The 223320-nt window shown below is 41.6% G+C and overlaps 1 protein-coding gene across 12 annotated transcripts; it reads right to left on the reverse strand.

Moving 5' to 3' along the window:
* RNF38 (ring finger protein 38) lies at positions 34905 to 164214 on the reverse strand. Of its 12 annotated transcripts, none has more exons than XM_013993658.2 (13): positions 163914 to 164214; positions 109243 to 109313; positions 88139 to 88186; positions 81094 to 81287; positions 66854 to 67067; positions 56535 to 56702; positions 53947 to 54117; positions 51273 to 51434; positions 50859 to 50965; positions 49038 to 49122; positions 41620 to 41741; positions 39938 to 40037; positions 34905 to 38321 (listed from the first exon to the last, which is right to left on the reverse strand). In XM_013993658.2, exons 1-13 carry the CDS (start codon positions 164164 to 164166, stop codon positions 38259 to 38261), a joined length of 1758 nt encoding a protein of 585 aa, XP_013849112.2. In that variant the 5' UTR covers positions 164167 to 164214; the 3' UTR covers positions 34905 to 38258. The 12 variants fall into 12 exon arrangements, with proteins under 12 accessions (XP_013849112.2, XP_013849111.2, XP_013849110.2 ...); XM_013993657.2 differs by having other exon boundaries at positions 88124 to 88186; XM_013993656.2 differs by having other exon boundaries at positions 88037 to 88186; positions 163914 to 164213.

Consider the following 223320-nt stretch of genomic DNA (forward strand, 5'->3'; position numbering starts at 1 on the left):
ATCCCTGGGTTTCAGGCTGGCGATCCGGAGGTCAGAGGACTTGGCTATGAGCAGGGTCCCAGAGCAGGGCATCCACAGAACTGATAGCATTCGGATGCTCATATTGGCCAAGCACAAACCAAGCCAAGGACAGGGTCTGACTAATTAAAGTATAAAGATGCAGGAGTTCTTGTTGTGGCTCAGCGGGTTAAGAACCCAGTTAGTATCCACGAAGATGCATGTTCAATCCCTGGCCTTGCTCAGTGGGTTAAAGATCCAGCATTGCTGTGAGCTGTGGTGTAGTTTGCAGATGCGGCTTGGATCCTGTGTTGCTGTGGCTGTGGCATAGGCTGGCTGCTGCAGCTCCAATTCGACCCCTAGCATGGGAACCTCCATATGCCACAGGTGCAGCCCTAAATAAAAGGAAAAAAAAAAAAAAAAAGATACAACGAGCCACTCTTAGGCTGTCAACTCCCTTCATCCCTGTCACGCACCCCAAAAGGACACCACAGAGACAAAAAGGGCCCATTGACAGCAATGCAAAATGTGGGATGGCCCATTGCTGAGGACCCTGCTCCAGGCTGTAGCCGCATTTTGAGGAGACTGGGGCAGGAAGCTCCTTACGCCCTCAGGATCTGGAAGTCCATGAGAGCTCATGTCCTGATAACCTCCCAGGGAAGGTAGGGAAGTGGATGGCAAAGGGCCCACCAGGCTCTCATCCTCTTATGTTAGGGTGTCTTTATTTTTTATTTTTTATTTTTTTTTGTCTTTTTGCCTTTTCTAGGGCCGCTCCTGCAGCATATGGAGGTTCCCAGGCTAGGGGTCGAATCGGAGCTGTAGCCACCGGCCTATGCCACAGCCACAGCAACGTGGGATCCGAGCCGCGTCGGCAACCTACACCGCAGATCACGGCAAGGCCGGATCCTTAACCCACTGAGCAAGGCCAGGGATTGAACCCACAACCTCATGGTTTCTAGTCGGATTCATTAACCACTGCGCCACAATGGGAACTCCACGTTAGGGTGTCTTTAAACAGAAACACCCACCACGCAAGGTTGTATATTGACCAGATGACAACAATGCGACTGGAGGCTCACGGAAACTGAACCTTGTGTTTCCCTGAGGAGCAATAAAGAGTTTGGTGGGTAGTCACTAATTCAGCGTTCACAGCAGCTTTATAAAACCTAAGCACCAAGAAAAATGAGAATAGGCTATATTATTATGAATACAGGAATATGTTTGGGCTTTACTCAGAGTTTCATGGATTCCTCTTCCCTACCCAGGGGTCCCGAGACCCCACGTTTAGAACTGCCAGTCCAGTGGACAACAGTTCAACAGGCTGGGCTGGGAGTGGGCTGTAAACTCCACTAGGATCGTCACAGTTATTTTGGTCCTCTTTGTATTTCCAGAATCTTACATAGTGCCAAGCACTCAATAAATTGTGAATTCAATTAAAAAGGGCTGGGAAAAGGTATTTATGAGATGGCTGAAGAAATCTGACACAGAACGGTCTCTTTGGTGCCGAAGGTCAATTCAGTCTTAATCCTTACAATTTTCAGCGGACTTCCCATTGTGGATCAGTGGGTTAAGAACCCAACCAGGATCCATGAGAATGCAGGTTCGATTCCTGACCTTGCTCAGGGGGTAAAGTATCCAGCATTGCTGAAGGCTGCAATGTAGGTCGCAAATGTGACTCACATCTGGAGTTGCTGTGACTGTGGTGTAAGCTGGCAGCTGTGCCACAGGTGCGGCCCTAAAAATCCCCCACACACACACTAAAAAAAAGGAATGCAACATGTTTCATTTTTTGTTTGTTTGCTTTTTAGGGCCATACCCGTGGCATAAGGAGTTTCCCAGGCTAGGGGTCCAATCGGAACTACAGCTGCAGGCCTACACCACAGCCACAGCAACTCAAGATCTAAGCCAAGTCTGTGACCTATACCACAGCTCATGGCAATGCCAGATCTTTAACCCCCTGGGTGAGGCAGGGATCGAACTCGCAACCTCATGATTCCTAGTCGGATTTGTTTCTGTTGCGCCATGACGGAACTCCCTGTTTTGTATTTTTGAAAGTGGGTACAACTACAGCAAAGATATAAAAGAGGTTTCTTTTTTAAAAAAGAGAATCACACCTGAAGGGTGTATACTCATACTCAGAGAATATGATACATTGATTAAATAAATACAAATTCATATTGATGTAATATCTTGATTATTTAAGTGGATTTTATAGCATGCATTTTTTTTTTTTTTTAAGACTCGGGATTAGAAATTACAGCACACTCACATTTTTCTAGCGACTATGTTAACCCTTGTATAAATTTTAACCATTCTAGACTGGGAAACATTACATCATTGTCCTCATCTTTTCATATCTAACATGACTGCGTGTTAGGTCCATGGCTTTGATGAAATAACAATTTGTAACTCCTCGTGTCAAATTTAACCCCTGACTTAGTTCCTTGGGCCTATGGCTTCTTCCTAAGCAAAAAAAAAAAAAACAACAAATAAAGGTGTTCCCATTGTGGTGCAACAGAAATGAATCTGACCAGCATCCATGAGGTAACAGGTTCGATCCCCGACCTCGCTCAGTAGGTTAAGGATCCAGCATTGCCCAGAGCTGTGATATGGGTCGAAGACATGGCTCAGATCCTGTGTTGCTGTGTCTTTGGTGTAGATCAGCGGCTACAGCTCCGATTAGACCCCTAGCCTGGGAACCTCCATAGGCTGCGGGTGTGGGCCTAAAAAGACGAAAGACAAAATGAAAAACAAATAAGCCAAAAAACCCAACAAATGACACTGGGCATATTTGAAAGAGGGTGAACCACAGTTAGATCCTGGTTCTAGTATCCAGCACAGTAGAATATATGCATCCAGAAAGTCAGAGGAGGAGCCGGCCCTAAAGCACAGTGCGGGAAATGGGTGGTCGCAGAGACAGGAGAGGATGCGAAATTACTGAGAAGAGAGTCCACGCGTGGAGGGCAGGGCTTCTAGGTGCCTCCCACCCTTTGAAGAGTATCCGCCTCACCACGAAGACACACAATGAATGTTGCTGACCTGCGAGAGGGTGACAGCGGGTGGGGGCAGGGCTGAGCAGGGGAACAGCCTCCTGGGCCGAGGAGAGAATCAGGACCACATCCTTGGAGACAGAGAGTCTATGAGGAGGGAGGAACCCAGAACCAGGGTGCCAGGCAGGCAGGAGATGCTGACTAGCACCCGGAAAGCAGAGCTGAGGTCTGCGAAGAGTGGAGGTTAAGGGTCCTGATTAGGGGGCCTGGGAGCCTGGAGTGGAGGTGCCCAAACAGAACAGGGAGTAGAAGAAAGGACGGCCTCTCACCTTCCTTCTCGAGTGTGTGACTCTGAGAGTGAGGAACCACAGTCCAGGAGTGAGGGAGGAGGAGCTTGTTGCCATTTCCCTGCTGAATGAATTTCCTGTGGCAGCGCTAAGAAATTACAGCAATGCACTCTCTCCCAATCTAGTGGCTGCAAGTTCTGAACCTAGGTGGTGAAGGACCACACTTCCCCTGGAGGCTCCAGGGGACAATCTTTATTTGCCTCTTTGCATTCTAGGGGTGAACCTGTCTGTGGCCACCACCTTCGCATCTCCTGTCCATTTTTACGTGGCTTTCCTCTCTCTCCCATGCATCTCTCCTTGCCAGTGGACTAAGGGCTTACCTGGATGACTCAAGACCATCTTCTCCTCTCAAGATACTTTAATTCTGAAAACTCTTTTTCCAGAGAAGGCAGCAGTTCTGGATTGACTATTCCAGGGACTTGACATGGACATAACTTTTCAGGGGGATGATGGTGAATTTCATGTGTCAGTTTGGCTGGGCCATGGTGCCCAGATATGTGCCCAAATATTATTCGGGACATTTCAGAGAGGGTGTGTGTGGATGAGATTTACATTTAAATCAATGGACTGTGAGTAAAGCAGATTGTCAGCCAGGACGTGGGTGGGCCTTGCTCAATCAGTCGAAGGACTGAATCAAACAAAAGGCTGACCTCCCCAGAGCAGGAGGGAATTTGGCCAGCAGATGACCTTTGGACTTCATCTGCAATATTGGCTCTTCCTGGATCTCCAGCCTGCCTTTGGACACAAATGACAACTTTTTCCTGAGTCTCCAGCCTACTACCTCCCCCATCAGATTTTGGACTCGCCAAGCCACCACCATCACATGATCCAATTCCTTAAAATAAACCTCATTCCTTCTCTATATATACATCCCATTGGTTGTTCCAGAGACCCCTGATTAAGACAGGGGGCCACCGTTCACTCCACTACACCACTATCTCATCTACAACATTGCTTCTCAGGCCTGAATGGGCTCATGAAAGATCACGGTTCAGGGATGGATTCTGTCTGATTCAGTAGATCTGGGAGGAAGCCAAGGATTCCCCAGTTCTAAAAAGCTTCCAAGTGCTGCTGTTTAGGGTGACCAACTCATTCGAGGACCGTCTCAGTTTTGCCACTGAAAAACCCTTGTCCAGGAGAGCCCCAAGGAAACCATGATGGCCAGTCACCCTACTGCTGGTCCACGGACTGCACTTTGATTGTTTGTTTTTTGTTTGTTAGGGCCGCATCCACAGCATATGGAGGTTCCCAGGCTAGGGGCTGAATCGGAGCTGTAGCCACTGGCCTACACCACAGCTCACAGCAATGCCAAATCCTTAACCCACTGAGAGAGGCCAGGGATCGAACTCGCAACTTCATGGTTCCTAGTCAGATTCATTTCTGCTGAGCCACAATGGGAACTCCCCACGGACTGCACTTTGAGTAGCAAAGAGCCAGAGATCCCTGGTGGAGGGAAATTGTGAAAACTTAAGACCGCCTTCAAATGTGTGGATAAGTGTCAAACTATCTTGCAGTGGATAAATCCCTAAGTATTAGTTCCTGGCATGAAGTGCCACGAGTGCTACATACTCTCTAAAGGTCTGCCTCTCCAGTTCTTTTCTTTCTTTTAATCTTCCATCAAATCAGGATGAAAGCTTCACTCGGGGTGATTTCTTATCCAATCCCCCACAGTGGCTCGGCAGATGGAGTCACTACTGACTTCATGGAGACGGGGGACCTTCCAAGGAAACTCCCTCTTGTGGAACGTTTTCTATGGACTGACTCACTCTCTTCTCCTCACCAGAGAGAGAAAAGGAGCAGGGCTGTGAAGTCAGCCAGAGCTGTGCTTGGATTCTAGCTCTATTTACAGTTGATTGATCTTGGATGAGTTACCTAATTTTTCTAAGCTGATTTTATATATATATATATATATATATATATATATATATTTTTTAAGGGCCGCACCTGCAGTGTATGGAAGTTCTCAGGCTAGGGGTTGAATTGGAGCTGTAGCTGCTGGCCTACACCACAGCCACAGCCATGCAGATCTGAGCCGCATCTGTTACCTACACCACAGCTCACGGAAACACCAGATCCTTAACCCACTGAGTAAGGCCAGGGATCGAACCTGTGTTCCAATGGATGCTAGTCAGATTCATTTCCCCTGAGCCACCATGGGAACTCCTAAGGCTGATAATACTTCTGAGAGATAATAGTCAAAGGGCTGTTACCAGGTTGAAGGAAAAACAGGTGCAAAATGTATACCCAGCGCCTGACACTGAGGGAGTCTCCTTCCTCTCCTCCCATCCAGACAGAAGAGAGACAAAGCTCTTGCGGGTGATGCAGGCAATGGGGGAGACAGTGTATCTTGGTCTGATGATGGTTCTATCTGCTTGTAATGTTATTTTACTTATATGTTTCCTGAAATCAAATTTAAATCAATTATTTTTTAACTTAGCCTTGTCCTAGCCAAAAATATTTGTGAAATCATATGTTTAACTTGCTCATTATATATATTTTCCTTTTTTTTTTTTTGTTTTGTTTTGTTTTGTTTTGGTCTTTTTGCCATTTCCTGGGCCGCTCCTGCAGCACGTGGACGATCCAGGCTAGGGGTCGAATCGGAGCTGCAGCCACCGGCCTACACCAGAGCCACAGCAACACAGGATCCGAGCTGCGTCTGCGACCTACTCCACAGCTCACGGCAACGCCGGATCGTTAACCCACTGAGCAAAGGCAGTGATCGAACCCGCAACCTCATGGTTCCCAGTTGGATTTGTCAACCACTGCGCCATGACGGGAACTCCTCATTATATATATTTTCCAATGCAGAGTAAATACACTTAGTCTCTCATTCAAGTGCCTTTTTTTTTTTTTTCTTTAAATCTTTTTAGGGCTGCACATGCACCATATAGAAGTTCCCAGGCTAGGGGTCGAATCGGAGCGGCAGCTGCCGGCCACAGCCACCACCACAGCAAAACAGGATCGAGCTGCATTTGCAACCTACACCGCAGCTTGTGGCAATGCCAGATCCTTAACCCACTGAGCAAGGCAGGTATCGAACCCACATCCTCATGGATACCAGTCGGGTTCTTAACCCACTGCACCACAATGGGAACTCCCAAGGGTGTCTTTTATGATCTCCATGGGCTTAACATGCTCTAGATCTTTTTTCTAACGTACATGAAAATGAGTACGTTCAGGTGGGTGTTCATTCAGCCAATATCAGGGTGCCTCTGAATGTGAGAGCAGCCCGGCCTGGCTGTAGGATCTGAGCATCCAGGCAAGTCAGTCGACCCCAGGCCCCACTCATTCCCAAGGCGGGGTCTGTGGTGAATGATCTACTGACTGGTTAGGAAGCTCTGCCCTGTGTTAAGGGGTCCAGTCGGGGTGCATGACATCCCAGGCCTCAGGTGGGAGGCTTTCTTCTGCTCGGCATTTGCCTCCACGGGATGGCAGGGAGGTTAGAGGGGCGGGAGGATCTAATTCAGGCCCTGAGTGTCTTCATGCTTTCCATCTAACTCTTCCTTGCAGGAGACTGGAAGAAAACTGACTCATACTTACTGTGTGTGTGTGTGTGTTCTCCCCACCTCGTTTCCTCTTTCCAGGCCCCTGCATGAGTAAACAGGCTCAGGCCTTCACAGTGACTGGCAAGCCGGCCATACGCACCCTCTTCCCTTTTCCTCGGGGGCCCACATTCTTCTCGCAACACTGCTCTGGGCTCCACCTCCAGGCCCTGATAAGACAGCAAGACTCGGAGTTCCTGTGGTGGCACAGTGGTTAACGAATCCGACTAGGAACCATAAGGTTGTGGGTTCAATCCCTGGCCTTGCTCAGTGGGTTAAGGATCCAGTGTTGCAGTGAACTGTGGTGTGGGTCGCAGACACGGCTCGGATCCCGTGTTGCTGTGGCTGTGGCGTAGGCAGGTGGCTATAGTTCCGATTCTACCCCTAGCCTGGGAACCTCCATATGCTGTGGGAGCGACTCTAGAAAAGGCAAAAAGACCAAAAAAGAAAAAAAATAATAAAATAAAATTAAAAAGGCAGCAAGACTCAGATCTGGGGATAGCATAACATTGGAGATGCCACCTGTAGGCTAAGCCAAGAGCCCAGCCCAGCTTGACCTGAGCCCAGCAGAGTCCCAGCCCTGGGGCCATACGCTGCCTCCACGCACACAACACCTCCCACCCTTAGTGTGATGTGGGGACTTCATCAGTCATGTCCTCTGCCAGCACCTTTGCCATCTGCACCTTGCTCTAAGGGCCTTCCTCTCTGAGTTCCAACATGTTCCTCTATGGCAAAAACAAACACGACCAGTGCAAACCAGTTGTCCCTGTTTCGTGCCCCATGCGTGTGAGTCTCTGCCCGTCCTCCCTCATGACACCATGTTGGGTCACCGGGTACAGCAGGGCTCTCTGCATGCCAGCCACCCCGCTCCTTCCTGACTTTTCTGGGTGTCTTTAGGCTTCCCTACCCCTCCCCACTCCTGAAACTGCTCTAAGAGGCAGTATTGACCTGCTCAGGACCCTCATCAACACCAGTAGTCTGGGCAAGGGGAACCCCTTCCTGCTCCTCCCCCTGCCCCCTGTAGTGCCAGACAGCTATGCTGCCCCTTTTCAAGACTTTCCCTAATCCGTCTCCTCCTCCCCACAGGCCAAGGGCACCCAGAGGCCCGGGTCATACTGCCCTTCTCCTCTCACCCTGCATTCGTCCTTTCCTGCCACAACCCCCTCCGTGCCCTCTCCGCCCTTCCATCAGCATTGTGCCCTCAGCCTTCCCAAGAGAGTGCAAGGCTGCAGCTCCTCTCGTGGGGCTCAGAACTAAAAATAGAAATGTCCAAAGCCTCATGACAAGGCCTCTGGGAAGGCTGGTGGGAAGAGCACGGAGTTTCTGAAAGGAAGCAGGATGACAGGAAGCGGGTGGTTCAGAAGAACAAGGAGATTCATAACAAAGGGGGCGCGGCAGATGCGCCGCCCTGCTGTCTGCTGGCAGGGGGTCAGCTCATGAGCTGCCAGGGCCAAGTGCAGACCTAAGGGCCTGGTTTGGAGCGGCATCCATCCTGGCTCATCATGACAGACTATGGACCAGAAGGCAGCCTGGGCCCCAGAGGAGAGTGAAGGCAAACCCTTCACCTGAACTGAACGCCTGTGGATGGAACGCAGCGAGAGGGCAGGGCTCCTGGGCACAACGTGTCCAAGTGACCTGAGGCTCCCCGCCTTGATGAGGAGGGATGAGAGGCCGGAGAAGAGCTCCAGGGTCCGCCCATGGGCAGGCCTGCTCCCTCAACCACCCACACTGATTGCCAGCGCTCTGTGCACAGACCTGAAAGCCCTTACAGATGCTGCTTTTACCAGGGGGGAGCAATACCTGTTTGAAACTTCACTGGGTTCTGACTGCAGCCAGCAGAGAGCCCTCTCAGGAAACAGGCATCCAGGGAGGAATGATGCACAATTTTCCCAGAGCCGGGCCCTAGTGCTGCTGGAACACGGAGAGCAAACTCCTTTGAGCTCCTCGGGCAGACCCACCGGAATGTAATGAGGGGGCAGGAGCAGGTGGGCCCCATCTACCTGATCCCAGTGGCAGCCTCCAGAGGAAAAGGGGATGCATTAGCATCAGGCAAAACTGGGCAGGAAGCCCCAGGCTTTGTTTTTTTTTTTTTTTTTTACCAACAGATACTTGTAACTAAGTTGCAGAATACTAACAACCTGGTCTGGGTCCTGTGTGTGTGTGTGTGGGGGGCTATCATGTTTATAAGAAGATAAATTAAAGCCTGCAGACACAGGAGTTCCCATCGTGGCGCAGTGGAAACGAATTGGCCTAGGAACCATGAGGGTGCAGGTTCGATCCCCGACCTCGCTCGGTGGGTGAAGGATCTGGCATTGCCGTGAGCTGTGGTGTAGGTTGCAGATGCAGGCTCCGATCTGACATTGCTGTGGCTGTGGTGCAGGCCAGCAGTTGTAGCTCTGAGTCAACCCCCTAGCCTGGGAACCTCCCTATGCCACAGGTGTGGCCCTAAAAGCAAAATAAATAAAACATAAATTTAAAAAAAAAAAGCCTGCAGAGAGGAGTAGTTGGAGAGAGAGAGATGATAGGGCAGAGTGAGAACCAAGGTTCAGGACCTGAAACCAGAGGAGGAAATGAGGCCTAAAGCAGCAGATCTTATCCATGTAGCATCTCCAGGAACCGACCTGCCCTTCACAAGGGATGCGCTCCAAGAACAGGGGAATTTATCAAGTAGGAGTCAGAAAGGGCTGTTGACCAGGGGACCCAGACAGGGATGAGAAGAGCAGCACGGGCTGCACCAGGTCCCCCAGGGCTTGTCAAGAACACCTGGCACCGTCCCTGCTTGCCCTCTGCCTCTGTCTCTGCTGTTAGAGCGTGGCTCACAATCAAAAAGACAAAGTTAAATCTTTTCCCCTCCAGACGTTCCTTTTTTCTCTTAACTAGAAACTTATTTTGTATGAAATATAGACAAGTAGAGAAAACAATCACAATTTGGGTTGAACATTTTAGCATTGTGCGGTTTTGCATCCGATCCTGCAGTCGCGAGTAAGGATGGCAGAGGCGGTGGAGGGAGCTAAGCTTTCTGCGTAGCTGCTTCATCTCCATCAGCCCCATGATCCATGGGGCTGCCTCGCAGCCATGGAGGACACATCCCTTTGAGAGTGATGGAGCAAGGCAGACGCTCAAATGCTCTAAATTCCCTCTCTTGCTCAGGAAGGCTGGCAGACAGCGGAGGGTGGATGTGTGGGCAGGTCTGTCGTTAAGTGAGGTGTGCAGAAACAGCATATCTCAAGAAGTCCTTCAGGACGTACCCAGGTAATTACAAGCTCCCGCCCAAGCACTGGCACCGGTTTTTCTTGTTTATGACTTTAGTCCCACTGGATTTCCTTTCACTCACATCTTTATTGAATTTTTTACCCTATTACCATGTGCTCGTTTAACCACTGGGATTCATGAACTATTATGGTAATTTTCCACTTACATGACTTGATATGCAAATGGGGGCTAGCATCCGTAATCAAATATTTCCTGTTTATTTGCCCGCAAAATGAGGACAATGATACCTATGTCAAAGATTTTCCAAGGGTTACATTAATATATGTAAATCACCTGGCACAGTAATTGGCAATGTAAGAGTAATTTTTTTCCCCTTTTTCTTTCAAAATCCCCATAAAGCATTTGTTTTAAACTCTGTTATGACACACACTTAGGTTGTTTTGAACCTCGGCTACTGTGAATAATGCTGCAATGAACACGGAAGTGCAGCTATGTCTCTGAGATAGTAATTTCATTTCCTGTGGATGTACTTAGAAGTGAGATGGCTGGATCACATGGTAGTTGTAGTTTGGATTTCTTGAGGAACTTCCATACTGTTTTCCATGGTGGATGTACTCATTTTTTTCTTTTTTTTTTTCTTTCATCTTTTGCATTTTTAGGGCCACACGTGAGGCATATGTTAGTTCCCAAGCTAGGGGTCAAATTGGAGCTACAGCTGCTGGCCTGCACCACAGCCACAACAAGGGATCTGAGCCATGTCTGCAAACGACACCACAGTTCATGGCAACACCGGATCCTTAACCCACTGATTGAGGCCAGGGACGGAACCCCCATCCTCATGAATCTTAGTGGGGTTTGTTACCACTGAGCCACCATGGGAACTCCCTGGATGTACTCATTTTTATTTCCCAGCTGCAGGGCATAAGCGTTCCCTGTTCCCCTTTCTCCACATCCTCACCAACATTTATCTCTTGTCTTTTTCACAAGGGCCATTTCAACAGGTGTGAAGTGATAGCTCGGTGTGGTTTTGATTTGGGGCCTCTTCCAGTTAGTCCACTCTGTCTCACATGGATTTTATTTACTGGGTACTCTTCCCTGTCTCCATCACTGAAGTTCCTTGAGAGATGTTTAGGGAACATTTGCTGAATGAACAAACAAATTAAAGAGGAAACAAACAGGTAATTGCTGCCCTGGCTTTCGGTAAACGAACCCTAATCCAAAAGCAGATGTTTTGCTCATGGTAATGTGGGACTTTTTCTTTTTCTTTCTTTCTTTCTTTTTTTTTTTTTAACCACCAAGACTTTTGAACTTCTCTTTTTCAATGGGCAGCCTCTGCTTGACCTCAAGTGTAATGTTTGAAAAGCCCTGACACTTCCTACAGCACCAGGATCTTTCCAGCATAAACCATCCTGGGCATATTTGTTTTCTGGGTGTAATTTAGAGTAGGAACGGAAGAGTCAACTTGTCCTGCCTTCTAAAACACACACGTATAGTTAATTTTTTTCCTAATGAAATCGCTAGGTTGAAAAGAAGGAACTTTACTGCTGGCAAGTTAGGGGAGCTTCAGCAATTTACTTCCACAGTCTGGCTGTCCATGTTCTCAGTTTCAAAAGGGAGTGAGTTCCCTGCCTGTGGGGAGCGAAGGTTTGGACCACACATCTAGCCCCCCAACTTTTAAGACTCACACCTGAGGGGCAGACACCTAACTCTGAAAGTCAGTGGGGCTACAGGACTATAGCCAATGAAGAAAAAGTTCCTTATGGGGACTGAATGCTCATCACAGCTATCCCCCAACAGGGCTCAGTGCAGAGGGTTCAGGCAAAAACCGTTCCAGTCTTCCCTTGAAAGAGGCTTGATGGCACACTTTACAAGGGCTGCCTGAGGATCTGGCTTCTTGTTTAGCACACAACCAGGGTCTGGCTGCTTTCCTCCCCAGAATCCAGAATCAGGAGTCTAGAGAAGCTGGTGGGCACTTCCGCTGCCTTCTTCCTCTAGGTTGCTCTGACAATTGAGTCATCAGCATCTCCCTAGAAGGATCTTGTCCTCATATCTAGTGCCCCATTTTTACAGCTGCCATCTGAAGAAGAGTCCCCCAGATCACCCAGCTCTGACAGCCAAGGGGGCTTGCATCCATGAGGGCCCCAGAACTAAGCAAACAAAAAAAGCAGTTTTTAAATATGCTAACCAACACTATCTACAGATTCGTGCAATCCTTATAAGAATTTCAAAGGAATTTTCACAGAAACAATTCTAAAGTTTGTATGGAACAATAAAAGACCCCACATAAACCAAAGCAATCTGGAGAAAGAAGAAAGCTGATCACCCTTTGGTGTCAAACTGTATTACAAAGCTATAGTAATCAAAAAAAGTATGGCATTGACATGAAAACAGACATATAGGTCAATGGAACAAAATAGAGAGCCCAGAAATAAACCCATGCGTATATGGTCCATAAATTTTCAACAAAAGAGCCAAGAACATACAATGGGGAAAGGATATTTTCTACAATAGAGAGTGTTAGGAAAACTAGCCAGCCACATGCAAAAGAATGAAACCGAATCATTATCTTACCCCACATACAGAAATTGACTCAAAATTAGTTAATGACTTGACCTAAACTGTCAAACTCCTAGAAGAAAACAGAAGGACTAATTTCCTTGACATAGGTCTTGGCAATTATTTTTCGGAGTTGACCTACCAAAAGCAAAGGCCACAAAAGCAAAATTAGACAAGTGAGATTACATCAACTAAGAAGCTTCTTCAGAGGAAAGGAAACCATCAACAAAACAAAAAGGAAATACATGGAAGAGGAGAAAATAGTTGCAAACTGCCTATCTGAAAAGTGGTTAATGCCCAAAATATACAAGAAAGTCATACAACTCCAAAAAAACCCAATTAACCCAATTAAAAAATGGGCAGGGGGGAGTTCTCTAGTAGCTCAGTGGTCTAAGGATCTGGTATTGTCACTACTGGGGATCTGGTCAGTGCTGTGGTATAGGTTCCATCCTTGGCACAAGGATTTCTGCATGGTGAAGGTGAGGCCAAAAAAAAAAAAAATGGGCAAAGAACTTGAACAGATTTTTTTCCAGAGAAGACATACAAATGGCCAACAAATATATGCAAAAATGTGCATCACTAATCATCAAGGAAATGAAAATCAAAACCACACTGAGACATCACTTCACACTTATTGAAATGGCTCTTATGAAAAAGACAAGAGATAAATGTTGGTGAGGATGTGGAGAAAAGGGAACTCTTATGCACTGTAGTTGGGAATAAAAATTATTACATCCAGGGAGTTCCTGTTATGGCTCAGTGGTAATGAACCTGACCAGTATCCATGAAGAAGATGTGGGTTCGATCCCTGGTCTTGATCAGTGGGTTAAGGATCCGGCATTGCCATGAGCTGTGGTGTAGGATGCAGACGTGGCTCAGATTCCACATTGCTGTGGCTGTGGTGTAGGCTGGCAGCTGTGGCTCTGATTCTACCCCTCACCTGGGAACTTCCATATGCCATGGGCGCGGCCCTTAAAATACCAAAAAAAAAAAAAAAAAAAAAAGTACATCCACTATGGAAAATAGTATGGAGATTCCTCAAGAAATTAAAAATAGAACTACCATATGATCAGCAATCTCACTTCTAGGTATACATCCACAGGAAATGAAATTGCTATCTCAAAGAGATATCTGCTCTTCCGTCTTCATTGCAGCATTATTGACAGCAGCCAAGGTATCAGAACAGCTTAAGTGTCCATCAATGCATGAATGGATAAAGACAATGTCACACACACACACATACACACACAATGGGATATTTTTTAGCCTTAAATGAAAGAAAATTCTTCCATTTGTGACATCATAGGTGAAACTGGTGGGCATAGCTGAATGAAATAAGCCAGATAGAAAACAATAGCAAAAAACTGCATGGTCTCTCTCGTATGTGGAATCTAAAGGGAAAAAAAGCCAAACTCACAGAAACAGAGAGTAGAATGGTGGTTGCCAGGAGGTGAAACGAGTGATGGAAACAGGGAGAGGCTGGTAAGAGAATACACACACTGTCAGTGATAAGATGAATAAGGCTTGGGGCTCTAATTCGGAACATGAGAACTATACTGCTACCATTGTATTGTATAATCGAAATGTGTTGAAAGAGTAAGAACTTAAGTGTTCTTACGGAGAACAAAAAAAAAAAGAGGTAATGATATAAAGTGATGAATGTGTTAATTAGCTCAATGCTAGGAGTACTTTCCCCATACAGATATATACACATCACCTCGTGCACATAAATATTTCACATTTTTATTTGTTAGTTATCCCTCAATAAAGCAGAGAAAAAAGAACAAGGCCAGGCATCAAGTAGGCATTTGATGCCAATAATTGGCTATACTCAGGGATGAAGTGTCAAGGGCTTGGGCTAACTGAAAGAAAGTTTCAGCTCTAAGAACTATTGTGAAGAAGCACCTTCAGAACTTGGAGAGAAGACCTAGGCATGGCTGAACTATAAATAACTTAGCAACCTTATATGCATGCAAGGCAAGAAATCAAGAAATGTCATAAAACCCACATGGCTGTCATCAGATAAAAAACATAGACAGTGGGAGCTTCTGTTGTGGCTCAGCTGGTTAAGAACCCAACTAGTATCCATGAGGATGTGGGTTCGATTTTTGTCCTCACTCAGTGGGTTAAGGATCTGGTGCAGCAGCATAGGTCCCAGATACGGTGTTGCTGGGGCTGTGACATAGGCTGGCAACTGCAGCTCTGATTTGACTCCTAGCCTGGGAACTTCCATATGCCTCGGCTGCAGCCCTAAAAAGACAAAAAAGCATAGACAATGGTACGTCCATACAGAGGAGAGGGCATCACTTCCCCGTGGGCAGGAGAGGCTCCCCCTGGGCCTCAAAGGATGGCAGCGATTCTCAAGGCTGAAGCAGGGATGTGCTTCCTGGGAGACTCAGCCAGACCGGAATTCCAGGAGTCAAGGGTTTATGTGGGACTGTCCCTGTGGCAGTCTAGCTGCCAGGAGAGGGCAGCCAGATTTCCAGCCTTTAGTGTTTCAGATAAGAACTAAAGCTCTGTCTGGGAGTTCCTGTTGTGGTGCAGCGGAAACGAGTTGGACTAGGAACCATGAGGTTGGGGGTTTGATCTCCCGCTTTGCTCAGTGGGTTAAGGATCCCGTGTTGCCATGAGCTGTAGTGTAGTTAGCAGATGCAGCTTGGATTCCATGTTGCTGTGGCTCTGGTGAAGGCCAGCAGCAACAGCTCCGACTGACCCCTAGCCTGGGTACCTCCACATGCAGCAGATGCAGCCCTAAAAGGACAAAAGAAAAAAAAAAAAAAGCTCTGTCTGTTTTGCATTTTAACAACTAGCCAGAACCCGCAGGTTATGTATAAACTTCTTGCTGATACAAGCTACTGTCTTCTTAAAAAGTGTTTCTAGGGAGTTCCCGTCATGGCTCAGTGGTTAACGAATCCGACTAGGGACCATGAGGTTGCGGGTTCAATCCCTGGCCTTGCTCAGTGGGTTGAGGATCTGGTGCTGCCGTGAGCTGTGGTGCAGGTTGCAGACGAGGTTCGGATCCTCCGTTGCCGTGGCCCTGGCGTAGGCTGGCAGCTACAGCTCAGATTTGACCCCTAGCCTGGGAACTTCCATATGCCGAGGGAGCGGCCCCAGAAATGGCAAAAAAAAAAGAGAGGGGGGTGGTTTCTAGAAAAAATAAAAAGTATCACAAGAACATGGGTTTAAAACCTTTTAAGAAGACAGCATAGGAGTTCCTGCTGTGGTACAATGAAGATCTGCAGTGTCTCCAGAGCTCAAGGATGCAGGTTCGATTCCTGGCCGGGCGCCATGGGTTAAGGATCCGGCATTGCTACAGCTGCAGCATAGGTTGCAACTGTGGTTCAGATCTGATCCCTGGCCCAGGAACTTCATATGCTGAGGGGCAGCCAAAAACAAAAATAAGAGAGCGAGAAATAATTTAATCCAATCATTGTGAGCTGAGATTCGTTTCATTCACATGGTGTCAGGTCATACACACACCTATATATTCATGGAGCATTTGGTGGATGGGTGAATAAATGCATGAATGAAATACTCAAGGCGGCTGTTTAGATTCCCTCAGTGGACTGTAACAGGGTGACAAGGATGTGGAGTGGGGGCCAGGTGAGCCATCCAGGAAGAGGTCTGTCTGGTAAACAGGTTTCTAAATCCGAGGCAAAGAGGGCAGAAGCCAGGTCCTGCCTTTGTGGGTCTGCCTTTGTTCAGCCCCAGAGCTCTGCGTGGGAGATAGTGTGGCTTTTATTTCCCCTGTGTTGGGTCAAAAAGCCTTTCTGATGAATGTTTGCAGGACACAGATAGTAAACATAAGCCAGTCTGGCCTTGAGAGGGAGAGGTTTGGATCCTTTCTCCAGTTTTGTAGTGCCTGTGATGGGAGGAGCGTTATCATTAAATCTTTGCCAAATGACATTTTGGAACCCCCTCATTTTGGGGAGCACCAAGCCTCAGCCCTTGAAGAACAGAGAGGCAAGAGCAAGGGAGCAAGCGTGCTGCTGCCCGAGGTGGACTGGTAGCCTTGAAAATTCTCCTATCGCAGGCCGAGCTGGCTGCTCTTTGTTTGGATAAATGCTTTCTAGAGGCCAGAGGGAAGCAGGGACGGTCATCACTCTTCTTTGGGGAAAAAACAGATCAATGAGTGGGAGGCCCCCCCCCGCCCCCCGGCCTGGTGGGGAAAGCATTATCTTGGATCGGGTTTGGAGTCTGACCCACTACCTGTCTGGTAGGGTGGCAGGGGTCATTGGGGGGGGGGTTAAACACAATTGCCGCCCTTTGCCAAGTCAATCTTTTTTTTTTTTTTAATCTTTATTTGCCTTTTCTAGGGCCACAGCTGTGGCATATGGAGGTTCCCAGGCTAGGGATCTAATCAGAGCTGTAGCCACCGACCTATGCCAGAGCCACAGCAATGCAGGATCCAAGCTGCATCTGCAACCCACACCACAGCTCACGGCAACGCCGGATCCTTAACCCACTGATCAAGGCCAGGGACCGAGCCGCAACTTCATGGTTCCTAGTCGGACTGGAGCCAAGTCAATCTTAATTGCAAAATGTTAACCCTAGCTCTGCAGGCGCAGCAGCCAGAAGAGGTCAAAAGAGGGGAGAGAGAAAGAGGGAGAGTGGGAGGTGAGAATAAAGTAGGGAGCCAGCCTGCGAGACCTGGGCCAGCACTACCAGGCAAAGAGCCCGCAGCAGGTGCAAGCCTTTGACTCGGGGCCCCCGAGACAGAACACAGAGGATCTGTTTTTCTTTAGCAAAGACAAAAATCACACCCCAATTGTCATTAACCTCTAACTGCAATTTACATTTTCTTTCAGTTAAGCATGTAGGCCACAAACCACATGCTTTGGAGAACCTGTGACGTTGTCACAACTAGAAACACAGATGCCAACACCTAACACTCTGGTCATCCCAGAGACCCTGAACTATCACCTCAAAATCATAGCTGTAATTAGACCTCGAGTTAGATCCAGTCATTTAATACATTAGTAAAGGAGCATTTTTTTTCCATATCACAACCTTGTTTACATTTTTTTTAATTATTTCCCCAATACAATTTTTTTTCTACTGTGCAGTAAGGTGACCCAGTTACACATACATGTACACATTCTATTTTCGCACATTTTCATGCTCCATCATAAGTGACTACACACAGTTCCCAGTGCCACGCAGCAGGATCTCATTGCTAATCCATTCCAAAGGCAATAGTTTGCATCCATAACATTTTAATAACTCTATTTCAATACGCTTGGTTCCCTCTACAGTCCCTCATGCTTATTTTTCACGTTAGAACGAGCATTGTGAGACGCGGTCCATGGGCTTCCCTGAATCTCACAATGCTAGTTCTAATGTGTAAAATCACACATTTTATTTATGCGTTAAATAAATAACACCAGGGGGTGACTCAGCGCACACAGAAAGATTAAGAAAAGCACAGAAGAGCAGCTGGCAAAGAGGAGGCTCTGAAAACACAAAATAGGCTGAGTTCCGTTTCCACATCCTTTTCAGAAGACACAAAGCCCTTTGTTGCTCATGTCTTTTGCCCTCGCAAGTTGATCCAGGGCCAGCTGAGAACAGGATGGAGATGCTGGGAGAAGAACGGGTGGAGGGCCCCAGAGAGGTACAGATAGGGAGCGTCAGAGCCGACACTCCCCATTGCTGTACCCCGAAACACCATAAGACAGGATCTAAGCTCGTGAGTTAGAGCTGAACCAGGAGAAGCTCAGAGCCCCCAGCCCTTGTGCTTCCCTCACAGCACAGCAGCAGCTGGCGCCCTTGGAGACTCAGCAGCTGTCTGCCTAAAGCTCCCAGATGGCTCCTAACACCTGCCCGGCCTATTGAAAGCCTCCCAGACCGCAAACATCTTTTCCTCAAGAAGATTGAGAGGAACTTTAAGGTCTTTGTTTGCTGAGACTGTGGCTGTTTGATCTCTGACTGTATAAGCCAAAGCTCAGGACCAAACACCCACTTGAACTTTGCAGTTTCCCCGTTTCATTAAGAAGGTTATTGTAGAGTTTGGCCATGCGTCAAGGACACGCTGACTCTGGGGCCGCCCCATATCCCAAGTCGTCCTGGGGGATGGAAGGGTGTGGCCACGAGCCAACAGGGAGAGGCGCGAACCAGAGCGGGGAGGCTCTGCTGGCAGCTGACGGCCCCTGAACTGGTGTGGACGGCTCTGGGGAGGCCAAGCTCTGGGCTGCAGGGCATCCGATTTACTGCACCAGGGATATTTCCCTGGCGGCCCCAGCTAATGTGTCCATTAAAGAGGAGTCGGGGTGTAGGAAGATCGCTGCCGTGTAACAGAGCTCCAGTTTCTCATCGGGTGAAGCTGCGGTTTACCCAGGCAGATTCAGTACAGAGGACTCTTAAATTCCCCTCGGAATCCAGTGTTAGGAAAAAAAAAAAAACAACAAAAAAACAAGCAAACCCCCAAACCTGTCAAACCTATTCACTTGCCAAAGAGCAAATACATGGGTTGTGGGTTTGGGGAGAGGGAAGGAAGGAAAAAGTCCCCTTGCTCCCACCTCCCACATGAAGCCACTCATGGGAAGAACATGGTACCAGCCACTAGGAAATCTTGGTCCTGGCCCTGGCCCTACCTCTCACCCCCTGCTTGTCCTCAGGGAACTCCCTTGTCCTGGTGTGCCTAGGTTTTCCTGTCTAAAAGTTAACCTCAGTTGAAGATGGGTGGACTAAGAAGAGGGAGGAGGGGCGAGGGGGTAGGGGGTAGGGTCTAGGGAGCCAAGTTCACATGGGGGAGGGGGGAACCGAGGGAGCAGTGAGGTCTGGGCAGGGGGCAGCGTCCCCCCCAGAGACAGACAGGACTCTCAAGGTGCTAATTCCCCACTAGTCCCGGTCCTGAACACAGACCTGTCCCAAGTGCTGGCTGGAAGCCCTCCTTGCTGTGGGCAGCCAGAGAAAAGATGAGTTCTCTGTGGCTGGCAGGTCTGCTGCAGCAGAGATGGGACTGGCCAGCTGCCGCCCTCCCCACCTGGTCAGAGTTCTGCCTTTAAATGAGAGAAAAGAATTCCAGGAGTTCCTGTCGTGGCGCAGTGGTTAACGAATCCGACTAGGAACCATGAGGTTGCGGGTTCGGTCTCTGCCCTTGCTCAGTGGGTTAACATCTGGCGTTGCCGTGAGCTGTGGTGTAGGTTGCAGACTCGGCTCGGATCCCGCATTGCTGTGGCTCTGGCGTAGGCCGGTGGCTACAGCTCCGATTCGACCTCTGGCCTGGGAACCTCCATATGCCGCAGGAGCGGCCCAAGAAATAGCTAAAAAGACAAAAAAAAAAAAAAAAAAAAAAAAAAGAATTCCAGTCATGGCTCAGCAGAAATGAATCTGACTAGGAACCATGAGGTGGCGGGTTCGATCCCTGGCCTTGCTCAGTGGGTTAAAGATCTGGCATTGCTGTGACCTGCGGTGTAGGTCGTAGACGCGGCTCAGATCCCACATTGCTGTGGCTGTGGCGTAGGCCAGTGGCTGCAGTTCTGATTAGACCCCTAGCCTGGAACCTCCGTATGCTGCAGGTATAGACCTCAAAAAAAAAAAAAAAAAAAATCAGAGTTTCTTTCCACTCCTTTCGGCTTCTAATTCCACTCCCCTCTGCAGGGTCACTGCTGTGGTTCTGGTTTCTATCCTTCTAGACATTCAAATGCAGGGAGTTCACTCTCAAGCTTGCCATCCAGCACTGTCAGTGGGAAGGCAGCTCCTGCCTGGGCAGCCTCACCAGCCTCTCCTGGCCATCCTCTCCACGTCTCAGCCAGACCCTAGACCCTGTCCTCTCTGTCCCCAAAGTCTAGGGCACATGGGAGCCCTCCCTTCATTCCCAAAATGTTCCTCTCACATAGCTTTAGGTGGGGCAGAAGCATTTCTTCCTCTGGGGAGGGGTGGGGGTGTGTGGGAAGCCTCAGCACCCCAATACCTTTCCAGCCCTCTGCCCTTGTGGCCTCCTGCCAGGCTGGTTTCAGGATACCTTAGCATGTCCTGCATGTGTGGTTTGGCTCCTTTCTTGGGATGCAGGGGAATCAAGCCTCTACCTTGTACTCTCAGCCTTTGGGGTCACAGCTGAAATGGAGACAGAAAGAATCTTGCATTAATGTCCCATCACATTTATTAACCCGCTTTCACTGATGGACATTGAATTGTTTCCAGCATATCTGTGTGTATGTGTATGTAGGCTCATGAGCTTCCTCAGGCAGGCTTTTTTTTTTTTTTTTTTTTTTTTTTGTCTTTTTTAGGGCTGCACCAGCAGTATATGGAGCTTCCCAGGTCCCCAGCTCAAATCAGAGCTGTAGCCACTGGCCTACACCACAGCCACAGCAATGTGGGATCCGAGCTTTGTCTGTGACCTACACCACAGCTCATGGCAACACCAGATCCTTAACCCACTGAGCAAGACCAGGGATTGAACCTGTGTCCTCATGTATACCAGTCAGATTCTTTTCTGCTGAGCCACCACGGGAACTCCTCAGGCAGCCTTTTAATTTAGCTACTGATTCTTCTAAACAACTGTCATTTTGGCCTCCCCAGACCATCTCACCAGTCCTGGAATAGGTCCCCCTGCCCTGCTTCTCAAACTGGGAGAAGCTCAGCCCTGGACATACCCAGTGTACATACCATGGGGCTACATGGAACATTCTCATTGACAGGAAAGTTTTGGTGCAAAAGGTGATGCAACTTAATTATTCAGCATTCAATACAAGAGAGATAAGTTGAGAGACATAAAGAACATTTGTCCTTGGCAGTGAGCTGCTTAGGACTCTGGTTCCAAATCTCCAGGAGATCCATGTGTATTCTCCTGTGCCCCTAGAGATGTTCTCCTAGTCATTCTCCTGAACCCCTAGGGACATCTTGACAGGGACTGCCTCCAAGGTGGCCCCCACTGATCCACGCCTCCCAGTATCCACACCTGTCAGTAGTCCCTTCCCACATCATGGCTGGGCTGTTGTGTGACCAGTAGAATACAGCAAAAGAAATGGCATATCACTTCCACGATTAGGTTATAAGGCTACTAGGCCGTGAAAGACTTGAGCTCTCTTTCTTGGATCATTTGCTTTGGGGGAAGCAAGCTCCCATGATCAGCAGCCCTTTGGAGAGGCCCTAAGTGGGGAAGGGAGGGCTGCCAACAAGCATGTAAATGAGTTTGGATACAGACCCTTCAGCTCCCAGTGAGTCTCCGGAGACTGCAATCAGCTGACAGCTCGATCCCATCTTATGAGAGACCTTGAGCCAGAGCCAGCTAAGCCATTCCTGGATTCCTGACGCTCAGAAACTGTGTGATATAATACATGCTTATTATTTTAAGCTGCTAAATGTTAAAATGATTTGTTATGCAGTAAAAACAAAAAAACAAAAAAAAAACCACACCCTGCCTTGTAACCTTGTAACACAGTTTATTTCATAAAACAAACACCTTGACTAGAGGTTGTCTCTCTCTGTTTTTTTTTTTCTTTTTAGGGCCGCACCCACAGCACATGGAGTTTCCCAGGCTAGGGATCCAATCGGAGCTACAGCTGCTGGCCTATGCCACAGCCACAGCAACACAGGATCCAAGCTGTATCTGTGACCTACACCACAGTTCATGGCAACGCCCGGGATCCTTGACCCACTGAGCAAGGCTGGGGATTGAATCTGAAACCTCACGGTCCCTAGTTGGATTCGTTCCCACTGTGCCACGATGGGAAGTCTCAGGTTGTCTTTCTCTTGATCTCTCTTATCCTTTGCCTTTCTCCCTATGAAAAATTTCTGCTGAAGTAAACAGGGCAGCCACAGACCTCCATAATATCTAACTACTTCTGCAACCAACAGTTATTCATAGAGTTTACTCTTATGTGGATTTAACACAAAGTCAGAAATTCAGGGAGTGCCCATCGTGGCTCAGCGGTTAACGAATCCGACTAGGAACCATGAGGTCGCGGGTTCAATCCCTGGCCTTGCTCGGTGGGTTAAGGATCCGGGGTTGCCATGAGCTGTGGCTCGGATCCCATTTTGCTGTGGCTGTGGCATAGGCTGGTGGCTACAGCTCAGATTCGACCCCTAGCCTGGGAACCTCCATATGCCACAGAAGCGGCCCTAGAAATGGCAAAAAGACACACACACACACACACACACACACACACATGCACAAGACATTCAGGATTACTGTTGAACTGCAACTTGAAAAGGTTAAATTTTGCAAGGATGACCTGATCAATAGCCTGGGCCTGACCATATGACTTTCACCTTTACCAACCCTCCAGCCACAGTGTTAACATGTTAACAGAAAAAGCACCTCTCTTCTTTCTACTTATGCCCAATCCACTGGGCAAATTTCAGTTTGGTTTAAAAAAAAAAAAAACACCTTTATTAAGAGCATATTGTTTGCTGGGTGCTGGAGACACAAAGGTGAACAAGTTATCATCCTTGGCCTTGAGAAACCAATTATGATCAGTGATGGAGAAAAATATATAATCAGAGATAGTGGCTTAATTATGTAGAAAGTACCAAGCTGGAGATGGAGGGCTTCCTGGGAGGAATGACCTCTAGTCTGAGTCTCAGTGGGTAAACAGAAGTTCCTCAGGCAAAGAAGAGTGAGAAGAATGGTCCAGGGAGAGGGGAAGGCAAGAGAGAAAACGTGGAGCATGAAGCAGAAGCAGCAAGGACTATGTGTAAGGGAATCACAAATAATTTCTCTCTTTAGGGTGTAAAACACAGTCTTGAGACAGGCAAGAAATAAGGCTAGAAAGGTAAGAAGGTCTAGGAATGTCCTGGGTGTCATCTAGGAGCCATAAATCAGGCTCAAACAAAGGAATGTCATATCAAGATTTGCTATGTTAAGGGTGGATTCAAGGGGAGAAATAATTGGATCACCAAAGATTCTCACAGCCCAGAATGGAGCAATCTAAATGTAATAGGAAAATGATTCAATACGTTTTGAGGAGTTCCCATCAAGTGGCTCAGTGGTTAACGATGAGGACACAGGTTCGATCCCTGGCCTCGCTCAGTGGGTCGAGGATCCAGTGTTGCCATGAGCTGTGGTGTAGGTCTTAGACGTGGCTCAGATTTGGCATTGCTATGGCTGTGGCTTAGGCTGGCAGCTGTAGCTTTGATTGGACTTCTCGCCTGGGAAGCTCCATATGCCAGGGCTACGACCCTAAAAAAAAAAAAAATAAGTTTTGAGAGTCAGTACAATGGCTTATTATTAAAAATCCCATCTGCAAAGACTGTTTAATGATGAGTGGGAAAGTTCACATTGTCTACAGTTTTGTCCCCTCCTTTTTGTCTAACCTGCTGGGTATGCAGCAAGATCCCAATTTTATGTAAAAAAAAGAAAAAAGAAAAAAAAACCTATTGGTAAAAGCATCACAAGAAAAAAAAATTTAAGGGTAACTATGGAGGGTGACAGGTGTCAACTGGACTGTGGTGATCGTTTTGCAATGTATACCAATATGGAACCCTTCTGCTGTACATCTGGAACTAATATGGTGCTGTCTGTCAATTACACGTGGATTTTAAAAAGAGTCAAGAAATATGATCCAATACCTTAGTAATTAGAAGAGAAAGGAAAAGAGCCTGAACAAGGGTACTGGAAAAGAGAGAGACAGAGAGAGAGAAATGGACAGAAGAGATATATGTTTAGGAAATAAAGTTGTTAGACCAGGTGACTAACAGGAGGTAGGCAGGAGGAAGTGGGAGGCATGGGAATGGGATTGTTTGACTTGGTCCCCTAGGGTGGTCTGGATGACTATGGAGCCACTGACAAAATCTAAGAGCACTGCAGGCTGAGAGATTTGGGAAGGACAAGTGTTGGTCTGGATGTGTTGAACACTTGAGTTGCCTGGGGGTCATGAAGCTCAGCAGAGAGGCTAATCTGCTCCCTATTGACATATGGGGAAAGCTAAATCTAGGTGACTGGAGGAATTGCCTCGGGGTAAAAACTTCGGTGGAGAACTCCAGTATTTGTGGACAGATTTGAATAAATGGTCTTTCATCTCAAATACTCGTGCTGCTTCTGTTCAAACACTGGCACTGTTCATGGTTGTCTTTTTGAAATCATGAACCCCAGAAGATGTTTGCATGGTTGTATCAGTAACGACCCGATTTTGCCTGTTACAAAAAAGCCAGCTTGAACAGGGGCTTTGCTGGCCCATATAGCCAAAAGTCAGATGACAACGTTGGGTCCATTTCTTTCCAAATCTCCTTTATCTTCATGGGGTCAGCTTCATCTAGAGGCTCAATTCCTGCAGGATGACTGTCAGTGGCCAAGAGGGACACAGGCTTCCATGTTTATATCCAGAGTGACAGAGGGCATTTCTGAACCAACATTCTAAGTAGGAGCTGGAGAGTCACGTAACTGGCCCCTCAAAGCCCTGATTGAGCCTGGGGGAAAGGAATGTTTTCACTGGCTTTAACTGCCCAGGTCTCCCACCCCACTCCCTGGAGCTAAGACTGAAGTCCATTTCCTCCTGAGCATGTGTGGTGCCTGGTGAGGCTGGTGGGGACTCACAGGAAAATTGAGGGACCATAAGGCAATGAAAACTGTCCACTAGACAATTGTCTGGATCTGCCATCCTAAGAACATCGTCCAGAAAAAAATGCTGCCTCTTCAGGTTTAGAAAATCCTCAATGCTCTAGCCCCCTTTTAAAGGGAGAAAGAGGTAGTTTTTCATCCAATTCTGGGTTTCGACCACCCATCAGTCATATGTGAATGTTTCTGGAATCTTCTCTCCAGACCTTTCTGGTGGCCTCTGGTCTCTCAGGGAGGGAGCCTATGGGGAAAGGCATCAGTCACAAGCCTGCCGCGTGGGTGGTCCTAGCATCCGCCCTTTCCCTTGCTCTTCATTATCTAATTCAGTTCCTTTGATCCCGTGAAAAATCATATTATCCTGGGTTGATGGATGAGGAAATGATGCCCAAAGAGGTTATGCAAATTACCCATGGGCACAGAGTTCATTAGTGGCACATTCTCAGGATTAATTAGGATTCTCAGTGAGTTGGAGTGGATTTGGCTGAGTCAAAACACAGGAAGTCTGTTGTAAAGATCCAATGGTGTCTCATGGGACCTGATGCCTGGGTACAGGCACCAGGGACTGAAGAGCCACCAAGAGTCTCTTGTCTCCACTCTTCTCCATGTTTCTGCTTCATTCTCCTCTCCTCCTGCAGATACATTCTCTGCTCTCCAGGCCTCAAGACAGAAGAAGGGGCTGCAAAGTCCCCGTGCTTTACTTCCTCCTTCATTCCCCAAATCACGGAGAAGGCACATTCACTGACATGGGGGGTGAATGACATTATACCAAGTGGCCTTTCCCCTGGCCCCACTCTGGGTGGGTGGGTGTCAGCTAAGTAAGGCCATGGTGAGCCAAGTGGATAACCTAGAAGCATTGTTTTCACTGCAGACCAGCAATAGAAAGCTCACCTCTGTAGTTAGTCTGGGACTTTTGCAAGGTGGGTTGCTTGGAAAGGAGCCCACAGCATCTGCTGGTTGCCTACTTTTTCCTTCTCTTGGGTATTTGGTCCAAGCAGCCCTTGTGGCTCTTTGTTGCACAATTTACAAAGTGGACTGAGAGCCCATGATGAAATACTGCTTGGGACCTGAGAATTTCCTGCCACATCACCTGGTGAAGCAACTCTGAGGCATTTCCTCCAGCATGGCCTTTGGTTCCAGGTTGGGTTTGGATCGTGGGTTCCAGGGAAGAAATTCATAACTCGTAAGCCCCTGGGGGACAAGCCAAGTCCTCTCTGGACAGTCAGCCCTGCTGGACCCTGGCTGGTCGAAGAGCTGATGGCATCTGTGATCTGTGCCCAGGCCAGGGCTTGCTCCTGATCGTGGTCTCCTTGTGCATATGGCCAGCATGAGGGGCGCAGCTCTCACCCACCTGGGTTAACAGTGACATGAACCAATTCACCCTACAGGCAAACCCAGGAAGGGCGAGTTTGCTTATCACAGGGAGAGCCTCTCCTGGGTACAGTTCAGCAAAGGTGTGTCTATTTGTCCTCCGCCATTCAGAACCACGTGAGCCTGCCCCGGATCAGTCCACTCCAGTTCCTGAGGAAGATGGAGTGACCCCCTCTTCCCCCCTGCACCCCCAATCCCTGGTCCTGAGCCAGCCCCAAAGAGACTCCCTCCTGAGGTCCCCTGAAGTCAGCCTTGTCTTCTTAGCTGACATCACTGAACGAATGAAGTGTTTCCAACACCCAACGACCTAGGCTTCTCTGGAGCTCCAGTCCCGAAGAGCTGGCCACTGGACATCCGCCCTTGTGTGTGCATCTCACAGAGAGTCTAAAGGCCGGGGCCTCATCCTTCATACATCTCCTCTCTCAACCTTACTTAGGTCAAAACCTGCTCCTCCTACGGATTCATCCCTTGGGTGACTCTAAGCCACTAGGTTAGACTCCCACCAGCCACCAAACCATTCAAGCCAGGAAGTCATTCTCCATTCCTTCTCTCAAGCAACATTTCTTTTTCTTTCTTTATTTTCTATTTATTTATTTATTTATTTATTTATTTATTTATTGTCTTTTTGCCATTTCTTGGGCCGCTGCCATGGCATATGGAGGTTCCCAGGCTAGGGGTCAAATCAGAGCTGTAGCCACCGGCCTACACCACAGCCACAGCAATGCAGGATCTGAGCCACATCTTCGACCTACACCACAGCTCACGGCAACGCCGGATCGTTAACCCACTGAGCAAGGCCAGGGATCGAACCCACAATCTCATGGTTTCTAGTCGGATTTGTTAACCACTGAGGCATGACGGGAACTCCTCAAGCAACATTTCTTGAACCTGTACCATGTGACAGATTCTATGCTCGGCCCTGAAGGTAAGACATGCCTGAGTGCAGATTCAAGATGCTCAGAGGCTAGTGGAAAATCCCCCAAGAACAAGTGCTGACAACACCCTGGGGTAGGGAAATGGCTCATCTGGGGCTGTTACAGGAGGGGTGGAGCGTCTGACATGACTTACATGATCAGGAAAGATTTCCTGGTGATACTTGAGCTGAATAATGAGAGGAGAGAGGAGGGGAGGAAGAGGCCTTCCGGGCAGAAGGGTTTGCCTGAGAAAATATAGAGGAAAAAAGAGCACAGTGTGTTGGGGGAACCTTAAGCAGATTAATAGTGATAGAGTGTAAAATTACAAGGCAAAGGGATCTTAAATGCTGGGGCTGGAACCACAGCTAGAGGCAGAACAAGTCAGGCTTTCTCTGGAGAGGAGCTTAGGCTGTAAGACTGGACTCTGTCCTGTGGGCAATGAGAGCTATTTAAGGGTTTGAGGCTATGGGTGGGGGTGGGAGGGAAACAGAGCCAGTCAGATTTATACTTTGAATGACTCATTTTGGAGGCTATAGAGAGGTTGGAAATATGAGGTAGGGGGGTGCAAAGCTGAAGCATGATCTTGAAAAGGCTGATAATGGACCTGAACTTGAGGGCTGTGGAGGAAGGGGAGGAGACAAAGGGGTGATTAGATGTCACAAAGGCACTAGATGGATGAGTTCAGGATGACTTCCCTGTTTCTGGAGGGGTGTTTGGGTGGATGGTGAGGTCAGCAATGGAAATACTGAATGCAGGAGGAGAGACAAGTTTGGGGGATGTTTGATGAGTTCATATTGGAAGCACTGAGTCTTGAGTGCCTACAGACTGTTTGGGAGGGTGGGGGTTTCAGGAGGAAATGTCTAGTAGGAAGCTGGAAGCATAGGCAGAAGCTCTGGGGAGAAGCTGGGACCAGAGACATACATCTGTGGGTCATGAGAACTGATCGAACAATTAAATCAGGAGTTCTTAACTGTGGCTCAGCAGAAAGGAACCCAACTAGTATCCATGAGCATACAGGTTCAATCCCTGGCCTTACTCAGTGGGATGGGGATGTAGCTTTGCCATGAGCCGTGGTGTAGGTTGCAGACGTGGCTCGGATCCCATGTTGCTGTAGTTGTGGTGTAGGCCAGCAGCTGTAGCTCCGACTCAACCCCTAGCCTGGGAACTTCCTAATGTTGCCATGGGTGAGGCCCTAAAAAGCAAATAGATAAAATACGAGGCTTTGATTTGGAACCTGGTTTTGAACAACAGTGCCCCCTAGTGTGGATGTCATGCTCACCTTGTATTAGCGTGGAGGCAATATTCTTGAAACACTTGCTGCACTCACACTTTTTAACTTAAAAAGCAAGTCTAAAAAAAAAAAAAAGCAAGTCTAAAACAAAGCTTTGGGATGGAAAAAGGGTTTGATTTGAGGAGCTTATGTTTTATACTATGCAATCTTGGGGATATCAATGTACCTGGTAGGGCTCATTTAAGATGATAAAACTTCACTTGTCCATGTGCATTGTATAGCTACACTTCTATCAAAAGGTTACAGAGTGGGATGTACCATTTATTTTTTTATTTTTATTTTTTGTCTTTTTGCCTTTTCTAGGGCTGCTTCCTGTGGCATATGGAGGTTCCCAGGCTGGGGGTCCAATCGGAGCTGTAAGTGCCGGCCTACACCAGAGCCACAGCAACACAGGATCCAAGCCGTATCTGTGACCTACACCACAGCTCACGGAAACACTGGATCCTTAACCCACTGAGCAAGGCCAGGGACCGAACCTGCCACCTCATGGTTCCTAGTCGGATTCGTTAACCACTGCGCCAAGACAGGAACTCCACACCATTTATTTTTAAAATAAGGTTTATAAATTACATATACAAAAAATGAACAAATCATAAGTCTAGATTACAATGAATTTCTCAGATCGAACTACTGTGTAATGAAACACACAGATTAATAAACAGAAAATTACTGACAGCCTGGATGCCCCGTCAGGCTCTCTGCTCCGTTCAGGCACTTACCCTCAGCTAAGAATAACCACTATCATGACTTCTCATAGCATGGAGCCATTTTGCGTGTTTTTTAACTCTCAATAATTGGAATAATCAGTATATATTCTTTTGTCTTATTCAATGTATTTGTTGAGATTTATCCATGTTGTTCTGTATTTGTATTTCCTTCTGCTATTTAAAATACCATTGTAAAACTCAACCATAATTTACCAACTCGGTAGTTGATAAAAATCTGGGTTGTTTCCAGTTTGGGGCTATTAGAATCTGCTATAAACATTCTCGTACATACTTTTTTTTTTTTTTTTTTTTTTTTGCTTTTTTAGGGCTGCACCCAGTGGCTTATGGAAGTTCCCAGGCTAGGGATTGAATCAGAGCTACAACAGCCGGCCTACGCCACAGCCATAGCAGCTCAGGATCCGAGCTGGGTCTAGGACCTGCACCACAGCTCATGGCAACACCAGATCCTTAACCCACTGAGTAAGGCCAGGGATTGAACCACATCCTCATGGATCCTAACTGCTGAGCCATGAAAGGAACTCCCTCTTGTACATACCTTTTTGTGCATGCATTTCTGTTGGGTGTACGCCTAGGAGAGAAATTACTTGGTTATAGGGTATGCATAGCTTTAATAGACACTGTCAAGCAGTTTTCTAACTTGGTTGTCTCAGTTTATATTCTCATTAACAGTAAATGAGAATTCCATTTGCTTCTTATCCTCCCCCAACATGTGGTATTATTTGTTTTTGTTTTTATGGCCACACTGATGGTGTATGAAAGTTCCCAAGCCAGGGACTGAATCTGAGCTGCAGCTGCACCCTATACCACAGCTGTGGCAGTGCTGGATCTTTAACCCACTGTGCTAAGCCAGGGGCTGAACCTGAGCCTCCACAGCGACCGGAGCCACTGCAGTCATATTCTTAACCCACTGTGCCACAGCAGGAACTCCTATCATATTGTGCTTTTTTAAAAACGGCTTTACTGAGATATAATTCACATATTATACAGTTCACCCACTTAAAGAGTTCAATTCAATGGCTTTCAATATTAATAGAATTGACTGTGCTCCTATTGCAACTTCAGAATACTTCCATTACCCTAAAAAGAAACCCCACACTCCTTAGCTGTCACCCCCAAACCTTCTAATTCAGCCTAGTCAACCACTAGTCTATTTTCTGTGTCTACAGATTTGCTTTGGACATTTCACATAAATAGAATCATACACTATGTGTGGCCTTTTGTCTGGCTTCTTTCACTTACCATAATGTTTTCAAGATTCATCAGATATATATATATATATATATACATATATATATATATTCTTTTTTAAATGGCCACACCTGTGGCATATGGAAGTTTCCCACCTTTGGGTCAAATCAGAGCTGTGGCTACATACCTATGCCACAACAATGGCAACACTGGATCCAAACGACATCTGCAACCTATGCCACGGCTTACGACAACACTGGATTCCTAACCTGCTGAGAAAGGCCAGGGATCGAACCTACATCCTCAGGAGCACTACATTGGGTTCTTAACCCACTGAGCCACGATGGGAACTCCAAGATTCATCAGATTTTGATGCAACAAAGGAACCATCATGGATCAAATCACACACCTTTGTCATAGTTTACAGGCTTATTCCTATTTATTCATGACCTTTAAAAAATTGCTAATTGCTCATGGTAATTACCTGATAGTACATTTCATAGTTAACTTTTAGAGTTAATTTAATGGTATGCTAGGAAGCTGTGTTACTCTGAACCAATCTGTGAGAGCAGGACTGAGGTTTACGTTTGGCTAAAGGAATGAGGTGAAGATAAAGGAATGAGCCCCTTCAACATTTTCTAAGTCAAAATTATTTTGGTTATGCTTTATGATAAATTCTGGAACTTTGAATTCACTTGGTGAAACAGATTCAAATAATTTTCTGAGATGGGACAAATCTGGCTTTCCTTCAGGTACCCCTCTATCTGACTTCTGTGTAGGGGTGTGGGGACTTCCATTTAGTCGAAGACACACGGAGACCCTGGGGAGATGTGGAAACCCATGTGCAGACAAGCAGAGACTGGAGTTCTGTGTCTGTAAGCCAAAGGACTCCAGGGAGAGAGAAACATGGAAGATTCTGACTTGGAGGCCCCCAGGGGAAAACAATGCTGCCAACACCTTGCTTTTAAACTTCTGGCTTCCGAAAGCTGAGAGATTAAATTTGTTTGCAGTCACTAAATTTGTGATAATTTGTTACGGCAGCCATAGAAAATGAACACGCTAAGTACTCGAACTCCTGGTTCTGAAGCTGCCTATCGTTAATCTGGTGCTTAATCAAAGCTTGTGGAGCACCGTCAGGCTGTGAACACTCCTTAGGCAGGAATGGGATCTGTCCTTATTTCATGGGGAATAGAAAGTAACTGACCTTGAACTCACTTTTTCCTTTTCGACTTGTTTCCCCAACTGAAATTCAGTAGCTTGGATTAAGTAGAGGATCCAAGTTTCTTTTAGATATTCTGGAATTAAAGTAACTGCAATCTATTTTCCTCCTTACCGATATCAAAACTGGGGTATTCTGAGCCTGTATCGCCATAGTCATTTTTTTTTTTTTTTTTTGGCAAGGCTGGCCTTATTTTGGTAATGGAGTCAAGGTTATTGTGATCTTTTTAGCTGAAGTTCAGTATTAACATAGCCAAAAGCAGGAGGGGAGAAAAAGAACCAACTAAAACATGTGGATACCATATTGTTTGCACTGACTGCAAAGTATCTATTATTACCAGGATCAAGTTGGCAATGTCAGAAACCTATCTTGGAACACGTTTGGAGAACTCTTCTTTATTAAAAGACAACTAGGGGGTTCCTGCCATGGCTCAGCAAAAACGGATCTGACTAGCATCCATGAGGACCCAGGTTTGATCCCTGGCCTCACTCAGTGGGTTAAGGATTTGGCATTGCCATGAGCTGTGGTGTAGGTCATAGACGCAACTCCCATCTGGTGTTGCTGTGGCTGTGGTGTAGGCCGGCAGCTGCAGCTCCAGTTCGACCCCTAGCCTGGGACCTTCCATATGCTGCAAGTGCGGCCCTAAAAAAAGACCAAAAAAAAAAAAAAAAAAAAAAAAAGATAACTACCATGGAAGTAGTATAATATAAAACTTATTCTCATCTACACCTGAAAGTACTGGGGTCGTGCGAAGAGGTAGGCTTCTTTCAAATCTCTATGTTTACTATTAAGGAGGGGCTGCTGGGGATTCTAACACTGAAAGGGAGGCTAAAGTAACAGGTGGTGAACACGTTTACTCTATGTGTGGCTGGTTCTGGCAGAAAGCTGGTTGGGAGCTTTAGGTCCTTTTATTAACCAGCTCCCCTACCTTGTCTCCCTGTGTAGACCAAGAACCAGAGCTTTGAAGGGAATGAGTTCCTTCCTCCTGAATAATTCTCTTCCTCTCTGTAGTGGGAAGACATCCATGCTGATTCTGCAGCGCATTTCCAGGCTATAAGGTGACACTCAGTATTCCCAGCTGTCACTATGGTCTTTTTTTCTTCAATTTTTTTTTTTTTTTTTTTTTTTTTTTCGGCTGCACCTATGGCATGTGGAAGTTTCTGGGCCAGGAATTGAAGACACACTGCAGCTACAACCTGAGACACAGCAGTGGTGACACAGGATCGTTCACCTGCTGAGCCACTGGGGAACCTTCCCTTAAAAAAGTATTCCTATATTTCTTACTAGTTTGAAAGGCAGACAGAACCACATGAAAAAGGTTAAGAGCATATGCATGGTAGAGCAATTTCAGTAGAGGGTTTGAAAGTTTCTTACTCTCAGCTCTTCAGAAAGCCCAATTTTCTGTCAAGTTAATCTTTTAAATAGGTGTGAATCCTGAAGGTGCTATAAGCAAATGTCTTAGATGACTTGGGAAGTTACTGACAAACAAGAAACTGTTCTTGAATGTTAGCCAGAGACTTAAGTTCACAGGAACTAAGTCTGTTTTTTTTTCCTGCGGCACATGGAGGTTCCCGGCCTGGGGGTCCAATCAGAGCTGTAGCCGCCAGCCTACGTCAGAGCCACAGCAATGCAGGATCTGAGCAGCGTTTGCGACCTACACCACAGCTTGCAGCAACACCAGATCTTTAACCCACAGAGCAAGGCCAGGGATTGAACCCGTGTCCTCATGGATGCTAGTCAAGTTCCTTAACTGCTGAGCTGTGGCGGGAACTCCTGTTTTAACATATTTATATACTGAATATAGACAGGTTTCATTCAATTATACAAAGACTAAAATTATTTCTAAAGCATAGTTTATGAAGGGATGCAATGAAAAAATTAAGAAGCCTTGGGATATTAAGAGGAATGTTCAATTATTTGGAAACCAGATAGGTAACCTGGTGTAACAGGAACTCCTCTTTTTACTTTTTAATGTGGCCACTAAAATTTTAAAAATTACATATGTGGCTAATTATACTTCTACTGGAAAGCCATGTCTGTACAGTTCATTAGGGTGAAGCACACAAGAGACCTGAAACACTTGGTAATGATCTGACCATGAATATTCACAAGAATTTTAATTTTATCCTCTGGTACAAAACACGTCTATGATCTGTTCATATCGAAGTATAGTTAGGATACATTGGCAAAGATGAAGTCCTAATAAAAAGTAGTTTAAAGATCTCTACTTATTGCTAAAAGAAAGTCTAGAGTCCAGACAGCTCTCTTCCAGCGAGTGACTCAGGACCCAGGGCTGCCATCACCACGGCAGAAGAAACGAGAGCTAGCTTTTGCATGCTCCTACATGGCCTAAGCTTACACTTCTTTGGTCACAACTGGCTGCATGGGCCTTGCTGCCTTATTGTAGGTAGGGAGCTGGGAGAGCAAATGCCTCTGCTGTAAGACAGTACAGGTTTCAAGACATTCTAAGTCCAACACGAATACTCTTTCAAGAACGCTGGGGGAAAGAATAATGCGGAAAATTGAGGGAAACAATCAGGACTTGGTCACCTTTATGAATGCTTCCGTCAGTTGACTACTGTAGGCCAGCTAGAGAGCATCACCTCAAGCCAAACTCCCTGAAAGAGGGAGAATTGGGATCTATTAATAAGTTGGGCATAAGCTACTATAGCTAATATGAACCAATCCATCCAATTACCTATTATACTCTTACTTCCTACATCTTATGGTTGACTCTATAAAATCCAGCTACCTGCTTATGTGTCCTCCATTGTTCAGTAAACTTATACCACATGTGTGTCTAAACTCAGCTATCTTCCTGGCCTTTTTAAAGATGTAAAATATGTACCATGTTATATATAACACTAGTTGCTTTTATATTTCCAAGTTGTTTATACAAACATAGAAACAAAATCTGAATTACAGACTAAAAATGAAATCTGGCTGTCAGTAGCTCAAGAATTCTATCTTCCTGTCAGAAGCCCGCTATACCCCTCCTTCCAAACACACATAACCCCTACCCTTCCCTAACACAGTAACATGAAACACAACCAAATGTTTTAAGTGTACATCATACATTTATTACCAACAACCCTCTCAACTCCAAAATTGGGCACAGGGATTAAAAATAAAAATTCATTGCACTACTTAGTAAAGCATTACTAGTAACTTTCATAAAAAATGTACAAACTTTGTTAAAAATTTATCAAGCCTTCAAATGATTTGGTTACAGATATTTATAATACGTACATTTAAAACTATATGTTAACTGATACAATGGAATATGATTTGAGGAAATGACTCAGCAAACAATTCCAAAATACACCCCTGTAAGCTTTCATAATCTGAAACAAACAGCAAAATGAGGTAACCGAATGTACCAACAGGGGGAAAACAGCTTTCTAATAAAGGCCTAAAGATATCTGCAAAAAACAGTCTCATCATGAGTTGGTAGATCTCATTTAAAATATTACAAGAGGACCAAATTTAAGAATCTTAACAAATCACATTTCAGAGAGTATATAAAATCTAAATACGCTTTCACATTTTCCAGATTTTGCTCAAAAAAAATCAGGACAGAAAATCTTAATGAGATCTCTGGAGGCCTTGTTTTTTGTTTTTGTTCTGTTGGGGGAAGAAGGAGGCGCTAAAAACAAAGATGATATTTCATGCAAAGGAAAAAAAAACACAGCAGAGTTAAGATGGTAAAGCCAATATTTTAGGAGGAAAGAGGAAGAAGGCAACGAACCAACATCTGCCTGCTATTTGGTTCATCCCCCAAGGTACCAACAGCTGGGTATGAATCAACTGTTCTTTCTCTTCAGCTAGCCACCAAGTTGCTCACTGTGGCTAATCTCAGCTGGTTCAGAACACATGCTTGTATGCTCCTAACACGCACTAACCACATAATAAGCAAGTCTGCACACATCTCTAAGAGCCCTATGCAAATAAAAGACATTCCCAAAGAAAGATCAGTCACAAGAGTGCAACAATTCAGGATTTTACCAAAATAGACCCTGCTGCCTCCTAAATTGCCAACTGCCTCTCAAAATTTTACTGGAAAAAGGATATTATGACAAGAATTCATCGTCAGAGGGAGGGAAAAAAGAACTACTTTTCCTAGTCATTAGTACAATGTGCCTTGTTAATTAGGTATCTATATAAATTAGAAAAAGTGCTTTACTTGCATGCTTCAATAAAATGAATACTGAGTGTAGTAGTGTTATGTTAGATCTGTACAGATATAAATTTTTTTGCAGCTATATAAAAGAGTCTATGTATAACATGGGCTTTTGCCATTTTAAACATGATTTCTTAATTAAAAAAAATAAAGATTAAACTATACGTGATTTGTAATGTAACTGATTATTATGTCAATAATTTTGGTCTTTAACACACTTTATTCATCAGGAACAGGTGGGGATGTCCTAATGATTTAAAAGTAATATGTGCATTTTACCACTGTTTAGATGTATTTCTGATGCACTGACAAATACAGGGGCAAACAGAAAGTATGCAAAATCCTATTTATATGACTAGATAGAGGCAACAGTGTCTGGAAAAGGGCAAAATTGTGCTTCTGTGTGAATTGACTTTACTGAACTCTAAGCTGTGATGAGCTTATAAAGTCTTCAAGGGAAGGCAAGTAGCATGGCAGTAACAAGTAGTTAACACTGTCTGAGTAGAAAACTGACACAGAGCCAACTGAAAGTTGAGTGAGGCTGGCAGCAAGTTATCACAGTCCTGACTGGAATTATGCAGCTTGTGCTACTGCAAACAGAGCAATGACATCAACTGCAGGAAGAGGCAGACAATGCTGAATACACTAGAAGAATGAGAGAGGAATCCAAACATTGCTGGAAAAAATGTCTTTAAACAATCAAAATTAGGCTCAATGAACCTAATAAAAAAACCCACAAAGCTATGTATTATTTTCAGATCAACTAAATGAAGGTCAATTCCTGCTTTACAGCATTATTTTTTATACAAAAATCAAATCATTTATACTGCAAGTATTCTGGACACCTGTTATATTAATTTTTTTCTCATTCAAACAAAAATCAAAAAGCAATAAAACATCAAAGCACATCAGGTCTAAGGAACTCGAGCTGTCACAGCACTTAATAAATCCTGGAAATGAGGATTTTTATGAGAAGCACATTTACTGATGGGAGAAGAACTAGACAACTTTCAGAAGTGGAGCTTGGCAGGTGAATTAATATGAACAGAAATATAGTTTACTTAAAACAATTTAGTTGCCTATGGGAGGTTGAACAAGGAACACATATCAGAATTAACAGATTTTGTTCTGGTGGAAGTAAAGGAGGTGAGACTTCATGGGACCAGTGGTATTCTTAGAAATATATTACTCAAATATCTTCAGAATAGACTACAAATCTAAACATTTAAAAAAAAAAAAATCACAAGTACTTCCGGTAAGAAGCTTACTGGAAATGTAAAGGAAAAAGTAAGAGAGTATCAACATTCAAATCATTGATTGAAATGCTAATATTGCTAACTGATGATGTATGATATTGCACCTTCTTTTTGGAAACAGCAAGTTGGAGATTTAAAAATTTGTCACAACAGAATCAAAATGTCAGGTTCATGGAGTGAGAATCTGTTACACTTTTTTCTTAAGTGACCCACTTGGGACCACCAACAAAGAGAAGGTGACAGCTGCCTGAAGCAAAGGAAGAAGGCTTTTCTCATTCCATTCATTGGGAGGGAAGGGGATGGAGTATTCAATGCTTATAAATGATGCACCCTTAGCAATCAGTGTGCAACAGCAAACACAAGGGAAAAAACCAGTGTACAGTACTAGTGCTGTTTAAATAACACACCAGATTATACATTGCAGCATAATTAAAACTACACACACATTCTTGGTACATGCTGGTATATAGGATCTCATACACACATTAGCTACCATGCCCTCACACAAGTAGTTGCACACATTCTCTCTCTCACACACAGATACATTTATCACCAACAGTCATACGCTGCATTCACTTCCACTCACAGTTTCTGAAGGCTCTATATAAGGTAGATTGCTATATCATCTGGAGCTACCACTTTTTATAAAAGCACATGCTAAAAGATCACGTCCACTGTAATCTTGCAGCAACACTCGGAATGATCACACAAAAACCAGGGAATGTTAGTGCACACACAAAATTAAGCTAAAGAAAAAGTCTTTGGAGTTCCAATCACACGGTTAGTATAACAATCCCATAATTGTGAAGACTAATTGTAAGCTTTTATAGTTGATTAAGTCACACAGTGCAAAGAAAGGTCCATTGACCCTTTTGGTAAAGGGAGGGCTGGAAGCCACACAGATTAAGTTCAATGGATAGTCCGTATATACATGTGATGAGGAACACCGAAACTATTTGTGCTTTTAGGTTGGTCATTCGGAATCCCGATGCACTTCTGAAGCATCAGCTCGGCAAATTGGGCAAGTACGATTTGCCTAGAACACAAAAGAGAAAATGTGTCTGAGTTTTGACTTATACAATGAAACATATTAAAAGCAAGGGAACAATTTTTACTTTCCACATAGTTTCTTTCCTTTAAGAAGGTATAAGGTAGGAGTTCCCGGTGGCTCAATGGGTTCAGGAACTGGCAATGTCATTGCTACAGTGAGGGTTCGAATGATCTCTGGCCCCAGGAACTTCCACATGCTGCGGGTACAGCCAAAATCAAAACAAAACAAAAAACCAAAAACCAATGATTTAATCTCTCGTTTATTTTTGTTTTAAGTACATCTTTTATTTTGAAAATCTAAAATTTTTGAAAAAAATTGTTTTAATTCCTTAGTTTGTCTTTTTAAAAATACTTAAAATCTCAGACAATAATAGTCTATGAATAATTTCTTAGTAAGTCTGTTTCAACACGTAGATAAGATTACCCATCACTAGTTTAGACAAATTTAGTAACTGGCTTAAAACTCGGGATCAACAAATGGCACAACCATTTGCTGTGTTGCTAAAATCAGAAACAGACAACCCCTGCTCTGTTACTTTCTACAACCCATTTTCCACCAAATACTCTCATTTCTACATTATGATGGCTCTCAAATCAAGTCCTTTTCTTTTCATCCAATTTCTACTATTTTTTCCTGGCTCAGAACACCCCCTTATTCCATCTTCCTGTGTCTCTCAGAAATTATCTCTATTCCATTCCGCAAACAGTGGCTGTGATCTTTCTAAACAATATCCTCCCACATTACTTTCAGGATCAAGTCCGAGCACCCAAACATTTCACAGTGACTGCAATAAGCTGGTCTCTGAAAACCCTCTTCTCTTGCCATGCTCCCTTCACACTGCAGCCATCAGCCACATGGAACTTGTGGTTTTCTGGTCATTCTCTGCTCTCACATGTCAGAGCTGTGCATTTACAACAGCTTCCTTTTTCTAAAATGTTAAGACTCTCCACCTTCAGGATTCAGTTTGGGCTAAACTGGGTACCTTAATCTGTGCTCACAGAAAACTGATTCTATTTTATTTTAACTCATCTGTCTTCCTTACCAACCATGAAGTTATCTAAGCCATTATTATCATCTCTTACTTAGAATAACCTAAAACAAAGAAACAAACCACAAAGCTAAGTTATGTTACTGCATCACATTTTTATTATGTTATTATAAAAACAGAAAATAAGAAGTCCCTGAAATAATTTCACCCTGGCATACTGTTAGAATCTGTGCACTTTGGGTTCCCCTCTCCCCATATACACAAAAGAGAAAACGGTCAGAATTACATAAAAGCATTAGAGGTTTATTTCTCATGTAAAACCTGACAAAAAAGCTCCAATAAGGTCCCTTTCTAAATTCTTAGAAGAAAGTTAGGACATACTGATTATCAAGGACAAAAACCCTATTTTAAGATTTTGTAAAATCACTCCTAATGTTGATGATTATAGTTAATTTTACTGGTCTTTTCTCTTTTCTGAAGAAATCATAGTGAAAGCTGTGTTTCAATTTTGCCTCAATTACCCTCCACCAAAACATGGACTTGACTCTACATGAAACTATGGTCAATAAAAAAGGAAATTCAATGTCACTCCCTTCAGATGCCATCACTTTACCTTAAGCCATTTGTCGACACACTTGGCATGGAACTCGTGGTTACAGGGTAAAACTCTAAGTAGCTGCCTTGACTCAAAATCACACATGCATACTACACACCTAAAAAAAAAAAAAGGCAAAAAGATTGTTCAACCATAAAGCCAAGTGGTTTCTATTTTGGTTATCAAAGCCTACAAAACTATTTATCATCTCACCTATCAAATATTATTTAAATTTTAAGACAAAAGAAATCTATCAATACCGTGAAAAGAGCATGATATTAAGATGTTTGGTAGAGTGCTTTACTGAGAGATCATCAAGAAAATTTCTGGCTTAACATCCAAGCCAGTCTTAATAGTGAAGATGCTATTCTACTCAACAAATGGTGTTGGAACAACTGAATACCCATATGCATAAGAATGAAGCTGGACCTCTATCTCAAACAATATATGAAAATTAACTCAAAAATGAAAGCGCTAAAAACTATTCTTAGAAGAAAACACAAGAATATATCTTCAGGATCTTAAAATAGGCAATAGTTTCTTAGAGGTGATACCAAAAGCATTAGAAACAACCACCCAAAAAACTAGGTAACTTCATTCAAAAAAAAAAAGTGCTTCAAAAGACAACAATCTAGAACTAAATTACAGAATGGGAGATATTTTTGAAAAAATGGTATATCTCCTAAGGGACTTGTACATATATATGTATAAGTAACTTCTATAACAATGAGGATAGCTCAATTAAAAACTGGAGAAAGAATATAAAACTTCCTTATAATTCTGGGGGGAAGGTAAAATGGTGTAGCCACTTAGGAATGAAGTGATACAAATGGTAAAACATGAAGGGACTTGAAAACATTATGCTAAGTGAAAGAAAACCAGATCCCAAAAAGTTCCTTTGTCATGCAGTGGGTCAAGGATCTGGCGTTGTCACTGCAGTGGCTCAGGTCACTACTATGGCACAGGTTTAATTCCTGGCCCAGGAACTTCTGTATGCCATGGGTATAGCCAAAAAAGAAGTAAAAGAAGCCAGATCTATAAGACCAAATATTTTATGTTTCCATATATGTGAAATATCCAGAATAGGCAAATCTATCTATAGAGATAAATGGGGGGAGGGCTGTGCTGGGGTAGAGGATTGGGGAGAAATTAAGAGTGGCTGCTAATAGGTAAGAAACTTCTTTTGGGGGAGATGAAAACGGTGTAAATTTGATTGTGATGAAGGTTGCAAAACTCCATGAATATACTAAAAACCACTGGATTGTACACTTTAAATGTGAACTGTTTCTCAGTAGAGTTGCTATAAAAAAGATAAAATAAGCACAATCTTAGAGGGAAAACCCTCAAATGTTATAGGTATGAGACTTTTCAATCTAATATAAAACACTCTGGAGTTTGAATTAAAAACCATACAATTTCTGCAGTCCAGAACAGCACTGTTCAATAGAACTGAAGTGATAGAATGCTCTACATCTACACCTTCAGACACAGAATCACCACTACTGCAACTGAAAAATTTAACTTTTAACTTTCAACAGCCCTGTGTGACTAGGAGCTACCACCTTGCCGGACAGCCCAGGCTTATGGTATGAAATAGTCATTACTTAGCTTTATCAGGTTACCTTCGACTCTCAAGCTTTTATTTCATAAAGGTGGAAAAGGAAATATAACAGAGTGATGTCAAAAAAAAATGTACTTACAAAGTCTGTTCTGACTGGTGGTTGTTAGGATTGAACCTGTAAGAAGGAAGTTGTTCAATATCTGCTTTAGTTAGTCCTCGAGGCTTGGCCTCTCCCAGTCGCTCTGCTAGGTTTAACAGGGCCTATAGAGGGAAAGGGAAACATAACTGTATCTTTCTTTAAATTTTCTATTCCAATAAATATTTTAAAAAATCTGTATTTATTATGGAAAAATATTAAATACATATAAAAGAAAAGAAATAGTTACTTTCCATATGTTCATTACCCAGGCAGAACAATTCATGGCTAATTTTATTTCCTCTCTTACTGTCCATTTCTAAACCCCAGGAAACTAAAACATGGTGTTATTTCATTGGTGAAACGGTTCTGTGTGTCTCTTTAAGACAGTCTGTCAAAGTGAGCAACTTTCACATTCTGAGCTGGATAAAATGTGTTGTGGGGGACTGTCCTGTGCACTAAGAATGTTTAGTAATATCTCTGGTCCCCACAAAAATATCTCCAGATACTGCTAAATATTCTTTAAAGGATAAAACTATATCCAAGCTGAGAAACACTACTGCCCTAAACATTAAAAGACCTTGTATTTTATTTATTTTTATTTTTTGCTTTTTAGGGCCACACCCGCGGCATATGGAAGTTCCTAGGGGTCAAACTGGAGCTGCAGCTGCCGGCCTAGAGCCATAGTCACAGCAACTCAGGATCCGAGCTGTGTCTGAGACCTATCCCACAGCTCACGGCAACGCCGGATTCTTAACCTCCTGAGCAAGGCCAGGGACCTAACTCACATCCTCATGGTTATCAGTCGGATTTGTTTCTACTGAGCCACAATGGGAACTCCCTAAGAGACTTTTTATTTTTTATTTATTTTTTTGTCTTTTTGCTATTTCTTTGGCCGCTCCTGCGGCATATGGAGGTTCCCAGGCTAGGGGTCGAATCGGAGCTGTAGCTGCCGGCCTACACCAGAGCCGCAGCAACGTGGGATCCGAGCTGCGTCTGCAACCTACACCACAGCTCACAGCAACGCCCGGATCGTTAACCCACTGAGCAAGGGCTGGGACCGAACCCGCAACCTCATGGTTCCTAGTGGATTCGTTAACCACTGCGCCACGACAGGAACTCCCTAAAAGACTTTTTAGAAGAATATAACCAGGAGTTCCTGCTGTGGCTCAGTAGTTAACGAATCCGACTAGGAACCATGAGGTTGTGGGTTCGATCCCTGGCCTTGCTCAGTGGGTTAAGGATCTGACACTGCCATGAGCTGTGGGGTAGGTTGCAGATGTGGCTCGGATCCCGAGTTGCTGTGGCTCTGGTATAGGCTGACGGCTATAGCTCCGATTAGACCCCAGCCTGGGAATCTCCATATACTGAGGGAGCAGCCCTAGAAAAGGCAAATAAATAAATAAATGAAAGAATATAACCACAATAACATCATTACACCCCCCAAATTAATCATCAAATGTCTCTGACTTTTCAATTATTTTTAAGACACTTTTTGAAGTAGTTCGTTCAAATTAGGATCCAAATAAATTCATGTATTACCACTGCATGATGTCTCAAGTATCTTTTTTTTTTTTTGTCTCTTTTTGACTTTTCTAGGGCTGCACCCTCGGCATCTGGTGGTTCCCAGGCTAGGGGTCTAATCGGAGATGTAGCTGCTGGCCTATGCCAGAGCCACAGCAATGCAGGATCTGAGCCGAGTCTGCGACCTCTATCACAGATCAAGGCAACCCTGGATCCTTAACCCACTGAGTGAGGCTAGGAATCTAACCCGCAACCTCGTGGTTCCTAGTCGGATTCATTAACCACTGAGCCATGACAGGAACTCCTCAAGCATCTTTTTTGTTCATTTTTGAAATAATACTTTTATTGATATCCATGATCATTTTAGACAATTTTTTTGGGAAAATATGTTGTTACAAGCAACAAAATAAAAATTAAATTGAACAGTTTTAACATTTCATTTTCAAACTCTTTTCTTATCATTTAATGGTTTAACAGCTTCAGAAAAAAAATTAAGTTGAATGATGAATCCCTTAAGTATATAAACTATTTTAATTTTTTAAAAATTAAAAAAATTTATCATACTTGATTTACAATGTTCTGTTAATGTATGCTATACTACAAAGTGACCCAGTTACACACACACACACACACACACACACACACACACACACACACACACACACATTGTTTTTCTCACATTATCCTCCATCATGTTCCATCACAAGTGATTAGATATAGTTCCCTGGGCTATACAGCAGGATCTCATTGCTTATCTACTACAAATGCTACAGTTTGCATCTACTAACCCTGAAGTCTCAGTCCATCCCACTCCCTCCCTCTTCCCCTTGGCAACCACAAGTCTGTTCTCCAAGTCCATGAGTTTGTTTCTTTTCTGCAGATAGATTCATTTGTGCCATATATTAGATTCCAGGTATAAGTGATATCATACGGCATTTGTCTTTCTCTTTCTGACTTAACATCACTTAGCATGAGCGTCTCCAGTTTCACCCATGTTGCCGCAAATGGCATTATTTACAGTCTCTTCAGCAAGGGTGCTGGGAAAACTGGACAGCTGCATGTAAATCAATGAAACTAGAACACACTCTCACACCATCGACAAAAATCAACTCAAAATGGCTTAAAGACTTAAGCATAAGACAAGACGCCATCAAACTCCCAGAAGAGAACATAGGCAAAACATTCTCTGACATCAACCGTACAGGTGTTTCCTTACGTCAGTCTCCCAAGGCAACAGAAATAAGAGCAAAAATAAACCAATAGGACCTAATGAAACTTACAAGCTTTTGCCCAGCAAAAATAAACCAATGGGACCTAATCAAACTTATAAGCTTTGCTATAGCAAAGGAAACCATAAAAAAATAAAAAGGGAAAAAATAGTTTCAAACAATGCAACCGACAAAGGCTTAACCTCTAAAATATACAAACAATTTACACAACTCAAAAGCAAAAAAACAACTCAATTGAAAAATGAGGAGACCCAAATAGACATTTCTCCAAAGAAGACATACAACAGGCACACGAAAAAATGCTCAACATCACTAATTATTAGAGAAACGCAGATCAAAACTACAGTGAGGTACTACTTCACACCGGTCAGAATGGCCATCATTAGTAAGTCTACAAACAACAAATGCTGGAGAAGAGTGTGGAGAAAAGGGAACCCTTCTACGCTGTTGGTGGGAATGTAAATTGGTACAATCACTATGGAAAACAGTATGGAGATACCTCAGAAAACTAAATATAGAACTACCATATAACCCAGCAATCCCACTCCTGGGCATATATCTGGACAAAACTTTCCTTGAAAAAGATACATGCACCCCTATGTGCACTGCAGCACTATTCACAATAGCCAAGACATAGGAACAATTTAAATGTCCTTTGACAGACAATGGATTAAGACAATGTGGTACATATACACAATGGAATACTACTCAGCCATAAAAAAGAGCGGGCATCTTTTTTCACTCTTATATTTTTTGTGTGTGTGTGTCTTTTTTTGCTATTTCTTGGGCCGCTCCCGAGGCATATGGAGGTTACCAGGCTAGGGGTCGAATAGGAGCTGTAGCCACTGGCCTACGCCAGAGCCACAGCAGTGCAGGATCTGAGCCACGTCTGCAACCTACACCACAGCTCACGGCAACGCCGGATCGTTAACCCACTGAGCAAGGGCAGGGACCAAACCTGCAACCTCATGGTTCCTAGTCAGATTCGTTAACCACTGCGCCACGACGGGAACTCCTACTCTTATATTTGTTAAAGAAACTAGGTCAATGGCCTGTAGAAAGTCCCAGTCTGAATTTGCTGACTGAACCTTCCAACCCGTGACTCAAGTAGTTTAACACATTCCTTGTCCCCTGTACTTTCTTTAAGTGGAAGATTTTATTATTCCCATCATAAGGCTCACCATGTCTAGTTGTCATGTTAGCACTGACGGAAAACTGCCTAGATCCATTAATTCATTAATGATGGCAAAATGTTACTATTCTATCATTCTTTCATTTATTAGATAAAATATTTCTGTATTGACTAGCTGCCTCATAGCAAACTGTACTTAATAGTATAATTTATTTAAAATAGGCAAGAGGTGAGTTCCCGCTGTGGCTCAGTGGTTAACGAATCCGGACCAGGAACCATGAGGTTGTGGGTCTGATCCCTGGCCTCACTCAGTGAGTTAAGGACCCGGTGTTGCCGTGAGCCATGATGTAGGTCAAAGACATGGCTCGAACCCTGAGTTAACTGTGGCTGGGGTGTAGGCTGGCAGCTACAGCTGCAATTAGACCTCTAGCCTGGGAACCTCCATGTGCTGCAGGTATGGCCCTAGAAAAGACAAAAAAATTAAAATAAAATAGGCAAGATAAGACCAATTAGGTTTTGTCCTATTATTTCTGAAGTATCATTATCAACTCATGGATTTTAACATAGCTAATGTGTTTCAACATACTGCAGCCATTATGCTTATTGATTTTTACATCAGTACCTTCTTTCTCCCACTTTTCAATGGCTCCAATTCTTCATTTGCTTTATCCTACAATCAGGCAGCCATATGCATGCTGCTTTCCCTCTTTTTTAAAAGGCTGTCACAGGGCTAAGAGAATAAGTACTAGGAGTTCCTGTTGTGGCTCAGCAGTAATAAACGTGGCTAGTATCCATGAGGACATGGGTTCGATCCCTGGCCTCACTCAGTAGGTTAAGGATCCAGTGTTGCCTTGAGTTGTGGTGTAGGTTGCAGACATAGCTTGGATCCCACACTGCTATGGCGTAGGCTGGCAGCTGCAGCTCCGATTCAACTCCTGGCCTGGGAACTTCCATATGCCACAGATATGGCTCTAAAAAAAAAAAAGAGAGAGAGAGAGAATAGGTAACAAAGAAATAACAATAGACAATGAGAGGAACAAATTTAATTTCCCATAATCTCAATAATCAAAGCTCTGATAGCTGTGTTTTTAATATGATGCTGCTACAACACTGGTTTTGGTATATCTTTATTTGAAGAATTGAGTCATCTAAATAAACTGCTTCTCCTTCACCATGCATGCCCTTAAGTCTTTCTAAATGCTAGAACAGATGGTAAATTGTTAAAGTGAATTGATGCTGATTAGCTATAGAATTTAGGTAAAATTTATAATATAGCTGACATTTATGTTTTATATCTCTATTTTATATTCTACAGGACACTTAGGTCAACTAACATAATTTAGGACAATTATATTCAACATGTTCATTAGGCCCTTATTAGATGGACAATAACAGGGCCCTCAACAAATTTACATGGTCTGGCAGGCAAGGTAACTAAAGGCAGGACCTCATCAGTATGTATGGTTTTAGACCTGGGAAGGGACTAGAAACACCTTTCATAGAGGTAGCAAGTTGTTAACTGGGTCTTAAAAGATGGCCATATGCAGGAAAGAAGAAAGGTCCTTAAGCAGAAGAATCAGTGGGAGTAAAGGACAAGAATGTATAGGGTAGACACAAAAAAATGGCAAGTACTCTGGACTACGTAGTACTGCTTATACCACAGAAAATCAGAAAAGCAAATTAAACTTTCTTGATTGGATTAAATTATGACTTTGCAGAAAATTAAGAGAATCAACCCAAATAATTTAGAAAGAGATTCCAAATATTTTTTGTACACTGGGATGGCACCAATGTTTTTTCCACTGATACATATATGATCTGTTTAAGAAAGAGCTATCCTTTTCAACAATATGACTTATGACTTCATTTTAGTATAGAATGCCTAAAGGATAGCCAACTCCTTTTCTTACTCCTTTGTACAAAACCAACATAAATAATGTAGAAACAAAACCAGGAAATTATTACAGCCCCCTTTTCAAGAAACCTGGGAATTGAATCAAAATGACACTGCAGTGTGATGGTATATGCAAAAAGAAAGTGACATAATAGCATTTTAAGAACTACAAAAGAATACAGCATGTGGCCTGATCAATTCCACGTGCATTTAAAAAACAGTAAGTGCTGTAAGATGGTTCTCTCCTCTCTGTTACCAGGTTCAGTTAACCTAAAACAACAACAAACAAACAAAACCTGTTCCAGTATTCATATCATATATATAATGACTGAGTGAGGCTAGGTAAGCAGCAAACAGCTGGTACCAAAACAAAGTCACACAGTCACTCACATTCAATATCATCAAATCCAAATGTGCCTTCCAACCCTTAAAGTGTCCCTCCTATTCCTAATCTCAAATAATACAACAATGCCATCATCATCTAAGTTAAATGATGTCATCTCTCTGCCCCATCATCTTTGATTTTGCCTTCTTCACATGCAGTCCTTCTGTAGCAGAGCTACTGTCATCTCTAACCACTCTCATTTATTCCTCATGCTACTAGTGCAGTTTTTGACTCTTTAAGGTAATAATCTGATGCCTAAGTGCCAAAACATTAAGTGGCTTCTTCCTTCCAAAATATTCAAAATTATATCCATTTTTTAGCAGGGCAAGAACCAGACAAGTTAAGCTTTTCAATCAAATTTCCATTTTGGGAGTTCCCTTCATGGCTTAGGAGTCAACAAACCCAACTAGGATCCATGAAGATGCGGGTCTGATCCCTGGCCTCGCTAAATGGGTTAAGGATCTGGCATTGCCGTGACCTGTGGTGTATGTTGCAGACTTGGCTCAGATTCCTGCGTTGCTGTGGCTGCAGTGTAGGCCAGCAGCTGTAGCTCTGATTCGGCCCCTAGCCTGGGAACTTCCAAATGGCGTGTATGCGGCCCTAAAAAATAAAAATTTCCATTTTCTCCCTCTAACTTTAGCCAGACTGTACACTGTTCCTCAAGAATATCCATCATTTCCCTGCCTTAACCTTAGGCATGAAAAAACTTTCCCACCCTTCAAGAAATGGCTTTAGGGAGTTCCTGTCGTGGCTCAGTGGTTAATGAACCTAAAATCCATGTGGACACAGGTTCAATCCCTGGCCTTGCTCAGTGGTTAAGGATTCGGTGCTGCCGTGAGCTGTGGTGTAGGCTGGAGACACGGCTTGGATACCCCGGTGTTGAGGACTTCCATATGACAAGGGTGTGGCCCTAAAAAGATAAAGACAAAAGACAAAAAAAAAAAAAAAAAGAAGAACTGGCTCTATCATTTCTGCTGCTGCAAACATCCCACCATAATGCACTGTTTTCTCATTTACATACTCTCACAGAAACAGTATGTAATTCTAATAGAACATCAAAGTCTGTCTTGTTATTATAACTGTGGTACATGTTGAGCTATCTTTAAGGATGAATACTTTTTTGAAACATACTTATATCTTGAAAGGTACAATGGATTTACCCAATAAATATTTAATTAGATGAGTGAGTTAGTTGGGTAGTACAATATTTTTATGCATACAAGATTCCCCAAATTAATTCACAGTTCACTTACTAACCTCGTAATTCTCTACTTCTCCATCTTCTACATCCAATTCAAAGCTGAAAGTTGGGCCCACTGCAGGTGGCACTGGGAGCATTGATCTGCCAATGAAAATAACCAACACAAGCATTGATACAAAAAGAATAGTCAGTGTTGATCAGTCATAACCCTTCAAAGAAACTGACTTGACTAGTAATAAATTATTAAAAACTGACATTAAAAATCCATGAGAACATTAGGGATGAATGGAACAAACTGTTTAAGACTTGCATAATAAAAACTGTAAAAGTACTAAGGTAAATTTCAAGAGATGAATAGAGAAATATACTGTATAAGTAGACTAGAAGACTCAATATTTGTTTTTGTTTTCTGTTTTGTCTTTTCTAGGGCCGATCCCGCGGCATATGGAGTTCCCAGGCTAGGGGTCAAATTGAAGCTGTAGCCACTGGCCTACGCCAGAGCCACAGCAACACGGGATGTGAGTCATGTGAGTCGAGCCTGCGACCTACACCACAGCTCGTGGCAACGCTGGATCCTTAACCCACTGAGCAAAGCCAGGGAACCTGCAACGTCATGGTTCCTAGTTGGATTCGTTAACCACTGAGCCACGACAGGAACTCCCCAGCACACTCTTTTTAAAAGTATAAACTGATTTGATGATTTTCAAATTTACATGGATATGCAAAAAGACTTTAAATAAAAGCATTCGAAGAACAAAGTTGAAAGGTCTATACTATCTGATTTAAAAAAAAATTTTTTTTTGGTTGTACCCATGGCATGCAGAAGTTCCTGGGCCAGGGATTGAACCCACGCCACTGCAGTGACAATGCCATATCCTTTTTTTTTTTTTTTTGCTATTTCTTTGGGCCGCTCCCGCGGCATATGGAGGTTCCCAGGCTAGGGGTTGAATCGGAGCTGTAGCCACCGGCCTACGCCAGAGCCACAGCAACACGGGATCCGAGCCGCGTCTGCAACCTACACCACAGCTCACGGCAACGCCGGATCGTTAACCCACTGAGCAAGGGCAGGGACCAAACCTGCAACCTCATGGTTCCTAGTCGGATTCATTAACCACTGTGCCACGACAGGAACTCCGATGCCATATCCTTAACCAACTGAGCCACATGGGAACTCCTACACTATTTGAAGACTTATAGTAAAGCTGTAATTATCAAAATAGGTTGATACAAGCACACAGCCCTTTTTCTTTTTTTTGGTCATTTTAAGCCTGCACATACCACATATTGAAGTTCCCAGGCTTGGGGGTGAATTGGAGCTGTAGCTGGCGGCCTACACCACAGCCACAGCAAAGAAGGTTTGAGCTTTGTCTGTGACCTACACCACATCTCATGGCAATGCTGGATCCTTAACCCACTGAGCAAGGCCAGGGACTGAACTTGAGTCCTCATGCATACTAGTTGGTTCATTTCTGCTAAGCCACAAGAGGAACTCCAGCAAAGTATTTCTAAAACACAGAAATAACCTTTTTCCCCTCTTCCCTCGAGAGAAGCAGCAGCAAAAAAAAGGCTGGATAACCAAAGAAGGTGGCAAGTGATGCCAGCTGTAATAGACACAAAAATTTTAAACTTCTTTACCTTTTGATTTGTTAAACCTATCTTCTGGTTCACAAATTTCTCTCTCCTCCCACTTCTCTCTCATCCTTGCTCTTCTCTCTCTTTCACCCTTATATGGCCCCCTATTCCAAGCACTTAACATTAGATATAAACAAATAACTAACACACTGTAAATTACACACTGCAGAGAAATGTTCATAAAGGAAAGAGAATCTCAAGAGTATGAAAATTCAAAACTCATTAAAATAAGAAAGACAACTTACAACACATAAGGTAGTAAGCTGGGATGATAAGGAGGAGGTGGTATTGGCTGCTGGGATCGATATCTACTACGTCCTGTGAGTCTTCGAGGCATAAATGGAGGATAAGGCTGTAGAGGAAACATGTTAAAACAATTTAAGATCATGCTACGTTCACAACTTTTAACTGTCAAATGAAGTTTCTTCTTTTTAAAAACCTAGAAATGTGTTACTATTCAAGTGGGATTTAATATTTCTTAAATGTTAACAGAGATGCAACAACTAGTTTAAAACTTAGGTATATTTCTAAATACAATTTTCCAAGAGACTGCAAGAATACACTTAAAATTCTAAACACTTAAAGAGTTACATCGAAACAGAATTCAAAACAAGTAAATTATCAAGGCAATAAATTAATTACAATGAATGAAAACTTACTACTCCAAAGGAAACCTCCTGATGCAAAGGATCATGTGTTAAGAACTGCAAAGGAGCTGATGGAGGTAATGTTGGGGGATGGGCTGATGGAGGGTAAGTAAAACCTCCTACAGGAAGATGTTCTCCTAAGAGTTCCACTTCATTTTCTATTCTTTGCAGAGGCTGAGGGGAGAAAAAGGCAAACTAATATACCTCCAGTGTTCAGACAGATTATGCTTTATTAGTAACAAAACTCAAAACCCTGTTAAGGTATCTTCAGGGTGATGCATTTCTTGATGTTCACATCAATCTAAATTCATACATGTGGATACACAGCCTAAAATGGTAAAATCTTAGTGCTCCCAATGAAAATTAAATAAATCTCTGAAACATGTTATTTAGCATTTCCACTATCCACTAAGGATACATTTCTTGGACTATTTGTACTTTCTCTTAAATGAGAGAAGGAAAGACAAAAAGTCATGTAGTAAGCCAACTATGTTAAAGTCAAAACTACTTTTAATTGTGGCACACTGACCCACATATGATTTTCAGACACTAAACCTTTAATAGATGAAATCAAATGTGGTCCATATTATAAATGACAACTAGGGCTAAATAGGATAGAACACAGAAGGCCGTATACTGTGGTAGAAAGCTTATGGGCTGTTGTTTTACACAAACTCTTGATGCCATCACTAATGAGCCATGTGGCTCTTATGTAAATCACATAATCTGATCCTCGGTATTGTCATCTACAGAACTGTTCACAGCTTACTTCAAAAGTGTGTCGTGAACACAGAGAATGTACAAAAAGCATATATTACTATGCAAAGCACATAGAATGTTGCCTTTTGGGGGAAGGGAACAGTTTGAGATATAGTTCACATACTATAAAAATTCCTTCTAAGGGGTACAATTCAATGGATTTTAGTATGTTCACAAGAATGGTGGAACCTCACCACTATCTAATTTCCCCCAGTCTTTCCCAAGCCCTGGACAACCACTAATCTATCTTACATGTCTTAAGTTTGCTTATTTTGGGCATTTCAAATATACTTATATTTGTATCTATCTATCTATCAATCGTCATATAATATGTGGCCCTTATATCTGGCTTCTTTCACTTAGCACAATGTTTTCAAGGTTCATCCAGCTTGTAGTTTGTGTATCAGTACTTCATTCCTTTTTAAAGCTGAAAAATAATCAACTGTATAGAAATGCCATGTTTTGTTTATCCATCCATTAGTTAATGGAAATCTGGACTGTTTCCACTTTGGGGCTATTAGGAGTAATGCTGCAATGAACATCCGTATACACATTTTTTGTGCCGATGTTTTCAATTTGATTCTTTTGGGAACATGTATTCTTAAATGTTAGTCTAACTCCTTTCCACAATTAGAGAATAGCGGCACATTATTCAAATACAAGTAACTGCTGACATTTTACTTCGTAAGTCTAAGTATGCTTGAGGGAAATCACAACTGCTGACACTATGCCAACACACGTGAATCTAAGTGCCAATTTAGCTATGTGGTTGGATCTTTGAAAGAATTCCAAATTCGTATGTAAATGATGGCTAAATTTAGTTTTAACCTTTAATTCTCCGGTTCTGGAAGCTAAGGAACATCCTGACATGAATCCTATCCTGATGCTAATAAAAGATTTTCTTGTAGAAGTAACTAACTTTTCAGATTAGCCAAACTTCTGTCACAGGAAGCTTCTATAGTTTTTGGGAGAGCAGTCAGTTCAGCTCACCTCTCACCTCTGCCTGAAACCAAGCATGGTGCATAAACCCTAAGTAAAGGATGGCCAGGCTCTGCTAGAGTAACCATCTAGCTCCTTTCACAGGTGAGGCTGACCATTTCTGCTCAAGCCATTTCTGTATGTTCTTCCTCCTACTCTCCCTTAATGTCTGACGGTTGAGATGTTAAACTTGGCCTGTCCAAAAAACAACAGGACCTTTGTTCTGTGCCTTTCCTTTCACTTATACAGTGCTTACCTCCTCCAAACCACCTTACCCCCCTCCCCAAATAATACACCTTTCAGCTATATTCCAACCACAGGACAGAGTTAACTATATTAATAGACTATCTCATCTATTTTTCATCAGAACATTAGTGGAAAACCACCTTTTGGAAAAAACAATTGAGGTTCAAAGGATTACTTCACTTGCCTAAATGAATATAAATATTATTCTAACAAGTATAAACAATTTTATAATATTTTCATTTTCCATTTTAGAAACACATGAAAGGAGTTCCTATCGTGGCTCAGTGGGTTAAGAACCAGACTAATATCCATGAGGATGCAGGTTTGACCCCTGGCCTAGGAACTTTGTTTAATAGCAGGTGTGGCCACAAAAAGAAAAAAAGAAAAGAAACACATGAAAGGAAAAACCAGAACTGAATTTTTCTTCAGATTTACTTCCCAAAGGATTGCAGATACCAAAAAAAATTTAAACTAGGTAAGTGACATAAAAAATAACTAGAAAAATTTATGAAGCAAGATAATTCCAGGTAAACTATGTATACACATATTTTTATGTGTAGGGATTCCTTAATTCTTTTAAGAATCAGAACAAAGCCTAAGTTACAGTTGTTAAGCCACAACAACTTACATCTATTTTAAATTACCCTGCCTTTTAGGTCTAAACATTCCGTGAACATTAAAGACTATTTTGTGAGGTACTTACCGATCGTGACTGCTGTGTTTGGAAAGGGACAAACTGGCCTGGAGGTGGCAAATGAGGAGGATGATGGGGAGAAAGGTGAGGAGGATGTAAAAGAAATGGATCGCTAGAAATAAGGGGTGGGAATGCAGCATACGGTACTGGCAAGTGCTGAACTGAGCATGCTTGAAGCATCTGTAAGAGAAATCATTATTTTTTGTTAAAAGTATCAGAACATGTAATTAAAAGAAAACTATAGTGAGATTAAAAATGTCATTGCTGGAGTTCTCACTGCGGTGCAGCAGAAAACGAATCTGACTAGGATCCATGAGGATGTGGGTTTGATCCCTCAGTGGGTTGGGGATCAGGCACTATCATGAGCTGCGATGTAGGTCATAGATGCAGCTTGGTTCCCAAGTTGCTGTGACTGTAGTATAGGCCGGCAGCTGAAGCTCTGATTGGACCCCTAGCCTGGTAACTTGCATATGCTGCAAGAGCAGCCCTAAAAAGCAAAAAAATCATACCAAAATGTTTTAACAACTGATATTAACAATGAAATTAGTGTAATTTTGCATCTATTAGTAAAATAATGGCATTTTATAGTTCTTATAAATCTGTCAAAAAAACACCTTTTACTTTAGTTTTTGGAATAGCTATGAAATGGAAGGAAAGTACTGCATAGAAGAACAATCTTTTTCTACTTGGTTTAAAATAAAGCAGATATTACTACTTTACAAGAGACTCTCCTTTGTGGATTCTGTAAATTTTTTTTTTCTTTCTTTTTTTTCTACCACACTTGTGACATAAGCAAGTTCTCAGGCCAGGGACTGAATCTGAGATATAGTTGTAGCAAAGCCAGATCCTTAACCCACCATGCCACAGTGGGAACTCTGAGTATTGTAGATGTTTTTATTTCTAGGATTTTTGTATTTATAAGAGCCCAACTGAGAACTAAATGCTTTATAGTCTCTCAGTATTTTTCTGCTAATTTAGCACACTGGTTCCAGAGTTAATTACTGAGAAAGCAGGCTTGGGTAAATTAATCTGTTAAATTGGTGCTAGTATTTGCATGTACTTATTGATTTTAATCTCAGATTCAGACAGGGTATAGGATTATAATTAGATTTAGCAACGTGCTTTACTTTGATGACATTACTGACCTTAGTTTAAATCCTTTGGTTTTCAGTAACCTCATTTTTTAAATAAAGAGGCTGGACTGGAGGTTGGTAAAGAATACAGCATAAGCTTAAGAGGCAAAAAGAAATGGGTGAAAGGAGTTCCTATCGTGACACATAAATCCGACTAGGAACCATGAGGCTGCGTGTTCAATCCCTTGGCCTCTCAGTAGGTTAAGGATCTGACGTTGCCATGAGCTGTGGTGTAGGTCACAGATGAGGCTCGGATCTGGCGTTGCTGTGGCTGTGGTGTAGGCGGCAGCTATAGTTCCCATTAGACCCCTAGCCTGGGAACCTCCACATGCCGCGGGGGCGGCCCTAAAAAGACAAAAGACAAAAGACAAAAAAAAAAAAAAAAAAAAAGAAGTGGGTGAAAACCCATGCTTTCTCATGCTAATTGTCTCTATAACATTAAGCAAGTAATTTTCGATTTCATCATTTAGGAAATGGGTATCATTTTCATCACAAGCTTCCTATAGTGAGAAATAAACAAAATCAAGTGCTCAAAGTGCCCATTAAAACCCAGTTAAGTGCTGTGACTATTACTGTTGATCTTCAAAATCTCTGAAACTTTATGGCTAAATAGTCCAATATCCTATGTTAAAACCTCAACGCCAACCTTCCCCCCATCACCCCCTTTTTTAGGGTTGCACTCTGGCATATGGAAGTTCCTAGGCTAGGGGGCGAATTGGAGATATAGCTGTTAGCCTACACCACAGCCACAGCAATGTGGGATCTGAGGCATGTCTGCAACCTACACTACAGCTCACGGAAACGCCGGATCCTTAACCCACTAAGTGAGGATAGGGATCGAACCCAAGTCCTCATGGATACTAATTGGGTTCATTTCCACAGAGCCATGACAGGAATTCCAAGGCCAACCTTTATTAAGGTGTAATTATAAACAGCGCTGATATGTGAGGGAGCAAGCTTTCAGCTTCAGGATATTAAAATATTTATGATTTCAACTAATGTAAAAATACATCAAGTTTTAAAGCTAATTTTTTGTCGCCCCCCCCCCCCCGCCCCGTTTTAAGGGCCACACGTTCAGCATATAGAATTTTCCAGGCTAGGGGTTGAATCGGAGCTGCAGCTGCCAGCCTACACCACAGCCACAGCCACAGCCACAGCCACGCAGGATCCAAACTGCATCTGCAGCCTACACCACAGCTCAGGGCAACGCTGGATCCTTAACTCACTGGGAGAGGCCAGGGACCAAACCTGCAACCTCATGGATACTAGTCAGGTTTGTAACCTACTGAGCCACAATAGGAACTCCCAAAGCTACTTTTACTAAACTGTCACTGTACAGATGCTACTATTGAGATTGCTGTTGCAATAAAATTCTTTTTTACTTGAAAGTGAAAAGCTACAAGTCTCTTAAATTTTGCTAGTGTAACACACTTAGCCACCCAAAAGAAAGATGCACAGACTTACGGGAGGAGGCACACTACAGACAGGGAGGTGCTGGCCACTGAAAACCACAGAGCATCCTGGGACCTGTTGTGTACTGCAAGCAGGGATGTGCTGGCCTGTGCAGAGTGGAATCCCATGTGGTGCCACTGTTGTTACTGTGTAAGAAACAGGAACAGTGCCCTGATGGAGCTATTAGGAAAATAAAACAAAACATTAGAACTTGACCTGTTTGGGTAAAACATCAAAATTAAAATCTGAGCATTTATGGATTCCTCTCTTAGCTGCATAAACTTTCACAATGTACTTTTCCAACAGTTTCAAACAAAATATTCTTATCATTGTATAGAAAACCCGACTGTTTCAAGAGTAGTGTATGATGCTCACTGAACTGGGTCTAAACTCTTCACTCACAAAGACTTGAAAAGCCCAGGAGAATAATGAATTAATGTATTAACTCTTCTAGTCTGCTCTATAGAGCAGAAAACTTTTTTTTTTTGTCTTTTTGTCTTTTTTCAGGGCTGCACCCACGGCATACGGAGGTTCCCAGGCTAGGGATCTAATCGGAGCTGTAGCCAATGGCCTACATATCCCATCCTACATATCCTAAAGCAAACAATGTTAATAACACATCCTCCCACATCTTTCTCCATGAGCATACAAACACAGATGAGCATGATTACCCATGAATTATTGTCATGTTGGTTTTTGTTCTTAATAGAAACCAGATCATATTACCCTGCACCTTACTTTTTCTAATATATACTGCAGATACCTCTTCAAAGGAATCAATGGCAATTTATTCTTTTTGACACTAACAACATATTTCAAGTACACTCATCACTTTAACACCGTCTTATCATTCACTTACTAATGGACATTCAAGTTGTAGTCACTCTTTTACCAATACAAATACAACTGTAAAAAATATCAACGAACATATATCCTTACATAGTATTTCATTTATTTTATAGGGATTACTGGGTAAAAGGGTGAATCTATTTTAAACGTTAGTGAAAGTCTGGATGGATTAACTCACAATCCCAGCAGTAACAATATTCCCAGCATCTCCACTCAAAGTGGATATATTTACATTACTAGCACGCCTACCTACAGGAAGAATGTGGGCTGGGGGAGCCAAGCGGTATCATGCACTTTCTTTAAATTTGCATTTCTCTGATTAGAGAGGTTGAACACGTTTAAATATGCTATATGGTTATTTCTTTTCTATAAATAATCTACATTCTTTGCTCACTGCCCATTTTCTTTTGGGCTGTCCATTCATATTAATTTATAGTTTTTTAATTAGAGATATGTGTAATAAAAATATTTTCCCAGTTAGTGTTTTGTCTTTTGATACATACTTTAATGGTAAATTTTATCTTTCAAGGCATGTTTTTTAAATGTAGCCAAAATGTAGCTTTTGGGTTTCCTTCACTGATGAAGTTATACAAATACAGAGCTAAACTTTGTTGTGCTTTTACGTTTTAATTTATATACTCCAACTAAAATGTTTTTGTTTATATTGTGAAGGTTCTAATTTTTTTCTTGCAATTACACCTGTTCCATTTATTAAACCATCCCCTTTCCTCTAAACTTAAATACTTTTTATTCATTAACTTCCCAAATATACCTGGACCTACTTTGTGCCACATTTGTAATGTTTTAATTATAATATCTTACTAGAAAAGTTAGCTTCTAGTAAGACAAATTCTTGTTGCCATACCTTTTCGTTTTATTTTTGAGTCATTTCCACACATTTATTCTTGCCACACCTGTGGCACATGGAAATTCCCAGGCTAGGGGTGAAATTGAAGCTGCAGCTGCCAGCCTATGCCACAGTCATAGCCACAGCAACGCGGGATCCGAGCCACGTCTGCAACCTACACCACAGCTCGTGGCAACGCCGGATCCTTAACCCACTGAGCAAGGCCAGGGATCAAACCCATATCTTCATGGATACTATTGGGTCCTTTACCACTGAGCCACAAGAGCAACTCCTCACACATTTATTCTCATGTAAATAAACTCCAAAATAATTTTATCCATTTTCAAAACCCACTGGTATCCTGATTTGTATTAACTTAATTGCACTAAATGTTATTTCAAAAAGGACATTAATTTTATATTAAGGCCTTTCACTGGAATATCATGCCACCAAATATTCAATACCACAGTACTGTAACTTCAAGAAATTAGTTTTCTTCATAAAGATAAATTATTCTTATTAAAGTTTTCCTTAAAATTCTCCACCACAGCCACAGCAACGTCAGATCCAAGCCTCATCTGCAACCTACACCACAGTTACAACAAAGGATACTTAACCCACTAAGCAAAGCCAGGGACCGAACCTGCAACCTCATGGCTCCTAGTCAGATTTGCTTCTGCTGCACCAAGATGGGAACACCCTATAACTCTTTTGTAACTTTACAGGCTGTGTTATACTGCTGATTTTTTTTTTTTTCTATTTCCATGTCAAATTGGTTAAGTGTTAGTAATAAAAAAAGTTACTAAGTTTTATTTATGTATCACGAATCTAACAACCTCACCTAACTTTTAAAATTCTAGTACTTTTGAATATTACAATTTCTTCCCTCTCCTATGTATATACAACAATATCTGTTAAGACTCAATACAATTAGTAACTTTTGTCTTCTTGCATTACTAATGAAGAACCTTCAAAATTGATGCTCAGGAGTTCCCTATATCTCTGTATGTGAAAGGTGAAGAAAATAAAGGCTCATAGTGTCCATGAGGATGCAAGATCAATCCCTGGCCTCACTCATTGGGTTAAGGATCCAGCACAGCCACAAACTACGTCACAGACCACAGATGTGGCTTGGATCCTGCACTGCTATGGTTGTGGCCAGCAGCTGCAGCTTTCATCTATCCCCTAGCCTAGGAACTTCCATACACCAGAGGTGTGGCCATAAAAAAAACAAAAAAACAAAAAAACCTAATGCTCATAAGTGAGGCAGGAAGGAAGAGGGCAGGCACAACCATTGAAAGGATAACACAATTATTAAGAATAAAACCACCAATGTCTTTCAGACAATGGTATGCGTTTTCACTTTTTAAATACTGTCTCTTGGATGAGCAGAAATTTTTTATTTTAATAATTCCAGTATATTGCTATTTTATAAAGTGGCTAGTGCTTTATACATCCTGCTTAAGAAATCTCTGCCTAGGAGTTCCTATTGTGGCTCAGCAGAAATGAACCTGACTAGGATGCATGAGGATGCAGGTTCTATCCCTGGCCTCACTCAGTGGGTTACGGATCTGGTGTTGCCAGTGAGCTGTGGTGTAGTCATAGAAACGGCTCGGATCCTGGGCTGCTGTGGCCATTAGACCCCTAGCCCAGGAACCTCAACATGCCACAAGCTCGACCCTCAAAAACAGAAGAAGAAAAAGAAATCTCTGCCTACCTTATGAAGACATCTCCTTTATTTTCTTCACCTTTCACATACAGATAGAGAACCCAACTTTATTTTTGTGTATAATATGAAGGACTCAAAGTTCAAATTTATCCTCAGAGATATCCAGTGTTTTCAACACCATTACTGAAAAAGCCCTTCCTTTCCTTCTTGGAATTCCTTTGGCACCTTTGCCAAAATTAAGTGACCAAAATACATGCTTAAGTCACAATGAATGTAAGTTCTAATGTATCAACAGTTCTCAGTATGGTACTTTTCCTATGTCTTATTTAAGAAAGCCTTCCACTTAAGGTCATGAAGCCATTCCTATGTTGCTTAAAAAGCTTATATTGCTATTAACATTTATGTCTCTAATCCACCTGGAATTAACATTATGAATGGTTATAAAATAAAGGATCCAGTTTCATGTTCTCATTTGGATATACAACTATTCCAGTATCATTTATCAAAATCTGTCTTCTCTCAAATCATCTGCAGTTATATATCACATACAAAGTATTTGCAAATGTGTTAGTTTATCTTTGGGCTTTATATTCTATTTCACTAGCCTATTTAATCATTCTGGCATAAATGCCTTCATATAGCTTTATAGTAAGTCCTAATAATTGGAAGAACCATTCTGCCCCCTTTTTCTATTTCAAGATTATATACCAATGGTTCTCCTAATTGTAGTGTGCATTAAAATCACCTGGGTTAAAACAGACTGCTGGGTCCCATACCTAGTAAAATCAAGAGTACAGTCTAAAAATCTGCATTTTTTACAAAGGTATAGAAGTGATGCTGCTGATCAGTTGATCCAGGATATACTTTGACAATCACTTGGTCTTAGAGTCCTAGACTATTGTTAGTTGGCCAACTATTTCATAAAGGGCCAGAAAAGTTAAGCATTTTAAGCTTATAAGCTATCCCAGTCCCTGCACAAAGCAACCAGAGATGACAGATAATTAAGCATAGCTGCATTTTTTTTTCTTTTTTTTGGTGTTTTTAGGGCTCTGCCTGTGGCACATGGAGGGTCCCAGGTTAGGGGGCAAATTGGAGCTCTAGCTGCTGGCCTACGCCACAGTAACATCAGATCTGAGCTGTGTCTGAGAACTACACCACAGCTCACTGCAATGTTAGATTCTTAAGCCACTGAGTGAGGCCAGGGATCGAACTTGCGTTCTCATGGATACTAGTCAGATTTGTTTCTGCTGAGCCACGATGGGAACTCTTTTTTTTTTTTTTTGGTCTTTTCAGGGACAGTTGTATTCCAATAAAATTCTACAAAAACAGCTAGTAGTGGTTTGCTTTTCTCTGTTCTGGATAACCCCAGGTCCTTTAAAATGCTGTAGAAATCGCAGAATCAGCTTCTCAAGCTAGATCAAAAACTTACTGGAAAATTTACTTGGGAATACACTATTCTACATATCCTGTATGTCAGTTGTGACCATGGATGGTTTTTACAAATTTGGATCTTTTAAGACAAATCTCTCTTTAGTTTTGTAACCGTCTGGATAGAGGACTTGAAGATTCTTAACTTCCTTCATATTATTTCGATTTTTCAATGGTACTTTATTTGAATATTATGGAGAATTTCATCTATTACATAGCTTCCAAACCCACAAAACCATATATCCAATCTGCTCCCATCAATTTCTCCCTTTTCTATTGGTAAGGCAGACTCCAGAGACCTATCGTTTAATAAATACTTCAGTACTTATTTCTAAAAGACAACACTTAAAATATCCACCACAGGAGCTCCTGCTGTGGTTCAGCGGGTTAAGAACCCGACACGGTGACCCTGAGGATGTGGATTCGATCCCTGGCCTTGCTCAGTGAATTAAGAATCAGGCCATGTTGTAAGCTGTGGCACAGGTCGAGGATGCAGCTTAAATCTGGTGTTGCCGTGGCTGTGGCGTAGGCCAAGAGCTACAGCTCCAATTCGACCCCTAGCCTGGGAACTTCAACATGCCTCAAATGCAGCCCTAAAAAGAAAACAACAACAACAACAACAACCAAAAAAACCCCAAAAAAGAATCCCACCACAGCATTATCAACATATCTTAGAAAAGGTTTCCTACCAAAAAATATTAAGTCACAGTCTGTTTCTGTTGGTTTTCATTTAGTCCTTCTATCTTCATGTACTTGGTTAACTATGTTTACTGCTTACTGCCCTCGAAAATTTTTGAGGGAATTCTTTGAAAACTAGAATGAAGATTTCTTCCTCCAAAGAGAATCCAAATGTTTTCCAGGGCCCTTGTGGTCCCAAATACTTTGAATTCACAGATTGCGGTAAATTTGGCTGCATATTACATTTGCTTCTGGTCCCTCTTATTTTGACGATATAGCCCTTTATGCAGGAAGACTCACCTGTGTAGGAAGGGACTCCTTAAACTTAGGTGGTCTTTGATTTCTTCCTCTTTTGCCTCATAATGAGACAAAATTGAAGGTCAAGTTCGCATAAATGAACAAGAATGCTCTCAGCACAGAATTAGCATATCTAGTCTTCCTTAGACTTTGACCTAGCGATTCTTTACAATCTTCAAGCTCTTTGATGCCTTTAGGATACTGTTAATATTTTATCTAGCATAGTCAGTTGTCCTCAATCAAAAGGAATGATCTCAATAACCTTGTCTATAAGCACCAGAAAATAAAAGTCCCTTTTCCATTTTATGATCTTTTATTAGGAGTTCTCGTTGTGGCTCAGTGGAAATGAATCTAACTAGTAGCCATTAGAATGCAGGTTTGATCTCTGGCCGCACCCAGTGGGTTGGGGATCTGGTGTGGCATGGCTATAAGCTGTGGTGTAGGTCACAGATGCAGCTTGGATCCTGCACTGCTGTGTGGCTGTGGCTGTGCTGTGTAGCTGATTTGAGCCCTAGCCTGGGAACTTCCATATGCTGCAGATGCAGCCCTAAAAAAAAAAAAAAAAAAAAGAAAAGAAAAGAAAAAAAAAAAAAAAAAAGACCTTTTATTAGACATGATAGCTAAATTTTATATTTTTGCATCTATTAACAAAATAAAACATTTTTCCTTTAAATTGTTGATGAAATTACTTTGAAAGATTTCCTAATGCTGAATTTATCCTGCATTGCTAGAATAAACTCTAATGATCATTATTTCAATAATTCTAATATATTATTTTACTGTAACACTAGCTATGGTTTATTCTTTAAAGTATCTGCATTCAGGAGAGAAACTGGTTGAAAGCTTTCATTTGCTGTATTGTCTATGAGGTTTTATTATTAAGGTTATGTAAGGGTCACAAAATATAGCTGGAAAATTTCTATCTTTGCCAGTGATGTGGAATAGTTTAAACTGGGACTTTCAGTTCTTTAGAAATCAGACAGAATTCAGATACAATCTCTAAAGATAGGGTTTTTTAAATTACACCTTCCATTTCTGCTATAGCTATTGTTCTTTTCAAATTTTCTCTGTCTTGCATTGTTCTAGTATTTACATAAGCAATTGCTTCATTTCTCAATACACAGACCCAATAAGTAGCTTTACATAAATGAGATAACTATTTTTTTTGAAATGAAGTCTTTCTTTCCTTTGGTTCTATCTCTACCTACCTTCCCTTTCTGTTCACTTTAGCACTCACCCCACCTCAAAGTCAAGTATGTACTTCTCCGTGTTTTTCTCTATGTTCAGTCTTGTGTATACACATATATTTAATCATCATGGTTTACGAAGTAGAACAACACTTTGCTCAATTTTGTTTTTACTGATCAACAAAATCTTGCAGGTATGGTTCACAATCCTGGCATAATTCTAATTAATTCTTTGTAATAGTTACTTCCATGGTATGAAGACATCATAATTTATTCTATTTCACTAATGATAAGCAATCGTTTTATTCTTTGTTTCTGTTAGACATTTCAGATAAATGGAATAGAACAAGCTGTGGCCTTTTGTGACTGGCTTCTTTTAGAAAGCGTGTTTTCAAGGTTAATCCATGGCGTAGCATGAATTAGTACTTTCCTACTTTCTGAGTGTATAATATTTCACTGTATAAGTATACTGTGTTCTATCTATTCATCAGCTAACTGACAAGTTACTATTTTCTGCACATTTAATTTGCATTTAGGCACTGTAACAAATTCTTTCAAACTAGAATCTCTTGTGCTTTCTTCTCCTACAATTATATAATGAGGGGGAGAAAGATACAATGATTTCCTTCAATGTTTTATATTCATTATTTACTATATTTGGTAGAACTTATAACATAACATTAAATAAAAATAGAGTAAATATCTCTCTAGTTGCTGATTTGACACTCACAGGTTAGGATACTTGCCATTAGTTTTGTTAATTATAATGAATTTCCTTCTTGCTCTATTTTAGAATTTTTCCTAAATTTTAACTGACTTTTCAATATCTTATGATTATAATCATATGTTTTTCCTTCTATTATTTGCTAATATGATGTGATTTTCATACTAAGCTATCCTCTCTTACTTGGAATAGATTTTATTTGGCCACAGTTTATTACTCTTTTGATATGGTACACTACAGTGTATTTTCTAAACATACATTTAGAAATTCTTCCTATGAATTAGGAAGTTTTGGGGGGACAATCTTTATTTGCTTTCAGTATTAAAATTCTGCTGGTTTGACTTACAAAAAAGAAAAAAAAAAGTAGCTGTGAAGCCCTTTTCAATGGTACGCCTTTTCACTATGCCTTTTCAATGGTAAATCTCTGATGAGCCTTCACACTTCTTTAGTAATTCAAATTTTCCTATCATTCTTGGGTCAATTTTTAGAACTTTCTTTTAAGTTTTCTTTTGTCCCCCAGGGTTACATGTTGAATTTCATCATAATAATTAATAACGGGGAGTTCCTGTTGTGGAGCAAAGGAAACTAATCTAACTAGGATCCATGAGGATCAGGGTTCAATCCCTGGCCTTGTTTAGTGGGTTGAGGATCCAGCATTGCTGTGAGCTGTGGTGTAGGTTGAAGATACAGCTGAGATCCCATGTTGCTGTGGCTGTGGTGTCGGCTGGCAGCTGTAGCTCTGATTTGCTGCCTAGCTAGGGAACTTTCATATGCTGTGGATGTGGCCCTAAAAATACCAAAAAAGGGGGGGGGAGTTCCCACTGTGGTGCGATGGAATTGGAGACATCTCTGTAGCACCAGGATGCAGGTTCAATCCCCGGCCCAGGAGTGGGTTAAAGGATCTGGCATTGCCACAACCATGGCTTATTTCTGATCCCTAGCCATGGGGAGGCTAAAAAGGAAAGGAAAAAAAAAAAAAAAAGCAGCAGCAGCAGTAATACTTGAGTACTTACCACTTGAACTAGTTCCCCAAAATGGATTAACTCTTAATTCTTTCAACATCTCTTATGAATCAGGTACTATTTTCATTTTACAATTGAAATAATTCTTCTAATGATTCCCACATGTGTAGATTACCATTCCTACTCTTCTTTATGTTTGTTCTTTCTTCCTTAGCCAAGTTCACAAAAGGTGTGCCATTCTTACCAACTTTTTGAAACACTAGGGATTCAGTTACCTTGTGCTCTTTCTTTTTTAAAAAATAAATTTTCATATCATTAATTTTAGTTGTTTTTCCTGGTAATCTATTCCTCTCCATTCCTTTTGGTTTAATCTGCAACTTTCCCCCCTAATTATCAAGCAATTAGTTCATTTATTTTCAATTTTTAAAATAAATAATGAAAGTTTATAAAATTTTTTTGGACAACAGCTTTGGCCTGTCCCATTGATTGTGATATGAAGATTTTCCTTTATAATCTTGCCTCAAGTATTTCAGTGCCATTTTTAATCTTTTTTTAACTTATGATTTATAGTTTTATCAGATTATGATCACAAAGAATGTGGTCTTGGGAAACTTTTCTTTTTATAACATTATTATGTGATTAATTTTTTAAAGTGTTTCATGAAAAAGAGCACATGGCTGAGTGAAGAATGGTGTCTGGGCAAAATAAGATTTTCTTTCAATTATCAGTATATGGTATTTTCATTGTCCCCCCCCAACCCCCCTTTTATTCCTTTTTATAGCCACACCTGTAGAAATTCTGCCAGGAGTCAAATTTGAGCCACATCTGTGATCCACACTGCAGACTATGGAAACACTAGATCCTTAACCCACTGAGCCAGGCCAGGGTCCTTAACCTGCTAAGCCACAATGGGAAGTCCTATTTTCATTGTTTTCTATTGTCCAATGCAACAGATTTTTTATCTAAAAAAACTGAGTGCAAGTTTGAGTTTTTCCTTTGTAATTTCTTCTGTCCATAAACTTAGAAGGTTTTTTTTTTTTTTCCTTATCCTTAAAATCCAGCAAGAACATGGCTAGATTTGTGTCTTTTTTGACCTCAGAAAATCATACAATTTTGGTCTCAGGCTTTGAAGACTAGCAATCTCCCTTCTCAGCTAGTCCTTCAGTTCCCGGCAGGAACAGAGGCAAAGGAAGCTCTGTATCTATCAACTCAGTGGAGACCTAGAGAAACTTGTAAGCAAAGATACAGCCAAGAGTCTTGCCTATTGAATTTTTCCAGAAGAAACTGAAAGGGAGGGGAAACAGGAATATACACTCAAACCAACAGCTGTCTGCTATCTGCTATAAATTCATTATCAGTCATTCCAAACCAACTATTACAATGAAGTTATTCTGAGCTTTCATAACCTTGATTCTAATTTTTTTATTCTAATTTTTAATTTATTTTTTGTTTTTTGGTTTTTTTGGTATTCTAATTTTTTAAAGTTCAACTTTCTTCTAAGGAAGCTGTGTAGGATTTATATTTCAATTCTCATTGACAAATGAGGAACATATTTAAAACAGCTACATTTTAGGTAAAATTGTTTCCTTTTAGGTAAAATTAAAAGAAATTTACAACAAAAAACAACCAAGCCTAAGAAACTGCTACCCACTTTTAGCATCTGTATTTCCTGGACCTTCTGTTACTATACCTGATCATGTATGTCAACCATTACTGCATTCTGCTGGGGTGGATGAGCAGCAGGGTGTAACAGACGGGGAGATACATTCGGAGGGTGGAAGGCTCGAGGTTCCTCTATTGCTTGCTGTTGTGCATAAGGGAGATGGTGATAGTTTTCATCTTGACTAATGGAATTATGTCGAGACAGACGATCCCTTCTTCCTCTCTGGCGCCTGACAGGAGGACTGTAATATAGCAAAAATGTCAAAAAGGTTGTTATAATGTTCGCCATTGTGATCCATCAGGATTCTGTATTGTCTTTGTTAATCCACTAGCAAAATATTCTAAGGTAAGCTTGAGTACTAAATAATTACTGTGGGTTCATCATCAGCTCTAAAAAGTTTAAACTGAATGCGTATGTTAAAAAAAAACAAAAAAAACAAAAAAAACAAAAAAAAAAAAACCAAAACAACAACAGAAGAAAACAAGAGTGGTATTCCTAAGGGGATTTAGAAATCAAGAGCCAACCACTGCCATTTTGGGGGAGGGTTGGTTTAACTGTTTGAAATTGCCCTTTTAATAGGCAAATATAATCAAATATCAGCAATTTCATGATTTATTTATTTATTTGTCTTTTTGCCATTTCTTGGGCTGCTCCCATGGCATATGCAGGTTCCCAGGCTAGGAGTCTAATCAGAGATGTAGCTGCTGGCCTACGTTGGAGCCACAGCAACTCGGGATCTGAGCCGCGTCTGCAAGCTTCACCACAGCTCACGGCAACGCCAGATCCTTAACCCACTGAGCAAGGCCAGGGATCGTACCCGCAACCTCATGGTTCCTAGTCGGATTTGTTAACCACTGCGCCACAACGGGAACTCCCTCATATGGTTTAATCTGTTATTTTTGCCCCCTTTATTTATAAACATTACATAACAAACCTTAACTTGCATGTATCTTGCTGGTAATCCACATATGCCTAATGGGCATTTTATGTTTGTCTGGCTGAGACACCTAGAAAGACATAGTTGCTATTTGCCCGAAAAGACAATTTTTTAGAGTAGAAAATACATGAAATAATGAAAGAACATTTAATCTGTTGATAATTGCAAATAACCAGTAAATGAATAAATGCATTTGAAAATGGAAATGGGAGTTCCCATTGTGGCGCAGTGGTTAACGAATTTGACTAGGAACCATGAGGTTGCGGGTTCGGTCCCTGCCCTTGCTCAGTGGGTTAACGATCTGGCGTTGCCGTGAGCTGTGGTGTAGGTTGCAGACATGGCTCGGATCCTGCGTTGCTGTGGCTCTGGCGTAGGCCGGTGCTACAGCTCTGATTCAACCCCTGGCCTGGGAACCTCCATATGCCGCGGAAGCGGCCCAAGAAATAGCAACAACAGCAACAACAAACAACAAACGACAAAAGATAAAAAAAGAAAATGGAAATGATTGTGAGATAGTGTCAACATACATGTTCTAGTAATACACAGAATTTGTAGGTAGAATCTGGTTACTGAAGGAAACCACTTTTACTCCACATGGACTCTCATCATCTCCATATTTTAACACAAATTACAAGTCGTTATTGTGGTAAGACTTTCATTTTCTACTTCCCTACAATTCCACAGTTGAGCTCCACTGCTTTTTACAATGACTTAGCACTAATAACAATTTGAAAAGGCAGTGGGTCTCATTAAAAATGTATTTGACAGGAGTTCCTATAGTGGCTCAGCAGTTAGTGAACCCGACTAGCATCCATGAGGACGCAGGTTCAATCCCTGGCCTCGCGCAGTCGGTTAAGGATCTGGCGTTGTCGCGGCTGCAGTGTAGGTGGTGGCTACAGCTCCAATTGGACCCCTAGGCCTGGGAACCTCCATACACCGAGGGTGCAACCCTAAAAAGACAAAAAGATCAAAAAAAAAAAGCTTTTCACAGTGGGAAAAAGAGGCCAAACAGCCCCCTTCTAGACACAGCTGCACACAGCCACCTCAGCAGTCTTCATGAAGGACAGGTCACCTTTCCCTTAATTCCTGAACTCTGCACCCTGAAATGAGTTTTTTCTCATTCCCAACTGCCCACTTGAAAAAGAACAAGAGACATTCTTTTGTGACATTAATTCTGCTACAGAGCTCTTAATATCACCTCCCAAGACGTGCTCCATTCATTGCTTCCTCTATATTTTCACCACATCTCTTTTTTGCATTTCTGCTTCAAAACCTGCAATACTGTATTTCTGAATTTCAGATGCCATCCACCTTAGAACTAACGCTTAATTCTGAGATATTTTTAGTACGATTTTTGCATACCTCTCACTCAGCCTTCCTTCATGCTATTATCCTCCATTAGAATAATTATCAAACTTAAATAAATCTTGGTATCATACTATTAAATAACAATATATTTAGACTTCACCAGTTTTTCTACCAATGTCCCCTCACTGTCTCAGAATCCAATGTACAATCTCACTATTTCATAAAGTTATCATGTTTCCTTAATCTTCTCCAATCCATGACAGTTCCTCAGTCTTTCATAACCTTAATACCTCTGAAGACACACTTACAGATCGTCCTTTAATCCAAGTTTGTCTGATGTTTTCTCACGATCTGCATGACATTATGCATTACAGAGGCGATATGTCCTTTCATTGTATCAAGGGGTACATGACATTGATATGCATCACTGGTACATATGTATGTATCACTAATCACTTGTAAACTGGCTTCTAACAAGACTTTCTACTCTAAAACCACCATTCTTCCCTTGTAATTACTAAATATCTGGGGAGAGATATTTTAAGACCATGCTAATATTCTGCTTCTGCTAAAAGTATTGGTAATAACTTCAAAATGCACACATGGGTCTTCAATAATCACTATTATGATACTCTGAAATTTACCAGTTCTCCAAAGAGCCCTGGCTCTCTTAACTGCAGAACCATTGCTGTGGTGGGGGTTTGATACTTGGCTGGGAATCTCCACATGCCCCCAGTAGGGCCAAAAAAAGAATACAGTAAGTGTGTGCTCACTGCTACACTTTCAAATCTGAGAGAACAGAAAAAACTTATCCATGTATACTAACTCAAGCATATGCACGTTATCTATCTGTACAAATATTTTAAGACTTTTATGTATTCTAAAAAGAGAGGAAAAGCTGCCAATTAGACCATGCTATACCATCAATTTAGAGATGTTATGATATGAAAAAATGTGCACCTTAAAATCAAAACAGAAAATACTGGCCCAGATCACTCATCTCCTGAAAAACCCTCAACCTGTCCACATATTTTTAGTAGTTTTATTCTATTGCGGCCTCATGCTCTCACTCCCCTACGCAAATATGGACTTTCTATATATATCCTATTTTATCTTTTTCATTTTATAAGAGCTATACAGTTATTCTAGCGACTATCTTCAAAATTTTAAACATATACTTCCATTTTAACATCTGGATTGCACATTTTTACTTCTCTCTGCTGTCTTCATGTTCTGTTCAGATCTTTTCTGCATTTTTTTTCTTTTTTGATCAAGAAACCCTTATTCAGACTTAGCAGTTAAATCTTTATTTCCATTCCTAAGCAAATGATCCTGAATCCTACTTCTTGCATTTATTTATACTTCTACTTCTTAAAGTACAATATTTAATAACTTTCAGGTCGGTTCTTTTTAAAATTTCTTTTTTTTAGATATGGCTGCTAAAAGATACTATATGTTACAGGTGTACAATACAGTAATTCACAATTTTAAAGGTTATTATTCCATTTATAGTTATTATAAAATATTGGTTATATTCCTGATGTTGTACAATATATCCTTGTAGCTTACTTTCTATCTAATCTGTAAAACCCCAACCCCAGTACCGGCCTTACTTACTTCCCTCCCCCACTGGTAACCGCTAGTTTGTTTTCTATTATCTGTGAGTCTGCTGCTTTTTACATATACTCACCACTTGATTGTATTTTTTAGATTCCACATATAAGTGATATCATACAGTATTGGTCTTTCTCTGTCTAACTTATTTCACCTAGAATAATACCCTTCAAGTTCACCCATGTTGCTGCAAATGTTAAAATTTTATTCTTTCTTAAGGCTGAGTGGTATTCTATTGTTTGCGTATATGTATTGTGTGTATATATATATATATATATATATATACACACACACAGAGAAAGACTGTCTTTTCTCCATGGTGTATTCTTGCTATATGAATACACCACAGCTTCTCTGACTATTCATTTGTTGACGGACGCTTAGGCTGCTTCTATAACTTAGCAACTGTAAACAATGCTACTATGAACACTGGGGTGCATATCTTTTCAAATGCGTATCTGGGGTTTGGTGTTTTTCGTTTTTGTTTTTGTTTTTTGTCTTTTTGCCTTTTCTTGAGCTGCTCCTGTGGCATATGGAGGTTCCCAGGCTAGGGGTCGAATCAGAGCATAGCCACCAGCCTACACCAAAGCCACAGCAATGTGGGATCTGAGCCGTGTCTGCAACCCACACCGCAGCTCACGGCAATGCCAGATCTTCAACCCACTGAGCGAGGGCAGGGATCGAACCTGCAACCTCATGGTTCCTAGTTGGATTCGTTAACCACTGCGCCATGATGGGAACTCCGGGTTTTATTTTTTTTCCAGGGGTGTGTGTGTGGGGGTGTGTGTGGACGTGTGTAACCAGAAGTAAAATTGCTGGGTCATATGGTAGTTCTACTTTAGTTTTTTTTGAGAAATCTCCACACCATTTCACTGTGGCTCTACCAATTTACAGTCCCACCAGTGTATAAGAGTTCCTCTTTTCTTCATATCCACATCAACATTTGTTATTTGTATTTTTTTCAATAACCATTCTGACAGGTGTGAGGTGGTATCTCATTATGGTTTTGATTTTCATTTCCCTGATGAATACCGATAATGAGCATCTTTTCATGTACCTGCTGCATTTCCTCTTTGGAAAAATGTCTGCTCATTTCTTCTACCCATTTTTTAATTTGGTTGGTTGTTTTCTAGACAATAGTTGTATGTGAGCTGTTTATATATGTTGGATATTAACCCCTTATCAGTCATATCATTTGCAAATATCTTCTCCCATGCAGTAGGCTGTCTTTTTATTTTGTCAAAGGTTTCCTGTGCTGTGCAACACAAGCTAATTAGGTCCATTTATTTATTTTTGCTTTTATTTCCTTTTAGGAGATGGAACCAAAAAAATATTGCTGCAATTAATGTCAAAGAGTTTGCCTAGTTTTCCTCCAGGAGTTTCATAGTATCTCACCTTAAAGTTTAGGTCTTTAAATCCTTTTTAAGTTTATATTTCCCTATGGTTTTAGAGAATGTTCTAATTTCATTCTTTTATCTATATCTGCTCAGTTTTCCCAAGACCAGTCATTGAAGAGACTGTCTTTTCTCCATGGTGTATTCTTGCCTCCTTTGTCATGGATTATCTGACCACAATGCATGGATTTCTCAGCTCTCTATCATGTTCCACTGAGGTATATGACTGTTTTTTATGCCAGTACCACACTGTTTTGATGACTGTAGCTTTGCAGTGTAGTCTGAAGTCAGGGAGCATGATTTCTCCAACTGTGTCCTTTCTCAAGATTGTTTTTGTCATTCAAGAGTATTCTGTGTCTCCATACAAATTTTAAAATTATTTATTCTAAGAAGTGCCCTGGTGGCTCAGTGGGTTAATGATTTGGTGTTGTCACTGTGGTTTTAAATCCCTGGCTTGGGAACTTCAACATGCCATGGGTGTAACCAAATTAATAAAATTATTTGTTCTAGTTCTATGAAAAATGCCGTTGGTATTTTGATAGGGATTACACTGAATCAGTAGACTGCTTGGGTAGTGTGGTCATTTTAACAACATTGATTCTTCCAATCCAAGAACATGGTATATCTTCCCATCTGTTAGTGTCAACTTCAATTTCTTTCATGAGTGTGTTACAGTTTTTGGAGTACAGGTCTTCTGCCTCCTTAAGCGGGTTTATTCCTAGGTATTTAATTCTTTTTGATGTGATAGTGATAGTAAATGGGACTGTTTCTTTAATTTCTTCCTGATACTTTGTTGTTCATGTATAGAAATACAACAGAATTTTGGATATTAATTTTGCATCCTGCAACTTAACTGAATTCATTGATGAACTTGTTTCACAGGGGTGTCTTAGGATTTTCTATTGTATCATGTCATCTGCTAACAGTGACAGTTTAACTTCTTTTTAATTTGGATTCCTTTTTTTGGTTTAAAATTTTTTTAAAAATCATGGTTGATTTACAACTTTATGCCAATTTCAGCTGTACAGCAAAGTGACCAAATCATACATATAAATACATACATTCTTTTTCTTATATTAACTTCCATCATGTTCTATCCCAAGAGACTGGATAGAGTTCCTTGTGCTATACAGTAGAACTTTATTGCTTATCCATTCTAAAGGTAATAGTTTGTATCTGCAAACCCCCAGCTCTCAGTCCATCCCATTCCTTTCCCCCTTCCCCTTAGGAACAAGGCTGTTTTGTAGATAGGTTCATTTGTGCTTCATTTTAGATTCCTCATATAAGTGATATCACATGGTATTTGTCTTTCTCCTTTTGACTTCCCTTAGTGTAAGAATCTCTAGTTGCATCCATGCTGCTGCAAATGGTATTATTTCATTCTTTTCTATGGCTGAGTAGTATTCCATCATATATATATATATATATACACCACATAACCTTAATCCATCTGTCAATGGACATTTAGGTTGTTTCCATGACTTGGCTATTGGGAATAGTGCTACTATGAACATATGAGTGCATTTAACTTTTTTTTTTGGCTTTTTGCTATTTCTTGGGCCGCTCCCGCGGCATATGGAGGTTCCCAGGCTAGGGGTTGAATCGGAGCTGTAGCCACCGGCCTACACCAGAGCCACAGCAACGCAGGATCCGAGCCGCGTCTGCAACCTACGCCACAGCTCACGGCAACGCCGGATCGTTAACCCAGTGAGCAAGGGCAGGGACCAAACCCGCAACCTCATGGTTCCTAGTCGGATTCATTAACCACTGCGCCACAACGGGAACTCCCCATTTAACTTTTTGAATTAATAGTTTTGTATAGATACTCGGCCAGGAGTGGAATTGGTAGATCACATGGTAGTTTTATATTTATAGTTTTCCATACTATTTTCCATAGTGGCTGCACAAATTTACATTCCCACCAGCAGTGTAGGAGGGTTCCCTTTTTTCCATACCCTCTCTAGCATTTGTTATTTGTAGACTTATTAATGATGGTCATTCTGACTGGTGTAAGGAGGTACTTCATTGTAGTTTTGATTTGCTTTTCTTTAGTAATTAGTGATGATGAGCATTTATTCATGTGCCTACTCACCATCTGTATGTCTTCTGTTGAGAAATGTGTGTTCAGGCCTTCTGCCCATTTTTCAATTTTTTTTGCTGTTGAGTTGTATGAGTTGTTTGTATATTTTGTAGAGTAAGCCCTTAACAGTTGCATTATTTGCGACTATTTTCTCCTATTCGGGAGGCTGTCTTTCTGTGGTTTTTATTTTTGTTTTAAATGATTTCCTATATTGTGCAAAAGCTTGTAAGTTTGATTAGATCCCACTGGTTTATTTTTGTTTGTATGTCTACTGCCTTGGGAGACTGCCCTAAGGAAAAGTTCATACATTTGATGTCAGAAAATATTTTGCCTATGTTCTCTTCTAGGAGTTTAATGATCTTAAGTTTAAATCGTTTAGCCATTTTGAGTTTATTTTTGTGTATGGTATGAGGGTGAGTTCTAATTTCACTGATTTTCATGCAGCTGTCCAGTTTTCCAAGTACCACTTGTTGAAGAGACTCTTCCCCATCTTATATTCTTGCCTCTTTTGTTGAAGGTTGACAGTAAGTGTCTGGGTTTATTTCTGGGCTCTCAATTCTATTCCATTGATCTGTATGTGTGTTTCTGTACCAGTACCACACTATCTTGATTACTCTAGCTTTGTAATATTGTCTGAAGTCTGGGAGAGTTATGCTTCCTGCTTTGTTTTTTTCCCCTGATGATTGCTTTGGCGATTCTGGGTCTCTTATGCTTCCATATAATGTTTGGATTATTTGTTCTACTTCTGTGAAAAACATCATAGGTAGTTTGATAGGGATCATATTAAATCTGTAGACTCCTTTGGGTAGTATGGCCATTTTGACAACATTAATTCTTCCAATCCAGTAGCATGGGCTATCTTTCCATTTCTTTGAATCCTCTTTAACTTCACATTTTATAGCTCTCAGTGTATAAGTATTTTAACTTGGTTTATTCCTAAGTATTTAATTTTTTGGATTGTGATTTTACAAGGTATTTTTTTATATTCCTTTGCTAATATTTCGTTATTCATATACAGAAATGCAACTGATTTCTCAGTGTTAATCTTGTATCTTGGTACTTTGCTACATTTGCTTATCAGATTGAGTAGTTTTTGTGTGGAATTCTTAGGGTTTACTATATATAGTTATCACGTCATCTGCACAGAGTGACAATTTTACGTTTTATCTATTTTTGTTGTCTAACTGTTGTGGCTAGGACTTCCAATGCTGCATTGAATAAAAATGGTGAGAGTGGGCATCCTTGTCTTGTTCCAGACTTTAGTGGGAAGGCTTCAGCCTTTCTTTGCCAAATATTATATTGTCTGTTTGTCATAAATAACTTTTATTATGTTGAGATATGTTTCCTTTATACCTACTTTGGTAAGAGTTCTTATCATGAATGGAGGTTAAATTTTGTCAAATGCTTTTCCTGAATTTTTTAGATGATCATGTGGTTTTTGACTTTTCCTTTGTTAATGCGGTATATTCACATCAATTGATGTCCATATGCAGAACCATCCTGGTGAACTTGGGATGAATCCCACTTGGTTATGGTGTATGATCTTTCTGAAGTGTTGGTGAATTTGGTTTCCCAAAATTTTGTTGAGAATTTTTACATCTCTATTCTTCAAAGATACTGGCCTATACTTTTCTTTTTTGGTAGTTATCTTGTCTAGTTTTGGTATTAGGGTAATGGTGGCTTTAAAAAATGTCTTTGGAAGTGTTTCTTCTTCAACCTTTTGGAAAAGTTTAAGAAGGATGGGTGTAAGTTCTTCTTGATTCAGTTTTGGTGGGCTCTATGTTTCTAGAAAGTTGTCTGTTTCTTCTAAGTTGTCGAGTTTGTTGGCATATAATTACTCACAGTATTCTCCTATGGTTTTTTTGTATTTATTCAGTATCAGTCTTGAGATTTCTCCTTTTTCATTTCTTGTTTTGTTTATTTGGGTTGTCTCTCTCCTCTTCTTGGTACATCTGGCCAGAGGTTTGTCCGTTTTGTTTACCCTTTCAAAGAACCAGCTCTTGGCTTTACTTATTTTTTCCTACTTTTTCAACTCTCTATTTTATTGATTTCCTCCCTCATCTTTATGATTTCCTTCCTTCTGCTGATCTGAGGTTCTGTTTGTTCTTTTTGTAATTCTTTTAGGTAGTATGTTAGGTTGTTGATTTGAGATTTTTCTCCTTATTTGAGGAAGGCCTGGATAGCTATGAACTTCCCTTTAAGAACTGCTTTTCCAGAGATTTTGTATGATTGTGTTTTCACTGTCATTTGTCTCGAGGTATTTTTTAATTTCCTTTTTGATTTCCACGTTGACCCACTGGTTTTTTAGTAGAATGTTGTTTAGTCTCCATGTAATCAGTTTTTTCTCATTTCTTTTCCTGTGCTTGATCAATGTGGATTCCTTTTACTTCTTTTTATTCTCTGATTGCTGTGGTTAGGACTTCCAAAATTACGTTGAATAAAAGTGGTGAGAGTGGGCATCCTTGTCTTGTTCCTGAGGGAATGCTTTCAGTTTTTCACCATTCAATATGATGTTAAGCTATGGCTTTGCCACTTATGACCTTTATGATGTTGAGGTATGTTCCTTTTATGCCCACTTTCTGGAGTTTTTAATCATAAATGGATGGTGAATGTTACAAAGCTTCTTCTGCATCTACGGAGATGATTCTATGGTTTTTATTCTTCAATTTTGTTAATGTGTTATATCACAATGATTGATGTGCAGATATTGAAAAATCCTTGAAACCCTGGGATAAATTCCACTTGATCATGGTGTATGATTCAGAGAGGATACTTACAGGTCAATTTTGTCTCTGGATTTTTTGTGTGTGGGGGTGGTGGTTGGGTGGGTGCTGTGCCCAAGTCATGTGTAACTTCCTGGGTTTGGAATTGAACCCAGGCCACAGCAGTAACAATGTCAGGTCATGACCTGATAAGCCACAGAGGAACTCCCTGTTTTTATTTTTTGGCTGCATCCATGACATGAGGAAGTTCCTGGGCCAAGTGTCAAACCTGAGCCACAGCAGTGACACTGCCAGATTCTTAACCAACTGTGTCACCAGGGAACTCCTGTCTCTGAACACCTGCAATGATATTTTGACTCTATACTTAAGTGATAAATCAGGTGGCAGAATTCAAAGTTTTCTGTCTTGAGATTGTTTCTGACTTCTTATTTATCCTTGTGTATGTTCTAAAATTTCACCAGGATCTTGCTCAACATTCAGTATCTTTTCAATTCTTAAAAAAGATTTTGTACTTTTTCTGTAAAAATCGTTCCCTTCTGCTGTTTCAGTCTGGAAATATGATTAGGCACATTTAAAACTAATGATTCAGTCTATATTTAAACTCCTCTCCCACCATTTCCATTATGCCCTTTTATACTATATTCTGGGAATATTCCTTGATTTGATCTAACTAAAACATTTTTCTGCCCATTTATTAATTTTATCAATTAATATTTCAGTTGATTTTTATGAATAAAACCTCCTCTTGCATTTCTCTATTATATTTATTCTAAAATTCTATTTTGGGAGGGTAGGGATAAATTATAAAGTTTGAGATTAACAGATATACACTATTATATATAAAATAGATAACAAACAGGACCTACTATATTAAACAGGGAACTAGACTCAGTATTTTGTAATAACCTATAAGGGAAAAGAATCTGAAAATGAATGTGTGTATATATATATTATGTATAGCAATCATTGTATAGTACACCTGAAACTAACAGGATGCTATAAATCAACTATATGTGTTTTAAAAAAACAGGAGTTCCTGTCATGGTACAGTGGAAATGAATCTGACTAGGAACCATGAGGTTGTGGGTTTGATTCCTGGCCGTGCTCATTGGGTTAAGGATCCTGTGTTGCCGTGAGCTGTGGTGTAGGTCGCAGACAGGATTTGGATCCTGCGTTGCTGTGGCTGTGATATAGGCCAAAAGCTGTAGCTCTGATTTGACCCCTAGCCTGGGAACCTCCATGTGCCACAGGTATGGCCCTAAAAGGCAAAAAAAAAAAAAAAAAAAAAAAAAAGTGTGTATATATATACACACACACTGTACAACATGAGGATAAAAAAAAGTACATATATTTTAACCAAGTAGTTCCAACACTTTTAGTAACCTACCCTAAAAAATAATAAAAAGATCAGTTAAAGATTTATATAACAAAATGTTCAACTGCGTAATTTACAATGGGGGATAAAACTGTAAAGAGCCTATATATTCAACAACAGTGAACTGGTTAAACAAAATATGACACTTTCATAAAATGGAACACGGTCCCTTTTTTATGTCTTTTGTCTTTTTTTTTTTAGGGTCACACCCATGGCATATGGAGGTTCCCAGGCTATGGGTCTATTTGGAGCTGTAGTTGCCAGCCTACACCACAGCCACAGCAACATGGAATCCGAGCTGTGTCTGCGACCTACACCACAGCTCACAGCAACACCGGATCCTTAACCCACTGAGTGAGGCAAGGGATTGAACCCGCAACCTCATGGTTTCTAGTCGGATTTGTTTCCACTGCGCCATGATGGGAACTCCCATATCCATTTTTTAAATGGTACATCTTAATGCCAGGAAAATATTTCACCATATAATCTTGAGTGAAAAAAAAAGAAACAATTGTATATGAAATTTAATTTGGTTTTTAATCTGTATACATAGAAAATATGAGAAATAAATCAAAACATTAATTGGTGATATCCTAAAGAATCTGAAAAACTGGAGTTCCCGTGGCGGCACAGTGGTTAACGAATCCGACTAGGAACCATGAGGTTGCGGGTTCGGCCCCTGCCCTTGCTCAGTGAGTTAACGATCCGGCGTTGCCATGAGCTGTGGTGTAGGTTGCAGACGCGGCTCGGATCCCGCGTTGCTGTGGCTCTGGCGTAGGCCGGTGGCTACAGCTCCGATTGGACCCCTAGCCTGGGAACCTCCATATGCCGCAGGAGCGGCCCAAGAAATAGCAATAGCAACAACAACAACAACAACAACAACAACAAAAAAGACAAAAAAAAAAAAAAAAAATCTGAAAAACTATATATATGTGTATAAGTGAATCACTCTGCCATATATCTGAAACTAATACATGTGAAATCAACTATACTTCGATGAAAAAAATAAGACAAAATTCTATTCTGTTTATTAACTGTTTCCTCCAGTTCTTAGTTTTATTGAGTTGGGTTTTTTTGTTTTTTTTTTTTTTTTGTCTTTTTGCTATTTCTTTGGGCCGCTCCTGCGGCATACGGAGGTTCCCAGGCTAGGGGTTGAATCAGAGCTAAAGCCACTGGCCTACACCAGAGCCACGGCAACGTGGGATCCAAGCTGTGTCTGCAACCTACACCACAGTTCAAGGCAACGCCAGATCGTTAACCCACTGAGCAAGGGCAGGGACTGAACCCGCAACCTCATGGTTCCTAGTCGGATTCGTTAACCACTGCGCCACGACGGGAACTCCCTTATTGAGTTTTAGTGCCCTTTTTTCACTTTGCTGGCTTTCCTCAAGTGTTTGGTAACTTCCTGGTTTGCTCATCTTTGTATCTGAAATTATGCTGGATTGTTGTTGAAAACTGCATGTGGTGGAGTTCCCATCGTAGCAGAGCAGAAACAGATCTGACTAGACTAGGAAGCATGAGGCTGGGGTTTGATCTAAAACAGAAATTTATTTTCTCCTAGTTCTAGAGGTTAAATATCCAAGATGAAGGTGCCAGCATGGTTGATTTCTGGCAAGAGCTCTCTTCCTGAAGTCTTCTTTTATAAGGACACTAATCTCATGTATCAGGGCCCCCTCCTTACGATTTTATTCAACTAAAGTTATGCCCTTTGAGGCCTCATCTACAAATACATCCACAGTGTGGGTGGTGTAAGGCATCAACATATGGATTTTCAGGAGACACAAACATTCAAACTGTAATACCTTCCTACCTCAAGATTATCAGCATTTTTTAGACTATCAATATCCTGGACACATAAACAGCTATCTCACCCCAAGGATGCTCTAATTCCTTGGAAGAAAAAAGGTATGACCTCAGGCAACAACTAAAGAGGAAGCAGGAGCTCTCCTGTGGCCCACCAGGTTAAAGATCCATTTGGCATTGTCACGGCAGCAACGTGGATTGCTGCTATGGCGCACATTTGATCCCTGTCCTAGGAACCTCTACATGCCATGGGTGTGGCCAATAAATAAATAAAAACAAAGAGGAAGCAGCTCAGGAAATGTATTCCCCTGAGAACACAAGGGCCAAGTCCCATATGGAAGAGAAGACTGAAAATCTGAACTAAAATTCAGTTACTTTCCGTATCACAGGCTCCACAATTTTAAAGCAACCCAATTAAGTTCCCAATTGCTTTAGAGCAATTAGGATACAGAAGGAATACAAATGGAGTAGAGAAGAGGTTGTTCATTTCTAGGACCTCCATATTTCCTTACAGTTGTAAACTGTACGATGCATTTTTTGATAATAAGGACTGGAGACTAGCCCACAAAGGTACTTTAACTACCTTAGTGTAGTTGAATTCATATATAATGGAATTTATTTGGTAAATTTATTTAGTAAATATAATGGAATTTATTTTAGGTAAATTACTCTGGCCTCTTTCAATTTCATCTTTCAATCATAAGCTAAATGATCTACTCTTATGATCTACAGTACAAGTCTAAACAACCTGCAATGTTTTTTCTCATGTATGTGTACTAGTACAAAGGTGTTGATGTGTTTATAAAATGCCCTCAGGGCCTAGTGGCCTAGTAGTTAAGGATTTGGCTTTGTCACTCCTGTGGCTCAGGTTCAATCCCTGGTCTGGGAACTTTTGCATGCTGCAGGTGTGGCAAAAACAAACAACAAACTAAAACCATACAGAAAATAATGCTGCCTAGTATTAAAAAACAAACAATCTCACAGACCTTCTAAGGATGAAAAATTGTATAAGCAATTTTTGTAACCAACTAACCTTCTTCTGTTGCGTGCAGGTGTGTTGCATCGTTCCCCTGAGAAGTGATGTTGGCTTGGTCGAACTGAAGGGGGCTGCCTATTTGATGTCATCTCCCATGGTCGCATTGGTGGTGAGGGAGCTGGTGATGCTGATGTATAATCAAAGACTGAATGAGAGAGGCGCTGTCTCTTGGGACTTGGACTATCTTCACTCTGCCAATGCAACAAAATCAATCAATTGAATAAGATCTTTTAAGGATTTTGCATTAGTGTTTACATGCATAAGTGTTTAAGAATGTTTACCCTTAAGTATAAAGGAGGGGAAAAAATACACTATCAACCCAAATTAAATACCTTTAAAAGATGTAAGGGATGGGGTGTGAAAGGGAGATGCACAGTAAATAACATTAAATGAAACATTAACTCTATTTCTTAAAGATAATCATAAAATTACTCAGGTAATAACAACATACAGGTACGCATTAGGGCAATAATAAGCAACTGAGAGGTATGTGACCATCTCTTTAAAACTCCAATTCAACTGAGAAATTCTACTATGCCTTTCCATCAGTTAAGTCAGTCTTTAAGGCATTAATTCTCATCTGAGAGATCATTTTAGGAGGGGGTATAATATTTTTTGTGTGGCTGCATCCAAGGCATGTAGAAGTTCCCAGGCCAGGGATTGAACCCATGCCACAACTGCTACAGTGATAGCACCAGATCCTTAACCTGCTGTGCCACAAAAGAATTCCAGGCGAGGGTACAATCTAAGGAGGCCCTTGCTTTGATTCTAAATCACACTTGTCTGCCCCCTTACTATTGTTAGGCTATTACATTATTTAATAAAGATAATGAAGACAAAATAATATATATATAAAACATTAAAAAATAGTTAACCGATCTAGTTCATCAGTTCTTAACTAGAATATCACAGCATGTTGGGACAGACATGGAGTTTCAGGGAGATCATAGGAGTGGTAGATAATTCAAAACCCATACATATTAATGATGAAGCACAGTCTCAAGTTTTTAAGGGTCTCAGAATTGGAGTTCCTGTTGTGGCACAGTGGTTGACGAATCCGACTAGGAACCATGAGCTTGCGGGTTTGATCCCTGCCCTTGCTCAGTAGGTTAAGGATCCGGCGTTGATGTGAGCTGTGGTGTAGGTTGCAGACGTGGCTTGGATCCTGCATTGCTGTGGCTGTGGCATAGGCCGGTGGCTACAGCTCCGATTCGACCCCTAGCCTGGGAACCTCCATATGCTGCGGAAGCAGCCCTAGAAAAAGCAAAAAGACCAAAAAAAAAAAAAAAAAAAAAGAATTGCTTACTAACTATAAAATTGGTATGAACCTTTCAATTAAATTCTTAACTCCATGACTTTTCAATTGAGTCTCAACAAAACTGTCAAAATTACAAGTTAACTGAAAGTCTGATGAGGGCTATATGTTTTCTAATGGAACTTCTCCTAGCTCCAATCTACTCCTGAAAATTCTAATTATTTGAACACTAGAGCACTTGTGACTGGCCCTGCTGTTAGCACAAAAATCTTGTTAATATTAGCTAAAAAATATATATAGATACATACAATAACGTTAGGTTTTAAGATCTAAGCGTATAAAACAAAACTGACTACACTGGTAGGAATGAAGCAAATTGCTATACGGTTACTGTTGATCATTATAAATTATTCAGCAGACGTATATTATAATTCAAATTTGTCAATATCACTAAAATAGGATAGTTTTCAGGACCATTTACAAATGCTCTTTAACTCCTTACCACAGTAACCGTATTTTCTCCCTAGATTTAATGGTCTTATAAAAAGTATACTTAACCCCTTGATTTTAAGAAGAAAATCAGTTATGTTATGACAATCCTAAAACTTAAAAAAGTTAAAACCAACCACTGAAATTTAGATAAGGTGATTAAAACAAAATGGCAGAACAACTAAGACTTAACAAACTCATAAATGATCTACATATAAGCATTAGAAGTGAGTAATCTCCACATTTGGTAAAACAAATTTGGTTAACATTGACTTCTTAAAGTATAAAATGCTAGTGACCCACATAATCATTAGCTTTCATATGTACAACCTTGCATTGCAAAGCTTAATTTCATATGTATAACCTTACACTGCAAAGCTTACATTGCAAAGTTCTAAGATAGAGAACTCCGAATTCTAAAAATTCATTGCCCAAAACAGAGAATGCTAGAGATCCCAAAAATGACCTGAAAAACAAGTAGGTTGACAGCCTAAGTTATCAAAAGTAACTGAGAAAGCTTCCCTGTGAAAGGTTCTCTGTATGAGGAGACAAAGACTAGGAGGTGAAGGCAAGTACGTGGAAGTGAGCTATTCATTAGAACTACAGTAATAACATCATATTCCTTATTAGTTTTTGTACTCTAAGAAAACTCCATAAAAAACCCTCAGTTTCCAGAAAAGGAATGAGGGAATAACCTATAAAGAATTAGATTAGCATTAGACTTCCTACAGAACACAAAAGATACTGAAGTGCTCTGAGGGAAAATAATGTTGAACCTAGAGTTTTACATTCTAATCACACTATCAGTGTAGGGCAAAAACAAAGATCTTGCCAGATGTATAAATATTCAAAGTTGCTTCTTACATATACATTCAGAAGAATTTACTTGATTGATTTTATATATGTATGTGTGCTCTCTTTCACTTGAGGATATGTATATAAATACAGGACCCAGTAAACAGAAGTAACCCAGAAAGGCAATGAAAAGAAATCTCAGGGTGACAGCAGCACAGCAGGTCTGAAAATCAATCATTCCAAATCAGAACAAGAAGTCTGAGGACTGTATGGCTAAATTCTGAATAACGTTATCAGCAACCTTAGGTCCTAGGTTTTTCTTCATTTTTAATTACACGAAACATCTCTAGTTCACAAAAACTGATCTACCCTGATGTTTCACAATGGAACTCTTGCCCTTTTTTTTTGCCTCTGTACCCGTGGCATACAAAAGTTCCCAGGCTGGGGGTTGAATCATCAGCTACTCAGCATAAAATCTTGGAGCTTCTCAGGGCTCATTATTGGGCCTCCTTTTCACCACATAAACTGTTTTGAGCAATTTTATCCATGCCTGCAACTTCACTGACCTGCCACCTAACTGTATACCAAAAACTCCTAAATCCATATTTCTAGTCTGAGCTTCGGTTAGTTGCAGAATTATGTCGATAATTTAGAAGGATCCCTTGATTTAATATTTTTCTTAACACCTTTTCTGTTTTCATTGGTTTCATGTTTCTGCTTCAGTTTATTGATCTTTGTTTATAGCTTTTGTGGAACTAAACATTGTGGTGGCTGTGGCATAGGCCAGCAGCTGCAGCTCCAATTCAACCCCTAGCCTGGGAACTTCCATATGCCACGGGTGTGGCCCTAAAAAGACAAAAAAAAAGACACACACACACCTGAAATCAAGGGTTGTGCCACATATGAAATTCGAGTTCTCCACAATGTACCTGAATTTTTTATGAAAGCATACTATCTTCAATCACAATCATGGAGTTAGTTGGTAGTACAGAAACTGCTAATTTTAAAACTGTTAACATACTGCCAGCAAACAGATATGAGGGAATTTTGGGGGTGATGAAATGGTCCCATATCTTGATTGTAATGGTTCTGCTTCTGTATGCATTTGTCATAACTTGCAGACCTATACACTAAAAGGGTAAATTTTACTGTATGTTAATTGTACCTTAATTTTAATTTAAAGAAATTACAGGAGACACTTTGATTCTAACTTTAAATACAGGCTTATTTTTATAGAGATGAAAATACGCCTATACCTCTTTTGTAAAAAATAAATAAATACACAAGTCCATCATTTTTATAGAAACATTAAAATACCAACTAAATGTATACCAGGAAACACAAAGTATATTCATGGTAACACTGTCTGTAATAATAATAAAAAATTGGAAACCACCCAAATATCTATTGAAAAGAGAGGGGGTAAACTACAGTATAGTCGTATAAATGGAATACTAAAAGTAGGAAAATCAATCTACAGTACAGTCACGTGCATCAATATGGATGAATCTCAAAATGACAGAAATACACAAAGTATAATACCATTTACATTAAGTTCAGAAAGGAAACAGTTTTTATTGAGGGATACCCTATGTGGTAAAGCGATATAGAAAAGCAGAGATACTACACACAAAATTCAGCCAAGGTTTACCCAAGGCACAACTATGAGACAACACCTGGATATAATATGGAAGCTTCAAAAATACTGGTAATAGCTTATACCTTTTTTTTAACAAATGCTTTTTTTTTTTTTTTTTTTCCTTTTCCTTTTCACAGCTGCACCTTGGCTAGGGGTCGAACTGGAGCTACAACTGCAGGACTATGCCACAGCCAGGGCAATGCTGGATCCGAATACCATCCGTGACTCAACATGTGACAACACCAGATCCTTAACCCACTGAGCGAGGCCAGGGATCAAACCTGCATCCTCATGGACACTATGTTGGGTTCTTAACCTACTGAGCCATAATAGGAACTCCAATAGCTTATATCTCAAGCTGGATGGTTGGTTTTTTAAAATTATACAAGTATCTTCTTTATACTTTATAACTTACATATATGAAACAGTTTGTAATTTTAAAATAAAAAAAGCACAATTTGAAAGATTTTGACTTGAAAAATAAGTAGAAAGGAGCGAAGTGCAAAAAACTCCTTAATAAACAAGGACAGTGACAAAAAATTGATAAATACTGGAGATGAATGACAAAGAGATCAAGATGAGCTTTTTGTTCAAAGAAGACTAGTGGTTAAAAAAGCAGATCCAGTAAGTATCAACTCATTCCTTCTTTCTCTATGACCATCCTACTTACTAGCCACATATACAATCCCTTGCTTGGAGCAGGAAAAATTAATAATTTCTTTAACACTTGAGAAGGTTGTAGGGAAAATGGTATCCTTAAAAAGAGACCAGTTTCAGCCCTTTCGCCTTCAGAGAGGGTGTTTAAGAAAAAAACGAAAGAGGTAGGTGAGTCTGCTTAGAATGGATGAAGTTTTCCAAAGGGGAAGGAAAAGCAGAAAGAGTTGGAAGGGAAAAGAACGTGGAGGAAAGCCAAGAGTAAGGAAACATAATGCATTAAGGAAATAACTTTCTGAGCACATGATGTGGCTGGGTAGGTTCTCCTTTTCACATGGCAACTAAGTTTTACGAGGATGAGAAACATAATTGGAACTAAGAGATTACAATCAGTTTTGGCATATCACAATTAGCTGAAGGTATCTGATAATATTTCAAAGGGGGTGTAAGGATTTACTTTGCTTCATGAGGAACAGTGGTAGGGCAATAAGTAGACAAAGAAAATCTCCAGTCTTTCTTGGGAGCAAAGGAAATTGAGGGAATTATTCTAAAGTTAGATTTAAGTCAAATTAGGACTATAAATAAAGACAATATCTTTCATCTTCTTGCAATATCCAAATGGAACTAGCTAACTTTTTGGCTTTATTTCCAAAACATGGGTTTTAATCTATTACATGCGGCAGCTACTCTTTTGGTTTAAAGTGCATATTGAGTTAATGCCTGAAGATTCAAAGAAAGTATGGCCAACACAGAAAGTGTCAGCTGTTTATTTGTGGCATTAGTGAAGGCACTAATTCAATTTCTTCCTTAGTTTTTGTCTACTACTGAAAATCAAGCTACTGGTCTGCTACTACAAAGAATGCTGTATCCAAAATGGTAGTCAACACGCCATTCCATTCAATGCAGACAATGTCTCTTAATATACACTGTACTGTGTTTACAGAAATACCTGTTGATATCTAAAGATGGTATGATGTACTAGACAAGAAATAGCAAAAGTTGGGTTTGAATCTCTGTTCCGCCAATACTGAGATACATAACTGGGCATTCTCTGTGAGAGTCCCTGAACCTATTTCTTCATCTAGAAAACCATCCATGACTAGTTTATCATGAGGGTTAAAAACAAAAGGAGACAATAATGCAAAGTAGAGAAACTGACACTAATATCAACAAGCAATAACAGACTGAAGAGCTCTAGATCACCTACACAACTATCCACAGAAATTCTACATGTCCAATTTGAGCATTTCTCTTTCAAAACTAGTCCCAAGTCCCAATCTGTCACTGCCACACAAGTGGAAAATGAGCTGGCTCTATCTAAAAGTCAGCTTTGATTAGCGACTCTTACTACCACAGGTTTATGCACCTATGAGAACAAATACAAATACATGACTTGGTCCACAACCCTAGCATCCAGGAGCAATTCTGTAACATAGTTTCATTTGTGGTAATAATGATGTTCATTACTAAAACCTGCTTCTCTAGAAGTACTGGAATGTAAATATAGCAAGCCAATGATTTATGTGAGCACATCATAGTAATCTTGTTAATAACCTAAGAACAGTTACAACCCATTCATACTTGTTTTCATTTTTCGTATGTAACAAAATTTTTAAACACATTTTACCTATATGTATCAAAAATCACAGAAGGCAAGTAACCATGTTCTCTATCAGAAATATGTGTTACTATTACACTCTGGAGGCTAAGCAACTAAGCAGTGATGGCTTTCAAAAATATCTTACATGCTTCCATTTTTCCTTCCCCATACAATTTCACATATACCGTAATATCTTCTACTTTCCTACAGAAGTTGATCTAGTAGGACAAGTGTTTAAGACCAAAAGATAAAAACAACACAAAACAAAAAACAAGAATATCAAGTGGTCAAATAATAACAGCAGCTCAAGATAAGACAAACACTTTTCAGAAAAGCTGGCTGAAAAAGTTCTGGTAATGAAGTCTTCTAAGAAGAATACTTATTGCCACATAAAATAGAAAATATGAAGAAGATAGTGAGAATTTTGTTTCAAATCTTCCTAGAAACAACCTAGAGTGTATTTTGTGACTTTCAGCCCTATGAAGGGAAAGGGTAAACATATAAGAACCTGGAAGAAAGCTTTGAAGTGAGCATCCTCTTGAACGGTAGTGTTCTGATCACTTGGGAGGAGAGGGAACAGGCTCTGAAGTCTCACCCTTTCACAAATCACCTTGTTAGGATGGCCAGGTAGAGGTGCTGAATTGGCCCCGGGAGATATCTGGGAAAAAGAGGGAGAAGAAAAGGATAGTTCATGGCTGGCTGCACCAATGTGGAGAATCATGCCTATGAAGGACAATCTGGATTTTCTAGGTATTTGATGATTTTGTTAGCAGAGACTGGAAAGAAATAAAAAGTTAAACATCAAAACAAGTATAAGGATGACAAAGGTTGCCTCTGGCAATGGATCTCTCTCAAAAATATCACTGCTCAAGAACACAAAGTCCTTCCTCCATTGCCCATATAACATGTACTGATATTTTTTTCCTTTTGGCATTAATTTGGAAATCCTAAATGATAGATAAGAATGCACGTTAAGGAAACTCAAGGTAAAAATCACTTAGGCACAAAAAAATTAGTGTCCACTGGGACTATGATAATCTTTCATTTTATTTTTTAGTTAATTTTCTAAATGATCATGCAAAGGAATCTGAGCCAAAATTTCCATAATAACCATAGGTACAAAAAACAAGAATTCAACTATGGAGACCTCAGCTCTATTCAACACAAAACTAGCAAACTTCCTAAGAAAAAAAAGACAAGATCATAAGCCCCAAAGCAAATGCTTGACTAGACTGGGAACTAATCCCATTAAACTCATATGTAAATACTTAATCTACAGCATGTTTAAATCCCAGTGCTGTGGAATGAACTAACTGCCCTTGGGGGTTAAGATTTGCTTGTCCCTACACTAAAGACCATGTGCTTTAAGGCTGTTTTTAGTTTCACTGCCTCATCCATTCCCTTACATATAAGTGCCTCTTCTGTGACACACACTAAACTATAAAAATAGTTATGGTCTCCTACCTTCAAGAACTTTTTTAAAAAATGTAATACCATAAAAAAGAAACAAAAGCAAACCACTGTACAGTATAAAAAGTACCATCTTTCTCTGATAATGGTCTGCAGTGGTGCTATGGAGAAGTAACTGATAAGAAACAGTGTAGTCAAGAAACTAAAAAATGTTCAGTATAACTGGTCAGTATGAAAGCAGCCAGAGAGCAAGGCAGGGACAGATCATAAAGCGGCAGGCTAATTATATGAATAATCCTGCTTTAATAACATTCTTTAGCCCCTTATAAAATTTTGTTTCTAGTTTTGCTACGAGCCTGGTAAACAGATAACCAAATCTTTTGCTAAGAGTAAAATTACTTCCTAGGATTAAAAGCAAAGCACCTCAAGGCAGTAACTTTAGAATTCATTTGTACTTGCTTCACAAAATGTTTTGGGACACAAACTAATGGGTACTATAAACATGAAGGTGCTAATATCCTTTACCACTGTGATGAGGTATGAATGGCACAAGGAACATTTACTGACTGCCTCCTATAAGCAAAGAATTATGTTAGAAAAGATAATATAGATCCCATGCTCAAGGAGCTTATTCTAGTTGAAAAACAGATGCAAGGAGCCAACTACAGGAAATGTTTTAAACGCCATAACACAGGTAAAAATTAGAATAGAGTTAGGAGTTTGGGGTTTATCTGAAGCCAAGAGTATGAAATATTTCATAGGGAGAAGTCTATTTTCAACATTAAAAAAAAAATGTCTATTTCACATTCCTGACACCTCAATCTATTGCTTTTACCACTTTAAAGCAATTCTCTCTCTCAAAGTGGTCTGTTCCTTTATGTAGGCTTCATATTCTTTCTGCAATCTTAAGCTTGTAATTTACACTGTAAGTATGTTTAAAGGATGTTTTAATAAGGCCATCTACCTTCAACTATCATACCTAAAGCAGTCTTAAAAACTTACAAAGCCTGAGTAGCACTCTTACAAACTGCTAGTACAAGGAGCTGGCTGGAAAAACAGATTTCAGTAATACACAAGTGAAAAACTGGCAAACCCTGGCCCCTAGGTTCACAAGTTAATCATTTTCAGGCATAATGTCTTTCCTACCTACAACAATTTCCTTTGGGCAGATCTCCGTTTGTACAAAAAGGGAAAACAATACAGTGAAGAAAAGCTATTCAAATCCTATAGATAATTCAGGTAGTTTTAGGGAGTTCCCTGGTGGCTCAGTGGCTTTTGGATCCAGCCTAGTCTCTTCTGCGGCTTGGGTCACTGCTGAGGGATGGGTTCGATTCCCTGACCCAAGAACTTACACATGTCTTGGGTCAATTGAAAACAAAATAACAACAACAACAACAACAACAACAAAATAGATCTGGGACAAAATGATACATGAATTTGATCAAAATGAGATGCTCCCACTGGATAAAATAAACTCATACAGAGTTAATGTGCAGGGTAACAGTGGGGGTGGTAGGAGTCTGAGGGAGAGGAAGAGGAAAGGAAGGGTGAACTCTAAGATGGCATCCAGGATTCCCATCTCTGGTGTGTTATCTCCTGTCTAAGCCACCCTCCCTGGTTGTAGGTAGAACTGTAAATATGGTGAATTTCATTCCTGTGATTACATCAAAGTATATGATGTAACATACACAAAACCTTTCACAGAGGTGAAGAGATTGTCAGATAGAATTAAGATTCCAAGGCAGTTAATTTTAAGATATCAAAAGGGAAATTATCCTAGGTAGGCCTGTCTTAATCAGAGAAAGCTCTCAGAAGAGAAGCTGAGCCCCTTTTAAAGAGATTTTGCTATGTTTTGAAAAGGCACACATGAAGGGGGTCACACGGTAGAGACCTGAGGGTACTCTCTGGGAGCTAAGAGTCGTCACCAGTTGACAGCAAGAAAATCGGAGACCTCAGTCCTATAACCACAAGAACCATATAATACCATCAAATCAGTGAGTTTGGAAGAAGTCGCTAATGAAATCACAACTCCAGCCAAATAAGACCCGGAACAGAGGATCCTACAGCTCACCCATACCAGGACTCTGATCCATGGAAATAGTAAGAGTTGTGTTTTAAGCTACTAAATTTGCGGTACTTTGTCACACACAATGGAAAACACAACATACATGTAAGCAATAGAATCAAATTGTTGTACTATCCTCAAGGACAGTTTCTTCTCCGGAATTATAGCTGTGTTAATTTGATTATGAAAGATATAAATTGACACATTTTTAACTACACAATAAAGCAGTTTTTAAAACCCCAATCTGATGATAATAAACTTCATCCCAATAACTGAACTGGGCTGGGCTTTCTGGTCTTTACATGCTGCAAGTTATGGTTAACTGACTAGTTTAATGGGAAACACCTCATGAACACCAGAGCCATAATTTGAAGTCAAATCTATCAGGCTCTAAGGTTCCAATTCAACCTACTAATCCACCTTCTAGTTGAAGAATTTAAAAAATAACATTCTTCTTTATAATCTATCTAGTTGGATTAGTAAAAACTACTCTACCAGGCCTATTTAAAGCTATTTTAAGTATTTATAAATAAATTTGTTTCCTTGTAAATTGTTTCTGACATAAACTTTCACTACTTCCCTAACTCTCCTTCAGTTAAAATTACTGAAGTTATACTATACCTGAAAATCGATATAGTTCTATTTTCCCCTAACCTATCAATACAGTAACTTCAGCCTTCTCTCAGGATGCAACCTGTATTTTAAAAATCCTGCCATGAAAACACCCCTGAGATGATGCTGAATTTGCAACTCTCCTCATTTCTCATTTTGAATGTTTATTTACATATAACTGTATGACTAATTCATCCACCATAACTGTTTTCTGTTTCATAAGACTAAAATTACAGAAAACAAGTTCATCTTTTAAGTACCAACATATTACTATTTTATGAATATCTTCTGTTTAATGCAGCCTTTCCCTGTCTTGGGAACCATAATACAACCAACAATTCAAACTCTGTCTTAGGATAGTATTATTAATTATTGTGCTAAAAATAACATAGGACTAAGGTCCAAATATAGTCCTAGAATACACTTCCTCCAAAATCACTTCTGATGACAGCTTCCTTCTTCACTCATTTAAATTTTTTTCATGAAACTGAAATAGAGGATGCATACAGGTGTATGACCACTACATCAGTATTAAATAACATACTTTCTACAAAATAAATTGCTTAAAAGTCCAAACAGCCCTTTCCAAAATGGCTACATTACTCTCTGGGAAAAACAAAAAAACTGTTCACCATTACAAGCTGCATACCAACTGCTCAAAGGCACTCAAATCACAGGCTAATAGAAAGGGGGGAAAGATGATGATTCAGGTACTTGGTGTTGACTCCAACAAATCTCTTACTCCTCTAGGTCCAAATCTGGGCACCTAAAAAATGAAGAGGTCAAATCCAAATTATCTAAAAATATCTGGATAGTCTCACTGCTTCCAAGATAGCCAATGTTCATCTCCTGGAAAGTAATCAATCAGGTAGATGTTATCAATAACTTAACAGCTGGAATCACTCATCTTTCATCTGATAAATTCTCTGGTTATATTTCAAAATGAGAAAAGCCTTATACACAAGTATGTTCATCACATTATAGCAATAATTTAAAAGGGAACTAGAATTAAACAAAATGTTTAACGAATCATTATCTGCTAAGTAAGATTATGGGTATACGTGCTTGGTGGACAATCCTGCAGTCATTAAACCATTCAAGGAGTTCCAGCTGTGGAGTGGGAGGATGGGCAGAGGCTCTGGAGCCCTGGGAGGCAAGCCGAATCCCCAGCCCAGCACAATGTGTTAAGGATTCTGTGTTGCTGCAGCTGCAGCATAGGTCACAACTGTGGATCGTTGGCCCAAGAATTCCATATGCTGCTGGGCAGCCAAAAAAATAAACAAACAAATCATTCAAGAACTGGTACTACTTACCCAGGGAGGATCATTGTTGTCCAATGAGTGTTGGAACACTCGTTAAAAAAAATAAACTATTATTCCCATTCTTGAGTTAAGGCAAACTGAGCCCCTGTCTCTGGGAATAGAGCAGAACCAAGGTTGATGATAATAGTTCAAAGGCTCCACCCTCCTTTCCCACCCTATACAGTCCCACAGATCATGGGGAAGGGAGGACCCTACAACTAAGGAGGTCTCTGACCACTATATGTATTGAGCAGGTGAACGTAAAGGTTAGGAAAAGAGTTACAGATTCTTTAATAAATTTTTCTTTCCTTCATTTCCACAATCCAGATTTGCCCACAGAAGGATTATTTTCCCCTCAAAAAAGTGTGTTTAAAATCATTTTACTTAAGCTGGTAACCTCACAGTTGCTTGCTCTAAAACATCTTCAGTATTTATCTCTAAAAATTACATGGATTTGGAAAATATCTAGACCATGACCAGTCCAAATCGATAAAAAGTTTACACACACACATACATATATATATACACACACACACACTTGATAGGATGAAGTATGACTGAGCTCTTTATAATTCTTACTAAATAAAAATAATTCAAATATTCATTGATTGTCTGCTATGTGCTAAATACTAAAAAGAAAGAAAGAAAAGAAAAGAAACTATTTCTTGCCCTTGAAGAGACTCAATCTAGAGAGGAGCAATTCAAAAAGAACAAATGAAGACAAAAAGGTTTCTTAACAAAAAAAAAAAAAAAAAAAAAAAGGAGTTCCTGTCGTGGCACAGTGGTTAACGAATCCGACTAGGAACCATGAGGTTGCAGGTTCGGTCCCTGCCCTTGCTCAGTGGGTTAAGGATCCGGCGTTGCTGTGAGCTGTGGTGTAGGTTGCAGACGCGGCTCGGATCCTGCGTTGCTGTGGCTCTGGCGTAGGCCGGTGGCTACAGCTCCGATTCAACCCCTAGCCTGAGAACCTCCATATGCCGCAGAAGCGGCCCAAGAAATAGCAAAAAAAAAAAAAGGTTCCTTAACATAGAATGGAGAAGGTAAGGTAAAAGTTTAGATCTTTTATAAAGGAACATGAAACAACAGAAGAGCTGTGTGGGGGGGATAACTGTGTACATGGTCCCCTTTTGTCTATTTGCTCAAATTTCTTAGTTTACTATAGAGTTTGAACATTTGCTTGATCTCCAGGTAGACAATCTCAATTTAGGAATTTAACATTTGCTAAACAAATGAACTGCAATCCAATCATAGAGTTCAAATGTGTGCTTACACTCTGTATACTCTGTTCAGAGAAAAAAACACAGCAAGCTATGATTTAACCAAAGCAGATACCACATGAAAACAGATGTCCAATGTATGTGGTTAGTAGGAAAACAACCAGAAAGCTAGTAAGCAGGCCCAGACACTAACACAGCAATCACAGGCCTAATCAAGAACTAACTCTGCAACAAAATGAAGTACAAAACAGTGGTGGCCTCAACAAAACTGGGGCAGCACAAAGAGAAACAGATGGAATAGACTGGAAGTAGAAGGTAAAGATAATCTTGACCAATAATCTTTCCACACTGCTCAATCATCTGAGAGACTTTTATCTTAGGATTTCTCACTCGTACTTCCCACTCTCAGGGAGAAAAAAAGTGCAAAGGGGGACACAAATAAAAAGTCTGGCGATGTAACGAAAAGCCTCATCCAAAGCAGCTGGCAGAAACACAATAGGCCTACACTCTACATTATGATGCTAACATATTCAGTGATATCTATATGTGCCATCCTCAACCAACCTTCCTCAAAAATCAGGTTGCTCTAGTACAGAAAATGTTCGATATTTATTCAAATTAGTAACTGCCAACTTGTTTAGCTATAAAAATAGAATGGGTATAGAAAACTCAGTAAGTATATAAGAAACCACCTTCCAGAGTCACTAAGATAGCAGACGTGGAAGGACCACAGAGATCACTTAAATCCAACACTCATATTTTACAGATGAGGAACTGAGGCCCACATGGCTAGTTTGTGGCAAAATTTAAATTTAAACGTAGCCTCTAAAGACCACCGAACCTCTTAGAAACAGCCTTACAGAAAATCATAAACTTAAAATTGAACCCCTATAATGAAGAGACTTAAGGTTTAAGAGGTTTTCAAAAAATGAAATATACTATGCCAACATATTTACGAGCCAGCAAGAACTGGAGAAATGAGGACCTTAGATGATACAATTCCCACTTAAAAATCCAGTCAGTAATTTCATCTTTTTAATACAAGTACATACCAGCTGCACTGCAAGGGATCTGACACCTCTATTTGGTCCTGTATTTTTACTTCTATAGAAGTCCAAATTCTTCCTCATGCAAGGCAGAAACTACTTTGATCCCAACTCTCCCTAGATCTGCATTGTTTTGATTCCTTAAAAACTGAGAAGATGGATTGAAAAGAAAAAAAATCAAGCCTAGTTACCAGAACTGCTGGCTCTTTAAAGGAATTTTGTGGTACTTGTGTTAACAGTACTTGTGATCAAGGCCAAGTAAGACCCAAAAAAGCTTGTAATTCTAAGGTAAGAAACGACTGTGAATGAGTTGCATACACTTAAATTGTCATATATTAAGTGCGTCCCTTAAGAAAACGGAAAAGGCAATTCATGATTACATTGTTTCTATTTACAATGGCAGAGTTAGCATATCCAACCTTTAATGTTAATGGTATAGATCATTTTTGCAGCACAAAGAAAAAACAAGGTCCCTTACGAGTCCTACGCGCGTAAAAAAAAAAAAACTTTATTCCCTTTGGGCCTCAGTAATTTGAAAAACTCTGGGTTCAAAACCAACCTCAATCATTCTTCGACCCTAAAATGAAGAACTTCCATCCCCTGAAAACAAAATGCAGCCTGTTCAGAAACCCACGGAGGCAGAAGGACGCGAAATAGTACCCTTCCAACCGAGTTCCGCGTTCTCCAAGGTGACATCATTTCACCTGCGCCTGGGCAAAAAGGGAGGGAGCGAGGAGCGAGGGCCAACATTCCCGCGGGCTTCGCCCGAACCTCCTCATTGCTGCCCCGGGAACAAAGAGAGCCGGGCCGCGCCCCGCCTAAGAGCGACTAACCACATCTCCAGCACAACCCGCAGGCTCCCAATGGCCTGAGGCTCGGCCCGTCCCGCCCTCGCGCGGGATCCAGGGGCCTCGGCAGCCAGTACCTGCGAGGAGAGGCTCCGCCCTGCGGGGCTACTCCCGCGGTTCCTCGCTGGGCCGCCGCCTCCTATTGTGACCGCTCGCCCAGCCAGCGGCCAGCTCGGCAGATCCTCCGTTCCCGGGCCTCCTCAACCCCGGAACCCCGGCTCCGACCAAGGCGCTGTCACGGCGCTTCCTTCCTCCCGGCACCATCACACGGGCCGCGCCAGGAAAAGACGGCTGCAGGCCCAGGATTGACAGAGTGGGTTAACGCCTCGGGGGCTCCATCCTCTACGCCCCCGCGCCCCAACCGCCCGGGCAGCCGCACGGCCCCGAACAGCGGCACGAGGGGGGCCCCGCCCCGCTGTGCCCCGCCCCGGTGCTCACAGACGAGGCTCGCGGTGCGCCGGCGCACTACCTTCCGTTGCGCGCGATACCCCCCCACCTCGCTGCTAGGCCGCAAGATGCGCGAGCACGCGGCCCTCCCACTTCTAGGTCTGGGTCGCTCCCCCCCGCCCCGCCCCCTTGCCAGAACCAACCTAAAGAGCACAAGCAGCGAGAGACCGCCAGACGCTCCGCCCCTTTCCCCCTCGGCGGGTCTGTGCACACCGAGCCCCCTTTGTTTCCACCCACAGGGGAGGGGGCGGGGCGGGCTGCGCGCGTCCCGGCGCGCGCGACTGGGACTAGTTCCGGCAACAGAGCCGACGTGCAGTGCCCATGCGCAGCCCCGCCCCGCCCGGCCCGCTGGTGCCCCCCCCCACCCCGCCCCCAGCGCCCAGAAAGGCCACTGCGGTGGGTGGGCGGAGCCTCTCAAGGCGCACTTCTCTCCCCATCTGCACGACCCTGCCTATCACCTACTTAAACCATCAAACAGTAACTGATCTCACTCAAATTCCCAATACAGTATGTATTCATGTGACCCAAGTGTTAGAAATTTTTATTAATATAGAGGGAGATGATTTTTGTCCAAGGTGTCTCACAATGGAAAGGTAGGTTCAAACACAACCAGTCCAACTGTACGGCTCAATTAAACCTGACAGTTACTCCCGCTGAGGACTGGAAATGAAATGGGTATGAAGACAGAAGCTTCCTCTTTAAGATCTCATCACATTCAAAATCTAAAAGAGGAAGTAAGATCTTCCATAAAAGCGCAAAAAATACAAGAACATAGTAGTTTATAAGCTGTATCAGAGGAAAGGCAGGCAGGCAAGGGGGTATTATTGAAAAAGTGGGCATTAGATAGGAATTAGATGATGTCTTCAAGGATGGTGATCATATTTTAGTCCAATCAGCAAAAAAGCCAGGTTCTAGTTCTTTTGGCATTAACTAAACCAGTCTCTTTCCTGCTCTGGGCCTCAGCTGCCTCTCATGGAAAACTAGGGAATCATACTAAAACGATGTTCCAGGAACCTGGGAACCTCTAAGGAGAATAACACGAAATGGTAATTATTTGTATACATTTGTCTCCCATATCAGATTGCTTGAACTGTTTTGACTCTGTAACCCCAAGCTTCAAACCTACAGCCTGAACCACAATAGCAGGTTCTCAGCAACAGCTGAATTCAAAGTTCCAGCAATAAGGAGAAGGTATGGAGAAAAGGAAACTCTCCCACAGTGTTGGTGGGAATGTAAATTGGTGCAGCCATTTTGGAAAACAGTATGGAGATTCCTCAAAAAACTGAGTTTTGTCATATAATCTAGCAATCTCGCTTCTGTGCATCTATCTGGACAAAACTATAATTCAAAAAGATACACGCACCTCTATGGTCACAGCAACACTAGTCAAAACAGGCAACACATGGAAACAAATGTCCATTCATGCATGAATGGATAAAGAAGATGAGGTACATATATACAATGAAATACCACTCAGCCATAAAAAAAGAATGTAACTAATGCCATTTACAGCAACAGGGAAGGGATCGAGATTATCATAACAAGTGAAATAAGAAAGAAAAATACCATCTATCACTTATATGTAGAATCTAAAATGACACAAGTAAATTTATCTATGGAACGAAAGAAACAGACTCACAGACATAGCAAACAGACTTGTGGGTGCCAAGGGGGAGTTGGGGTGATGAAAGGATCAGTTAGGAGTTTGGGATTAACAAATGCAAACTACTGTATATAGACTGGATAAACAACATTCTACCGTACAGCACAAGAACTATATTCAATACCCTGTGATAAACCATAATGGAAAAGATTATGAAAAAGAAGTATATACGTAAACCTGAATCACCTGCTGTACAGCAGAAATTAATATTGTAAATCAACTATACTTGAATAAACAAATTAAACCCAGCCAACGCCCCCCCCACAAAATTCCAGCAATAAAATCACAGGCTTTTACAACTCCTGGACAAAGAGAAACTAGAATGAGATAATAGACCCCCATGAATATATCCCCTCACCCATTATAGAGTACAGTTATCTAGCCAATTCTTCCCCCAAAGCCTTCCCTGCCAGTCTTCCAAAGCAGTCAATTTGGAGATGATTATATCCAAACTTTAAAGTATTTTTTAAAATTTCATTTAATTGTATAGAGTCATAAATCCCAACCACGTTTTTAGGTGCATCCAATGTAAATCCATTTCTCTGAATCCCTCACAATTCCCCCTTTACTGCTGTGGATTCACCTAGCCTTACAGATTTTCCAACAGAATCTCAGGTGTACAAGCTTCCTTACAAAAGGAAAGAAGGACCGCTCTGTGATTTCCTCCTTTCTTCCCCTTCCTTCCTTCCTCTTTGCTTTTTAGGGCCACCCACACTCATGGCATGTGGAAGTTCCCAGGCTGGGGGTCGAATCAGAGCTACAGCTGCCAGCCTACACCACAGCCACAGCAACGTGGGATCCGAGCCACATCTACGACCTACACCGCAGCTCACGGCCACACCAGATCCTTAACCCACTGAGTGAGGCCAAGGATTGAACCTGCATCCTCATGGATACTAGTCGGATTCATTTCCACTAAGCCACAACGGGTACTCCCTATTTGTTAATTTTTTTTCCCCCATAATACAGACTACTATGAAACAGCTTTCCTTGTTTACTCGGATACAGGCTATGGGATGAGAGGTGGAAATAGAAAAAAAAAAATTGGCAACAGGGAGGGAAATTACTATTTGGAAGCTGTCCAATCACAAGAGTCAGAGATTCCTTCAGCGCTGAATCTCAGCAGCAAAAGTCTATTACTGTCCTCCAGGGTTCCTAACCCTTAGGCTTATGTGAATCCTTTATGAGGCACTCTTTGAGAACACCCTTCTCAAACAGTTAACATCTTAGCTAACTGGGTCTGAGGGCTTCATCCAAGAAGTCTATCTACATGTGAACAATGCACCTGTATCTCAAGGTTAATTAGTTTGAATCTGTACTCCAATTTCTTCTCTAATTGATTTTTCTTAGCCAGAAAATCTGGTGCCCTGCTAATATTAAACACCCAATGAGGAGGTTAAGTTTCAAAGTGGGCCACTGACCACCTAATGTGGCAGGGAGTAAATTAGAGCAGTTGCTCAACCCCAGTCACCTAAAATTTAATTGGTGTTTGTCCAAAAAAGGTGGGCAGTCCTGCTGGAGATGTGTCCAATGAATCTGCAATGATTGAAATGTTCAACGTGTTCTTCCAAAAGGTAGCCATTAGCTACACACATGTGGCTGAGTAAGCACTTGAAATGGGCTATGAACTGAGGAGGATTGTTTAAATAGCCACATGTGGCTAGAAGACAGCACAGCACTTGTAGGGAAATCAGCTGCTCGTAGCAAGAGCTTTTTGAGAATTCTGACTTCAAGGCTGATCTTTAAAATTTGTTTTCAGAAAGTTCCTGTCATGGCTCAGTGGTTAATGAATCTGACTAGGAACCATAGGCTGCGGGTTTGAACCCTGGCCTTGCTTTGTGGATTAAGCGTTGCCGTGAGCTGTGGTGTAGGCTGCAGATGCGGTTTGGATCCTGCGTTGCTATGGCTCTGGTGTAGGCCGGCGGCTACAGCTCCGATTCGACCCCTAGCCTGGGAACCTCCATATGCTGTGAGAGCGGCCCAATAACTGGCAAACAAAACAAAAAGACAAAAAAAATAAAATTTGTTTTCAAGCTAAGGGGGAGGCAGGAGGGAGTGGGATGGACTGGGAGTCTGGGGTTAGTAGATGCAAACTATTACAGTTAGAATGGATAAGCAATGAGGTCCTACTGTATAGCACAGGGAACTATATCCAATCTCTTAGGCCACGATGGAAGATAATCTAAGAAAAAGAATGTATATATATATGTATGTATAACTGGGTTACTTTGCTGTACAGCAGAAATTGGCACAATACTGTAAATCAACTAAACTTTAATAATAATAAAAAAAGTAAAAATTCGTCTGCATGACAAAAGTGAAAACTGTGAATGACTACTAAAACTTCTTTCTGGAGTACCCGAGTCATGTAAATACCCTCAACTTCTAAAATAAAAATATACCAATACATTGCTTACCAAACAGATAAATACTGTAGTTCCTTCAAATGTATCTGGTCATTGGGTCTACATTGGTGCCCTACCATTCTAAAACAAGGGAATAACTGCTGAGATTTTTTTTATTGGGCTGCAGTGGATCTAGAGATGAATTAGGTGGTACTGGCATCTTTACAATATTAAATCTTCAACCCACAAGTAAGATGCATCCTTCTGTTTACCCGAGTTGTTCATTTTTTTTTAATAATGCTTCACAGTTTTCTGTAAAGGTCTTGAACATTTGCTCTTGGGTGTATTCTAGATTTTACAATTATTAATTCTAATAATTTATCTTAATTTTTTCGGGTTTTCTACACATGGAATTCTGTTGGCAGAAAATGACCAATTTTTCTTTCCAACATGTTTTCCTCTTGTCTTTTCTTACTGCACTGGCTTGGATCGCCAGCTCAGAGATAAATAGATACAGTGAGAACAGACATTTCTGTCTTATTCTAAAACTTGAAAACTTCCAACATTTCACTATTAAGTATGAGATTGGCAGTAGGTTTTTCATAGATCCCTTTAACAAATCAAGGGCGTTCTCCTTTATTTCTAATTCATTAAAATTTTACCATACATGGATGTTTAATTTTATCACAATTTTCTGCATCTATAAGATAATCATGGTTTTTCTGTTACTGGGTGAGTTACATTTATTGTTCTTTGGCAGTTAAAACAACTTTACATGCCTAATAAAATCATGCCATATTGTACTACCCTTTTTATATACTGAGGAAGTGAGGCTCTGTGACTACTGAAATTAGCTCATCAAAGGCCAGAGCACCTACATGGTTCCCTTGGGACAGTCACTCTTAGAATCAAGCTGCCATGCTGTGAGAAAGCCCATGCTACATATAGGTACTCAGGCTAAGGGCCCCAGCTGAAGTCTCAGCTGACAACCAGCATCAACCAATAGATATGTGAATGAAGGCATCAAGCTGACTCTAGCCTTAGCCACCATCTAACGCAACTACATGGAAGAAATTCCAAGCAAGAGCCCCCTAGCTGAGGAAGGAAATGCTAGAGCCATGAAAGATACTAAAAGATACGCTTTGCACCACTGAGTTTTATGATTATTAACTGCACGGCCATAGATAATCAGTACAGCTGAGTTTGATTGATTGATTGATTGATTTTGCTTTTTAGGGCCACACCTGCAGCATATGGAGGCTAGGGGTCTAATCAGAGCTACAGCTGCCAGCCTATGCCACAGCCACAGCAAAGCCAGATCTGAGCCCTGTCTGCGACCCACACCACAGCTCATGGCTTGTACTTCTGACATAGTCTATTTCTGTTTACCCATATTTCTCTAATGAATATGGGTCATGGGGAGATTTGTTTTTTGTTTTTTGTTTTTTGTTTTTTTTTTTTACACATAATGTGCAAGAACAATAGAAGGTCTTTAAGCGACTTTGTTTTAACTGACCTGAAAGTTAGGAATGGCTGATTAACATATAAAAAGATGCTCAGCATACTTAGCCATTAGAGAAATGCAAATTAAAACCTCAACAAGGAGTTCCCTCATGGCTCAGTGGGTCAAGGATCTCCTGTTGTCACTGCTATGGCTCTGGCTACAGCTGTGACATGGGTTTGATCCCTGGCACAGGAACTTCCACATGCCACGGGTATGGCAAAAAAATAAAGAAATAAGATGCCACTTCACACTACAATAGCTATAATTTAAAAGACAGCTGCAAAAAAAAAAGCGTTAGCAGAGTTCCCATTGTGGCTCACTGGTGACAAACCTGACTGCTATTCATGAGGATACAGTTCCATTCCTGGCCTTGCTCAGTGGGTTAAAGGAGCCTGAGTTTCGGTGAGCTGTGGTGTAGGATGCAGATGCGGCTTGGATATGGTGTTGCTGTAGCTGTGGCTGGCAGCTGTAGCTCCACTTAGACCCCCTAGCCTGGGAACTTCCTATATGCCACAGGTGTGGCCATAAAAAAAAAAGTGTTAGTAAGGACATGAAGAAACTGGAACCCTCAAGCATTTGCTGGAATACAAAACGGCACAGCCACTTTGGAAAATTTGGCAGCTCCTCGGCATGTTAAAAATCATGTGACAATAGGAGTTCCCGTTGTGGCGTAGTGGTTAACGAATCCGACTAGGAACCATGAGGTTGCGGGTTCGGTCTCTGCCCTTGCTCAGTGGGTTAAGGATCTGGCGTTGCCGTGAGCTGTGGTGTAGGTTGCAGACGCGGCTCGGATCCCGCGTTGCTGTGGCTCTGGCGTAGGCTGGTGGCTACAGCTCTGATTTAACCCCTAGCCTGCGAACCTCCATATGCCGCGGGAGCGGCCCAAGAAATAGCAACAACAACAACAACAACAAAGACAAAAGACAAAAAAAAAAAAAAAAAAAAAAAATCATGTGACAATAAATAAAAACTTACTTACAGGCAAATTTCACAACAGTGTTATTCATAATAATCAAAACATGGAAACAGGAGTTCCCGTCGTGCCTCAGTGGTTAATGAATCTGACTAGGAACCATGAGGTTGTGGGTTCGATCCCTGGCATTACTCAGTGGGTTAAGGATCCGGCGTTGCCGTGAGCTGTGGTGTAGGTTGCAGATGCGGCTCGGATCCTGCATTTCTGTGGCTGTGGCGTAGGCTGGTGGCTACAGCGCCGATTAGACCCCTAGCCTGGGGAACCTCCATGTGCCACGGGAGGAGCCCTAGAAAAGGCAAAAAGGGAGTTCCCGTCGTGGCGCAGTGGTTAACGAATCCAACTAGGAACCATGAGGTTGCGGGTTCGATCCCTGCCCTTGCTCAGTGGGTTAACGATCCGGCGTTGCCGTGAGCTGTGGTGTAAGTTGCAGACGCGGCTCGGATCCCGAGTTGCTGTGGCTCTGGCGTAGGCTGGTAGCTACAGCTCCAATTCGACCCCTAGCCTGGGAACCTCCATATGCTGCGGAAGCGGCCCAAGAAATAGCAACAACAACAACAACAACAACAACAAAAGACAAAAAAAAAAAAAAAAAAAAAAAGGCAAAAAGATTAAAAACAAAAAACAGGAAACATATCCACTAACAGGTAAATGGATAAACAAAATGTGCTAGGCCCATGCAATGGAATATTATTCACTCATAAAAAGGGAGAAGAAGTACTGATTCATGCTACAACATGGACAAATCATGTAATCATCATGCTAAGTGAAAGAAGTCAGACACAAAAGGCCACACATTGTTTGATTTCATTTATATGAAATGTGCAGAACAGGCAAATCCATAGAGATAGAAAGATTAGTGACTGCCGGGAGCTGGAGAGGGAAGGAATAATGGGGAGCGACTGCTAATGGGTATGGGATTTTTTTGGGGGGGGTGATTAAAGTGTTCTAAAATTAGATGGTAGAGGAGTTCTCTTGCGGCACAGTGGGTTAAGGATCTGGCATTGTCACTGTGGTGGCTTAGGTCACTGCTATGGCACAGATTCAATCCCTGGCCCAGGAACTTCCACCTGCTGAGGGCACAGTCAAAAAATAAATAAATAAAATTTTAAAAAAGAAAGTTAGAAAGTAGAGATAGTTGAACTCTTTGAATATACTAAAAACCACTGTTTGCAAAGAAGAGAATTATTTTATACAAATGTAACTAAAAAATTCTGTTAAAGTTCCAGGAGTTCCCATTGTGACTCAGTGGGTTAAGAACCCAACTAGTATCCATGAAGACTCAGGTTCTCTCCCTGGCCTTGCTCAGTGGGTTATGGATCCTGTGTTGCTGTGGCGCAGGGAAGCAGCTGCAGCTCTGATTCAGCCCCTAGCCTAGGAACTTTCACGTGCCCCAGGTGAGGCCCTAAAAAGCAAAATTAAAAAAAAAAAAAAAAAAAATTTGCCATTACTTCTGAGGAGAGAGGTTGAAGGTAGCAATGTATATCTTTTTAAAATCAAAACATAATTTTTAAAAAACTAAAAATTTAAAGATCAAGATAAAAGGAAGTAGAAAGTAATGGAATAAAAGCCAGTAGCACATTTACAACCTTTCTGAAAGTAGTCTGTGTGGGATTCCTGGGCACAAACTGGATTGGTGCTTTCTTCTGTGACAAATGGACTGAAGGGTAGCACAACAAAGTTTTGGCCAGAAGAGATTTCTGCTCTGAGTAGCCATTCATGTACACGCAGTTTAGAAAGAATTCTCCCATTTCACTTTCGCAAATGGCCAGCCATCCTAGAAGACCAGGCCACTCTGGAAAAGTGCACCATTGAGGCTACAAATAAATTCATCTCACCTGAAAGAATGGTCTCCTTTTCTGAAACTGTAAAATGTTTTATCTCATAATCAGGACAGACATAATCCTCCCCCACCACACCCCAACCCTATGCCAAATGCCAAGCTTGTTCTCTCTGTGAAGATATAACTATTTAATCCCAAGGTGACATTAGTTGAGTCAGGATAACAGTATCTAAGTGAAAAATAAATTTGTGATCACAATCACATTTTTGTAGTATACTTTATACTTTTAAAGCACGTCTACGTAACCATCACATTTGATCTGTACAATATAGCAACACACAATGTGAGGTTTCTTATAAAGAAGCACAAGAGTTCCCATTGTGGCTCAACCCTAGTCTGGGAACTTCTATATATCGAGGGTGCAGTATGAAGCAGGGCAGGGGGTCAGATTAGAGAAGCCTAGAATAACAAATAGTCGTGAATCACAATGGAGGCCAAAAGGAGCTGTGCAAGAAAAAACTGACAGGCAGACTGCCTGCCAACTGACTCGGCTTCACTGTGATTCTCCAGGGCCTTCTCCACTTGAACTTCTGTTTTTCTCTAAGCATGTCAGAGTTGAGTGGGTAAAGGTAAATTACAAATGAATTTCTTCAAATGGTAAAATATAGACTCTGGAGTTAAGTAGCTTGGGTTTGAATCCCAGTTTTTTTGTTTTGTTTTTGGCTCTAACCACAGCATATGCAAGTTCCCAGGCCAGGGATCAAATCTGAGACACAGCTGCAACCTATGCCACACTGCAGCAATGCTGGATCCTTAACTTGTGTGCCACAGTGGGAACTCCTGAATCCCAGTTTTACTGCTTACCAACTGGGTAGCCTTGTGCAAATTACTTAATCTACGTCTTACATTCTTCACCTATAAATGGGGATAAAGCAACCCCTATTTCTTCTTATACTCCTATATTCTTTCCCTGATTTGTTATTCTCCATAGCACAAATGAACTAACAATATCTTTATTTATTGGCTTGCCATCTCTCTAACCCACTTACAGAGAGAGCAAGCTCCACAGAGTAAGGATTCCTGTCCATTTGTTCAAAGCACTGTCTCTCATACCTAGAACAATGCTTATAGTAGGTACTCAAATATATAATAAGGGTTTGCTACCTGGAAATTATAAGGTAAGATATTATGAATGAATATAAAAAATATTGCTAGAAGGCTTATATGAATTGTTGTGACCAGTATAAACTGATAACATGAGAGTATGTAACTCAACAGTATTTAACAATAAACCTCAGAGTTGGAATCAGTTCCTTCCAGCACTGCAGGTTACAGACAATGTACACCACCAAAGAAACTTAAGTTGGAAAACAGGCCAAACCATGGCATTTGGGGATTTACTAGCATTTCTAAGGTTGCAGAAGGAAGGTCCAACAAATTAACTGGTCCTCTTTCTCCTTGCCTGACCCTGGTTCCATCCCAATCACACATGAATTGGTAAAATTCAGACAACTTTTGGGAGGTCCCGTTGTGGCTCAGTAGTTAACAAACCCAACTAGTATCCATGAGGATGCAGGTTTGATCCCTGGCCTTGCTCAGTGGGTTAGGGATCCAGCGGTGCCACAAGCTGTGGTATAGGTTGAAGATGCGGCTTGGATCCTGAGTGGCTGTGGCTGTGGCTACAGCATATGCTGGCAACTGTAGCTCTGATTTGACCCCTAGCTTGGGAAGCTCCATATCTCATGGGTGTGGCCCTAGAAAGACCAAAAAAAAAAAAAAAGACCAAAAAAATCAGACAACTTTTAAGAAAAATCGCCTCTTGTCCCCAAATCTGAGAAATGGACCATGCCTGAAAGCTGAGTCATAAGCAATGCATCAACATGTATGTGTTTTGACAATTTGTTCAGAATAGCCAAACGATTATTTCATGTGGCTTCTATTAGGGACAGAAGATCTCATCTAGCTTTAGCACTCCAGGGCAACTCTTGAACAAGGCCATTCTCCCACTGGGGTCAAATCTTCCAAGTTTATTTTAATAAGGGGGTTGAATGAGCTATGTTCTATAATACCTTCAATTCTCAGAGTGAGTAAGAGAGAGAGAGAGACAGAACACACACATATTCAAGTGGTATGTATCAGGCAGCATGTCTTGTGTTGCTTTTGCAAAACCAATACCTTTTTATTATAGAAAAGAAGTCAGAAGCTGCTACAAACATAAGAGATTTGATTCTTTCTTTTTCTTTATGGCTGCACATGCAGCATATGGAAGTTCCTAGGTTGGGGTCAAATCAGAGCTGCAAGTGCTGGCCTATGCCACAGCCACAGCAATGGCAGATCTTTAACCCACTGAGCAAGGCCAGGAATCAAACCCGCATCCTCACAGACACTACGTTAGGGTCTTAACCCCCTAAGCCACAATGGGAACTTCCGAGATTTGATTCTTATCCAATCCACTACTCTCCTCCCCAGAATAATATCTTATTATTATCCATAATAATTATAATATCCCACTTATTCTGCTGTACACTTTTTTAATATAATACACTTTTTGTATAATTTTTTTAGTTTTTTTGGCCACGCCCAAAGCATGTAGAAGTTCCTGGGCCAGGGGTCAAATCCTCGCCATAGCAGTGACCAGAGCCACAGCAGTGACAACACTGGATCCTTAACACACTGAGCCATCAGTGAACACCTGCTGTGCTTATTGTAGTATACTACATAATTTATGTATTATGTTTATTTTTATTGCCTACCTCCTCAGACTGAATACTCATGAAAAAACAGCAATCCTTGTTTTGGATCCTGATGTATTCCCTAAGCGCCAAGAATTATAGCTGCCAACCAACAAGTATTATTTGCTAACTGAATCAGTTGAATAAATCATAAATATAGTTAAGAGACTCATCCATTCTCTCAGTTTCCCTCTGGGAAACAATCATCAATATATTCATGGTAGGCTGGAGAGAGAGGAGAGCAGTTTCTGACAGTTCTCTGATCTGCTGATCAGGTGACAAAATCCCTTAAAACTTTTCTTGTCTCCACCCTGTGTATTTCAGAAAAGATCCCTTATCATAAAAGCACAAAATTAGTCACACAGACATTCAGAAAGTAGGAGGAAAACCATTTTAAAGTAGATGCAAAGTATCTGGCAGAGGTGGATAGAAATCTCACCTCTAGACTCTAAGCCTAGACAAAACACAGCATCTCCACCATAAATGAACACATTACACAGGTGGAGGCACATTACATTTGGCAGGGGAAAGGAAATTTAACCTCCCAAACATCTTAACAATTATGAAACACAATGGTTTGTAATATTACTGATGGATTTTTGCCTTTTCTATCATCGGTCTTATTTTCAAATGCTCATTTCTAAAATCTGTGGTTTACAGAATTTTAGGGAGCTAGTTATACAGCCCAGAAGTCCCTTTCAGTGGCTTGTTTCAATAAGAAGTTAAAAGTTAAACCCATGCCTCTGGATTACTTTAATAAAAAGAAAGAATCTGGAATGCTAAAAGCATACCATTCTCTCTGTAAACAGACTGAAATCTGACTGAGCAGAGCTCACGAAGACAGAGGGATCAACATACAAAACAAAGAAGGCCATTTGGAAAATCCCAATGATCAGCCAACTTCTTGACTGAGTTCCAACAGGATGAGGGAGGAGGATCTTGATTAAAGCAACAGAGAAAAACATAACTTGGATTGGTCTGCCTGGGGAAACTACTGAAGGAGTGATACATTCCTACATAAGACATAGGAAATGGGAGGGAACACTGGAAACTGATGATGGAAAAGACTAAATTTAAGCCCATCCAACAGCAGCAGCCAGAGGTTCCAAACAGCAGGCCCATATTAGTATGAAGGGCTGGGCCATCAAGGGTGCTGATGAATACTGGAAAGCCCCCAAAGACCAGTGTCTTTAGAGGTAAAAAGAACAGAAGCAAAATACCAAAATGAAACAAACTGCAAGTCTGGACCTACTTTAACAAAACAGGCCCAAAGCTGGCTTCTTTTGCCTGAATCAGACAGGTTCCATTCTCAATCCTCAACATTTAAATTGGGCTTTGGAAACAGAGCCAAAAGCTAAGTATATGAAGACGTATAATATAATCAACTACAAACCAAATCGGAATGTCTAAGATATTTCAAAATGGAAAATTCAGACACAAACTGCTGAGAGAGTTATTGGCTTTTGGGAGCACCTGCTCATATGTTAACATAATCCATCCAGGCTAAGAAGGAAGAGGAAACACAGTGAGGGAGACAGGGATGGCAGTAAGGAAATAAACAGAAGGTTTATCAGGAGTCCAGCCCACCTCCTGGGAATTATCCGCACGTTTTCTGGAAGAGCCTAATAATCTGGCACACAAATCAGCAAGGCTCTCTGCATCTGAACATTGTCACACTCTCCTGGCCCTATGTCCAGAGTTATGTAAGTGAATCCAGAGATATAAAGGCAACATGCATTTTCACCATTGTAGACATCAACACGGACCTCACCTTGTCACTGTCATCATGACAAATGTGGTCGTGATGGATGGACTGGCACTGAAAAGAAGCACCAACACTACCTACAAAAGAAAGGGAGGAAAAGTTAAGGTGCAATAAATTCCTTACATTTAAACTGCTTTCCAATTAAAAGTGCCTTTATATGCATCATCCCATCCAATCCTCAACAATACTCGGAAGTAGGCAGGACAGGGACTGTTATTCGTGCAGTTTTACTGAGCAAAACAAAACACAGAGAGACTGACTTGCACAAAGTAGCAGTCAGTGAAATGGCACATCTGAAACCAGAACCCCATTATTCAAACCCTTAAATCACCACTTTCTACTATACTGAGACGTTAGTTTTTGGAATAAGCCCACCTAGATGAGCATAACAGCCTTTAATTAGGCAAACTTCTATTTGGAAAAAAGTGTCCTGCTTTTCAGACTACATATAATTTCTTGGAGAAAAAAACTGACCCTATAAATTCTCTGCATACAAATAATACCATCTAAAACACAATATAAAAGACTATACATAGGTTTTTAATTACTTTAGAAAGTATGTATTTTTAATATACCGAACCCTTTGTTAATTTGAAGACCTATCTCCTAATAACTGCTCTAAGACAACAGTGACATTTCTAACCAAGAGGAAAACAAATGACCAATAAATGATTGGAACAACTGATAAGCAATTTGGAAAAAAGTTTTAGTTTATGCATCACCATACAGAATATGATGACTCAAAGATCTATATAAACATAAAAAAACGATTTTAAAAGAAAATACAGATTTAAAAAACAGTCTTAGAGTAAGAAAAAAATCTTCTGAAAGATACTAAAATAAGAAGGCATAAATAAAAAATCAGCACACATGTCTGTGGACCAAAGATGACCAATACTCCTTCTTATGTATGTGCATTTGACCCTGGGTTAATCCCTGTTAACCAGATTAAGACAGTATGCCAACTATGTTACCTGGTAACATTGCTTATGATAGGAATCACCAAATGAGTAAACCACAGTTTACTAATGGACACCCAGTAGGAAGCCCTGTTTTTGAACTTCTCTTGAGTGTGATGACGTGTAAATATTTAATCACGTCCCTGGCAGAAGACCTTAGAAACTATGCCCATGGAGTTCTCTGCACCACCCAATACAGATCTCATCTCTTTCAACTGAAGCTGTGAGAAGAGCATTTCAGAGAGAATGAATTGCAGCAAGGATTCCCACCATCTTACTGACAAGTTAATAGTTTCTATCCTGCTGAATAGTGCTGCCTACTGAGACCTATGGTGGTTTTACTAGTCTGAACCTGTAAGTGTTTATTTTTATTTTTTGCCTTTTTAGGGCCACACCCATTGCACCCAGGCTAGGGGTCAAATCGGAGCTTCAGCTGCCAGCCTACACCATGGCAACAGCCTACACCATGGCAATAGCCTACACCACAACAACGCCAGATTCGCACCAAATCCAAGACCTACGCCACAGCTCACAGCAACACTGAATCCTTTAACCCGCTTAGCAAGACCAGGGATTGAACGTGCATTCTCATGGATACTAGTTGGATTTCGAACCAGCTGAGCCACAATGGGAACTCCGTGTGTGTTTAGTTGACCCTAAGAAGACATACCACTGCTACGTGTGGATGTTACATTGGCAAAAAGACCAAAAAAAACAAAAAACAATGAGATCCTGCTGTATAGCACTGGGAACTGTATCTAGTCACTTACGATGGAGCATGACAATGTGAGAAAAAAGAATGTATACATGTATGTGTGACTGGGTCACCTTGCTGTACAGTAGACAATTGACAGAACACTGTAAACCAGCTATAATGAAAAAAATAAAAATCATTACAAAATTAAAAAAAATAAATAAAAATAAAATGAGTAGGGTTTCTGTTTGACCTTTTCACTGGACTATCAGAATACCTTAGAATACTAAGGGAAAGACCCAATGCAGAGGCATCCTAGGGGCAAATGAATGCACACAAGCACAGCTAGCTTCCCTCTTCAGCTGTCTCGGCTCCCTAACACAAAGGATATAGATAGATCGAACTGAACTCCTGAGAATAAAACAAAAATCTTATGGCAACTTTGCATACGCAAGTCAGAGAAAGTACACAGCAGCAAAAGAAGAAACCTTCTATACTAAAATAAAGGGTCCAATTTTCGAAAATTGAAAGAATCTAGCCAAAATACTACATTAAGTGACAGTGTTTAACCACTTTTAATTTTTCTGATTTTTTTCAAATACATTTTATAAAGCTATTATTCCTGCTCAAGAGCCTCCCTTGCACTCTACTACTCCAGGTACAAAGTTTATGTCCGAATCCTCCCCATGGGGAATGTGGCAGTGTGCTTCCAGGCAGACAGGGCTTGTTCTTCTGTCTTGTAAGCACTCAGTGCTCTGCTCACACCAGCCTGACAGTTCTCCCTGTGGTTCTTTACCTAGGACCCAAGACTTACATGAGTATAAAATTTTATTCTTATTTTCATTAACTTGAAACCGAAATGTAAAAATCCACTCTATTATAAATATAACAACAAACCACATGAGGACTGACAATACCTGTGACTCTGTCCCTAATAATAATACCACATATATTTTCATACAATACAGTTACTGGAAGTATAATGAAATATCATTTACACTTATCACAGTACTTTGAGTTTATAACAGCTATTAGGCTAGAATGTGTTATTTAATTAATTAATAAGGGATGCATATATATTTTATCACAAATTAGTTTTTAATATTTTGATAATTATATTTCAGTATGACTGGTTTCCTTTGTAATTTCACTACCTTATTTTATGCAATTAAAAATATTCTTCTGGGAGTTCCTGCTGTGGTGCAGTGGGTTAAGAATCCCACTGCAGTGGCTCAGGTTGCTGCTGGGGTGCAGGTTCAATCCCTGGCCCTGCACAGTGGGTTAAAGGATTTAGTGTTGCCATAGCTGTGGTGTAGGTGGCAGCTATGGCTCAGATTCAATCCCTGGCCCGTGAACTTCCATATGCCGCAGGTGCAGCAACTTAAAAAAAAATAAATTTTTTTTTCTCGGGAGTTCCCATTATAGCTCAGTGGAAACAAATCTGATTAGCATCCATGAGGACACAGGTTCAACCCCTGGCCTCGCTCAGTGGGTTAGGGATCCAGCATTAGGTCACAGACATGGCTTGGATCGGGTTTGGCTGTGGCAGTGGCTGTGGCATAGACTAGCAACTACAGCTCTGATGTGACCCCTAGCCTGGGAACTTCCTTCCATATGTCATGGGTGCAGCCCTAAAAAAAAAAAAAGTAATAATAATAATAATAATCTCCTGGAAAGGGGCCTATAAACTTCATCTGAATAGGACCCAAGACTTATATTGGAATTAACACATGCCATACAACCCTACTTTAGTTAGAAGATCCTGGGACCAGAAGAACAAACTAGATCAGAAGCATTATGCAACATCCTAGGAAGAGTCAGACAAAAATATGTGAAATCAGAGAAAGAAAATGGAAGTGAGGACTCAAGTTAGAAGGGAGGGCATGGAGCCCAAAGTTTAGAACTAGGAACACAAAGAGGTTGAGGTTGAAACAGTGGTGGAAGGTAGAGCAACTGCCAAGACTATCAGCTAGTGCTTTTGGTCCACAAGGGCAAGACAGTGAAGTAAAACAGAGACACTATTGGTCACGTTCCCAGAGACACTATACTGCAAAATCCAACAGTCAATTCTGAATCCTCGTCTTTCTGCATCTACTTGGCAGTATTTGACCCGACTGACCTCATTCTCCTTTGTGAGACTCTGTTCTTCACTTGGCCTCAGGAAAGCTTCCTTTAACACTGGCTACAAGTTCTCAGTCCTATTTGCTGGATTCTCATCTCCTGAATTTCTAAAGGTTGGATGGAATGTCCTAAAGATCAATCCTCAGACTTCTCTTTTCCATCTATATTCACTACTTTAGTGATCCCAACCAATTTTTATATCCTGCTACCTATTCAGTATCACTTAGACAGCTAAGCAGTAACTCAAACATAACATGTCCAAAAGTGAGCTTGTGCTCTTCTCTAAACCTACCTCCAATTCCAGTTAATAGCAGAACTATTCACCAGCTGCTTGGCCAAAACCCTTGGCTTCTTCTTCAACTCACATACATTTAAGAGCTGGCAAATCCTGTTGGTCCCACTTTAAAAATGTGCCTGAAATGTAACTAATTAGCATCATCTCCATTTCTGCTACCCAGGCCAAAACCTAGACTAAGGCAACCAACAGTTTCCTAACTGGTCTCCTTAGTTCCACTCTTTCCCCATGAACTTTCCGTTCCTCCTCCCCAGTCTATTCTCCATGTAGTAGTGTGACTGGGAAAAAAAAAAAAGTAGTGTGACTGACTCTTTTCATGGTTCAGATGGATCATGTCACTCCTCTGAAAACCCTGGTTCCTTGTCTCAACCAAAATAAAATTCAAAGCCCTTACTCCTTGGTCCAAGGTCTCACATGACCTGGCTATCCTAGACCTTTCTGATCATATCTCCTACCACTTCTTCCCTAAAAGGAAACTAAAATACAGTAAACACACCAGTAGCATATCATCATGCTAGCATGTAATATACTTAGAAAACTGTCAAAAAAAATACCGTAAACCACTCTTTCTTGCAATAATGTGGACCATCCAGAACTCACATCCCCTTTGTTGACATGCAGTGTGGTTTTCCAAGTAACATGTTGTCTCAAGGACAGCTGGAATGTAAGTGAAACTCTTCTGCATACGGCTTTGTAATAAATAAATAAATGAATAAATAAATAAGCAAAATACATTTAAAATGTTGTAAAACATCAGCAGAAAAACATTTCTGAGATATACATGTATTGCTTGAAACCTGGGTATAAAAAGTAAGAGTCATTAACCACAAAATCAAAATGCAGAGACTTGAGCAAAATGTGCATATCCCTTTAAAAGTGGTTAGCCTCTTTAAGTTGTCATGAAAATGTAGCACTTTAAGCACTGTTAGAATTATTCCTCAACGTGCACATCTGAGATGGGGTTTGCACTGTAATAGAAGTTTGTTAATCTAGAAGTATGAAGCGGGCCTCTCTTAAGCATTTTGTAGACTCAACAGCTAGCAGCCTGTGATCTCTGAAACAAAGATTTGAGGCTTTATTCCTACGCTGTTGGTGGGAATATAAATTGGTACAACCACTATGGAAAACAGTGTGGAGCTACCTCAAAAAACTACATAAAACTACCATATGACCCAGCAATCCCACTCTTGGGCATATATCCAGACAAAACTTTCACTGAAAAAGATACATGCACCCATGTGTTCACTGCAACGCTATTCACAATAGCCAAGACATGGAAACAACCTAAACGTCCATCAACAGATGAATGACTTAAGAAGATGTGGTACACATACACAATGGAATACAGGTCAGTCACAAAAAAGAACAAAATAATGCCATTTGCAGCAACATAGATAGAACTAGAGAGTCTCATACTAAGTGAAGTCAGAAAGACAAATATCATATGATATCATTTATATCTGGAATCTAATATATGGCAGAAATGAACTTTTCCACAGAAAAGAAACTCATGGACTTGGAGAACAGACTTGTGGTTGCCAAGGGGGAAGGGAGTGGGATGGACTGGGAGTTTGGAGTTAATCGATGCAAACTATTGTGCTTGGAGTAGATAAGAATGACATCGAGCTGTACAGCGCTGGGAACTACATCTAGTCACTTATGATAGAACACAATGGAGGATAATGTGAGAAAAAGAATATATATATATATATGACTGGGACACTGCTGTACAGTAGAAACTGACAGAACCCTGTAAATCAACTACAATGGAAAAAATTTAAATCTTTAAAAATTTTTTTAAAATCTAGGGAATCTTGGATTATACAAAGTAATGTAAGTAACAAACATGTTGAAAAAGTAAAAAAAGATTTGAGGGTTTAAAAGTGAAGGTTTTGGAGCTCCCTGATGGCACAGCAGGTTAAGGATCCAGCACTGTCACTGCTGTGGCTTGGGTTCAATTCTGCGCCTGGGAACTTCTGCATACCATGTGTACAGCCAAAACAAAACAAAACAAACAAACAAAAAAAACAAAGTGAAGGTGTTAAGTATAAACTTGGAAAATGGGGCACCAACCTAAGTAAGAACCACATGTTTTCTGAGACCTGCCCTGCAAGACCAAAAGAGGCAGCTCTCACTGGCCAAAGTTTTACCAGTTTAAGCATTAAAACAAAATAAAACAAGACTATAGCTGACCAAAACACACAGTATCAATGTAAATGTGAGAGTCCCCTACTTTAAAGGTGGGGACGGGGAGCAAAACATCAAGTATTACTTCTTCTTTTTTTTATGGCCTCCCCCACAGCGTATTTAGGTTCCCAGGCTAGGTGTCAAATCAGAGCTGTAGCCTCTGGCCTACACCACAGTCCCAGCAACATCAGATCCAAGTGGAGTCTGCAACCTACACCACAACTCATGGCAACACCATATCCTTAACCCACTGAGGGAGGCCAGGGATCGAACCTGTGTTCTCGTGGATGCTAGTCAGGCTCGTTAACCACTGAGCCATGACGGGAACTCCTCAACTGCTACTTCTGGAAGTATCCATAAAAACAGCTTCTTACTTTAAAAACTTGGTAATTAAAACCAAAAAATCATGCATTTATCACACCGTTTACAGTTACTGAACAGCCCCAGTTCTACATTACAGAAGCCAGCTAAAACATATAGAAGGAATTTCAAATTAGAAAACATCATTTTTTGCAAACCCCATAAAACTGTTGATTCAGGTAAGTTACCAATTAGGCTAAAATCATTAGGTGAATGGCTGATGGGGGTTCGTAAAGTGCCAAAGTAACACTAGCCAAAGTAACACTACACTGGTTAGCTGTAGTTGCAGGGAGAACCTAACTACAAGGTAAAAAGATCAAATTTCATCATCTTAATCCAAAGGCTAATCTTAGCATCAGACACTGAAAATCAGACACATTCTGTTTGGCATTCAAATAAAAAATCAGCTTCATCAAATCAATGGATGTGATTGCCAGTTTACAGGGGATATAAGAACAAACAACAATGGAACTTCCTCATGGCTCAGGAGATTAAGGATCCGGCATTGTCACTGCTATGGCACAGGTTCCATCCTGCCCTGGAACTTCTGCATGCCAGGGCTCAGCCCCCCATCTCGTCCCCTCCAAAAGAAAAACAAACGATATAACAAGAAGCAATCAGCACATCCAAAGTTGGTTCCATAGGAGTTCCCGTTGTGGCTCAGTAATAATGAACCCAACTAGTATCCACGAGGATATGGATTCAATTCCTGGCCATGCTCAGTGGGTTAAGGATATGGCATTGCTGTGAGCTGTGGTGTAAATTGAAGATGCAGCTCAGATCTGGTGCTGCAGTGCCTATGGCTTAGGCCGACAGCTGTAGCTCCAATTTGACTCCTAGCCTGGGAAATTACACTTGACATGAGTGAGGCCCTAAAAAACAAACAACAACAACAAAAAAACCCAAAAAACCAAAGTTGGTTTTGCAGAAGTTCTCAGTAAGTCAGTGTTTTTATTATTTATTTAGGCCATGGAAGTTCTCAGGCCGGGGACTGAACCCGAGTCACTGCAGTGACCACAGACACTGCAGTGACGATGCTGTGCCACAAGGGAACTTCCAGTAAGTCAGTGTTATTAATATTCTAGAAGGAAAAAGAAAAGATAGGAAATGTGCTAGACTAAAAGAGATTAAAGGAAATAATCAGATACAATGTGCATACCAGATTACATATTAGTTTAAATAAACCAGTTAAAAAGGATATTTGAGAGAGAATGGGAGAAATCTGAATATGGTAAAAATTAGATGAGATGAAAACTTACTTATAAACTTACAAAATGTTACCTTAAAAAAGCAAAGTAGAGAAGAATGTGAATAGTACGGTAATACCTGGGTGACAAAAGGAAATTTTTTTATTTTTGCTGATCTATACTTCTGATTTGTTCCCATGATGTCATTTAAAAAAGGGCCTAGGAGTTCCCGTCGTGGCGCAGTGGTTAACGAATCTGACTAGGAACCATGAGGTTGAGGGTTCGGTCCCTGCCCTTGCTCAGTGGGTTAACGATCCAGCGTTGCCGTGAGCTGTGGTGTAGGTTGCAGACGCGGCTCGGATCCCGCGTTGCTGTGGCTCTGGTGTAGGCTGGTGGCTACAGCTCCGATTCAACCCCTAGCCTGGGAACCTCCATATGCCGCGGGAGCGGCCCAAGAAATAGCAACAACAACAACAACAACAACAAAAAGACAAAAAAAAAAGGGGGGGGGGCCTAGTTCCAAGGCTAGCTTCCAGTATCCCTAGGAATACTAGACCAAATGGGCCAACCAGACTCAAGAAAAACAAAGGACTCCAAAAGCACCCCCCTGACCATGAGTAGGATTCTTGAGGTGACTCTCCATTACCTTCTCTCTCCTTTATGAAATCTTGTTCACAGATGATCGTGGTGGCAACTGTTAAGGTGCTGTGCTAGGACGTAACTGATAGCCTAAGTGCAGTCAGGGATATATCTTTACTCCATTCATTTTGTTATTAAGCTCCAGTCCAAATCCATAATGGCTTCTGACAAAAGTACCTTGAAGAGAAGGCACTTGAGACCAACCTATGAGCACTTGTTCATGAAATCCCTCAAAGAAGTCACTCTCTTCTCCATCCAATCCTCTCCCAAACACACACACACAGAACTGGGAGTAGAGACATGGATAGATGACTGACCTGGGCTGGCGGAAGGGCAGCACTGGGCAGGTAAGGACTGAACCTCATGCCTCAGTGATCTAACCAGGGCTTCTTACACACCAGTTAAGTACATAAGATGATGATCAAGGCTTGGAACAATTAGTTTCTACATCCCAAAGAGGACAAGTGATTAACACGTGGCCAAGATGGTAGTCATGTCTGAGTCAGATTCTCCTTTATAATCCAAAGACTGGCTAGCAAAGTAGAATTCAATCATTCATTGTGGCAGATGGGTTTATAAATTCCTGAAGGAGATGGTAAAATTTAGCTAAAAGATGCTAGATCTTACAATGCTTTTAGATTCTTTAGGACACTGGTACAGGCCCTTGCACATAATGGGTATTCTGTACAATTTAATTAATTGTTTTGAAATCTGGTCCCATTTTCTGAGGTATTAACAACCTTTACAAATCAGTCTTTTGAAAACTAACCTATCAGTCACCACAATCCAAATAACTGACAAAGATACTAAAAAGAGACACTCAGCACTTAATGTCTAATATTTTGATTCTGCTCTCATTTACTGTTGTTTTTTTTTTTCCCCAGGGCCCTTCTCCTTTGACTCTAGCAAAACCGTTTTTTCTTAAGCGCCTGATTTTACAGTAGGACATGAAAACATATTGATCCTTATCCAATACTTGGCCTAGAGGTTGCTACACATTCTGGAACATCATCTCTCTGGGTTTCAATCACATCATTTGCAGTACAACTGCTACTGGGATACCAGAGTCTAGGGCACGGCTGCAAAGAAATGTGCCAGAAGGTTCAGAGTCTTACAACCAACTAAGATTTCTGTATATCTGCTCCGAAGATTTAAGTATCATCCAACTGTTAAAACCCTAAGGATCTGGCGCTGCTATGAGCTGTGGTGTAGGTCACAGACCTGGCTCGGATCCCATGTTGCTGTGGCTGTGATTGATTTGACCCCTAGCCTGGGAACTTCCATATGCCTTGGGAGTGGCCCTAAAAAGACAAAAAATAAACAAACAAATAAGATAAAACCCGACATTATTTACTCATCAATCCTCAATGTTTCAAGTTTTCTCCAAATGAACGTAAAAAACAAATTGCACTATCTTTGGAAATTTTACTTAAAACTTACAAGACAGGAGGGAGTTTCCATTGGGGATCAGTGGTAACAAACCCAACTAGCATCCATAAGGACTTGGGTTTGATCCCTGGCTCCTGCTCAGTGGGTTAAGGATCTACCGTTGCTATGAACTGCGGTATAAGTTGCAGACATGGCTCAGATTCCGAGTTGCTGTGGCTGTGGCATATGCCAGCAGCTACAGCTCTGATTTGACCCCTAGCCTGGGAACCTCCACATGCCATGGGTACAGCCCTAATAAGACCAAAAAAAGACAAAAAAACAAAAAACCCAAAAAACAAAAAAACAAAAAACCTTACAACTCTCTTAGTGCACCTTAAGACATTATTAATGTAAGGTAAATGTTGATAAATAACATGTGAGGAAAAAGCCGATCTTACTCTATAAGTGATGATCAGCTGCTTATTTACTTTTATACTAAGACCTTAATAATACTTCTAGCTACCTAGGGCAGAAAATTCAATTTCAGAGTCTCAAGAAGTTTTGTTTTGTTTAAAACAATTTTGTTGAGATAGAATTCATATACCACACAATTCATCCATTTAAAGTGTAAAATTCAATGTTTGCGGTTTTTGTTTTGTTTTGTCTTAAGTATACACAAAGTTGTGCAATCATCACAAATCAATTTTAGAACATTTTCATTATCCTAAAAAGAAACTCCAAAGCCATTATCTCATTTTCCCCTTCCATGAGCCCCTGAAAACCACTAACCTAACCTGTGTATATATATGCCTATTCTGGACATGAAATATAAAAGAAATCATAGAATGTGGTATTTATAATTGACTTCTTTCACCTAGCATAATGTTTGTTTGCAAGGTTCATCCATGTTATAGGATGTATCAATTCATTTCCTTTGTATGAGTAAATAATATTCCATTGTATGAATGACTGCATTTTGTTTATCCATTCTACTATATAAGGATTCCTTTAGTTGTTTCTTGAATAGAATGAACCCTGGAGTCAGATCTAGATACAGGTCCTTCATTTACTGAATATGTGATCACAGACAAGCCATTTAACATTTCACATGCCTTCCTCATCTCTAAAGCGGGAATAATAATATCTACTTACATTTCACTTCAGAGTTGTTGTGAGGATCATTATTAAGATTAAATGTATGAAAATGCTCAAAATACAATGCCTGGCACACAGCAATTCAAGAAATGATATAGTAAGTAACACTTCTATTCAAAACAAGGCGGCTGATTTGCCTAACTCCTTAAGTTTTTGCTAGAACTCTTTCATTGCACTTATACTGTAATTTGGTCACATGTCTGTCTCTCCAACCACACCATGAGCTCCTTAATTTATCTTTTTATATTCTAGCATGGAACATGTTTCCTGGCTTAGGGCAGCACTAAATAAATGCAGAAACAAAGGAGGGCAGAAAGAACTAAAAGAGTGAAAAAGAAAGGGGAGAGAGAGAGGAAAAAAGGAAAAGATGCCTTCCTGATTCATCCTTCCTCTCTCTGGTCTGCACTTCAGTCTCTCTCCCTCCCACCTGCAGTGAGATTGAATTATGCCTTCCCCTTTCTCCCACACAAGCTGCTTGGGCCTCACGATATACCCTGTATATAAGAATTAAACATATATAAATTTGATTTCCCCTTCTGGACTACATTTTCTTCGGAGTCAGAGACGCAGGCTTATTCATGTTTATAACCTCTATAGAGCCTAATGCTAAGTTTTGTTCATAGAAGCCTCTACTGAAACAGTTTAACAAATACATAAAGAAAGACTTAGTGCAACTGAGTAACTAATTCTATGCCTAACAAAGTAACAACCAAGTGAGGCAAGGAGTATGCTACAACTAGATAGGTGCAACAAGACACCAGCTGGGGGAACACCCTTACTTCTCACCCTCAGGGCTGAAATTCTTGAATCATCCATTTTAAAGAAAGCCCTGAGCATCTATTCTGTACCTGACGCCTATCTACAAGACACAGGAAAAAGCAAGCAAGACCCCCCCCCGCCCCCGCCCCTGCCATGGCATTTACAACTCAGTAGAGAGCATCTGCCTTATCTATCCTGAACTTTCTAATCTCATTCATATGCCAGAAATTTTATGTCTGCAACAGCTTCATTCATCCAATAAATATTTATCAAACCCTCCCTATGTGTCAGGTCTATCCTAGGCACTAGGGACATGGGCTAAATAAAACAATGTCTCTGCCCTTCTCTTACCATATGTTATAACCAATTCTATAGAGACAAACCTTCCAGTCAATTCTATGAAATACCATCACATAATAGTAACATACGTACGTACATTTAAAAAACAAAAAAGAAAGAAGTTGTTTATGATGAAAAAGGAACTCTACCACCTCCACTCCTCAGTCTCTAGTCTCCCTCCCCAGAGGCATGTATCCTCAAATATTCTAGGCATTTCCTCCAGTAATGACCTCAATTTTCCTGCATAATATGCTTATATGACTATTGCTTGGCTATCAAATTTGATGAATTATTTACTGAATTTCTGTCATGCTACCATCAGAAGACTAAACCCTTCCATCCCTACTGTTTGTTTAGTCTTCCAACATAAATATGTCATGTTTTGTGTTTCTATCAAAATGATGGTCATTGCAATTTCAGAAATAGATAAGCTCCCCAAGGAGAGTAGAACTTTCTAGGCAATATATGTAATCTAATTCTTTGCAATTCTTTGTTTTCTTATCTATCAGGACTTGTAGATTTTTGTTTCCTAAAAAATATCATGTTTCAAAATTGAAAAACAATTCATTTAAATGTTAAGCTTCCCACACGATACTGTCAGCCCCTAATGCTAAGGATAGCATTCTGTGTATATTCATAATTGTGTAATGACATTTCGTAGATGAATCTTCTCCTGAAATTAGGCTTTTATCACTCCTAAGTGGTAGCAGGGTGTTCTGTTTTGTGTTTATGAGAAAGGTACCAAAATTGCAGAGTGAGTGGAAAAGTAAAAAATTGGGAAGGTTCATTGTAAAGCACCTAGGGACACCAAATGATCTCCATGGGAAAGCTGAAAATAAACTGATAATCTAAAACTCAATTCAGTTTGGAAAGAGCAGAGTTCCTGTTGTGGCACTTCGGAAACGAATCTGACTAGGAACCATGAGGTTTTGGGTTCAATCCCTGGCCTTGCTCAGTGGGTTGAGGATCTGGTGTTGCCATGAGCTGTGGTGTAGGTCGCAGATGCAGCTCGGATCTAGAGTTGCTGTGGCTGCGCTGTAGGCCAGCAGCTGTAGCTCCAATTCGACCCCTAGCCTGGGAACCTCCATATGCCCCCGGTGCAGCCTTAAAATGACAAAAGAAAAAGAAAAAAGCAGTTTGGACAGAGTTAAACCACTCATCTCCTTTTCAAAAAGATGACTGCCAATTATTATAATAGTAGTCAGAGATTTAAATAGCATATTCTGGCTTATCATTTTAGATTCATTTACATCCTTTTTTCTTCTATAATATGCGGAAAATATTCTAACTTATAGAATCACAATCAATAGCAGGAAACAGACACATTTATTCTTATGTTCTCTCTAAAGAATGAGAACATAAGAATAAATAATATAAAAATGAAAATCATCCATCTTTTAGCTTTGCCGTAGCAACCTGGGCCACCAATCTTTGAAGTTTGTTTTCTGACTTACTAGAGAAAGGCTTCTACCATCAGAGAAGCAAAAAGTCAGGCCATTCCTTTTCCCTCTTTGCTGCCCCTACCCAGATAAACACTGAGGAGGCAAACAGGATAGGAGTAGCTACATTAGTGACAAAGCCACATAGGCTGCAGCTGCAGGTGGCCAGATCTTCCCTACTCTCCTGGCATTTCAGCTAAGCAGGGCAAGAAGAATAAGAGAATTCATGTGTCAATTTCACTATCAAAGACGCCTCCTCTTACCCAGCATCAGATGGGTCATGTGTATACTATCTGCGTTTTTCTACTACAAATCTTACTTACAATTAAAATATCTTCTCCTATCAACCCTTGGTTATCTATGATGGTGTAGGTGAGCCCAAATATAAACACCAGTAAGTAAAAACCAACTCAGAGGAAATCTCCCTAAGCTTGGTCAATTACTGTTGCATCTCACCTAAAATTATTCACACATCTTTCCCTGTAAAATGTTTACTAAACATTGAGGTAACTAATCCTTTCCACCTGAGTTCAAAGCTTCCTAAGGGCAACACTCTAAGAAACAGTGTTAATGCTACTTGCTATTAGACTGAATTTGGTACTAGAAGAAGGGTAAAAGCAGCAAAAACACAGTCCCCATCTTCAGGCAGCTTTCAATATAGGAAGGGAAACAAAGCCTAAATATCCGAGAACAACCAGTCAGTGGTTTTTAACAGATCCTCAAAGCAGTCCAGGATTCTCAAAAAGTTCGGATTCACTACTCTAAAACCAAGTGTTCAAGATGCCTCTCTCCACCACTCATCCCAATCCACTTTTACGCAGGAAGAGTTTCAGGACATTCATTCAGTATAGTACAAAGCACAACTTTCACTAAGCCGAGCAAAAGGCCTGGAGGTAGAGCAGCACACTCATTCTTGGATGCATTTACTTGCACAAAGCCAAAGGGGTAGCAGGGTAGGGAGAGGGTCAACGTCTTCCTAACTAAAAGGAAAGAAGTGCCCTCTCACTGGGCTGGCTAGGTTAAGAGGCCTGGCATCTTGCCCTGCTTGAGTAGGGATGCTTTCTCTCTTGCTCACACTACCTTAGAGCGCCACCATCTGGGAGCGGGGGCAGGGGGGCAAAGTAATACACAAGGTAAAAAGTTTTACAACACCGTCATCAGAAGCTTAAAAATTTTGGAGTTCCCGTCGTGGCTCAGTGGAAACCAATCTGACTAGCATCTGTGAGGACACAGGTTTGATTCCAGGCCTTGCTCAGTGGGTTAAGGATACAGTGTTGCCATGAGCTGTGGTGTAGGTCACAGATGCATCTCAGATCCCGTGTTGCTGTGTCTGTGGTATGTGTAGGCCAGCAGCTACAGCTCCGATTGGACCCCTAGCCTGGGAACCTCCATATGCCATGGGTGTGGCTCTAAAAAAGACCAAAAAAAAAAAAAAAAGAAGCGTTTTTTGGTTTTTGTTTTTGGTCTTTTTTTAGAGTCGCACCTGCGGCACGTGGAAGTTCCCAGGCTAGGGGTCTAATCAGAGCTGTAGCTGCTGGCCTACAGCCACACTATATATGACCTGCATCTTCAACCTACACCACAGCTCATGGCAACACCAGATCCTTAACCCACTGATCAAGGCCAGGGATCAAACCTGCAACCTCATAGTTCCTAGTCGGATTCATTTCCACTGCGCCACAACAGGAAATTTTAAAAAAGGAGTTTTATTGGACATTTCTCTCAGCCTTGAATACTGCTACACAGACATTTATATCAACTACTCTCTAATCCACAAACTAGAAGAAACAGGAGTTAACATAAGCCACAGGGGCCACTTTATATTGCCATATTTCAAACTGTGCAGAATAGACCTATGCATGAAAAGCAACAGAGAGGAAAACTACAAAACTACAAACAAACAAGAACTGAATTTTAAATAGAACATGAAAATTATATTCAAGCTAATTCTAATAATATCACTAACAGAAAAAAAAATCTTATCTGCTAATAATACTTTAGACTGAGAAATGAGAAGTAGAAAAGAAGGAAGGTTTTGTGATAAGACTGGCTTGGGTTTTAACCCTTGTTCTTCCACTCCTGGGCTGTAAGACCTTGGGCAAGTGAGCTTCATTTTTTTTTTCCTTACCTTGTAAGGAGTAACACCTATGACACAAGTTGTTGCTTAGTTTATACGATGTATGTAAGGAATTTAGTGCTGTGCCTAGCACCCAAAAAAGGGTTAAAAGGAGTTCCCTGGTGGCCTAGTGGTTAAAGATCTAGCACTGTCACTGCTGTGGCTCAGGTTCCCCAGGCAGAGTTTGACCCCTGGCTGGGGAATTTCTCTATGCTACACGTTTGGCAAAAAAAAAAAGATTAACTGGGAAAATCTTACCAGTATTCGTCAATACAAAAGTGGTTAAATAAATCATTGCTATGCCTCCCTATGCTCTACTTATTATACAACCCTCCTGAAAGTTACTGACAAAAGAAAAGCCAGCAAGATATATTGTTAGATTTTTTTAAAAAGCAAGCTGCAGAACAACAAATAAATATAAAAAGGTCCAATTTATCTGGGAATACATACAAATTGTTAACAGTAATTATCCTTAAAAAGGACAATGGGACTAGGGGTATTTATACCTTCAATTATAAGCACTACCTGCATAATTAAAAACTATTAACAGAAGAAAAAAGGTATTACTTATTTAATTAAAATTACTCATATAAAGCACTTATATAACCCCAGATCTTGATTTAACCTCCCTATTCAAAACATTTTTTTCCTAAAGTAGTTCATGGTCTGACAGTCCTGAAAATGAGCAGACTTATTTTCGGTTTCATCTGCCAGCCAATCTAACACAGCCAAGGCAAAACTAGGCATGGCTCCTTTAACCACAATAGTGGCTAGGGAGTAGGGGAATGGCTTGCAGGTGGGGATAGAGGAGAAAGTGGTAGAAGAAATGTTGAGAAAGAAAAAGCTCTTTGGGAAAAGAGCACCCTCCTCTACCTCACACTGTACTGCTGAGGTTACAAAATGGTCTTAGCCCACACTGGAAAGCACCTATTGTGACCTCAGCCATCTATATGCCATAGAGCTGACCTCTCCATGAATATCAGCTGCTAGGTAAAGATGTAATTTATGTAATTTCATTTAGCAGGCATTTTTACCTGTTCAGGGTTACTAAATTACGCTGCCAAAGCTTTCTTAATATTGAATTACATCACCTTGGATGGATTCCAAAACTATTTTTCTCATCTCGTTTTATTTTGCTAGACACTACAAACAATCCAACATACATTCATAAATACATCTCTCAATTAAAAAAAAATTTTGTACACCTCCTTCAAAAATGCTTGCTTTGGGAAGTTAATACTAATGATAAAAGATGACTTTAAGTCCACCTAAATCAGCCTGTGAAGTGGCCCTCTGTTCAAAGAAATCACAGCTACTTAAGGAATGACTACTTTCAAGAAATATTACTTCCTAGTATATCCTTTGCTCATGCAAAATGACTTACAGTGAACATTAGATTGCACCCTATTAGCTGTTACCACTGAATGGTATTAGCTTGTTCTCAGACAACTAATGATAATCTATTCTTTTATGTATTATACTATGTTGAAACAAATTCATAAAACTCTTTCCTAATACATCACTTTAACATTATCATTCCCCTACATAGCTTTCTACTACTTATAAGAGAAAAAAGTCGGAGTTCCCGTCGTGGCGCAGTGGTTAACGAATCTGACTAGGAACCATGAGGTTGAGGGTTCGGTCCCTGCCCTTGCTCAGTGGGTTAACGATCCAGCATTGCCGTGAGCTGTGGTGTAGGTTGCAGACTCGGCTTGGATCCCGCGTTGCTGTGGCTCTGGTGTAGGCCGGTGGCTACAGTTCCGATTGGACCCCTAGCCTGGGAATCTCCATATGCCGCGGGAGCAGCCTAAGACCAAGAAATAGCAGAAAGACAAAAAAAAAAAAAAAAAAAAAAAAAAGTAAGAGAAAAAAGTCAAATTTCTCCATCAGGCATTCAAATTCCTATATAATCTGCCCTGGCTAATTAATCTTCGTAATCTCATCACTACCAACATCTTACCAAAGCCTTTTGTTCAGGCCACCTATCAACTTCCTGTTCACCTTTATCTGTTTAAATTTCCACAAATCAACACTTTTTAAATCATACCTGGGAGTTCCCACTGTGATGCAGAGGAAATGAATCCGACTAGCATCCATGAGGATGCAGGTTCAAACCCTAGCCTCTCTCAGTGGGTTGGGGATCTGGGGCCGCCATGAACTGTGGTGTAGGTCGCAGACACAGCTTGGATTCCGAGTTGCTGTGGCTGTGGCTGCGGCAGGCAGCTGTAGCTCCAATTCGACCCCTAGCCTGGGAACTTCCAAATGCTATGGATTCAGCCCTAAAAGGCAGAAAAACCTCGGATTTCTGCCATCTCTCAATACTCAAACTTTAAAAAAGCCAGAAATGTATTAAATTCATTGAGTAATTTTTTTAAAAAGCCAGGAAGAGGGGAGTTCCCGTCGTGGCGCAGTGGTTAACGAATCCGACTAGGAACCATGAGGGTTCGATCCCTGCCCTTGCCCAGTGGGTTAACGATTCCGGCGTTGCCGTGAGCTGTGGTGTAGGCTGGCAGCTACAGCTCCGACTAGACCCCTAGCCTGGGAACCTCCATATGCCGAGGGAGCGGCCCAAGAAACGGCAAAAAAACAAACAAACAAAAAAAAGCCAGAAGAATCTTGTTCCCTATGAACATTTTAGCAATGATTACCACTGGGGTTTAGAGGATCAATAAACAAAATCCTTTCCTCCCAGCTACCTACCTACCTACTTCTGGAATAAGTGAGAAATAAGACAAAAAAGTCAAATAGATAGAGAGCAAACTGTCAGATTTATTACAGATAAAACCCATATTTTAAAAATGCAACAATGTCTTCCTAAAACTTCAGCCCAGGATTGAGCTAACTCGTCCACTAACCACAGCCACAGTCAGAAAACCACAGGTTTCCCTACAGGAAGGTCTGTTTCTGGAAAACTTAGAGGAACAGGCTGCTGGTGGCTGGCTCTGGAAGAGAGAAAGGGGAGAGGGATTGAAAGCTAGGCCCTGACTGGCTCCCTGCCCAAACTCTCCAAAAAGATTAGCCACTCCTCTCTGGGACAAAGACTTACATGAGAATTACAAGGAGGGCTATCCGTCCATGTGGAAACATGAATCTGGGCAAAAAGAGATTTCTACCATTCAAAAAACTACTTATTTAACTTGGTTAGCAATTTATCAAACTTAGACCTATGTCACTTCTTCTACAGATGCCTTAAGATGTTATTTTTGTGTAGTTTTTCACTTTTTTTTTTTTTTTTTTTTTTGGTTTTTGTAGGGCTGCACCCACAGCATATGGAAGTTCCCAGGGTAGAGGTTGATTTGGAGCTGTAGCTGCTGGCCTATACCACAACCACAACAACGCAGGATCTGAGCCACGTCTCCGACCTACACCACAGCTCAAGTCAACACTGGATCCTTAACCCACTGAGTGAGGATAGGGATCGAACCCACGTCCTCATGGATCTTAGTGGGATTCATTACCTCAGCCATAATGGGAACTCTTGAAGTTTTTTACTTTTTTTTACATACTATGTTTGTTATCTCCAAGTAAATTTTAAGCTCCTAGAGAGTGGTGTGTTAGATGAACTCTTCACAAGCATAGCAATGGCAAGATTTAGAGTGAAGATAGCAATACTATGAATCAGAGATAAAATCACTCATGAGGAGTCCCCATTGTGGCTCATTGGGTTAAGAACTCAACTAGTATCCATGAGGATGCAGGTTTGACCCCTGGCCTCACTCAGTGGGTTAAAGGATCTGGCACTGCCACAAGCTGCAGTGCTGCTGTGGCTGTGGCATAGGCCAGCAGCTATGGCAATGGTTCCAATTCAATCCCTAACCTGGCAACCTCCATATGCCTCTAGTGTGGCCCTAAAGAAGCCATGAACTGAGGGGAGCAAGATGAGAGAAATGTCTGCACCAGAAGTTTTAGTGGATGATCACAAAGAGGGGTAAAGGACAGTATGGTATAAACCTCAAAGACAGGTTTTTACACAACAGTGTTAAAGCAAAAGTACGAAAATTGCAAAGGTGAGAAAACTGACAATGCCGCTCTATTTTACATTAAAAAGTAAAACCAAAGCAATCCAATCTTGATATCATTTCTTTGCACAATATGACAACCACTCAGTTATTGGGACACAGAAGATTCAAATGACAGTTGGGAATCCCTACAAGCAGATAAGAAGTCTTAATTAACATACATTGCTGGGATATTTCAAGCTATCAAAACTTATAGACCTTGGGGAGTTCCCGTCGTGGCGCAGTGGTTAACGAATCTGACTAGGAACCATGAGGTTGCGGGTTCGATCCCTGCTCTTGCTCAGTGGGTTAACGATCTGGCGTTGCCGTGAGCTGTGGTGTAGGTTGCAGACGCGGCTCGGATCCTGCGTTGCTGTGGCTCTGGCGTAGGCCGGTGGCTACAGCTCCGATTCAACCCCCTAGCCTGGGAACCTCCATATGCCGCGGGAGCGGCCCAAGAAATAGCAACAACAACAACAACAACAACAAAAGACAAAAAAAAAAAAAAAAAAAAAAAAAAAAACTTATAGACCTGAAAGCAACAAAAGGTATGTGATTAAAGTGCAAAGAAGAAAAGAACTCAAACGTTGAAAAGCCAGCGCAAACACTGAACTGGAAAAAAAAAAAAATTACTTAAGATGGCAGACTCCTCCACCTGGTTTCTGCAACTGATGGAGGCAGAAGTGCTCAGGGAGAGCATGTGGAGAAACAAGAAATCTCAGGTGAGAACCTGGCAAATACACTCTGCAGACAGGGGTTGCCAGTGCAAATGCATAGAGACTAGGACAAGAGCAAGCATGTAAAGTGCACTGGATGGAGCCAAGGCCTCTAGAGCAAACATGTGTCCCTCCCAGAGGAGCACCTCTGCCACTGGGAAGAGGCTACCCAGTACAGCCAGGCCATTTCCCCTGAAAAGCTACACCCAGATTCTTAATATAAAATAAAATTTTATTACTGGCAATACTATAAACATTTTCAAAACACTTTGAGGGCCAAATAAAACATGTCAGCAGTCCAGCAGTTTTGACCCACAGTTTGCCACTGCTGACATGAGGCGTGAACAAAGAAAAAGCAACCAAAGCACCTAAAAAAAGAATACTAAAAAGAGACAGTAAATTATTAGGATAGAACAGTTCACTGAAGCAAAAGAAGAATTTTAAGAAAGTGATAAGGAGGAAGTTTAACTAAAAATCAAGGATAAAAAGTGTCCAAGGAATTCAGTTCACTAGAAATTCACTGATAGAATAAAGACCTGGAAGAGACAGTAAGCTGGCAGCTACTTTGTAGCAAAGTAATTTAGTAAACTGCAATTTCTGAGAACTCAGGGAATGTATAGTTCAGAAAATCTTGCTAATCTAACAAAATTTTCTACATATCTCTGATTAAAATCAAATAGACCCTGGCTTTACAAATACTGCAACTACATAGTTTAGCTTTTCAGAAGAAAATAAAAATTAAAATTCAAATGAACAAAGGAGTACTCTCCCCTGGCAAAATGCTGTTAATGTTCTTTACTAACCTGAAAATGGAGCATGATTTCATTCTACAGCTTTAAGAACCATTCTCCTTTCTCTTCACCACCAACTCTGGAAATCACTTTTGATATACTTGATGGATTCATTATCCCTTAGGCCTCAGAAAATTCTGCATAGACCACAAAGGCTCAAATCTAGGCAGAGTTCTCATCATGGCTCAGTAGAAACAAACCTGACTAGCATCCATGAGGATGCAGGTTCGATCCCTGGCCTTGATCAGTGGGTTAAGGATATGGCATTGCTGTGAGCTGTGGCGTAGGTTACAGACGCAGCTCAAATCTGACGTTGCTGTGTCTGTAGCATAGGCTGGTGGCTACAGCTCTGATTCAACCCTAGCCTGGAACTTCTATATGCCATGGGTGTAGCCCTATAAAGCAAAAAAAAAAAAAAAAAAAAAAAAAAAAAAAAACTCCTCGGCTACACTGGCTCACCAAGGACACATGGTGCCTCATCAGGGTTCAGAATCCACAAAGGTGGATCACCTTACTCTTTCTTACCATGGGACCACCTGTTATGGCATGTGGTCATAGGACTTGTTATGACATTCACCCTAGAATGACAAAGAGCATACGCACAAATGATGTGACTTAGGAACATACAAAGACAACTTATAAATAAGAAGCATCAAGCATAAGCAAAGAATAACAACAAATTCCAGGTGAGAAGAAATTAATCATGAGATGCTTTCCGAGGAAATATGAACACGGCAGAGAAACTGAACATGGTCAGGGAAGCAGATAACAAAGGTACAAAGTAAATCTCATGGCAGTGTAACTCTAATTTTGAGGGAATTCAATTTCACAGAGTTTTTTCTTTTTAATAGTAACATGTTAATTGCATAAATAAATGGAATTATAATCATCACTTGTTCCATTCTTTTTCATGTTAATAGTTGTATAAATCGAGAAGTCCTCTGTCAGACATGTACACATTTTGAGATTGGATAACTGGTTGCCATATGTCCAATGCAGTGGAGCCTACAACAGTGGTATAGAGATGCTTACAAGCCAATTACAGAATTGGGAAGAGAGGCAGTGGAGACAAATAAGCTATGCTAAGACAAGGAAGTCAAACCATAGACCAGAAAGACCTGGGGAAGGTGAGAGAGAGAGAGAACTAGCTGGTGAGAGATTCTCCTTAAGCACAGAGGTCTGTGGCTCTCTGAAAGCCAGGCAACATCTCCTTAATACAGGTTTTCAACTCAGTACTTCTGAGTGTCAGCTGATCTCAAGGAGTGTCACAAAACAACAAACAGTAGCAGTGAACACACACATTCCTTTATGAAAACAACTCCCAGCTTCAACATGTCACCTGAAGTGACAGCCTATGAAAAGATGAACTGACATTCTTCTCCCTTTCAACTCTCATCCAGGCTAGAAACACTTCACCTTGAAGTGGAACATGAGAGCCAGTCCCACACAGTGCAACATTTAGGACTTGAATTGTCTGGTTCTCCCACTCTCATTCTGCTCCAATCCAGTCCTTGTCTTCTTTCTTCCCCTTCTCCCCAAGTTTGGGCTCTTGCATAGGAAAGTCTACCAGGCTTTATGACGCACCAAAAAAAACATGCTATTCTGTGTGGTCCACGTGCACACAAGTGGACCTCACTCACGTCAAGGAGCTTCTCTTCGAGCTAGCCCTGCCAAGTCCTAATTATGCTAACAGCCTCCAGGCAAGACTTGTGGCCTTTCAAGCACAGGCTCTTACAATGTTACACTGATTTTTATCACATGAACGGTTGTTTTCTGTTCCTGGAGTTTGAGGGCAAGGAGTTAGTGTACATTCAGGGCTCCTATACACAGTGAGGATTTTCCTGACACTCTCTTAAGAGTTAAGGACAATGAAAATTCAGTAAAACAGTCTCTATGGGAGTTCCCCTCGTGGCACAGTGGTTAACAAATCCGACTAGGAACCATAAGGTTGCGGGTTCAATCCCTGGCCTTGCTCAGTGGGTTAAGGATTCGGTGTTGCCGTGAGTTGTGGTGAAGCTCACAGACGTGGCTCGGATCCTGTGTTGTGGCTCTGGCGTAGGCCAGCTGCTACAGCTCTGATTAGACCCCTAGCCTGGGAACCTCCATATGCCACAGGAGCAGCCCTAGAAAAGGCAAAAAGACAAAAAACAAAACAAAACAAAATTTCCTATGAAATGCTTTTTTTGGAGTTTCCACTGTGGCTCAGTGGTTAACGAACCTGACTAGCATTCATGAGGACGCGGATTTGATCCCTGGCCTCGCTCAGTGAGTTAAGCATCTGGCATTGCTGTGAGCTGTGGTGTAGGTCGAAGACGAGGCAGATCCTGCATTGCTGTGGCTGTAGCATAGGCCGGCGGCTACAGCTCTGAGTCCACCCCTAGACTGGGAACCTCCATATGCCGCTGGTGTGGCCCTAAAAAACCAAAAAAAAAAAAAAAAGAAAAAGAAAATTGTTTTTCTCCCTTGCATTTTTTGGAAATGAAACCTAAAAACTGTTTATTAGGTTGAAATACATACACATCAAATTAGACTGAGTAAGCTCTTGTGACTAATGATGACTAGAAATTTTGACTCCAGAGTCTTATCACTGTGCCTGAATAAACATGATCTAGATACTCCTCAATGCTGTCAAATAACTCTGCATAACGTATCGAACACATTATACTATGCTTCTCCTTCTAGACAAAGAGCTGCTTGAGAGCAGAAGCCATGTCAATGTTCTGATATGCCAAGCTCAACACAGCGCTGGACACCCAACAGATGTTAAATGACCACTTCTGAATGGAGAAGACAAATTTCAAACCAAAATTCTGCTATCTCTGAAGGATTCCAAATTAGCAACAAAGAGCTACACACCTCAAGCCCTAGATGTGTGGGCATTTGGAAATATGTGATGCTAGCGATGTTCAGTAAAGGAATAAGCCCCTAGAGAATCAAAGAAAATACAAATATTTTACAGACTCTTGAGTTTTTGAGCCCTCTTAGCATACTTGGGATTCAAAGTAACGACTGAATAAGTAACACAAATGTAAACACAGAAAGGAAACGGTCTGGCCAACCACCATTTGCTTTCTATTTTCTTTTCAAACCCCCATAACCTTAGGACTTAGGTCAAGAAGCTTGAGATTTCAACATTCAAAAAAACTGTATTGAGACTTAAATAAAAATTCACTCATGTGAACTTCATAAATTGGTCTGTTTTCACTATGTGCATAATTACTGTCATGGACAATGAGTAGCAGCTTCTATCCTGTGAATTCTTTTTAACTAAAAGCATGGAAGGGGGTGATTCTTCCTTGCAGTACTGAAGCCTACATTCCGCTTACTAGCTCTAGATGGCACTGCTGAAAGGAAGCTTTAAAGCTCATTAAATCTACCTCTACCAGTTTCCACTGCACATAAAACTTGAGGCCCAATGAAGGGAAAGATACTTGCCCTGGGGCATACAGAAAACTAACAGCAGAGCAAGGGCCAAAAGGGTCTTAAAGCCAAGTGAGGCCAGTAATCATTTACCCCAAACCATCTCTCTGAAGCTACTAGATCTGTGCTTATTATGATAAATTATATCAAAGTATTATGCAAATACAAACGGAAATGATTGAATATGGCAAAACCATCCCAAGCAAACTTCTCAGAAGAACTGCATATTCTAGTTGATTTAATTTTCTGGTTTCCAAAGGTTGATTTGATAAATGAACCTCACAATTACCAGGAAAAAGAACATGAGAAAGGGGGAAAAGGGGAGTTTCCATCATGGCTCGGTGGTTAAAGAATCCGACTAGGAACCATGAGGTTGCAGGTTCGATCCCTGGCCTTGCTCAGTGGGTTGAGGATCTGTCGTTACCGTGAGCTGTGGTGTAGCTTGCAGACACGGCTTGGATCCTGCGTTGCTGTGGCTCTGGTGTAGGCTGGCGGCTATAGCTCCGATTGGACCCCTAGCCTGGGAACCTCCATATGCCGTGGGATCGGCCCTAGAAAAGACAAAAAAAAAAAAAAAAAAAAAGAAAGGGGGAAAAGCAGAATGAATATTATCCTGTTCCTAGATATGCTATAAAGCAGTAACGATAGAGTACAAAGAGCCCAGCCCCACCACTGACTGATTAGCTGTGTAGCATTGTTCAGGCCAATCTCCCTGGAATTTAGTTTTCACATCCTTAAAAAGGCGAGGTTGGGAGTTCTCTTGTGGTGTAGCAGGTTAGGGGTCTGGCGTTGTCACTGCATTGGTCTGGGGTGCTGCTGTGGTGCTGATTTAATCCCTGGCCCAAGAACTTCCATATGCCACAGGCAGCCCCCACCCCCAAAGAAAGAGGTTGAATGAAATAAGATTCCCTGGAGTTTCCTTCGTAGCTCAGCAGTTAAAGAACCCAACTAGGATCCATAAGGATGTGGGTCTGACCCCTGGCCTCGCTCAATGGGTTAAGGATCCGGTGTTGCCATGAACTATGGCACAGGCACAAACTCAGGTTGGATCCCGAGTTACTATGGCTGTGGTGTAGGCCAGCAGCTATAGCTCCAATTAGACCCCTATCCTAGGAACCTCCATATGCCACAGGTACAACCCCCCCCAAAAAAAAAAGATTCCTTCCAACACTGAAATTCAAAGCATCTAGAATACTAAACATGTTTTCTTATAATATGCAATGTTCTCCAGAAAGCCTACATCCATGCCTTCCCCATCCTCAAAAGTTTTGAGCATATGATTATTTCAGGCTGAAAAAGACCTGAATGGTAAATTGCTTAAAGCACCCAATAACTGAATCTCCTCTACAAATACTTTAAACTCTATCAACGATGATTTTTTTTTTTTTTTTTTTGGCTGCACCTGCGCCATGGCAGTGACAATGCCAGATCCTTAATCAGTATGCCACCAGGGAACTCCTAACCAATGATTTTGGTTCATGAAGGATGTGCTCAGAGATCTGTCAAAGTGTAAAACATTTAGAGCCCTACAATGGGGAGGAAGTGGGGCAAGTTACTCAACGAGATGGAAGAAGCTTTCCAGACCCCTCACTAGCTCCAATTTTGGGTTTTATTTATCATGGTTTTGCTGCTGAAAAGTAATTCTGGAAGCTCACTGATTTAAAGGCCAGTCTAGGTCTTTCTCCCCAAAAAGAAGATAGCATGACAAACACTTATTGGTTATTTTCACAAGATCCATACTTTTGAATCTCCTCGTGTATTTATATGCTATCATATACTGTCATGAGGTTGCCCCTCCTTTTTAGTTTTTTTTTAGGTTTTTTTTTTTTACTGTGGTATTCTAAATACCATTTTAGCCATTTTAAGTGTATAATTCAGTGGCATTAAGTATATTCACAATATTGTGCAACCACTGCCACTACTTCCAAAACTTTTTCATTACTCCAAACAGAAACCCTGAAACTATTAAGCAATAGCTCCTCATTTCTGTCTTTTTTTCTTCTTTTTTGGCTGCCCCATGGCATTTGATTCCTGGGCCAGAGATCGAATCCAAGCCAGAGTTGTAACCTGTGCCAACACCAGATCCTTAGCCTATTGCACTGAGCCAGGATTGAACCCAAGTCCCTGCTGCTGCAGGGACTCCATTAGTCCCCCTGCATCATAGCAGGAAGTCCTTATTTTTTATAATTACACTCTCAAATTTACTTAATAACTTTCAAACGATGGTATGCTGCCACCACGTGGCAAGCGAATGTCATTGCTGCCCAAGATTGGGAATTGTTTCAAAGTAATTCATGATAGGTAAAGGGGAAGGAAAGGTAGATGAAATAAAATTACCATAGTATGGTAACTATTGAAACTGGGTGATGGGTGCACACAAGCGTTTATTATACTAGTCTTTCCCCATCTGTACATGTTTGAAATTTTCTAAAACAAATATTAAAAGTAAGCTTATTGTAAATCTACTGTACAAATTTAGAGATGTCATCCATTTTTAAACCCTAGAAAACAAAATATACCGACTACATTTCACACATCAATACTGTACAAATAGTTTTTCTTCAAGTATTTTTAAAACATGGGAAAATATTTTATGCCTAGGTATCAATTATACATTAATTTTAAATCTTGTAACTACACAGATTTCAAGGTTACATATTTATACTAGTTAACAAAAACTGTGTTATATCCATCTAAACCTCACTAGCTACAAATGCGAAAAATTAAATGTATCAGTATTCAACTCCCACATATATGCAGAAATAAATTCACAAGTAAATGCAAATGCAAACTGGACTTTATCTCAATTAAGATTTTGTTCCTTTAATAGGAAGCAATAATATACAAAGGAGCCAACTCTCAACCATCTCCAGTGGAAGGAAGCTACGAGGCACTTGTTAAAAAAAAATTTTTTTAAAAAAGGGAGTTCCCGTTGTGATGCAGCGAAAAGGAATGTGACTAGTAACCATGAGGATGCAAGTTTGATCTCTGGCCTTACTCTGTAGGCCGGGAATCCGGCCTTGCCCTGAGCTGTGGAGACTGATTCTGAGTTGCTGTGGCTGTGGTGTAGGCCAGCAGCTGCAGCTCCCATTCTACTCCTTGCCTGAGAACTTCCACATGCCACAAGCTCAGCCCTAAAAACAAACAAACAAAACCTTATTTTTCTTAATTATTTTTTCCTTTCATAAACTGCTATTTGACCAGATCACAGAAAAGTTATCCCAGTAATTTTTATTTTTTCTAGCATTAGTAGGGAGTAGAAGCTATACCTGGATATATTTTCTTGATTCAGCTGACCTAACAAATAATTTTTTTTTATTTCAAGCATCTTTGTTGATATCATTCCAAAATATAATACGTATTCCTCTGCTTTATAAAACATTAAATCCAAAGTAATTTAAAAATTTTCAGGACACATAATCATCAGTAACATCAATTATCAAACTCTGATGTTTGCTTCTGTAGAATCAAGGGAGAACCACTCACTGCTTTCCTGAATGCCAGGCTCTTGGTTTTTCTCTTCAATGATCTATATCCCAAGATCTGACTTTCAAGGGAAACTGCCCCCCCAATCCCAGGGCTGAAGGTTTTTCTTGGTTTTTCCTGCAGTTCAGCTCTCAGCCTACTGAACTCAGTGACTAATGAATGCTCACTGCTTCTGTTCCTGGCTAGCTCAAATGTCCTACACCTCCATGGCTCTAGGAATAGCTACATCTACACATTTATACTATGCCAGGTATGAGACCAACAGACTGGGGTGCGCTGACCACTGTGTTGACCTATTTAATGATGGATGGTTTTTTTGTATTTTAAGACATAAGAATCTTAGTGGTAACAGTTCAATCTCCCTATTTTATAGATAGGGCAAGCCCAGGAAGATGAAGTGACCCGTCTAAAGTCACAGGGTTATTTAATGGCAGAAAAGATATTAAGAGTCAGAATCTGCTGGTTTCTACTTCATGTGCCTTTCACATTACTTACATTAATATTCATATTGTCCAAGATCAGCATATGATAAGGTACGAGCTGATAAAACCACTGAGAGGCAAATTTCACCCCACTTCTTTAAATTCAGGTACACTAATCCTTTTAGAAATAGGACAATGAAAAGCTAAAATCTGATTCTTTCTTTCTTCCTTTTTTTTTTTTTTTTTTTTGCTAAAAGGGCTGCACTTGCGGCATATAGAAGTTCCCAGTCTAGGGGTCAAATTGGAGTTACATCTGATGGCCTACACCACAGCCACAGGACATCAGATCTGAGCCACGTCTGCAACCTACACCACAGCTCCCGGCAACGCCAGATCCCTAATCCACTGAGTCAGGCCAGGGATCGAACCCATAACCTTATGGTTCCTAGTCATATCCCATTTCCGTTGCACCACAATGGGAACTCCACTAAAATCTGATATGTGCTAGATGAACTTCTGTTAAAGTAGCACCAGCTTTATCATAGGTACTTGCTTTCTACCAAAACATTGAGGCACTGAACTCATAGGAAGCAATCCTATTTAAACCAAACATAAGAAAGCTATCTCACAGGCTAATATATTCTACATGTAGGTAACAGTTTAGAGTACAACATGCTTTAAAGAGACATCCTCTGAAATTTAAACCATTTAAATGGCAATTCATCTTATTATTATTATTGGTTGCACCTGTGACATGTAGAAGTTCCTGTGCCAGGGATGGAACCTGAGACACAGCAGTGACAACCCCGGATCCTTAATCCACTAAGCCACAATAGAACTCCCATTTTTTATTTTTTTTATTTTTTTTTGTCTTTTGTCTTTTGTCTTTTTGTTGTTGTTGTTGTTGTTGCTATTTCTTGGGCCACTCCCGCGGCATATGGAGGTTCCCTGGCTAGGGGTGGAATCGGAGCTGTAGCCACCGGCCTATGCCAGAGCCACAGCAACGTGGGATCCGAGCCGCGTCTGCAACCTACACCACAGCTCACGGCAACGCCGGATCGTTAACCCACTGAGCAGGGGCAGGGACCGAACCCGCAACCTCATGGTTCCTAGTCGGATTCGTTAACCACTGCGCCACGATGGGAACTCCAGAACTCCCATTTTTTTAAAACTCTCTTCTACTGAGTTACAAGAGAATGGTACGCATCTATCCTTTCAACAGAACTATGCTCACATAATGAATTCTCGAAGTCTGCAAATGGGCACAGGCATTAATATTCATACAAGCAGTTTAAATATCTTTGTTCAAAATAACTTAAAGCCCTTAGGTATTTCATGATAAGTCTTATTGATGTTAATCTTTAAGGCACAGCTTCTCAAACTGAAGTCCACAGGCCCTAAAAAATTCAATGGATTTTAGGAGGTCTGTGACCTACCTAAAACTGTACCCAAAATTCTGTGTTTATATTCACAGAAACATGTGGTAGAAGAGATGAGCTACGGCTTTATCCAAAAAATCAGAATCACTGATTTCAGCAAAACAAAGTTTTCAGGCAAGGCAGCTAGCGCTCTGCTGGCTGCAGAATGCCCAATAACAAAGGCTTGCTCTCTTCACTCATACCAGCTCTTCTGGAGTTCCCGTCATGGCTCAGTAGTTAATGAACCTGACTAGGATCCATGAGGTTGCGGGTTCGATCCCTGGCCTTGCTCAGTGGGTTAAGGATCTGGCGTTGCCATATACTCTGGTATAGGTTGCAGACAAGGCTCAGATCCGATGTTGCTTATGGCTGTGGTGTAGGTAGACCAGCAGCTACAGCTCCGATTCAATCCCTAGCCTGGGAACCTACATATGCGGCCCTAAACAGACAAAAAGACAAGAAAAAAACCAAAAAAAACAAAAAACACATCTTCTGGAATGCAGAACCTCAATACAGTGGTAATCTTGAGGGACCAGTCCCCTGATCACAAGAATGGGGGACAAATCCAATATATACACTAAGTCCACTATATCTTCCCACCAATACAACATCACATTTGCTCTCTTAATCACAGAGCATCAAGACATTTTTTTAAGGAAGCAAGATTGCCCTCCTTGGCCATACACTGAAAAGATGGGGAAAGGGGTGGAGACATGATGGGGGAATCCCTAAGGTAAAGAGCCTTCCAGCATCCATGAACTAACAAAAACCCACCCTGAAATTCTTTCATCTCAGTTAGTACTACCACCTCCTAGAGTTAAATTTACTAACCTGTGTTAAGATATTAACTCCTTTTATTCCTCCAAAGATAAAACCTCTTAGTCTAAGATCTCGGATATCGTCCTCATTTGGTACCTTGAATATTTAGTATTTCAAAAATAAATCCATTACCATGATTTTATACACTGTGATGACACAGCCACTTAAGAGTTTTCTAAGACTGAAGAATTATTTTATGTTTAACACATTGGATGCATATGGGGGACAGGGAGGAAAGGGGGGGAGAGAAAGAATGTTTATGTATGTGTGTATTAGAGAGCATGTGTACATGCTCCATCACATACAGACCACATAAAACATTAACTCTAAATACTGTATGTTGCTTACACAGAAATCCTGTCCTTCTACCACCACTTAACAATTAATTCTTCACCTTAGAGGTTTATGAATTTTTCAAACTTTATTTTCATATTCATCTTTTACTAACATGTAAAATGCTAAAAATGAGTTTTAAGTGATTTCAGTGTTCTTTTAAAAGAAAATGGAGGGAGTTTCTGTTTGGCTCAGTGGTAACAAACCCAACTAGTAACCATAAGGATTTGGGTTCAACCCCTGACCTCGGTCAGTGGGTTAAGGATCCAGCATTGCTGCGGCTAGGGCACAGGCTGGCAGCTATAGCTCTCATTCGACCCCTAGCCTGGGAACTTCCATATGCCTCTGGTACAGCTCTTACAAAAAAAAAAAAAAAAAAGTAACCAATAAACACATCAGAAATCAATTCTCCCATTTATAGGCACAGCGTAACTGTTTGATATAAACCCATAGAGTTAATTATCTGCACATCTTCTCCACTACTTCATACAAGTGCCTGACAAAGAAGTAGTGGAGAATATTAAAAATAGGTTGCTCTTGGTGGTTAGTAGATGGACAGGAGGAGGGTGGAGGGTGAAATGGGTAAAGGGGGTCAACTATATGATGATGGAAACTAAATTTTTGGTGTTGAGCATGCTGTAATGTATACATTAATAGATTATATAATACTGTATGCATGAAACATATACTGTTACAAACCAATGTCACCTCAAAATAAATAAATAGGGGAGTTCCCACTGCAGTTCAACAGAAACGAACAGACCAGTATCCATGAAGGTTGAGGGTGTGGGTTCAATCCCTGGTCTTGCTCAGTGGGTTAAGGACCTGGCGTTGCCACGAGCTGTGGTGCAGGTCACAGATGAGGCTTGGATCCCGAGTTGCTGTGGCTCTGGCGTAGGTTGGCAGCTGTAGCTCCGATTTGACCCCTAGCCTGGGAACCTCCACATGCCACAGGTGTGGCCCTAAAAAGCAAAAAAAAATAAATAAATAAATAGGAAGGAAAGAAGGGAGGGAGGAAGAATAGGCTGTGCTATTTGCAGAAGTGATGGTTTACTTCTCTAACATAAGTGACCATCAGAATAAACAAACTGACCTAATCCAAAATTCAAGCAACCAAACAGGAAATTCAGAGGCAGGAGTAAAAAAAAAAAAAAAAAAAAAAAAAAAAAAATTCTATCTCTATCTATTTACTCAAGCCATCATATACACATACACACTAGAGTAAATGTAAATGGAGTGACGACACAGTGTGTGGGTACAAGTGACTGCCCCACACTACTCCCTGTCACAGGAACAGATTTAGAGAATGAAGAAAATCAAAACACACTGGTAGGAAACAGGCTTTTCCTAGGCCCAAGAACACTTAATGGACTGGGAGAAGCAACTAACTTAATCAGTGGCATGAGCACATATAAAGAAACGAAAGGCCACATGAAGGTGGCAATCAGCAATAAGGAACAAGTTCTGAGACCACTCTTGTCATGTCCAGCTCTGCCCAGAGGAGAGATGGGGGGGGGGGGAACAGGCACAAATATTCTGGATACTAGAGGCATTTACTGCTAAGAGGGAGAGATTTTTTTCATCAGGCCCCTTATCAGTTAGATGAAATTCTCACAAGAGGATCTGTTTTTCCTCTAATTCCATTGTGTGCATATTCTGTGAGGAGCAGCTACTAAGTGCCAGGCACTATACAAGCACTGGATACATCATGACGATAAAAACAGGAGTGGATCAACACCTCATACTGCTTACAGTCTAACAGGGAAGAGAATTTCTACAAGGGGGCTGGGAAGGACAGGGAAACCCCAGTCCCTTCATTCCTTCTATTCTTCCCAATGCCAAACTTGTGGTCAGAAGAAGGTACATTGGGATAATACACCAAAAGTACATTAGGAGAGATGGCCAAATAAGAGGGAGGTCTTGATCTGTCTTATAAATGCTCAGTTCTGAAGAATATATTGATCAAAACCATCTTAACAGGACAGAGCCAAGAACAAGCGAACCCAAGCTTGAATACAAGCTGTCAAAAGATTTCCTTAGTCTTGAGGAAAAAAAGAAAAAGAGGAGTTCCCGTTGTGGCTCAGTGGTTAACGAATCCGACTAGGAACCATGAGGTTGCGGGTTCGGTCCCTGCCCCTGCTCAGTGGGTTAACGATCCGGCGTTGCCGTGAGCTGTGGTGTAGGTTGCAGACGCGGCTCGGATCCCACGTTGCTGTGGCTCTGGCATAGGCCAGTGGCTACAGCTCCGATTCCACCCCTAGCCTGGGAACTTCCATATGCCGCGGGAGCGGCCCAAGAAATAGCAAAAAGACCAAAAAAAAAAAAAAAAAAAAAAAAAGAAAGAAAGAAAGAAAAAGAAAAGAATTATAGACTAGGAAGGAAAATCACAGAATGGACTTATGAGAACTCACCCAAGTCAAAATAAAAAATTATTTGCAAAAATTATCGGAATTCACTTTCTTTGTGATCAGTTACAATCAAGACAAAACTCTTCTGCTAAAAGACAGACTCATCTGTTCTGCTAGACCAGAGGGACAAATGTCTGGGCCACACATGCAAACCCATGAATGAGTAACTATAAATTGTGGCTAAGTGCTATGAAGGAAAAAACAGGGTGTAATAATGAAAGAGCAGAGACGCAGAACCTCCTTTAGATGGGGGGGGGCAAGGAAAGCTGAGCACTGATGGATGAGTAGGAACGGAGCACTCCAAGGGCAGAGTGAGAAGTCTATGCAGAAAAAACAGCTTGTGATCAATGAATGGTTTTAAGTTGCCAGGTGACCCATTCTTTTAAAAGCTCTCTGGTTGCTGCACAGGAAAAAAATGGAAGGAAACCAAAGAAGTCTGAAGACCAAGTGAAAGGATAGATAGAGCGGTAGCTCAGAGGAAAAGGTGGGAAAGGTGAGATTTACTTGGATGGAAATGCAAGAGCACAAGATACATTTTGGAGGTGAGCTGAAAAAACCTGATGGAGGATGTAGAGTGATGGGTGTGAGAGAAAAAGAAATGTGCCAAAAATAACTCCCAGATTCCTGGTTTAAGCAATTAGATGTCATTATCTGATGAGAAAAATAGGGGGTGGGGGAGACCAGTTCCCCCTTAGTTTGGGCTGGATAGTAATTTTAGCTTTTGGCATATAAAATTTGATCTCGAAAAATTTGGGAATTCTCAGCATATAAATTCTATTAAAATCTTTGGGAACAAATGATATCATCAAGAGAGAAAAAAATAAAAGAGCTGAGGGTACAGGACCAAGCCCTAGGCAACTCAAACCTATAGTGATAGGGGGGAGGGACTAATAAAAAGTACATCCAAAGGGTGAGAGGAAAACCAGGATTATGCGATTACAAAAGCCAAGAGACAGGGATTCATGAGAGGGAGAATTCTGGTAAGACACCAGTGAAATGTGGTCTGAATGTCCATTGTTTATCAATTTACCATCACTCATCTTGGTAAGAACAGTTTCACGGAGTAGAAAGGGTCAAGTACATGAGGGGTGACTTCCCAACTGTAACCAAGAAGCAGGCAAATCACCTCATCTTCTGCTGGACCAAAAGAGCCTCTCAAGCACTTTTTCTCCTTCAATCCTTACCCTCCTACAGCCTATTTTCAGCACAGCAGCCACTGATCTGGCTAAAAAGGAAGGCACATATTATCATCATGCCTCTCTGCTCAATGATCTCATCTCACTCAGAACCAAAGGCAAAAAGAAATTCTGGGATAGACCATGATATAAGAAAGGGAATGTATATATAGGTATGACTGGGTCACTTTGCTGTACAACAAGAACTGGCACAACACTGTAAATCAATCATACTTTAATTTTAAAAATAAATAAATAGGAGTTCCCCTAGTGGCTCAGCAGCAACAAATCTGACTAGTAACCAAGAGGTTGAAGGTTCGATCCCTAGCCTTGCTCAGTGGGCTGAGGATCTGGCATTGTTGTGAGCTGTGCTGTAGGTTGCAGATGCAGCTCGGATACTGTGTGGCTGTGGCTGCGATGTAGGCCAGCAGCTATAGCTCCTGTTCGACCCCTAGCCTGGGAAACTCCATATGCTGCTGGTGCAGCCCTAAAAAGCAAAAAGCAAAAAATAAATAAATACTTGATAATGGCCTAGAAGGTCACCATCCTACTTCCTACCAGTCTCCTCCTCTAGCCACTCAAGAATTCTCTCCTACTCCTTACGGACAGACAACAAGTGCTTCTCTGCTTCAGGGCTTCTGCACTTGAAGTTTGCTTCTTTTCAGGGCACATCTGTGACCTACAATGCAGCCTGCAGCAACGTCAGATCCTTAACCCACCAAGCAAAGCCAGGGATAGGACACACATCCTCATGGATACTAGTCAGGTTCTTAACCTTTGGGTCACAACTGGAACTCCTGCACCTGCAGTTTGACTCTCCTCTTGCTTCAAGTCTCAGCTCAAATGTCACCACAACAACGAGGCTTCTTTGGCCAATGGATTTAAATAGTACCTGCTCCTTTCACTCTTTGCACATTGTTCCTTACCCTACTCTATTTATCTTCTTAGCATTTACCACCTTTATGATATATTACCCATTTATTACTTATTGTCTGTCTCACAGCATCAGAATGTAGGCTTCATCATAAGAGCAGAGATTTTATCTGTTTTTATTCACTACTCTATACCTAATAAGTAGACTAGGTATACAGCAGACATCTATATTTATTATTGCATTTAAGTCATTAAAAAGGATCTTCCACATTACAAATTAATAAATGTAGACTTTCAGTTTGGATATGAGTCTTCTGTTATTTAGACAGTGTGAGGAGTTCTTGTTGTGGCGCAGCAGAATCGAATCCGAACAGGAACCATGAGGTTGTAGGTTCGATACCTGGCCTCGTTCAGTGGGTTAAGGGTCCGGCGTCGCTGTGAGATGTGGTGTGGGTTGCAGATGCAGCAGGGTTCCCACGCTGCTGTGACTGTGGCTTAAGCCAGCAGCTATAGCTTTGATTAGACCCCCTAGCCTGGGAACTTCCATATGCCGCAGGTGAGGCCCTAAAAAGCAAAAAAAAAAAAAAAAAGACTGTTTGGGTCTGATATCTGGAGCCACGCAGAGAAAAGGCCAGTTTCTGGGCCCATGAAATTGACTACTAGACCCAAGGACCTGGAAAACTCTCAATATCATCATCCTTAGGATGCCTCAAGGAGTATTTCCATTTAGATTTCAATACACTCTTCTCAATATCAACTCTGGGGTAAGGCAAAGTACAGAGGACAAAAATTATGTGTAATAACTCAGAGGAGGGGTCATGGAGGGAATGTGGTACTGATGAATCACATAAATATGAAGATACATATATTTGAACAAAGGCAAGGAGATAGGATGCTCTGGGCTTAGTTTATTCTTCCAAATAATGGAACCATGCTCTCCTGTCAGCCCACCGGGTGTCCCTGTTCATCCCTCTGATCATGAAGAAACAGACCATAGAAATTTTCTCTGCAAACTTCCCATCTCAGGCTGTTTTCCCAGGAAGGGTAACTGACTGAAAAATATTACCTTGAAACTCCTGATGAATAAAAAGCAAAGAAAGCTCTGAATTACATCAATGAAATGCAAGCCTTAATCATACCTTTGAAATGTCTGAATTGGATTTATCAGTCCTATAGATCATCAACTCATGTAATGATACACAATCTGTGAAAACAGGGATCCTGGAAACTACAGTACTCACCCAATGAGCTGATTTACATTTATTACATAGCTAAGAATGGAAGGCAAGAGCAAAACAATAGCATTTAAAATACTACTGTAAATCTGGCTACATAATTGCATGAAAACATTTAAAAAATCATTCTCAAAAGAAAATAATGTAATATAGAAAAAACATACAGAAGAAACTATAGATAAGAAAAATAGATTAGAGAAGTACAGATGTACTGAAATGCTTGTCTAAAAATTATGAGTATACAAAAGATACTATTTAGCTCTGCCTCTGACAATTAGAGAAAGTTTAAAAGCCTTTTTAAAATCTACATGGACCAATAACACAAGAAAAGATGCTCAGTATTATCTGCCCCTAGGGAAATGCAAATCAAAACCACAATGAACTACCAAAGAACTGCCAGTATGAATACAATTAAAAAAAAAAAAAAAAACACAGGAGCTCCTGTCATGGTGCAATGGAAAAGAATCTGACTAGGAACCATGAGGTTGATGGTTCAATCGGTGGCCTTGCTCAGTGGGTTTAAATCTGGCATTGCTGTGAGCTGTGGTGTAGGTCGCAGATGCGGCTCAGATCCTGTGCTGCTGTGGCTGTGGGGTAGGCCAGCGGCTACAGCTCTGATTCAACCCATGCCTGGGAACCTCCATATGCCTCAGGTTCGGCCCTATAAAGACAAAAGACAAAAAAAAGAAATGTAAACATATGTCCATGTAAAATGTAGCACACGAAAGTTCATAGCATAGCAGCATTATTCATAATAGTCCAAAAGTGAATGCAACCCAAATGTCCACTAATTGATAGATAAATAAAATGTGGTATATACATACAGTGAGTATTATTTGGTCATGAAAAGGAACAAAGTGTTGATATACATTACAACATGGTTGACCCTGAAAATACTACGCTAAGTGAAAGATGCCAGTCCTAAAAGACTGTACATTGTCTGACTTCACTTATATAAAAGGTCCAATAGGTGAATCTATAGAAAAAGTATGACAAGTGAGTTATATTTCAATAAAGCTGTAAATTTTATAAAAGAAAAGATACAGGGCACAATGGAAGGTGTTTGGGGTACTTACAACATCGTATTTTTCTTGACTGTCAACTACACAAATGTGTTCACATTGTGATGATTCACTGAGCAGCCAACTTACAAGATGGGCATGTTTTATACATTTATCACATGTCAATTGAAGGTTTAAGCAAAGAGTAACTACATCTATAAATACCGACTTGGAAAGAGATTCAAGATATAAAGCAAGTTTCAAATTAGATATATATAGTATGGTCCCACTTTTTATAAATTTATACACATATACGTGTCTGCATAGTAAAACACACACACACCCATATGAGTATACACACCAACCCATTCTCACTAATCTCTGAAGAATTCAAATAAAGAGACTTTTATTTTCCCTGATATATTTCTGTAATGTTTGAATTTTTTGCAACATGGCACTTTCGAAATTAGAAGACAATAAATGCAAAAACTTTTAAAAATTGTTTAGGATATAGAGAAAGAATCTAGTAAAGAACAGAAATTCCTGAGTCAATATACAAAAATGTAGAAATAGCAGATCCAAGAATAAAAGATAATCATTTCTTAAAAAACAGCTTACTATGTAGTGGGCATATATATATTAGCTCATTTTCATTATACTTATTTCACCAATGAGGAAATAGGCTGGGAGATTTTAATCTAATCAAAAAAGAACAAAATACAGTTGAGAAAGATCATAAATTAAATTACAGAGAAAACTTTAATACTTAAAAGAACACAACTCACAGTTTTTTTTTAAAGCTGGAAAAAGAATTAATTTTCTTAAAAAAAAAAAAATTCACCGAAACTGGCTACACACACACACACACACACACACACACACACACACCAAAACCCAAAAACTGAATGGAATAAACTAAAAAACAAAACAGATATGATTACCATTCCTCCTGCCCAAAAGGCTATTTTTCCATACTACAAAAATCCTGTTATCAAGGATGGCAACAGGAAGGAAAGTTACAGGCCTTCTTTCTGGTAAATACATACCAAAGACCTAAATACTAATAAATCAGTCTGGTACTATGAGATTCATTACAGAAATCTAGGGATAATTCCATACCAACAATTGATTAATATAATTAAACACATAAAATAGGTCAAAAGAAACATAATCTCATAGATAACTGAGTTGGAAGCCATTTGACGAACTTACCCTTTCTAAGAAAAGCACTTAAATAAAACTACCACTTCTTTAACTTGTTAGGTTTCAGATCCATATCAACCCCACAATTAACAGTGAAATGTACTTGAGGCAGCCTTATTAGACTACAGTCCGGTATATGACATTCTTCTGGATGTTATAGTCTATCCAATGAAATAAGAAAGAAAAACAGAGGAAGGTATTGAAAAGGAGTCTAAATTAGCAACACTTGCCAATAAAAAGCTGTCCAACTGGAATGCCCCCCCCAAAAAAACTATGAAAAAGTATTAAAATGACCGAAAGACCTGAGGAAATAGGCAGATTTTAAATAAATACACAAAAATCAACAGCTTTTCCTAACATCAGAAAAGCTTAAAAAGTATGATGAAAAACACCTCACTGTCAAAAGCAAAAAGAATGTAAAATGCTATGGAATTGATGTTAGGTGAATTAAAACTACAAAATGCCACTAAGGCACATACTATAGCACAAAAACAACATAAGTGGAAAGAAATCATGTTAATAGATGAAAAAACTCTATATTGTGAAGAAATCGATTATTTCAAACTTAATAAATTTAATGCTTTTCCAATTTGTATATCAATGTGTTTTTGTAGTGATACAAAACGAAGTGTAGAAACAGATCTAAGTATTAATGGAAATTCAATATATGATTTAAAATGTCATGTTTGGCGTTCTCTTATGGTACAGCGGATTAAGGATTCGGCATTATCACTGCAGCAGCTTGTGCTGCATGGTACAGCCAAAAAAAAAAATGGTACACTTGAATGGTACAGCCAAAAAAAAAAGTCACGTTAAAAAAATAAGGAACTGGTTACACTGCGGTTATGTCCATTATTAAATACAATGGAATACTGCACAATTATCAGAATGAGGTAGACTCAGGAGTTCTCTGATGGCCTAGCAGGTTGAGGCTCCTTAGTTCTCACCACTGTGGCTCTGGTTGCTGCTGTGTGGCGTAGGTTCAATCCCTGGCCCAGGAATTCCCACATACTGCCTGTGTGGCGAAAAAGAAAAAAAATATAAAAAAAAAAAAAGAGAGAGAGAGAGAATCTGAAATAAATGTTGAAGCTTTCATTTTTTTTAAAAAAAAAAAGAAGAAGGTAGACTCATTGCTGTAGGAAGATGGTCACAATACAGTATGATGTAAAAAAAAAACAACCCACAACCCCACTCCTGGGCATATATCTGGACAAAACTATAATTTGAAGACACATGCACCCTTATTTTCACGGCAGCAGTACTGACAATAGCCAAGACATGGAAACCAACCTAAAGGTCCAAGGACAGATGAAAGGATTAAGATGTGGTACCTATATACAATGGTATATATACAGCCATAAAAAAGAATAAAATAATGCCATTTGCAGCAACATGGATGCAACCAGAGATTCTCACACCAAATGAAGTGAGGAAAAAAAAAAAAGACAAATACCATATGATAGCACTTATACTGGAATCTAAAATATGGCACAAATAAACCTATCTACAAAACAGAAGCAGGATTTCCCATCATGGCGCAGCGGAAATGAATTGACTAGGAACCATGAGGCTGCGGGTTTGCTCCCTGGGCCTTGCTCAGTAGGTTAAAGATCTGGCGTTGTCGTGAGCAGTGGTGTAGGTCACAGATGCAGCTCTGGTCCCAAGCCATAACAGTGAAGCAGTGACAACACTGAATCCTTAACCTGATGCGCCAAAGAGGAACTCCGCACACAGAACTGTTTTATGCGGTGCTATTTGCTTAGCATGAACAGTATTAATTACTCTATTACTTTCTTTCCACTTTTTCTCCCCCACCATTTACAGTTTGGTTATAAAATAATGTTTAAGAAATCAAGAGGAACCTCCGAATCTCCTCATGGTTATTTACACTATACCTCAGTGCATCAGGTACCCGCCCTCCAAACAGCTACATTAGCATCCCCTAGGATTTTGTTTAAAAGGCCCTGCCCTAGTGAAGTAAATCGAAAACTCAGGAGGTGGAACCCAGTAATCTTCCTTTTAACCAGCCCTTCACAAGACTATTATGCAAGCTAAAGTTTCAGTGCCACTACTCTGTCACCTGTGACCCTGCTAGAAATCTGCTTTTTAACTAGATCCCAGGGTGATGCATAAGTAAGTTAAAGTGAGATGCTCATCTACCTTGAGCCATAAATCTCACCCCAATCCATATTATCCATATTACCCACACAGAGAGTATCGAAGTGTTTCTGGGGATGGGAAGGGGAGATGCCAGCAGAAAGAGCAGTGGTTTTTTTAGCCTCTTTGAATTTAAATCTATCACTCCGGTGGGAAAAACATCAGCACTGCATGGCCCAGTTAGGCAGGGCATGTTAGGAGTGTCATCTTTTGTGTGTGACAGATAGCACACAACCACCATTAAACCACCCTAGAAATGTATTGCTCTACGTGTCAATATCATAAGTCCTCATTTTTCTTTTAAAATAAGCGAATTTCAATTTTAATCCCAGGCATAATAAAATTACATAAGACTAACTAACCTTCATTTCCATCACTAATATTATAATGGGAATCCATCATTTTAAGATAAAACTGTAGGGATATATGTTTTTTGCTCCACCAGGATACTTTTATCAACTGGTACAAGTATTATCTACCCTCGACTTCCATGCTGCAGCCTCTGCCTCTATACAGCTTGTGGGGAGGGGAAAATGTCCCCAGATTCTCCCTTAACTTCTGGCTGCCTTCCTCAAAGGCTTAGAAATTTTCTTTCAAAATCTGCTAGAGCCCCTTTGCTCTAGACTCAGACTCTTCCTTTGCTCCTCTCTCGTTTTCCTCCAGAGTCTCATCAGTCTGTCCTGAGTTACAGACAAACATGTTGACTTTCTCAGGAAATCTGCCAGGGTAACTACACATACATGCATGCTTGAGAATAATACCATCTCACTGCTTATTGCAGTCTGACGGGCTAACAACAATCTGCTTTTTTGAAGGCACTTCCAGTTTCACTTCTAGTTCCTACCAGGCTTATGCCCCGCCTCGCTGCAGTACAGCCCCTCCCTCTCCAAGCTTTCCTGACCCAGGAAGTAGCAAAGTCAATTCTGTGGGGCTCAAGCCCATTTTGACTTGCCTCCTCCTTCTTAAAGCAACCACAGAATCAAAATTTCTAAAGTCCTCTTTCAATGTGATAACTTTTCTTCCACAGAAAGAAAGTTTTAATCAAGACTTAAATTTGGGCCTTGGGTTTTTAATTATACAGCATCAGGAAAAATAATATAACCATTCTATCAATTTTATTTTGAAAGGAAATGTTTACATCTCAAAAGTGCCATAAAAAGATTCTGGTTATAGTAAAACTAGTTTGATTTCCATCCCCATCCCACAGAACTGTTGTTAAAAATCACATGTCAATTAAGACAGTTCATTTTTTAAAAGACTTTGTTCTACCAAAAACTAGACTCACAATATACAGAATTATCTGACTTCAGTTTTGATCTCAACAGGGAAATTAATAACTTCATGAACTGCACACAGATTCACTTTAAGAAGGCAAATCTGACTTGTTGCCCTTGTTGGATTTGGGGTTTATTTGATGGGGTTTTTTGTTTGTTTGTTTGTTTTAAAGCACACAATGATAGCTTTTATTTAAAGTTAAAGCTCAAAAATACCATGGAATAGTAATTCCTGTTTTCAACAATATATGCAGTTTTTAATAGAAACACTGAATAATTAAATCGTAAGAGTTCATGACCCATATTCTTCATATATAGCAAAGACAGTCAACATTAATGTATTCCATTAGAGCTCCAAACATACGGCAATTCTAGATAAGTTCTGACCCTAAGGTTCTTAAAGAAACGCAAACCAGTAAATGGATGGAAATTCCTCAATTATCTAAATTTAATCAGATTTTATCCTGCCTACATGGAAAGACTATCTTCCTCTTATGAATTAATTCTCATGCTGCTTAGTAATTTGAAAGGCACAGAATTTATTTTTCCTTAACAAAGTAGAAGAAAAAGACTAAGATGACAGTGCTTAACTCAAAAACAGGTCATGGTCCAAAAGTCTGTGACTACTGCACCTGGTTTTGATCTTAGAATTCAATTTTTGCCATAGAACATTCTTCTAAATGGATGGCCCATCAATGCCTATTAAGCCTACAACACAGATAAATAATATTAGCAACAGTACAGCTGCTTGAGGAAATTTATTCAATCTCAGATTCCAACTTCAGGCCACCTAAAGATACAGAATCTGGAGTTCCTGTGTGGCTCAGTGGAAACCAATCCAACTAGGAACCATGAGGTTGTGGGTTCAATCCATGGCCTTGCTCAGAGGGTTAAGGATCCGGCATTGCCGTTAGCTGTGATATAGGTTGCAGATGCGGCTTGTATACGTTGTTGCTGTGGCAGTGGTGTAGGCCAGCAGCTGAAGCTCTGATAAGACCCATAGCCTGGGATTCTCCATGTGGCACAGGTGCTGCCCTAAAAAGACAAAAAAAAACAAAAAAACAAAAAAAAAACAAAAAAAAAAAACCACAGAATCTTTAACAAGCATTGCAACTAAGTTTGAGGTAGTTTACTTGAGAATCACTATGCTACATTATATTCCTCAAATAATCTACTGTGTCAGACAGCATCAACATGGCACCAGGCTTTCTAACTGATGCCTGAAATGTATATATTCTATACCACTGAATAAAGGGATATGTTTATTCTTTAGCTTGTGACAAATCAGAGTTTATTATGGAAATTAAGATGGGTAAGAAGTCTAACACCCATTCTTGTACTAATTTGGAGGAGGGAAGTACTCATATCCATAAAAAGGTGGGATTCTGAGTACGGCCTTTTTTTTTTTTTTTTTTTTTTATGTATCCGCTTAAACAACCAAACAAACACTCAGTTAAGACTAATGTTAGAATATGGAAGATATCCAAGAAGCAATTTAAACGTGCCTGATGTGAAGTGAACCCACTCCAGTGCTGTGGTGTAGGTCGCAGAGTGGCTCAGATCTGATGTTGCTGTGGCAGGCAGCTGCAGCTCTGATTCGACCCCTAGCCTGGGAACTTCCATATGCTGCAGGTATGGCCCTAAAAAGACCAAAAAGGGTAGTGAGTGACTAAAAAGAAAATCAATTAAATAATCCTAACACACACACACACACACAAAAGAATGTATTTCTCAGGAGGAGCAAAGGTAAAACTAAAGACTGCAAATTCTCTTTGGCAGCTAAAACCAAGTGACCACCTTTGCTTATATTCAATCTTGTTACCAAAACTTACTTGCTACGTTTGCTTAGGCTTTGCATAAAGTGAGGTACGTAAAACATGATGACTAAAAATACAGACTCTGGAATAAGATGGCTTGGGTTCATATCCTAGATAACACTCTTCATAGCTGCATCATCTCTAGCAAAACACCTCTCTGTGCTCCAGTTTCTTCATCTGCACATAAGGATAAGAATAGCATCAACCTTAGAGAAAATTAAATGACTTAATCCAGGTAAAGCAGTTAAAACAGAGCCTTTCACATAACAAGCACACAAGTGACCACTACTATCCAGATATTAAAAAATAAGATTTGGAAGAAGTGAAGCAGGATAGGCATTCCAAGCTGAAGTAACAATAAAAGGGACAGATGTTAAAAAAAATGAGACACACATATGGACAACAGGGCATACCTCCCTGGAGAATATTCATGAAGAATACCAGAGATTGGAATAATCACCCAATTATGATGGCCTTGAATGCCAAACAAAAAAATATTTCTTTTACTTCAAGGCAGCCACTTAAATTTGTGATCTGATTAGATCTGTGCATTAGCAATGTTATCATGATATCATCCCACTATTAATGCAATTTTGATGTTCTTTGCTCTCTTATTAGGGGTTAGCAAACCCAAAAATTTGGTCAGCTAACACATTGTTGGAGTCTATTGCTAAACTGTTGCAATTCTGAATCATATCTGAAACCCTGTGTCTGGTATATAGTAGGCATTCAATAAATGCTTTATCATTACTTTTAGTGGCCACCAGAGAGCAGTGAAGTAAACAGTCAGAGATTATACGTATATTTATGTATTCTAAGAAATATGTATTATAAATGAAACAAATGAAGTAGCCAAATAACTGTTTACAACTTAAGGTAAAATATTAAGTCACTGCTGAGCCACATACTTGCCTAAAACAGTGAGGGGAGCAGGTGGGATACCAACCTTACTTTTCATTAAAAGTAGGTAAAATGGAATCTCATGAAATTTAGCTGTCAAATCGCTATAGCTTTTCAAGGATTATTTGCACAATTTCTTTGTAATGGAATACCCAGTATTTCTACATGTAGATAAATTTAAGGTAGATTTCCTCAAGATATCTGCACTCCAATGTTCACTGCAGAACTATTCACAATAGCTAAGACAGGGAAAGAATCTAAGTATCTGGTAAATGAAATATTATTCAGGCATTAAGAAGGAAGGCCATCCGGAGTTCTCAACCTGGTATAGTGGGTTGGACTGCAGCCGCTTGGGTCCCTGCAGAGGTGCAGGTTCAGTCCCTGGTCTGCAGTGGATTTTAAGGATCCAGAATTGCTGCAGCTGCAGCAGAGATCACAGCTCTGGCTGGAATTCAATCCCTGGCCTTGGAACTTGCATATGCTGCAGGTGCAGCCATAAAACTTAAAAACTCTAAAAAGGAGTTCCCATTGTGGATTAGCATGTTAAGGACCCAATGCTGTCTCTGTGAGGATTCAGGCTGATCCCTGGCCTTGATCAGTGAGGTAAGGATCTAGTGTTGCCACCAACTACAGTGTAGGTTGCATATGTGGCTCAGACCCAGAATTGCTGTGGCTGTGGAGTAGGCCTCAGCTGTAGCTCCAATTCGACCCCTGGCCTGGGAACTTCCATATGCTGCAAATGCAGCTGTTAGGAAAAAAAAAAAAAAAAAAAAAGAAATAGAAGAAAAAAGAAGAAAAAAAAATTTTTTGTCTTTTTTTGCCATTTCTTGGGCCGCTCCCGAGGCATATGGAGGTTCCCAGCCTAGGGGTCTAATCAGAGCTGTAGCTGTCAGCCTACAGCAGAGCCAGAGCAACGTGGGATCCGAGCCGCGTCTGCAACCTACACCACAGCTCACGGCAACGCCGGATCCTTAACCCACTGAGCAAGGGCAGGGACTGAACCCGCAACCTCATGGTTCCTAGTCAGATTCGTTAACCACTGTGCCACAACGGGAACTCCAGAAAAAAATTTTTAAAAAGAAGGAAACCTGCCATTTGCAACAACATGGATGAAACTGGAAGATATAATGCTAAGTAAAAGAATCCAGAGAAAAATAAACACTGTACAATCTCAATTATAAGTAGATTTTTTAAAAAATGGGGGTCCTCTTGTGGCACAGAGAGTTAAGGATCTGACATTGTCACTGCAGCAGCTTGGGTCTCTGCTATGGCACAGGTTTGATCCTGGCCCCGGAACTTCCACATGCTGCAGGCGCAGCCAAAATAAATAAATAAATAAATAATGTAAAAAGAATTTCAATCTAACTCAAACAGAGAACAGAATGGTGTTTACTAGGCCGTAGGCAGTGACGGAAATCAGATGTTGGTCAAAGAGCACAGGGTTTTAGTTGTAAGATAAATAAGTTGAGGCTCTAATGCACAGCATGGTGACTACAGTTAATACTGTACTGTATACTTGAAATGTGCTAAAAGAACCTATCTTTTTTTTTTTTTTTAGGGCTGCATCCTCTGCATACGGAGGTTCCCAGGCTAGGGGTCGAATCAGAGCTGTTGCTGCCGGCCTACACCACAGCCACAGCCACACCAGATCCAAGCCAAGCCTTGTCTGTGACCTACACCACAGCTCTCAGCAACACCGGATCCTTAACCCACTGAGCAAGGCCAGGGATTGAACCCGCAACCTCATGGTTCCTAGTCAGATTGTTTCCACTGTGCCATGATGGAAACTCCTAAAAGAGCAGATCTTAAGCATTCTCACAAAAAAAAAAAAAAAAAAGTAACTATCAGGTGATGAATGTATTTATTAACCTACCTGATCATGGTAATCATTTCACTATGTATACAGATATCAAACCATCATGTTACACACTTTAAATACACACAACTTTATTTGTCAGTAAAAACAGGGTTTTTTTTCCAAACAGGACAAAAACATGCTAGACATAAAAATAAAGATTTGGAGTTCCCCTCTTGGCTTAGCGGAAACGAATCAGACTAGCATCCATGAGGACACAGGTTAGATCCCTGGCCTTCCTTAGTGGGTAAGGATCCAGCGTTGCCATGAGCTGTGATGTAGGTCGAAGACGAGGGCTCAGATCTGGTGTTGCTGTGACTGTGGTGTAGGCCAGCAGCTACAGCTCTGATTCAACCCCTAGCCTGGGAACCTCCATATGCTTCGGGTGCGGCACTAAAAAGACTAAATAAATAAATACATAAATAAATAAAAGTTCAACTCCTGACTTGCCTCCAAGTAGAGGAAGGGCCAGCTTACAGTAGCTATAGGTTTCTATAGAGTATACACTATCTACCTGGCTGCTTCACTCACCACAGATGTCAGTGCTAAATACAACAAAAAGGACTCCTTTCTCCTCACTCTGAGTGAGAACAACTGGGGTCCACTATCCTGAAGTCTAAAGATGACCTGCACAGTCAACTGTTTACTGCATTTCTTTTAAAGCAAAAACAAAAACAAAAAAAAAAAAGGAAGGAAGGAAGGAAGATAAAAGTGTGTTTGAGTAAGAATAATTACTAATAGTTAACATATGGGGGGGTTCCCACTCTGGCACAGCAGAAACCAATCTGACTAGTATCCATAAGGATGTGGGTTTGATCCCTGGCCTTGCTCAGTGGTTGGGAATCTGACATTGCTGTGGTTGTGGCGCAGGCTGGCAGCTGCTGCTCAGATTCAACCCCTAGCCTGGGAACTTCCATATGCAGGTGTGGCCCTAAAAGCAAAACAAAACACTAATAGTTAACATAGGTTAAAAAAGTATTCACTAGAAGATTGCCAACCGAGCTTAGAAGCACATAGTGACAAAATGGTTGATGTAAGAGTTTATTAAGCACGTATCTCCAGGCTGATTGATTTTTTTTTTCCTTCTAGTAGTGGTAGGGGGAAATCAGCTTCCCAAAATGTCAGTCAGTACCAACTTTTAGAAACTTAGAGAGAAAAAAAAAAAAAACAAATTAGTAAGAACACCCTCTGGATAGTAAGCAAGTTATGTGTTTGGCTTTCTTGGGCAATCAATCATACTGGCAACACAAATATATGACAAAGTAGGCCTGGATTTCGACATAACCTTCTTCTAAAGTACTTTTCAGTTATAATTTCGGACTAGGGGAAAAAAGTTGCGACTGTCTTGTGCTTTTTAAAGCTTCAATAATCTTCCTAGTATTAGAATTTCAAACCCTGAAATGTACTCACTTAAACACGTTCCTGTTGGTATTACCAACAACTTTCCATTATCCACTTAGGTACTGTCTCCAGATGAGTTTTAATCCCCGCCTGTATTCTCCTCACCAGCAAGTACTTGGATACCATCTTTACCCTGCCTGCCCCCATCACTTGGTTGTGCTCAGGGAATTATAATTACAGTGATCCCGCCTTTAGAACATCCTTAGAGCACAAAGCCTCTTTGTATGATTGGGGGTAGGGGGGTGCCTTCCAGGCTCCACAGCAAAGGGTGGGTGGTGGCAACACAGGCAGCAATGAAGAGGAGCTGGGGCCACTCTGATGGCCCTCGAGGCTGGCTTAACATCATTTGAGGAATTTTACTTGTGGGTGCCCAGCCCAAAGGTTCTGCAAAGCCTCTGTACCCCTCCCATAAGGAGAGAAAGGGACAGGGCCTATCTAGACAGATGGCAGATCACCACCAAGCCCAGCAGGAAGCATGAAAAAAGGAAGAAAAGAAAGTAGTGGCTAAAATATACTCTCTGTGGTACTTTCAGTACTGCAGGTAATGAAGTCTCTGACAGTGAAGCTATCACCCCAATAAATAAGTGGTTAGTACTGGCACTACCAGCACCTAATAGGTGTTAACTCAAATGTGTTACTGAGGTGGCCACAAAATCTACATAGTAAGACAAATCTATTAAAAATTTTAAAAAGATAGCCTAAAAGCCAAATGAAAAATACTTCTTGTTAATTATGAGAGTTCCTTCTCCTGGCTGCAAAAGTGATTATAAAATGAATACTTATTTTACTTTTAGCCTCCCCTACCACTCCAGTCAAGACTTCAAAACCACTCACTTTCCAGCTCTGCCACAATAAAACAGGTTTCAACTGAAGATCAGTGAGCACCATCTGCAAACACTGAAATCAAAGGTGCTCAAGCAGAACAGATACAGACAGGTAACTTTCAACTCAAGGAACATCACAGAAGCACTACAAAATGTCCTACTACTTAATTGCTTAGGGCTGTCTCTTCCATACACATATTTTTTTTTCCTCTTCCACTTCTTCCCCTTCTTTCAACAGGGTCAAATGCTTCTATTACAACGCAAAATCTCGCCCTCATTTCTATGCACATTTTATCACAAAAGGGGAAAATGCAGTGATAGCTTTCCATATCACGACTGGAGGGAGCTACTGGGAAACCCTAGTATAATCCCATCATTCACCTGCCCAACATCACTGTGGTTAACTGTTCTAAGTAGTCCCTAGAGTAGCACTAATATCCATTGAAACAACAGGGGGAAAAAAAAGCCTGAAACTGCTTTGGGTAAAACCTACTATAGGTGAGAACTGTTTATTCTCCTTGCGTGGAGACAAGACTACTTTTGTTAAGCATATTCAGTTTTATTTACATATATTTTCTTCAAAAAAATTCCTTCAAAACGAAAGCAAAAGCACAATGGAAATCCCTATCCATCACCCTCAATCAATCTTAAAAATAATAATAAAAGAGACAACAGAAACCACTTCAAATTGTACCTCTCCCTTGAGCCCGCAGAACAGCACTCTTCCATGACAACTGTTCTCAAAAACACACTGCCATTATTTGCAAAAGCAGTAGGAAGTCCAGTCCTGTCCTTGGTTCAGCACTCCCCCTTCCTCTTTCTCCAAGAAAAAAAATGAAACAGCAGGAAGCGTAAACAACCACTTAATGGAAAATACAAATGGGTAAATATTTTCAAAATTGGCTAAAAAGCCTCAGGTCTTAAGAAATTCAGGAATGCTAGTGTAGGGGGAAATAGGAAGAGAAAAATAACATTGTATTTCTTCCCAAAGTGAACCCTGTAAAAATGCAAGAGCAAATGTGGCGCAGAGCTAGTTTCTCTCCTTCACTTACTGGATGTTTTTGTCTTTTAAATGATTTCCCTCATTGTCTTTCCATAAATAATGTTATCTTTTTTTTTCAAATTGTTTATTCTGTACATATTTCTCCAGGCCCATAACAAATTTTACAAATTTGAGCTTAACTCTTTGGTTCAACTGAGCATGGTGATGAAAAGCCAGGGGTAGGTCTCTTCTCATGAAAAGTTCACATGGAGGAATTCTCTTGTGGCACAGCGGGTTAAGGATCCTACGTTATCATTGCAGGGCTCAGGTTTGATCCCTGGCCCAGCAACTCTCATGTACCACAGGTGTGGCCAAAAAAAAAAAAAAAGTTCACATAGAGGAAACTCTTTTGAAGCCCCAGGCCCAGCAGCAGCTAGTCCTCTTCACAGAACTCGTGCTGAGTATGCACGGGTACCAGCTGGACCAACAGTTCCAAAGCTGCAGGTCCATGCTCATTCACGGAACACCTTTGTGAGATTTGGAAAAGGTGCCCCATCTAAGGGGACAGAGTTCCACACAAGGTGTTCCTCTTGACAAGTGGAGCACAAGTGGATTTCCATTCCTACTCGATAGCCAAAACAAGTACCCTGCGCTAGGCACAAGCTTAAGAAACCTATACAACAGCCTTACAAAAGTGTACTTGGGGAGTTGCCGTTGTGGCTCAGTGGTTAACGAATCCGACTAGGAACCATGACTTCTTGGGTTCAATCCCTGGCCTTGCTCAGTGGGTTAAGGATCCGGCATTGCCGTGAGCTGTGGTGTAGGTTGCAGACGCAGCTCGGATCCCGAGTGGCTGTGGCGTAGGCTGGTGGCTACAGATCCGATTAGACCCCCTAGGCTGGGAACCTCCATATACTGCGGGAGCGGCCCTAGAAAAGGCAAAAAAAAAAAGACAAGAAAAAAAAAAGTGTACTTGGGATCACACTGCACCTCCAAAGTAGGTTTCCAGAAAGAACCTCACTGAAGACAAGCAGGCATCTCACACATATTACCAGAAATCTTCACGTTAACATAAATTCATTCATAAACATATTAGGACTAGAGCAAAAAGTCTAGCAGGAAAGGAAAACTAGCAAATTTTGGAGAAAAGAAACTCTTCCATCTAAAGGGATAATCAGTTGTTCCTAAAGCCCCTAATCTTTGACTACAGATTCAAATAACTGTATGTTCTAAGCTAAAACACTAAAAATCACTATCATCTGCAGAGAAAGGCAAGATCACATTCATTTACCTTTGGGGGTTTACCTCCTCACTTTGTAGTTTTTCTTCAGACACTTTCTGGCCCTATCCCAAATATAGAACCATATATAGTGACACATGTAGCTAAAGTTTGTGAAATCTGATAAATAACCCTGGTGGGTGGTGGGCCCCTAAGTGAAAAGAAGAGGAACAGACAACCTGGATTATGAAAGGCTTAATATTCAATGGCTTCTAAACCTATCATTCTTTTACGCCCTACAAAAGAAGAATCACATGGGTCCAAATTAGTCCCAGTCATGCAGGAGGGACAACAGAAGGCACCCCAGGGGCTAGGCTGGGCAAAGCTGAGAAGGAACACAGCCCTAAGGCAGGGCTTCTCAAACTTTATTGGGCATCAGAATCTACTGGGGAACTTGTTCAGAACCACATTTCTGGGGCCTTCCCTCTATCTGGCAGATCAGAATGTCCTGAAGAACTTATATTTTGACAAAGCTCAAACTGTTGACCTAGGTCCACTAGAAAGTTTGGAAAGACTGGGAAATTCTCCATGCCTATCAGCTGTTCCAAAATAAAAGTCATTCATCACAAAACTAGGCATCGCAGGTCAGAAAGGAGGGAGAAAAGGACCACCAGCCTATATGCCTAATAGGCTGTGCTGGGCTAGAGCCTGTAGGTAGTGTTTCATTATCATGGGAAAAAAACACTGTGGTCTGTAAACAAGACATTTCTTGCATGTGAGAAATATTTCAAACATCCGAAAAATATTTAAAATAATATAATGAATATCTCTGTACCCTACATCCAAAATAAGCAAATGTTAATTTGCAATTATTTGATTTAGATTTTTTTAATAGAATACTAGATATAACTAAAGCCCTCTCTGTACCCTGACCAATCCCATTCCTCATCTACTCTTCCCAGAGATAATCACTACTCTGAATCTGGTGTCAGTTGTTACTCTGCATGTTTTTATACCATTACTACGTATGTACACAGACAATATTATTTTGCATGTTTTCAGATTTTATGCAAGTGGAAACACTCTCTAATAATCCTTATTGCTTGCTCCCAACCCCAATCTTATGTTTATAAGATGCAACCATTTTAATACATGTGGCTATAGTTTATTTTTCAGTGCTGCAATATTCAATTGTGTGGGACCATCATAGGGGAAGACTTACTCTGTCTTCCCCTGTTGGTGGACATTTAAGAGGTAATGTACATTCTTATATTTCTTTTGCACTTATTTTCTTGGACAAGCATGCAAAGATTTCAGGGTGTTTGCCCAGAACTGGACACTTCAGGTAAATAGGTTTGTTTGCCCTCCTTCAACTAGGAATTACTATACTACCCTCCAAAGTGGCTGTATCCATTTACATTCCCACTAGCAGTATATAAAGGGTGATCTCCCCACAACCTAACACTTAGTTATCACAGCACTTAATTTTTGCCAATCTGATGAGTGTGAAATAACATCTCACTGATGTTTCAATTTCCATTTTCCTGATTTTAAGTCTTTGACAAGTAAATTTTCATGTTTTTATGTGTATCTGTCAAATATGTTTTTCTCAGTTTTTTTAAAAAAATTTAACCCATCTTGTGTGAATCCAGGCACTTTTTCCCAAAGAACCTTGCCAAGAGCCACCACAGCTGGAAAGCTGAGGTGCTAGGAGGGTAGCAAGAAGGAATCATCTTGGACAAAGGGCCCTAATTAATGCATTTACTAATTAGTCTTTCCCTTCCCTTTTTTGTCAAGTCTTACTTCCAAAAGACAATACTATAGGCCTACAACCTGAGAACAAGAAAGAAAATGGGGGTGGGGAGTATTAAAGCTAAAACATGTATTTAAAAAGAGTACCTATAACCGTCTTTACTCAAAGAAAATGAAGTGACTGCAGACCAATACCTATTACCAAGCTTGTAAGATACCATCCACTTCTTACAGACTCCTTTCAAGCTCATTACCTTTGGCTCCCTCTTTGAAACAGCCCAGTTTTTTCCTCTAGACTAGACACTGTCCCCCTCCCTTCGGCAACCCTTTCATCTCCCTTCCCCCACAATGACTAAATAACCTCTCCGTTCCCCCATTCTACAGCTTCTGTCTTCTAGCTCCACAGGACTTTCACTGCCCACAACACTGCTCTTTCTCTGTTGCCTCTAGAACCCCAAGTCCCTTTCCTAGATGCTTCCACAGTTAAAAAAAATAAAAATAAATTAAAAAAAAAAAAACCCACTCGAAAGAAAACGGGAATCCCATGCCGTACATGGCCCTGTTCCATGCCAGGCTGGAGGGTGTCCCAATCTCTCACTTCCTTCCCTCTTCAAGCCTGGGATAGCTGTTCTTTCTCTGGGGGTTCCCCAAGTGGGACAGGTCCAGACCACCTGGGGAAACCTCATTTGGGCTTTCTGGGGCAGAAAGGCCCTTACAAGCGCCAAACATACACTTGTTTGGCGCCTGAACGAAACTCGGGCCATTTCGTGAAAAAGACACCTTATGGATCTTACGGGTATCTTCACAAAAGCGGGCAGGCCTGCCTCCTATTAATTCCAGCTGGATTAGTTTAGTCCGTGCAGGGGTGGGGAAGGTGGCCTGACAAGAGACCAAATGGTCCTTGAGATAAGAAGTTTCCGAAGCTCTGACCCACTCACTCAAGAAAGCTCTCGTCCCGGAGTACAACCTCACAGGCGTCTCTCCCCCTGCTGCTCCCCAAGACGGCTCCCCAGGACGCCACCAAGCCCCAAGGTAGCCCCCGCTCCTTGGTCCCAGCCTACAACAGATCCTTCCTCCTAAACCAGCCCAGAAAGGGCTGGGTGGGCGTGCCTGGAATCCGGGCCTAGCGCCCCCTCCTCCGCGATCAATCTCTTTCGCTTCTCCGGGGACGGGGGCTCTTCCTCCTCTCAGCGCTCCCTGCTCGGGGCCCACGCGGGCCCAGAGTGGTCCTGGGTCCCAGCCAGGCTACGACTCTTGCCGGCTATGTGACCTTGGGCAAGTCACTTCCCCCAGTAACCCTCAGTTTCCTCCTCCGCCCGGCGGAGCCCTAAAGAGGTCCTGCCCTGCCCACCCTAGGGGAGGGGGTTCCCCACTGGGTGAGAAAACGCTTTGTGAGCTGCTCGGCGCTGCGGGGACGCAGGGCTCCCGGGGGCTTCCGAGCAGTACAAACCTGACCCGGACAACGCTCCACCCTCACCGCGGGGCCGGGCGGCTGGACCACACGCCTCTGCCCCCCCGCCCCGGCCACCCCGGGACCAACCCACGCCCCTCCCCGCCTGGCCCTCTCCTGCACCCCGTACCTGTTCCCGGCGCTCGGCCGCAGGCGCCGCCACCCTGGGCGCCAGCCCGGAGAGGCCCGTGGCCCAGAGGGCTGAGGCGGCCGGCGGCGGCGGGCTCGGGCCGGGGCGGCGGCGGTGGGGGTCGCGGGCGGCGCGGGGGCCCGAGCTCCGCGGGGCCCGGCCTGGGAGACGACGACTGAGGCTGGAAGTGCGCGGCAGCCGCAGCTCCTGAGGCGGCGGCGGCGGCGACCGCGGCGGCGGCGCTTCCGCTCATGGCGGGGCCGCGGGCAGCGGCTCCGGCTACGACTCGACTCCGGCGCGGCGGGCGCTGGCTGGGCCCTGGCCGGCAGCGGCGGTGGCGGCGGCAGCGACGGAGGCGGCTCCCAGAGGGGGAGGAGGCGGAGCCGGGAAGCGGCGGCGGCGGCGGAGGGGGCGGGGACGCTGAGGGGGCGGGGACGCAGCGCCGCTGCCGCCAATGGGCAGACGGCTGCTCTGTTGGCCGCGGCTCCCGAGCTGGGCGGGCGGCGCCGTGGGGCATCTTCTGTAGCTGCTGCTGGTTGAGGCGGGGAGGCTGAGGGCCGCCCGCAGGGAGAGACCAGCTCCTGGGGCTGCTCCGCCCCCGGTCCGCCCCCGGGGCGCGGCCGCGGGCCTCCCGGGCCAGGCCTTGTGCGACCCAGGCCCAGCTGCGCCTGAGGCTGCACTGCCTCCGGCGCCAAGATTGGCGCCCGCGAATTTGCCGGCGGCTTGGCTCGGGTGGCTGCTGCCCGCCAGCGCGCCGGCCCACCGGCTCCCATTCCACGGGTTGTGCCGCCTCCTTCCTCCACCTCTCCCCATGCTAGAGCCACAGCTTCCTCTCCTCTCCCTCCCTTGGCTGTTTCCTCAAAGTTTTTCCTTTTCAGACATTTAGGATAGAAAGTCTCCCTTCCCTTCTTGGGTTATGTCTTAGTGATAAATCTAGCCCCACGGACCCAGAGAGAAAAGCAGAAGCAGAAACGAGAGATGGAGATGCTCTGCCTTCTCTGAGTCTAGTGATCCATTTTGAATTATGAACAGAAGCCAGCCAGGCTCAGCCCTGGCCCCTCGCCCCTTTCTCCGACTTTCTCTTCCTCTTTCTTGCTTTAAACGCCCTTGTTGCTAAAAGACTTACAGGAAACCATCCAACCCAGCTGGGCTCAGTCTCAAAAGAGGGAGAGGCTGTGAGGTGCGGAAAGGCTTTTGAGTTGTGCTGACAGTCTTTCTCTGAGAGAAGAATTCTGCAGATTCATGACCCCCTTGCACCCTCCTCTCCTTGGTTGTGCTGTTAGTTACTGAACCCGTTTTCCTTTTATGTTTCTCTGACTCTTATATCAAAGCCATAGAGGAGCAAAATAAACTCAATCATGTGCTGGGAGTGCCTCTAAGTACAGCCATGTGGGTGAGAGTGCAGCTAAACTGCTGAATAGATCATTTCCATAAAGTATTATCCTCAGCCTTTCCCCACATGCGGCCACCAACTGGGGACTGAGCACAGAGAGAGCCAGCTACAAGTAGAGGAGGCCCCATGAAAGAAGTGTGGATGAATCTTTGGCAACAGACATTTCAAATTCCATCTTGACACTTAACCAGGTGTGTGATTTTTTTATTTTCATTGACGTGTCATGACCAATGCTAGCCACTAGGGATTTAAGGATAAAGTCCAGTACCTGAAAATCTTTGCAATCTCCTTGGAGGCTAGTGAGATACATTTTTAGAAGTTAAGAACTTAAGAATGAGCAGGAGTTTACCAGGTGGAGGAGATGGTGGGAAAGTGGACTGGGAAGACGTTTAGATTATAATTGTCAGAGTTCCCCTTGTAGCTCAGCAGGTTAAGGACCCAACGTCGTCTCTGTGAGTCCTGGCCTCGTTCAGTAGGTTAAGGATCCCACGTTTCCTCAAGCTGCAGCATAGCCCACAGATGCAGCTTGGATATGGTATTTCTGTGGCTGTGGTGTCTGCCTCAGCTGTAGCTCCAATATGACTCGTAGCCCTTCTATACCCACAGTTATGGCTGTAAAAATATAAAGAAAATAAAAATTAAAAGATTCCTAGTTGACCAAGGGACCCAGTATTTCCTGACTCGCATCCCTGACTTTCTGGTCACCGAGGAGGCGGGTAATATCATATTACTAGCTGGGGCTTTTGTCCCCATGCCTACTGTAGAACACCCATAAACTACAGCATTCTTCTCTCTTTGGATAGGTCTTACAGCCTTGCATGAAATCAGGCCTGTTTCTACTCCAAAGCCCAAACTCCCATTTTAACTCTTACAGCTTCAGTCTGGTCAAATGTTTTGCCTACCATCCAGAGAAGAAAAGGAGCAGGCAAGCAGTTTAATCCATTAACCAAAGGAGCCCACTGAGGCTGCCTTGCAGCCTGGGAAGAAACAAAGGAGAGAACCAGGCCAACTCACCTTACCAGTTAAGGGATGCAAAAGAAAGAATGGATGACATCAGGCGTTCTGTGACCTTTGTCTCTGAAAATTTCCATCCTGCAAAAATGATGGAAGAGAGATGATCATGATGTATTTGGGAAACCAAAGTTTAAATAGGACTGGAGCACAACCTGGGTGGTGAGTTGAGAGAAGAGATCAGACTGGAGAGTTAAGAGGAGACCAGAGACCATGAAGAGACTTAAGTACCACACTGAGGCATTTGAACTTAACCGAAATATCTAGAGAGCTATAGAAGGGTTTAGTGAGAGTGACATAATCAGATTAGATTTTGGCAAGATTGGCTGGCTATTGTGTAGAAAATAAATTGGAAAGGAATAAGAAGAATGGTGATAAAAATCAGCTCAGGAGTTCCTGTCGTGGCCCAATGGTTAATGAAACTGACTGGGAACCATGAGGTTGTGGGTTCAATCCCTGGCCTTGCTCAGTGGGTTAAGGATCCGGTGTTGCCGTGAGCTGTGGTGTAGATCCCAGACACGGCTCGGATCCCATGTTGCTGTGGCTCTGGCGTAGGCTGTCAGCTACAGCTCCGATTAGACCCCTAGCCTGGGAAGTTCTGTATGCCGCGGGTGCGGCCCTAAAAAGACACACACACACACAAAATCAGCTCAAAAACTATCATATTAGACAAGGGATGAAAGTGACCCAAACTGAGGCAGCGATGGTAGGAACAGGGAGATACTAAATCACCAAGAATCACCAAGACATAGTTGTTGAGGAAAGTGAAAGAGAATCAAAGACAACAAAGATTTTTGGCTTGGGCGACTGGGTGATAGTGGCACCATTCCTAAAGATAGAGAATTCAGCCTGAGGAACAGAACTACAATCCTGGTTAAATCATTTCATTTCTATAACCCTCAATTTCCTCATCCACGTAAGGCAGAAGGACTAAGGGTGTTGTCTAGAGAGTCACCTCTTTCTGAGGTTGGCTCACAGAGTTTGCAAAGGAGAGGCAAGATAGCAGAATTGCCCATTTAGCTTTTTCTTCCCTTTTTTTTATTGTGGTAAAATATACATAATTTTATCATTTTAACCATTTTCAACTACACAATTTGGTAGCAGTAACTATGGGCTGAGTTTGGGCTGCCATAACAAAATACCACAGGCTGGTGGCTTAACAGAAATTTATTTTCTCACAGATCTGGAGGCTAGAAGTCCAACAAGGTCAGCTATCTCTTCCCAGCTTATAGATAGCTGATTTGTCCTTGTGTCCTTACAGGGTGGGGAGAGAAAGAGAGTGAACTCTCTGGTATCCCTTCTGATAAGGGCACTAATCTAATTCTGAAGACCCCACCCTCAGGAGCATAAAAACCTACAATCTTCCAAAGTCCCCATCTGCAAATATTATCACATTGGGAGTTCCCGTCGTGGCTCAGTGGTTAACGAATCTGACTAGGAACCATGAGGTTGCGGGTTCAATCCCTGGCCTCACTCAGTGGGTTGAAGATCCAGCATTGCCGTCAGCTGTGGTGTAGGTCGCAGATGCTGCTTGGATCCCGAGTTGCTGTGGCTGTGGTGCAGGCTGGCAGCTACAGCTCCGATTAGACCCCTAGCTTGGGAACCTCCATATGCCACGGGAGCAGCCCTATAAAAGGCAAAAAAGACAAAATATATATATTTTATCACATTGGGAGACATACGAATATGAACTGGTGAGGGAGACCACAGTTCAGTCCATTGCAACTACATTCACGATATTATTCAGCCATCACAACCATCCATTTCCAGAATTTTTTCATCATCCCAAACAAAACCTCTGTATCTAGTAAACAATAATTCTCCCACTCTTTCCTTCCCCCCAGTCCCTGGCACCTCTATTCTACTTTTTGTCTCTATGAATTTGCCTATTCTGGGTACCTCAGACAATATTTATCCTTTTGGGTCTGGCTTATTTCACTTAGCAAAATATTTTCAAGGTTCAGCCATGTTGCAGCATGTGTCAGAACTTCATTCTTTTTGGTTTTCTTTGGTTTTGTTTGTTTGTTTGCTTTTTAGGACCACAACCATGGCATATGGAGGTTCCTAGACTAGGGGTCTAATCGGAGCTATAGCTGCGGCCTGCACCACAGCCACAGCAACTCGGGATCCGAGCCGCATCAGTGACCTACACCACAGCTCACGGCAACACCAGATCCTTAACCCACTGAGCAAGGCCAGGGATAGAACCCGAAACCTCATGGTTCCTAGTCAGATTCGTTAACCACTGCACCACGGGGGGAACTCCAGAACTTCATTCTTCTTAAAAGCTGAATAATATTCCATTGTATGTATATGCCACATTTGGTTTATCCATTCATTCATCAATGGACATCTATGTTGCTTTCACCTTTTGACTCGTGAATAATATTGCTATGAACATTGGTATACAAGTATTTGCTTGAGCCCTGTTTTCAATTATTTTAAATTCTACCTTGGAGTGGAATTACTGCATCATATCATGAGTCTTTTTTTTTCACTGTTTTCCACTGTGGCTGCACCATTTTACATTCCCACCAACAATGTACAAGGGCTCCAACTTCGTCACGTCCTCATCAACACTTGTTATTTTCCATTTTTTCTTTTTTATATTAGTCATCCTAATGGAAGTGGTATCTCATTGTGGTTTTGATTTGCATTTCCCATTTCACTTTCAAGTTCACCATATCTATTACGTGTATTTGTCTTCTGGCTTGGTTTGCAAAAATTTGGGTGTTGGTGGGGGTGGTTCGGTAAAGGAGGGAGATTAGGAGAAAATACTGAGTTATTTTCCAAACATTTATAACAACAGCAGACTTCTAACAGTATGTAAAACAAAAACAAAAAAAAAAAAAGAGAGAGAAAGACAGTCTTGGCTGTGTTGCGGACTAACACTCTGCAGCCTTAGCAGCTGAAGGACTCCAGATGAGGTGGAACTCAGGGACAGTCCGAACCAAGCCCAGTAAAGGCAGTGGAAATAGCAATGCAGATGGAAGGGGCCTGAGCAGGAGATAATGAACCTAAGTGCCAATACCATGTGACTATGCTGGGTCACAAGGACATCACAGACACCTGTGGAACACCTCTGAGGTGTCCCTGAAACGCCTGGGGATATATATTGCAGAATATGGGTGAGGGTAAAAGAACACCGGCTGACCATCTTCCTCACTGTTATAACACTAATAAAACATCAGTTTCTATTTCCTTAGCTAGATTCCTAAAAGCAGAATTGCTAGGTCAATGTTTTTAAAGATTTTACTTTCCAAAATGATTGCAGTCGCAATTTATTTATTTTTACTTAGAGGAGATTAATTTGACCTTTGCTCACTTGCAGTGCTACTCACATTGGTTTATGTTTTTATTATTCTTGTTTATTCGTATTTTCTAACCTCATTCTGCTTTCTCACCATAGCAAAATCATTCCAGTGTGTTTAGGGTATATCCTTTTGTTTGTAGGTGTTTACTTTAAATGTTTTAGATGCATGTGGTTTTTTATTATGTAAATAGTATTGCAAGATATATTTTTCCCGGAGTTCCTGTTGTGGCTCAGTGGTTAACAAATCCGACTAGGAACCAGGAGGTTGCAGGTTCGATCCCTGGCCTCGCTCAGTGGGTTAAGGATCCGGTGTTGCCGTGAGCTGTGGTGTAGGTCGCAGACATGGCTCAGATCCCGCGTTGCTGTGGCTCTGGCATAGGCCGGTGGCTACAGCTCCGATTCGACCCTTAGCCTGGGAACCTCCATATGGCGCAGAAGAGGCCCAAGAAATGGCAAAAAGAAGATGTATTTTCCCCTTTTTTTCTTCCTTGCAGCAGCATGTTTTTAAGATCTAGTCCATTGCTTCTAACTACTGGATAGTACTCCATCCACCACATTTTGCCTAAGGACTTCTTATGACACCCAAATTGTCTCCAACGCCCCACAACTGAAAACAATGCTGCTGTGATTATCTTCCTATATGCCCCTTACTGGGACCTGTGTGAGAATTTTTTGGGTTATATATCCAGTAGTATAATTGAATATTTTATATTTTTTCTTTTATATAGCTTTTATTTTTATTTTTTGATTACTGATAAGGAAAAGTGTGGGTGTGTTTCTTTAACTTTTGTATTCTTTCATGACTTTTCTGACCATATCCTTAGCCCTAGCCTCCCTTGCTTCTTTAAAGACTAATTTAGTCTGTAATTGTTCGTAACACATCGAATAAATGTGGTACATGAGTCCACACGTGAATCCATAATGATATGCAACGAGAGAAATAGAGGAAAAGGAGAAAAAAACTCATTTGCCACCAGTGAAAATACCATGACACCAACTTCTTGTCAGGAAAATTGATCATTAAAGGGAAAGAATGAAGCATTTGACTTGCCATTTGGGGAAGAAATTAAGTTTATTCTCAGTTGATGAGGGGAAACACTTCTTTACAGAAGATTGTCAGCTAACAATTGTAGAAGGACTGATAGAATTAGAAAATCACCATTTTGCATTCTCCAGTGAGAGAATTGACTCGGGCAAGAATCATCAGTGAATGATGAACTATTAAAAAAGAAAGAGAAAACTAATCTACCATTTTATCAATTTCCTACCATTCACTTGCCCTAGAATACTTCCGATTTGGTGTCCGCTCCCACCATTCTATGGAAACTGCAGTGTTTGAAGGACAATGGTGACTTCTCAATTGCTAACCTCAGTGGCCTTTTCTCATCCTCCATGATCTCTTTCTGGTATTTGACATTAGAGGCCACCTAGTTTTTCTCGTAACTCTCTCCTTTCATCTGGAAAAGAATGGGTATCTGTTGCTGTAGAACAAACCCACCTAATATTAAGTGGCCTAAAACAATAATGTATTATTATTTCTCATGGTTCTGTGGGCAGACTGGGCTCAGTTGTGTGGTTCTCACTCAGAATCTCTTAGAAAGTTGAAGTCAGATGCTGTCTAGGGCTAGAGTCATCTGAAAGCTCGACTGGGATAGATATCCAAGATTGCTTCCTCACTCATTTGTCTGGACCCTAAACTGAGATGGCTGAAATAGCGAGGGGTTAGCAGGGCATCTCTCTCTCTCTCAGTGTGGCTGGCACAGTGGTCTCGGGACAGATAGATTTCTTAACATAGTGCCTGGCTCCTCCTAGAGTAAATGTTCCAGGTGTCCCAGGTCAAAGCTGCAAGACTTCTTCTTCTTTTTTTTTTTAAAAGAAGTCAGAGTGTCTTTCTTCCTTTCTTTCTTTCTCTCTCTCTCTCTTTCTTTCTTTCTTTCTTTCTTTCTTTCTCTCTCTCTCTTTCTTTCTTTCTATTTTTTATTGTTATTTCCCCCCACACACTTTTTCTCCCCCACTGTACAGTATGGGGACCCAGTTACACATACATGTATACATAATTTTTTCTCCCGTTGTCATGCTGCGTTGTAAGTATCTAGACATAGTTCTCAGTACTACACAGAAGGCTTCTCAAGAGACAGTTAATGGTGTCTTTCTTATCCGATATGAAACATATTTTCGGCATTGGGCTTCTTTGAGAGGAAAAGAACCTAAAGACTCTTTCAAAGCTGAGTGTAAAACCCACCCATGTTTTTATTGTTTCCTTTTTTTTTTTTTTGGCTTTTTAGGGCCGCACCTATGGCATATGGAAGTTCCCAGGCTAGGAATCTAGTCGGAGCTATAGCTGCTGGCCTATACCTCAGCCACAACAACATGGAATCCAAGCCTTGTCTGTGACCTACACCACAGCTCATGGCAACGATGGATCCTTAACCCACTGAGCGAGGCCAGAGATCGAACCCACAACCTCATGGATACCAGTCAGATTCGTTTCCGTTGAGCTACAAGGGGAACTCCATTACTGTTTCATTTTTAACTATGTGTGTATCCATTTATAACTCCAAAGCAATTTTGAAGTATTCACTTTTCATCAAGTCTTTCAAAAACATTTTAAGTCTCAGAGTTCCTGTTGTGGCGCAGAGGAAATGAATTCAACTAGGAACCATGAGGTTTTGGGTTTGATCCCTGGCCTCGATCGGTGGGTTAAGGATCTGGTGTTGCCGTGAGCTGTGGTGTAGGTTGTAAATGCCGCTCGGATCCCAAGTGACTGTGGCTGCAGCTGTGGCATAGGCCTGCAGCTGTAGCTCCGAATCCACCCCTAGCCCAGGAACCTCCATATGCCTTGGGAGTGTCCCTAAAAAGCAAACAAACAAAAGAAAAAACATTCATGTCTCGTGTAACCAAGAAGTCTTTCCTTTTGCACTTGTGTTTCTGCAGTTTACTTAATATTTACTTAAATAACTTAAATGTAATTATAAATACAACTGAAATAAACAGTTTGGGAGACAAACTACCAGAAAGCAGCCTATTGGCTGAGTGTTCAGTACACAGGGGCATAAATCAGTGTATTTTACATAGGGAATGAGAAGCATTGGTTCATCTGGTTAATTAGTGAAAAGAGTTTCTAGTTTATCATTTATTGAACTTTTGAATTGGAAGTAATGGAAATCACTTTAAGAAACATAGAGTTTATTGGCTCCTATATCCCAAAGTCTGGTGTGGATCTGACAAAACTCAATTTGGGGTCTCAAATGACATCATCCACTCCCAGTCTTCTGGGTCTTTCAGCTGTGCTTGCCACCATGTTGGCTTCATGCAAGATGCCGTGTGGTGGCAAGATGGCAATGGCAGCTCCTAGCACAAAAGAGAGAACATGTATTCCTCTCAGCATCCTAGCAAAACCTCACTACTCGTCATTGGCTAAGATGAAGTTTTTGCCCACCTCTACCAATCTGTGGCCGGGGCAATGTGTTGACCTGATTGATGAGGCCTAAGTCCCATGCCCCCCACCACTGAAGCTCAACCTAACCCCTTGGACTAAAATAAATTGCCTTGGAATGTTCCAGCATGCAATTAGAGAAGTCCATTTCTAGGAGTTCCCCTTGTGGCTCAGAGGTATCGAATCCGACTGGTGTCCATGAAGGTGCTGGTTCTACCCCTGGCTCTGCTCAGTGCATTAAAGGATCCAGGGTTGCTGTAAGCTGCAGCTAGGAGGCAGATATGGCTCAGATCCCACATTGCTGTGGCTATGGTATAGGCCTTCAGCTGCAGCTCCAATTCAACCCCTAGCCTGGAAACTTCCACATGCCATGGGTGTGGCCCTAAAAAAGCAAAAAAAAAAAAAAAAAAAAAAAAAGTATATATATATATCCATTCCTGCGTAATGATTGAAAGAAGGACTGTGTGCTACTTGAGGACAAGTATAACTCCTTGTTCCTCTTGTTCTTCCTCCCCAACTAACCAGGACCCTGTGTCTTTCCCTGCTCGCAGCAGGCATTACTGACTGTGAACTAAAAATCTCAGGCATCTTTCTCTTCATTTACTGTGCACCTTAAGGCAGTTTATAGAAGACGTGCCCTTGGTCTGTAAAATGCCAGTCCCCGTTTGCCTGAATATTGCTATCTTTTGATCTCTCATGCTGTCAAAAGGCCTGAAAGCATAGATTTGAATGGGGTTTGGATTCAAAGACCCACCAGAGCTAAGCTCTGTATAGAATCCCCCAAGTCAAGTCTTTCCTCTCCATCTCAAGTCTGGCATTGTTGCATTGTAAGGCTGGTTATGGTGAGGCAATTTTAATTTCACCTTCTGGATGTGTACTAGAGCCACTTTTAAGGACTCTCTTCAGGTTTTTCCTGCAATTCTCCTCTCCCCCTCCCCGCTTCTCTTGGTCCCTCCCTTCCCTGCAGCCACAGCTGCCTGGCTCCAGGGCACTCAAACGGCACTGTCGCCTAGGTAACCCAGAAGGGGGCTTCAATCTACTGGCTCCCCAGAGGGGCTGGGCTGGCTCTGAGCCAGGAAGAGGCAGGGGGCAGGGGACCTGATGACCCTACACGGAGTGTGTCAGGAGGTAGCCAGACCATTGGTGTGCTGCCTGCCAGAGGAGATGGGGAACCTCAGGGATGTGTGTGATTGTCTGTGTTGTACTAGCAAACTGCCAAGGATGTGATGGCTGACTGAGAGAATAGGAACGGGACAGGAAAAAAGAAGGTCTAGGGAGTTCCCGTCGTGGCGCAGTGATTAATGAATCCGACTAGGAACCATGAGGTTGTGGGTTCGATCCCTGGCCTTGCTCAGTGGGTTAAGGATCCGGCGTTGCCGTGAGCTGTGGTGTAGGTCACAGACGTGGCTCAGATCCCGCGTTGCTGTGGCTGTGGTGTAGGCCCGTGGCTATAGCTCTGATTAGACCCCTAGCCTGGGAACCCCCATATGCCATGGGAGCTGCCCTAGAAAAGGCAAAAAGACAAAAAAAAAAAAAAAAAAAAAAAAAAAGGCCCGTTGCATCTTAGGCTGATAGAGTATCAGAGTTGAATAACTGAAGCTCTTATTAGCCTGGAGCTGTGGTAACCAAGTATTACAAACCAGATGGCTTAAAATAACAGAAATATATTGTCTCACAGTTCTGGAAGCCAGAAGTGCCAAATCAAGCTACTACATGGACCACTCTCCCTTCCAAACCCAAGGGGCATTCGTCCTTGCCTCTTCCTAGCTCCTGGTGGTTTGCTGGCTGTCTTTGGCGTTTCTTGGCTTGTAACTCCATCATTCCAACTGCTGCTTCGTGGTCACATGACATTCTCCTGATTGCCTCTTTTTGTGGCTATCTTCTCACAAGGACATCAGTTATATTGGATTAGGGGTCCACCCTCGTCCTGTATGACTATTTCCAAATAAGGTCACATTCTGAGGAACTGGGGATTAGGACTCCAACATACATTGGCTTTCTTTTTTTTTTCTTATGGCCGCTCATGTGTATATGGAAATTCCCAGGCTAGGGACCGAATCAGACCTGCAGCTACCAGCCTACGCCACAGCCACAGCAACGTAAGATCTGAGCCACATTTGTGACCTACACCACAGTGGGGCCAGGGATCAAACCCACATCCTCATGTATACTAGTTGTGTTCGTTACCACTGAGCCACAACGGGAACTCCTAACATACATTTTCTTAGGGGATAAAATTTATAGCTTATAACACGTTCCCAGATAGGCATGAAATGACCAGGAAGATGGTTTTAGAAGTTCCCGTAGTATAAAACAAAGGTCTAGAAAGGTCACTGGACTAACCAAAGAAGAACTAGAACAGCAGGCTGAGGAGCTTGGCTTTTATTGAGCAGAGGGGAGTCATGAAATGTCTTGGAGCAGAGGGCAGTGTGACCACCTGTGTGACTACCTGTGAGACTTGGGGTTTTGAATCATTAGTTACATTCTATTTTTTGGTACCAGCGGAATGAGCCACTTCTTTCTTCAATGCATACTCCCTGTCTGTTTCAGTCTCAGCCCTACCACATAATTGAAGTGTGGCAAAAGCCACCAAAATAAATAGCATGGAGTTTGGCACAATTCAAAAATAAGATTACCACTTTCCAACCGTGTCAGCTTCAACTACCTCACAGTCAAGTGAGGATAATAAGAGGACCTATCTTGGAGTTCCCTGGTGGCTCAGTGGGTTAAGGATCCAGCATTGTCACTAGTTTTGATCCCAGGCCTGGGAACTTCCACATGCTTTAAGTGTGACCAAAGAAAAAAAAATAAGAGTTCCTGTCTCGTTTTATAATATATATATATATATATATATATATATATAGAGAGAGAGAGAGAGAGAGAGAGAGAGAGAATGCCTGGCAGAGTAAGAATTCAACAAACGTTCACAATTATTATGCAAAGATGAACAGTTCATTTGGCTAAGAAAGGCAGGGAAGGAGTTCCCATCGTGGCACAGTGGAAATGAATCCGACTAGGAACCATGAGGTTGTGGGTTTGATCCCTGGCCTCACTCAGTGGGTTAAGGATCTGGCATTGCTCTGAGCTGTGGTGTAGATCACAGACGTGGCTCAGATCCCGGGTTGCTGTGGCTGTGGCATAGGCCTGCAGCTATGGCTCTGATTGGACCCCTAGTCTGGGAATCTCCATATGCCGGGAGTGCGTCCCTAAAAAGCAAAAAGAAAAAAAAAAAAAGAAAAAAAGAAGGGCAGGGAAAGTAATTATGATTATTGTTGCTTGTTAGAATTTAGACCCTGGAATTGCTGCTCCTTTATTCTCCCCTCCAGGAATAACAGTATCCCACATCTGCACAGCGCTTTTGTTTTCAACGTATCCTGTCATTCATTCTCCTTCTATTTTATCATGACAATTTTGTGAAGCGATCAGGGCTTTCACTATAATCTCCATTTTGTAGATGAGAAACTGAGACCCAGATGGAATAAATCAGCTGCTTTTAACATTTTTTCTTCTGGGACATTTTGAGAGATGATGCTTTCAGTAGGGTAATTCCTGCCATTGGAAAGTATTTCACGTTACGCAGCCTTTACGAAGGATGAGAAGAGCCGTATACAACTCATGTGGAATTATAGCTCTGATATATTGCTGATGAAAAAAATCAGATTGCAAATTTATTATTTATAGTGATATTCTATGTATGTTTACATATGCATAAAATTGTCCGAAAGGCTTCATAGGACTCTTACCGCGGTTAACTCTGGAACTGAGGAGTGAGAGGTGGCCAAGTAGGTGGAAGGAGCGTTCACTTTTACTTTATACATTTTTTAAAAATTTCATTAAAACTTTTAATAAAAAAAATGGAAAAAAAAAAACTGTTTTTTTTTGGCTGTGCCTGAAGCATGTGGAAATTCCCAGACCAGGGACCGAACCCATGCCAGAACTATAACCAGAGCCATAGTAGTGACAACACCAGATCCTTAACCTGCTAAGCCACAAAAGAACTCTACTTTATACAGTTTTAAAATAATCATGTATTATTTTTATAATGAAAGCCCAATTCCATTTTTAAAATAAAGCATTCCGTATGCAAGCAACATTATTATAGACATACCTTGAAACTGCTCTGATTTTCTTCAAGGAAATAATGCATGAATATGCATAGACTTTCTCTGGCAGGGTATTTAAGAAGCTGATGACAGTGGCTGCCTCTCAAGAAGGAGAATGGAGGACTGGTGTTTGGACTCTGGGGTAAGAGGAAAACGGACCTTTCACTGTATACTCTCTTACAAGATTTAATTCATTTCGTTATTTTATTTTATTTTTGTCTTTTTGCCATCTCTAGGGCCGCTGTCATGACATATGGAGGTTCCCAGGCTAGGGGTCGAATCGGAACTGCAGCCACCGGCCTACACCAGAACCACAGCAACATGGGACCCGAGCTGTGTCTGCGACCTACACCACAGCTCAGAGCAATGCTGGATCCTTGACCCACTGTGTAAGGTGAGGGATTGAACCTGCAACCTCATGGTTCCTAGTCAGATTCGTTAACCAGTGTGCCATGCCGGGAACTCCAGATTTAATTCATTTTTGACTCAATTCATGTATTATGAATTCAAATGAATTAAGAGAAAATTACTAAAAGCTTCAGTGATTTATAATTACCAATGAATAATGTGTAACTCACCTCATGACTGATTACAACACACCGGTTCTTACCCTTGGATTAGGTACTAAGCAGAGTGCTGAGATCCAAACTCAGGACTTCTGACTCCAAGCCTGTGGCTTTTTATCCTACATTATTTCCCAAGGTGGCTGCTTCAAGGGCTGCATCCTCCCACCCTCAACACCCCTCAGGCCCAGACTCAACAAGCCATGGCAGTAACATCACAATTATCATGGCAGAAAAGTCATGACTGTGGAATTATCTTCCCAAACAGTTGTTAATGAACCACACTTCTATGTTGTTTCTTTTTTTTTTTCACATTGAGGTATATTTACATGTAGTAAAGTGAACAAATATTAAATATTCATCTCAGTGAATTTTTATATATGTTCATCTATGTAACCACCAGCCAGTTCAAAATATACACCATACTGGAGTACCCACTGTGGCTCAGTGGGTCAGGGGGCCAACTGCAGCAGCTCGGATTGCTCTTGGAGGAGCAGGTGCTATCCCCAGCCTGGTGTGATGGGTTAAAGGATCTGGCATCACTGCAGCTGCTGTGTAGGTTGCAGCTGAAGCTTGGATTCAATCCCTGGCCCAGGAAAGTCCCTATGAAGTGGGTGTGGCCGTAAAAAATATACACACACACACACACACACACACACCATACCACCTTTCCAGAAGGCTCTTTCAGGTCCTTCCTGACCCTATCACTCCCTAAATAGAACCCCTATTCTGCCTATTATGTAGCAATGGTTTGTTCATTCCAGGAATGGAAGTGCTGAGCCATAGGGCATATATACACATAGATTTATATATACCGCCAAATAGTTGTTTAATGTACAATTTGTAATCCTACCAATAGTACAAGAAAGTTTCAGGTGCTTTGTGTCTTCACTCATGCCTAATACTGTCAGTCCTTTAAATTTAAGCCTTTTTTTTTTTTTTTTTTTTTTTTTTTTTTTTGTATTTTTGCTTTTCTAGGGCTACTTCCTGCAACATATGGAGGGTCCCAGGCTAGGCGTCGAATCAGAGCTGTAGCTGCTGGCCTACACCACAGCCACTGCAACGTGGGATCCCAGCTGCGTCTGCAACCTACACCACAGCTCACAGCAACGCCAGATCCTTAACCCACTGAGCAAGGCCAGGGATCGAACCTGCATGGTCCTAGTCAGATTCGTTAACCACTGCGCCACGACGGGAATTCCAAATTTAAGCCTATTTGATGGGGGCTGCCAACTCTATCTAGACACCACACACACCTCACTCTGTTCTCTGGTTTCCTATTTGCTCAGTCTTCTAGTCTATCAGCCCTTCCATGGATTTTTCTGACTCCTGATCAATGCTTCCTGCCCTTCTTTCCTGGGATAGAGCCTTATCCTGCTATAACCCCGGCTATTGATTGAATCATATTTCTCACCACTGTTAGGTTTACCGAGCAAGAGAGGAATGCACAAGGACAAGTTGATAAAGCAAGAGAGCTTTATTAAGGCATCAGAGCGGGACGGGCTGAGCTCAAGATGGTGCCAGGCTGACCGTGAGGAGGTGCTAGGCTTATAAAGGATCCATGGCGGGACTCTGTGGCTGGAGTTCGTGGTGGGAACTTGTGGCAGGAACAATGGAGGAGGGGAAGGTCAAGGGAGGGGTGGAGGTTCAAGTCCCCTGACATAGGGCAGTTAATCCTTGTAGGTAGTTAATCTATGCAGGCAGTTGTTTTCTGCAGGCCATTGTTTCTGGCCGCCCAACTGGAGCATCCACATTCCCAGAGAGGGTGGCCCCAGAAGGTCTCCAGCGTGAACAGCCACATTTGGGGGTTGGGTGTGGGGTCTGTCTCCATCCTCCTGGGAACCTATCCACCACAAACAAATCTGATCTCTGCTACAGACTGAGACCTGATTCCTGTTTAGATTGAGCCCTAATGCTAATCACAGACAGGTCTCTTTCGTAATCACAGACTATACTCAGAGCCCACCACAGACTGAGCCCTAATCACAGCTACCCGGTAAATCCTGATACCGACCACAGTCTGAGCCATGACCCTAGTAACAGACTGAATTCTAATGCGAGACATAGCCTGAGCCCTGAACTGACTCACGAGCTAACCAGACCCAAACTCAGATTGGTGAATACAAATGGACCAAGCACAGTGTTTGAACTTAGTTGACCTTTGACCAACACAGGTTTGAACTGCATGGTTCTTCTTATATGTGGATTTTTTCTCGAATACTATAAGATCCACTGTTTGGGAGTTCCCATCGTGGCGCAGTGGTTAACGAATCTGACTAGGAACCATGAGGTTGTGGGTTTGATCCCTGGCCTTGCTCAGTGGGTTAAGGATCCGACGTTGCTGTGAGCTGTGGTGTAGGTCACAGACGTGGCTTGGATCCCGTGTTGCTGTGGCTCTGGTGTAGGCTGGCGGCTACAGCTCCGATTCAACCCCTAGCCGGGGAAACTCCATATGCCGCAGGAGCGGCCCAAGAAATGGCAAAAAGCCAAAAAAAACCAAAAAACAAAAACAAAAAGATCCACCGTTTGTTAAATCCGTGGATTGTGGATATGAAGGAACCTCAGGTGAGAAAGCATCATGGGTCAGCAGAGATTTTCAACTGCACAGTGGGTGGGCACTCCTAACCCCTGCCTTGTTCCAGGGTCAACTATTTTAGAGAAAGGGAAATTAGAAGAATAATGTACATAAGGAATTGAATTACAATCTCTATGGTCTCTTTTTGGTTCACTTCAGATTTTAACTGTAACTCAATTTTGCTAAGTTAGGGGAAAAGACTATAATCAGCCCCACCCTGACGTGTTGTAAAGAACAGGCTGGAGGCGGGGGAGTGTGGCTCAAGGAAGCCTAAAGCTGAGCTAGCCCTGCAGATGGTGGTAGAAAGATGGGTAACCTTCTTCCTGTCCTCACAAGATGGCAGGTTTATTTTAAGGGTGTTTTTAACAGCTTAAAAAATGGATTCAAAGAACACTGGGGGAAGCCTCTGATTTTTGGGCTTCTGCCCATGGTGCCTTTAAAAAAAAAAAAAAACAATGGTATTTGACTCCCAGAGAGATTTGTTCCTTCATTACATTCTGATAATATTGCTTTTCACATCCCCCTCCCTCCAGTGGCTGTTGGAAAGGAAAAAGGAACCAGAGCTTTCAAGAATGAATGCTTAGAGGTTCTGTTTGCCATTTGTCTGCTAATCAGCAGCAAGCTAAGAACATAATTTTCACTTTTTCTCATGCCCCTGAAAAAAAATCATTTCACCCATAATACTAGGGGAAGGGCGCCAGAATGGACTGTGTTCTGTGAAGGACAGGGAACAAGTTTACAGTGCAAAGTGGACCTTCACAAAAATTTTCCCTCCTAAACAAAAATGCTAATTGGTTTGGGATTTAGGATTTTCTACACATTTTTATTTTTTTGTCTTTTTAGGGCTGTACCTGTAGCATGTGGAGGTTCCCAGGCCAGGGGTCTAATTGGAGCTGTAGCTGCCAGCCTCTGCCACAGTCATAGCAACATGGGATCTGAGCCACATCTTTGACCTACACCACAGCTCACGGCAATGCCGGATTCTTAATCCACTGAGTGGGGCCAGGGATTGAACCTGTGTCCTCATGGATACTAGTCAGATTCTTTTCCACAGAGCCACGACAGGAACTCCTGATTTTCTATACATTAACTGGGTAAGGAGCCATGTGGTGTTAGGGACAGGCAACTGGGCTGGGAGTCAAGACACCTGAGCAGTTCTGCCACCATTTGTCACCATGTACAAATCCCTTTCTCTCTCTAAGCTTCCTCTCTCCATCTATAATAATAAAGTTTGAATGTAGCTGCTTGTAATGTCTTTTTTTAAAATCTTTTTTTTTTTTTTTTGTCTTTTTTTGCCATTTCTTGGGCTGTTCCCTCAGCATATGGAGGTTCCCAGGCTCGGGGTTGAATCGGAGTTGTAGCCACTGGCCTACGCCAGAGCCACAGCAACGCCAGATCTGAGCCGTGTCTGCGACCCACACCACAGCTCACGGCAACACCGGATCCTTAACCCACTGAGCAAGGCCAGGGATTGAACCTGCAACCTCATGGTTCCTAGTCGGATTTGTTAACCACTGAGCCATGACGGGAACTCCTTAAAATCTTTTTAATGGCTGCATCTGTAGCATATGGAAGTTCCCAGGCTAGGAGTAGAATTGGAGCTGCAGCTGCAGGCCTACGCCACAGCCATATCAATGCACGATCTGAGCCTCATCTGTAAACTACGCTGCAGCTTGCTGCAATGATGGATTCTTAACCCACTGTGTGAGGTCAGAGATTGAACCAGGATCTTCTTAGATACTAGCTGTGTTCTTAACCCACTGAGCCACAATGGGAACTCCATGCTTATCATATCTTTTACTTACTTCATCTCATTTAATCCTTATCACAGTCCAAAAGAAGTGGGAACTATTATTACTCTCATCTTACAAAAGAGGTATCAGGGACTTTATAGAAATTAAGACCATGGAGTTCCCATCGTGGCTCAGTGGAAATGAATCCGACTAGGAACTATGAAGTTGTGGGTACGATCCCTGGCCTTACTCAGTGGGTTAAGGATCCAGAGTTGCCGTGAGCTGTGGTGTAGGTCCAAGATGGCTCCAATCTGGCTTTGCTGGGTCTCTGGCATAAGCTGGCAGCTGTAGCTCCAATTAGACCCCTAGCCTGAGAACCTCCATATGCCATGGGTGCAGGCCTAAAAAGACCAAAAAAAAAAAAAAAAAGAAAAAAAAAGAAATTAAGAATTGTCCAAGGTAACATAGAAGTCAAGTAGTTTTATTATTGTTTATCATCAATTTGCTCACTGACAAATACTTATTGAGCATCTTCATGTGCCAAATACTGTTTTTCACTTATGGAACAGGGACATTTTCAGGCCTAATCTTGCTGGTTAACTATTTTATGAGGTCAGCGTATCAGCTGAAGGGGGTATGAATAGAGCCCTTTATCCTCTCCTTTTTTTAGGATGAATTTGGGCTAGCTTTACAGCTCTTTTCCCTCTGGAAGTGTAAAAAGGTGCAAGGTCAGCTATGGTATTAGGCAGCATCACTTATGGTAAAAGCAATCTTATTGGTAAAGTGCGTCTGGGCTACGATAGCTAAGTACTTGGTGAGAAGTCTCGACTTTGGGCCTCCCTAAGCCGGGTGCCTCTTGTGACTAGGTTGATCTTCCACAGAGAACCAGAAAGTTCTACGGGACACACAGTACCGATTTCTATTTGGGAGTGGGCATTTCTAAGGTTGTTACCACACTCACTGGTGTGATTTTGTCTCCTTGTACCTGAGAGGCCAAAGAGGATGAACCACTGGGTTACTGCAAGAATGCCTGCTGAAGAGAAGTGCCAGATGCTGTCTTGCTGGCATGTTCTTTCTTATCTTGGCCCCTTGTGAGTTAATCTGATGGCAAGTGAGACCTATGGCAATTGAGTGAGGCTGAATGTCTAGTTGAGCCCCAAGAACACTTGATGATGGTCATATCAAGGACAAATCAAAGTCAAGAACATAGGATTCCTCCAGGAGTTCCTGTCATGCTCAGCGGAAATGAATCTAATATCCACGAGAATGAAGGTTTGATCCCTGGCCTCTCTCAGTGGGTTAAGAATCCAGTGTTGTCATGAGCGGTGGTGTAGGTCACAGACGTGGCTTCGTTCTGGTGTTGCTGTGGCTGTGCTGTAGGTTGGCAGCTGCAGCTCCTATCTGACCCTTAACCTGGGAACCTCCATATGCCATGGATACATCCCTAAAACAAAACAAAAAAACCCCAAAAATCCCCACAAGAAACCCACAAAGGATTCCAACCCTGTTATTTCTGACTCTGGAGTCATGGTTCTCGAACTTGGCCACACACCAGACTCAAACTGATATATTTGAATAACTTGCCGCATTGGACACAGCAATGGAAAAGAGCAAAACACTACTACACACGACATGGATGAATCTCTCTGACATAACAGTAAAGGAGAAAAGCAGGCACAAAAGAATACATGCAGACTAATTCCACTTATCTGAAGTTCAAAAAAAGGCAAAACTAACCAGAATAGTGATGAGTGTTGAAAAGTGAGTTTTGACTGAAGGAGGTACAAAGGACACTTCTAGGGAGCAATAAATATTCTGTATCTTGGTCTATGTTGTGGTTACATGGGTGGGATGTATATTCATAAAATATGTGAAGGCAGAGTTAATAAGGGACTCCAAAAGCAGAAAGGTGGGCTGGACCCACAGATGGGTAGGATGCTTAGCAGGAGGAAAATCTGAGGTCTTGGGTCGAAGGATTCATCTTTTAGAAAAGCTCCCATTGATTCTGCAGGGTAGAATCAATGGGAGGCCCAAGGTACAGTGTATAACTAGTGTTATACAGAGAGACCCAAGACTTTGAAGAAAAGAGAAATAGAGATACAGGATCTGGACATTCAACTCCCAAGGGAAGCAGGGAAGCAGCACCTGGGCACACCTCCATTATGCCAAGAGCGATTAATATGAAACACAGAGGAAGCAATATTTTGTGACTATCAAGTTACAGCTTTGGGGATTGTGTTTTACTATTCATGTGTACCTCTTTTTTTCCCATCTATTTTTTTCCTTTTTCCCCTCCCACCTACTTTGTACGAGACTTAGCTTCAGGGAAATTAAATGAAGTAAATTATTTTAGTCCGTTTGCAGCCCAGCCAACACCTGAAATTAGGTCCTGCCCATGGATGAAATGGATTCATTCATTCCTGGCTTCAGGTTGGGACAAAACTTCAGCCATAAAGTCATATTGAAAGGGAGAATCCAGGAACATGTCTTAAGAGAAATGGCTAAGAGGGTGGCGGTCATGGTCCTGGAAAAGTAGAGATCTGGGGGAAGGAGACAGGACATGAGAAGTGTCTCCAGATATCAGAAGGTTTGCCATGTAAGAAAAAGGCAGTCCTGCTGAGGATGACTTCGGCGGGGAACTAAGACCAGTGAGTGGAAATTCTGGGAAATAGAGCACAGTGAGGAGACCCCTCTGTGAGCAAGCAGGGACCTTGCAATTTTTCCTAAAATGCAGATTATTCACACATGCTTTCATTCGATGTGCTAGGCTATGGGATACAGAGAATATGACCCACAAAGTCCCTTGTAGAGTTTACTAAATGTGGCACATACTGAAGTTTGCCTAATTTTTTTTTTTTTTTTGTCTTTTTGCCTTTTCTAAGGCCGCTCTCACAGCATATGGAGATTCCCAGGTGAGGGGTCTAATCGGAACTGTAGCCACCAGCCTACACCAGAGCCACAGCAATGCAAGATCCGAGCTGCATCTGCAGCCTACACCACAGCTCACGGCAATGCCAGATCCTTAATCCACTGAGCAAGGCCAGAGATTGAACCCACAACCTCATGGTTCCTAGTCGGATTCGTTAACCACTGTTCCACGACAGGAACTCCCTGCCTACCTAATATTTATTCTCCTCTTTTATCTGACTGACAAAATTGTGATTTTTTTTATGGACTGGAATGTGTCCAGCTAAAATATTACATTGCCCAACCTCTAGGGATAATCAGTGAGATGTGAATGGGAGTGGTTGCCTTTCAGGACATCTCCTTAAAAAAGGCTGACTCAGGTAACAGAAGTACCATTATTGCCCTCTCCTTATTTCTGCCCAGAATATAGATGTAAGGGCTGATGTTCGAGCCCATCTTAGATCATGACTTGCCCCCTTCAAAATTGAATCCACTAAGGATAGTGGAAGAAAAAGACATAAGGATCTTGGGTTTCTAATGACTGTGAAGTCTCCATATCAGCTCTATAGTGACTGTATCTGTCTTCTTATACATGAGAGAAAAAAACTTCTACCTTGTTTTATAAGTTATTCAGGCTTTCTGTTATATGCAGCCAATTCTAAGTTTGATACACTAAGCAAAACTTTTTTAAAACCCAAATTGCATAAAATGACAACTGAGATTTCTTTTAGCTCAGACAGCTGGATACTATGACTGCTATTCTCTGAGGTCCCAGTATAGTGTCACCTTCTGTATGAAAATTTCCCAGATTCTTTGGGAAGGTTAAATCTCTCCCTCCTTGGTTCTCCTACAGCAATCTGATTATTCTGCTAGGATAGCACTTGTCAAATGGAGTCTTAGGGTAGGTCCCTGAGGCACACATTTATGATTCCTGTTCATTAGTGGCTGCATGGGTATAGCATGTTGAGTGTTTAAATGGGGAGGGTGCTTGTGGTGCTGTCCAAGGTCCTGAATTTTAAAACACCCTGGGACACAGTTGTTTTCTCTAGTCTCTGAGACATGAATTCCATTTGACCCACCTCACCAAACAATTCTGATGAGGCAAGGAAGAAGCAACAGCCAGAAAAAAAAAAAAAAAATAAAACAACAGTATGAACTGAAGGAGAGACACATTGGACAGAGAACTGTCCATCATCAACAAAAGGAAGTCAGGGAGGAAAAATGAAAAAAGAAAAAAAGCATTTTGGTTTGTTTTTTTTTTTTTAGAGCTGTATCTTGGCATATGGAAGTACCTAGGCTAGGGGGTAGAATCGGAGCTGCAGCTGCTGGCCTACGCCACAGCCACAGCACGCCAGATCCTTAGCCAACTGAGCAAGGCCAGGGATCGAACCTGCAACCTCATGGTTCCCAGTTGGATTTGTTTCTGCTGCACCATGACGGGAACTCCTGATTTTTAAAAATAGTGTCACATGAGAACTTCGACTATGATTTATATTTTTATAATTTCTACAGTTGATTTCTTTTTTCTTTTCTTCTTCTTCTTTTTTTTTTTTTTTTTTTTTTTTTTTTTTTTTTTTTTTTTTTTTGCTTTTTAGGGCTGCATCTGAGGCATATGAAAGTTCCCAGGCTAAGGGGTCGAACTGGAGCTGTAGCAACAAGCCTATACCACAGTCACAGCAACGCTGGACCAGAGCCGCCTCTGCGACCTAACACCACAACTCAAGGCAATGCTGGATCCTTACCCACTGATTGAGGCCAGGGATTGAACCTGCAACCTCATGATTCCTAGTTGGGTTTGTTGACTGCCGAGCCATGATGGGAACTCCACTTTTTTTTTTTTTTTTGGTCTTTTTGCTATTTCTTTGGGCTGCTCCCTCGGCATATGGAGGTTCCCAGGCTAGGGGTTGAATCAGAGCTGTAGCCACCGGCCTACACCACAGCCACAGCAATGCCAGATCTGAGCAGCGTCTGTGACCTACACCACAGCTCACGGCAACGCCGGATTGTTAACCCACTGAGCAAGGGCAGGGACCGAACCCGCAACCTTATGGTTCCTAGTCGGATTCGTTAACCACTGCGCCACGATGGGAACTCCTCTTTTTTTCTTTTTTATGATCTCCTATGTATTTATTGGTTATAAGAAAAGTTATTTCAGAGTTCTCTTGTGGAGACCTCCAAAATAAAAATGAAAAATCCAGGGTGAAAAATCTGGATTAAAATTGCAGCATTGTCAGAGTTCCCTTGTGGCTCAATGGAAACAAATCAGACTAGGAACCATGAGGTAATGGGTTCCATCCCAGGCCTTGCTTAGTGGGTTAGGGATCTGGCATTGCCATGAGCTATGGTGTAGGTCGAAGAGCAAGTTGGTTCCTGCTTTTCTGTGGCTGTGGCTGTGGCTGTGGCTGTGGGGTAGGCCAGCAGCTACAGCTCCGATTGGACCCCTAGCCTGGGAACTTCCATATGCTGTGGGTGCGGCCCTAAAAAGAAAAAAAAATCGCAGCATTGTCTCTGCATCAGTCCAGGTCATTGCTCTGGTGCTGGTTTGAACACTGGCCTGGGAACTTCCACATGCTCTGCATGTGGCCAAAAAAATCAACCAAACAAACAAAAACAGAAATGTTATCTCTCCCCCAAACTTTGAGAATGGGATATTCTTTTTTTTTTTTTTTTTTTTTTTTTTGGTCTTTTTGTCTTTTCTAGGGCCACTCCCACAGCATGTGGAAGTTCCCAGGCTAGGGGTCTAATCGGAGCTGTAGCCACCGGCCTACACCAGAGCCACAGCAACGTGGGATCTGAGCGGAGTCTGCAACCTACACCACAGCTCATGGCAATGCCGGATCCTTAACCCACTGAGCAAGGCCAGGGATCGAACCTGCAACCTCATGGTTCCTAGTCGGATTCATTAGCCATTGCACCATGACGGGAACTCCGAGAATGGGATATTCTAGACATACTTCCCTCCTCCTTGCAACCTATCCCAGTTGCTCACCCTATGTTTAGCGTGGCTAGCCACATGAGTCTCTCCAGCAGAAGATTTTACAGTGCTCATGATTCAAATTCACACTAGGTGTTTAAAAATGCATTATATCAGTTAATCCTTTCAACAGCCCACAATATCAGTATAATTATACTCAATGCAATTAAATTCATGTCATGGATCTTTGAGGCTGTTTAGGAATTGAATAGTTGAAACAATGAATAGTAATTCACAAATGTCAAGGGTCTGTTCTAATTTACTTGTCTCCCAAAATAGCCTATGAAATCTTTGAAGTCACGAACCATATCTCATTCATCTTTTTTTTTTTTTTGGCCGAGCCTGCGGCATGTGGAAATTCCTGGGCCAGGGATCAGATCCATGCCACAGCAGCCAACTGAGACACTGCAATGACAATGCTGGATCCTTAAACAATTGTGCCACAAGACAACTCTCATCGCTATAATTTTAATAATATCAGGCATGGTTCCTGACAAATAGTAGGTGTTCAAAATTATTTTTCAGACTCTTTTCCATTATGGGTTATTACAAGACTTCCTTTTTTTTTTCTTGCCTTTTCTAGGGCTGCTCCTGTGGCATATGGAGGTTCCCAGGCTAGGGCTCTAATCAGAGCTGTAGCCACCGGCCTATGCCAGAGCCACAGCAATGCGAGATCCGAGCCATGTCTGTGACCTACACCACAGCTCACAGCAACACCACAGCTCACGGCAACACCAGATCTTTAACCCACTGAGTGAGGCCAGGGATCGAACTTGCAACCTCATGGTTCCTAGTCAGATTTGTTAACCACTGAGCCACGACGGGAACTCCTTACAAGACTTTGAATATAGTTTCCTGTGCTCTAAGTAGTGTACTTGTTGTTTATTTTATACATAGTAGTGCATAGATGTTTATTCCAAACTTCTAATTTGTTTCCTCCCAACCCCCCATTATCCCCTTTGGTAACCATAACTTTGTTTTCTATGTCTGTGAGTCTACTTCTGCTTTGTAAATAAGTTTAATTTATATCATTTTTTTTAAGATTCCACATGTAAGTGATATCCTATATTTGTCTTTTTTGGTCTGAACTATTTCACTTCATCTTGGAGTTCCTATAGTGTCTCAGCCTGTTAAGGACACAATGTTGTATCTGTGAGGATGTAGGTTTGATCCCTGGCCTGGCTTGGTGCGTTAAGTATCTGGCGTTATGACAAGCTGTCAAGAAAGTCGCAGATGTGGCTCAGATCTGGGGTTGCCGTGGCTGTGGTATAAGTTGCATCACCAGCTCAGATTCGATCCCTAGCCCATACTGCAGGAGTAGTCATAAAAATAAAACATAAAAAAATGATATACTTTTTGTGTTGTTGTTGTTGTTGTTTTTAAGGCCACACCCGCACCCGCGGCATATGGAGGTTCCCAAACTAGGGATCAAATCAGAGCTACAGCTGCTGGCTTATACTGCCACCACAGAAATGTGGAATCCGAGTCACGTCTGCGACTTACACCACAGCTCACAGCAATGCTGGATCCTTAACCCACTGAGCAAGGCAGAGATTGAAGTTGCAACGTCATGGTTTCTACTCCAATTCGTTTCTGCTGCACCACAGTGAGAACTCTTCTTTCTTTTTTTTCTTTTTGTCTTTTTAGGGCTGCACCCTTAGCATATGGAAATTCTTAGGCTAGGAGTCAAATCAGACCTGCAGCTGCTGGCCTAGGCCACAGCCAGAGCAACAAGGATCTGAGCCATATCTGTGACCTACACTGCAGCTTGTCACAATGCTGGATACTTAATCCACTGAGTGAGGCCAGAGATTCAACCCACATCCTCATAGATACTAGTTGGATACTTAACCCGATGAGCCACAGCGGAAACTCCTGATATACTTTCTCTAAAAAATATGGAGTTCCTGTCATGGCGCGGTGGTTAATGAATCTGAGTAGGAACCATGAGGTTGCGGATTCGATTCCTGGCCTTGGTCAGTGGGTTAAGGATCCGGCATTGCCATGAGCTGTGGTGTAATTTGCAGACTCCGCTCAGATCCCACGTTGCTGTGGCTCCTGTGTAGGCTGGTGGCTACAGCTCCGATTAGACCCCTAGCCTGGGAACTTCCACATGCCGCAGGAGCAGCCCTAGAAAAGGCAAAAAGACAAAAAAATATATATATGTATAATACATATATATATATATACACATATGATAATCTCCTAGTCCATTTATGTTGCTACAAATGGCATTATTTCATCTTTTCTTATGGCTGAGTAATATTCCAGTGTGTGTGTGTGTGTGTGTGTGTGTGGTGTGTGTACCATGTTTTCCTTACCCATTCATCTGTCAATGGACATTGGACGTTTAGACTGTTTTCATGTCTTGGCTATTGTAAATAGTGTTGCTATGAACATTAAGGCAAATGTATCTTTCTGCATTAGGGTTTTTGTATTTTCTGGATGCATACCTAAGAGTGGGATTTCAGGATCATATGGTAACCTTGTTTTTAGTTTTTTAAGGAAACTCCATACTGTTTTCCACAGCAGCTGCACCAATTTATATTCTCACCAACAGTGTAGGAGGGTTCCTTTTTTTCCTCTCAAGCGTTAATTATTATTCATAGACATGTAATGATGGCCATTCTGACTGGTATAAGGTAATACCATACCATGTGAAAGTACCTGGCCAGAGATTGAACCCATGTCACAGCAGCAACCCTAGCTTCTGCAGCCGCAATGCCAGATCTTTTACCCACTGAGCCACCTAGGAACTCCCTTCATTGGAGTTTTGATTTGCATTTCTCTAATGATTAAAAATGTTGAGCATCTTTCTATGTGCCTGTTAGTCGTCTGTATGTCTTCTTTGGAGAAATGTCTATTTAGGTCTTCTGCCCATTTTTCTATTGTTGTTTGTTTTTTTGATATTAAGCTGTATGAGCTGTTTGTATATTTTGGAAGTGAATTCCTTGTTGGTAGCATCGTTTGCAAATATTTTCTCCCATTCTGTGGGTTTTCTTTTTGTTTGCTGGTGATTTCCTTTGCTATACAAAAGGTTTTAAGTTTAATTAGGCCTCACTTGTTTATTTATTTATTTTATTTATTTATTTTTTGCTTTTTAGGGCCGCAACAACAGCATATGGAGGTTCCCAGGCTAGGGGTCTAATCAGAGGTACAGTTGGCATCCTACACCACAGCCACAACCCCGGATCCTTAACCAACTGAACGAGGCCAGGGATCAAACCTGTGTCCTCATGGCTCCTAGTCAGATATGCTTCCCATGCATCACGACAGGAACTCCATGTTTATTTTTATTTTTGTTTCCATTACTCTAGGAGACAGATTAAAAAAAAGTGCTGGGATTTATGTGAAAGAGTCTTCTGCTTATGTTTTCCTCTAGGACATTTTCAATATCCTGTTGAAAATCTTTACATTTAGGTCTTTAATCCATTTTGAGAGGTTATTTTTTATATATTGTTAAAGAATGTTCTAATTTCATTCTTTGACATGTAGCTGTCCAGTTTTACCAGCACCAGTTATTGATGAAACTGTCTTTTCTCCATTGCATTTCCTTGCCTCCTTTGTCATGGATTAATTGACTAAAAGTGTGTGGGCTTATTTCTGTGCTTTCTATCCTGTTCTATTGGTCTGTATGTCTGTTTTTATCCTGGTACTATACTGTTTTGATTACTGTAGGCTTGTAGTTTAGACTGAAATCAGGGAGCGCATGATTCCTCCAGCTCTGTTCTTCTTTCTAAAAATTGTTTTGGATACTCAGGGTCTTTTTTGTTTCCATGTAAATCTTAAAATTTTGTTCTAGTTTCATGAAAAATGCCATTGGTAACTTGATAGGGATTGCACTGAATCTGTAGATTGCTTTGAGTAGTGTGGTCATTTGAATACTATTGATTCTTCCAACCCAGGAATACCGTATATCTTCCCATCCTCTTGTGTTACTTGCAATTTCTTTCATCAGCATCTTATAGATGTTGGAATACAGGTCTTTTGTCTTCTTATGTAGGTTTATTCCTCAGTATTTTATTCCTTCCAATGCAATGGTAAATGGGATTGTCTCCTTAATGTCTCTTTCTTTATTTTTTATTTATTTATTTATTTTTTTTGTCTTTTGTCTCTTTTTGGTTGTTGTTGTTGTTATTGTTGCTATTTCTTGGGCCGCTCCCGCGGCATATGGAGGTTCCCAGGCTAGGGGTTGAATCGGAGCTGTAGCCACCGGCCTACGCCAGAGCCACAGCAACGCGGGATCCGAGCCACGTCTGCAACCTACACCACAGCTCACGGCAACGCCGGATTGTTAACCCACTGAGCAAGGGCAGGGACCGAACCCGCAACCTTATGGTTCCTAGTTGGATTCGTTAACCACTGTGCCACGACGGGAACTCCTCTTTCTTTATTTTTGTTTTTTTGGCCACACCCATGTGGAATATGGAAGTTCCCAGGCCAGGAATAGAAATCCATGCCACAGCATCGACCTGAGCCATAACAGGACATCACCCAATCCTCACTCCCCTGAGCCACCAGGGAACTCATCAATTTCTCCTTCTGATAGTTTGTTGTTAGCATGTACAAAATGTAAGACTTTTTTTAACTTAGTGAGTTTTGCTACATTTATAGTTGTACAAAGATCATCACAACTCATTTTAGAAATGTAAGATGTCTAGGAGTTCCCATCATGGCTCAGTGGTTAACAAATCCAACTAGGAACCATGAGGTTGTGGGTTCAATCCCTGGCCTCCCTCAGTGGGTTAAGGATCCAGCGTTGCTGTGAGCTGCTGTGGTGTATGTCAGATGTGGCGTTGCTGTGGCTGTGGCGTACGTCAGCAATTACAGCTCCGATTCGACCCCTAGCCTGGGAACCTCCATATGCCGTGGGAGCGGCCCTAGAAAAGGCCAAAAAAAAAAAAAAAAAAAAAAAAAAAAAAAAAAAAAAAGAAGAAGAAATGTAAGATGTCTATATGTTAATTTTATTTCCTACAACTTTACCAAATTCATTGATGAGCTCTAATAGTTTCTGGTAGCATCTTGAGGATTTTCTATATATAACATCATGTCATCTGCAGACAGTGATAGTTTTATTTATTTCCCAAACTGGATTCCTTTTATTTGTTTTTCTTCTCTGCTGTGCCTATGACTTCTAAAGCTACATTGAATAAACGTGGTAAGAGTGGGCATTCTTGACTTTTTCCTGATTTTAGAGGAAATGCTTTGAGCTTTTCACCCTTGAGTATGATGTCAGTTGTGAGTTTGTCATATGGTTTTTATTATGTTGAGGTATAAAGTATTTTTTTAAAGGAGTGCAACTGATATGAGAACGTGATAAAAATCATGAAAGAAACACACAATTTAGGAAACATTACATTTATTGTATCATGCTGCATCTCTCCAAGATAAGATAAAGGACTTTTACAAATTTACCAGCTCAGGACGTTATGAGATGATTGAATGGTGATGGTTGTGATGATTGAATGGTTGGATATATGTACATTTAGCAGAAACAGGTTAAAAGCAGTTAGAATAGGATAGTTTATTCAGGAAGGTTAGAGGGCAACTAGATAGGAGAGTTAAGACTGAGTTTTGGTGTATCATGACAAGATTATATTTCCATATATGCCCTCTTGGATTAGCAAAGTGTCAGGTAGAAAGCCTGTGACCTCTTTCCTGGAGTTCCCATCGTGGCGCAGTGGTTAATGAATCCGACTAGGAACCATGAGGTTGCGGGTTCAGTCTCTGCCCTTGCTCAGTGGATTAATGATCCGGCTTTGCTGTGAGCTGTGGTGTAGGTTGCAGAGGCGGCTCGGATCCCGCGTTGCCGTCTGGAGTAGGCTGGTGGTTACAGCTCCAATTAGACCCCTAGCCTGGGAACCTCCATATGCCTCAGGAGCGGCCCAAAGAAATAGCAAAAAGACCAAAAAAAAAAAAAAAAAAAAAAAGCAAACCTGTAACCTCTTTCCTGTATTTGAGTATGAATATTTACTTATTTATTTTTCTTTTTTGGCCACTCCGTGGCATATGGCGTTCCCAAGCCAGGGATGAATCTGAGCTGGAGTTGTGACCAACACCACAGCTGTGGAAACGTTAGCTCCTTAACCCCCCGCCCTGGGCCAGGGATCAAACCCATGTCCCTGCTGTTGCAGAGACACAGTCTGTCCTGACGCACCACATGCGAACTCTAAGTATGAATATTTATTTATTTATTTATTTTTTTCTCAGAAGATATAACTGAATTTCCTCTATTTGATTGTACTGTGAGAACATTCCCCAAACAACTTTTCTTTAACCATAACAAAAAGTAAAAAATGCAAAACCAAAATGGGTTAATACAAATAATAGGGAGTTCCCTGGTGGTCTAGTGGTTAGGATTTGGCACTTTCACCACTGTGGCCCGGGGTTCAATCCGTGGTCTGAGAACTGAGATCCCACATCAAGCAGCTGCATGCTATGGCCAAAATAATAATAGTAATAATAATAATAATAATACAATAATAGCTAAAACTTAGATAGCTCTAAAGTATGAATAATTATGAAAAGAGCTAGGTTCAAATACTGCTTCCACCACTTCCCAGCTTGTGCCCTCTACTGTCGCTTAACCCCTTTGAGTCTATAAAAAAGCTGCGTGGTGAGGAATAACTATGAGAATATAAAAATGCCTTGAAAGGGAGCGTGAAAGACAGACGGACAGAGGGAGGAAGAAATAGAGAAGAATGATGAAAGAGAGGAAGTCAGGTTGGATGGACTGTGAGAAGAATGGGAGCTGGTGAAATTATCTCAGATTTTATGTGCTGAAATAGTCATTCTTGTCTCAAGCTGCTAGATTTTCTTCTTATGAAAACATTTCTAAGGTGGCAGATGAATATATTTTTAAAAATCTTCCTGAAACATAACACTCCAACAGGATGTGTTAGAGACATGCCAAGAAAAGAAGGAAGAAGGAGGTAAAGTCCTTGGATGAAGAGGAAGATGAAGTGATTTATGCATGGCGCTAGAGCGGCAGAAGGCGCACCTCCTGCGGAAAGCCTTCCCAACCTCCTGGTTGGAATTGACTGTCTCCTCTTGGGACTCCTACTGTATTTGCATACTTTCTACTAGCGCTGGTGCAATGGTTTAGGAGCTTCTCCATTTGTCTGTCACTCCCATTAGATAATGCTTGTTTTACAGCACTTTATGGCGCTTTGCAGATATTAAGGTTCTTACAAATTGGAGGTTTGTGGTAATAACCAGGTATTGTGCAAGTCTATTGGTGCTATTTTCCCAATAGGTCGCTTCTTGTCACTTTTGGTAATTTTCATAATATATCAAACTTTTTCATTATTATCATATTTGTTATGTTTATCTGTGATCAGTGATCTCTGATGTTACCCTGGCAGTTGGTTTAGGATGCCACAAACCACGGCCATATTTAAGCCCTTCGTGTTCTGAGACTTCATCTTATTTACCTTCTCTGTTCCATGTTACTCCCACAGAACCTAGCTCATGCGACAAGCTTGATCAGTGTTTGCTTGTTTGTTTGTGTCTTTTTAGGGCTGCACCCATGGCTTATGGAGGTTCCCAGGCAGAGGTCACATCAGAGCTTTGGCTGCTGGCCCATGCCACAGCCACAGCAACGCCAGATCCCCCACCCACTGAGCAAGGCCAAGGATCGAACCTATGTCCTCATGGATACTAGTCAGTTTTGTTAACCACTGAGCCATGATGGGAACTCCTTGGTTAGTGTTTGTTGAATGAATGAGCCTGGGTCATGTTCTTTGAGGGACGAAAGGCAGTCCAAAGGACAATGAGCCTGGAGAAGACAAAACTCTGGGGAGATCTACTCACTATTTTCCAATATTTGTAGAATTATCTTGAGGAAGAATATTTGAAATGGGCTCTGTGGTCCCTATGACACATCTAGGAGTAAAAAAGGAAACTTAATTATATAAGGAATTCTCACCATTGAACTGGCTACCAATGCCATGGCCTATCTCATGGGGGCAAGGGGTCATTTCAGCAGAGATGAGATACCACTTTTATGATCTCTATAGTCTGCCTGTCTTCTACTTTTCTCTTTTGCTTATTAGGTTCCTGGCTGACTTTAAAACATCTCCTCACTGGGCACCTCTATCTATTCTTAGAAACATAGAGCTTAGAGCTGGAAGGAACCTCAGAATTCACTTGGTCCAATACCTCTTTTGTACCACTCTAAAGGTGAGAAAACCAAGACCTAAGTCAAATACATTACGGTGGAAAATAACCCTAGAGCTCAGATCTCCAGGGTTCTCTTCATTGATGACCAAGACACAGTGTGAATGTGTCCGAGCAGTATGACTCTCTTCCCTTTTCTTGCATCTGCATCTATAGTATGTCAGCAGATACCGTATCGCTATTTCCTGTTCTCTAACTTCAGAATAAAAATTGGAAGAGAGAAATTGCAGGATTAATACAGACTTATCATGATGAAAATACTATTTTTATGCTAATAAACCATTATTACAAAGTGGTTAAGGGCCATGAGCTTAGAGCAGAAAGCATAGCTAATGCATGGCAGATGTACCCTCCATGTCCATGAGCTTCATGTGCCCAGAGGCAGAGGCATCTGTTTTTAATTTACACAGGTGATATGGGATTGAAACTTGAGGGTCAAAGAGACCTAGGTTCTAGTCCTCCACATTTCTAGTAGTATGACATTAGGCAAGTTAATTAGCCCTCTGATATCTAGTTTCCACATTTTATTATTATTATTATTATTTTTTTGCTTTTTTTCTTGGGGGGCCACACCCATGCATATGGGGTCAAATCAGAGCTGTAGCTGCCAGCCTACGACACAGCCACAGCAACGCAAGATCCAAGCCATGTCTGCAACCTACACCACAGCTCACGGCAATGACAGATCCTTAATCCACTGAGCAAGGCCAGGGATAAATCCCACAACCTCATGGTTCCTAGTTGGATTTGTTTCCGCTAAGCCATAATGGGAACTCCTCTAGTTTCCTCATTTTAATATAAGAATAACTAATCAAGAAAAAATGGAGAAATTCTTAGAAGAGTACAATCTTCCAAGACTAAACCCAGATGAAATAGAAAAGATGAATGGACCAATCACAAGAACTGAAATTGAAACTTGGTTAAAAAACTTCCAACAAACAAAAGTCCCGGACCAGATGGCTTCACAGGCGAATTCTATCAAACATTTAAAGAAGAGCTCACACCTATCCTTCTGAAACTATTCCAAAAATTTGCAGAGGAAGGAACACTCTCAAACTCATTCTATGAGGCCACCATCACCCTGATACCAAAAACAGACAAAGATATCACAAGAAAAGAAAATTACAGGCCAATTCCACTGATGAACATAGGTGCAAAAATCCTCAACAAAATACTAGCAAACCGCATCCAACAATACATTAAAAGGATTGTACATCATGATCGAGTAGGATTTATCCCAGGGATGCAAGGGTTCTTCAATATCTGCAAATCAGTGTGATACACCACATTAACAATCTGAAGAATAAAAACCATATGATCCTCTCAATAGACGTGGAAAAAGCCTTTGACAAAATCCAACACCCATTTCTGATAAAAATCCTTCAGAAAGTGGGCACAGAGGGAACCTACCTCAACATAATAAAGGCCTTCTATGACAAACCCACAGCTAACATCACCCTCAATGGTGAAAAGCTGAAAGAATTCCTGCTGAGATCAGGAACAAGACAAGGATGTCTGCTCTCACAACTACTCTTCAACATAGTTTTGGAAGTCCTAGCCACAGCAATCAGAGAAGTAAAAGAAATAAAAGGAAATCAAATTGGAAAGGAAGGAGTAAAACTATCACTATCGAGTTCCTATTGTGACTCAGTGGTTAATGAATCTGGCTAGCATCCGTGAGGATGCAGATTCAATCCCTGGCCTCGCTCAGTGGGTTAGGATCTGGAGTTGCAGTGAGCTATGGTTTAGGTCGCAGAGGTGGCTTGGAGCCTGCATTACTGTGGCTTTGGCATAGGCCAGCAGCTGCAGCTCTGATTTGACCCCTAGCCTGGGAACCTCCATATGCTGTGGGTGTGGCCCTAAAAAGCAAAAAACACACAAACAAACAAACAAAAACTATCACTATTTGCATATGACGTGATACTATACCTAGAGAATCCTAAAGACGCTGCCAGAAAACTGTTAGAGCTCATCAATGAATTTGTCGTAGTTGCAGGATACAAAATTAATACACAGAAATTGACTGCATTTCTATATACTAAAAATGAAAGATCAGAAAGAGAAATTCAGGAAGCAATCCCATTCACCATTGCATCAAAAATAATAAAATACTTAGGAATAAACCTACCTAAAGAGACAAAAGATCTATACTCTGAAAACTATAAGATGCTGATGAAAGAAATCAAAGATGACACCAACAGATGGAAAGACATAACATGCTCTTGGATTGGAAGAGTCAATATTATCAAAATGACTATATTACCCAAGGCTATCTACAGATTCAATGCTATCCCTACCAAACTACCAAGGACATTTTTCACAGAACTAGAACAAAATATTTTAAAGTTTGTTTGGAAGCACAAAAATCCCAGAATAGCCAAAGACATCCTGAAAAAGAAAAATGGAGCTGGAGGAATCAGGCTCCTGGACTTCAGACTAAACTACAAAGCAACAATCATCAAAACCATATGGTACTGGCACAAAGACAGAAATCTAGATCAGTGGAACAGGATAGAAAGTCCAGAATTCAACCTATATACCTGCAGTCAACTAATCTATGACAAAGGAGGCAAGACTATACAATGGAGAAAAGATAGCCTGTTCAATAAATGGTGCTAGGAAACCTGGACAGCCACATGTAAAAGAATGAAAGTAGAACACTCCCTAACACCATACACAAAAATAAACTCAAAGTGGATTAAAGACCTAGATATAAGACCAGATACTATAAAACTCTTAGAGGAAAACATAGGCCAAACACTCTCTGACCTAAACCACAGCAACATCTCAGATCTACCTCCTAGAGTAATGACAATAAGAACAAAAATAAACAAATGGGACTTAAACTTAAAACTTTCTGCAAGGCAAAGGAAACCCTAAACAAAATGAAAGGACAACCCACAGAATGGGAGAAAATATTTGCAAATGATGGCCAAAAAATACATGAAAAGATGTTCAACATAACTAATTATTAGAGAAATGCAAATCAAAACCACCATGAGGTACCACCTTACACCAGCCAAATTGGATAAATGCTGGAAAGGGTGCAGAGAAAAAGGAACCCTATTACACTGTTGGTGGGAAAGCAAATTGGTGCAACCACTCTGGAAAACTGCATGGAGATTCCTCTGAAAACTAAAAATAGAATTACCATTTGATCCAGCAATCCCACTCCTGGGCATCTATCCAGAGAAAACTATGACTCGAAAAGACACATGTACTCCGATGTTCATCGTAGCACTTTATACAATAGCCAAGACATGGAGACAACCTAAATGTCCATTGATAGAGAAGTGGATCAAGATGTGGTACATACACACAATGGACTGTTACTCAGCCATTAAAAGGAAAGAAATAATAGCATTTGCAGCAACATGGAGGAAACTAGAAATTATCATTCTAAGTGAAGTCAGTCAGAAAATGAGACATCAACATCAAATGCTATCACTTACATGTGGAATCTAAAGAAAGGACAAAATGAACTTCTTTGCAGAACAGATACAGACTTACAGATTTTGAAAAACTTTTGAAAAACTTATGAGACATGTTAGGGGGCTGAGGGTTTAGGATGGAAATGCTATAAAATTTGGTTGTGTGGATTTTTGCACAACTATAAATGTAATAAAATTCATTGAGTAATTAAAAATTAAAAATTTTTAAAAAGAATAACTATATCTCTTTCCCAGAGGGTTGGTAATACTTACATAAAAAAACATATAAAGCTCTGAGCACAGTACTATAAGTACTCAATATATAGCCTAATGACAGCCATAGTCTTTTTGTTTTTCTTTCTAGTCTCTTCTCAGATACACAAAGAATAATTGAATGAAACTTCTCCACAATGTTCCAGCTTCTTCCCTTTCTATGGGACACAGTCCTTCTCAATCCCAATATCTGTCTCTATGAACGCTTCCCCTGGACTACCACTAGATGCCATTGGGTAGTCACTTCACTCTGCGAGCTTGTTTCTCCTTCTATAAATGAAGGCAGAAGAGAAAAGAAGGTCTACTTTCTATTTAAAGCAATCTGTTACCACAAGTATATCTTAATTTTGTGATGTAAAAAAATAAAGGACTGTAAAAAATTGGACTAGGATGCTATCTAAAGTTCCTCCCTGCTGTGACATTATTTGAGTCTTTCCCAACTCCCATTCCTTTTCCATCCCTACTCTCTTTCTGGCATTAGGACATGGAACTTAGCAAGAGTGCATTGTGCATGTGGAAGAACTGCAAAAAATGAATTTCTCCTCTGGACCTCCAGTAGGAATCAGCCCTAAAAACACTGTAGCTGAAAGTGTAGGGAAGCCCAGAACAGATTTGGTCATCTCCCTTAGCTGGAGCATAGCCTATCTTTTATTTATTTATTTATTTATTTATTTATTTATTTATTTGTCTTTTTGCCATTTTTAGGGCCACTCCCACGGCATATGGAGGTTCCCAGGCTAGGGGTCTAATCAGAGCTGTAGCCGATGGCCTACACCAGAGCCACGGCAACACAGGATCCGAGCTACGTCTGCGACCTACACCACAGCTCACAGCAAAGCCGGATCATTAACCCACTGAGCAAGGGCAGAGACCGAACCCGCAACCTCATGGTCCGTAGTCAGATTCGTTAACCACTGAGCCAGGACAGGAACTCCATAGCCTATTTTTTAAACTGGAGTCTTTTCTTTACGATTTCATGGTATCATCCCCATTCAGTATCAGATTTCCTTTAGGGAAATCCAATAATTGAAACTGAAAAGTACAGAACTATAAGTGCACACATTGGGTAATAAAGAAACCGAATTTCTACAGAAACCTTGCAACAAACCTGTGCTCATTCTGATCTTTTTTTCCCTCAAGAGTCGAGTGGCTTAAGCCGCTTGTCCTTCCTAACCAGATGACATTCACTTTAATCCCTTATTTTGGCCCATTTTAGTAGAGAGGCCACAAGCTATTACCCCAAATATTTATGTTTAGATTTTTTTTCAAAGAGAACACAAAATTTAAAAATTCAGAATATTTAAAAGTTAGGAATTAGGAGAGTTCCCGTTGTGGCGCAGTGGTTAATGAATATGACTAGGAACCATGAGGATGTGGGTTCGATCCCTGGCCTTGCTCAGTGTGTTAAGGATCCAGCTTTGCTATGAGCTGTGGTGTAGACTGCAGACGCAGCTCAGATCCCGCATTGCTGGGGCTGTGGTGTAGGCCGGTGCCCACAGCTCTGATTAGACCCCTAGCCTGGAACCTCCATATGCTTCAGGAGCAGCTCAAGAAAAGGCAAAAAGACAAAAAAAAAAAAAAAAAAAAGGAATTAGGAAAAGGCATTCTTGGTTTCTCTGGGAACATTTACCCAAGGTCTAAAAACAATGAGACCACATTTCCTTAGGATTTGGCTGGGCTAAGTAGTAGTTCTTTCTTTGGGGCATCTTCTTTCCAGCTGACCAGTCTCTATTCCTCCCTTAGATCACCTTACCCCCATGGTCATCAGTTTTACACTGTAAACCACAGCCCACTTCACTAGCTCCTGATCCCCCTAGACAACCGAGTTTAAGAATCCAGGAATAGATTATAACTGTAATGGTCTGTGAATTAACACTCATACAAAATTATTTGCAGTCAATTAGAAAAAATTTAAAATGTAGTGAATGAGGTTACAGAATGTCTGGACATGGTATATTTCAATATACCATAGTATATTGGTAGTTACTGTAGTTCCCGTTGTGGCTCAGCAGTTAATGAACCTGACTAGGATCCATGAGGACAAGGGTTTGATCCCTGGCCTCGCTCAGTGGGTTAAGGATCTGGTGTTGCTGTGAGCTGTGGTATAGGTGGCAAACATGGCTCAGATCCCGAGTTGCTGTGGCTCTGGCATAGACCAGTGGCTGCAGCTCTGATTGGATCCCTAGCCTGCAAACCTCCATGTGCCACAGGTGTAGCCCTAAAAAGACAACAAACAAACAAACAAAAAAAAGTAGTTGCTGAGAGAACATTGTAAATCAACTATACTTTTAAACATTTATGTGTATATAATTATATATATATATATAACTTTTAAACATTTATATATAATTTTTTCACTTTTTTTTAGGGCTACACCCATGGCATATGGAAGTTCCCAGGCTAGAGGTCAAATTGGAGCTGCAGCTGCTGACCTACACCACAGCCACAGCCACGCCAGATCCAAGCCACGTCTATGACCTACACCACAGCTCACAGCAATGCTGGATCTTTAACCCACTGAGCGAGGCCGTAGATTGAGCCCGCATCCTCATGGATAGTGGTTGGGTTTGTTACTGCTGAGCCACAGTGGGAACTCCCTTAAGTATATTTAAAAAAAAATTTTTTTTTGAGAACAAAAGGGAAAAAAAGAGTAGTTGCTGTTAGTAGTAGTACTATTAAAATTATTTTTGAGCTCCTCCTTGGTATCTGGTAAGAGAGGATTTGACCCTATAAGATCAAACTAGGGAGAGCGGATTAAGATGGTGGAATAGAAGGACTGGAGCTCAACTTCTCTCCTAAAAACAACAAAATTCACAACTAAAGCCTGAGCAATCTCCACCCAAATGGACCAGAAACCTTAAAAAAGATACCCTACTCCAGGAGTTCCTGTTGTGGCGCAGTGGTTAACGAATCGGACTAGGAACCATGAGGCTGTGGGTTCGATCCCTGCCCTCGCTCAGTGGGTTAACGATCCGGCATTGCCGTGAGCTGTGGTGTAGGTTGCAGACGTGGCTCGGATCCCGCGTTGCTGTGGCTCTGGCGTAGGCTGGTGGCTGCAGCTCCGATTCGACCCCTAGCCTGGGAACCTCCATATGCCGCGGGAGTGGCCCAAGAAATAGCAACAACAACAAAGACAAAAAGACCAAAAAAAAAAAAAAAAAAAAAGATACCCTACTCCAGAAGAAAAAAAGGAGGCCACATCAAGAGGTAGGAGGGGCAATTTCATGATATAAACAACCCCATACCTCTGGGGTGGGAAGCTCCACAGACTGAAAACTAACTGGTTCACAGAGACTCACCTACAGGAGTGAGAGTTCTGAACCCCACATCAAACCCTCACATGTGGGGATCTGGCACTGGGAAAAAGAGACCCTGGAGCATCTGGCATTGAAGGCCAGCGGGGCTTGTGTGCAGGAGCTCCACAGGACTGCAGGAAACAGAGACCCCATTCTTAAAAGGCACACACGGACATTCACGTGCAATGGATCCCAGGGCAGAGTGAGGTCTCCGTGGGAATCTGGGTCAAACCTGACTGCAGTTCTTGGAGGACATCCTGGGAAAACAGGGGTGAATGTGGCTTGTTGTGAGGGAAGGACACTGGAAGCAAAGCTCTCAGGAATATTCAGCAGCCATGCCGTTCTCTGGAGGGGGCCATTTTGGGGAAATCTGGCCCCACCTATCAGTCAGTGCTGAGAAGCCCCAGGGCAAACAACAACCCAGGTGGGATCACAGCCCCACCCCTCAGTAAACAGGCTGCCTAAAGACCCCCCAGGCACACAGCCATCCAGAAACAAAGCCCCATCCACCAGAAGGATAGGAATCAGCTCCACCTACCAGTGGGCAGGCATTGGTCCCTCCCATCAGGAAGCCTACAGCAAGCCCCTGTACCAACTTCAGCCACAAGGGGGGCAGACACCAGAAGTAACAGAGGCTACAACTCTAGTATCTGTAAAAAGGTCACCACACCAAAAACCTATAAAAATGAAAAGACAGAAAACTATAACTCAGATGAGGGAGAAAGGAAAAACCCCAGAAAATCACCTAAGTGATCAGGAGATTCTTGGCCTCCAGGAAAAAGACTTTAGAATGTTGATGCTGAAGATGATGCAAGACATTGGAAATAAACTGGAGGCGAAGATGGATACCTTACAGGAAACACTGAGCAAAGAGACACAAGATGTAAAACTTAAACAAGAAGAGATGCAAAATACAATAACTGAAATAAAAAATTCACTAGAAGCAGCTAAGAGCAGAATACAGGAGGCAGAAGAACGAATACACGAGGTGGAGGACAGATTACTGGAAATTACGGATGCGGAACAGAAAAGAAAAAAGATTGAAAACAAATGAAGAGTCTCAGAGAACTCTGGGACCACATTAAACACACCAACATCCATATTATAGGGGTGCCAGAAGGAGAAGAGAGAGAGAAGGGGACAGAAAAAATACTCGAAAAGATAGTAGCCAAAAACTTCCCTAACACGGGAAAGGAACCACTCACTCAAATCCAGGAAGCACAATGCGTACCATATAAAATAAACCCAAGGAGGAATACCCAAGACACATATTAATCAGACTGACCAAAATTAAAGACAAAGAGAAAATCTTGAAAGCAGCTTGGGAAAAGAAGCAACATACAAGGGAACCCCAATAAGGTTATTGGCAGATTTTTCAGAAACTCTGCAGGCCAGAAGGGAGTGGCATGATCTACTCAACATGATGAAAGGAAAAAACCTCCAACCAAGATTACATTATCCATCAAGGCTCTCTCATTCAGATTTGAAGGAGAAATCAAAACCTTCACAGATAAGCAAAAGCTAAGAGAATTCAGCAACACTAAACCAGCTTTACAACAAATACTAAAGGAACTTCTCTAGGCAGAAAAGAAAAGACAGCAACAGGAAACAAAAATTCCACAAATGACAAGGCTCACCAGTAAAGGTATATATACAGTAAAGATACGAAATCATCCATGCACAATTATACCACCAAAATCAGAAATCATGAGAAAAGGTGGGTACAGATGTAGGCACTGGAGATGAACTTGCAATTAAGAGACCAACAACTTAAAACAATCTCATATACATATAGACTCTTATATCAAAACTTCAGAATAACTGCAAACCAAAAATCTACAATTGATACACAAACAAGGAACCTCTGGAGAAGAAATATATCTCATAGTAAAAAAGTGCATAATCCACCATGAAGGGGGTCATTTGACATCATTCTTGGAATGCTGAAGTCTTCTTAGATCTGATTCTGATTTCTTCTCCATCAAAGAACTTATGATAATTATAATTAAATAATGCCATTGTACAATTAAATAATACAGTTCTACAATTGTATTATTAATAACCATTTCTCTCCATGGTACAGTGTAAGGTCTATAATGTCTTGTTTATCACATCACCTAGAATGGTGTAATGCATATGTTGAAGAATCAATAAGATGTAACAAATTGTGAGGACATATTTATATAGTTACACTGTTTTTTAACCTATTTATGCATTTTATATTTTACTTATTTTCAGAGGGTGTATTATTTTTGTTGTTCTTACCAGCTAAGTTATTCTTTTTATTATGCTATATAAAATATTTAATGGTATATAAGGCTTTCTTTATAAATTTTAGTTGCATAATATACACAATTTTAATATAATGCTAATTTTTTAAAGAAAAAAATGAAATGTAATAGATAATACGAAATAGTAAAGATGAAAGCCATACAAAATGGGATAAAGTATAGAATAAATTTCCTTTTTGTCTCAGCATATTTTCCATTCCACTTCTCCAGAGGGAGTCACTTAATCTGTTTCTTAAGATCCATGATATAATAATCTGTGTGAATGTAATTGTGTTTAAATATATATATTTCATTCTGTAAAAAAATTAAATTAAAAATAAAAATAAATAAATAAATAAATAAAATTATTGTTACATAACTGCTATGTATCTGGTCACTTTGAGGACAAACTTAGGATAATGATGCATCAGGAGAAACACAGACTCTAAAACGTTTTGGAAATCAGAGTAAACCTTTACTGAATATCCTGGAACACAAGAGGGAAATTAGGCCTCAAAACATGTAATTATTTCATGAAAATCCTTATTAAAAAGCTCGGTCCCCAGAATTCCATTCTTTAGGATGACATCTCATCTGATGGCCTCCATCTGTCCCCTCCAAACTTCTACAGTTTCCCTCCTCCTCCTTCCCTGTCTGCAATCTTTCTCCTGAAAAGCAGCCTGGCCTACTAGTCTTATATTAATAAGAATAGCATCTGTTACTCTCCTGGTGAAGGGGTAAAGAGAGGAAGCTGAAATATTTGTAAATATTTACATTTAATAGTCTCTCCTTTTATCCTTATCTCAGTTATTAATATTTACCAGGTGATTCCTGAGGAACTGCAGAAATCCTTCACTCTTGGTCAAATATCCCAGAAAAGAGTTCACACAATTTAGACAGAGGTGTTTTGCTAAGACCCATAATACAAGCCTGTGTCACGTGCATTAGGAGTCTGGAGATGGGGGCATGAATGATGGAAATCAGTGAAATCCAGACAATGCTCTTTTCCCTCCCACCTCTGTGCTCCGATAGTACATCACTGCCCATCACAATGAGCTCAGCAAAAAGGAGTGGAACTTTCAGGCTCAGATTCTCATCCCAAGCTAGCTGTGGAGAAGAGGGAAGGACCCTGATCTAGAGTAGAGTTCTTCAATCTTTTTCGAGTCTTTCCACCTCCCTTCCCTTTCCCCTTCACACTCAGTTTCCTAGGATCTTTGCAAGGAGGCTGATAGTGTTCTCAGTAGGAAAACAACTACGCTCTTGATTTCTTTTCCTCTAATGAGGAAGATTTGCTGGGTGCAGGCTTGGGTCAAGTCTCAGGAGGAATACAAAAGAGTCTTTTGAGAAGGACCCTGGAGAGTCTTGTAAGAACTCTCTGGTTTGAATCCAAGGATTACTTCCTTCCTGTGACTTTGGGCCAGTTGCTTTCCTTCTCGGATTCTCCATTTTCTCTTGAACCAAAATGAAGCTATAATCCTATCTCTAGATGCCTCACAAAATTGTTGGAAAACATAAGCTATAAAGCGGGATGTTGGGGTTCCCGTCGTGGCACAGTGGTTAACGAATCTGACTAGGAACCATGAGGTTGCGGGTTTGATCCCTGGCCTTGCTCAGTGGGTTAAGGATGTGGCATTGCTGTGAGCTGTGGTGTAGGTTGCAGACACGGCTTGGATCCCGAGTTGCTGTGGCTGTGGCATAGGCCGGTGGCTACAGCTCTGATTCGACCACTAGCCTGGGAACCTCCATGTACCACGGGAAGCAGCCCTAGAAAAGGCAAAAAGACAAAAAAAAAAAAAAAAAAAAAAAAAAAGCAAGATGTTAACAGGGTGATTACTGTCTCCTTGCTCTAATTCTGCTTTGCCACTCATAGTTACTCAAGGTGACATGTCTTCTTGCAGTCATACTTGAAGTCTCCTACCCCCTACCCATGATTTGGGGGAGCTTAGCAGTCTTTCCCAGTCTGTATGAAAATAGTGTCTCCCTTGAATGTTCCTGATGCGAGACCTAGGTCTGGTTTTTCAGAAAGAACTTTAGATGAGGTCTGTGCCTTTTCACTTAAAGAATCCTGGAAATCTCTCCCTCCCTCATTCATGTATTTATTCATTCATTCATTGGGTTAGACGGCAGCCATCATTCATCCAATGTACCCTTTTTGAAACTTTAGCCTGTCTGCTGTGTTGAGGATGGAGTTAAATGACCAAGTCCAAGACTCAGAGTTCTAGAAGCTCAGAGTCCATTGGAGAGGCAGCTGAGTATCCAGACAGCTTGCAAAGCATGAGATAAAGTCATTGGTAAAGGATCTCTTGTGAACTGGCATTTAAGACACTGGCCTAGAGGCTGGAGGATCCACTTCCAAGATAGACTCACTTATATAGCTGCTCACTATGTGGATCTCTCCGTGGTGCTGCTTGAGTGTCCTTACAACATGGGAGCTGGCTTATCCTAGTATGAGTGATCCAAGAAAAAGCAAGGTAGAAGCCACCCTACCTTTTATCACCTTATCTCAGAAGTCACCCTCCGTCAATACCATAACATGCTATAGGTTAAACAGGTCATTCTATGGAGTTCCTGTTGTAGCACAGCGGAAATGAATCCGACTAGTGTCCATGAGGATGCAGGTTTGATCCCTGGCCTTGTTCAGTGGGTTAAGGATGTGGTGTTGCTGTGCGCTATGGTGTAAGTCCATATGTGGCTTGGATCCTGTGTTGCTGTGGGTGTGGTGTAGGTCGGCAACTACAGCTCTGATTTGACCCCTAGCCTGGGAACTTCCATATGCTAGCGGTGTGGCCCTGAAAAGCAAAAATAAATAATAAATAAATATTCATTGTGGAAGAGAGTGAATGCCAGGAGAGGAAAACCACTGGGGCCCATCTTGGAGGCTGGTTATCACAATGCCTCCTGGAAAAAAACCTTCAGATGTCTAAATTTGTGGGTTCTGGGAGTTCACTCGTGGCTCAATGGGGTAAGGATCCAGTGTTGTCTCTTCTGTGGCTCAGGTTCAATTCCTGGCCTGGGAACTTCTACATGCTATAGGCATGGTCAAAAGTAAAAATAAAAATAAATACATTTTAGAGTTCCTGTCGTGGCTCAGCGGGTAACAAATCTGACTAGCATCCATGAGGATGCAGGTTTGATCCTTGGCCTTGCTTAGTGGGTTGGGGATCCGGCGTTGCTTTGAACTGTGGTGTAGGTCACAGACATGGCTCGGATCCTGCATTGCTGTGGCTCTGGCGTAGGCTGGCAGCTGCAGCTCCAATTCGACCCCTAGCCTGGGAAACTCCATATGCCACAAGTGCGGCCCTAAAAAGAAAAAAAAAAAAAAAAAACAAAAAAAAAAACAGAACAAAACAAAAGAATAAATAAATAAATTTATGGGTTCTCTTAGCACTAGTGCACTGCCTCTATTCTACTCCTCATCAAACCTGACCTTGGATCTCTGGCCCATCACCGTTTTCACACTTCTATAAAAATCTAATTAGACTTATTTCATAGAGTAAACGGAGCTGGATGATATTGCACAAAATGCAACTTTCAGCTAGCTCTGAAATCTCCATCTCTGACATTCCACTACTTCTAAAAGCCCACTTTCCTAACCTTAGTCCCAGCTATTTCTCTGACGGAGAGCCATCTCTACACACCCTTTCCCTATCCTCCTGGAATTCTGCTGAATACTCGATCTTGTTACAGAGGCGTTTGTAAAATGGGAGTCCAGAAGACTTAGGACTCTCTATGAGGATGAGGGCAAAGCATCACAGGGATTCTTGAGGAAGGAACCTCCTTATCCCAGGTTTCATTCATTCCCATGGAGGGATCCCCTTACATGGAAAAGCAGTGGCTTATGACTCGTGCTTGGTGAGTTTGGAGGAAGGAACAGCACATTTAGGGCTTTTTCTTTGGCACAAGCCCATGTGGCCTTGGCAGATATCCTGAACTGATCCTTTTTACCGCAAGTGGTACAGGAAATCAAAGATTGCTGGGAGCTGAAGGAGAAAAGGGTCGGGGGCATTTTAGAAGAGGGTGTGGGATGCTTTCAGGGGAGATGAATGTGTTCATTACCTTGATTGTGTTGATGGTTTCACAGGTAAATGGCAATGTCAGAACTATCAGATTGTACACTATCAATATGTGTAGTTTATTACATCTCAATTATACCTCAGTAAAGCTGGAGGAAAAACTAAATAGTAATCCAGAGAGAATTCTGAGAGAATTACAGAGAAAGTGGTGAAGAGGCATTTCCTATAATAACATGATTTTATTGTAAAGACTGCTGAGAGTCACCTATAAAATTTACATATACACACATAGCAAATGGAAAACAGGAGTTCCCGTCATGGCGCAGTGGTTAAGGAATCTGACTGGGAACCATGAGGTTGCAGTTCAGTCCCTGACCTTGCTCAGTGAGTCAAGGATCCGGCGTTGCCGTGAGCTGTGGTGTAGGTTGCAGACGCGACTTGGATCCCGTGTTGCTGTGACTGTGGCGTAGGCCGGCAGCAACAGCTCTGATTAGATCCCTAGCCTGGGAACCTCCATATGCCATAGGAGTGGCCCTAGAAAAGGCAAAAAGACCAAAAAAGAAAGAAAGAAAGAAAGTGGAAAACAATTAACTGGTTTTAAAAACCTTCAAAATAGAGAGTATCAGTGGGCTTTTAAAAACTCACTTGTTAAAGTTATTGTAATGCTACAGCTTGCAAATAGTTTGCAAGAAAATTGATTAACATATAGAGAGATGGAGATTTACTAGCTGAATTTTAGCAAAAAGCAATGGGAGTATATAATTGAAAGAGGAAATCAGCTTTTAATATACATATCAAAGTCTTGTATATACATATCACTGTGAAGCATTTTTTTTAGCCATGACAACCTTAAAACAGAGCATCCAAAAAGCTGAAATGAGACGATACCTTCAAATTTCTATATCATAAATTATTTACATTTTTTAAAATAGTAAGGTACATAAAAACACTTTGTACTTACTAAAATACCATCATTGGTTAAAAATTTTTTTTGGAGTTCTGGTCGTGGCATAGTGGAAACGAATCTGACTAGGAACCATGAGGTTGCAGGTTTGATCCCTGGCCTTGCTCAGTGAGTTAAGGATCTGGCGTTGCTACAAACTGTGGGGTAGGTCGCAGACGAAGGTGGGATCCCACGTTGCTGTGGCTGTGGCATAGGCCGGCAGCTCTAGTTCCGATTACACCCCTAGTCTGGGAACCTCCATACGCCTTGGGTGAGGCCCTAAAAAAAAAAAAAAAAAAAAGCAAAAAAAAAAAAACCAACATTTTTTTTTTTATACTTAAAAGATAAAATGAGATAAAAATAATTTAAAATAGTGTTTGAGGAGTTCCCGTCGTGGCGCAGTGGTTAACGAATCCGACTAGGAACCATGAGGTTGCGGGTTCGATCCCTGGCCTGCTCAGTGGGTTAAGGATCTGGCGTTGCCATGAGCTGTGGTGTAGGTTGCAGATTTGGCATGGATCCTGTGTTACTGTGTCTCTGGGGTAGGCTGGCGCTCGGCTACAGCTCCAATTGGCCCCCTAGCCTGGGAACCTCTATATGCCGTGGGTACGGCCTTAGAAAAGACAAAAAGACCCCCCAAAAAAATATATAAAATAAAATAATGTTTGAAATAGCGCTTTTAATAGATAAACATTTTTTAATAAAAAAAGAAAAAAAACCTGGATGCAAACTATTGCATTTGGAATGGATAAGAGATGAGATCCTGTTCTATGGCCCGGGGAACCATATCTAGTCACTTGTGATGGAGCCTGATGGAGGATACTGTGAGAAAAAGAATGTATGTATGTATGTATGTGTATATGTGTGACTGGGTCACTTTGCTGTATAGTAGAAAATTGATAGAACACTGTAAACCAACTATAATGTAAAAAATAAAAATCATTTAAAAAAAAGCCTGACTAAGTCTAGGGCCAAATATTAACAAAGTCATTTGGCCTCCAACATAGATTTTATTAACGACTAAATGACATTTTAATTTCAGTCAGCTGGTTCCTCAGTCTACATCTCAAACAGGTTTAAATTGAGCAGGGAAAAGCTGAGAGTCATTTATTGACATCCCAATAGGGATGACATTTTGCTTGGCTTTTTTTTTTTTTTTGCTTTTTAGGGTCACACCCATGGCATATGGAAGTTCCCAATCTAGGGGTGGAATTGGAACTACATCTGCCAGCCTACGCCACAGCTACACCAACACCAGATCTGAGCCGCATGTGCAACCTATACCACGGCTCATGGTGACACTGGATCCCCAACCCACTGAGCGAGGCCTGGGATTGAACGGAGTCCTCATGGATACAAGTTGGATTTGTTGTTTCCACTGCACCACAAAGGGAACTCCCTGCTTGATTTTTTTTTTTTTCTTTTTACAGCCATACCTGTGGCATATGTAAGTTCTTGGGCTAGGGGCTGAATTAGAGCTGCAGCTGTGGGCCTATGCCACAGCCACAGCAACACCAGATCCAAGCTGCATCTGTGACCTTCGCCCCAGCAGCAATGCTGGATCCTTAACTCACTGAGCAAGGCCAGGGATCAAACCCACATCCTCATGGACATTATGTCAGGTTCTTAACCAGCTGAGCCACAGCGGGAACTCTCAACATTTTGCTTGATTTTTGAAGGCTGAATAGAAGATCACCAAGTAAAGATGTGGGAGAGGGCAGTACAGGCAACAGGCAGAAAGAGCAGCATAATCAGTGTTACGGAAACATTAAAGAACCTGGTGCAACAGGGAAGTACCCGGTTGGAGATTTAGAGTGAATGTTGGAAAATGGCAGGAAAAGAGGCTGTGGAGCCATCGCCTTGGGCCTAGATCATTGCTAAACATATGTGTCTTGAAAGCAGGGGTCATATTCATCATGTTCCCCCCTCACATCCTGGTCGCTAGAACAGTGTCCGGCTCAGGGAAAGGAATAAAAGTCATTTTCCACTATATATAATGAATTTGAATGCTTACCCCAGAGTTACGGGGAACATTCCTTGTGGGTGAGGGGTGGGTTCAATTCTTCAACCTTTCCTTTTTTTCTGTGAGCTAGTCCATATCATTTTTCCTAAAATTGCCCAGAGCTGCTTTCTGATGCTTGCAAGCAACCAAACCTGCCTAATTCAGCTCCCTCAATATCTCTTCCATGAAGTCTATCAGGGGCATCCGAAATCCTTTCAGTAGTGGGTCATAAGGTAAAAAAACCCCTGGGTGTGCAGCCCTTGGCATTTAAACTCATAAACATAGAGAATCACGAGGGTCCATATGGCTATGAGATGCAAGTCAAGTGTGTGTGTTTAAGCCAAGTATGTGCAACATATGAATGAGCCGAAACATTAAACATAACCTTTAGGAAAAGACAACAGGCGAGTGCAAACAAAAAGAAAGCAGAATATGCATTATTCATATTACAAAATAAATTCAAGGAAAGCAAAATCTATTTAGATATTTACCAAAGGGACAGCCCTACATAACAAAGCTTCTGAGAATGGGCCAAATCTCTTCCTACAGAAAGATTAACCACCTTATATTTCCTTATTATAGAAATAGAAAGAAAATGTCTGAAATGAGCCATCAAGTTAAGAAACTTGACAAAGAGAAGGGAGCAGATAGAATAGGAAAGGTATTTGGCTGTAGTCAGGTCCATGGGTATGGGGCAGGGTGAGGAAGAAAGGGGTCTCAAATGCAAACATCATATGGCCAGAGGGGTTCAAGGACAACCAATGGAGCTTCGTGTCACAGAAGCAAGGGAAACAAAGCATTAATGAAGAAGTTATGAGTTGCAGAGTGGAGAGTCCCAACAGAGTCAAGTACAAAAGTCAAATACAAAATGTTCTCTAAGAACATTTCTTAAATTTCTGTGGAATGTGGCAATTACCAGTAAGAGGTCTCTAGAGTTTCTTCTGAGCCTCGCACAGAAAGGAAAGGCTTTGCAGAATTTAAAAAAAAAAAAAAAAAAAAAAAAAGGACATGGAGGAGTTCCAGTGGTGGCTCAGCAGAAACAAATCTGACTAGAATCCATGAGGACTCAGGGTTGATCCCTGGCCTCACTCAGTGGGTTAAGGATCCGGGGTTGCCGTAAGCTGCGTGTAGGTCACAGATGCAGCTTTGTTATGTCGTTACTGTGGCTGTGGCGCAGGCTGGCAGCTGCAGCTTCGATTCAATCCCTAGCCTGGGAACTTTCATATGCCGTGGGTATGGCCTTAAAAAGCAAAGATTAAAAATTGAAATCAAAAAGAAATTAAAAAATCAAAAAAGGACATGGAGGTAGTGGTCATTGTTTATCTTTGCTGTCTAGTATCTTGTTAGCCTTCTTATGGTAAGTGCACTCCAATTTCACTAAGGAAAACACAGCCCTTCTTATTTGTAGCCACGTGATTCAGGTGAACATGACACACTTCCATGTCTGGGGTTGATGTGACACTGTAGGTTGAATAACCTAACATCATTCCTAACCCTCTTCTCCTTTACCCGCCTCTCCTGCACTTCCTCTCACCGTCACATTACAGCAAGCGCTGGCCATGATGTATGGCACAAAGGAGACACAAGGACTAGACAGACATGAGGCCTAGAATTGGGGGCATCCATACTGGGAGAAAGTAAAAAGATCAAGAGGATCACAGCTCTACCAGCCCTGAATCACTGCCCACTAATGGACACCAGTAGTTGTATGACTCCAGGCTTTTTGTGATGTGAGAAACATAAACTCCTGATGTAAACCTCACCCCTCCTGATGTAAACCTCACCCCTCACCTCTCAGAGTATCAGTCACTTTGCAAGAAGAGCATGTGAAGGGGGATAAACATATTGATGCACCATCTTTGGAAAAAGCAATTTGCTACAGATATCAGTTTCATGTTAACAGAAAACCCAAGACTGACTTGCTTAAACAAAGGAAAGATTCATTGGCGTTCCTGTTGTGGCTCAGTGGTTAACAAATCTGACTAGGAACCATGAGGTTGAGGGTTCGATCCCTGGCTTCACCCAGTGGGTTAAGAATCTGGCGTTGCTGTGAGCTGTGCTGTACGTCACAGATGTGGCTCAGATCTGGCATTGTTGTGGCTCTGGTGTAGGCCAGCGGCTACAGCTCCGATTAGACCCCCTGACCTGGGAACCTCCATATGCCACGGGAGTGGCCTACAAATGGCAAAAAGACAAAAAAAAAAAAAAAAAAAAAAAAAAAAAAAAGGAGAAATGCATTGACTCACATATGTGAAGACTCCAAGGGTAGGGCTGAATTAATCTCTGTTGCAGAAGAATTGTGACTTAGGGTCATGCTGACCTTGCCCCCAGCTCCGGCGGTAGACGTGTGACTCAGGTCTAAGCCAGTTCATATACAACATTTCTCTGATGACAGCAAACTGTTCAGGGATGGGCACAAGCCAAGTCATCAGGACAATTAGAGTCCAAGAAACTCATTTTCCGGGATGTTTGTGTGAAATATCAAAAGAGCAGATTTCTAGTTGAGCAAGAGAAGATATGTGGGTGAAGCTGTGGCAGCATCTTGTCACTGTGAAGGGAGAATCTGAGACTCAAGCTATTAGAGAAGAAGCTAAGCCAGAGCTGAAGAGAAACGGGGTTCAGATGACGTAGTTGAAGATTTACTCAAGGCTTATCTGGAATCTGCCCTACCCTTGGAGTTTTCACATATGTGAGTCAATAAATTGCTTCTTTGTTTAAGCCAGTCAGTCTTGAGCTTTCTACAACATGAAACATAAAGAATGTAGCAGGAGTTCCTGTTGTGGTGCATCAGAAACAAATCCGACTAGTAACCTGGCCTCGCTCAGTGGGTTAAGGATCCAGCATTGCCGTGAGCTGCGGTGTAGGTCGCAGATGTGGCTTGGATCCTGCATTGCTGTGGCTGTGGTATAGGTCGGCATCTGTAGCTCTGATTTGACCCCTAGCTTGGAAACCTCCATGTGCTGCAAGTGTGGTGCTGAAAAGCAAAAATACTACTACTACTACTACTACTACTACTACTACTACTAATAATAATAATGTCTGCTTCAATATATTTATCTTATTCTATGTGCTCCTCTTGCAATGTGACTAATTCTCCTCCCCCTGAGGGGTGAGGTCTGTTACTACCCCTTGAATCTGGGTGGGGCTAGAAACTGTCCTAACCAGTGAGGTGTGACTTGGCGGTGCTATGTGAAACCTGATGCTAAGGTATAAAAAAGTACCTCTTCCACCTTTCTCTCTACTTGCCTTTGTAACTCACTCATTACATTGCAAGGAAACCTAAGCCCTTGGAGAGGCCATGTGCAGGTATTCTTGCCAATAGGCTCAGCTAAGATCTCAGCTGACAGCCAGAATCAATCACTAGATGTGAGTGAATGAGCCTTTGGGGGATTCCAGTCTTCAAGTGTTCCAGCCGACACTTGAGACATCAAGGAGCAGAGACAAACCATTCAGGTGGTGCCCTCTCTGATATCCTGGTCCACCAAAAAACATGAAAGATAAGAATGGATTATCGCTGTTTTAATGAAACTAAGGGTTGGTAATTTGTTCCACAGCACTAGATAAACTAATACAGAGTCCCAATCAATAGGATCGGTGTTCCGTTGGAGAGTGGTTTAAAAACATTGATATGAGAAATAAGATTGCAGAGTGTGGGATTTCCTGCTGTGGCGCAGTGGAAACGCATCTGACTAGGAACCATGAGGTTGCAGATTCGATCCCTGGCCTCGCTCATTGGGTTAAGGATCTGGCGTGGCTGTGGCTGTAGCTGTGGCTGGCAGCTGCAGCTCTTATTAGACCCTAGCCTGGGAACCTCCATATGCAGCAGGTGCAGCACTAAAAAGCAAAAAAAAAAAAAAAAAAAAAAAGATTGTAGAGTATGAGGAGTGAATCAGAGATGAGGAAAATGGAGGCAAAAAGTAAGCGACTTAGGAAAATTTCCAGGAAAGCATCTCCCTGGTATTGGGAGAGGATAAAACAAGTCTGCATCCAAAGCAAAAGGCAACCTTCATGCTTTTGCTCATCGTCAGAGGATGACAATTATGAGTTTGATAGAATCCAGGAAGAAGAACTTCAGCTAATAAGTTTCATGAATTCCTCTCAATTCCAAAAGGCATTAAGAAGGAATTAAAGGTGCATCCGTGAAACTCTCAAGAAGAAGGCATTTATGTGAGAAGCAGTCTCTGCTCAAAACCCCCAACAGACTCCATCACCTATGGTTAAGCTCAAGTTCTTCAGCCTGCCATTCAAGGCAGTCTTTGGCATTTCTCTTTCCCAGCCTCCCCTTTACATCCCCCAGCTCCGGCAGAACTTCGGTGTGCAGAAGGTACTACTTGATATTCTCCAAATGCTCCTTTACTTTTTAACCTCTGGATCTTTGTCCTTGTGGGGAGGAAGCTCTGGGACATTAGCCTTGGTCAGAGTGCTGTTCAGAGCCTGTGCCCATTCTCACCTCAGCGAAGTTTAAGAAGCCTCCCGGAGAGAGGAATCAATGATAGGTCATCTTGGGTCTCCAGCCTTCCTCTTATATGATTTTTAAATGGAGATAGAATGGGAGTTCCTGTCGTGGCTCAGTGGTTAACGAATTCGACTAGGAATCATGAGGTTGAGGGTTCGATCCCTGGCCTTGCTCAGTGGGTTAAGGATCTGGCGTTGCTGTGAACTGTGATGTAGGTCACAGATGCAGTTCGGATCTGGCATTGTTGTGGCTGTGGTGTAGGCCAGCGGCAACAGCTCCGATTAGACCCCTAGCCTGGGAAACTCTATATGCCACGGATGAAGCCCTAAAAAAGACCAAAAAAAAAAAAAAAATTGAGGTAGAATGTATATACAGTACAATGCATGGTTCTTCATGGTGAGTTTTGACAATTGTATTCACATGGGTAACTACCAGTCTAGTGAAGCTTTAGAATATTTCTATCACTCCAAGAATTCCCTCATTCCCCTGCCAATTTCCAGTCAATCCTTGTGTACCTTCCTTCCCCATCCCCAGAAAACAACTGCTCTGATTTGTATTAACATAGATTAGGTTTGCCTATCTTTGAACCTCATTTGAATGGAATCAGACAGGAGTTCCTGATGTGACGCAGTGGATTAAGAATCCAACTATATCAGGCTGGGGACACTGGAGGTGTGGGTTTGACTCCCCAGCCTGGCACAGTGGGTTAAAGGATCTGGTGTTGCCATAGCTGTGGCGTAGGTTGTGTCTGTGGCTTGGAATCAATCCCTGGCCTGGAATCACCTATAGGCTTCGGGTGCAGCTGTAATAAATAAATAAATAGATAGATAGATAGATAGATAGATAAATGGAATTACACAGTATGTATTCTGTGTCATGCTTCTTTCACTAAACATTATGCTTCTGAGATTCATTTGTGTTTTCGCATGCATTAATTGTTCATTCCTTCTTGTTGCTGAGTAGTATTTCATTGTATAAATATAGCACAATTTGGTCATTTCCCTGTTGATGGACATTGGAGCTTTTGGCAGCTTTGAACTATTACGAATAAAGCTACTATGAATATTCTTGAACATTTCTCGTGGACATTTGTTTTGATTTTCTAGGAGTGGAATTGCTAGGTCATGGAATAAGTAGCTTTTAACTTTATAAGAAACTGCTCAACAGTTTTTTTTTTTTTTTTTTTTTTTTAGGGCCACACCTGAGACATATGGAGGTTCCCAGGCTAGGGGTCGAATCAGAGCTGTAGCTGTCCACCTACACCACAGCCACAACAAAGTCAGATCCATGCCATGTCTGCGACCTACATCACAGCCCATGGCAGTGCTGGATCCTTAACCCACTGAGTGAGGCCAGGGACTGAACCTGTGTCCTCATGGATACTAGTTGGGTTCATTACCGCTGAACCACCATGGGAACGCCTCATTATGGCTTTAATAGGCATTTCCCTGATGACTAAACATATTAGAAACCTTCTCATCTGCTTATTCACATATCCTCTTTTGTGAAGTGCCTGGTCAATTTTTTTTTTTTTTTTTTTTTTTTTTGGTCCTGGTATGTAGTGGCTTGATGTGGGATCTCAGTTAACAGACCAGGGATTGAAATTGTGAAACGGCTGAATCCCAACCTCTAGACAATCCAGGGACTCCTTACTATTTTTAAAATTGATTTGTACATGCAGAATTCTTTGTTGCCAAGGTTATAGATATGGAATCTAGAAGCCCACCTGGAGTTCACCTGGCCCTGGCATACAGGTTCAAGGCAAGAAAGTGGAGTGAGAGTTCCCATGTGGCTCAGGGGGTTAAAGATCTGGTGTTGTCACTACTGTTGCTTGGGTCTCTGCTGTGGTGCAGGTTCAATGCCTGGCCTAGGAACTTCTGCATGCCATGGTTGTAGCCAAAAAAAGAGAAAGAAAGACCAGTTTTTATAATCAAAGATTCTGAATCTACTTAGGAGTTAGGCTATGCAGGTTTGCAATTGTGTCTTTTCACACTGGACACAACAATAGTACACCTGGACAAAGAGCAGAAATTCTGAATATTATATTATGCTAGTAGCTCTCAACCTTGGATATAAATTATCCAAAATTCTGTTTTCATCCCCAGAGATTCTGATGTGCAGCCAGGGTATTTGGAGTTGTAAGAAATTTTCCAGGTAAGTTTAAAATGCAGCCAAGGTTGATAATCACTTTTCTAAAAGAAGAAACATTCACTCATTACTGGGCATCTGCTAGACTATTTTGCTAAACCATCAAGCTCATTTAAACAGATTATTAGGTGTCTTTTTCACAAAGGTAAATTATTTAGAGAAGCTGGAGGTTTTTTTTTTTTTTTTGTCTTTTTAGGGCCATACCCACATCATATGGAGTTTCCTAGGCTAGGGGTCAAATTAGAGCTATAGCTGCTGGCCTACACCACAGTCACAGCAACTCAGGATTTGAGCCTCGGCTGTGACCTACACCACAGCTCATGGCAATGCCAGATCCTTAACCCACTGAGCAAGGCAGGGGTTCAAACCTGCATCCTCATTAACCACTGAGCCATGACAGGAACTCCGAGAAGCTAGAGATTTCTATTTATTTCTCAACATAAAATATCAAGCTGTAGAATGTGGACTTTGATCAGTTATTTTTCTTTCCTGGATTCATAATTCTTTCAAGATCTCATCTCATCTATAATCATGTTGGAATGAAAGTGAGGATTTAGCTCTCAGTTATAGAAACGTTCCCTGATAGTTAAAATAAGATATAGGGGAGTTCCCGTTGTGGTTCAGTGGTTAAAGAACCTGACTAGTATCCATGAGGAATCAGGTTTGATTCCTGGTCTTGATCAGTGGGTCAGGGATCCGGCGTTGCTGTGGGCTGCAGTGTAGGTCGCAGACATGGCTCAGATCCTGAGTTGCTGTGACTGTGGTGTAGGCTGGCAGCTGTAGCTCAGATTCGACCCCTATCCTGGGAACCTCCATATGCCACGAGTGTGGCCCTAAGAAGGCAAAAACAAAACAAAACAAAAAAACCCAACCAAACAAACAAACAAAAAAAAAAAGGAAAAAAAACCCCTTACATTAGACACTGTCCTTCACAGAGCCATGGACCAGCACTCAGCAGTTGCTGGTTCATTCCAATCCTGAAATCCAGCAGGCACACCTCTCTAGTTCCTCCTTGTGGGTGAGCAGGTGGCACACGCGTGCGCACACACACACTCTCTTTCTCTCTCTCTCTCTCACTCTCAGAGAGAGAGAGAGAGAGAAAACAGAGGTATATAATATAGGGACATGTATATGTGCATATATATATATCATATCTAGAGAGACGTATATATGGATGTATATGCGTGTATGTATTTTATATATAGAGAGAGAGACAGAGAGGGAGAGATTGATTATGAGGAAGTGGCTCATGAAATTGGCTACTGAAAGCCTCAATCTGCTGTCGGCAAGCTGGAGATCCAGTAAAGCTGGTGGTGTAACTTAGCGTCCCAAAGCCTGAGAACCAAGGGAGCTGATGGTATAAATCTTAGTCCAGGGGTAGAAGGAGAGATCAGATGTCCCAGCAGTTCTTGGAGCGAGGCAGGAAAATTTGTCTTCCCTCTGTCTTTTGTTCCATTTAGTCTGTCAAGGGACTGGATGATACCCACCCAAATGGGAGGGGGGGTAATCTCTTTAGAGTCCACCAATTCAAATGCTAATCTCATGGAGACACACCCAGAAATAACTGTTTAATCTGGGCACCCTGGGGCTCATCAAGTTGACACATAAAATTGGCCGTGCCACATGGTATGGATGTACCACAGTTTATTTAACCATTCATCTATTGAAAGACACTTGGGTAGTTTCCAATTTAGGGCTATTGTGAATAAAGCGGCTATGAACATTCATGGACGTGCTTCTGTGTGAAAATAAATGATCGTTTCTTGGAGATAAATGCTTAAGAGTGAAATTGCTGGGTCATATATGTTAAGGCCATTTTGGTTTTAAAGGGAACCGCCCAACAATTTTTCAGAGCAGCTGCACCATTTACATTCTCACCAGCAAAATACGAGGGATCCAGTTTCTCTGCATCCTCACCATCACTTACTATTTTAAATTTTAGCCATTCTTAATATTTTGACAATCAAAATCCCCCCGCCCCCAAATTTCCAAAATATCCCCTAAGTAGCATTGCTTCCGGTGAGAAAAGCTAGATGACTGGTTCTCAAACTAGAATGCCCTCGTTTGGATTGCCTGGGGAACGTATGCCTGGGTCCCTCCCCAGGGACTCTAGCCATCAGGAGTTTTTATTTTATTGTTTTTTTATCTTAGGAGCCATCAGGAATTTTTAAAGTTCCCCAGGTGATTTCAACATGCAAACAAATTCATGCAACACTGATGCCATTCTCGTAACTCAATCATTTTAGTCCTAAAGTTTCAAGATCCTATGAATGAGATAAATTCAGGACTGAGATAATTGTCTGTTGAAGAAAGTGAGAATTAAAAGCCAGAGCAGTAGAGTTCCCATCATGGCTCAGCAGAAACAAATCTGACTAGTATCCATGAAGACGCATGTTCGATTTCTGGCCTTGCACCGTGGGTTAAGGATCCAGCGTTGCCGTGAGCTGTGGTGTAGGCCGTGGGTTAAGGATCCAGCGTTGCCGTGAGCTGTGGTGTAGGCCGCAGAAGTGGCTCGGATCTCGAATTGTTGTGGCTATGATGTAGGCCAGCCACTGCAGCTCCAATTTGATCCCTAGCCTGGAAACCTCCATATGCCATGGGGGCAGCCCTAAAAAGACAAAAAAATAAAAATTAAATAAAATACAAGCCAGAGCTGCATTATATTCTCAGCAGAATGTGAGTAGAGACCAAAGGGGCAAGTAAAAATAACTGTGGTCTAACATGTTATAAAAAGAAACTTTTAAGATAGACATATGAAAGACAAAGACCCAAACCAAAGTGTGTAAAAACAAACTACAAATGCCTGGGACACTTTTCTGTTCCTAGAATTATGGTGTAGTGGTAGACAGAGAATGGGTTTGGGAGTTAGAAGTCCTGGTTTTTCCACTTAAAACCTGTGAGATCTTGGATGAGTCACTTAGTCTCTCTAAATTTAATTTTACTCATTCCTGAAATCTGTAAAAAAAGGTTGTTAAAGGCTTTTTGCAAAGATTAAATGATTATATGTGCTATTTTTAATTGTAACATGCTGAAATCATGATATGTATTTTTGATAAGAAAAATTGAAATATTTGCTGTCTGGGTAGCATCTGGCTCACGTCAATCAATATTCAATGAGCACCTTTGATGTCATATTTGCTCTACATCATCAACTTTTTATAATTTCTCATTTTTTATATTTTTACTGTGTAAACCACAAATATACACAAAAGCAGAAAGAATAATGTAATATGATACTTCTTAAATGCAAGTGTTCTTATGATTCACCTGGGGAGCTTGTTAAACTGCAATTCTGACTCATCCGTCTGGGGTGGGGCCTGAGATTCTGCATTTCTAAAAAGCTTCCTTGGTGACTGACATGCTGCTGGTCACAAATACCCTGTATTTATGCTGTCCTGATAAAATATGATAGACTGTGTGTCTTAAACAACAGACGTTATTTCTCACAGTTTTAAAGGCTGGTAAGTCTGAGGCTGGAGTGCTAGTGTCTGATCAAGTTCTGGGAAGGGCCCTCTTCCTGGTTTTTTTTTTTTTTTTTTTTTGGTCTTTTTAGGGCCACACCCGCGGCATGTGGAGGTTCCCAGGCTAGGGGTCTAATCGGAGCTACAGCTGTCAGCCTATGCCATAGCCATGGCAACGCCAGATCTGAGCCCCCGTCTGCGACCTACACCACAGCTCATGGCAACGCAGGATCCTTAACCCACTAAGCGAGGCCAAGGATCAAACCTGAAACCTCATGGTGCCTAGTCGGATTCCTTTCTGCTGCACCACGACGGGAACTCCCCTTCCTGGTTTTCATTTTTTTTAAAATTTTTATTTATTTATTTATTTGTCTTTTTGCCATTTCTTGGACCCTTCCCGTGGCATATGGAGGTTCCCAGGCTAAGGGTCGAATTGGAGCTGTAGCCGCTGGCCTACGCCAGAGCCACAGCAATGTGGGATCTGAGCTGTGTCTGCAACCTACACCACAGCTCACAGCAACGCTGGATCCTTAACCCACTGAGCAAGGCCAGGGATCGAACCCACAACTGTCTGGTTCCTAGTCGGATTCATCAACCACTGAGCCACAACAGGAACTCCCCTTCCCAATTTTCAGATGGCTGCATTTCTTCTCTACCCTCACATGGCAGAGAGAGGGAGATCTGGTGTCTTCCATCCTTTAAGAGCACTGGAGCTCCCATCGTGGCTCAGTGGAAACGAATCTGATTAGCATCCATGAGGATGCAGGTTCGATCCCTGGCCTTGCTCAGAGGGTTAAGGATCCCGTGTTGCCGTGAGCTGTGGTGTAGGATGGCAGCTACAGCTCCAATTCAACCTCTAGGCTGGGAACCTCCGTTTGCCATGGGTATGGCCCTAAAAAGACAAAAATAAATAAATAAATAAATAAAA

This window comes from Sus scrofa, chromosome 1 (genome assembly GCF_000003025.6).
Source record: "Sus scrofa isolate TJ Tabasco breed Duroc chromosome 1, Sscrofa11.1, whole genome shotgun sequence".
Lineage (NCBI taxonomy): Eukaryota > Metazoa > Chordata > Mammalia > Artiodactyla > Suidae > Sus > Sus scrofa.

Excerpts from the sequence above, each read along its gene's own strand:
- RNF38 (XM_013993656.2), bottom strand. The coding sequence starts at position 164,166 with ATGAGCGGAAGCGCCGCCGCCGCGGTCGCCGCCGCCGCCGCCTCAGGA. Across the intron at positions 109,314-163,913 it reads CGGCCGAGCGCCGGGAACAG|GTAGTGTTGGTGCTTCTTTT; the intron begins GTACGGGGTGCA and ends TTTCTTTTGTAG. Across the intron at positions 56,703-66,853 it reads TGGTTGACATACATGATCAG|CTCCATCAGGGCACTGTTCC; the intron begins GTATAGTAACAG and ends TTTTCCTAATAG.